We start from the raw sequence: 288,358 nt of genomic DNA on the forward strand, positions 1-288,358 counted from the left end.
CATGTCTCGTAATAATAATTTTCTCAACATTTTAATTTTGACCATTATAGCATTACTCCTCTGCACTCTCTATTTAATGAAGTATACCTTTTGTTTAATTTAACCAAAACATTCCTTCTAAAAAGAAAATATTTGCTTGGTAGTAAAACTATTCAGTGATGCGGCATAAAAAAAAACATATAAAAAAATTAGACAGACCAAATTCCCATAAATAATAATTTTACTGTATTAATAAAGGTAAATATTATGTAAACTCATACCAAAGCTCATACCAAAGAAAAAACAAAATATAACTTAATTGTTTATTAATCAAGTACATTTCATAATAATCTTCAAGTTACAATTTAGCATGTAACCCTTCTTAGCTAACATTAACATCTTGTTGGAGGTTTCTAAGCTTGCAGACTCAATAAGTGTGGTTGTATAACAAATAATAGATGTTACGGACAAGTTAATAACAAAAAAATTATTCAGTGTGTACAGAAATAAGTAAACATGGATGGAAATCTTTATACTTTCAGAAAAACATCAAATTTGGCTTTTTGAAATTTATTTTATTATTAAACTAATAAAAATCATTATTTAAAAAAAATAAATAAATGAATTCTGTCATCGACCAAGGATCGAACAATATATTGCTACCTGACACTTTCAAATTAACATTTTTGTTGTCTGATTTAATAGTATTTAAAGTCTGCAGCTTAGGAGGAAAAAATAGAAATACCATAACCTTATAAATTTGGTAGATAACCATAATCATATTTAAATTCAGGAAACTAACATAACTTTACTTCCTTTAAAAGAGATTAACTAAAGTTAAACTTATAGTACTAAAATATAAACTTAGTTTAAGCACTCAGATTCTAAGCGCAAATGCCCAAGAGTTAAATATCCTAACATTATTAAGATCACCAAATAGAAATAAAATATGAATAAAGACATTTATTGTTGTTTTGCATCACAAATAGTAGTTATACTGTTATTTTTTATTTCTTATTGTTAAATAAAAAATCAGTAACTTTAAACAACTTTTTTGAGAACTATCAAAATTGCTGTTGTAAAGATTCCTTTATAATACTTTACCTTGATTTTTACAAAGTTACACAAATGTTTAATTATCAATTAAATTAAATTAGCAGATAAATAAAATTGTTTTTTCATAATTTTTTTTTTTATTGTCTACATACTAAATCGGCATATATTTCTTTAAAATAAATAAACACTATCTTAAATTATAACAATCACAAAAGTCAATCATTTTTTGTTTTAAATGATTTTAAGTTTTAATCGTCTAAGTACACAGAATAATACTCAATAAGTAGTTACTTCGATTTTATAAGACAAATTGCCTATTATTGCTGCCATGGATAAAAATTAAACCTAGTACAGTCTTTAAGTACTACTACATTAAACAAATACTAAGGCCTCATTACAATGTATCTTTTGTTTCGACCAACTTATTTTTAGCACCAAACCACTTTTATATAAACACATTAACACTTCATTCCATGGTCTTAATAGTATTTTATAGTAAACTTTCACAGAAAATAGGAACAGGCTTACATACACCTCTATCTATATTTGCATTGTCTTATCTTTGTTGAATTTAGGGCTAAAATATTTAAAAATATAATTTTATCTAAAAAAAAAAAAATTATATTAACTTACATAATAAATATTAATCTACTTTCTTATAAATGTTGCACTAAAATAACGCAAGAATTCTAGAAAAATAAATACCTAACAGATTTTCTTCAAGGTTAGTGCATTCAAATTGATCCGATTAATTACTTGATTTTAAAAAATAAGCCTATTGGAATAAAACTAAAAACATACTACAAACATTCAAACACATTTAAAATACACACCCATACACCAGTTGCACGCACTAAGAATATGCACACACATTCACATAAAATAAACACATTAAAAGCGCATTAGGTATCATGACTCTCATTAGTATGGCAGTTGGCAAATATCAAATTACTTCTTTTCTTTGTAAAGGCAGTATAAATTATACATATACATATATAATTTTAAAAGAATACAGCATACAATCTGGAATGTACACAGAAAATAAAATGCTGTATTTGAGACACTTGCTTTGGTATAACAGCCTGATTTCTGTAAGAATCAGATCTATTAAAATAAAATAATTAAAGATAAGACAAGCAACATACAATCCAGCAAAATTCACTCTCTCAAAAATTAATAACAAATTAAATTCCAACAATAACAATTGCAAGCTCAAATGCTGCAGAATTTCAATTTTCATCAGTATAAATCATCACCAGGAAGATCAATTCCTGACAAAAGATTTCTGTTTTCTTCTTTTTTATATTTTTCAACACTACGAGGTTTCCGAAAATCAGGCTCAAAACAAGGCTGAAACAAACAACAGTGGAATTCTTAATTATTACTTTTACAAAATAAAAACTAATTTTTCAATACAAAATAAAAAATTATAATGATCATTTTCAAAAAACTTAATTTACATAATAATATAGCTAATAGATTACACATATACTACAATTGGAAATATGACTGCTAAACTGGACTTAAGGACAACTGGTTTGTTCATCTTACTTGCTGTTCCTTAAAATCATTAAAACAAGAATCATAAAATTTTTAAATAACAAGACAATCATAGTCACCACTTTTTAATATTCAGAAAGCAATAAAGCTTTTGGATTTACAAAATATAATTCCAGTGAAACTGAAAAACTGAACGACTAGTAAGAATTGAAATACACCAAAAGAGTTGAAAATCTAATATGAGAATAGTGTAAATATACCAGGAGAAAAATAAAAATGTTTTGATTTATTGACAGCATTGTTTCTGGCAGAAACCAAAAATTCAATTTCATAAGGAAAGAAATTCAGTTTGGGAAAAATGAGAATAAAACAAATATACTGAAATAAATGAGGAATTAAATAATAATACAAGAAAACATAATACACCAAAAATTCTAGAATTTTGCTATTTAGGGTATAAAACTATGAAGATGGACAGAGTAATGCACACTTCGAAAGCAGAATGAGACCAGCAATGAGAGTTTTTAAAAAGAATTAAATATAAACCTAAGAATTAGAGACGATTTTGAAAATATTTTTGTGTGGAATGAAACACTGCATGGCAGTGAATCATGGGTAGTAAGATAGCAAAAGGAAAGAATAGAAGCATTTGAAATTTTGTGTTTACAAGAACTTAATCCTTGTCTCCCAAAACCATGCAGCAGATATATATATTATATACGAATTCAAAATGTACAAGCAATATCTCAGTAGTTAAACCCTGAGGGATTCTGTCACTCTCATGTGCAAATGCAATTGTTGCTTTAAGGGTATGTACTGTAAACTATCACTTGCCTGGCACTGTGGCATGCCAATGATAAGCAATTAAATCAATTAAAAATTTTATTGCGCCTTTCTTAGTGATGCTTAATAATGACAGCATCATTTGTAATGCTTTGTACCATTATTCAGTTCAGGGAAAGATGGTATTTCAGTATAAGTTATCTTGTTGCTCAATACGGTACACAATACAGTTTTATAACTCATTTTGTAACAATTTTATTCAGTTTATTTTCATCAGTTTTAATTAACTAATTAATCCTGTGTTTTTGTACCAATCAGGTTTAGTAATGAATGATTCTGTCGTGAAACATAAACCAGTAAAGTAGCTCTGAAAAAAAAATCAGCATTGTATACAAAACCTTAAAACAAGAAAATCCTGAAATTGCAGTCAGAGACATTGCTTGGAAAGCAAGTAGTACAACAGGCGTTAGCGAAAGAACACTTTTTAATACAATAAAGAAACTCAAATTGATGGTAAACATGTTACCCGTAAAAAGATTCGAAAGTGTCCAAAAATGATTGAAAAGTTAGACAATTTTATTAAAATCCTATCAGGAAAAAAGTTAATACATTTTATTTCAATAATGAGCTTCCTAAATTGAATAAAATATTAAATTCTTTGAAAACTGATTCTGAACTGCTGAATCTTTCTAGAGGTACATCACTACATCGTGTTTTAAACTCAATGAATTTTCAAAAAAAAGAAGCGAGCAGACGACAGTAGTATGAAAATATTACTGTAGATAATATACTGATAAATTTGGGAAACCAAGACAGTAGTTCAACAGAAAGCAACTTATTATGTATTAAAGAAATATATTGAGAGGTGAACTATTTTTTCCTCTTTTACTTGATGAAATTTTAATATAATGATATTGTACTTTTTAAAAATTGTTTATTTTTAAGATAAATATATCACTATCACAATTTTCTAATTTCCTTATTTCAGGTTTTTTTACTTGGCAAGTATTTTTTTCAGACGGATTGCGCTAAATTAAATTAGTATCATCATACTGTTATGTAAGTATATATATATATATATATATATATATATATATATATATATATATATATATATATATATATGTTTGTTACGTTAAAAAATTCTCTTACAAATTTCTTTCTTCTTCTATTTGTCTTTAGAAAGCTTAATTTCAGATTTTATTTTAGGAAACTTAATTTCAGATCTAATATTCAATAAAATCTGAAATTAAGCTTTCTAAAAACAAACAGAAGAAAAATTAAATTTATGAGAGAATTTGATGAGAAAACTATGTAGGTAGATCAAGAAGATAAAACGAAAATAAAAACTAGAATATTATATAATAAATAATATCATTAACAAAAATGCTGCTGTGTTGCCAGTGATTACGTAGAGAACCAGATAAAATATATATTAAAAAATTTAACTTAATCTTGTCATATTATAAGTTTTTATAATCAGATGACCATATTTTCAAGTTAGCCACTGCAATACAAGGTTGCTTACCAGCCAGTTCTGTATAAGAATTAAAATTTAACATGATCAAGGATTTTGTAATTACAAAATGGGGCTTAGTTCAGTAAGTAGATATAAATTAAAATAAAAAATAATAAATTTCATTTAACTATAAAAAAATAAAATACTGTAGATCTAAATGAAATTTTAAAAATACAAAAATTAATGATGAAGCAATAAAAACAGTTAAATTAAAACTTAGCCACTAAAGTTGTCAGCAGAAATGGCAAAGTTTTATACAAAGAGAAATATATACTTAAAAGGTAACAGAAAGGTAACAGGTACTTAAAAGGTAACAGGTACTTAAAAGGTAACAGGTATACAGTAATCTAACAGAAGGTCAAATGACGTTCCCATAGATCAGGTTGAGGTGGAAGAGTATATAGTAGGGACTGCAATTGTAAAATCTTAAGTTCAATAAACAAATATATAGATGGACAATAGAAAGCTGTAGGAATAGATAGCATTGTCAATAAAATAAATTAAGTGTTTTAATGGAGGGATTACAAGAGATGGTGAAATTATACAATGTAATCTACAACAGTGGGGTGTGGCTGCAAGACTTTCTTAATTAACAGATTCCAATTTTCAAAAAACAGTATTAAAGTTTCAAAATTTATGTGGCAATTAATTTTATTTTTCATTCAGCAAAGATTTTTCTGTAAATTCTGATCAAAAGACTGAAGGAAAAATTATGTAAATTGTTACACAACAATCTGAATTCAGGAAGGAAAGAAAGAAAGGGATGCAATCCGGCTACTAAGAATTATTGTTGAAAAGTATTTGGAGATTGGTAAAGGATATATTTAAGATATAAAAACAGCATGTGACTGTCAAATGGAAATATTAAGAACTCAAAGTACAGATTAAAAGACAAAAGATAAAAGAACTAACCGAATCAGAAAATGGCCATAAAAATAAACACAAAAACTTATAAACAAATACATTCATAAGAGAGGAAAAAATTGTATAAGGTTGGCAAGAAGATAGATGGTTATTTTTTTTTTTGTTAGGAAATAAAACTATCTGTGTTTTAACTTCTACATGAAGCACAGAACATTCGAACAGATGATTATAAAATTAGAAGATGCTACGGAAAATTATTGAACAAAAATGAATGTTAGGAAAGCTAAAGTAATGACAATAGGAGACACAATAAGCTACCAATAACTGCACAGTAGAAGTAAAGATTTAATAAATTAAGCAATAGTTACGAGGCAGCATGGTTAACAGAAGATTGCAAAGTTGAAAACAAGATAACAATGGCTAAGTATGTGTTTAATAGAAATAGTTATTACATAGTAAGAATGAAAGAAGAGGTTTTTTTTGGATTTTTTTTATTTCGAGTGTTCTTCAGTACAGATGTGAAAGATATGCACTAGAAAAAAAGAAAAGGTACAGGCATTTAAAATGTGGGCATGGTGTTAGAAGAAGATTAAATGAGTAGAAAAGTGAAGAATGAAGAATAATAAGGAGAGTTAATGAAACTAGCAATAATGTTCTTAATAAGAACATTTCAAAATGGGAAAGCTATAGCTTGGGACCTTACATCAGAGGAGGAGTACTGATTAAAGCAGTGCTAGAAGGATTAGTAGAAGATGCAGAATAAAGGAAGGAAATCAGAAAATAGTAAAAATTGAAGATAATTTAAAAGGAAATGGGAGCTATCAGGATCTTAAAACTTTTGGAGGAAATAGGAGCAAATGATATAAGTAATTTAAGTTAAAATCAAAAATATAAACATAAGAAACTAAAGAAAATTTAAAAAATTATGTTATAATTTAACAGAAACAGTTAGAGTTATATTAGATATTATTTTAACTGATGACTTGAGATTTAATTGTTTTTAAGTAACAAAAGCAAATAATAAATAAATATATTTAAAATAAATGTTTAATAAATACATTTTTACAGTTATCCATATCTACTATTCATGCAAGACAAGTGTGTGTATTATATGTGTGTGCACTCACTCATGCATACACATATGTATGAACATGTGCATATCCAAAAACACATGTTTTTTGACAGAAAATACACATAATTACATGTAACACAATAAGAAAAACACATAATAAACAAGAATAAGAAAAACACATAATAAACACTTAAAAATTCTAAGCAAAGTAAGGATCTTTTAAGCAATCTCAAAAATTACACCAATCAGTAATCTTCAATTAATATTAAATAAAAAACTGCTGTATTACTCACGTCACCAAGAACATTTTTAATTATAAATAATAAATTTATACTTTAAACAAAATTAAAAATAGCGGAGGAGAATTTTGATTTCTAAGTCCACAGACCTTTTTGACAATATATACTGATAGTTTGTCTTCTGGTTAATGGTTTTACTATTATGTGAGCTTATTTGGTAACATGTAAGGTGGTTAACCATGAGAAAAAGTAGATTCAATCATGGTGACCACCCTTAAATCCAAGCAAGTGTTAATAAGTCTTATCGGTTTATCTTTATAATCACCAAATAATATTGACCGGGTAGACTCTAAGGTATATTTTTTTAAATTTCTGCAAAGCACATCCAATATAGTTAAATTGTAATAATATCCAATGAGTGATGTAATGTGGGAAAATTAAATTTCAGATACAAGGAAATTCTGGAAATGAAAATGACACTATTTCATTTTACAATTAGTAATAGACTTTAAAATTATTTCTGATGGAAATGCAAAAATACGAATACACTTGAACAAAAAATAATTATTATCATTATCTTCTTCACATAACAAATTCTACAACATTTCTAGGTTAAATCACAAACTTTATTGTCCAATATTTTCACTTCTCTTTATACCTTCAAATAATTCTAACCCTATATACTTCAAGTGAACTTTCCCTTTTCACATACACTTGTCCAAATGAAAATTAATTATTCATTTTATCCCCACCCTTGCCAAAAAAAAAATCATTATATAGATCATATACCAATACACTGATTTTATTTTACTATTTCAATTCGCCAACGATTCCAAAAGCTCTCTGTTGAAAGTTCTTCAACTTTCTAAAGTTTCTAATCAATAAAGTACATTATAAACAATAACTTAATCCAGAATTTACACAATAAACCTACTGCACAATTTACAAAATAAATACAATTTTATATCACAAGTAAAGATACAGAATTAAGAAAGAAACTTAAGCAAACAGAAAAAAGTATCCCATTAAGACATAATGTGCCGAAAAGTCAAAATAGTCAAATAGAAAGGTGCTTCATTATGCTATGTGGCATTCATTTATATAAACATTTATTTTACACTTAAATAAATAAATATGTTAGTAATTTTTTACATAAATAGATATATTTCAAAGAAGTAAAACAGTTTCAAACATATTGTGAAATGATTAGTCTTAATAATTAAGAAACTACTTCATAAACTTTTATGAATGAAGCTTTTATACCTTAGTATTATATATATAAACTTATCTTAGTGATAAAAAATAGTGTTTTAACTGCTATCCATAGTTACCATATACATCAGTTTTAGAAAATTTAAAATTCATTAATTAATAACTTTCCTTGAATTATAATTACGATATTTACATTTCCTTTAATAAGATATTTTATGTAAATAGTTTCATCGTATTAGGTTTGTTCAAAAGGTTTTTAACTAGTTGCACACCACACAATACTACTGTAACAAAAGGCAATTGCTATCATTATGTATCCTATTGAAGCTGTGTAAACTGTTTTACTTCTTTGCTTTGTATTTTCCACCATGTAAGAACTATACAATATATTACAAAACAACATAAGAAGAGTAGAAAGCGACAGAAACCAAAAGAAATAAACCCAAAAAGTCTAACTTTCTTTTATCTATAGCTCTGCGCTTACCAAGAAAAAATAACAATTTTCTTTGTTATATTGCATTCTATGACCTGTCAGTACTTAAAAGTCTGGCTCCCCTTTTCTTGCCTAAACAATTAAAAAGAATAAATGCAAAAAAAAAATAATTAGAAAATAGTTTTCTTTGGGATAACTTGATAAATATCACTTAATATAATAAATTTTGAAGCAAATATTTTACAACAGTGATACTGACTCCCATGAATATTAGATACTAATATCAACACCATCCAAACAGTGATACTGACTCCCATGAATATTAGATACTAAAATCAACACCATCCAATCACCCAAAGTAATTCCATAAGTACAATTGAAAAATTCAATGTTCTAAGAGAATTAAAAACAGAATATTCCTCAAAAAATTGGTAATGATTCATGTTACTTCAAATTTCAGTATTAAAATTCCTGTATTTTATTTTTTCAAATTCCAACAATATTTCAGAAGTAATGGAATCATAAAATCACTGTCTTGCCTGAGATTTAATAATAAATTAAATCAACGTTATTATTTTGAATAGATTTTGATTGATGTTACTCAGGCAATTACATCTCATATTTATTACTATAATGAACCATAGTTCATAATAGTAATAAATATAAAACCATATCCTACCCTACTAAACGGCATTTGTATGTGTGTGTTCCTTAGCTTAGCACTGAAATGTACTAATCACTAGTGGAAAATTCATTAATTCATTAGTACATGTCTCGTAGTGGTCAGGTGTATACTTGTTATATTATTACATATCAAAATACATATGTATATAAATATATATAGAAGGTTTGGGAAAATTTAGTACTTTTTAACGAGATCCGAATTTTTGGAAAAAAATTGCAAATATTTTGAAAACGGTCGGTCCTAGTGCTGTGAAAATTTTTTTTGACTCCTCTTGTTATTACCCAATCACACCCAGTGGTACAGTCAGATGATAATATTTTCAAGGGCACTGTTCAGAAATCGGGGAGAGGGTGCCACTGTAATATCTCGGCAATCGCTCATCCGATGTTCACGATTCAAATGGCATATGTATCCGCAGGTGTTTTAACTATTGTTAACTATTTAACACATCAGGTACACTCTTGATCAACCAGTTCTTGGTTATCTGAAACTTAAATCATTTAGCCATATGTTTTGACTGCATTCAGCCAGCAAAAAAACCTACTGATCCGATCTTTCGCTAAATACACTCAAACCAGTGCGCTAGCACAGCTGTAAAGTATAAACTTATAAAGACTAAACAATAGAAAAAATATATATATAAAAAACTTTTTTAAAACCATTCATATTTTAAGTAGAAAATAAAAAATATTTTTAAAACACCACTCTTAAATTAAATGCACCAAAATGTAAATAATAATTTTAATATGTGGTATCTCAGAATAGAATTGACAACAAGCTTTCGTAGTGATATGTAAGATTATGTGAATGTCATAGCTTCAAATTAAAAAATTTGACGTTTTCGCCAATTTTTTCTTATGCATGATGAATGGCCTAAAGACTTGGTTGCAAATACGCATACAAAAAAATTGGCAAAAACATCAAATTTTAAATTTGAAGTTATGATTTTCACATAAGCTTACAATATCACTATCAAAGATTTTTATCAAATCCATTCTAAAATACCGTCCTAAAATTATTTTTTACCTTTTAGTGCGTTTAATTTAAGTGGTGTTTTAAAAAACTTTTCACATATTTTTTATTTATGCGATTGTTTTTCTTCATAGAATAGTGAACTGTAACCAAAAAGTAGGGACCAGAATGTACCGACCACTAGCGGAAAATCCCGATTCGTTAGTATCAATTTCTAGAGTTAAATTTCTAATCTAACTTTCGTTATATCAATTTTCATCATTAAAAAAAAAAATTGTTACACATGAGATAATCAATTTTGGAGATGCCACCCGTCCATAAAGCCTTGCTGCAGAGGCGTGCTGTAGGCACAGCCAGCAGCTAGTATCTTACATAAAACCAGCCCACCTTTAATAAAGATTCAAAGCTTTCTGTTCAGAGTGGAGGCTCGAACGTTAAATGACAGTATCAATGTCCTTAAATCTATTGAATGTACAACATTCAGTCAAGGCACCATTTATTCATAAAATTTTTCTGAGTTGTGTTACTCAACACTAATAGACAAAAAAGGAGTAATCAAGAATAATATTGTTTTGAATTCTATTAAAAAAAATAGTGAACAACTGATTCTATTTTCAATGTTAATATAATCATCTGCTTTCCGTTCAAATTTCCAAAGTGTCAGAAAATTATGGCAAGAATATATACATTTTCATTCATAAATAAACTGGTCGAGTTCAATAAAAAAAAATAATAAACCTCACAATTCTTAACATGTTCCTTTTTGTAAGTGAAAATAATGACTAAAATAAAAACATTCTAAATGTTGGAAGATTTCATTTGTAAAAATTCATGAGCTATACTCTTACACCTGTCAGCCGTTATAATTTGGGCTTCAAATTGGGCAGAAAAGTGTCACAATTTTTCCTCATAGAAAACATGGAGATTTTTGTATGGTGCTTTGCAACATTGTATTAATGATCTTATTCACAAGTAAAATTTGATCTTATTCAGATAAAAATTTGGAAAATCTGTTAAATTTAATGTAAGTATCAGACTTGTCCACTCCATTAATCACAATTAGCTAAATTAGAACAAAATGTGTTTGAACTGAGTTTCAAGACAGTTGACTGAAAATGCCTTGAACACTTGAATTTACATTTGTAGTGAATTTAAACAACAGTTTTCACTGGAAAGCAATGTGTTTTTAAATCTAATAATAATTTGTGATGAAATCTGGCTTCATCATTTTAAGCTAGAATACAAGGCCCAAATTATTGCAATTATTTGGAAGAACATGTGAGTACTAGTGTAACATGCTACAAAAAGTCAAATTTGCAATACGGAAGTAGCATCCTGGTTCTCTCAAAAGATGTAATTCTTCAGCACAATAAAGCCCATCTCCAACCACTAAAAAGACATGGGAAGCTATTCAAAAGTTGGCTAACGAGATGTTGCCACATTTACCTTACAATCCGAATCTTACATCTTTTTTTGTCCTCACAAAGAGTTTTGTGAGTTTACCGAATACAGCAACAATGAACAAGATACAATAATGAATATGTTCATTAATAAAATAAATGAACAAAGTCAAAGAATGATTTTAATCAAGAATGTGTTACAAGAATGGTTAAAGCACTGAGGCGAACAATTATTTATTATTGGAATAAGAAAGTTCACAGAAAAATAGTTTAAGTAGCTTATGTAGCTGGGGATATGTATAAAAAAAAAAAACAGGATCAGTTTCATAATACTTAAATAAATAATAATTTTCTAGTCATTTATCTGTTTAATTATTGAACACCCTTCAATATACAGAACACTAAAAAAAAAAAAATTGAAGTAAAGATACACAACAGAGCACAGAGTGTTCACAACAATTAAAATAGAGTAATTTATCTGTGCACATGATGCAAAGATTCAAGAATTTTCCAAATGAATTTTTTTACAACCAAATATAAACATCAATATATATTCACAGTACAAACATTAAAAAAGCTGCATACTAATTCAATGATTTAAAATAAAGAGATAGCATATGTCCTAGGTTTGTCTTGCTTAGCTTTACAAACTCGCATGCATAACTAACAAAGGACTAATTAAGATTTCAAAAAGCAAACAACTATGGGAACTATGGGAAATTTTTATAGAAAAATTACAGAAAAAAGTTTTCAAAGCACAGAATACAATAAATCACAATAACAAAGGTTTGTTAAGGGACTAACCAACATACAAACATAAACAAAAAAAAAACCCGAAAAGAGCAAAAAAATAAAAGTAAAAATCCATTATTAGAAATAATGAATAAAACAAATAGTGAATGTATGTGTGTGTGTATATATAAACTCAGCAAAAACAATTCTTTTGTTACTGTATTTGTCCATATTCCCCTCTGTACTAATATCTCAAAGAGACATGAAAAAAAACTGTTACCACCAAGAACAGTACAGAATACGATAATGCTTCCTATCTTATTTGGAAGAAAAATTTTAACTGATGATCAGGGAAAACCTTCTGATGATCAGAAAAAAAATAATAAGCATAAGGTAGGAAGCACTATCGAATTCTGTACTCTTGGTGGTAAATGATCTTTATACTTTTGTCTTTGATATATATATATATATATATATAAATATATTAATATAGGCAATTAATAAAGGTCATATTTTTAAGTAAAATATGTTTTTTGATTATATTTAATTCTGTCCAATCACAAGGAAAATAAACTTAAAAAATTACATTTAAATTAATTATTCACATATATATATATATATATATATATATTAATTTAGTAAAATTGATTTTTAAATTGTCCATATTTTCCTCTGTACTAATTAACTCAAAACAAAAACAAAATTCAGCAATTTACCACAGTACAGAACCAAATAAGAGTTCTTACTTTATTTTTCATTTTTATTATTCTCCCTTACGTATCATTTTTGATGAATTCCTAATCATCAGTTGATTAAAATTAAATTTCAAAATTACACATTAAAATACAAAGTTATTACATGTATAAAACATGTGGTCGAATAATTAATTGTCTTTTTAAACATATTTGTGGCTAGCCGCTGGCAGAGTATAGTGCTGTATTTAGCAAGTGAGTACCAGTGGTGTACAGAGAATTTTGTTACGGGAGTGTCATTATTAAAACTGTTTACAATTGACATCAGTATTTTAAATTTTGTGTGTTATTTTATTATTATTATTACTATGATCATTATTATTATATCATGCTATGATATATTCATTTTATATAATATATGATATAATTTTATATAATATAATATATGATATATTCATTTTGATATGTTCAAACATATCATAATCATAAATACTCTAATAAAATCTATAAATTATTTTTTTCACAGTCTTAGGCTACAATTTTTTTTAACAACTTTTAACATCTATTTCATTCTGAATAATAAAAATGCTTGTGCCAATGCCACATGTCATTACTACACTTAGACTACACAATAATTATACATTTTAGTCAATGGTTATTTGTATACGATAGATAAGACACTTTACATAACATATAAAATCCATGGAAGCAATCAAATATAATGAAATACATTTAATTAAACACAATTTGGACTCACTGAGGTTGAAGAATGAAACTGTTACTGATGAATTCACATTGTATGAAGGAATTTGAATAAATTATTGAATGCGGTTGTCTTAAAAGTTCAAATCAGTACTCTACTATAGTGTATTATTGTTTTGAAAAATCATTGTTCAAAAAGAGTACTGGTAGTTAAATATAGCATTTATAATGTATGTGGCTTACAGTATGTACATTACAAATGTTACATTTGGAAATTTCAGCACTCACAATATAATGTCAAAACAACATTTCTTTTAAATTAGTTCATTTAACACATCTTCTGCAATTGGAGTGTAGTTTCTATATAAGTTGAGGAGTGCTAATCCATACAAATATGTATTTCCAGTAGAATTACGCATTGAGAAACATCGTTCATTTATATATGTGAACAATGGAAGTGCAGCTAATATTTCTAGCAAAGTGAATATATTTGGTATTATGTTGGGACTGCACATAGTTAACCCATCTATGGCCGTTTTCAGTTGGTCTCCCTTTTCAAGACATGCAATTCTTCCTTACCGTAATTTTAATCCATTACTCAGATCTTCCTGGCAACCACTTCTTATGCCACTGGTGTAGAATTCTGTGAGCGAAGTGAAAGCAGAAACCTGAGACAGAAAGTCTGGGTTTGTAGGTACTGAAAGTCTTTCAATATTTCCATTTTGATATGCTTTGAAGGGTTGCAATAATAGGGTTATACAATTCCATCACTGCGGTCACGGAATTATACCTTTCCAACCAACGTGTTGCGAAAACTTGAGTTTTTCACTGCATAAAGCTGTAGTTTCCATTTCACATCACCGATTTTAAAACATGTTTGCCTTTTAGGGGTATTAAGATATTTGTACAGACTCAATATTGTACCCATACAGTTTTTAATTGCAATTACTTCATAAGCACTGGATACAGCTAAGTTGAGGCTGTGTGCTAAGCAGTGGACATATAGACGACATTATTTCCTTTACATGTGCCTGGACTTAGTTTACTTTTCCTGACATGGACATAGCTCCATCATACCCCTGACCACAAATCTTATTTATGTCTACATTTAATAACGCAACTTGTCCAATATTGCCTTTGATTCCTTTTCTGGTCACATCATACAATGATATGAATTGTAAAAAGTTTTCCTTCACAGTGAAATTTTCATTATCAATGTAACTAATACACAGAGATAATTCTTCTAAGCCTGATATGTCTGACGTCTTATCGGTGAGAACAGAGAAGCAACTGGAGGTATTAAGTTCTTTCATGAAATTTTGAACAATCAGGTCGTTGCACTCTTCAATTATTTCATTCTGTATTCTAGGTCTGGTGTACTGTGCATTTCCAACACATAACACATTTTTTAATACAGTATCAGCTTACTTGAAAAGTGAAGAAGACCCCTGAAATTGCTATCATTTTCTTCTAGTTCTTGGTCAACCTCGACTTCTATTCATCCTAAATCCCTCTGGCCTCGCACAGCGATACATTATTTCCCGCAAAACAAAAAATACTCTCAGTAATAGGAATAAGTTTTTTCTTGTTCTCCAGTTTCTTTTGAGTTGTTGAAGTATATATTAGCACATCTATAGACTTTTTCTTCCCGCATGAAATTTCGGTTAAGTACCGGCTACCTCCAAACTTTCTTTGCGATAAAGACACTTCTCATGTTCTGAAAATCGCTTGATGGCATCCTTCCAGTTGTCAAATTTCTCACTACAAAGTTGACCTAAGGGTTACTTGCCAGATTCAACACCGCTTCTTGGAGCAAAAAGTATACAAAATTTACAAAACTCCATTCCTTAAATTTGGAATATGCAAGCCACTTCCAACAGTAAAGCCATTTAAACCGAAATGGCAGATTTCTCTTTCCTTTTGTTAGAAAAATAAACCTGGATTTGGTTCCTAGATATTTTTCAAGACATCCAGTTTTTTTCATTAGACAAGTCTCTTCCTATGTAAACACCAATATCATAAGCGTGTGGTTCACTGGAACTTGAAATGTTGAAGCTTCCAAAAACCAGAACAATACACTTATCACTTCTACATGATTCAACAGGTATATCAACATTATTGAGCGATGGTGATGTACATTCAACACAAGCTGAGTTTTCACAGAAGGGTTACTAGTTTCGAGAAGAACATTTGCGACAGCATCATCACGTTGTAGCAGCAAAGAAATATTTGGCAATGTGAAATTTTCACTAACATTACAACAATCGCTACTGATACATGACATTTTGCTAAAAAATTGTAAAACTGAACTTAATATCGGTCGCTTAGACATATTAAAGAACATGGAACGATAATGTGAAGTTTATATTTAAAAATATGAACTGCATAATGCACAAAACGTTAAACGAATGTTCCACAACACAATCTGAACTCAGACTAATGAGCGAATACCACTCGACAATGTACAATATTTCATATATGCATTGCTGCCAATGCAGAGCTGTCCCGACAATATGTTTTACAACAAGTAATTTTATATGGTGTCGGCCTTATTTTATTACAAGGTCAGCATTATTATTGTACCTTCTTAATAAGTGGCACAGCTTTGATGGTCTTTCCTCTCTTTCAGTAGATGAGGAGGGGTATATGCTGACACCCACTGCGCCAGTGAGAGTACTGCCACCTTCTAAGAATGATGAATGAAGGCTACTATGTTGTACATAGAGTGATGTACTGTACGTGTTATAGCTCCAAGTACAGGGATTAAATTATTGAAGATGCAAGAGCGGCAGACTGGATCTTATGTCAACAGATTTTGTTACTCTGAGTGAGAAATACAAGGAGAGAATTCAATGGATTTTTAAAAAGATACTCAAATACATATGTGTAACTCTATAGTATCTTTATTTTACAGGCCTAATATTAAAAAGTACTTAAATCTTCAAAAGGGGGAGTTCAAACCCAATAACCCCCCTTATGTACACCCCTGGTGAGTATAGTGCTGTATTTAGTGGTGACCACAAAGATGTTTAAAACATTTTAATTATCTGTAATAACATGGTATTTTAATGTGTAATCTTGAAATTTTAATTTTAATCAACTGATGATGAGCAATCCTTGAAAGCAGTAGCGATACATAAGTGAGAATTAAAAAATGAAAAAAAAAGGTAAGAGTAAGAGCACTGAACTTTGTTTTTGCTTTTGAATATATACATACTGCATATAAAGTAACAAAATTAAAAGAAAATAAAAAAAAAACATAATTAAAGAAAAGCATGTAAATCCAGGTGGGATTAAAGGTGGAAAAATCCTTATTTCAATAAAATCCATAATGACTCATAAAAAAATTAAAAATCTGAATTGGAGTTGAACAGCTTTTAAAAATTTCTCCACCAGTCACACCATCATCTACAACACTACAAATGCTATGTGCCAGTTTGAACTTTCCTTAAATGTATTTAATTAATTAGAATGTGGCAAACATGGCAGTTACCTAGCAAAAATTATCTTTTTTTAGTTTGATGACAAAATCTTTGTAAAATTAGTAGGTTCATTTACTAACAAGAAAAATATATAAACAATAAAAATGAAAGTTAAGAGAAAATACTGGTTTCCTTTATACAACAAACATGCTTTAATTCCAGGTGTTTTTCTTCTTTAAAAATTATACATGGGGTATCAACCAAATTGCTGTTAATAATAATGGATCCATCAATGAATTTTAAATTAATAAAACAAAAAAAAAAATTGATGGGTCTCTTGTTTATTAAGTATGATTAACAATATTTTAAACATATTTACGTGTATATTTTTAAACTCATTCAGATTGTATCAATTTAAAAAATTAGAAAATCATACTGAATATTATATGATAAAAAATACTTCATACTGATAAGTTCATTTTAAATCAAATAGTATTGTTTAGTTATAAAAATATATTATTATGATTATATATTGCTTTTAATTATAGATAAAACACAGAAAAAATAGGACAGTAACACTAAAACTACATAAGTGACCGAAAGTATTGTCACTGAAATACAAAAAAATCTGACGAGAAAATTGTAATATTTTCCTGGCATTGGTTACTTACTTAATCTTATATAGTAGAAAAACAATTAAATATGAAAAAGTTACCGAAATTTCTTTTTTGGGGTGCAGGTAATTAATAATCAAGTTTTACTGTAAAATTATCATTATAAATTTAAATAAACCAAAAAAAATTTAAAAAACCAAAAACTTTTTCTGCTCCCCACCACCAAAATCACCTTCAAAGAATTTTTCTTGATTTTCTGTTTACTGTGTTAAATGGAAGTAACAAAAACAAAATTTCACTAAATTGTAAACCAATAATAAAAATAAAACGTTACCTAAGATTTCTTTTATGGGGATCGGGATGAATTATGAAAAGTTAAAACTGTATTAAAAGTTTATTAACTTTTAATAGTATTAAAGTTTAAATAAACACAAAAAAGTTTTAAAAATTAAAAAAAAAATTTTAACTTTGATCGGCTCCCTCCCCAATATCGCCACCAAAGTATTTGTTTTCTTCTTTTTTTTTTTGGTCGCTTGCACTACTCCTAATCCTAGGAAGACAAAAAAGCTAAGCTAAGCCAGAAAAAAAATTCTATCATTACTACAGAACAATAATAATATACAAAATATCAAATATATAAAAATGCAAAGTCAAAGTCACGGTGCAATAAAAAGTTTCTTTATTTAAAAAAGAAAAATCCATTACCATGATCGATAACAAACAACCATTACTGCACAAGATAAACACCTCTTTATCAATTTAACAAAAACAACAAACAAAAATTTGAAATAAATAATTATCCAAACACCACCAAATCATACAAACGTATGAAATTAAATCCAATAACTGAACATGAAGCGACTAAAATATTATCATAGATGTAGCATAAAATTATTAAAAAATTTGATTATTTTCGTAATACGTAATTACAGCTAACTGTTAAAAAGTAAAAGAAAAAAAAACAAAAAAATCAGAATGAATGCAACCAGATCCTTAATGATCTTAATGATACAAACAAAAAAGGCCCTTTTCATTATACACTTTTAATTAATAATTTCATTACAGGTATTAAATTTTTTTTTGTTTTTTATTACTATTTTTTTAATAGTTTTTAATAGAAAGAGTATTAATTATCAATTACATAAAATCTTAATCAAACAAGACATATGTTATGTTTAACATATGTTATGTTACAGTAAATGCAACTCTTAGCAAAAAAAAAAGAATAGTATCTATAACATCATTACCAAAACTAAAATGGAGCACAATGATGCTAGATATTAGAGAATAAGTATTTTAAGTTCTTAATTTTAAGATTATAATAAAAATAAAATATATAACTTCGCATAATAAACATTTTGCTTCATAAAACCAGATATCAGTACACGGACAGTAAGTCCATGTACAGTAAATTTATGAGCAACAGGCCCAACTTTACCATGTAAGCACCTCAGCTATTAGTTTGGTTTTATTTGCAATCCTTAGTCCTTTGACAGTTTCTCGGGCAAAGAAGGTCACTGCTCTGCTAAGTCCCAACAAAGAAATGGATACTTTTCTGGCCAAGAGATGGTTGGATAAACTGAGAGATGGTTCTACCATTACAAATGAAAGCAACCGATCCAATTTCAATAATACTCACGCAAAAAAGAAAGAATAAAAAACAAAAAGGAGAAAAGCAAAAGGTTAAGCAACCATGAGATTTTACCTTTGTTCAAGGTAGATAGATAGTTTACAATCTTACCATGATCCTGCTGCAGGATAAAAAAAAATACTTTTTAAAGTGAAGGAAAATCATTAAAATATAGCATGTATACCATCTATTGTATTTGATTAAAGCAAATGTAAATGAACAGTTATTTTGTAATTATAGAATAAACACAACAAAGGGATAATTAAAGCACCCGTGTTATTCTTAGAACTTAAAAAAAATTATTACAATTATACATATACATAAAACAAAAAACCTTACCGTTTCACAAATGTTCATATTACAACAATTCTCAATAGTGATTTCACACTGTTCAGTATTTTGTGGTAGTGACGTTAATGGTGTAACATTCTTGTTCACAATAATTCTTTTCTTAATACGAGGACGTTTTCTTAATGACAAAACCTTAAATCCAAGTACAGCTGACAATCCCATTAAAATCAGGCATACCAAAGCAAGAATACCTATAGAAATTTCATATAACTTTGTATTACATTTTACATATTCGCTACTCACTGACGGCAACAGTTCCATTTTAGTAGTATTATTATTTCTATCACTACTTACAAATTTATGTGAAGGACTCTTCAAATTCATAAAATCTGAACACCTGCAAAATAATGAATAAATAATGGGTTATTTTACAGACCGTAAACATTTTCACATAAGTTAAGCAAAGTTTTTGTTTAATATTGATAAATTAGCTACAAGAACAAATTTTATTTATGTGGTGGATAAATTACATAAATATGTGCACAAGTATAGAACGAGGGATATCTGTAAAGTAAAGACCACTGGGAAATTGCTCTCCTTAAGGTCGGTGAACCTGTGTATTTCATAGCCATGCTACTAATGAGCACACTGCATTGTTGTCTGTAAGTCTGTAAGCTTTGTAGTATAATCGATGTTACAGCCAACTGTGAAATACATGGAGTCATATGTTTTTTAAACCATCAAAACATTAAGCCGGCTGAAATTCATAGGCAGTTGGTGCTGTGTAAGGTTATAATGTAATGGATGAAAGAAACGTTCAAAAATGGTGTGAAAGGATTAGAAATATCAGAATTAATGTGCACGATGAAGAATGTCTGAGGAGGCCCTCGATAATAACAGAGGACCTGTTGAAATTTGTCAATGATGGAATCAGAAAAGATCATTGCTCAACGATTTCTGACCTGGCTCTTCTTTTTCCTGGTGTTTCAAAGTGGCGATTATATAGAGAAGTAAAATAAAGTATGTAGTTTAAGAGAAATAAAAATATTTAAAGTTTTCAGAATAAGTTTTTTTAATAATGAAACTGTCTTTACTTTAGAGATAACCTCTCGTATAAAGCATAATAAAATCTTTCAAAAATTTCATGTTTTATTTTTTTATTATAAAAAAATAAAAATAAGTTAACTTTATCAAACCAGACAAGAGAACTCTATGTTACACAGCTAACATAAGACCTTATTGTGCTTCTTTCCTTTAATAATATTATTATTTAATAAACTAAATGATTTATTAAAGATTACTTTAAAAAGGTTGTTTTATAAAAAAAAGTCACTTTTGCAAAAAAAATTTCTTAATAAAAATATGTACTCAAATCTTTTCCACTTTTCTTTTTATTTATTACTTTTTTTGCTCTGACCAAAATTTTTTCAGTTTTCATCTATCTATCCAGGCAAATGCTGAAGTATTTCCCTTTTTGTTTTCAATGAAATAAGCTTATCAAAAATTCGATCGATATAATTTTTCTTTTCTAACCTGTATAAAGTATTTTTATGTTTACTGAAATATCATATTTCAAAATAATATTATATTATCAGAATGCTGTATAATATAAGGTAGACCTCTCTAAAAGCCAGGTAGCTATGTTCATACCTTCAAGTACTCAAAGCTCAATCTCACAGAGTGTGTATCACTCCTAACAAGTATTAAGTCACACCCTTAACATTAAGACACGTAAAGAACGATTTAAATCTGAGAAATATTATAACTTAACCTCAAGTTGAGCAATAAAAATAAACAAATAAATAGAAAAATGTTACTATAAACAAAAATTACATATATTCTCATGTTACTTTTTGACAAAGACCTGCACAAATTCATGTATTTGACATCAGTTTGTCTATTTCCTCTACAAAGAATGGCGTCGCTGAAGTACCTATCTGTCATCACTTTTGAAGTATCAAGTAGCCAGCCAATTCTTCAATTTTGTGACCAGATGAAAATCAGACAGTGCCAAATCTGGGGCTTGAAAGGGGGATGGTAAGAAGCATGCAAATTAAATTTGTTTAGTACACCCTTAGCGGTAGAGATGTCATATAAAAAAATTAATTCCCTTCATTAGCATCCATTACTATTTATTACGTATCACTCTCCCAAGCTATGTTAATGTTTCACAATAAACATCTGCTGTTATTTTCATCTTCATATAAACAAAATTCTTTACAGTAGCAAAAGATGGTAGCCTATCTTTTTTTGTTTTGAATTTTTTGAACTTGTTTTTCGAGTACATTCGCACATAAAAAACATTTTCTTTTTTGTAGCTGTGTAGTGATTAAAATAAAATAGTTTAAATTTCATATGCATTTATTTAAATTGGTTCTCATACTTCATATTGCTTACTGCTTAGAAAGAAAATCAACTTTTAACAAAAGAAGAAAAAGTACTATACCTGCAAGGTGAAGGAGGTTTTGCTAAAACTTCGGGAATTCATGACTAGATGACATATCAATTATTTGTTGTTCATCAAAACCAGCTACCATTAAACTACAATGTGCAATACAAAGATGCTACATTTTCACATGTTTATCACAGCGCTCTCCAGTGAATTCATCACTACAATTACACCTCGGTATCTTTTTATTATCAACTGAACAATCACCACCGTTATAACAATAACCAAGACACACATCGATATCACATCTTTCTCCCTTCCATGTTGAATTGCATTTACATACAGGTTTATTATTTATAATAACACAATCTTCTCCATGTAAACAATAATTATGACAAAGAGATAATTCACAATGATCTCCACTAAAGCCTGGTTTACATATACATTCACCGGATGATTCTATTCCGTTATTGAAACATAATAATTCTCATTTTTCAACACTTTCACTCATACCCTCCAAAAGCTTATTTTTTTTATCTACAACCTCTAATATGTCTTCTTCAACCTAAGGAAGAAATAAGATCAATTAACACAATATATAATAAAAATAAATTTAATGCAAAGAGTAATAAAGAATAAATACACTAAGTTCTTTAATATCATGGTTTCAACTGCATATGAGGTCTGTTCAGAAAATAACAGAACTTTATTTTTTTAATCTTTATTATTAATTTTACAAATAATTAGTCCTTGTCCCCTTCAAAGTACTACCGTCACCTATTCACACACTTTTCCCAGCGTTGTTTCCACTTCGCGAATTGTTAAGCTTCATTTGAAATGGCCTTTAAGGTGTGTGAATAATTTGTATTAATGTCATTAACAGTCACAAAACAGCATCATTTCATAACAGATTTTAATTTCAGAAATAAGCAAAAATTACAAGGAGCCAGGTCTGGCAAGTAGGGAGGCTGAGGGAAGACTGATTTTTGGCATAACACTGACAAATTGACAAAGCTGAGTGTGCGGGAACATTGTCATACTGAAGGAACAATCAGTCATCTCACCACAACTCTGATCTATTTTTGCAAATTTTTTCACATAACCATTGTAAAACACCTTGACAGTATGCATGGTTCACTATTTCAACTTCGAGGCGAGAATTCAAAATCCATGATTCCATTAAAATTCAACAGCCCTAGTATTATCTAAACGTAAACCAGATTTTCTCATTAGAAAATGTGATATATGAATCTTAGAATATGACTGAAATATTTGGAAATTAAATATATGAAGCTCACTTAATAAAGCCACATCACCTTAAGAAAAAATATTTTTGGTAAAACTTACAGACACAAATCACATAATAATGATACACACAGAACTTTAATTAAGAACATGATCATCAATGTAGGCATGATATAATATAATGACATTAAACAAGGTCTTACAGGTACATTTAATAGCAATACTGACTTATTTATTTTAAGACTAAGAACATATCAAGTGAATGGTTTGATTCTAAAATAAGAACAATGAAATACTAAAAAGTTCTGTTTAAAACACTATTTATACTAAAAAAGGAAAAATGGATTACAGTAAGCATTAATAATACAATACTAGACTCATTAAAATGAACTGAATTTGATTTGTAGTAGATCAGATGATATAAAATTAATAGTTAACAGTCTACAAAAAATTACACAAGAACTCATCGATAAGAAAGATAAGCATGAAATAAAAGATGAATATCAATTTTAAGTTATTAAAAAAAAAAACAGAAATATAAAATGTCGTTAAAAAAACTAAAGCCAAAACTGCACAAATAATGAATTGTACATTTCTCTTCATAGGGATAGTAATTCACCAAAGGAGAAAACAACATTTGAAATGAAACTCTACTAGTTGCTCGCATAAAAACATACTAGAGGATCAACTGAATCACTTGTCAGTCTGTATACATCAAATCATTGAGTTAACTGAAAATGATATGTTCAAGAATGGCTTAATCAGCATTTTTTCAGAAGACACATAGATCATACCAACAAGGCAATGAAAATGAAAGATATTTAGTCCTGGAATATGAAATCCTTCTAAGCCAAAGGAACATGTAGCATTCTCGTTCTCTCTTCTCTTGAGTATAGGATTTGTTAGGCCAGGTTTCGCATCTTACTAAGGAAACAACCGGGCATTAAGAATTGGAACAGTAGTACTGTAAAAAAAAACCGAACATAAGAAGAGTACATTAAATAGGAACAGTAGGCATTTGGCAAATCTTTCAAGGTCAATTGCGTAATGCCTGACCTAAGATATTTTAAATAAACTTTTTTTAAAATTTCTGAACCTGATGCAGTCTACAACACAAAGAATGTCTCAAGGAATAGTATCTAGGAAACAAGGTGTAACATAAAATGCCAACAACCTGTCATGCTTAATAAACCGGTTTCTATATTACTAAACTTCAACATTCTATGGAGTCACACAGCAAGCCACTGACATTAGTGGCTAATGTCCAAAAAGTAGTTGATATAAGCATTAAAAAAAACCAAATTATGTTTCTAGCATAGTCCTTTGTTGGTAAGAAATCTACTTAGTTCATGGCAATCATAGCACAATGAAATTCAGACAATACCGGTTAGTGAAGGCATCATTTATCTATAATCAACGTAACAGTAATTTGTAAAAGATTTGAATTTACAGTACAGGTGTTTAACTAAAATAGGTTCCATCACTTAGTTTGGTCTAATAGTTTAAAGGCAAATACTTATATGATAATTTACAGAAGGTGTTGAAAATGATGTCCATCCACTTCTATGCACTGACCTGTCAGACATGTTTCTGGTCTAACACTGAACCTGTTTCACAAAATGTTTTAACTAACTTCTGAATAACACTTTTTACTGCATCTTACTTTTCAAATTTCTCCCTGAACTTTTACAGACACATAAAGATTTCATCTCTAAATACGTTTCCATCACGAATACACATTCTTCAACAGTTAACTGCATTTTAACAAACAACATACGATTATGCAACCTTGTTCAAAAGCCCATCTTCAACATAGATTGGCAATACTCAAATGTCAAGGCAATAAACAGCCCTCTTCATTCCAGCTCTAGTTGTCCCAAGATCTTCCACATTATTTTACCCATCTCAAACCAATGTATGCATTTTAACAAAAATATGCATTCAGTATAAACTTTTGAATGATTCTACTTTTCTTACGTTGAACAACCTGAATTTTGTCCCTCTTTGCCATCAGCAATCATACTTGCAACTTACAGTGAGGCACTGCCGATTCCGAAAGTTCCAAAAAAATTTTCTCTTGAAAATAGTGATGAACAGAGGAAACATGGAAGATGAAAATAATGCGGACTTAATTTGGAGAAAAAACAAAGCTGAACTTTTAGGAACAAGACTTGTAATAAGAATGGTATTTACCTCAAAAAGAAGTAAGAAAAGATATTTCTCAAATAAAAATTAAAGTTTTCCTTTTCTAAAAAAAAAGAAAATTTTATTTTTGTAGTCTACAATTAAGGCAAGCTCATAAACCTGGGGAGTGATGCCTTTTTATATATTTGTTCAAGTAAAGTTTAAAAGCTTCTCTCAACCTGATCAAAGTAAATAGAGTTATCTTGCCTAGGGTCAAATATTAAGTTGAGGAGAGTGAATGACTAAACCTCCCAAAAAAACGTTTGGTTTAGAGTGTATAACAGTAAATTTTTTCATGAGATAAAATTGGGTTTTTTATTAAATGTGTATGTAGTCGTTAATTTTTTGTTTAATTTGTTCATGATTTAACATGGTCAAAATCCCCATTTTTCAAGTTCCAAATTTTGTAAAGGAACTTTGATGTCAAAACTTCACTTTTACTTCAAATTGAATCCGCACACTTTTAGTAGGAAATTATTCTGTTAAAAAGGAAATATTTACACTTCTATATCATGACCAATCACATTAACAAATGCTGGCACAAAACATAAAACAAAAGTGTCTTTCAGAAAGCAAAATGTTTCAGTAAAACTAGATGATCTGAAAAAATGAAAATGATGTACAAGCTATATAATTTCTCAAGAAGTAGACCGATAACTCTCTGAACCATGAATTATATTCACTGCAAAAGATTCTTGGTGTAACAACGTAGCTGCAGTTTGAAGACAAAATACTCCCACAAACATTCTCAACTTAGTCCAATTTTATCAGCCATGAAATCAATTTTCAAAAACTTCTGTAACTACTGAAGCTAAATTATGAAAAACTACTGGAAAATAACATCATAAAAACATTTTTCTGCTTCAAAATTTGAAAAAGTTTAACATTTCTTAAGAATTTATATTTTTTCTTTGGTAAAAAACAATATCACATAAGTATACTTGCGCAGTTTCAATACAAGTACGCAAATAATGCCTTGAAATTTTGGCTGAATGGTTTTTGAGAAAATGGATCACAAACTTGGCAAATTTAAATAATGGGAACTAATCTACTTAAATTACATATATAAAAATGTTTGGTAGCTGAATAATAAATATTTATAAACTGTCTTACCTGATCCTTTCGTTCTTTAACTTTGCTACATTCTTTAGGATCAAGATACGATTCTTGGGAAATTGAAACAATACCATAAATTTTAAAAAAATACTTTTTAGAGTAGGATTTTAATTTTGACACAGTTACACGATCATAATCTTCATTGTTTATCTTAGCATTATAAATTGCCTCGCTTCCAACATCAGTCCAAAAAAATCTTGAACCCAATGTACTCAATGCCACAGGCTTATGTGCATTTGCAGCTGAAAGAGTTTAATTATTTAACTTTACTAAACAATTAACAGTAAAACATTAAAACATTTTATACATAATATTTATCATTAATACATGTATGGATTGTAACAACAATAAATAAACACTATGATTTACTAAAAAAAAAAAAAAAAAAATTACAAATTTTCTTCTTAAAACATACTACATTCTCTAGCAATAAGTTCTGTTAACAACTTGTATGTTTTTTTGTTTTAGTTTGTAACTGTCAGGCACACAATTTCAGACAAAAATTTTAACTTTTCATTACTGAGGAATATAATCACGAAGGAGTTACAAAAAATGTTATCCTTAAACAGTATAATATACGTAACTTGGAACATTATCAAGGCTTTATACAGCAGTAGTTTCTCATAGTATTACTGAAATAAAATTGAAGTTAACACCTGAAAAATGAATTAACACATTTTTGTTAAACAAATAACACCAATGTTTGTAGTGGTGCATTACAAACTTTTTGTAAGATATTGCAAGTCATTATCTATAAATAACATAAAGGAGGTGTCTGGGGTAACAAATGGTTTCTGAGAGATCAGTCATTTCTTCAAAAACAATTCCAAAACACAAAAACTCTGAAATTCAAATATCAGAATACATTTAATTTGAAGTGTTACTTCCACAATGTATTATACCAAAATTTTATTATTATTATAATCAATTTATAATGGAATTTTACTACAATAACCAAAGATTATGATACATTATAAACTATCAAACATAAAAAATTGAGTTCTTTATCATTTTTATATTCTTGAGAGCTTACTGGGATCGATTGCAAGCGAATCTGCAGATCCGCCCATTTCTCCTTCATAGCTATTTGCACTCTACTCCCCAAATTCATCTCTATAACAGCTATTTCAGAATCTGCCTGTTCTTTTTGCAATTCTGATATAGCTGAATACAGAACTGGATGGTGTTTCCCCGTGACTATTTGGAACCTGTTGTGCCAGCTCTTGCTGATGTTGTTTGTCTTGTGAATATCAGCTATAGTTGCATCATGCTGGTTCTGTAGTTTCAGGGGACGAGGAGTGATGGTGCATCTATCTTCTGCCTCTAGCAGGACCCTGCTAATTACATATGTTTCTCCAAAGTAATCAATGACCAGGAGAATTTCATCTTTAACATCTTGAAGAAAGTTAAAAACCCAATAAACAAAGATCTTCTACCGGAACAAAAGCTAAAGCTTGTTATAGACCTGCATCTTGGATTTTCTTAAACAGCGACTGACCCAAGTGGCAAAAAACTCCTTGTCCTCCATCTTCCTCTGACCTTACAGAATCATGAATAAGAAATTGTTTACCGATAAATGTTTTTTATGACAGTCAGGTAAATTATCAAAATCCACAATCAATTTAAGGTTAGGAGACAAATCTTTCTGATATTGTCTCCTTAAACCTTTTTTAAGATTATCTCTTGAGGGCAAATTACACAAAACACCTTAATAATAACACCAAAACAATAAAGCTAAATTAAAAGTACCTTACATTAGGAAGATACATTGCCTACACTAGAAGCACTTACAAAAATATAAGTATCTTCTGAAACGTTGGCCAATTGGGTACACAATAATTGTGCCGGCAAGTGTTCTGGGTGCACTATGGTCTTTGTTTTCAAAGTTGCCTAAACCTGTTTTGAATTGAATTTGTCGTAATTTGGCAGATGCGAACAATCTCCGATTGAGCGGAACTTTACAAAACATGAAGCTCCTGGCCCGGCTCGGGAATGATCATGATGTACTGCTCTTGCAGAACATTCCTTATAAAGGCATAGCTTACAGCATTCCCAGTGAATCTTACATCTGTACCGTTTACCCTTATAACCATTCAGTTATTCAATTACTGACAATTTCAGCAAGCATAGTCGTTAAATTTATATTACATACAAACTAATAAATCAAGCATGAAGCAACAATACAATCAATTTTGATTACATATAAATTTTGAATAAAGATAATAAATTTAAATAAAACCAAATACTATGTACAGGAAGACAACAAAATTTGATTTTGAATAGTATTTCACTGTCATGGAAATGTTACTGTTGAAAATAGTATTTTTCATCTTTTTGGATCAAATATATTCAGAGAAACGTTTGGATCAAACGGCTTCAGACAAACGTATTTGGAGAATAGTCTTTCGGATAAAATGATTTTCTGAGTTTTGGATGTTCAGAGATCTGCATTTGGAGAAACATCCATACACATTCTGAGACGACTAATAACAAGATAAAATTTGAAAAAATAATATCTGACGTAATAGAAATTAAAATCTATCAAGTACAACTAAAATGATAATTTGAGCATAACAATTTCAGGTAAATTCTTTTGCCCAATAAATATATCAACACTTCCAAAATTAATAAAATTATGATTAAAAATAAAATAAAATGCTGTTTACAGACAGAATTTCATAAACTAATATAATTTAATAGCACACCAATAATTTGGGTAGATAATATATTATTTGGTTAATGGAAGTACAAAAGTAAAAAATTTGACATTTTGATGTGGCATTAAAGGAGCAGTTGAAAATTTTAGGTGCATTGGTAATTTCAAAATTAATACGTCTTAGCATGAGAAAAAAGATAAAAATCTGTGAAATAATCTTTCGAAAGGGGCAAATTAGATTGGTTGGGCTGTATGTGGGTTGTTAATAAAAAAACCTTGGTTTCTAAAAATTGTAATGAAATAATGGAATCTGTTAAAAGCATCCAGTTTTCATATTTATAGTCGTTATTAAGTTTTTCAACACAAATATTCATTGCTGTTGGCACCACTGCGTGACCTTCACTGCATGACCAGTGAAGCTCTCTGTCACTGGTCAGCAGTCTCACTCTGCCATGAAGACAGTGCAGCAGAAAGATCAGTGCATGATCTGGTTTACTGAACAAGATTGGTTATCAGAATTCAGCTTAATTATTGATATGAATATGGTGATGCTGTGCCTACAAATAAAACAACACTCCAGTGTTGTTTGGTTATCAAAAGGTTATAAAAAGATCGATTATCAAAGTTATTAATTATTAATAACTTTATTAAAGGTATTAATTATTAATGTGAATGTGATGATGTGCCTACAAATAAAACAACACTCCAGTGGTTTAATCAGTTTAAGAAAACAGGAACCATCAAAGGGGTAGTCACCAGGACAGACTTCCATATCTGAACAGAATATGGCACAAATCCAAGCATTTTGTACATGTAGCCTGAAAAATTCATCAATAGTTAGGAATACTTAAATCTACAGTGCACAAAGTGGTGTGTATGAGGCTTTGACTATGTATGTATAAAATACAACTTTTGGATGAAATCAAACCCAATGACAAAGTGAATAGATTAGAGTTTGCAGCTTTAATGCTTACCAACATTAATGAAAATGAGGACTACCTGAAAAATTTCATATTTTCAGACGAGTCAACATTCCAACATTAATGAATCAGTAAATCAACACAACTGCAGGCAGGATTTGGGGATCAGAACCACCACATGAAATTATTGAACATCAGCGGGACTCTCCCAAAGTCAATGTTTGGTGCGGCCTGATGAATGACCAAACTGTGGGCCCAACTATTTTTGTAGAAAGCACAATTAATGGGGATTGTAGAAAGCACAATTAATGGGGATATTTTCTGTGATATGCTTGAACTTTAAGACTTTCTAATACTAAATTTCTGTATCAGGTCTACATTTTAATGTTTATTTTTAAACAACAAAAACTCAGTTGTTTGATTTTTTTAAATATAAAAATCTAATGTACACAACACATGACTTTCTTGTACGCCTATTAAATTACATATACATATAAAGTATATAAAATTTTATTTCATTAACAACTTCTGATATTTTTTCATATTTTTAAAAAATTTTTATTATTGAATTATTATTTGTCGTAAATTTCTTCTTACAATAAGAGGCTAATAATTATTAGAAAATCAATATATTTACATAAAAAAAAAATCAAATAAAAAAGGAGATGAAGTCTGATAATCGATGTTCCTTTCCCTTGTATATTACCGTAATTAAGAAAAAGTCCAAAATCCAAATTTTTTGGAGACTTTGGTTTAGTTGTTTGCAATCAAAAGGGGAAGTGCACAACTAGATGTTACAAGAGTCCTAAATCGAAAATTTCAACATTCTACGGCTAATCATTTTTGAGTTATGCGAGATACATACGTACAGACGTCATGCTGAAACTAGTCAAAATGGATGCAGGGATGGTCAAAATTGATATTTCTGTTGAAATCTGAAACCCGAAATTTTTCGCGATCACAATACTTCCGACTCTTTTCCCATTTGGAAAAATATAGTTAAAAGATGAGACAGACTTCTAGGCCACATACTAAGGCATCCTGGAATAGTCGCTTTAATATTGGAAGGACAGGTAGAAGGAAAAAATTGTGTAGGCAGGCCACGTTTGGAATACGTAAAACAAATTGTTAGGGATGTAGGATGTAGAGGGTATACTGAAATGAAACGACTAGCACTAGATAGGGAATCCTGGAGAGCTGCATCAAACCAGTCAAATGACTGAAGACAAACAAAACAATACTTCCTTTACTTTGTAAAAGAAAGTAAAAATCCATTACAAAATCAAAAAATCAATGATAATAAATAAAGTAATTAAACAAATCCATTACAAAATCAGAAATCTATGATAATAAATAATGTAATAAAAAAAAGTAAGGTCCAGAAAAAAAATTTAGAGAAAACAGTTCTAGTGAAGTGTTAATAATTCATGAGGTGATGATGTTTTTTATACAACAGCAAGATGATATGAACACTATGTATTTCATGACCTTGCAATGACACTCAAATAATTAATTAAATTAATAAGAAAATTTTAAAAATTCATTAACACAACATAACAAGCATTAAGAGATTACTACTATAATGAATATGACCATATATTAGTACAAAATTATCAAAATTAATTACTTTTATTTAATTAAAAATGTTGTAAAATAAAATATATTTAACTTTTTTTCTATCTACAGATATAATAAATAACTTTTATTTTCAGTTTTTATAATTTCATCTCCTTTAATTATTAATTTCAAAAAAGTAGTATTTAATCATTATGTACTTTACTTTTAACGATGTTCAAATATATCAATTAACATTTTTTGTAATAGGACCATCTCTATTACCCCGCCCCCTCCCGAGGGGAGAAAATCCCGCCAACGTAGTGTGTCCGGTCGCTACACCACCCTCTCCGTTCCTTGCCAGTAGTGGCTTTAAAAGAGGTGTATAGGGCTACAAAAAATCCCTTTATCAGACTTACAGTAAGTTTCTTTCAAATTTTTAAAATGAAAAATTACATGATATATATATGTGATTTATACAGCCATGTCAAATTTTCATTAAACTTTGACAGTTCATGTCAAGTTTAATGAAATGAAAAATGAAAGTTTAATGTTTTTTAATGAAAAAGTTTCATTAACATATATATATATATATATATATTTTTTTATTTATTTATTTATTTATCATCATTGCATATTATCTGATAGTTAGGTGATAGTAATAATAATAAGTCTTAATTTCTATATTTAAAAGTATTTTTCTAATGAAAGGCAATGCATTTTTAGAGTGGGTAATAACTTGTAACGAAACTCAGATTCATCAGTTTGAGCCAGAATCCAAATATCTGAGTTTGCCTGCCAGGAAATATACAAAACCTACAAATCAGCTGGTAAAGGTATTTTGGGAATATAAAAGTTTTGCAATAGTGCATAAATATAAAAATAATTGCTATTATTTTAAAGAAAAACATACAATCATCAGTGATTAATATACTTAGAAAATATAGTGAAGCATAGAATAAGGGGAAAAATCTACTCATTTCTCAAAAAGCGTAATTTTTCTGCCACACCTAAACAGCTCAAAAGATCAGAAAGTAATTGAAAAGTCAAGTTGTGAGGTACATCAATCTTTACAGTCCCGATTTCACACAATCAGATTTTATTTTTGTTTGGTCCTCTTAAAGTTTTTATGGGGCTCCATGTTCAGCAATAATGTACATATCAAGAATGCGGCACTACAAAAATGCCTTGGACAACAAGGTGAACAATTCTTTACTACTATAATAAGAAAGTTCATAAAAAAAAATTGGACAAGTAACTAGATGCAACCGGGAATTAAACTGCGAAGTAGTGTTAGTTACATTGTCATTGAATAAATAATCATTTTTCTATAACAATTGTCTCTTTAATTACCGAATGCCCCTCATAGTAAATTTTTTCATATTGAAGAGAACCCCAGCAGCAGTGTTTTAATTCTCTTTATACGTCATTTCTCCGCATTACTTTTCTTATCTTCATCAAAATGCAATTCTTTCTTTTGGGTTTCTGTATTTTTATTATACGGACAGAATGTTTTGTATACTTATACTTATTTTGTATATAATAAAAATACAACTAGAATAAAAAATAAATAAACAGATTTCTAAAACACACTTTATAAAAACTTTTTTATTGTACTTTAAATATAGTGTTCTTGAAATCTGTGAAAAATATACGATTATTCACTTTTTAATTTAATTTCAAAAAAATTGAATTTAAAACGCATCTTACTTTTTTTTTTATTGAGATGCGCTTTTTGACAAGTAGTTACATTTTTGTATTGGTAATGTTTTATTTATTTACACTTGTACAATTTTTTGTAATTATATATTACACCGGTCTTCTTTAGATCAAACAGTGAGGTACATAAAAAAAATTATATTTTACATTATTTAAATTTACCTCTGATATTTATCTCAGGAGTAGAATTACTTTTATCAAATAAGGATAAAATTACTTCTTCGGTCCAGTAAACACGTCCACTATATTGATCAACAGTTATTCCCAATGGTGAATTATTGGTTTTTGCCAAAACTTCTACATTTTTACCATCAATACTTGACCTTTGGATAGATGAACTTGTCCAATATAAGTTCCTGTAAAATTAAATATTATACTTAATTAAATTAAGATTACAAATTTCAGAATATACTCTTTTTAAAAAAATATTAAGCTTCTTTTATAACAAAATCAATGCGACTGACCGCAACAAAAATAAAAAACCAAAAGGAAACCTTTGAAGTTCAGTTAAAAAACAATTATTACATTTAAGGACTTTTTTTTTTAAATAACAGGCTGCTTTAAATAGTGGAGTACAAAATAGAAAATATATCCTTTATTTGATCAACATGTTTCTAACAAGAACTCTCAATATACAACTGCTCAAGTAGAAACTTACATCAACCTCTTAATTTAATAAAAATAAGCAAATGTTAACGGTGGATTTCTTGCATTTACTATTTGTTACTTTTCTTACCTTGCTTATACAAACGCTTACCCTTACCTAGTGACTGAATCTTATGTTTCAGTACTGCTTTAACCATTCCAATAAAATTTTTTGTATACTTGAGTACTATATTTTTGTTAGATGAACATTTTCAAAATATCCAGTTCCTTATATATTGCCCGAACTGCTTAGTGAACCTTAAAGAACACTTTTTCATACATTACTTGTCTGACCATTTCAGTCAAAAGAATTACTCTTATGACACACTTGTGTAGCATAATTCAGTTTTAGGTTACATATATATAAACTATGTAACTCTTAAATTTCATTGAATAAATTACCAACATAATCAGTTTATTATATGTTCCCAGACATTTAAATCTTTAGTTATGTAATAACAGTAAGATAAACATCAACAAACTCAATTAATACTATAAAAGAAAATATAACAAAGAATAAAGTCCAGAAACTAACAGGGCAGCCCGTCAACTTATAATGGAGTTTATTGTTCTTTTACAGAGTAGAAGGCGGGAGGGGGTCAGAAGAAAGGTCTCTCTACTTTAAATCCAAAATGACACTTCCAACTTGGCTCTATTTTGGAGATAATTACAATTAAAGATTTAAGATTTTTGTATCATTTATATAGCTTATTTGTTTACTTTGTACATCCACTATCACAGCAGCAGCAGCATCTGTACAGAAAGCATTTTAGAGTCGTAATCAAGCAGTCTTGGATATGAGTCTATGGATATTTTAACTTTTATTTTTCTTACATATACACTAATGCACATGATTCTTAACTATACAGTATACTCACACCTTGCTTTAATGGTATAGTGGGGAGGTATACTTACAGACCTCCCTTTAATGGATTTTGAACGTAACCTAATTATGGTATAGGTACCTAGGAACAATCTCCTTTATCAGACCGCTGGTGTTCCTCTCTTTTAGTCCGTAGTACCAAGGTATGAGTACATTTATAATAGTAATGTTTATAAGAAACTAGAAAAAAATAAGTAGGCATTTCATGTACCTTGATTATTTTATTTGAATGTAAAAAGGAAACACCGACTTTGAACTTTATAAAACTTTTCTCACAAACTACTAAATACAGATGCAACTTTTTTATAAAATTTGACATTCAAACAATCATACAAACATTTTCAAATTTATCCTTTATAACAACCCTAAAAATTTAAGTATGGCTTCAATCTTATTCTTTGAACAGCAAATTAGGGCGAAATGTTTCACTATCATTAATTTGAAAAAAAGGATTTCTGGGTGTTTTTTTTTTTTTTTTTTTTTTTTGTCTTCAGTCATTTGACTGGTTTGATGCAGCTCTCCAAGATTCCCTATCTAGTGCTAGTCGTTTCATTTCAGTATACCCTCTACATCCTACATCCCCAACAATTTGTTTTACATACTCCAAACGTGGCCTGCCTACACAATTTTTCCCTTCTACCTGTCCTTCCAATATTAAAGCGACTATTCCAGGATGCCTTAGTATGTGGCCTATAAGTCTGTTTCTTCTTTTAACTATATTTTTCCAAATGCTACTTTCTTCCTCTATTTGCCGCAATACCTCTTCATTTGTCACTTTATCCACCCATCTGATTTTTAACATTCTCCTATAGCACCACATTTCAAAAGCTTCTAATCTTTTCTTCTCAGATACTCCGATTGTCCAAGTTTCACTTCCATATAAAGCGACACTCCAAACATACACTTTCAAAAATCTTTTCCTGACATTTAAATTCATTTTTGATGTAAACAAATTATATTTCTTACTGAAGGCTCGTTTAGCTTGTGCTATTCGGCATTTTATATCGCTCCTGCTTCGTCCATCTTTAGTAATTTTACTTCCCAAATAACAAAATTCTTCTACCTCCATAATCTTTTCTGGGTGTATATTTATGAAAAACCTTTTGTTTATTTCCAAATTAAATCCCAAATTATTCCATCCAATTTTTAATTAACCTGTATATTTCATTTACAGTCTGAAATGTGATATACATAATAAAAAAGGTTTTTCACACTTTCCTTATTTATATGAGTAATTGATCAAACAAGAACTATGCATTACATTGGATTACTACTTTGATATATGAATGGTACAATAATGTAAAATCCACCTGTTTGGCTCATATAAAAGTTCAAACAATCATTACAAATAGATTAATATCTATAAAATTATGCTATCATCTGTAGTTTGACATGCTTAAAATGATGAAGGGGTTTTTATTATTATCATAAACAAGGACTTTAACTTTTAATTTTTAAAAAAGAACTACTTTTGTGACTGAAGATAAAAGAAAAAATGTCATTTTATTTCTTTTACAACCTACTTTTTACAACACACATAAAAATGATAATTTAATTTGTTTTCAATATAAAGATCTAAACAGCATAAATGAGAGTATATATTATCCAACATAATTACCTATGACATATATCGACAGCTAGTCCGTACGGCATATCTGATTCAGACTTATATAAAACAATACCAGCCTGAGGTGGCATGGAGTTCTCCAAATTTATGTATTTTATACTATAACCAACAGTCCAAAATAATTTTTGAGACATAGAATCAATAGCCAAATCAATTATATTTCCATTTTGTTCTGAAAATAAAACAAGTATAAATTATTACTTAATTAACACATCAACTACTTACACACTGACTTTCACAAAAAAAAAGCAGTTAAAGTAATAATTATTTTTCTTTTTTTTAAAGATTTTCATTCATATCAGAATGAAACCATGGCTCAGTACCAGTATTTGACCAAAACACAGTACGCTGTCAGACTAACAAAAAATCAATTAAAAGAATACAATTAGTTTAGATTACATTGTATCATGTGTAGGCTGAGTGGGAGTAGGCGTTCATTCTCCTCTCTCCGGTAGACCAGACCGGAGTCTGTAAATTTTGCACTCATTTATGAGTTATAACTTTAGCTGGGCTCATTAAGGGAACTAGGTCTAAATTTTGTTGCGATCAACACTTTTAGTGGGAAGTTGTTGTTATATTGCCTCGAATTGGAGACATTCATAAAATTGGCTCATTAAATTGTTAGAACTAAGTGCGGGGTCTTCGATCTGCGATTAGGTTTCTAGCTTAGTTCCTGAGGGCAACGTGGTAGCTTTAGGTGTCAGTTCTCTTCTTCGGAAGGCATAAAACTAAAATCTACTATCGGGGTGAACTTAGCGATGTAGATGTCCCTCGACATCTGCATCGGTGGCATCTCACGATGCCGGACTGAACACTGTGGAATGTGATCAGTTTGAGGGCAAGAAGATGTCCTCCGTTAAAGCCATTACTGGGAAGGAACGGAGGGGGTAGTGTAGCGACCTGACACGCTAAGAGGCGGGATCTTCTCCCCTCGGGGGGGAATCGAGATGTATCATGTGTAGGTCCCGTTAAAGCCCATCAAGGCTAGGAACAGGGTGGAAGGTGTGGTAACTGGAAGCATCAAAAGGCGGTGTCTCCCGTACGGGATTGGGATGTATCATGTGTAGAAATTGGCTCTATAAAGTGTAGAACTAGGTGCAGGGTTCGTGCTTCTACAAACTTGGTTAGCTAATTCAGAGGGCAATGATGTAGGACATTCGAAATGTCTGGATGAGGTCTGCAGCAAAGGCAAAAGCTGAGTTTAAAAAAATCATTGATGTAAATGTCTACAGAGGCATTTACATCGGTGGCATCCCAACAAGGCCTAGCTTATTAGTATAAGATGTAAAAAGTTAGAGAGTGAAAGACAATTCCCATTAAAGTCCATCAGTGCTAGGTAGGGGGGGATGGTGACCGGAAGTGTCAAAAGGTGGGTGGGTGTCTTCCCTCCCCTACAGGTTGGGATGTATCATGTGTATAAAACAAATTTTTACAAGCAATTATGTGTATGCACATGAATTTAATAAATTTATTGCATTAGAAAATAATGAAATTTTTAAATAAATATATATGAAAATTTACACATCAGTAAAATATTTGGTAACAATATCATTAAAAGAGTTTACAACGATTAATTTGTGGATGATTAATTCATAACTTAAGTTTTTTGAGATGTAATATTAAAGTGTGAGGTGATGTAAAACATTTTTTATACTGAAATCTTTTTTGCGTGTGAAAAATGTCATATATAATTGGGGCTAAAACCATCTGGAGTAAATTTTAAACAACTTTTTTGAGATCCAACAATGTTATGTTATAGCCTGATGAATATAAAGAAAAGACCAAGATGAGAGTGACTGCAGGAATTGTGAACGAGCAACTAAAGCATTTTAAATATCTGGGCAGTGTTTTGACATATGGGTTTGATAATGATGTACTTGAAAAACTTAACAAATTTCAGAAAATATGTGGGAACATACACAGAAAGCTAAAAAATATAAGATACACATATTAAATTTTATAACACGATAGCCACCCCCACTCTATTATACAGTAGCAAATTGTGATAACACACCAAAAAGCTGAACAGCAGAATTCAGGTGGTGGAGATGTGGTTTTTACATAGTGTATATGATACATGGAGGAATAGGATCAAGAATTTAGATATATGAAGAGAGCTTTCAGTACAATGTTTACACAACAGAATAAAATAAAATATACAAAGGAGGTGCTACCACTGGAGTAGGATGACTGGGGAGGATTCCAGCAGCTGCCTTGGCTTACCAACCTGAGGGAAGCAAAAATGTGGGGAGATCAAAGAAATTATGGGTATCAGAATAAATCTAGAAAACCAAATCCCTGTAATGAAGGGAAGAATTATTTAAGCTGCTCAACTACGATATGTTGCTAATAAAAATTAAATACAATGGTGGGTAGGGTCAGAATCAAGGAATTGACAGTGATGAGGAAATAAAAGTGTTATAGCCTCGAACTATCACCTTCCTGTATTAGCTGGTGCTAGCTAACCATCTGAGCCATTCTGATAATTACATTATCATTCGCCTGATAAATCAGTTTATCAGGACCCTCCTTGATATACATAAATACGTGAGCATAAATGATAACGAATGCGAAATTTAAACGATATATGTCAATTAAGTATCAAAAAAGCACCAGTAAATAAATTATTACTACTCTGGATTTACATAATAAAAATTTCCATTCTTCTTTAAATTAAACCTCCAAAATGAATCCTGGCTATGTCCCTGAATTTATTAAGTAGCCGATGTTTTTTTTTATTTCACATCACAACACTATGCACAACTTTCATTTTACACTAATATATATAACCTTTATTCACACCTTTTGCACTCAGCTTAGTATTTATCTAACTAGTTATCTACTTTTTTTATCACAACTAAAAGGGATTCGGAATGTTCACTTACTTAACATAAATGAGCAAAAAATCATCGTCTAAATAAGTCATATTTCACTTATACGTAAATCTACAAACACCTAATGCTCTACCTACTGTGCTATCCGGACTACGTAAATCTACACTCATCACAGAGATTGTTACATTAAAACAAATAAAATATCATAATACGAATAACCACAACATACGCTATGAACTACGCATAAACAGCTGATAGATTAAACTGAATGTAGCTGCTTTACCAACTGATGGTTAAAAAGAATAGCGGGAAATTTCATCAGCAGAGAGAAAAAACTGTGAAATATGATATATAAGCACCTGCCAAAAGAATTCAATAACCTGAAAAATAATCATCAGAGTGTTAACCGCATCACCTAGTTGAGTCATATTGAAAGGGTATATTATTATAAAAATATCATTATATCATGCTTACAATACCATAGGATTAAGTAGCGATTCAGAAAAAAATTTAAATCTAATTCACACATGTGAAAAGACAAATATTAAGTTTAAATATTAATCAATTCTGATAAAAAACAGCTTAACATGTAAACAAAAAAAAATTTCTGAATTGCAAACAATTACTCTTCCACCACTTACAACTCAAGGTAAAAAATATAGCAAGTTTATGTTTATATATATATATATATATATATATATATATATATATATATATCTACTAGCTCCACCCGCCACGCTTCGCTGTTGCACATTGTGGTTGCATGGATGAGAAATGAGAAACAAAACAAAGCATACGTTTCATAGAAGTTTAATTTTGCAATACTTGTGGATATACAATATTTTTTTGTTTTTCCACTGTCTGCGTAGATATAAAGGCTATCTGGTTTGCCGACTAGGGAACACACAACATACAGTTGCCCATGTGAGAAGCAATTCGCAGCTAAATCTAAACCACACAATTCTAAAGATTGACCTTGAGCTTTATTGATTGTGATTGCAAATGCCCATCGAATTGAGAATTGCAATCTTTTAAATTGAAATGGTGTGTTGGTCGGGATCATGGGTATTCGAGCAATGAGAACATCTTCACCTTTGAAAGGCCCCGTTAAAATCGTTGCTTCCACTACGTTATTCATAAATTTCTTAACTGCAAGTCGCGTGCCGTTATAGAGTTTTGGCCGATTAATATTCCGCAACAGGATAATTGTCATTTTTTGATCGAACCATTGCTAGAATCAATCTAATGAGGAATGTTTTCCCAGTTCCTCCTGGCGCATCCAAGAAGAAGGTCCCCCGAACTCAGTCATTTATCATTTGCATTATGCAATCATAAATGCCTTTCTGTTCACGCGTTAATTTGAGAATGTTTGATTGGACATATGACTGAAGTTCACCGATGTTGTAACTCTGTTCACGGCGTAAATCCACAACAAATTAAGCAATCGCAGCTCGGGTGGGTGCTGGCATTCCCAATTGACTAAGAACTTTATTTGCAATAGCTAAGCACTTGTCTTCAATATTTATCAATGCTTCGTTGTAAATGCCTTCTGTAAATTCCATGGTGTTATTGGTATTTTCTAGGCGTACTCTATGCAAAATATCCTCAGCCATATGCAATCGATATCTTTCCCGTAACTCTGTTGGAGATGAAGGGAAGCAAGCAATATAATTGCGAATAATGCGCGAATTTGGTTTGGATGTGCAGTTGCAGTTGCACGCGTCATTAATACATATATCCCACTGTTGGTCGTTTTCTAATAAATTCAGAGCTTGGTGAAAGGCGCAGCTCAATCACGACACGATCACACAAAAGTACCTTGATTAAAGTGAATATTTAATTCAGATTGTATAACAATCTGAAACAATCTTTTTTTTTTGTTAATAAAGAATGTAATTGGGAACAGGTATTGTTTCACATGTGACTGCGGTTGTCGTTAGCTAGTATGGTGAGTGTTCCCCTCGCTTCCGGCAGATGGCGTGGTCACTGGTACACAGCTGACCGTTAAAAAAACTGATTTCTCGCGGTCGCGGGTATGTGACTGATGCGAAAAATAGATAAAAACAATCTTTGATGCGGGTTATATATCGTGCTGAAATCTGAGCTCAATCGGTGCAGAACATTTTGAGTTTTTGAAGCCGTACACAAACGAACGTAACATTTTTATATATATAGTTAACATCTGTAAATATGAACATTACAAATCAAAGATAACCTTAATATTCAATAAATATTACTTTTTTTACAATATTCATTTATTACGCAACTTATTAATAATTAATGCTTTATTAAAAGACGCACAATATAAAATAAAATGTTAGATTTTGAAGTATTTAACAGAAAAGAACAAGTGGTTGAACAAACTATTTAAAAATATGAGATAAAAAAACATAATTTTTATGGAAACACAGGACAAAGAAACTTTCAAAAAGTAGAGATAAGTACTTATAATATTAATTCATGGAATTTCATAATTACAAAAAAGTAACAGCTGTACTTTATTTCTGTAAATTCAATATAAAGAACAATCTTTTTATTAAATTCTAAATAAAATAATGTATATATTTAGTTTTACTGTGTAATACTAAATTTGTTGATTCCAACCGTTACTAGTATTTCACTTAATAGTAATTTCAATGTAAACCACAGCTACCAGTATTATTACTATGCTGCTAGTATTATTGCTAACATAATTATTAATTAGTTAGATTTAACAGAGTTAAAACTTTATAGTTTATTTTTGCTGTAATTCAATATTACATTTAATGTTTCAGATTTCATAAATATTAACCAAAAATAAATAAATATTACTTAAACATAATTAATTTGAAAAAATAAAACAGAAATAAAAAATGTCTGATTTATGTGATGATTAATACTTCTAAAATACCAGTAAAAATTTAAACCCCTTAATACAACAAAATGTAAAAAAAAATTGTTGGGGATGTAGGATGTAGAGGGTATACTGAAATGAAACGACTAGCACTAGATAGGGAATCTTGGAGAGCTGCATCAAACCAGTCAAATGACTGAAGACAAAAAAAAAAAAATACAAGAAAGTGATTTTTTCAAAAATTTTCTAAATATTACTAAGAGATTCAGAAAAAAATAACTGAAAAGATTCAGTAAATCACACATTTTCACCTGTACACGATGTAAAAAATAATATAGATAACTGTATATCATAGCACCCTGATGGTTCGGAATCATCTGACACCAAGATATAACATTCTGGAAATGTAAGGTTATGAAGTAATGATAATATGCAAGAAACCAGAACACTACATGTAATAAATTGGCAGTCATCAATAATCCCATATAAAGCACCATTAAGTTAGCTGCTACATTACTGAAACACAATAAAATGATGATTCTACTTGAAGTATGATCTAGGGACTTTGTTTCCTGTTTAAGATACCACAAACTAGAGGGTAAAATAATTGGGTAATCCGGTAAACTTCTCCGATTAAGATTTAAATCTAAAATGGTTTGAATAAAATCACTAACATTGGAAATCATAGAAACATTGGAAATTACTAATAGCTAATGGCAATAATAGGTTGTAATATGACACCAGTGTGAACAGCAATGTATTTCAATGAATGTACAGCAATGAAGGTGTAAAAAGCAATTGCTCTTAAACTAGATTAAGTTAATGTTTGTTTATTTTACTGGTAAGATTTGGTAAACCAAGGTTAAAAATTTGTGAATGGTTTTGGAAGCGGAATCAGAAATTTTAAATCATTTTTTTTATTTATTCAAATCAATATAATATAAAAAAACATCATAATTCTTTGTTAATTTAGTAAAAATGTAATTAATTAAAAAAAAGTATTTATTTTCTTAACCATGATAAAATTTTAATTTATTACCTGAAAATTTAAATGCTTATTCATCAAACTCCATGATGAAATGACATTAAAACTTTAAAATTAGTAAATATTAAATAAATCTGTCTTGAAATACTGCAACTTATTAATCCTTGTTCTTTTAGAACTAATTAGAAAAGAGATTCTTCAAAGAAATTCCAGGGTTAATGGCTCCAAATGGTTAAAAAGTTAGGTTAAATAATATATCAATTTACACTTTTTTGTTGATTTAATGTGCTCTTTTTGTCAAAATTTAAGTTTTGCAATTTAAAATTTTTCAAACAAGTTGAGATATCTATTTTTATGAGTTGATTTTTAGGCCTGGATGTTATATTTAATGTCTTCATATGTGTGTTGTCCTGTTCCACTGACGTGATCTGAAAAATGTGATTTTGTTGTATATAGAGTGTGTATGTGTTTTTTGTACCTATGAGCGAGGAAAAACCATGGGGGTTTTTTCCATTACTAGAAAAAATATTAAGTATTTGAAAGTGAACAGTTAAATACTTAAATAAATAAATTTTAATGTATACTGCTAATTTATTATTAAATAAAAACAACAGCTATTAAATCTGTAAAACATTGATTTATACATATGCTTTGTACCTTTTGGGTGTCTCATAAATTGACTGACAATCAGATGGTACATTGTGTTTCATAGTTCTGTGAAATGCTGAAAACGATGGAAATGGGAAATCTCCTATGTAAACAGTACTGTGGCAGGTGACAAAACTTAGTTGTGTCGGAAAATCAGAAGACAATCTCAAAAAAAAAGATATATATTAATATAATATGTAGTAGTGGAGATTTACCGGCTGAAGCACAAACTTTAATGAATTGAATTAATGAACTGTGAGTCTCTGTCACTGTGTGAGCCGGGCTTGCACTTAATGATCCGAATCGATCGAATGAATAATATTACAAAAATAATAGAATTAAATTTACATTACATAAAATAAATTAAAAAATTTATGTTGCACAACAATGGGCTTCCCATGGGGTCTGTGTGAAACTAGAGTTGTGAAGGTTGCAAGCACCTTGTGGGAGACTAGATGGATCATCACCATCAACCGGTAACAAATGGGGTGCCCCTGGGGCGCTGTTTTGGGAGGTTCAACAGGGTGCTCTTAAAATATCAATGCAAACAATCGACTGATTTTCAAAATTCAAATGGGATATTTGTCGGTAAGTTGAAGACATTAACACGCATCAGGTACACACTTGATCTAATAGATCACGGTTATTAAAAAAAAATATATACATATATACAGACACAACGAAGTGATATACCGAGTAATGCTTGCCTTAAGTTCTTGAAGCTCTCAAGAAGCTGCTCCCAAACTCAAGAATAGACACGTGGTCTCTTCACCAAAAAAACACACTGCTCCAAAGTTTGCTCAGAATATTTGGCCAGCATTGGAGCATTGGAGTAGGGAAGATAAACATCTTCCCTACAGTTCTGACCTCACTCCCTGTGATTTTGTACTGTTCTCCCAGGTGAAGAACAGACTAAAAGAGAGGCATTTTACAAGCGATGATGATCTCCTAAGGGCTTGGGTTGATGAGTGTTCCCAAATCTCCAATAACATATGGCAGGGTTTCTTTGAGGACTTGTTTTAAAAGATGGAGAAGTATATGATGTGTAGTGGAAATTTTTTTGAAAAATTGAAAAAAAAAATCGTATAGTAAAAAAAGCTTTCCTAGTGCCCTTTGTACGTATATTAGATAATATTATTATCAATCAGTATATTTACATGTATATTATATGCTAGCATTCCCATAGCAGCTTTGCCCACGCTATATGGCTATTAGCGCAGTCCCATCGATGGGCATTTCCCATCGCAATCAGGGGATATTTAGCTGGTCAAGGTTCGCTTTGCTCACCCTTCCCATCTAGCCAAAGGTCTCTGCCCCTTGGACCCAGCTGTGTTCATAAACGCATGCTTCTGAGAACAATAATTATACATAAAAATTAAAGCCTGTTCAATTTATAAAAAAATCAGTGTATTGTAATTTCTTCAGAGCAACAGTTTGGTCAATGCAGGACCTAAAACTTTATGTGATCTAAGAATATGGGTTTCAAAACAGTCAGCCTCCATCTTAAAAATATTAGTTATAACTGATTTCCATAATTTATACAAGTAAAAATGTATCAGTTCTTGATACGTTTTTACTATGTCAAAAAAGACATAGATTTCATTGTTACTCAATTTTAATCCTTTAAACTTGAAATTTCAAAAAATCCTATCTTAGTGTGCACTTCACTGTAAGAATCTCTATACATATTTTCATATTTATCTTCAGTAGCTTTTGCTAGGTGTTGATGAATCAGTCAGTCAGTCAGGACAAGTTGCTTTATAGAAACATATATATATATATATATATATATATATTTAAAGTTTAAGAATATAAACATAATAATTGTAAAATGATATTTAATTTTTATTTTTTTGTTTTTAGAAGATCAAGTAGGAAGTTTATAATTGTAACACTTCACTAACTAAACTAGATGAAATAAATTCATCAGTTTACTTTATGCTAGAAATGTGCTTTGCTCATTTTTATGTCATTATTTTTTTATAAAGTGTAAAAAGTCATTAACTTTTTTTTTTCATTATTGTTAACTTATTTATGATTTTTAAAATTACTTATTTTACGATGAATGTTGCATCATTTGTAACGTTCCTGAAAATGCATTAACTGTAATTTGTAATACATTACTTACTGTACAGTAATTATTCAGTACTGCAAATTCATGTCAGCCATGTTTCATTTATCTTTTCATTACCTATATGTTTCTGCGGTACCAAAATTTATATATATATATATATATATATAAAACTTAGTCATACTTTATTTTATTTTTTCACCTTTTACTTCATAATTACTCTGAAAGATGATTAGTTACCAATTATTTTATCATATAATGTTTTACAGTTACTTTTATGCTGATAAGGGTACTTAGATAATCGTTTTTAAACATTATTTTGTATTAAATAAATAATCACTTACTAAAAACTAGAGGAGTCGGTTCAATGGTATCATCTGAAGGATCCAACCGAAATATACTAAATTCAGAATGGTTAACATTACTAAAATAGAGTTGTCTGAAGATGGAATCATAAGCAAGTGCTCGAACATCACCGTTTTCAAATGGAAATTTATGCACAATTTCGCCAGTATGTGATATTAAATCTATCTGATCTGTCACAGCTACTGCCAACTCTGAAACATAAAAAAAAATCAGATTAAAATAATCGACTCATTTAAATTAATTAAAAATAACAAGATTACCGTAATAAAAATTATTCAAGATAATTTAAAATGACATTAAATAAATTAGCGTTAAAAATTATCACAGTATTTCATAGAAATTTTTATGTATAAAGTTTTTTTTTATATTATGTGAACAATCAGAAGATTTATTGCCTTAAAAAAAAAAAGAGCTTAGATTGCTAAATTATAATGAACTCCAATTTACAGAAAAGTTGCAGATTATTTGTAATTTATGTAAGTAATACAACAAACATATATAATATAACCAGGCAATGTCGAGGAGACTCACAAATAGAAAAAAAATAAATCAAGACATGAGCAAAAAATCCAGTCAAAAATAAAACTAACAGAATATATTAATTTATTAAAATTAATTACAAACAGTTTCATCATTGATCAATAAAGACTAAAGTCTTTATTGAGTATTTATGCAAGGATCTCTGCTTCTTAAAAATACTGTTCTTTTTTTATTATGATAAATTAATTTAAAAAATATATTCCAGTTTTAAAAGCATAAAAATAGGTAAGTGTTCATTACCTCAGTAACTGAATTAAAATGAAACATATTTTAAATGTAATAATGGATTTTTCATAATTTAAACTAAATTTCTCATGCTTGAAAAAATATACATAAAAAAAAAAGCAATAGTTAAATCAATCATCAACTAAAATTTCAACATTATAACTAGCTTCAAAAAATAATAAATTTTATTTTAAAATAATATAAATTTTAAAATTCCGATTACATTAATTAATTTATTATAATGAAAAACGAAAAAGTATTAAGAAAAAAAATTTTTCATCCATTTTAATAAATTAACAACTATAATTCATTGAGATGGACCGCTGAATGTGAAAATAGGAGGAGAAAAGATTATGGAGGTAGAAGAAGTTTGTTATTTGGGAAGTAAAATTACTAAAGATGGACGAAGCAGGAGCGATATAAAATGCCGAATAGCACAAGATAAACGAGCCTTCAGTAAGAAATATAATTTGTTTACATCAAAAATTAATTTAAATGTCAGGAAAAGATTTTTGAAAGTGTATGTTTGGAGTGTCGCTTTATACGGAAGTGAAACTTGGACAATCGGAGTATCTGAGAAGAAAAGATTAGAAGCTTTTGAAATGCGGTGCTATAGGAGAATGTTAAAAATCAGATGGGTGGATAAGGTGACAAATGAAGAGGTATTGCGGCAAATAGATGAAGAAAGTAGCATTTGGAAAAATATAGTTAAAAGAAAAGACAGCCTTATAGGCCACATACTAAGGCATCCTGGAATAGTCGCTTTAATATCGGAAGGGAAAAATTGTGTAGGCAGGCCACGTTTGGAATATGTAAAACAAATTGTTAGGGATGTAGGATGTAGAGGGTATACTGAAATAAAACGACTAGCACTAGATAGGGAATCTTGGAGAGCTGCATCAAACTAATCAAATGACTGAAGACAAAAAAAAAAAATTCATTGAGCTGGCTTAAACGTAAAAAAAAAGTCACGTGGACATAACATTACTTCCTTGCACGCCTAATAAATTACATACACACACATTTTTTTTTAAAATGAAAAGTACTTAAAATCTTATTTCATTAATAACTTCTGATATATTTTTTTTATTGTTATTATGAAGAAAAAGAAAAAAGAAGAAGAAAAAGTGTGTGTGTACCTAAGTTACCGTAGTTAGCCGGCCTCTGTGGCACGAGTGGTACCGTCTCGGCCTTTCACCCAGAGGTTCCGGGTTCGAATCCCGGTCAGGCATGGCATTTTTCACACATCTCAATCATTCATCTCATCCTCTGAAGTAATGCTCAACTGTGGACTCGGAGGTTAAAAAAAAAGTTACCGTAGTTACTGTTATTCTGTTTTGAAATTTAGTTTCTTTTTCAAACTTCTATAAAGGCTGAATTACTATAATTATTATTTATCGGTATTATTCTCACAACCGTGAGAATAATGTACAGTGAGGGGGTCCAGGGGGTGAAGCCTTCTGCGTAGAAGAGGATGGCGACCGAAGCAAGCTGTGCACCCACGGGATGGGCCTCTTGGCCTCCAGGAGCCCCTGAGTCGGCCCCGAGATTCGCCTGGGATGACCTGAGCCATTAGAGCCAGGTACGGCTAGGTTAAGCGGCTAGGTTTTGTTTCACTTTATTTGGAAGTTTTGTACAGATGGAAATCTTTTTATAAATTAAACTTTTAAAAATAACACTACCAGATAAGTCTCAGAAAGCAGTACGAAAACAGAGATTCCTTTGGAAGGAAAAGAAACAGAAAAAATCTTCTAATTCAGTCATTCACACCCGAAGTGGTGCGGAAGATAGTCATTTGGAGTTTCACTTTCGCGTGATTAACAAATGTCAAAGTACTTCGTACGATAGTACCCAAACGCTCCTGCGGAACCGTAAAATATTTATAGGTTCATTATAGTATATAACATTACATATGTTACATGTAATGTAACGAATTATATAAAAGTTAAGTAAAAAAACTTAAACGATATAGAATAAAATAGGGAGCTATTTTACAAATAAGCAACTCTAATTATTTTTGAGAAGATCCGTTTATTTTATCTATTTTCATACGTAAGTAATAAAATATTAAACGAGTAAAGAAAATGTCGCACGTTTGGCCAATACGTCCAGATTCGCAAGAGAGGGTAAATAACGTGAAATAATATTCGAGATAAAAAAGAAAACGCCAAATTAAAAGGAAAAGAAAGAGCGTATAAGGACCGCGCCATAATACGCCTTGCCAAAGTATTACATAACTCATATCACACCATACTACCGGCTAAACTAAGATCAAGGTCAGATAAGTGTCGCCGTTGTCACTCGGTACCGTTTACTCGAGAAAGAAATTCCCAACCGTTACTTATTTATCCGAGCCCAACAAATTAAAAATAAATATACGAAAATTTATAATTGGTTTTTCTACTTTTTATTCTATTAAAAAAAATAGCGGAAAAGTAACCGAAGGTAAAATAAAAACTATAAAAAAGGTATTAAATCGTTATTTTATGTTACCGGATAAAACTATTAGCCGCTAAAAATATAAATTGTAACAGGAAACATTTAAAACGTGATGTCTTACGGCTACTTGGTATCTATTATAAATATTATTATTTAATAAAATTATATCAGTCAAGATCTTAAGTATCAAGGCTGTTCGGCTTAAACGGCTGATCTAAGAATATTAAAAAAAAGCAAGCATCCTATTATCACGAAGATAACAGAAATATTTTACGGTATACAGTAACAAAATAGTACACGAAAAAACAAAAATATAAATTAATTGTACCGGTAAAAATATTAATCGTATATAATATTTGATATAGTTCTTCATCGGCCTAAATCAAATAAAATCCGATTAAATAAACGAACAAAAAAGTTTCATACAATTACTCACAGAAAAAATAGCAAAAATAACAATTAAAATAGTAAAAATCATTTTTTATTCTAAAATTCTGAATAACATATCGTTTCATTTTGTAAAGAAGTAATGTTTAGTTTCAGAAGTTGTTCAACAGTACAAAAAAAAAAACGAACAGCGAATTAATTATTAGTTGTGTATATATATATATACACATATTAAACATATATTACGACTAGATATCTAAGTCAATTTTCTCCAACATATCTCTTTTCCAGATTCAGGAAATAATCGATTGGTTTTGTTTATTAATCATTAAAAATTAACTCGGTAAGATAATACACATAAATGAAAATTTTGAAGATGTCACCAATTAGATATGTTCAGTTAAAAAAAAACCCCACCATTGTGTGTGTGTGTGCACGTATACACACGCGTACGCGGTATAGTAGACACTACCCCATTCCTACACGGATTCTATTGAAACTTTACAGACCTTTTAATGAGGGTTTAAAAATGTTCTGTGGAAAATTTCAACCTTCTAGGATTTATAAAAATGGCGGCTTTCAAATAAAAACATCAATTTCAGACAAAACCACAGTTTTATTCATTACAAAATAGCTGGTGAAAATGATTAAAAACAGATAACGTGCAGTTAAACAGCTGGTAAAATTGAATAAAACAATTTAATATTATTATTTATTGACTAATTATTTACAGTTTTTTAATTATTTTAGTTTGATTATCATCTACTACAGAACATTTTTAGAACCTTCTTTAGAAGATCTGTAAAATTTCATTAGAATTGGTGCAGGAATGAGGGAGTGGTACTGAATCAAACGTATACTTCTTCGTGGGCCACACTACATATACGGTGACTATAAATAAATAAATATATATATATACACACACCAAAAATCCACAAAAAATAACCTACTATTGGAAGCACTTCATAAACAACTAACTCAAATTATTTTTGAGAATATCAATTTAGTGTATTTATTCTCAACGATATTAAGCATTTACAGAAAATGTCACACGTTTGGCTAATACGTTCAGATCCGCAAAGAGAGTAAATCGCATAAAATAATACAATGAAAAAACCCATATTTATTTTCAGGGATTTGTTTCTCCCTGGTGTTGCGCGCGCGCGCGCGCACGCACACAATATTTAAATAAAGTAAAAATAAAACTGTTACACATTCTTTAAGCCTGCTAAGGAAAGCTGGTCGCTAGCCGATTATTCTGTGTACTACTAGATCACACACACATAAACAGGCGAGAAGATGTAATAGGCGTATTGAGGATATTTGGGACAAAAGTTTTTAGTTGCACAAAAATTTTACAAAATTTGAACACGATGAAAGTTTATTTTTATCTTGTAATTCGTAGTCCGTCGTATTTTGATGTTTCATTTTTAATATATGTTTTAGTCCAAGTATTAATTTATTTAAGTTTGCCTAAGAATTTTTTCTGAGAGTTTTTACTTTATCTTATGTGTATTACAACATATGAAAATATACGAAGCGTTATCATAGAATTTCATTTAATCTACTAATTTTTTAAATAACGTACTTCAACTTCTATTTAATGTTCTTATAATACCTCATGAATAATTTTATGTCAAGGAAAAAATATTGATATTTAAATGCAAAAAAAATTAGCAATAAGACATGTAGTTGTATTATTTTGGATACTTTCGAAATCTTTCGAACTCTAGTCGGTTTTGGTTTTTATGTTAATGAAAACTATTTTATTTTCTATTTCATATAAAATTTTTCCATTATATTTTCATTTTGAATTAAAATAATTAAAGTTAATTATTTTCTGAACCGCTCTGTATCTAATAGTACATTAATAATTAATTCAAGGTAAATTGTTTATTAAGAAAAATTATTAGAAATTATTATATCGTTAAGAAATAAACGAAATTAATCATTCAGATCGTAATTCTCGACTCCACATACAGTCGATTAAATTTTATATAAAATAAACAAAAAAACCTACACTCCATATTTATTTGGAAGTGCGTGTACACGCACACGTGAGTACGGCACTTCCTATTTATAAATATTAGAGTAAAAATCCACATTTCGACGCCAATTTTCATATAAGTCAATAAATTTTATTCTTTTATGTTTCAAAAGTTTGTTTATTTTTGATAATTCTGCCTTTAATCGCATTGATGTCTTGCTTCTGTTTGTGGGCCAACCGCATAAACGAATTTAAACATCATGGCGGGAAAAGGATTTTGGGACGAGCCACTGCGCAATGCTGGGTGTGCGACACCTTGTTACTTTCATCATGGAATATTTGTTGGTCCTCAAATAAGAGAGTCGGTGAAACATGATGTATTTAACTCGATGTTAAATAATGTAGAAAGTGCAGCTTGGGCTTCATTTAAAGACATTTACAAAAATTTTGTCGGCAAACAAAAATTCAACAATTACCACAATATTGTTAATCGACTTCTTACTTCACATCATTGCTTCATTATAATAGTAAATTTCCTTCTTAATTATTAACTTCTGTTTTTTACTTAAAACAAAAGAATATTCCATAATAATTTTACTTTAATGTAAAGGGATTTACTTTCTTTTACTTTAAGATAAAGAGAATTATTATTGACCGTTCCATAGGTCTTAATTATTAAGAGATATGGGATGTAATACATCTTTGAAGATACATTTCCTCCATTCACATCTGGATTTTTTCCTGGACAACCTCGGAGATGTAAGTAATGAACACAGTGAACGTTTTCACCAAGACAATTAGGTGATGGAAAGTCGTTATAAAGGGAAATGGAATACTAACATGCTAGCCGATTACTGTTGGACATTAATTCAGGATGTGCCTGATGCTATTTATACAAGAAAAGCATCGGCAAAATTATTCTAACACAGGTATGGCCGTGCAAAATTATACATTTTAACAATATTTTCCCTTAATTCTATCGAAGCATTATTTATTTAAAAGAAAAATTGTATTTACAGATCTGTAATATACACAAAAAGGCAATTCAAGAAGTGGTATCGCACTTAGAAAAACATTAAAACAATCTTTTTTGTCTATCGCTGTTATTATTACCTTGGAATATTCTGTCGTCATTTACAAACAGTGCAACTGTAAATAATTAATGTAAAACAGGTTCAAAAACTCGCATTAATATTTTGTACAATTAAGAAAATTAATTGTATGTCATTACTTACTTTTAGTAGAGGACCGTGGTGCAAAATAGCATCATTTCATTATTCGCAGAAACCAATCGGTAGACCGATAAAATTATGTCTCTTAGTTTGTATTGTCGGTCTGAAATTTATTATTGAATATATTACAGAAAAAAACACACGACATTTATTTTATTTGCATCAAATTAGTTAGTACAGATTAGATAGGTATCTGTTATTCTTTTGTCTGATTATTTCTCAATAAACATTTATCGTAATATTTAGTAGTGTTAATTTACTATTTTTATTTAGCTATCTTTATATATATATTTAATAACATTAAGTTAGCATTATTGTAACATAAATATGCTCTAAATCAGCAGACAGAATATGTTCTAGTCCAGATCTGTTAATCATGTAATTTTGCGTCTCTCCACTTTACGTTCAGTTCGATTAACTGCTTTTATTTACAGTCGATTGTAGTACGTATCAAATTAAGTAATAATTTACTCGCGTAATAATTACCACATAAAATTACAACGTCGATTTTTTCCCGTAACTCTTGACTATTTGTTACCCGATTTTCAAAAATAAAATGACATTTTGTTCACAATAAAAGGCGTAATATTTTAGCAAAGATAAAACAAAGATGAACATTTACGGAGATAAAACGGATTGAAAAATAAACATCGCCGCCGTTTTTTAATTTACGAAGGTATTAAATTCCTGATTTTTTCTAATTTTAAAATTTTATTACTAAGACGCTTACCAAATATTAAAGTGATTCGTCTATCCGAAGTGGAGATATACGTTTTTATATAAAAATAACAAAATTGCGGACAGTGGCAGAACGAAGGAGAAATTGCCATTCCTAAGGATATTTTTCGTTTAGTTTTACAAATAGAATCCGAAAAAGTAGTGCCAGCCCAGTATTTTAGAAACACTCTGTATACACATACGTAATCGTCCTTATTAAAAATACATATAAAAATTAAATATGTATGAAAATTGAATGTTTGGATTAATCGTATTAAAGAGCTCTTTAAATTTTAAATAACTGCATTTAAATATTTTCTTATTGATGTAAGACAGGTGAGGACATTTAATTTTTAAATACCTGCTATTTCTACAACGTCATAATCCATTAAAAATTAAATATATATGAAAATCGAATTTTTCGATTAATCGAATTAAAGAGCTCTTTAAATTTTAAATAACCGCGTTTAAATGTTTTCTAATCGATGTAAGACTGGTGAGGACATTTAATTTTTAAATACCTGCTATTTCTACAACGTCATAATCCATTTAAAAATTAAATATATATGAAAATCGAATTTTTCCATTAATCGAATTAAAGAGCTCTTTAAATTTTAAATAACCGCGTTTAAATGTTTTCTAATCGATGTAAGACTGGTGGGGACATTTAATTTTTAAATACCTGCTATTTCTACAACGTCATAATTCATTTAAAAATTAAATCCTCTCAAAGTTGATTTAATATTTCAATACCGCGTAACTATGTTTTCTTCTTTATTTAAATACCATCTTTTTTCTTTTTTAATTATTATTTTTTTTTTTAGTTGAATTCTTTTAAAAATGTATTTTAATTTTTACAATTGTTTTTATTATTATAAACATTTATTGTTTATATTATACATATATATATATATACATATACATATATATATATATCGAAGTTTGGGAAAAATTTAGTACTTTTTAACAGGATCCGAATTTTTGGAAGAAAATCGTAAATATCCGCCGTAATATCTCGGCAACCGCCGGTCCGATTTTTACGATTCAAACGGCGTAAGTATCGGCAGGTCGAGCGCTAACCGTTTAACTCATCGGGTACGCTCTTGATCGACCGGATCTCGGTCATCCGAAAATTAATTCTTTTAGCCCTGCGTTTTGATCGCACTCACCCGACGTAATACGTACAGATCCGATGTTTCGCTAAACACGCTCAAATCTGTGCGCTAGCGATTACCGGTCCGCAGGGTCTAGTTGCAGAGGCGTGCCCTCCGCAGTAGTATATTCGCTAAATTGGGGCGAAGAAGAAATATAATCGCCAAATCCTTCGTAAAAAAAAAAACCTGTAAATATATTGTAATTCGAAAAAAGCGTGTACGCGCGCAGAAAGAAACGGGGTTCAGCAAAGTTAAAAAACCTGCAATACGGTGGTTTTTTAATTTTTTTTGCCGTATTGAATCAAACTTAATTTTTTAAATAGTAAGGTTGACGTACGATACGTGATTTCGGTTTAAAATTCATCACGTTTACTAGGACTTGAAATCTCGATTTCCAAATCAGCTGATTTGGGAAGACGCGTTCACCACTAGACTAAGGCGGTGGGTTTAATTTATCACGGAACTGTGTCAACACGTTCTTTACTAAGCTGATCTGGCTTTTTGTTATTTAAGTTATTCATATTTGTAATTAGTTCATCGTGCTCGGACAAAAATGTCTAGTGATATCGAAACACATGAGAGTAATCAAACTCAGTTTGATATAACAAAGACTGAATGCAGTAGAGCTGCATTTATTAATGCTCTTAAGAATTCAGTTGTATTGAACAGGTCTTTTTTTTGTCTTCAGTCATTTGAATGGTTTGATGCAGCTCTCCAAGATTCCCTATCTAGTGCAAGTCGTTTCATTTCAGTATACCCTCTACATCCTACATCCCCAACAATTTGTTTTACATACTCCAAACGTGGCCTGCCTACACAATTTTTCCCTTCTACCTGTCCTTCCAATATTAAAGCGACTATTCCAGGATGCCTTAGTATGTGGCCTATAAGTCTGTTTCTTCTTTTAACTATATTTTTCCAAGTGCTTCTTTCTTCATCTATTTGTCGCAATACCTCTTCATTTGTCACTTTATCCACCCGTCTGATTTTTAACATTCTCCTATAGCACCACATTTCAAAAGCTTCTAACCTTTTCTTCTCAGATACTCCGATCGTCCAAGTTTCACTTCCATATAAAGCGATGCTCCAAACATATACTTTCAAAAATCTTTTCCTGGCATTTAAATTAATTTTTGATGTAAACAAATTATATTTCTTACTGAAGGCTCGTTTAGGTTGTGCTATTCGGCATTTTATATCACTCCTGCTTCGTCCATCTTTAGTAATTGTACTTCCCAAATAACAAAATTCTTCTACCTCTATAATCTTTTCTCCTCCTATTTTCACATTCAGTGGTCCATCTTTGTTATTTCTACTACATTTCATTACTTTTGTTTTGTTCTTGTTTATTTTATCATTTAGTGAGATCTCAGATTCCTTAAAAATAAGATAAAAGGAAAACCCTTACAAATATATGAAATTAATTAATATTCAATAAATAATATTTTTTTATTCTGACTGGAACTTAATCATACCATTATATAATTATATCCAGTCATCATAAAATAAATTATTAATGGAAAAACAAATTATAAGATAAAAAAAGAAGTGATTAAAGTCTATATTAATTGTTTATATAAAACACATGAAATTATGTTAAGGTAAATATTTAAACATAAAAATCACAAAAAGATAGGTCACAATTTAGAGGGTACTACTGAAAATTATCTTAAGCATATATTTAAATGCATGTTGATCGGAATGCAGATAAATTGTGCCTTTTTTGTAATTAGTATTATATGTTGTTTCCATTAAAGAGAAGCACAATAAGGCCCTTTCTCTTAAGCTGAAGTATTGTGTCAAGTTATGTGAAAACAGTACTGTTGTCTGGTTCAGTTCAGATGGACGCTGTTACTTTTTAAGAATAAATGACAACTCTTTTTAGTAAAGATTGCACATTCATAAATATAAGCATAAGGATAGAACCGGATATTTAATTTTCTAAATACAGGTCTACACCATTAATTCTAAATCTTTTTCACTGCCGCCCAAATTGAGAATCAAAAATTTTCTAGCACCCCCAAAATGTTTAAACTTACCATCTGTTAAAAATAATAATTGCAATTGCTGTTTTTAAGTTGCGCTCTTAAAAACAGTATTTAAAAACCCATTAATTCCACATTTATTTGTATCAATATGTTGCTTAGATCGGGAGATATGCAGCATTAAAGACAAAAGTGTCCTTTTCGCTTTAAAGCGGATTATTTTGGTTCAAAAAACATACAGATATAAAAAAAAGAAGAAAATGTATTATTCAAGCTTTAATCTTTGTTTTATTCCTCTCTCTAAGCTTCTCGGTTGCAAAGTTGAAGTAGTGTGATTACAATCATTTTTTATCATAAAATATAGGCGTCCCTTTAATTTTTTGTACTAGTATAGTAGGTATTTAATCTTAGTTTTAAATATCAGGAAAACATAACTTTTGCCTTTATTTTTAATCAACTGCCACCTTCCTAGACTGCCTGAACGCCCCCAACTTTCTGTGGGCCTTTCACCACCCCTCCTGAAGGCCTCCAGTGCCCACAAGGGGATGTTTATCGTCCACTCTGAGAACGAATGGTCTACACGATTCACTTATAAATACCAGATAATGATCGGGCAGCCCAATTTTCTATTTTAAAAATTCAATCTAACTTTGAGGGAGCGCCAAGATTTGATATTAAACTTTATGTAAGAATATATGTAGGCATAATATAAACATTTCCTACAAACTGCATACTTTCTGACTAAAAAAAAAATCAATTTCTACTTATCGGCATACAGGTCAACAATAAGTGACTGAATGAGAATGATAATAATCGTTTTATTGTTATAGTCATTGTTTCATGCTGATCTCTGTGGATCTCGCACTTCACATCAGGAGATCATGGGTTCAAATCCAGGTCAATCATGTCACTTTCTGCACACTACAAAATTCATTATCATCTATGAGGAAATGTAAACGGGAATAAACCTGTGGTTACTGTAGAAATAAAGATTAATAAATAGTATATGATTATACCATGTATCTGATAGTCTTATATTTTCGGTAATTTTTTTAACTTTGTTAAACTGTGTGTTATGAACATTTCTCTGAATAACTAATATAAACTATACTCTTCTACATTTTCCTTTTATTATTACTACATTATAAAGCAAACTCTACAAAATCTCTTATAATGATATTTAATCAGCTGTTTAAAAAACTAATAACCTACAGGAAAAATTAAAGAAACTGAAAAATTCAAATACCCAGGGGAGATTAGTAAAGTCAACATCTCGGAAAAAACCATTATGTCCAAAATCAGTAAAATGGCTAGCCATCAATTAACTAAAAACACCTGCAGTAAAAAGATAAGATCACTCAATGCCAGACTAAGACTAGAGGTTGGGAGGTGCTTCAGCAGGAACAGTCGCTTAGCGACCATGAAGTAATCTATTTTGAACTGGAGGCCTCATGATCATGAGGGGTTGATGTATAAGTAAGAAGAGTGGTTAGTGCGTCTGACATTGAGAGGGTGCAACATATTGTACAAGAGTGTTTAGGTCACCTGTGACATTTCACCAGAGTTTTTAACAGAGGTAATTTTGAAGGCTTGCCATATGCTGCTGGAGAAGGCACGACCAAAGGATAAATGTGTATATTGGTGGTTGCCTGAGGTAGCGGCAGCTAGAAGGGCCTGTTTTGGTGTTTTTGGTGCAAGGAGGCGTCTGCAGCGAGCAAATCATAGAGATGCGACGGAGGAGATTGATTTGGCACTGGAAAAATTAAGGTGTCGGAAAGCTTTGAAGAAAGAAATTACGAGCAGTAAGAGAGAGAAGTGGCAGGAGTTGTGCGATCACCTTGATAGCGACATATGGGGAGACGCCTTCAAGATTGTTAGTAAAAAGTTCGGGAGGGCATTGCCTGAATTGTTGAGGGGGCTACTGGAGGTCTGCGTGGAGGTACTGTTTCCCAGGAGGCCATGTGAGGTATTGGAGGTGGTTGCTGTGACAGAGATTCCTCCATTTGATGAGATAGAATTAAGAAGTGTGGTGACGAAAATCAGTACGCGAAAAAGTCCGAAGAGAGATATTAGCATCGATGGGTAGGTCCGTTGTCTTGTACAGTTCCAGCCTGGAGGAGGGCATTAGATAAGAAGATTGTGAGAACGAGACTGCTCTCTTTGCAGAGGCTGTTGGCAACTGGGGTGGTGCGGTCGTACCGAACTGTTTCGACGGAAGCAATTTTAGTAATAGTGGCCATGCCACCTTTAGATCTGATAACAGAGAAGGTAGTGGAGAGATCAGCGGGTTGCCAAAAGGTCAAGCTAAGCAAGATACGTTCATGAAGTGGCAGCACCGTTGGGAAAGGACGAGAAGGCTGATCTCACAGATCAAACCATGGCTGGACAGAAGGTATGACAGTTAGCCTATGAGATGATGCAGTTCCTGTCCAGTCATGGCTGCTTCAACAAGTATCTGTGGGACAGAAAGAGGAGGAGGTCGGATGGGTGCCTCTACTATGGAGAGTGATGCAGTGGAGCACACAATGTTCCACTGTGTCAGATGGGTGATGGAGAGGAGAGATATGGAGTATGTTATTGGTGTGATCACCACAGATAACGTGGTGGAAACGATGTTGTTTAATCGGCGGAATTGGGACGCCATTTGTAATATGGTCATCCGTATAATGACAGCTAAGGCTAGGGAGGAGGTGGAAGATGAGGAGGATGATAGGGAGACGTCGAAAATGGAGATTTGGGGTTTCTAGATAAGGGGTTAGGTGGATAGCCCCTTTTTAGGAGGCGTGGGATGCCGAGGTGTCTTACATCCGATGAGTGAAAGGGACCTCCAGGGGATTTGTTAGGGTGTTAAAATGTAAAGACCAGAGTCCCGGGTGAAAGGTCATCTAGGGAGCCCTCCTCATCTAGGAGGCAAGGCATAAAGGAAGACCAGAGTCCCAGGTGGAGGTCCCTCTGGGGGGACTTCCACTTAGAGGCAAGACAATAGGAAAGACCCAGTCCCGGCCTACCAGGTAGTACCCCATGCTGAGAATGACATAGTCGGGTCCAGCATGGTCACTAGGGAGGTTAGAGGCAAAGGCACTCTTGGGATTGAGTCGTGCTTCATCGGTCTAGGTCTGGTACCAAGGAGAAGGGGTGAAAAAAAAAAGACTAAGACACTACTGCACAATCATTTCATTGGAAGCTCTATATCCAACTCAACATCTGACAACAAACTTCTAATTAACAAAAAATGAATACTCAGAAAAAGTCTTTCAGCCCATCAAAGACAGAAAAGAAGACACAATAATGACGAACTTTACACGAACATGAAGAAAATATCAGATTTAATCAGAAAAAGAAGAATCCCTTTTACGGTCATCTACAAAGAATGAACCTCAACAGGCTATTTATACACTTTAAAAATCTAGAAACTAATAACAACTGAAACAGAGAAACTGAAAAAGACATAGAAGAAAGGAAAATAATACAAGAAGACATCAAAGAACATTTACTATGAGAAAGAATTGCAAAATATTTCAGGTTTCCAGGACAGAAAAAACCATAGAAGAAATATTTCTTACCTGGATAAAAGAAAAAATGTAAAATACTGGAAAATAATAAAGGAGATATGGAAGAGAAAGAAACTGAAAAAAAGAAATAACATGTACATAAAAGCAATTTGATTAAACAAGCGAGATTAAAACTACAATTCAATCAAACATAAATTGTGTAACTTATGACATCAAATATTGATATTAGTTTATTTAACCCCCTTAACGGTTTTTGACGAAATTACTCGTCATTAGAAATAGCTGATGAACTTCGAATCCAAGAAGTAATAAGTGTGAATTGTATCAAGAAGTGGTAGAGCAGGTCGGAAGAACTAATGCCTCTCTTATATTAACATTTAATCTCCTGGTAATACCAGGAGCATCAAAATCTTGCTCGAAGATGGAGATCCGTGCTCAATGTGCTCAGGAAAGCCACAATGACACAGACTGCCATGAGATGAAAAATATGTGAACTATAGTGGTTCACACGCAGCCCGCTCTCGAGACTGCCCAATTTTTAAAGAGGAAAAGGCGATTCTCAGACTTTCTACTGAGCACAAGCTATCTTTCTGGCTGCATGCAGAGAATACAGAAAAACACTTAAATTCACAGAACCTTGTTAATTCATATGTATCTTTTGCCACTGCTGCGTCAAAACAAACTCCTGTGAATTTAGATATTCAGCAGTGTGGATCCTGCAATAAGCTGAAAAAACTTGTTCAGATGTTATCTGATCAAGTCGCTTCACTTAAGGCCACTATTTCAGAGCTGAGGAAAATGAACAATAAGTCGTTACAGTTAGTGAAGATACCACATTATAACTGTGACACAACTGAAGGAGACAGATACACTGAAACGACTTGATTGTTGCAACCGGCTTCTCCAAAACATTGTTGGCGACAGTTAGACCTAATGTTGTATTTCATGTCAGACGAGGCACGGTTTCTTCATTTAAAAGACAATATTAATTCACAGATCACCAAGTACTAAATGGCAAGGAATCCTCACAAGATATTCGAGCGTTCACTTCACGATGAGAAAATTGGTGTTACATACCGTTTGCGGTAATTGTATAGTGGGAACGATATTTTTTGACCAAACTGTGAATACACAAGTTTCCTCTCAATTTTCAAAGAATTCTATGCACAAGTAACACGTGATAATGAAAAAGAATTCAGCTTCTTCCAAAAAGATGGAGTAACTTGTCACACATCAAACGTTCTGAAGGTGAACATTAAACAAAAAATCAACACAAATGACATTTTGCATCAGACAACACTCAATATGAACAGTTGAGCACAAAAGTGCATCGATGTCCAGGGTGGCCACATTTTAAACATCTTTTGTAACAATAAGGTATATAAATGCAACATTTAAATTATGTTTTATATTTTTCTTATTTAATTTATCCGTATCATTTATCAAATTTCATTCCAAAATAACCTACCGATTCTGCAGAGGTTACATTATGAGTTCGGTTTTATATTGCTCACCCTGTATGAAGGGATTTGTTAAATTAATTATAAAAGTAAATTTCTACACATTGTTTTTTTTTACACCATACTAATGTGTCACATTACTTTTTTTCTTACATTGTACATGTTCCAAATTTCTTTTTTATTTTAGTGACTTTATTTTTACCCATTTAAACATTAGAATGATATGTCCAGTGTATATATATATTAAACTTTTTAAATTATCTTTTCCAGTTATCCAGATCTGGCCTAGCAAAGGTCAGTGGTATTCCACAGTATGCAAAATCTAATACTCTTACCACTTCATTTTCCACTTTTACATTTTTTGATTTAACAGAGATGTTCTCTTCAATTGATAAAGGATCTTTTAGAATATCACCATTAATCATATTAACCGGTTCCTCTTTCAGTTGTACTAAATCTATTTGCTGCAATGCAAAACAAAAAAATGAATGCTAAAAAAGTAAATATTTATGAATTTTTGTATAATTTGTAAAACAAGAATAATCTGTACCTCTAATTCACTTACCACACACATTAACAGTACAGCCATAGTCAAATTATTATTATTATTGTGACTTTAATAAGCCAGATTTTGTATGGGAGAACGTAGAAAATGTTTCTTACACCAAATTTTATCATCCAAATTTAAATGTTAAAAATGTCAAAATACTCAACTACAGATTATTCTACAAATTGTAATCTTTTATAATCGAATAATTTGTTAAACTGCTGCGGTAATTTTCCTCATTTAGTTTTTTCTAATCTTAGAAACATTGGTGTTAATATTGCCTATGGTAAAATTTTTGTTAGTCATAAATATATACCTTTAAAGATAATGTTACCTAAAATTTTGAATTCTTATCTTATATCTGACAATACATACCAGATTATAAAAATAGAAATTTTGTAAGATTCAAATTCATTGACTGAAAGATAAATAATAGTTGTTTATTTGTTATGTTGCTACATAACCTTGAAGCTTGTGTAGAATATGGACATGCAATTTTGTAGCATAAGAATATTACGATGCCTGACCAGAATTTGATATTGATCATGATACAGAAATTTTTGCGAGATATTGCAATTATATTACAGTGGTCACTATGAAAAACGGCGCTAATATTTAAACTACTGCATCTAAGTTAAAAATCCTACAATAAAAATTAAGGTATCATCAGAAAATGCAATTATTTTTGCACTACCTGGATACGGCCAATTTTAGTTAGTCATTTTTCTGAAAATTAGGGGCACGAAAAGCGAATTTTTTGCACTTTTTTTTGAGAATGTAGACTTAAATTGCTATAAAATCCAAACCGATAGAGATAAAAATTTTCTACTTTTGAAAGTAGATTAAACAATTAGAAAAAAAATTTCCATTAATATCAGGCATTAATTTTTTAGAATTTTTATTTGTAGACTTGAATTAATAAACGTAAGTGTTTTATGGGGTGAGATCATAATAATAGATTTAAAATTGTGGCAATATAAGGACTGAAGAAGCAGTCTCAGTGAGCAGTAAAGTCTCAATACTGATTACAGTATATTATTGATATTATGTCATTGTATATTAGTATAAATTAATTGCAATGCTAGTCTTCAGTCTGATGAGTTCATTATGCCCTTAGCTGTGGTATCTAACAAGGTATATGATATTTTATTTCCATATGTTCAGTTCATGCTGTTTTTTTTTTTTTTATTTAACAGTGCTGCATTATGCCAAAGACAGATTTTTATAATAAGTTAATTTTCATTTTTTTTATCAGATTTTAAGTTAAAGGTTTTTTTTTGTAATTTTTCTGTAACTATCTTATGTGTAATATGAATAAGAGGGAAACACTTTCGTTTTCCAGTTAACATGGCTATACAATTAAAAGTAGTTCGAGAAATGTAATCTACAATGAATATAAATTTTTTCAAAAGCTATCCGACTTTGAATTCGGTAGCGTGATTTACTTTGATAAAGTTCATGAACTCAATGCTGAAACACGCAGCATTAGTTGGAGATCAGTACAAAGGATATGTAGGACAGCTAAGGAGTGCGATAGCAACAACAGTTGCGTTCAGATGAAATCCTTAGCGTTAAGAAGTTCAAAGAGGAAATACGGGAAAAACTGGAAGCAAATTTTTTTATCATTTATGTCCGGTTGTTGTATTGTGAAAAAAATTGGTTTTTTAAAACATTTCACAAATTAAAAGCGTCATGTGATGGTCGACGTATATTTTATCATAAATTATTATTTTTATCATAAAAATTGGTTTATGAATGAAGTACAAATAACTTACCAGAAGGGAGTGCAGTAATAATAGATAACACAACTTATCTCCCTTTTGTGGTACATAAAATTAAAATTACCACAAGAGCTGGAGGAAAGCTGAAATCAAACAGTAGCTTTAAGAAAAAGTGGTTGCTTGCAACTGCTTTTACACATTTTTTTTTAAATTTCAGCATTCTAATAATATGTATAATGTTTACCGATACGATTTTAATGCCTTTAAGTAATCTGTTATTCTTTTTATATAGATGTCTTTGATAGAAATATTGCGAATAATTGTAAAAATAAAAATAAATGAAAATAACAACACCAACAGTATAGTAATAATAATAATAATACTTACAAAAATTAAAATTTATAATATTAAACATGTATAAAGTAGTGTGACAAAACTGTGTGAAAGGCATTATTAAACCATGTCTGTGTGTTGCTGGTTATTATAGCACAAACATGCTAAACTACTAGTTGCAGCTGTACTTTTTGGATGATCTTTTTAAATCACTCCAACCTCAATAAAAGCTTAATATTATATACTTTATTTTCAAAATATCATCATATTATTCAAATTATTTCAATGATTACAATGATGTGTTTTTCCCCATAAAATAATCATTGAAACTAAAGATAGGTTGTCTCGTAAAAAACACTGTACGCTTCAATAATACTAGTTTTGGGCTAAAATCTTAATTATAATTATTGAGAAACAATCGTTTAACCTACTCCAGCAAATGCAATTTTTTGCCAAGCTCTTTTGTATGAAAATCACACTTTGCATAAACAAATTAATATAGTTCCTGAAGAACATGGTTTTTTAGAAGGTAATCTACGCGAAAAAACTTGTGTGAATATACAGAAGATACTGGTGATGTACTATATGATGGTAATTATGTTGATGCAATTTACACTGATTTTTGTTGTGCATTTCATGTAGGTTAATATCAAATTACTTATTAAAAAACTCGCTGCATGTGGATTTAATAATAAATTGTTGTCTTGTATACATTTCTTTTGTACAAACAAATTCCCTATGTTAAAACCGATAACTTTATCTCTAGTGTCTATTTATGTTACATGTGGAGTAAAACAAGGTATGCATTTGGGTTCTCCAATTTTCATAGTATTTATAAATGAAAGTTTATTCATACACTATTCACATTTTTCTATTTTTTGCAGATGATATACTAAACTCTGTGAGAATGGTATTAAAACTTTTTCAAAATTGAAAAGGGCGTATGGAGATGACGCTCTGTCACAAGCCCAAGATTTTAGGTGGTTATAGAATTTTCAGATGACCGGGAATCAATTGCGGACGATCTTTGTTCTGGAAGATGTTTAACGTCAAAAAGTGACGACAATGTTGAGCAAATCAGTGACTTGATACGGTACGACTGATGATTAACTGTCAGAATGATTGCAGAACAATTGAATTTGAACCATACCACAGTCCATCAAATTTTCACAAACGGATTGGACATGAAAAAATTTATGCAAATTGGTCCCAAGAAGACTCACTGTTGAACTGAAAAATTACAGAGTGGAAGTGTGCCGCCATCTTCTAGGGCGAATTGAAACTGATCCAGATTTTCTAAAAAATGTTATTATGGTGATGAATCTCGGATATTTGATTACGACCCAGAAACAAAACACCAGAGCAAGGAGTGGCACACTTCAAACTCACCACATCCCAAAAAAGCAAAAATGAGTAAATCAAAAATCAAAATCATTTTTATTTATTTCGATAGTAATGGCATTGTCCATAAGGAGTTTTTGCTTACAGGACAGACTGTAAATCAAAATGTTTACTGAGAAATTCTTAAAAGATTGCAGAAAAGAGTTGACACCAGCCATCAAAGACAACTGGATGCTACATCATGATAATGCACCTTGTCACACTGCACTCTCAATTAATGAGATTTTGGCAAAGAAAAATATTCCTGTAGTTAGTTCCTTGACTACCTTATTAACCTGACTTGAGTCCCTGCGACTTTTTCCTGTTCCTGACTTTAAAAAAACCTCAATGGACACAATTTTGGAACAGTAGAAAACAAAAAAATATGTAACCGACCATCTGAAGAATATTCTAGTTTCTGAGTTCCCAACACTGCTATGAAGAGCGGGAAAACCGTTTGAAGTGGCTTCCCAAGGGAACTATTTTGAAGGTGATAGAGTCCATGTACAACTTGATTGTACATAAAAAGTTTTTCTGAACCAGTCCCATTACTTAATTTACTGACCTCATATGTATTTTGTTTTTATTTCATAACCAAATTTTTATAAGTTTTTTAAGCTATGTGAAATATATTTTTTAGATCATCTATTATTTATATTTAAACTTGTTTAATGCTTTTCCCCTATTTCAGTCTATTCTGCGCTGCTAATGTAGTATTTGTTTTTAAATACTCCAAAGAAATCAAGCATTATTTTAAAAAAAATATTTTTTTGTAATTTACATGTTACTGTAGCATACCTCCATCAAAGCACTTCCCTGCACTTTTTTCCACTGTGATAATCTTCCTGGTACTCTGTGTACCAAAATTTCTCTGATTGTTTAAAAATGGCAGTCTTTCAAAACTGATTCAATTTTGTAAAAGTGAAAAAATCTACAGAGGCAAGTTTCTCAGATAAAAGGATTGTGGAATGTATTACTGAAAACTCAAAACAGGTTAAGCATCCATGACCTGCTGCTGTGTTACTGTTAAAATTCTCTCTAGTATATTGAACTTCATGATCAATTTCCTGATGGACATCTGAAATGTGAAGATTATCAACAAATTCTTGGTGCTGGAACAACTTCTATACTGTTCCTTGGATAAGAGGATAATTTTCCCCCCTCTGCAATGATTGTGATAGCACAATCATTGCAATCATAGGCATGATATGAAACTATAGAGTTTCATGTCATGCCTACATCTCACCTGTTATAACTTTTAAAAAGAAATTATTCTTTAATTATTTTACTGATCCCAAAGTTCCCAACAACATGATTTTATTCTTTTTTTTTAGTAGTGGTAGTACTTTTTTGTCATAATGCAATTTTTTTTTTTTTTTGTCAAAATCAAATACACAAACTTTTATGTTATCACTTCTGACTTCATAGACAGTAGGCAGATAAATTTCCCTAATACCATTCACTTTTCATAATGATAGTTGTCAGTTGATGTTCATTACTATAGATATAAAATTGTTCTTGATTGTTATTATTTTTAGTTTGAAAAAAATTAAACCTCTCAAAGCACTGTAAATGGTTCAATTATTACCTGTGAAAAGCTTATTAAATCATTATTAGTGTTAATGAAAAGTTTATACATCTCTTAAAATATTTAGTAATAAAAAATTAAAAAGTATAACAAAAATACAATGCAATAAGATAATGACACGAATAATAAAAACCACAAACAATATTAATCACACTTTGACTAGGTAATAGCAAGCAAATCATCATGAAAACAGGTTAATATACAATTTAATAGATTCATAAAATATTAATTACACAGTGAGACTTAAAACTCTTTTTTTAATATCTACTTTTATATTTGTGTCCTGCTAAATTTTTTAGTGGCTACTGTTAATCTTGAATTTTAAATTTATTTTGGAGTATGATTTAAAAATAAAAATTAAATAAGAGTGAAAGCATAAAAAAAAAAATGTGATAAAGAATTCAGTAATTATCATTTTTTACTGTTAAAAACAATCTCAAAGTAGATATACCTCACTAATTATGAATTAAAGAATTATATTAAATATATACAGAATGTTTCAAAGAAACGGGAAATTTTGAAAGTTGTGTTGGTAGCCGCGGGCGATTGGTACCACTTGATAAGTGGCGCCAGCCTCTCTAACCTAACCTGCCATTTAGTTGTCATGGATCCTTGGAGTGGTGCGCAACGTGCATTTGCTATCACAGCGTTTTACAAAAACAATGACAGCGTGGAGGGAGCGCGTAGAGAATTTCGCTGTCATTTTAATCTGGGACGGCACGACCGTGTTCCATCAGCACATGCAAATAAAACATGGATATCTAATTTTGAGGAAACTGGTTCGGCAATGAAAAAGAAACCTCCAGGCCGTGAGCGAACCGTCCGTACACCACAGAATGTGGCTGTCACACGAAGTCCACATCGGTCAATCCGTCGTCTCTCAGCATCTTTACAATTGCATAGTTCAAGTGTTCGAAGAATGTTAGCGAAGGATTTGCAATACCATCCATACAAGTTACAGATCGCCCAGGAACTGAAACCGAACGATGCAGTTGTGCGAGCACAATTCTGTAATGTAATGCTTCAGAAGATAAACGATAACGGAAGAGTTTGTTCACGAACTGTGGATGTCAGACGAAGCGCATTTCCACCTCAGTGGATTTGTTAACAAGCAAAGTTTCAGATACTGGGCACAAGAAAATCCTACGCAGCTACACCAGCGTCCGTTGCACAGCCAGAAAGTGACCGTGTGGTGTGCTATGTCATCTTACGGTGTTATAGGTCCTTATTTTTTTCAAGCAAGTAGCCGTGCTTGAAACCTTTGTTGTGGAACAACAAAAGAGATTTCCACCGATTCTTAACACAGCCTGGTTTCAACAAGACGGAGAACGTCCCATACTGCACGAATATCGATGGCAGCTGTACGCCGATTGTTTGGACAACGTGTCATTTCACGAAATGGTGACATTAGATGGCCTCCCAGATCGCTTGATCTCTCAGCTTGCGATTACTTTTTGTGGGGTCACCTTAAAAGCAAAGTGTTCCACAGTAGACCTGCTACAGCCGAAGAACTGAAGGCAAAGATCCGAGAAGTAATTGCGGAAATTCCAGTTGAGATGCTACGTCAAACCACGAACAATTTAACGAAGAAACTTCGTGAGTGTTTACGTAGAAGAGGAGGTCACCTGAAAGATGTCATCTTTAAAAAATAAACTAAAATGTATGTATCCCAAAATGGCACCATTAGTACAATTACATGAAATAAAATTCATTTTCTAAAAAAAAAATTTCATTAATGTTATTTAATTTTTTTAATTTCCCGTTTCTTTGAATCATCCTGTGTATATATATATATATATAATTACAGCTGTATGCATTTTTTAAAATATATATATAGAATTAAAATAATTTTCTTGTTGATTAGTAGGATGTTAAACAAATTTTAACTTGTGACTATTTTTATGTACTTTAAAAATAATTTTGTTCATACATATTTCTCATTTTTATTACAAGGATTGTGCTTCTGAAATTGCTTTCAGAACAATAAAATGGTTTAAATCATTAGTAGAGTTGATCAGCTTGAAAATTGTCAGAGAATATTTGGGCATTAAACACACATTCATGCATACATACATCTTCCAGAAATTGCTAGAAACCTTTTTTTTGTTTTTGGACAAAAGGAGTCTAGAAACATTGACATTTGCAACAATCCTTATAACAAACCTTTTGGCTGATCGTGTATTTTCCCTTTAAAAATACACACAGTAATATAGTTGAGTATGTAAAATGTAAAAATGTAGCAGGAAGGTAAAAATAAAGTATGATTTCATTTAGTCACAGGTTCAGTAAACAACAGAACAGAAATGTAATAAATAACTACTAGATGTTAATCATAGTGTTATTGAAAAAATGGCAATATTAACAAATAAATTGCATTATAATCTCTGTGAAAACATATCCTTTATAAAATCAAACTTATGACTAGCAGTAGCAAATAAATTATCATGAAAATGGCTAATGTACAATTTAATAACATCTTAAAGAACTTATTATACAGAGACTTAAAATGTTTTTTTTTTAATACCTACTTTAAAAGATGTGTCCTGGAAAATTTTTAATGGCTGGTTTTTGGAAATTGCTGGTGTTAAAAGCTGCTTTTTAGCTGGCTGATGAGCTTTCCATCCAACTGCAAGAAATCGGCGTCAAACAGTTGTTAGGTGTAAATCTGTACTAATAGCAGGTAGTTTGGATCAAGTTTACTTTTTCTCACAAATAATGTATAGATAATATAACCTCTGTTAGAATATATCCTTTTACAGATAAAATAGCACAATCTTGCTAACAATGCCTATTAATATAGATACTACCTCAGATTTAAGATTGTTGTGTGGGTTTATAAAACACAGGATTTACAATATTACTCATCAATCTAAAATGTAAATACTATTATAGTTCTTCATGTAGTGTACTACACATTTTTCTGATTTCTTCATCATGAAACTATACTGATATTATTGTTGTAATGAGGTCAATTTTTTGTCATATAATTTATTACTGAAAGATGTTTTTTGACTGTTGCCCAAAGATTTTCAATTGGGTTAATCTGGGAAGTGAAAATATTCAGTCTTCAAAACCTTTTCCACTTTTTGGCAGTATGGTGTGGTGCCAAATCTTGTTGTATCACTCTGTTGCCTTGTGAGAATTTGTTTTAAAATTGTGTCACAATCCTTTCCTACAGAGTTTTTATATATCTATCACTTTTCAACATACTATGTACTAGAAGTAATGAACAAGGGCCTTCAAATGTGAAAACCTCAAAACATTTTTTCTGGAAATGTTTAAGTCTATTATTTTCAGCTTAATATACTGATGTATTTTTAGCTGATGCTTTTGTAACATATGGAGTCCGTTGACCTTGAACATAAAAATGTAACTCAGAAAACATAACATATTTCCAGTCTTCTTTGATCCAGTTAGCATGTGCTGCATGACCCAAAAGGTCCTTTTTCATATTGCTAGTGTCAAAAGCTGCTTTTTAGCTGGTCAATGAGCTTTCCATCTGGCTGCAAGAAGTTGGCATCTGTCTAACAATTGTCATGTGTAAATCTGTTCCATTGGCTGCTAATTCTTGATTAAATCCACAGCAGATAATTTTGGATCAAGTTTACTTTTTCTCACTAAGATAATAATAACCGATCCTGTGTTGGAATATTTTTTATTTTACAGCCATATTTGCCTAGTATTCACTAGTCCAACACCACATTCAGAAGCTATTTGTCACTGTGTCACACTGGTATGCTTAGAAAGTGAAATAATTTTTGAACGCTTTCTTGGAGTTATATCCATTATTATATATTCAAGGCAGAAAAAAATACAAAAATATGATTTTTAAAAAATGGAATAAATTTTCAGAAAACAGTATTTGTAACATAGAAATTACTAAACAACCAAAGAAAAATAACCTCAGATTACACAGACAATGGGTGTGGTCAAGCAGTATAGCCACAATGCAGAAATAAACAAAAAAAGATCATTAGTCACAACGTATATTGTCAAGAGTTTGATTCAGAATCAATTATTACATTCCAATGTGCATAAAAAGTGAATTCATTTTCTAGAGGTTAGATACTTATTCTCCTTTATTGAAAAGGTAAACTATAAATGGTGTATTTCATAAAAATATATGGAGTTAGTAAGCAACAAGTTTTGCTAATGAGTGGTGGTTAGCTGACTATACAGGCTAACCAGAAAAGTATACTACAATCTTCTTGTTGAATGCCAAATTATTTTCAACAAGGTACGATAAGTAAAGGAAAATTAAGGTTGAAATCACAAAATATACAATTTATCAAAATAGTTTTGTTTATAATATAATTCATTTGTTTTTTACATTAATAATTAAAATAATAACTATAATATACTGTACAATATTTATTTATTAATTCTATATAGAAATGTTCTTTCTTATTTCACAATAAAAAACTTTTTTAAGTTTCACTCTTTTCTAAGATGCCACTTGACACACCTCAACCATATCAAACATTTTTTTTATAACTCTTAATTTTTCTTCTTATTAAAATTATTCACATAAATTAAATGCTTATTTTAATTTATGATAAAACAATATATTATATCTATTTTAACATTTTATAAAAGTAGTTAAAAACAACCAGTCTCATATTTGTAATAAAATTACTAGAATATTGTTTATTATAATTACGGTCACCAAACTGTTGATATTTTTACATTACAAATGAAATACAAGTATTACGTATTATATTTACATTCTAATTATAACTGTATTATGAGCATAAAAAAAAGTAATACTTCGTAAATATGAATATATTATTCCAGTTTTAAAACAATACCACTTTACACATGTACAACTAATAAAAAATATATTTTGATAGATAAAAATGACTAAAATTTCTAAGCTACACTAAACTGTAATATTTTTAATAATGATGTTGTAATACTGTAATTAATTTTATGTTGACAATAATTATTATTGACAATAATTAGAAACATATAAAGCATAAGCTAAAGTATTTAAAGCAGCCCGTACACAAGTATACTTCTTCATAATAAAACTAATAAGTCAATAAAAAATATTTAAGAATATTGATATTCTGTAAATTCATATATTTATTTATAATTTTTTTTCAATTCCTAGTTAAATAGAATTCCATTCATGAGCATGAATCAAAATCTGAGGTGCATCAGCAGTTCCAAATTTTCTGTTAATAGAAACTACCTGGCATAATTATTGCAATAATCTGTTCTAATACTGAATTAATCACAAGTTTACAGTTGTTCAAGAGGTACAAATTTGAACTTAACTTCAAAAGTTCCTATATTTTGGTTTTTATAAAAAAATGTATTAAATTTTAAAAAAAAATTGTATAGTGAATTAAGAAAATGTTGCATAAAAAATTCCATAATTGCAGTACAATGTAGTGTAAATTAAGTAAGTATAATGTGTAAATTTCATTAGCAATTCAAAAACAGGAACACTGCTTTTAAAAGCCAATATTCACAAATGGCTGAATTTAAAATTACATGAACAGACCGTATTTTGTAAACAAACAGAATTATTTGGTACTATAGTCAAACAAAACTTCATCTTAATCTGTGTCTGTTTGGTAGAAAGAAAAATAATTATATAGGAGAATGGTACATAAATCTAAATGTTGATAAAAATTGGTTAGGTAAACCATCAAGGTTTATTGTTTGCCTTTCAGTGTAATATATTAACAATCTGTTGAGGCTTGCTAGAAGTATATATTTTAATACTGTTGGTTTCTAGACAATGCCTTCCTTCCAGTCCACTGTACTTTGATTTTAATTAACCACACATCTTGATATGTTGACGCACATACCTGTGTGTGTGTGTGTGTGTGTGTGTGTGTGTGTATATATATATATATATATATATATATACTCGCTATATAAATAAATGGTGCAACTGACTATAACTTGCAATTTGTTAAAGATACATAAAGGTATTGGATTCCTCTGGAATGAATCCAAAACTAAATGTAAATAAAATGTTAATAAAATTAATTACATTAAGTAGGTTTGTTGCTGGATCTTCTAATAAATTTAAAAAAATTCTTTTCTTAAAGTGAGAAATCTAGTTTTTGATGTTTTTTCACTTTTTTTTTTCTTTCTTAATTAATATTAACTCTTATTGTTTTGTTACAAAATGTATTTCTTCTATTGTTTTTTTTTAATAACTAATGTATGTCTATTCTACTATATATACATATATATATAATAGTGGAATAGATTATTTTACAAACCTTTTAAATAACATTAATGAACTAATGGCTTCTCATGTTCAAACAATCAACATTAATTATTAAAAAAGTAAAAAATACTTAACAATAATGAATGTATGATTTTAGTAACAAAAATTATTTACTAATAGGATTAACGAAACTGGAATTTTTTGTTGCTATGTGAGTTCTGATGATAAATAATCTCTGTTTTATTGAAAAACACAATTATGATCTATCTGTTGTTTGTTCTGATAATAAATTCTGAACTGATAAATATTTGTGGATTATTTTCAATAACTTCGGTGATTATATTTTTGACAGAAATGCTATTTTGGGCAAATATTGAAAATCTAATTAAAGTAAACAACAATATTCAAACAAATGAACGAAAAATAATGAAAAACAAATGAATGAAAAATAATGGTAGAATTGAAACTTTTTACAAAATGTTTAACTTTTCCAGTGTATTATTTCCAGTTAATATTATGTGGTAACTGGTTATAGATCACAAACTGTTACTTTGTTATTGTATGCCATTGTTTTTGTTTAATACTGAATCATATGTAATTACAATTTAAATTTTACTACCTAAGATGGGCAATTTATAAAAAAAAATCATTCTAAGGTAAAAAAATAATTAATAGAAAATTAGTAGTAAATTTTTTAGCTTCAATAAATAAATAGTAAAGGTTAATATTTAATATAAGCAAGTTGCTAACATTGTTAAATAAATTACTTGCATTATAAGGAAATAAAATAATTTTATTATGAAGATGCTGCTAATTGTAAAGTAATACAAACATAAATACATTTTTTAATTCAATATTTTAGCCATCTTGTCAAATCTACAGATCTGATTATTTTTAATAGTAGCAGAAATTATAATTCTCTTCTTCTTCTTCTTATTATTATTATTATTATTATTATTATTACTACTACTTTAATGTAAAATATTGCTTGGTAAAATTATTTTTGAATTCAAAAAAGTTGTCGGTAAGGTAACATTATCATAGAAAAAACACTCCTAAACCTTTTAACAAAATCCATAACCATATTAGCAAAGTTGCAGTCAATGGTATTATTTTATTTCCTTAAAGAATTTAAATACTGCCAATGGTAAAGCATTTTTTTGTTTTTTTTTTTTTGTTTAATAAACATATTTTGTACTAAACATCACCTGAGAACTCCCCATTCATTAATAAAAAATCTACCATCATTTGTTATTATTATTTTTTATTAACAACTCATTAGAAAATTAAATCATAACACGTAACAGAATCCTGTTTTTTAATTTAATAAAATTTGTTATTCATTTTAAAAAGTAATAAATAAATTTAATTAAGTTGAGGTCTGTCATAAATGACTCATGGAATTATGTCAAAAATTTAATAAAGTGTGTTTCAGTTCTAAGCACACAAAATTTATCAACATCAACACTCAGATTTATCCTCTTCTACAAGTTTTTGTGTGTCTTTCCCTGTGTCTGTTGATGTAGGATCAAGGTCTCGATGCCTTACATGTATCTGAGGCGATGCTCTTTGAATAATACTGGATGGTGCAAGCACTGCTGATGCAGGTTCTGGCACAATTTTGTTTTTGGTCACGTCAGAAGGTACTTCATATATACCACCTCCCATACTGCCATTATCAGTGGCTTCGATGTTGCCTAAAGCATCATACATTGGATTACTAAAATCACGGTTTTTACTGCTGATATCAGCCATATTGTATTCTACATCCATTGGTTCCTGCAAAAAAAAAAAAAAAATGAAGTCATAAAAAAGTTACCAGAACATGCTAACTTGTAAAATACATATTTTTATGAGTTATATTAAAAAAATACTAGTTTACTTGTGAAATATAAATACTTATTATATGTTATGAAAAATTTGAAATTACAAAAACAATCTGTTGTAATATATTTGATAAAGACTGTTCAGTGTTTATAAAATAGTGTAATTAAAATTAAATGAATCTCTTTTCATTTTAAAACAAAGAGAGAAGTGTTCTCTTTAAATATCCAACCTGATAAAAAAATTACACTTGTGTGTGTGTGTGTGTGTGTATATATATATATATATATATATATATATATATATATATACAAACATCAAAATATAAACGATTAGCCTCTACAAAATAATAATTTAAAAGATATTATGAAGATGATTAATATAAATAAGTAAGAGAAAGAATTGTCTTATAGCAACTATAAAAAAGCTTTCTTTGACCTTGCGTATTGCTAACATTTTTTTGGCTGTTACTCCGTCTTGGGGCTAGACCTGCTTTAATATGAACACAGCTCCAAGGTAGATAGATATTCAGGAGGAATTTCTCTCACCTGCACTTTTTCCACCATCTTTGTTTGGATTTTCTTAACCAACATTGTGGATTTGTTAGGTCTGCATAATAGTCCCAATGATGTTCTACAAAGTAAGCCGACTAAATTCTCTCTGGTATGTTTCCCTATGCTGTGGGAGAACCGATCACACTTCAACACTGTGTGTTCTGCGGTACCACCCTTCCCATAATAATCACATTCCATAGAGGATCTTAGTGACCTTGTATACAAGAATGCCATAAAATTCCTCTGAGAAACTGCGTCAAACTCATATCCTAGATCCTCAAGTATGCAGTCCAGCCATCTCTGGAGGTGAGTAAAACTAACTTAGGTATACAAAAATAAACTGGCTCTTACATATTAAATTATAAGGCAAACATAACAATAAGAAGTAAAAAAATAACTGGTGAGGTAACTGTCATTTTATGTGGAAAGTTCAGTGTTTGTTAAATTGAAATCTTTTCCCTGAATTCAGTTTATTATTAGTTATTCACATATTTTTGTAATTATACACATCATCACTGTATCTGAACATTTTCTGAAAATTTCAATGAGAAAAATTATTGTATTAAACATTGGATTTAAATTATTACTTTTAAATATTAAAAGGAATACAGTTTTTTTTATATATTTTCCTAAATAAAAACTCTTAATTACTGCAGTTCAGCCCCTTGAAGCACCAACCTCTGAAGATGTTCTCTACTTCAATATTTTTCCTTTGAAAATATCACATTTAAATCAACAAATCTATTTTTGCATTGAGCATATTAACAAAAAAAAAGAGTAAAAATCATATACCAGTTTCATACCATCAGAGGACAAATAAGTTTCATGGATATTTAAAAAAAATCTTTTCATCATACAATAATTAATTTTTAAATATTTTATACATACAAGTCAGTAATTTAAGAAAAAACATTGCATTTATAATCCATAAATATATACTTACTCCAATTGGAGGACCATTGCTGGAGAAAGTAGGAGAACCAAATTCTACATTTGTACCTTGTCTAAAGGAAACGCTTTGTGAATTAGTTAGGCCTCCTAAGCCAGTTCCTTTCCCGCTGTAAACAGAAAATAATTGTTAATTGTAGAAAAAAATTCTATGCGTGCTATTGATGAAATTAATTTTTGTTGAAACAATTTCTTAAGTTACTAATATTTTTGTAACAATTACATTAGAATAACACCTGTGGCTATGGCATTATTTTTTACGTAGAGTATGTTATTCTCAGTAATAACCAAAGTTAAATATTGAATACAACAAAAAATATCAATTCCAGATAAAATAATTAAAATATTCTTCACTAGCTTTGTTACATGAAGGAAAATTACTTCTCCATTCTGGATCATTGTACTTTTTGAACATTGTACTCAAATAACACAACTTTTAAAGCAATTTAAAATTTAAAAGCAAGTAACCAGATAAATTTAAATACCTTTGTAAACTGTAATGCATACATTAGACAACTATTAATGCACAAATAACAACTAACTTCTTACTGACTTCTGACATCTTACTTTTATTACTTCTTTCTTATTTCTGCTGACATCTTACTTATTAAAAATATTTAAAATATTTCAGTATAGACATCCTAAAATAATCTACATACATCACTGGTCAGTTGGTAAAGAAGTTAGCATTTTGTTGATCATCTACTCTAACAGGTGTTCTAATATTTGTTTTTTTTTAAAGCTAAAAGTGTTTTTATTGATTGAGAAAATATGAGAAATAGAAAGTAGCACTGTTTCAAAGTATTGAAAACTCACAGAATATTGAGGAAATGCTGTAAAGGAAATAAACAACAAAACAAATGTTTCCTAACGTACTCAAATAACACCCAACTTTTACAGCAATAATGAACCAGATATTAAAATACCTTTGTAAATTGTAATGCATACATCAGACAAGTATATAATGAAAGAGTAGTAGGGAGGAGACTTTCTCATTAATGAGAAAAGTTTTGAAAACTAATAGTTAAAATCCATCTCTCAGAAGATAAATTACATAGAATACATTTACACTGTTACAATCACAAAATAAAGAAATAAAAGTACTTTGTTTTTAAAAATATAATTCCGCATTATATAATACATAATTAAACCAGTAACTCAATTTCAGTTAAATAAAATTTATTGAATACAGTGTTTAATTTTATGTACACATAGTTTAATGCATATAACACTCCTAAAAATAAGTTCCTTTCACTGTTGTAATAATTTTTTGCAATTCTTTAAAATGCTAAAGTCAAGTAACACATTTTGAAAGTATTACCTTTTACTTTGTAGGTGAGCCATTCAGCTATAATTTGTATTGTTATAAAAGACTAATTAAAATTATTTTTTCTCAATTTTATTGTGTTTGTTTATAAATGCTTTAGTGGAGGAAAATTAAAATTTTATTTAATAAATCTTAACATTTTTATTTATCTTATTGTACATTTTTAGTTAAGTTACATTAAGAAAACATCTTCCAATTCAAAATATTAAGTTGCTTGTTTTTTTCTTTATTGTTAACACATATTTTGATTACTTGATGTACTAGATTAAATAATGCCACCTAAGCACGGTTCCTCCCCCAGCATCAATAACTAATCTCATCTCTGTTATTGAACACTAATGCAAAATTATATAATTTTGTTTCCTACATAGTGAAAATCAGTTCATCAAAATAAATCTGAATTACAGTTATATCCATTTATGAATTAATATATTTCCATTTAAAAACAATAAAAATTAAATCAGCTGTGCATAGCTTGAAAAAGGTAATTGATTTATGTAGCTAAACTGACTGATTATTAAGTTACATACTACAGTAATACATTTGATTCATTTCAAATGGACTGAGTAAGGAAAACCAAACAAGTTTATATTTTCTTTTTCGTAAGCCCTATTTCAAGATACCCTAAAAATCTCCAATAAAAAAAACTTTTTTTGATACAGGCGTGTTTACTATTAAATTAATTAAATTGTGTCCTCAAATGCCTTTTTTTTTGTTCAACAGCAAATCTAATTTATTTTAGGAACGTGATATTAAAATCTTATCTTGCCACTTTCAGAACCTGCTGCCCCTTGGCGCATCCATAGAGTATGCAGAAATACAGCCACCTCATCCCTTACTTTTTAATAATTTATTTATATAAATATGTACTTTGAGAAGGATTAGAGGGGTAAATGATTTTATTTGTAGTTTTAATTAGCGATGTATATTTACAGATTAAAAAAAAACTGAGATGGAAAACTAAGACAGAATGAAAATTATTATTAATATAAATTGTAGGAAACACTAAATAGATATTTACTAATAGTTAAAATAAAAATTAATGAAAACTTACAACGGCCTCTTTCTTATAACAATATAAATAGCAGCTGCAGCAAGAACAACTAACAGCAATGTTAAGGGTATTAGAAGAGCAGCCATATTTCCAAGTGCAGGTACTCTGGCACGCTGTATATAAATATCACAAAACTGTCCTCTGAATTCTGGGAAGCAGTTACAATACAAATCTCCATTTTTATCTTCTTCACAATAACCATTTTGACACTTGCATATACGTGGTGCATGTAATGGTGGCTCTGAAGCTGAAAAAATTAAAACAAATTAGCTGTGTGAATTATGATTTTTAATAACCATTCAACAATATGGTTATTAAAATAACAACTGAAACACTATACACACGTTATCATTACTTAGCTATTTATAACATTACAATCTAATAAGGAAAGATTCAGAAGAAATAAAGATAATTTTTTTATTTTTGTTAATAGATTAGCAGATCATCACATTTTATTGTTACTACTTAAGAAACCCTCTATTTATACAAATTTTCTTTTAACTCTCATTTATTTCTTTAATTGTAATAAATATTCACAGCTGCAATCAGTACATATGGTCATTAGCCACTAGTAAGTACATCAAGAAATTAAATATCTGTGATAGAACTTAAACGTTATACTTAAATAATCTTCAGTTTCAACGAAACATCCCAGGTGTTGCAAAATCATCAGATTGTAAAGGATAGAGTTTATATTATTTCATACTCTAATTTCATTATTACTTATCAAAGTTTAGATAGTGTAAACACACAGATGAGCAGTAGATCTAACTAGGATGTCTGAAGTAGTGATGGTACTGCTAATAGTACAGTGTAGGGAACAGTGTAATGTAGGTAAACATAAGAAGACTGTCTGTCTTCTTGCTACGTCATCTACAAAATCCTACAGATTGTCCAGCATCCATTTCTACCCTGTGCATCAACTGAGATCTCTAAATTTTGATGAGTAATAGTAATACTTACCGTTCATTCATTAGTATAAATACATTAATATTTTATATAAAATACTAATACTAATATTACTGAAAGTAATAACTAGAAAGGAAAAACAATAAAAAAAATGAAAGTAACAACTGGAATAATTGGAGGAAATTTAATCACTCCAATTTGCTCCCTTCCTTTCAATCCTTTTCATTCTTAAGCACTTTTGGTGGGTTAACAACCAGAAGTTATTTAACAGCAAAATAATGCTGCATACTGTAGATTAACTAATGTAGACATTAATGTGAGAAATACTGAGAAAATAATTTCAGAAGTAGATAAAACAATTTGGTAAGAAGTGACACATTAAGACAAAAAAAACTGTTTTTCTAAAGTGAAATTGAAATGAAAACTGTAAAGATGGATGTGTAGTTGTATTATTTATTACCTTTGTTAAAATCATAATACTGTTTTAATGTAAATCAGAAAAAATACCTCAGTTTATTAAAAATAGGCTATTACACTTCAATTGTCATTCTTAATATACTGCTGATCTATTTAAAGGAAAGGATCCTCCCACCAATTTATTATAAACTAAAATATTTTATTTCTCATAACCATTGTTTTTACTTTTCACTCAGTTAAAAAAGTGAATTTTCTGCATCTTCATTATGCATTTAATAAATGAGTTCAATAATTTTTATTAATATCTTCTAAATTGTTATGTTTTGAATTTAACAGATTATTTAATATCTTTACTTATTACTAAATTACTTTCCAATATATTTAATATTTTGATGTATTTGCATTTTAACCAGTTATATTTTATTTTAACCGGTTAATTTTATTTTGTGATTTGTGTAGGTGATTTATGTAATTTATACAGACAAATGCTAATAAGTTCCATTTTTATTCATGAAGTAGCACCCAACACATTCCTGTGTTATCTTTATAATAATATCTTGTACCAATTAGAAAAAAAAAATTTATTAACATTTCTGACCGTGCATTAAAAATAGGTGAAAAATTATATAAGTCGTACTGAATAAGAATAAAAACTAATATAAGACTAATTTATTTTTTCCTGCTTACAAAAATATTTAACATTTTATAAAACAATTGAAATTTTTTCCATTTTAAAATTAAATTTCTTAATGTTTTACAGATTAAAAAGATATTAAATATAAAATTTCACAACAGCAGTTTTTGTTAAATGTTTAACAAAATTATGATTATAATAACAGAGACAAGTGTCCTGAAAAGGTTGTCATAAAATTAAAAATGAAATAAGTAGAAATATATTATTATAGGAAACAATTAAAATAAAAATTCTTACGAGCATCACAATGAATGTCTGATAGAAGTCGACTGTTCTGTGTATCAGGACAACTGCATCTATGACCACCAGGTACAATCAAACATAAATGGGTACATGGACTATTAAAACACGGGTCACTCAGTGAAGTATTGTAATGATTTCTGTGGTATACTGTAAAAAAAAGAAAAGTTATATTCAATCTTTAACTACAGATATAACTATTTTTTAAGTAATATTTAATAAGCCAGAGATTTAAGTCCATTTAGTTTTCAATTCTTGTTGCTTATTATCAATAATAACATATCATCAGTTGTTAGTTAGCATTGTTGGTTCTATGGTTGTAAAACCAGCAGCATATATTTCTCAAAATTTTGATTAACCAACAAAACATACTATTTATATGTAAAAAAATACTGAGTGAATATAATTAATGTTATTGAAAAAACATTACTGAGCAGAAAATGATTGTCTTGTTATCAAAATTCAAACATTTAATACTTTTTCACTGAGATGTGGCAGTGAAAACAATAATAAAGCTTACTGTTTATGCTTAATTTATTTAATTGTATGATCATTACTGTCTTAAAAAATAAAAAAAGTAAAAAAATAAAAATTAACATAAAACTTAATGAGTTCAGCTGCTTGACATTTTGATTTTAGTTTCTTCCAAATAAAAACAACATAAGGCTGTATAATTTTTCAACAGATCTTTTATGTATTAAAACTGCTCATCAATTAATAAAAAAATTTCTAAAAAAAAAACTTTCTTTAAAACAGATTAACTTATTATGAAAGAAAGTTACAAAAACACTTTGAACTAATTTTTTTAAAAGCACTTTATATGCAATTTTGTTTTGTTTATCATTATAATCGACCATCAAATGCTCATAAAGTGAATAGCCTGAGCATTTGCAGAAAACGAAAGTAAATATCAATTGGCAGCAGGTAATAAATTGTACTCACTACTTGCTTAATTGTACTCACTCACTACTTGAGTAATTATTTTTATATTTTTAGAAATGAAAATACTACTATTTCTGTAAATAATCACTATTATACTCTATAAAATTCCCTGGTCAACATTTATAAATATCTAAAGACAAACAACAAAGATTTTTTTTTTGATAAGATATTAACATGTTTAATAATATTCTTACTTTTAACACCTGTAGGATTAATAAGATTTCTAACTAATACAACTGCTAAACCTCGACCAAATTTATCCTGTTTAACTACTTCTCCTAGGTCTCTATTTGTCCAGTACAAGTTGTTTTCAAACACATCTAACGACAATGGATGATGAAGTTTTTCTGTAATAAAAATGTTTAAATAAGTTATAAATAAAAACAAACGTTTAAATAAAATTGCATACTGATAAAATTAAAATTAAAAATTTACAAGACTTTTACACCAAAAATTTCATTTAATAATACAAACCTTTTCTTAAATATAATAAAAGTGTTAATTTACAAAATCTTAATTTAATTATGATATAACTTAATAAATATTAAAATTTAAGTAGAATTAAGTACACATTAAATAAATTTTAATTAAAAAAGAAAAAACTATTTTAAATACCTCCACGAAGGATAGTAGCTCTATTTGATCCATCTTGTCTAATCACTTCAATGTTGTTTAGTTTAGTATCAACCCAATATAATGAATGATCACGGGCATAATCAATAGTAAGTCCAGAAGGATGACGTATCTGTTCAGTTACAAGAGGTTTTCGTTTAGAACCATCCATCCAAGCAATTTCTATCTTTGGTGAAATTCCAGCATCGGCCCAGAACATTTTACCATTTTGTGGATCTACTGCTACTGATGTTGGGAAATCTAAACCTGTTTAAAACAGCAATTATTATTATTTAGTAAATATATTTTTATAAAAATATGAATTTGATTCAAACAATCTACCAAACAAGCTTTTTATAAAATAGCATTTTAATATTAGACTGCACTATATTTTAATTGTGTTCCAGTTGTTTCCGAAGAGCGTTTCAGGACTGTTTCTTAGCACATTAATAATTTTATGTTTGCAAATGTTCAGATTTACTTAAAACCAAAATGTACATCACATATATAGCCTGTTCTGTTTTTAAATCTCAGTCTCATAACTACTATCTGCCTAGTTTTTAAGTGCAGTAGTTGTCTAATCAAAACTATACAACTACCTAACTCTCTTATGAAGACACTTTACCTTGTGATAGTCCCAGTCATCTGCTGGGCCACTCTCTCTGTTCCTAGCTCTGCTGGGCTTTATTGGCTTTATCTTTTAGACCCTCTAAACTTGATAACGCAACACAGTCATCAGCCTTTTACAGGATGCCACTGATGCAAATGAATCTGCAGATTTTTCCAGCATTTATTTAGACATATCGCCTTTGTATGGTCTTTGTATGACCACCTACCGTAACTCACAACTCGCTACTACCAAATTAACCAATTTGCAGAAATGTGATCCATGTGTCTTCTTCTAACACTGAAGGTTTCACACAGAAACTCTTCTTATAATTATAAGAAGAGTTTTAACTAACTTCAATTAAATTATGCACTCAAATCATTATTTGACTGAGTCTTTAAACACCAAAAATGGTGTTCGCAACTACAACAATTTTGTCCTCAATTTAGTTTATTCAAAGTCCTCTTGATTTACTTAAAAATCAAGAAACAGATATACAAATCTAATAGGCCTCTAATGAAAATATCTTATTTCTCTCTGTTCTGGTCCACTTTCAGAAGCGAGGTCAATGCCTGTACCCTCCCACATCGCAGCTCATCACAGGATTCTTCACACATCCATTTTCATCCTAACAGCAAATATCTCAGCTAATCGGGGCTCAATGCCAAAATGCCTATCTTGTAACTACCTAGGCGGCTCTTAGCCAAATGGGTTGCTATTATATCTAGAGCATCAGACCCCCCTCAGCCATCCTCACCAGGGCTCAGAATCTAAGAAAGCCAGCAACTATGCCATTCCCTTTCGGTTTTCCAATTAATTTGCAGATAAATAAACAAGACATATAAGAAATAACACACAACATGAATGGTCCTACACTCCAAATAAAAGCCTAAATTAATCAAGCTAAATCTGGCCAACCTATCTCAAAAAGCACCATGTCCAGAAAGAAACTGTGTAATATGCCAATTGGGGGAAATCCACGTAACTACCTGTGTGCTTTTCTCATTAATAAAACTACCATCTGTACAACAGCCATCGAATGATTCAGTCCACCTGATGTGCCATAATGGAAACCTTGGTTGTCTATTTCTTTCATGTGCCCAGAGATAAGTTGACCTATCTTCTTAGCATCAATGTTATTGGTGCTAAATTACAAGGATATCAATGAGTTTAGTACCAGAAATAACAAGGACCACCTCTTGAGAGACAGCCCTATAGGCACTAATCACAGATAACAGGAGATGCTGGGCTCTTAACGATATATTCCTATAATATTTTTACCTCATTTGATGAGCCTGGGCTCTTCAAATGACAGGTGCAGCTTACAGCATTACTACTTCGCATACATTCTAATATAGAACATGCATGGTTCTGAAATTATGCTCCCATACGGGCTGAATGGCTCTCTTCACACCAAAGAAAGCAGAACAAGCATTTTTGACAGCATATTTAAAGTGCTCCTTGAATCAAGGATAACACCTAGATACTTCTACAGCAGGATATACCTAATTTGATGACCTGCCATTGATAGACGAGGCCATTGTGTAACAGCTGGTCTGCTCTGGAGGGAGTATCTAGCAAGATCGTGCTGCCCTGAATTAAATCTCATTCCTCAAATCTTCTTTAACCAACAAAAGCTCATCACTTATTTAGAGCAATGTGCTCTTTACATCCTTTTAACCATTTCTTATGCCACAAATGTGTTTTTTTAAAGAATTTCTTGTATAACATGTATAAAAAATGTTCAAAGTTATTAAAATGAATTAGTATAAAATACAAAAGAAAAGATCAAAAATTAAAAAAAAATTAATTTTATTAAAAAAATTATTTAAGACACATAGAAATAAAATGTTATAGCTTGTAAATCCTGATTAAATTGATGTAATCATGAAAAGTAAATCCCAAAAAAATAGTTTATTTGTATGAAGAATTCAGTAGTAATTTAAATCTGAAGGCTTGAAAAATCACAGTTTTTAACAACGTAGATTCAACACGATGATTTTAGTAGCAATTTTAATCTGAAGACTTGAAAAATTACAATTTTAACAACGTAGATTCAACACAAAGATTTTAGTAGGAATTTTAATTTAATGCTTGAAAAAAATCACACAATTTTTAACAATGTAGATTCGATAAATATTTAATAATTTTAATCAATTTGCAGATAAAATTTGTAGATAAACTTATCAGAATTTTGATTTATAACTTGTAAATTATCATCGATGTTAACCCATAAAACTGTTTATTTTTGATTTGATAACTTATGAATCTTTACTATTAATTTTCACCATCAACGAAGATTTCAGTAGAAATTTTGATATGAAGGATTAAAAAACATTACAACTTTTAACAACGTACATTCAACACGAAGATTTCAGTAGCAATTTTGATGTAAAAGCTTGAAAAATCACATAATTTTTAACAATGTAGATTCCATAAAAGATTTAATAATTTTGATCAATTTGCAGATAACATTTGTAGATAAACTGTTTTGAATTTTGATTTATACTTCAGATTTTGTTGTCATTGAAAAATATTTTATACTTTTAATTTTTTGGCGAACTTGAGTAAAATTTTATATGAACGACGAACCAGCAGGATGACTAGTAAATAGATGAGTAATGTTCTTATTACACCGCAGATAGCTTCCACCAATAATTTAAGGAGTAGTAATAAAAGAATGAATTTCAAAATCTTGAACATTTTTTAAGAAATCAAATATGAGATTTTAGCAGTTACAATTAATTAAATTTCTGTTATATTTACTTATTAATCTTCTTTGTTCTCTTTTTCTTTTATATTATATTAAATCGTATTCTTTTCTTCACTTGCAGACAGATAAAACAATTATCTCTCTTCAGGTTGAAATAAAAGTGATTTAAAGAGTGTTTTAATATAAAAATTAAAAGTGGTATAATATGTTGCTTAGCGATTAAATTAACAATGATACATTTTTTATTATATATATACATTTTTTTTTTTTCAGTACCTCTTAACCCCGATCAGCTGTAGTATCCAAAAAAAGGAATGTCAAAATATTGGAAGAGGGTTAAAGATCAAAAAAATATTAAAAAAAAAAATAAGGTAACCTCTATTTTACCTTCTTGCACAACCATTTGCAATTTGCACAAGTAAGATCCTCAGACTTTTTTGGACACCTTTCTTCACACTTGTGAGAATCATCACTACAATGCACACAGAGTGAAGTGCATTGACATAATTTAGTCCTTTGACAAAATCTACAACACTTAAAACATCTCTGAGCATCAATGTATTCATTGACTATCCAAGAAAAGAGATGCATAAACAACAAGAGAGAGTGGCGACAAACTTGTTAAATAGAGTACACCCAAATTTGAATACACGATGATACCTTTGGGCATCATGTCTACCAGTTTTGAACAAAAACTTGCATTCAGATTTGAATGTCACCTCATCCAAGTCTGTGATTTGCTCCCGTATAAGACACAACTTCCTCAGACAGGCAACAATCTATATCATAGGCAATGACTCAAGGCCTGATCTACCTTGACCTCCAACTATTTACTAACGATAGATTCTGAAACGAATAACCAACCGCCTGTCATTCGCTACGACAACCAGACCTTTCCTACTGTCCTTTATGTTAATAATCTTTAAATTTGACCTCTTTTCCTGAAGAGCAGCCTAAAATTCCTCTAAAATTTCTTTAACTGTTTTTGTGGAGCCCTCTTTCCTGTTTAGGAAGATGACCTCTGGCTGCTTACGGGCTGAGCTAGCCTCCTGCTTGCCTTTAAGCACCTTAGTTAGCGTTTCTGCTCCGCCCTAATAGGCACAGGTGCTGATACAAAGACGAAAACTGCCTCTTAACCTCCTTAACTTCAGTTGGCTTAGAGGTAAGTGCCTCAAATCTATTCACCAAAGCAGAGAACATTGCCTTAAACTCATTAAGCTGTGGGATCACTCATCTGCGAACTGCTGCAGAGGCGCTTCATTTTATTTTTATATTTGCTGTTATCAACTGCTACAGTTGTTTTTATGAGGCTTTATACAATACAAAACAAAAAAGCCATAACAGGAGCCAAACCTTAACCCAAAATATCATTACTGGTATCTCAACCAATCGAATCATAATGGCTGACAAAATGCCATTAAATGCCAGCAATATGCAATTTATTAACCATCCGAAGGGAAACATAGTTCGACTTGTAGTGATCTATGGGAAACCAGTTAATGTTGATTGATGTGGATATCAGGTCCAATGTTACTGAAAACCAAACACCAACTTCTTACTATGGATAAAAATATTACATTTACACCTGACGAATTAAAACTAAATACACACACACACACACACACACACACACACACACACACACACACACACACACACACACACACACACAGAGAGAGAGAGAGAGAGAGAGAGAGAGAGAGAGAGAGAGAGAGAGAGAGAGAGAGAGAGAGAGAGAGAGAGAGAGAGAGAGAGAGAGAGAGAGAGAGAGATGGAAATAAAGAATTATGAAATTCAATAAAAATTTGAACATCAAGAAGAATTACTTTTAACTCACCAGAATCAATAAGTGATCTTCTGTAACGTCCATCATGCTTAGAAACCATAACTCGTCCTTTTGGTTTTGGCCCAGACCGATCAGTCTCTGTCCAGTACAAGTTTTCAGCTACCCAGTCAACTGCTACACTTGTTGGTTTGGCATTTCCTGTTAGCAATTCAAAAGTGTATTAAAAATGTTAAATTCATCAATGAAGTAGTATGCATTAAAATAAGTTCAATAAAGTATGCTCCTTTTTAAACTACCTTATTTAAATTGAGGAATGTTTGTTTATGTGACATTTATAAAAGAAATATATTGAGGTATCAAATCATAGATGAAAGGAAAAATTAAAAAAAGAGATAAATAAATGTTAAAAGACGTACCTTTTAATGAAAGCTCTTGAGGGTATCCAATCTTTACTTCACCAGAAAGTGCATTCACCATGTATGATCGTTTTATTTTTCTATCATATGAGTCAACCCAGAACACCATTTCAGTTTTTGGATCAAAATCAATTGCTTCAATATGTTTTTCTTGTGCTATTACATCAAATTCTTTTCTTTTACTTACATCATATGCCCTTATCTCTGGTCCGTTTGCAAATATCACATTTACCTAAAATAAAACAAATTATAAACACATATTTTAAAAATATACATAAAATTTTTAAATACAAAAAATAAAATAAAAAAATCCATTAATTGTATGTAATTTATATAAAGGTGATATTAAAATATGGAAACTGTTTCATATTTCAAAAGTGAGGGAAACTAGGAGGTAGAAACAAATGCGAATCTACAGAGTTACAAAATTAATACTCTATGGTATGTGAAATCATGCTCTGAACACCAACTTTGTGAGAATACCTTTTAGACTGCCTTTCACGATAAATGTGAGGATTCTCATAACTCTGTACTCTGTTGTTTTGGGTTTTAATGTATCCAGGAAGATGAAACCGTGCTTAATTTGATCAAAAAAAAACATTATCAAATGTAAATGCATTATCTTGAATGAATTGTCCGAGTGTTTGAAGTCATTTGTTATTCTCTAAGTTCTTGCACTTCTCAGAAGAGATTACAAAGTTTTCTATCATTTTTTTTTTCTGTTTTGTATTACTTATACGAATTAAAGAATGTTTTACAATTTCTGAGAATAAAAAAAAAACTAATACTGTACTAATCTTGGTTTATATATAAAAACATTACACATAATTATGCATTGAAATGTTCTTTTTATAATAATATAAATAATTTTAATTGGGCTTTCATCCAGAAAGTCCCAGGTTTGAATTTCAGTCAGACACAGCATTTTTCATATGCAACAAAATGTTGCATGGTTTCCCTGCGAGTGAAGTTGAGGGTCCAGTGTTTTTCTTATCCCTAAGAGGAGTTGGATAAAAAGTCGTGACACGGATACCATTCAGGATAGGATAGAAATGGTTAAAAAAGGAACTTCCCCAACATTCATCTAGCTAGATCAAGAGAAATTGTGGTAAAACAATTAATTGCAAGATAAAAAAATATTGATTAAATTATTCTTTAATACTGCATAATCTTTAAAGTAAAATCATCATTTGATCAAGAGGAACTGGACCCCATTCTTTTCATGTGAATTATGAAATCCATATCCACTTTTCTCTTTTACTTATTAATTTTATATTTTGTGATGCTGCCCTAATAGAGGTTTTCCCATTTTTTCTTGATCCTTCCAAGAAAATACCACAGTTCTCCCTTTTGCTGTCATGGAGTAGGATGTTTAATTATTCCTGAAATCTTTATAAAGTACATTATTTATATATTGAACGCAATTATTTATTTATTAACAGGTAAATATTTTGTATATATAAAAATGTGTAATATTTGTGAATCTACTGATATGTTATATTGTATACCTATGCTTCTAATTAATACTCTTCAAGTTTATATGGCGGTAAAATACTCAGGGTATTTATAACTCTACTTAATTTTATTACTGAACAATGCAAATTTTTTTTTAATGCTATAAAATGAATAATAAAAGTTTCATACCTTTGGATCAATTGCTCTGCAGACACCACTGATTCCATCTACTAATGTGAAACCTGGTCTACATGAACAGCTAAATGTACCATTTAGATTTGTACATAGGTGCGAACAGTGATGAGCTCCATGAGCACATTCATCATAATCTGAAATCAATGAGAGCAAATTTCTTTAAACGATTCCATTACATACACCAAATAAAAAAGTGTAGACTATTGTTATTCAGCCCAAGATTTAGAAATTATAAAATGTCCATTAAATTTTAAGAAACTAAAGAAAAAACTGGAAAAAAAAGAGTGGAATAACATATAAGAAATTAAAAATGCTAAGTAGAAAGGAAGACTGATTAAAGGCAAAAGAAATGATGTAAAAAAAAATCCCTTTTGGCACATCGGAAGGCAGAGGTAGATATCACCAGTGCTAAGTAAGGGATAAAAAAGTTTCCACCTTAAAGTTAAGAAAAACTTCAAATTTACTCAATACAACAATAGTTGCATGTGAAAAAAGGTTCACATGTTTAGCATACAAGTCCCATCTTCTTAGAATTCCAGCAACATTTCGGTCATCCCTTGCTGTAAGAGTTAGAAATATCAAAAATTGTTTCAGACAACAGTTTTAGGTAATGTTTAGAGGATTAAGAAACACTTTAAACTGATTTGATACTGTGCCTATTAAGGGAGGTATGATTCTTTGTCTTCAAAACCCTATTTTTTCCACCCCCTGGGCCAATGCTTGGTGATATCAAAAAACTTTACTTAGATAAGTTTTAGGAACTTATCCAAAGAATAATAGGAACTTTAAACAAATTAGATATTTTATTTAATAAGTAAGTTATAGTGATATTTTGTTTTTTTTTAAAAGCCTCCAATTCCACTACCATAATCCGATTTTGCTCATTAACACATTTAACCAAAATTTTATATATATAAATGTATATATAAACCTTTGAGCTGATGAAGAATTGGGGTCTAGGGGATGTGAAACGTGAAGATAGTCAAAATTTTTCAGAAGTCAAATTATGGTGCCTATTTCAATAGGTAGCTTTCTTATGAAATCTAGCTAAATGAGAATAGCAGGTAACATAGTTGTAGTTACCATAAAAATTTTGCTAAAATTAAACTAAAATGTTATATCAAAGGTCTAGATAAAAGACTACATTACAGAAAGAATAAATAGTTAATAGATGAAAGAAATACAGAGGATTGTATAGAAAATTTATGAGACTGGACTAGTAATCACAGATCTCAAATAAAACATTATTTTTACTTTGTCAAAGAAAAGAGGAACAGATAACTGTAAAACTTCCACATTAGAAGAAACTTCTTATCTGAATTACTGCTAAATAATGGGTGTCTGAAAAAGGACTTTGGGATTATAAGAATGAAATAATTTTTATTTTCTAGCACTCAATACATTTTTATATATAATCTTAAAGTGATAACAATGTTCTAGTTTGCTCATTCTCCATCAGATAGCAACTGCATTATATTGTTGCACAGGCTAAGCTGTACTGAACTCAGGCTTCAGTACGAATATATGACCATAAGAGAAAGCACACTATGTATAGTGGTTCACAGAAACAAAATTACTGATGGCCATACAAAAGAAGTAATACTAGTCTATCATAGAAATTCTCCACAAAGTATACAGAGGTTTTCTAAAATGGTGGGCTGGCTATACTTTTTTGGATTCTACTTGCAAAACTAAACAAAAAATATTCTTAGAAAGAATGACAATTTCTCCTTTGTTCTTCCACTGTCCGCCATTTTGTTATTTTTATATAATAATTTATATCTCAAATTCGAATGAATAGATGAATCACATTAATATTTGTTAAGTATCTTGTTAATAAAGTTTTAAAATTAGCAAAAAATCAGGACTTAAATACCTTTGCAAATTACAAAATGGCAGCCATGTTTATTTTTCAATCCGTTATATCTCTATAAATAATAGTTTTATCAAAATTTATGTTATTCCCTAAAATATTAAGCCTTTTATTTTTGAAAGTCGGTTAACAAATAGCTGAATTATGGCAGAAAATTGATGTTATTATGTGTCTATTTTTGTGTCCTCCACTTTATGTTCAATTTCATGAAATATTAATTGCTTTTATTTATTCTTAATTCTAGTTTGTAAATTAGTATCGAATTAAGTAACAATTTTCTCCCAATAATAGACCTAATAATTATGACACAAAATTATAACATTAATTTTCTCCCATAATTTGACTATTTGTGAACCGATTTTCAAAAATAAAATATTATTTTGTTCAAAATAAAAGGCTTAATATTTTAGGATAACATAAATTTAGATAAAACTAATATTTGTGTAGATATAACAGATTGAAAAATAAACATGGCTGCCATTTTGTAATTTGCGAAGGTTTTAAGTCCTGATTTTTTGCTAATTTTAAAACTTTATTCCCAAGACACTTACCACATATTAATGTGATTCATTTATCTGAACTTGAGATATAAATTATTATATAACAGTAACAAAATGGCGGACAGTGGGAGAACGAAGGAGAAATTGGCATTTTTCCTAAGATATCTTTTGTTTAGTTTTACAAGTAGAATCCAAAAAAGTATAGCCATATAGGCAGCCCACCATTTTAGAAACACTGTATATGTGGTGTGAACAGTTTTTGGAAACCAGAGGCAGTTTGAAAGGACATTCACCAGGTAGGTCTAAAGAAAGTACCGAAAACATTTCATGTTGATGGATTCATGAATTACCATAATTGTCGAGTATGGTATTCAAGGTAAATACAAGTCAAGCTACATTAAGAGGTAAAAACTTTGTACTTTGTTCTTGTAATAAATATATAGTAGAACACATGCACATGTAATTCTAAGTGTAATAAAGTAAATTTAATTTAAACATCGCAACATTCTTTTTCAAACACCCAGTATGTGAACTAAATATTAATATATTTTTTACAATGTTACAGCCAGAAATAGCAGAGTCTAGAACATAAAATTGGTGGCCTAAATATAAATTGTCAATTTTAATAATCCAATAAACACGATTACGATACACCATAAGTATTATCTGTAAAACTTGAAAGATCTCTACTCTAGATTATGGGTATTCAGGATATCAGTATTAATAGTAGACTGCCATTACTGATCAAAGTACACTTTTTCTTTATTACAGTTATAATTAATTTATAATTTAAACGGTATTAAAAACACATAATTTTAGACACCAAAAGTTTTGTATAGTATTACTACAATTATTTTGCTGGTTTTGTATAGTATTACTACAATTATTTTGCTGTAATAGCATTGATGACAAATCTTGACACTACCAAACAGTCAAAGGTTTGTTTTCTATGCTAGCATTCCCAATGATCAACACACAGTATAGATCTAAAAGTAGTAGAAAAAATATAAATAAATAATATATTTTTTATTTACCATCGCATTTTTTCCAATCTAATGGATGGATAGTGAAACCACGATAACAACCACAAATAAAACCTTTGGTTACATTTCTACAATAATGCTCACAACCACCAAATGTTCCATCGCTTGGACATACCTCTCCATAATCTGTAAATAAAATTCAAAAGTAAATTAAAAATGGTGAACAAGTAGAATTTAACATAGCTAACAATAAATTAAAAAATAACCTGCACAGAAATAGGATTTCAAGTAAAAAATAATATTGTTATTTTTCTGTGGGGTTTAAAAATGTACATTCGGTAATTATTTATGAACAACTACCTCAAATATTTTCCAAAATTACTATACAGTTTATTCCCACTCTGAATAATACATTTCAGGTGGTTTTAAAATTTGTTTCCAATGTTTTATTGACAAATTAACACCAAAGCTAACATTATATCCATTGAAATGCACATTCCAATGCTATAGTTATTTTATAACATGCATATTAATACTTCATAAGAATCAATACGTGTTCTATATGGAGATCTATGAAAACTGCTATCTACAATAAATTAGTAAAAGTGTTAAATTAAGTAGTTGGGAACACATTTGAACAGTAGTACACATTTATAACTTACTAAAAACTTCTGTTGGTAAAGATTAAAAAATGTTGACAGTAAAATTATACAGCTTATTTTACAGAATACAAATTATAATACGACTAATATGTTTTTTTTAGTTTTTTTTAACATGTTTTCTATGGTTTTTAGTAATGTTAAAAAGTATGAATAATTATCCAACAGTAAAGAACATATCAATAGAGCAATATATAATACATACCGTACAGTAGTGTTTTAATAGTGGTAAAGTTAACCATGCACATTAATGGAAAGATTTTTATTAAAAAATATAACTAATTTTCTTAATTCAAGTGAAATGTAACAGAAATTAAATAAATTGTGATAAGGCAAATAATAATAATAATAACAGTTCAGTAAATAATACTTACGACATCCTTTCTCATCAGAATTATCAGCACAATTATCAGCGTAGTTACAAACAAGATTATCAGGAATGCATTTACCATTATCACACTGGAATTGATTTTCAGCACATACTGGTATTTGAGCTGGTAATTGACAAAGGGTATGATTATTTTCATCACTAGCATCACCGCAATCATCTTTACCATCACAAATAACTTCTAATGATACACAATGACCATTTTCACACTGATATCTACCTCGAGCTGAACAGCTGACAACAGTTGCTAAAAAAAAAAATACAAGTTAATTATCATATAATCTATTTTTAAAAACAAATCATGAATTAAGACTTTTTGTTAACAAAAAAAAAAAATCTACAAGTATTGGTACAGTATAACATAATTTTGAGTTCTATAAAATGTAATTATATATTAATTATATTTTCATAGTTAAAACAGATTATTTTTTAAACTAATGTATCTTTTCAAGTAAAAACTGATTAAATTTTCTGATATATAATAATTGTTTTCCAATATTATTATATTTAATGAAAATGCAATTAAATTTTACATCAGTTTTTGAACAAATGAGTCTATAATAATGAAAAATTTATAGATTTTTACAAGATATTTTGATAAAAATCATTGTTTTTTTTTAATCAAAAATTTAATTATGTTTAATAATTTTATGTACCTATTTACAGATATTAATGTGATTTCTAGTTAATATTTTATTTTGTAGTTTACATCATTAAGATAGTAAGGTTTAGGATCATACTTATTTTATTTGTACAACTGAGGTTTTTTCACTTCTAAAATATACAATTTTTTTCATACTAAGAGCTGTTTAAAATCACACACATACATATTTTCTTATAAACAATTTTTATTACACTTTGAAGCATAAATAAGCAGCTTTTGTGTTTTGCAGTTTTGTCTACTAGAGCTTTTTATTTTAATTTTCATTATAATTAAGCATACATTTTTATTAAATATGTTAATTTTTTTTAATTTAATTAAAACTGTCCTTTTTTATTTAATTTAGCAAAAGAATTTCATCTGGTGAAAATTCATTTTTTTTCAAGTTGGTTCCACCCTTTAACCCAATTTTTACCCCTTCCTACAAAAACTAAATTAATTATATAATATGCACATTGTTGTGTTACTGAATTAAGAATTCAAGATGCGAGAATTAATGATCCCACCATTCAATTTTCAAAGATATCCTTCAAACTACTTTTCTCCAAGGTACTCTTTTGGAGGAATGGTGGAGCTGAAGTGGTATCAGTATAGTAAATGAAAATTCCTTTGTTTTCACCTACAATAACACAATACATTGGGAAAATGTTTTTTTAAATTAATAATGGTGAAGTGATTAAAGGTATTATTCCAAATATTTTTACAATTTCTTCCTAGACAACAATAGCAAAAGTATTCTCTTGGTTAAAGTTTCTTGAAGTGGAGGAAAGAATCATGTGAAAAGAGAATCTGAAGATAATATAAAAAGCAATACTCGCAATAAAATGATAACACAATTTTTTTTCAAAGATGTATTGTTTAACGTATATAAAAAAGGATTTATTCCAAAAGTTGAAGTTAATTGCCATGTCATACCTACAGTTTTGTTTTGTAATGACAACATTTTCTACTAATACAATTTTTTAAATTAATAATCTATTGTTTAACATTTTATCATTAATTGTTGACATTGACATTAATATTAATTAACTAATTAAAAACATCCAGTTTAGGTTTTTAATGATTTTTTTTTTGTTTTTTAAGTTCACATATTTTTTGAATGTAAGTGGAGATTTTTGCATTTAGTTATTATTAGTCTGAAATATTAATACTACATTTTAAATAATCTAAAAAATGGAGTTTTTGAAACAAACTAAAATTAAAAATTATTTTATTATGTATAAGTAATTATTTTAAGTAAGAAATAATAAGGGAGAAAGTTTTGAGTTAATTCCATACAATTGGATATATGTGTTAATATTATTTAGTGCTTTTTAATGCGATATTTAAAGCAAATTTCACTTTTATTTAACAAATTTGAAATATTTAATTCACTTCTAGATCACTTTTAGATTGTAATATGCAGTTTAAATGAATTTTTAGTTTATTCTCAACAGACATATCATCTGTTCTCAAGATGTTAGTGACAATATAAATATATACAGAGGTGAAACTAAAAAACTTGTTTTTTAAAGTTGGTTATGAACCAAGGAAAAGTAAAAAAAATAAATAAATAATTATAGTAAATGTTATTGTTACTTTAGGAATAAATAAATATTTCAATAAATAAAAATCTCTCTTACAGCATATAGCAGAATTTTCATCAGAATCATCACCACAATCATCCATTCCATCACATTTATCTTCATGTTCAATACATATTTTATTAGCGCACTCAAATTTATTTTCTGGACAGTATCTGCCATTAGGGAATCTTGGTGGACATTTCATTTCATCACTCATATCACGACAATCAACATCTCCATCACAACGGAAGTAAGATGCAATACAATGACCACTGTTACATTGGAATGTTCCATTCTGCAAAAAATATATATATTATAACAAAAATTATAAAGAAAACAGTTTAATAAATAACTAAGTAAGTGTAGCACTATTCTGTTGACACATAAAATTAATACTTTTTTGATTTTAAAATGTGTCAAACTTATAGAAAAAAAAATTGTTTCTTAAATTCAAATAAGAAACTAGATATAAAAAAACTGTCAAAATGGAAGTTGATTCTCCACATAAATGCCAACTTCATGGCAAAATAGTAATTACTGCTTTTCATTTGGAAGATTCCTTTCTGCAGCAAATTTTGCTCATTTCATAAGTTACACTTACCTATTTTTCACAAGTTACACTTAAAAATTATTTAATTTTTTCATTACATAGTTTATAAACATGAAAAATAAAACAATACTGGAAAAACATTGAAAACAAGTACATTTTAAAAAATGTCAAGAAAAAATAACAAAATTTATGGAAATACTATCATGGTAAACTTCTAGTAAGTGAAAGACATTAATAGCAAACTTCAGACCAGCCCAAACAAAAATCTATATCAGAGCTACTTTAGTTAGCAAAATAACTGTATACGCAATGAAATTGATAACTTTAACACAGCTTATATTTTGTATACTGTAGTAAAAACTGCAAACTGCGACTAAAAAAAAATATTATGCTTCAATAAAATATGTTATGTACAACATACTGACTGAAAAAAACAAATACAAATTTAATAATTCCATTACTTCATTAAAGAAACTAAAATAAAGAAAACTCACTTTGCATTTGAAATCGCCACAGTTCTTTTCATCAGAATTGTCACCACAATCATCATCATGATCACAACGCCAGTGATTTGGAATGCATTTAGAATTATTACACTGAAATTCAGATTCAGAACATGATCTGTAACCAAGTTTACTACACATTTCTTCTTGTTCATCAGAGAAATCACCACAATCATTTTCAAAATCACATAACCACCTCCTGCAAACAAAAAAAAATGATTAACACTCTTTATGATTGTTTTAGAATTATAGTTACGGAAATAATGATTTTTAAGTCAAAATTATTATTTTTTTAAATGTACAAAATATTATTTAAACCTTTTCGGGACTTTGTTGTAAAATAATTTTTTTAAAATTTTGTCCAGTTTTATTTTAATGTCAATTGGATAAACCAATGTTCATTATTTTAATTTGTTTAACAGTTGTTCTATTACTTTAAGAGTAGACTAGTTATTTAGTCAGCCGTTTTGTTTCTTTGCTCATTTTTTGGTAATCAATAATTTAGTAAATATTTATTTTTATTCTATGCATTCTTTTGTCATTCTCATATTTTATAAGTTATTATTATTATTATTGGTTATTATACTTTTTTTATAATTATAAATGGCAAAAAATATTAATAATATTATTTTATTTTTGCTTTTTTTTGGTAGAACAACATAACTATTTTTTAAATAGCTTAGTTTTATGTTTTTAAAAAAATTGTAAAACTTAATACCCACTTAAAGGTAAATCGTAATACTTACTTCGGTATGCATCTATTATTATTACATTTGAAATCAGTATCTAAACATTTAGGACAGTTTTCAGGTAGTTCATCACTTGCATCTCTACAATCATCTTTACCATCACAGAACAACCATTTTGGTATACAACGATAGTTCGATCTGCCAGGACATCTCTGCCAGCCATTTGTACAATTCCGTTGTCTGAAAAAGAAAACATACATAATAATGATCACTGAAATAAAATGGAAAAATATCAAAATTTAAGTTACAAATAATCTACAAAAAAATGTATGCTTAATATAATAAAAATACATTCAATATTTGTTGTATCAAAAATTGAATATAATTGTAGTTTGATATGAAAATTGCTTCATTTTAATGAATATCTCTAATTTTTTATTTTTTTAGGTGCACAGTCCATTCAAAATTGTGTATTACTTAACTAATTCTAAAAAATCAATATATATAGTTGTAATAAAATACAAATATAATTTATGTATTTTATTATATAAATTATATATAATATGATTAAATACAAAAATGCCTGTTATAATACGCAAAAAAACAACTTACCGACACATATATGCTGGTTCATCAGAATCATCTCCACAGTCATTATCAAAATCACACATCCACAATTTAGGAATGCAACGGCCATTTTTACATGAGAATTCTGTTTCTGTATCACATGCCCTATTGTCTGCAAAATATAAAACAGAGTACTTTAGTTATGGATAAATATAAAAAAACCTTAAGACAACATTGAGCAATATATTTTTATATTAACAATTAACATATTTAAGTAGAATTTTAAAATAGCTTGTCAATATATAAAGAAAATCTCTAAATATTTAATTTAAATTAAAAGTGCTGGTGGATTGTTCTTAGAATAATATATTAATTCCAACCCTACTAATTGAATATTAACAAGTTGTAATTTGTTAGCTTATATATACCATTTTTAGTTGATTGATTAGCATAGAACACAATATTTAATCCTGTGACTGAGTTTGACATGCAAAAATAGGAGATAGAATTTGATATCAATATCTACAAAACTCAAAAAATAATTTTGTAATTATATATAATATACTTACGGCAAATTTCAGGGTCTTCATCAGAACCGTCTTTACAATCAGGATCACCATCACACTTCCAAGCATTAAGTATACAACGACCGTTCGATTTACATTTGAATTCTAATTCAGGGCAAGTTAAATTACAGAATTTTTCATCTGAATTATCCCCACAGTCATTATTTCCATCACAAATAGTAGCAGATGGGGTGCATCGCCAGCCATTATCACACTGGAATGTTCCTGATCGACATGTTCTCTTTGGACAAGTTGAAGGTTCATCTGATCCATCTTTACAATCTTTTTCACCATCACATCTGGAAATAACCAATTTATAGTTCTTTAGTCAATAGAAAAATTAATGTATTCTATATCTTAAGTAAGTATTCTATATTGTTTTTCATTTTTTCAAGGTTTCTATTTTGAGATTTTCAAAAATAAAAAAACGATATTGAACATATCATAACTTCAAATTTAAATGAATGCTGAAGGAAAATATATTAGCTTGAAAGGCAAGGTAGACAAGCTTTTGAAATGTAATATTACAGATAAATGTAAAGATATCGGTTGAAGAGTTAAACTCTAGTAATTCTAATGAGAAGAGCTTATTTGGTGGATCACACATTTGACACCTACTGTTAATTATATAATCAAAGTTTAGAAGAAAACTGTGAATGGATATGATTTAAATAAATAAGGAAAAAATTGGAGACATTACCGATTATCTATAATATATTAGATATAATGAGTTAAAAAGTAATGGAAAATACAAAGAATCCAGAAGTACAGCAATTGACTGATGACAAGTAAGAAGTTCAAAGAAAGCATCCAAATATAGATACACTAATAAACAAAATTTCCATACTGAAACTGTGGCACCTAAACTGGTATGAGTAGAGCAAATCTTTTTTATTTGTAGCAGCAAAAACATGCATTATGAACTAGTGAACTGAATTCATATATATCATAAATTAAGCAATTTGAAGAATACTTATGGATGAATTATTGAATTATTGTGACATATATGGGAGTTGTGAAGATCAATGGCTTCTCTGAGGAAACTATTGCCAACTTGTAATTTATATAAAAATGTAGGTAGTATGATCTATATGGATAAAATCTCCACAAATTCCTTTTGTAATGTCTTAAACTTTATGCAAACAAATTAAACAGTTATCTAAAGAAAGGTTTACATATACCTCCTAAAGCATTCCAGTCTGTTTTTTTTTATAAGTTTTAAGTTTTACTAAATAATTATGAAACTGTTATAAATATGTTTGCTACAATTTGCCACTGCTATCACGTCAGCCAGAATTATTGTACATTCTCTTATTGTTAGGTTCTGTTATATATGGGTCAACTGATAATGTTCAACTTTTTTTTTAACATTACATATGACTAAAGCATCTGAATTTGAACAATTTTAATGTTGAGAATTATAAAAAGATTTGCTATATATAATAAATATGATATTGACTTTTATTGATTTCAAGAAAGCATATGATTGTGTACATTGAGAATCCCTGCTAAAAATCCTGAGAAATTTAGGGCTCCACCCAAAACTAGTCAAAATCATCGGACTAACACTAACGGATACCAAATCCAAGGTTAAATTCAGGGGAGAAATATCTGATCCATTCGACATCAAAACAGGACTGAGACAAGGAGATGGACTGTCACCGCTTTTATTCAACTGTGCCCTTGAATTTATAATACGGGATTGGAAAAAATTAAATTAAGACAACGTTAAAATTGGAAAAGGTATCTCAGTAAATTGCCTAGGCTTTGCGGACGATTTAGCCCTACTATGCCAAAATATAGAAGAGGCCAGATACCAACTGTCAACACTGGAAGAGATTGCAGGAAAAATCGGTCTAAAAATTTCATACGAAAAAACCAAAATTATGGTGAGAGACCCACTATGCATAAGCAAAGTAAAAATAAACAATAATGACATAGAACTAGTAGAAAACTTTAAATATTTGGGGGAAAACATCACGCACCACCTCCAAGAAATTCCAAACTGGAATGAAAGAATAAATAAACTCATCAAAGCCACAATAAAAACACAAAACATCTATAACAAAAAATGCATGTCCATAAACACAAAAATAAGACATTATAACTCAGTTATCCAACCAGAAATACTTTACGGATGCGAAACCATATTTGGACCGTACTAGACAAGGTTTACCGACAAACTGGAAAAGATTGAAAGACAGATTCTACGAGCAGACCGAACTGGTTATACGAAGTACAGAAAGACATGGAGGAATTAGACATAACCCGTGAAAACCTAAAAACGAAAACCGGCAACTATGAGAAATTAAAAAATAAAGAAACAAGATTCCTATCAAAACCCAAGAAAACAATAAGCCGGGTGTACTCTGAACAAGAAAGGGCAAGATCTGAAACCCTTAGAAATTACTGGCAAAAAAGAAAAGCTGAAAAATAACAAATCAGCAAGAAAAGAGAGAACTTGACAAACAAAAAAAATGAACTAAAGTGATCCATTATGGTCTTAAAATAAATAAAAAAAATATGATATTACTAGGGAATTTCTTTTTAAAATTGCCAATAAATTACAAAATAAATAAATAAAAACACTAGAATTTCACAATTCTCAGAAAAAGTCTAACTTCAATATAAGATGAAGCCTGACAATAAAATTACCTTTATAATATTTTTTAGCAGAATTTGGAAATTGATTTTGCATCCAGTCATGTTTTATATATATGTAAATATAAAACTGTTTTGTCTGCTCTACTGGACAAAAAATCTCAACCGATTATGACAAAAACTTGGTGGGGTTATGTAAACCTACTGGGAATAGAACCCTAATGATTTTCAAGAAACTCAGTTTGCAGAGACCAGAGTTAGAGCCAAAAATGAGGTTTTTGGGCACATTTTCGGCTTTCAATCTACTGGTGCAATTTTTTTTACATTTCCTTCTATTTTCTTAAAAATAAATTATTTTAAGAGATAAGATTGGTTTGATGCTTATCAGTTGTTCTATACACAGCCTATGTAACACTGGTGAAGGATACAAAATACTTTTCTTTATACTATCATAGGTATGAGGGTTGTCTGAAAAGTTTTGAATTTCAACATGAAGATGGCAGCATTTGTCAACAAAAGTTAGGGAATTTATTTGCGCATGCATTGAAAGGTATTTACTAAAATTTTGGCCATTTTGAACGCTCAGTTGTTGTTTGATAAAGTCATTGTGAGTGTTTTTATGAAAATGGAAAAAATTTAATATCATGCTGCATTTGAAAATACTTACATTTCAAAGGCAGTATGCCTATGTAAATTAAAACCGAGTTGGACGCTGTTTATGGGGACTCTGTCTCATCTTTTGCTATTGTGAAAAGTTGGATTAAAACATGGTTGTACTAGGTTGATTGATGATGAGTGTTCGGGATGGCCAAAAACTGCAACCACCACCTTCATCATGGAAAAAGTTTACCAAATGGTAATGGACAACTGATGAATTAAGGTTAGAGAGGTAGCAGAGGCTAAGGGTATATCGAAAGAATGTGTCATATATTAACTGAGGAATTTGATATGCGTAAGCTATCCACTCATTGGGTGCCGCGTTTGCTGACTTGGACCAAAAACTCATTCGAATGAACATCTTCAAGTCCCTGCTGGGGCAGTTTAAGCAAAACAAGTCAGATTTTTTGCATAGATTCATAACTGGAGATGAAACATGGATCCACCACTACTCTCCTGAGATGAAATACCAGTCAAAACAGTGGACTGTGAAGGATGAACCTGCTCTGAAAAAGACGAAGACAGTTCCATCAGCCGGGAAAGTGATGGTAACTGTTTTTTGGGATAGTAACAGAATTTCATTTATCGATTATCTTCACAAAGGTAAAACAATAACAGGACAGTATTGCATATCATTAATTGACAAGCTGAAGCCAGAAATTTCAAAAAAACAACCACATTTGAAGAAAAACAAAGTACTTTTCCATCAGGATAATGCACCCACTCACACTTAAATGGTCACCATGACTAAAATTCATGAATTGAACTTTAAATTGGTTGATCACTCACCATATTCACCAGATCTAGCCCCAAGCAACTTTTTCATGTTTCCTAACCTTAAAGTTTCGCACGGAAGAAAGAGATTTTCATCGGATGAGGAAGTCATCGCACATGTAAATGCTTATTTTGAGACACCAGCTACTATTTGAAAGGGTTAAAGAGGTTAGAACATTACTGGAAAAAATGTATCAACTTGAAAAGAGACTTTGTTGAAAAATAGAACTATATTTGACAGAAAAAATACGTCTTTCTACATTAGGCCCAAAACTTTTCAGACAGCCCTTGTAATATTTGAATAAATAATATATACTAAATTAAATGTTTAATTATAAGCCACTAGATGATTAAGTTTTGATATCCTAATTGAGAGACTGAAATACTTAAACAATAATTCAGTAAATATTGTTTTTTTTGGGGGGGATTTCCACACAATATGTTGAAATTGCTACTGCGCCTGGTTAGATTTTATAAGGAGTTGGTGGGTGGGAGTGGGTATCAAGTTTTCTTCTTTATGTTTTGGAGTCTCCTGAACACAATTATGCAATGTTTATATCACCAAGAGGTATACGCTTTCGATTTTGTATCACTTGCCCATTCCTCCACCAATTCTATCGAAACTTTACAGACCTTTAAACAAAGGTCTAAAAATGTTCTATGAAAATTTTAACCTTCTAGGATTTACAGAAACAAAATGACAGCTTTTAAATAAAAACATCAATTTTAGATAAACCACATTTTTTATACGTTACAAAATGGCTGGTAAAATGATTAAAAACAGATAATAATTAGAATAATTAAAAATAGTTAGATAATTAGGTGGTCATGTTATGACTAATTATTAACTTGGTTTATTCAATTTTATATCTATATAATAACATTTTATTGTCTGCTCTACTAGATGCAAATCTTAAAGATTTTGACAAAACTTGGTGGGTGATGTAAACCTATTGGGAATGAGCCCCCTATTGATTTTCAAGCAAATCAGTTGACAAGAACCAGAGTTAGAACCAAAAAACAGGATTTTTGGGTGTGTTTTCAATGTTAAGTAAAATTGGAAATCCGCCCTTCTGACACAATTACTGTGACAGGTTTTTTTTATTATCAAGAAGTACCTAATTGAACTTAAATCAATTTTTTTTACAAATTTTACAAGAAAGAATAAATGATATTTATATTGTTCTCTGGTCAGAAATAACATCTGTTTATCAAGAAAATTGTAATAATTAAAAGTAAAAACTAATAACAAAGAATGAAAAATAAAAACTAACTTATTTTAAATTGAAACCTTTCTAACAATAAATTTTGTAATAAAATGTTTTTAAAAATTTGCTCATAAACATTTCCAGTAATCTTTACATCCATGCTCATCGAGTGATATACTTTTGTCACTGAGGATGGTGACTAACACAAGTGAAAATTTTATGAAATAAATTTAAAAAAATGTTTTATTGTAAGATTTGATTCAGTTTATCATTGCGTTAAATTTAAATTCTACATTAATGTCATCATTGACCATCATGAACAAGAACTTTGAAAAAAATACATAATAATTTACTTACTTCCAGAACCAAGGAATGCATCTATCATCACCACCACCACAACGATGTTGTCCTTCTGTACAATTAGCAAGACATGTTTTATTATCATTTGAGAGATAGAACTGATTGGGACAGGCACAAATATAACTAACAGGACTTTTAGTATCTTCATAACCATCAGGACTTGCATCAACACCAGGTACAGGACTAAGCAGACATAAATGGGAGCAACCACCATTATCTCCACCACATGGGTTAGGATAATGTAACTGTCTTAGAGGATGATGAACATGAATATCATAAGGTCTATGTGTTGCATTTCTTATAATCTTCAGATCAGCTCCTGCAATCAATAAGTCAAATATATTTAAGTTATTTTATTTTATTTTATAACAAAATCAGTAATCTTAGTCTTATGGATATGGAATATCTATTAAATACCTTCAAGGTGGATACAAGAATGCATACTGAATAGTCAGCAAATATTACAAAAATGTAAACTAAATGTTTATTTGTATTCTACTAATAAATCAATCTATGAAGTTTAAAAAATGTATTATTAAAAGAAATATTTTTAACACTTTTTCTATACTTCAGTAAGCATCTGCCTTGTGTTTTACACACTTCACTAATTTGGGAAGAGATGAAAAGTTTTTGCAAGAAAGTCAAAATCTGTTTTCAGGAAGCTCTTAAGAGTCTGGAAGCAACAGTAATTTGTAGTAATATATATTTTATCTGTTTACTATTAAATAATTGATCATTAATGAACTGCTTCCTTCCTGGATAAAAAAGCTGAATTCCAAAGGAGTTGAGTTGAAAAATCCAAGCAATCAACTGTGAAACTGATTACATTATTTAGATTTTATTAATTAAAAATTTTAAATAAATAAATACCTGTAAATTTATTAGCTCGACTGATTGCTTTCAAATTCCAATCTGTCCAGTAAATGAAATCTTCAAATAATGTAATAGCAAATACATGAGGAACTTTATCACCCTTAAGTACAGTATGTCTATGACGACCTTCTAAATCAGCTGATGCAATGTAATCAAGATGAGCATCGGCCCAGTAAATACGGTCGGTGAAGTAATCTATTGTTAATGCATTTGGCCAAGCTATATCATCATCATGTTTAAATAAACGTGTCATGTTGCTGCCATCCATACCCATCTTTGCTATAAATGCCTGCAAAAATAAAAATGTTTAATTAAAATAATATCTCATTAACCATTAAACATTTTCAATATGATAAATTAGGCCTTTATAGCACAAAAACTTGTTGCAGGGATCTTTTGTGAAAAAGGGAAAAAAGAAATGCAACATGTAAACCTAAAACAACAAATAATATCAGTGCAGCTATATTTGCAGTTTTCTTACATTCTGAAGATGCTGCAAGTTTAATATGTATAGCCAATTTAAATTTATAACTAATTTTAGCACAGATTTTTAAATAAAATTTGTGAATTAAATGACGCCTTAAATTCATAGAAATTTCTTTTAAAGGCAATAAAAAAATTTATTAGAAGATACATTTTTTTCTAATAAAAAATATGAATAAAGGGACAGTGAGAATTCCCAATTCAAGAAACTCAGATCTAAAACATTTTATAATGTTACTTTTATGTCGGTTCTTGTAGCATTATTTCTCTAAAATATATTTTCCACAGTGAATCTTCAGTTGTCAATTTACACCTTGTCATAACTAAACATTAAGTAAAACAAATATGTTAAATAAACTGACTGATGGCTAAAGCATGGATGTGTTGTTGACATTAAGTGTCAACTGCTAGTGGGATCACTCAGTGCCAGGATAATTGTGAGGACTAAAAATGATTAGATAGGGAAAAAAGTCAATCAGATTTATTTCTAATAATATATATATGTTATGAAATATAAAACATGATATTGTTTTATTTAGAAATAGGCAGGCAAGTTCAAACTCAACCTAATAATATTAGTTGCAATATAATAAATCTTATATCACGCTGTTATATTTGGAAGTTTTTATTATAGAAATTCTATAAACAAAGAATCTTGATATAAAGTTAAAAAAAAATGCTTTTTAAACATATTCTTCACAAAACAACATTATTGAACTGAAATATAAAGTCTCTGAATAAATAAAATTAGCAATAGTACTAGTCACAACTATAAAATAAACATCATTAAATATAATTAAAAATGTCTATAAAAAGGTTGAAGAGTGCATTAAATTTTACAAAAATGAAATTAGTATGAACTAACTTACACAAAAAAAGTGACATATTACCTGTAAATGCCAACTTGTAAAATACAAGTAACCAGTACCAGGATGTACAGCAAGTCCTCTTGGATCTGAAATTCCAGCTTTCAGTGTTTTACGATTCCTACCATCAAGTTCAGCAACATCAAGATGTTTACTATGCCTATCAAGCCAGTACATTTTCCTACCAATCCAATCTATTGCAATCCCTTCTAAACCATGACTGTCATGTCTTATAACAGGTTCACGATGTTGTGAATTACCGATCTGTGATCTATGAAAATATAAAGAAATGCACATTAAGAATCAAATGTTATTAAGTATCTTCATATTTTACATAACATATACTAATAAAAGAAATTCTAAATATTTCATAGGTGAGATGATAAGGTGACCATACTGATAATATTACAAAAAAAGAATTATGTATAAATGGCACTATAAAAAGTGTGTTAAAAGAAGATAAAAAAGAATACTACAATATCTTCTATAGTAGATAGAAGATATTACTCTTACTATTAGAACATTTTAAGAATTACTGCTCCATCAATGTAACATCTTATGGTCAGAAAATACAAGGATAATTAACAAGTGAATTGAATGTAAAATAGAAATTTCAATACTGTCTGATAGACCAGTTTCAATTCAGTTGGAATGAGCATAAGAGACCATTTTGACTGTCAAAAGTATATTTGAATGCAGATTTAAAGCCATCTAAATTCATAAATTTGATAAACTAAATTGGTCATGTCTTATAACAGGTTCACGATGTTGTGAATTACCGATCTGTGATCTATGAAAATATAAAGAAATGCACATTAAGAATCAAATGTTATTAAGTATCTTCATATTTTACATAACATATACTAATAAAAGAAATTCTAAATATTTCATAGGTGAGATGATAAGGTGACCATACTGATAATATTACAAAAAAAGAATTATGTATAAATGGCACTATAAAAAGTGTGTTAAAAGAAGATAAAAAAGAATACTACAATATCTTCTATAGTAGATAGAAGATATTACTCTTACTATTAGAACATTTTAAGAATTACTGCTCCATCAATGTAACATCTTATGGTCAGAAAATACAAGGATAATTAACAAGTGAATTGAATGTAAAATAGAAATTTCAATACTGTCTGATAGACCAGTTTCAATTCAGTTGGAATGAGCATAAGAGACCATTTTGACTGTCAAAAGTATATTTGAATGCAGATTTAAAGCCATCTAAATTCATAAATTTGATAAACTAAATTGGAAATGTCTATTGTTTTAAGATATAAATGTAGGGGAAGAAGATTTGTGTACCAGTTTTAGAAGAATGAAGTAGCAATTACAAGAGTATAAGATAAAAGATAGGAAAGCTCTGGTTCTGAAAGGAGTGAAACAAGGATGTAGCCTGTCTCTGTTGCTTTTCAACTGCTATATAGAAGAAGGTATATAAAATTGAAAGACAAGAATAGGAGTGAGCTAACTATTCAAAAATTAATTAATTAATTCTGTAAAAGCAGTTGCCGATTCAAAAAAATGCCTAAGGAATTACTTAAGTATTTGGACGGAATTATTTCTTATTTTTTAGCACATTTTGATGTCAGTTCCTTTTTTTAAAAATAATTATTTCATAATTTTCTGTATCTGATTAATAATAAGTTATTTGGCAGAGTTAATGTGCTTTTTGGTGATATAATGCAGCTGCCTCCAGTTAAAGGCCACTGGTGTTTTGTTCAACCTCCTTGGTGTGAAGCAGAAGTAAATTTGTGGCAACGGTTTTCATTTTGTGAGCCTACAATAAACATGAGACAAATATTAAATAACTTGCATTTTGGAAACGTTATAACTGGCCAATTGGAAATGCTTTGCAAAAGAAGGCCTTTAACAGAAGAAATTGTAGATGGAAATACTGTAAGAATATTCCTAACTATTAAATTAGTTGATAAATATAATCAAAGAATGACTGATATATCTAAAAAAAATAGAGTCTGTATTACTATTATTGTAATTAGAGTTTTGTTTTGCTATTGATGAATCACGAGAAGCTGCAACATATGCAAAAACTCCCCTTGGGAATGTTATTCCAGTAGACGTCAATAACTGTGGTGGTCTGTTGCATAATGTACAATTGGCTGAGGGTTCAAGAGTTATGATTCAGCATAATATATCAATTTCTGATGGTTTAGTTAATGACACTATGGGAATTGTAAAGAAATTCAAATGGCCTGTTCTACGAAGGAACTAACTGTAAAAGGATGAGTTTCCAAAAGCTGTGTTAATAAAATTTTATGACAAAACAATAGGTACAAAAATGAAAGATGGTATACCTATTACACTAGTTAGTATAACATTTCAAGTTACTAAAGGATATAGAGATAAAGAAAAATGCATGCTACCTTTAATTATAAGTTGGGCAGTATCAGTGCATAGATTGCAAGTTACAACATTAAACAGAGCTGTAGCAGGTTTCGGGATAAAGATATTATTTACATAAGGACAAGTTTATGTTACTCTAAGTCGAGTCAGAAGCTTAGATGGTTTAGCTTAGTCTGATCTTGCGAGAGACTGCAAAAGATCATGTAATGTGATGTAAGTATATTGAATTATAAGATTCCCACTATACCTAATGATGCTGTATATTATGTATAATGTATACTCAGTATGAAAGGTTTAAGATGAGGTATCTTGATTTTTTATAATTTTATTAAAAGTGCTACATAACTTGTGTAGAAACTCACATTACCTGCTCTACAGAAGACCATATAACATCATCTAACATGATACATACATATAGAAAATCAGGATTACCACTGTCTCTACCTACCTACCACAGTGAAAAATTTTTTTTCAATTTTTAGATTGATTTTTTGTGTCTAAAAATTTTTTTCAACATCATGGTACCACCGCGAAATGCAGCTGTGTTGATTTTAACAAGATTTATTTCAGTAGGATTAATAGGAAGAAAGATATGCGTGAACAAACACAAAAAAAAATATATGGATTGAATATATAACCTCCTTTTTTGAAGATGGTTAAAAAATAAAACTACCATTAAATTTAAAGACATTTAAAAAAAGATTGAAAATAAGTACCTGAATATAGTTTTAGCACTGACATCACAGTAATAGATATGATTATCTCTGTAATCAAAATCAAGAGCAACAACATTCATAAGATCCATTTGCATAAGATTATAAACTGAACCATCTAATGACATATTTCTTACATAATATTTATTTGTAAATATTAACCAAGGACTTATACGATCTCTTCGTTTACATGTATGTTCATCAGTAGCTCTATCATAATATGTTTCATCACATTTACAATAATATGACCCCGGAGTGTTACTACAAAACTGTGAACATACACCTGGTTGTTCTACACATTCATCAATATCAGCACATGCTTTTCCATCTTCAAGAAGTCTGAAAAAAAAGAAGTATTAAATAGAATTGGTAATGATTTTGCTACATGTAAAAGCAAAAGAAAAATTTCAATAAAACAATTTCCCTACATACAATAGATTAACAATAAAAAATAATATGGTCAGAAATTTATATATCAAATCTACTACTTGATTCTTTTCACATTTATTTTTTAATTATGCCCTTTTTTCCTACAGTTATTGATATTAAGTAAGGGTCCATGTCATAATACAATTTATACTTTAAATGTGTTTGAAAATATAAAATTTTAATTTATAAGATGTAGAAATTCATTTAGATGTATCATATAAGCTTAGTGTAACTGCAAATGAGATCAAAATTCTTAGGCGAAACCTTTATCAAAGAAAACTATTTATGCAAATAATTCAATCACAATCTATAATAAAAAAGAATCCAGTTCCCCTTAATCATAATTTTAATTCAAAATTGTATTATGGCCAAGAGACATTGAATTTTATTTTTAAGGTAATGAAAAAACTTATCTAATTTTTTATTTTTACTAGATCCATAAATAAATTTTTCTTTTGAAAATATTTAGAAAATTCCAAGTCCTAAAAATTAAAGTCTAAACTTATTAACTTTTTTTTACTGTTGCAACATGGAAGCTGTTAAAAGTAAAATCTATTATCAATCAAATCAAAAAAATACAAAATTTTACACGCACTTTAATGTAGCAAACTTTTAGAATAAACAAAAATATGTAATGTTTAGAAACATTTATATCTGTGAAATACATCACAATAAGAATAGACACTAAGAGTAAGAATTTTGATTAAATTTAAGTATTAGTGGCATCTGTATCTTATACTGTACTATTCAATTGCCTCAAACTAACATAAGAATAATTATTTAATGTAAATATTTTTTCATGTTTCTATTTGTGTTAAAATTTTTGGGAAAATTCTATAACTATTTTGCTTGTTGCAGTAAAATTTTATTATTGTTTGATTTAATTTCATTATATAGTAACAGCATTTTAAGAATTCAATTCTAGTAATGCAATAAAATAAATTCTCTGTGTAGTATACTAAAGATTATTCGTTTATAATTAGTTGTATATTTTATATTGTAAACAACTACATATCCAATCATCTATTTCATGGAGATTTACTCGTAAGTTAATTATAATTTAAAGCACAAAAAATACTAATCTGAATGTCTAATAAAATGATTAACTTCTAAAAACATTAAATAAATAAATATGCTCTTTGAACTTACTTGTAACCAGAATTACATTCACATAAATATCCAGTAAGAGTATCAATGCATTTGTGTCCACACTGATGCACTTCAACTTTGGAGCATTCATCAACATTACAATGTAATGGTTCATCACTATCATCTGCACAATCAGATACTTTATTACAAACTAACTGTCCATCAATACACTGTCCACTTTTACACCTGAATTGGCCAGCTGGGCAAGTAGATTTATCTCTCTCTGAAAAACACCAGTATAAATATTGTTATTCACAAAATAACTTTAAAGATAAAATATAAAATAATATTAACAAAATAAAATACATATGTTTGTTTCAAATTACACTAACTTTTTTTAAAAATAACCCTGTTAATCTTTTTGATTAGTAAGTGTAAATAGTTAATGACAAAATATAGTAGTAATTAATAACAAAATTCATTTCAAATCCATTGTAATATAAAATATGATTCATTAATTCAAATTACGGTAAATATTTTCAAAAAATACTCCCATCAGCACTTTTTTGGATATATATTAAAGAAAACAGTTACAATTAATGAGAAATTTCAATGTACATTGCAGTTTATTATTTGCAATGCTTCTAGCTATAGGAAAAATTTTAAAATATCTTATATTTCTGCATTTGATAAGTTGAATCTTCCATAAGATAAGTAAATTAATGGTAGTAGTTTAAAAAAAAAAAACTGAAGTTAATTCTACTTACTCCTAATTCATAACTTCCAAAAAGCCAACTAATAAGGAAGTGGAAAAATTTCAAGTATGGGTTCTTAGTTTTGCAATAACAAAAATAATTAATTTCATATACAAATTGATGAATAACAAAAAGCTGATTACTAATAAAACATTTAATATAAAATTAATCCATACTAAAAAAAAAAATAAAATTGAAAAACACATACAAGAACTTACAAGATATACTCATTCCTAATAATTTATAATTACAAAATATACTCATTTATTTCACAAGTAATCCTACTTATTCCTTCTACTTACTAAATGTTTAAATAATCAGATGATGGTATAAAAAGAAGTAGATACTTACTACAGTTAAATTCATCGGAGTTATCACCACAGTCATCTTCCCCATCACATCGATAAGTATTACGGATGCATTTAAAGTTCTGACAAGCGAATTCTTGAGCTGTGCATGGTTTATACTGGTTATGACAATCTTTACCTTCATCTGTTCCATCACCACAATCGTTATCATGGTCACACATCCAACCCTTTAAAAGAAACAGCAATCGATCAATAATAGCTAAAAATCAATAAACTCAAGCTAAAAAAATTAAAATAAATCATTAAAGGAATGATATTCAGACGATTTTCATTTTATTACTGTTCAAACTACACTACATTAATTAAACCTATATGGAAATAATCAATAAAATTTTTCTTTACAATCACTGATATAGAGTGTTTCCTTTACTAGCTCTATAAGTATAAAGTAGTCAAAATAAAATGAATTGAATATGTAAACATTACTCTACTTTTGTTTGGTAGGCCTGACCACTATTTTGCAAAAATTTAAAGATGAATTTACAATAAAGGTACACATGAATTAAAAAAAAATAATGCACTTGGTTATGTTCTAGACTCTTGTGAAAATATTTTAGCACCAACAAGTAATTTTTACAAAACTATTAAAAAATAATAATTTTTTTCTTAAAAACACAACACTTCAAAATTGAATTTCTCATAAAAGTAGTTCATAAGGTTTGTTAAAAATGTTTAATTTATTTCTAGATTTCTGCACTTCATCACTTTTTTAAAATTTAGTTTCACATTAATAGCTGGGATTTTAAAAATGTTAGTTAGAGGGATTTTACATTGATATAAGATCTAGTTATTTTTACAACTCATTATAGTGTAAAAAAATGAAAGAATTGTTTCACAACTGAACATATACACTTACACTTACAAAAAAAATATGTATCTTTTTTTCTACAGAAAACCCAAGGTAGTTTCTAAACCATCTGAAACTCCTTTTTTTTCTTTTTTTTTTGTGATGTCAAGATTTTGAAGCAGTCTGTTATTAACAGTAGTCACCACTATAAAAGTACATTTTTAAATGTCAATTGGTTGTCAAGAACAAACACAAAAATGGTGTTTAATTTACACAGAACCCATGGAGAAAGTAAGCTCTACTAGTTTCGTTCGGTAAACAGTGGTGCCCGTCAAAAGTTTAATAAGTAATATGGATTATATTTAAATTTTTTAGATTTTATGAAAAGCAAAGTAGAAATTTATATAATTCTCACTGTATTTTAATTTTGTAGACAGCAGAGAAATAGTGCTTTTACAACTTACCTTATTAATACATCTGCCATTTGCACATGTGAATTGATCTTGACCACATGTAGCTGGTGCAGGACAATTTAAAGCAGCTGTATTTTCATCTGCACCGTCAACACAATCTGGGTCACCATCACAGAGCCATTTACGTGGTATACATTGAGCACGGCCCCATGCTTTATTTGCCAAACATGTAAATTCTGTTTCTTCATCACATTTTCTATCATCTATAAAAAGAAAGTAATACGAATAACAATAATTCTTTAAACAAATACTATTTTATATTGAAAATAATATTATTAAATATTTACATTTCATTTTATATTTAAATCAAGTTATTATTAAAAATAAAGAACGAAGTTCAAAATAAATAAAGTGCAACAAAATTTTTATAATAATTGTCTAAGAGATGATCAATTATGTTTTAGAAATTGGTTGTTAGTCATGTCATCACATTACAGAAAGAAATTTTTTTGAACATAGAATTTATAAGATTAAATTCTCTGTAAAAGGCAATTACTGTTTAAGATTGAAGTGCAATTTAGGGAAACATACTTTTTTATCCATAAGTCTAAGATGTATAAAATGAGCTTTTCTCTCAGTTATGGCTCATATAATTTCAATATTGTAGTCGTTTTACATATTAAATATACATTACTAACAACATTAAAAATACATAGAGACAATTTTAGGCTTTTAAACACTGGAAAAATAAGTATGTACTTACTACACTGATGTCTTGCATCTTCATCTGAATTATCCATACAGTCATTATCGCCATCACATATGTAAATACGTGGTATACAATTACCATTATCACAAGTGAACAAATCACCAAAACAAGTACGGCCATCAGATTTACAATATTCTGGAGGTTCATCTGAACTATCACCACAGTCATCATCACCATCACAATACCAAGTTGCTGGAATACAACGGTGGTTTGGACATCTTAACATAGACGGAAATTATTGTGATTAATTTAGTAAAATGAGAAATCACCTAAAAAACTTAATCAAACTTAATCAACATAAACAGTATATTTATTTATATACACATAAATTAGTACAAACCACATTAATCTTCTCACATAAAGTAAATACTAAAAGGCAAAAAACCATATTTATTTTCTGCTCTCAAAGTTGCCTTCATTATTGATCATACTCAAAGTATGATCCTTGATTCAACAAAGTATGTTTAATACTTATCTTATTATTCAACATATTTCTGGATCTTTGGAACAAGAACACAGAACAGAATGTCATTCAGTTTCATCATCACATTTTCATAATATTCTTACAGTTCTTGAATCACACCCTTAGCATGGTTAATTAAAAAAATGTTCTGGACTAAGGCAAGTAATGCAAGGGATATTAAAATTATGGCGTTCCAGTTATTAATAGTAATTTTCACAAATTTGATCTTTTGCAATAAGAAACAACACAAAAATAATACAAAATATCTTAATAATAAATAATATTTAAAAACTGTTTGATCTTCATTTCACATAAACCCTTTACTGTTTTCAATAGTAACATATATAATTTAGATTCTACCAAACATTGGTCACGTTCTACCAAAGTTCAGCTTTTTTTTAATCAAGTATATTATTATTAATTTGGTGAAATATCTAAAGTATTATAGCTACGTCATGTGGAATCTTGCACATCATTTCAGTTTAGTTAACATAGGTGACATAGTTAACATAGGTTAACATAGGCAAATAACATGACTTTCAGACTGCACGGCAGTGACTGACTTTACTGATATGACTAGGAAAATGTTGTATGTAAAGCAAGAATAAATTCATCACTATTCTAAGCCTCATCTCTTGACTTCATTTGGTTCTTGTGAAAAACAAATTACATTTTTTAGAATATAACTTGTAAATTTCATGATTCAATTTTGTATCTCATTTTAAACATCAAAACAATTTTAAACACAAAAGACAAACTAGTTTTTTTTAAAGCCCTACAATTTCAGCTAGCTATTCTAAATTTCAATCATTACAATCCCCAAATTTTTTCCCAGGTTAAAACAAACTACTGTCTTAAAATTATTAAGAATATGCCATCATAAAGAAGTAATAAAGATCTAAACAATTTTGTTGAGTAGATGTTCCTTGATCCAATAACAAAATGACTTAATGTACAAGAGTGTTTATAAAAGAAGTCTAAGTTTCAAGTATTATATAACAGCATTATATTTAAATCTTACATGAATATGTATTCTGAAAGGATAAATTGTTAAGTTTTATTTGATGTTTAATTCAAGTTTGATGTGTGCATCATTCATTGCCCTGCATACACTCAGACATAATCCAGTTCTACCCACATACTCGCCAACATGGATGTAATGGATGCTACTGCCGCAACAATCCTCTCCTTTAGGTGGTTCATGTCACTGATTTTCTCTAAATCAACAATTTTTTTCACATGCCCCCACAAAAAGAAATCTAGTGGGATCATGTCTGGGCTCCATAGTGGCCATGCGATTGGCCCTCCTCTTCTATTCTACCCGTTTGGAAACCGAATCTTTAATGCAGCACAGACACAGTTGCAGTACTGAGATGAAATGCCATCTAGCAGATTGAATATTAATCTTTTTTTCTTCTTCAATATCGTCAGTCTGTGGAAAGACATAAAGTGCAAGCATATCACAGAAAATATTCCCATTAATTGTGTTTCTAAAAAATGAATGGGCCCACAATATGATGTTATTCATCATCACTCCTAAATATAGTAGAAAAAAATTTTTTTTAGAAAGGTAAAAGATTCAAAACATTCTAAATAACTAATATGATAATTTTAATTTAGCATAATAAATAATTAACGAGACAGATGAAATATGTCAAACTTATCCTTAGAATTCTATCTACTTGTACATGCAAATACTGTGCTGACTTCTAACTCAGTTAAAAGTCTTAATTTAAATTGAAGAGGAAAGATTTATTCTTCAACTAATACTAATTAGAGTAAAAATGTTCAATGTTAACATAATAAAGAAAATTATTATATGTGGGCAATATTAGACTGGTGGTTAATAAGACAAATATCTCTTGATTGATATTACACATGTACATGCTTATCTTGTAATGTATTTATAGAATATCGTCCATATTACCTGAAACTGTTTGAGGGACATGTTCTTTGGGCACAATGAATAGCATTTTCATCACTGTTATCACCACAATCATTATCACCATCACACAACCAATATGGTTCAACACATATATTCGTCTTTTCACATTTAAGATGGTGAGGAGGACACGTGGTATTTCTAGGACAACGGTCATGAGTTTCATCTGATGTCATATTATCTTTGCAGTCGTTCACACCATTACATACCTAAATAAAATGAAAACTTTTAGTTTACATAACTTATTTTGTTTAAAATGATAAACAAAAATTCAATGTCTTAATTAAGCATAAATGATAATTTTATTTAATGTTGTGATAATCTGGAAAATCCATACACATACTTTGACTTGTTTACATATTATGACTTATTATAACTTATATTTAATTATATTTTCATGTAATTGTCACTTTTTCTTGTTATTTTGAGATGATACATGTTTGGAAACATTATATCTAAATAAAGTATAATAGAAATTTATTACCAAATAGCATTATAATTAAATACTTATCTTAACTAACTTATCTTTCTCTACCTACGTTTTGTTTACCCTCATGTTATTAATTAATTAACCTTATAGCTTAGACATATTTCAATGAATCTTTCACATATTTCTCCACAATGTAAAGACTGACTTTTTGTGAGCCCAGTCTTTTCAACTTTATGTGACTTCTCATTTGTGACATCAAATATTTTCTGAAATCTAGGGTCCTATTTAACAATACACAATCTTAAATCAACCAAACTATTTTTATTTTTTGAAAAATCTTCTATTATAATTCATATCTATGAGTGAATAATAGCTATAATCCATAATTTGTTATATATCAAAAACAAATTTAGTGGTTTTGACAAATACAACTTCAGAAAACAAACATCAAACACATAAATTGCTGTTAAGTGAACGAGGCCTCTCTAATTATGCTATTGTTGAATGGAATAAACTTCAGTTATATTTATTTATTAAAGTTTATTTATTATATTTTACTAAGCAGTATGAGAGAATTAGTGACAAGGGAAAATAGTTGAAATCAATGAAGCTAAAATCAGTAAAACTATTACTATTTTTGATTACCTATGTATGTGATGCAGATTCAAACAATGTAGTCCCTTTTTGTCAGTTTTATAGTTGATTCAAGATAACTTGATTATAACTAAAGTAACTTTTTACTATTTATACTCTTTTGATAATTATGTTTTCTTTTTTTTTGTATAATATAATATTAAACATTTAAAGAAAAAGTAAGAATAACGTTTTCTAGTTATTTACCAATAAATAGAAATAGTTTTATTTTTTGAAATATATTAGTTAAATTTGAGATATTCTGTAATGTATGTTAACTCATTTGAACAAATTTGGACTAAATTACTGTATTAATCCTGTTATATATTATTATTTATAAGTAAGACTAGAGTTATTAAGTTATTTAGAATGTAAAATTGTTTATTATTATTTTATGCATTAACTATAGATATGAAAGATGATTATTTTTTCTTAAAAATGGTTGAAAACACTGTGTGTGATCTATTAGCAACCTGTACTCAAATTTCTTTGTGATCTCTGATTGATTAACTATAAAACAAACATTACACAAAAAAAGGATAAGATTTGATAACTGTAGGTATGTTCTTTATAAGTATGAGTATATTTAACTTTTGTTCTCATTACATGTTATGTAATATTTAATTAAATGGTTAAAATTTTTAATTAATCATAAAAATAGATTGACAGTGCTTCAAAGAGTGTGTTAATTACTCATTTAGGCAGATAACAAATGCAATTTAAAAAGTTTTTCACTTAATGATATTAAAATAATCTCAAATAACTTATTTATTATAACTCAGTTTAAATTTATATTTAATTTAATTTAGTGTTTTAATAATAATGTTTTAAAAAAATTACAAATTAAATCTAACATTATCATAAACAAAATACATAAGTTACTACCAACCTGTGACATAGGAATGCACCTATAGTTATTACAAGTGAATTCTCCATTAGCACATGCAGGATAATTACAATTTTCCTCATCAGAACCATCTCTACAATCATTTTCATGATCACACTTCCATGTTTTAAATATACATCTACCATTGTTGCAACGGAATTCATTAACATTACATGAGTGATAGGCTGAAAATATGTTATAATAAAAAAATCAAATACACAGTAAATTATAAAATCAGTTACATTGTTTAATTTTGCTTGAATTGTTGATTATTATTAATGTAATTTTTTACCATTTTTCTTTCAAGATTTATTTCTTCCTTTTTATAATAAAAAGAGGATAAAGGAGAATTCTATGGAATAAAAATAATCTTTGGTTAGAAACATCTTAATCTTTTTAAAAAATTGATAGGTAATAGTGTCTTGAGGTAATTTTTATGCTACATAAAAAGGGGTTTTGTGCCAAAATGAAAATGTTACTGTATTTTTTATGAAAAAGAAAAACAGTTACATTTCATTTAACCTAATATCTGCAGCATTCTTTTAATATGGTTCAACTTATTTCACAGCAGATTATTGTTGTTAACAGTAGTTTGAATTTTATTTCAAATAATCATAACTGTTTGTGTAATTCAAACTGAAATTTATGTCTTGTGCTAATCCTCTGACAAAAGGCTTGGTATATAAATTAATACTATTTCAACACAGAATACTACTACCCTTATTCAATAATTAATTTATCAATGAATTTCTGGAAGTAAAGAGATTTTATGGTTCCTCTAAGATCTTGCACATTTGTTTATTAATTAAAAACTATCAATCCCTTAAAGCTGGAAATAAGGGCTAAACTAAATGACAAATTAATGTCAATTCTTGAATTTTTTAAACAACCTAAAGCATAGGTGATTTTTTTTTTATTAGCTTCATCTATAATTTTATTGGAATAATTTTTTATGATGAATTTTATTTAGAAAGAAATTGGCATTAATTGATAAAAATTAAACCTTGAATTAGTTGAATGGAAAAATTGGTTTAATAAATTTTTAAGGGTGATATAAAGCCAGAACTTTTAAATCTAGAGATTCTAAAAGAAGTTATATCCAAATAATAAAACTGCTTACACCTAGTATTATGTGCATATTACCAAATGAAAATAGACAGTAAAGATGAATATTATTCAAATAACAAAACAGAGTGATAATTATAAATGTAAAGTAAGGGAAGTAAATAAATAATATCTTTACTTTAAAAAAGAAGGTAGGGTTTGGAACTACAGGTTAATTATATATACAATTTGCATGTCTAGTAATGTTTAGCTAGCATGACAATGATGGTTAGTAGTAAAACTATTCTTGATCATCAATAGAGATAAACATTTTTTTAACTACATACATTGTAAAATTATAACAGGACATAAGCTGTAAACAACAAAGCTCGGTTGGTTCAATGCTTCAGTAGTTTCTTGGGGAAGGGCATTGAAACAAATTCTATTAATTTCATTTTTTTAATTCTGAATAGGAACATCCACTATTTAATTTTTTTTTTATCAATAACAATACATTTCTATCCTAGCATTTATGTGTATCAGAGCTAAACATTAGTAACTCTTAAAGTTAAAAATTAATTTTCACCTAAGTTACTAACTTTATTTCCAATTTAAAAGATAAATTAATTATTAACAAAAAATCCATAAGTAAGATGCTAGTAATTAAATGAACATTTTAAGAATGAACAATATATGTGTTGCATTACTTTATACATATATATAATTACATTTTTTAAGGCAAAAAATGACAGTAAAACGTTATGGCAGAATTAAAGTATATAAAATATGTGTGTATATATATATATTAGAAAACTTACTGCAGTAGTTGCTCTCTTCATCACTATTATCACCACAATCATCATCACCATCACAAGCCCACATTCTTGATATACATTTACCATTGGCACAATAAAATTTTGAACTTTCACAACTATAATTCTTTGCTACACACATTCTACCATCATTGACAAGCTTCATAGTATCATTACATTTACATTCCACCTGTTAAAAATTATCAATAAATAATTATGTTCAAATCAATTTAGTAACTATTGGCATAATCTTAAACTATTATTACAAATAGAAAATTAATTTAGAGTTTAAATCTTTAAAAAAATAAGTATTTTTCATACTACATAATACAAGTGCAGTTTAGTTTTTTATATTTTGAACCTTTTTTTTAAACTTTAACACTTAGAAGTCATGCTGCGCAAATTTTGATACTCCACGGTATTCAGGAATTTCAGGAAGCAAGAGGTATAATTTAGAAAGAAAATGCTTTTTTTTACAGATATGTTCTTTTGCAATTTTTTTTATTATCATTTGGCAACAATATTTTTATACTGTATTACCTTTTATTACACTGCATTACTTTTAAGGTACTTCAAATAAAATATGGATAAAAAGGAGTTTAGATAATTTTTACACAAATTTTTATTTTAAATTACATCGTGTCATAAAACAGAAGTACAATGTATGAAGTAGCTTCAGAAAGTTTATAAATTTGCATTTTTACTATTACTATTACATAGAAATTATGAGACATATCTTTGTTTTGTAATTTGGTCGCAATCATGATGTTCACAATGTAGCCAGCATCTGATTTGCTTCCTCACCTAAAAATAGCAATAGTTGTTTGTGGAATCTATCTGTGATAAGTATTACATTACAAATGCCTTTTTCTGAACAATGAACAAATGTCAAATTTTGTTTTACACAAAAATTAGCACAAGAAATTATTATTGCTTCAAATATGCAGTAAAAACAGAATCAAAGAAGTTAAATATCACTGGGAAGTTGCTGCAGTATTTTCCTCCATGATCTTTTTGTCAACATAATTTTCAAAAATTTTGCCTAACACAGTGTAACATCTCTGAAGCATATATTTGCTTCTTGAATGTTTACCAGCTGATTTTTCTTATTACCTTACCAGAAACTGACTCTTAAAGAAGTAATACATGAATGCCAATTTTATCACTGTTGATGCAATAATGTCCTGAAGGAGGATTGAAAGAAGGATTCAAGGAATGTTTGTTTAAACTACATAAATAATGAAAAGTGTATCCAAAGCAATCTACTTTTAAGGAAATATTAACTTTTGACTTACAGATTATAAATACAAATTCCATAAATTTTTAAAGCTACCTTGTTTAATTTTAAACAATAAATAATAATAAAAGTTCTCATATTTTTCAATTATTTTAACACCTAGATTTGGTGAAAAATTCCTAAACATTTTCATGCCTTCTGTTAGGAAAAAAATATTTATCCTGTTGCCATTTATTTATTTTTTTGCTTTTTGTTTCTTTTACATCCTACTATTGAATAGACTCTTTGTGCCAGAAATAACCTAAACTAATTTGTAAAATGGCTCCATCATGGCATATCCAACGGCAATACATAACTTTATTGCTTTTGCTGTGAGTCATCATTGTAGCAGATTTGATAGTGTGTTATTTTACACTATTCTTTTATTTTCATTGATTGTTTTTTTTTATCAATTTCATATTTTATTATTTTAACACCAATTTATTATTCGCACATATTATCCTAACTGGGTAAGAAATTAAATGATTTAAAACATAATATTAATGTTAATGATACTGCAAGAAACATAGAAATATGTCTATTTGAAAATGTACATTTATCATAATTCTTTTATATTATGGCATTCATAATAAATAACTGACAAAAAGATTAGAACATGATGTATATTTATTTTATTTTTTACATTACAATATTATTAAAAAAAAATGTATGCAAACTAGAGACCAATACTCATACTATATAAAAATAGTCACACTATGCTCTGAAGTAATTAATAACTTCAATGCCATGAAATGAATGGGATGGAATGCAGCTGGTGCAGTGTCAATTAAACTACTATACTGGTACACTTATAGGGAAACATATATTGCATTAAATAAATTAAAAAATGGTATTAATGATGTTATTTTGTCATATAAAGAAACATTCTGTTCAGAAATAAAAGCTTATCAAATAAAAATAAAGGAAATACAAGGACATGACATATAAATAAAACTTTACTGTTTTACAAAGTATCAGTTTATACCAGAACTTTAAATTTAATCAAACATAATCCGTAAAATGTACATTAAGAAAGATGAAATATGTTATTCAACAATTTCAATACATCACAATCATCCACTTCCTTGCATGATTTGAATCGTACAAAAATAATTTAATAACCATGAAAAGTGAAAATACATACTGTTCCATTTGGTGCTGGATGACAAGAATGTGCACATCCACCATTATTAATGTTACATGGGTTAACATTACATTTCTGTCTTGCACTAGAAAATACATGTATATCTCTTGGAGAATCATCAAGCCGTTTTACCATTTCAATCATATTAGCACCAGTATGTTTTTCAGCTCTGTATACACCTCTTAACTGTAAATCAGTCCAGTAAATATAATTCCGATGAACTGTAATTGCAAATGGATAAATTGTGGCAGATATTAATACCTGAAAACAAAAACAAACAGAATATATATATATAAATATTAATTATTATGAATCAATGAATTAGTTATAATGCAGCACAAAAAATTCCAAAAACTAAAGAGTAATAAATTAAAAATAGATTTCAGCAAACTCACCTCCCTTCCAGTTCCATCCAATCTAGATCTTTCAATTTTCTCTCTAACTGCATCTGTCCAGTACAACATAAAATCTTCAAAATCAATTGCTAAACCACTAGGCTGTGATAGATCTTTTTCAATAATAGCTTTTTTTAAAGAACCAGCCATTGTTGTACGGAAAATCTTTCCAGAGGTGCCAAATCGTCCCCAATCAGTGAAGTAGAGTGTTCTAAAAACAAATTATACAAAAATGTTTAAAACATAAAATAAAATAAATAAAACATTCTAATTAAAAGTGCAACTTCTGATTATCACTGTTACAACTTGTTAAGAACAAATAGTGGTACCATTTAAAATAAGTTAACAGCCTAAAAGCAAATGACTTGTTAATGCTACCATCAACAGCAATACAACACACAGGGAAAAAATAAGATAATAGGTAGTTGTAGGTTTACGATCAATCCTACACTCAGCTCTTAAATCTTCAGGGAATGGCATTAAAAAAAGATGAAAAAACTGGAGAAGTAATATCAAGGTTATTAAAAACCACTATCAATAGAAGAGTATTTTATCAGGATGGTAATATTTTCATTTAAGTTGAATTGAAGAAATATGGGCTGCCATTTATTTAGACTTTTTCCCTTATGTTAAGTTCTTTTTAAAATTTCATTTTGAATACAAAAAAATTCATTCCTGTAAATAATTTTACTTAAAATAAAACAATCTAGAACCCAATATGTATTGCAAATTATTATTAAAAAATAATAATAAATCAATAAATTGTAGTATGAACTTGTTGGATCTTCAGGAGGAAAACTAACCAAATTTTCTCTATATTTAATTGATTTAGTTCAATCTCCCATTGAACTAAATTGTAATAATTGGATTTTTACTGCATTATATCTAAATATTTTTAAAACTTCCTTTTTAAATTACAGAAAGTGAATTTAAAAAATATAATTTTCCTTTTAATTTGACTGCAAGTTTATTACATTTGTGTATAATGAATGCAACTGTAAAAGTTAATTAAACAGGTTCATTACCATAATCCTGAATAACGAATTATTTTTTCATTCTATCTTTGTTATCAAGCCAAAAGGTTTGATCTGTGATATAGTGAGCAACATGGTATTAAAAGCAAAAGGCATTTCATATTTTCTTACATATTTTTCTCACATATGTTTATTTCTTTTATTTCCCAATAGAAATGTTTATTGTATATTGACCACAAACAAATTACATTTTTAATAAACCTGACATATCATGTGTCAACATGGTTTAATAAAAAAGTAATTGTTTTTACTAAAAAGAAATCACACTGTGTATTTTATTTTTCATAGATGAATGAAATACTCAAGAAATTAACAGATAAAAGTTATGGTAGTACATTTACATGACTAAGGACATAAAAGAGGATTTTGATAAATAAATGTCATATTAAGACAAGCTTAAAGTTATAAATTGTGATCAGTTAGTTATACCTTAAATTTACATAAAAAATAAAAATGACAAATAAATTTACTACTATAAAGCTACATGCACAATTAAACAACAAATATTTATTTTTATTAAAACATTATTTTATTAATTTTTTCTTAAAAGAACTAAAATTAAAGAAGTAAAAATGTGCAACATTTATGCTATATTTTATGGATTAGATGATAAAAATACATCCATTAATATTTATAATAACTACAAAAAAAATGTGGTTCATCATTTAATGTCGTAATTAATCTAAGAATAATTTTTAATAATATTTCATGTTAGTTAATGTTAATGTTCATGCTTTTCATTTTTAAGTAACCATATTAAATAAAGATTTAAAATAACAAAAAAAAATTTATTTGTTATTTATTATGGTATATTATTAGTAATAGTATGAATGATAATAAAAATGAAAAAACAAAGTTATTTTTACCCATTACAAGGATCAACAACAATAGAACGAGGGCGTTCAACTCTAGCAATCATAACAAGATCTGAACCATCAAAGTTCATAGCATAGATACTGTTGTTGGATGAATCAGTCCAATAAATTTTTTTATGTGTCCAGTCGTAAGAGATACCCTCAGGATTGATGCCACGTGAAGTAATTGCTTTCACCTGCACGCTGGTTGGATCTGTGCTTGGAAGCCATGCAATTTTTGCCCACGGTCGAATTTGTGTAAAGAAGATTTTCTTATCATTATAATCAAATTCAACACCAACCACATTTGTCAAGTTAACCTGAAATAAAAAAATAATAACAAATATACCAATAGATTTCTGTTATTATTCATAACAAATACTATTATATATATCATCATATATGAGTATATATATATACAATTCTTACATACTGAACCAGCACAAATGTAAAAACAGTCGTTATTGTATGGTAACTCAAAATCTCACGTAAACTTCTGATCCAAACAGTCATATCTGTAATTTGTTTATGTAGAGAGTATCACATTATACTTACTTGAATTTTTATTTCTTAGATGTTCCCCGTTTAAAAAATTAAAAACTTTTTACAATTGACTGCTATACACTTTTCATGTAGTTACACTTGTTCAAGAATACTGCTGTCAATTTTAAATACTTTTAGAATTTTTTTTTATTTTGTAATATTTATATTAATAATTTGCAAAATATTGATGTACAATAATGTTTTTCTCACTCGCCCAACATTTCATTAATATTCTTAATAGTTTATTAGCAACTCAAATACATTTCTATATTCATTCATATGTTTATACTTATTTTTAGATAAACTTTGCTTCTATTATTTGAAATTAAATAATCTCCATTCTATTAATTATGTAGTTAGATAAATTTCATATAATACTAAAAATATACAATTTTACAGAATAAAAACTTATACCAAAAAGTTTTTAAAAATATTTAACTTCGGCAGAAAATAATATTCTTGTACATAATATTAATTATGATCAAAATTACTTATAATTTAATTATATTTATATATAATTAGTATAAGTAATATAATTTAATTAGTTATAATTTATGGTATACTGAAAATGTCTCCATATGGTATTATGTGTCATAACCATAGTTGTTGACAACCTCTGGCACCATCATCAGATATTACTTCAGAGGATAATATCAATGACAATTTTTTTACCAGGATTCGAACCCACGACCTCCAGATGAAAGGCCGTGACATTACCACTCACACCACGGAGGCTGACAGTTGTTGGCAATCTGACATGAGAAAAAGTCACTCGGAAATGACACACTCATTCTCAAAAATAATAAACATTCATGTCAGGCTTCCTAAGGCCCATAAAGAATAAAATTGTTACCTAATACTTTTTTCACTCAACCAAATACACTGTTGAATATAAGCATGTCAGCTTCACTGAAATATAAGTGATATTTAGGTCTAAAAATGGCATCTTTACCTTGTTCTTCACCAACAAACTAGTTGTATAATAGATATGATTACTATCTGTTAGTTGTATAATAGATATGATTATTATCTGTGTTTATATCAAAATATAATTACAAAGAAAAAAAAATACATTTAACATTTTTATAGGTACTTACATATTAACACCACTGCAGCTACAGGTTTATTTAAAAACAAAGTAGTCAATCGGATTTGACTAATTAACACTGTAATTTTTTGAGTATTTATTTAATAAATTCAGTAATTATTGCAATTATTTATTATTTAAATAATCAAAACACTCCTGTTAATTAGTCAAGGTTATCGAGTGAAGCAAGCGTAGGTTAAGTTTGGTTAAATTATATTTATAAAATAAATAAATATAAATAACCATTTATTAAAATTAATAAAGAGACTGTTTTGAATCTATGTTAAACTCTATGTCAGCCTATTTTCCACCGAAATCCGATTGACTACTTTGTTTTTAAATAAAGCTGTAGCTGCGGTGGCGTTAATACGCAAGTACCTTTTTTAAAATTAGTATATTAATTTATTCAAAGATAAAGCCAGGAATGATCTAAAAATATATTACTTAATAAAACCAAACATAAACCATATTAATCAAATCTGGACAATTCTACAAATCAGAAAAGAATGATGAACGTAATCATACCAGTATAATTGTTGGTCAAAAAAGTGTTTTATGAGATTATTATAAATTATTGTATTATATAATTTATTGGTACAAATAAACAATTGCAGAAATTCAACCAAAAATAAAAAAAGAAATACAGAATTTAATTTACTTTCTAAATTATTTAAAATAAATTAAATCTCACCTACAATTGAATTATTATATTTTAGGATGATTCTACACTTGAAATACCATCAGTATGGAATGCAGCAATAACAGACAAATAAATAATATTTAAACATTAAATCACAATAGCAAACATATTATACAAATCCTCTAATTTAAAAAAAAAAAACTTTTATTATTGAGATTAGTAATACTACTCTTCTAATATAAATATTGAATTATTTAATTAAAAAAAAAAATAAGAAAGTTTAAAAAACTGATTAATCGGGGTAAAATGTTTTAAAGTATGCTAATATATGGTAATGAAATCTAAGAATCTGATTTAATCTGTATCAAATTAAATCAATCATCTGATATTTAATATGATTATATTTAATTATAAAATACTAATATTTATTTGGGCTACTAAGCCAAATAGGCTTAGAAGCCTATTTATATTATAAATGTAATATAGGCCCATTTATATTATAAATGTATGTAGCTTACGATATACTGTTACTACATTCGGAAATTTCAGCATTCGCAATACAATGTCCAAACAATGTTTCTTTTTCATTAGTTCATTTAACACATGCTTTCCAATTGGAATGTAGTTTCTATATATATATTATATATATATATATATATTGAGTGTTAATCCATTCAAACGTGTATTTCCAGTAGAATTACGCAAATATGTTTTTAGACAGCATAATGTTGAGAAACATCGTTCATTTGTATATGTGGACGCTCTCAGTGGGGAGTGCGGCTAGTATTTCTAATAAAGTGAATATATTTGGCATTATGTTGGGATTGCACATAGTTAACCCATCTACAGCTATTTTCAGTTGGTCTCCCTTCTTAAGATGTACAAGTTTTCTGTACCATAATTTTAATTCATTATTCAGGTCTTCCTAACAATCAGTTCTTATGTCACTGGCATAGAATTCTGTGAATGAAGTGAAAGCAGAAACTTGAGGCGGCAGGTCTGGGTTTGTAGGTAAAAGGAACTGAAAGCCTTTCAGTATTTTCCTGTGTTTCAAGGAACGTGAAACTCATTGGGGCAAGAAGGTATCCAGAAACAAAATAAAAAGACAAGACACGGAAGTTCTGGCGTCACTGATGATAAGTCCCAGTTTACATGATTTTTTGCTTGTGCTGCCATGGGAGAGATTTGAATGGAGGACCCCAACCTATTCAAGAGGTTAGAAGCACAAATGAAAATTTTAGAAAATTCTTTACCAACATTTTTGCGTATACATTACATTTCACTGCTAATATCTTCAGCAAGGTTGACTGCTTCCATGAGATCGATCAGTAGTTGTATTCTGCAAGAATTTACACAATGGGAGACTTAAAGAAAACAGTCACTGAATACAAAATTGTGATATCACAAATTGACAGTCAGTTAAAGCACATAAAAGTGAATTTGCTAGTAAGGATAAGTCTTTGTCATTCCCTTCTGATATGCTTTGAAGGGTTGCAATAACAGGGTCATACAATTCCACCTCTGCAGCCACAGAATTATACCTTTCCAACCAATGTGTTGTGCAAAGTTGAACGAGTTTTTCACTGCATGAAGTTGTAGTTTCCATTTCACTTATTGTCAATTTTAAAACAAGTTGCCTTTTAAGGGGTATTAAGAAATTTATACAAATAATCTATACAGTTTCTAATGGCAGATACTTCAAAAGCACTGGATAAGGCTAAGCTGGCTGTATGCTGAGCAGTGGACATATAAAGCTGACGGAATTATTTCCTTTACATTTGTCTGGTCTCCGTTTACTTTTCCTGACATAGACATAGCTCCGTCATACCCTTGACCACGAAACTTATTTATGTTTACATTTAATGAACGCAACTTGTCCAATGTCGCTGTTGCAATTCCTTTCCTAGTCACATCATATAGTGGTATGCATTAAAGGAAGTTTTCCTTCACAGTTAAATTTTCTCTATCAACATAATGAACATACAGTGATAACTGTTCTAAGCCTGATATGTCTGACATCTCATCGGCGAGAATAGAGAAGCAACTGGAGGCATTAAGTTCTTTCACGAGATTTCAATCAGGTCATTGCACAGTTCAATTATTTCATTCTGTATTCTAGTACTGCTGTATTGGGCATTTCCAACACTGTATGTCAACATATTTTTTAATACAGTATCAGTCTTACTTCAAAAGCAAAGAAGTGCCCTGAAATTGCCATCATTTTCTTCTGGTTGTTGGTCGACCTTGACCTTTATTCATTCCAAATCCCTGCGGCCTAGCAGAGTGATACATTGTTTTCCGCAAAACAAAATCCTCTCAATAATAGAAATAAGTTTTTTCCTGTTCTCCAGTTTCTTTTGAGTTATTGCAGTATCTATTAATACATCTATAGACTTTTTCGTCTCACATGAAATTTCAGTCAAAGTACTGGCTACCTCCAAACTTTCTTTGTCAAAGACAGACACTTCTCATGTTCTGAAAATCGATCGATGGCATCCTTCTAGTTGTCAAATTTCTCACTACAAAGTTTACCTAAGGGTTGCATGCTAGATCCAACACAATTTCTTGGAGCAAAAAGTGCACAAAATTTACAAAAACTCCCTCCCTTAAATTCAGAATATGTAAGACACTTCCAGCAGTAAAGCCATTTAAACAAAAATCGCAGATTTCTCTTTCCTTTTGTTGGAAAAACAAACCCTGGATTTGGTTCCCAGATATTGTTCAAACATCCAGTTTCTTGTTCATTAGACAAGTCTTTTCCTACGTAAACACTAATATCATAAGTGTGTAGTCCACTGGAACTTGAAGATGTTGAAGCTTCCAGAACCAGAACAATACACTTATCACTTATAAATGATTCAGCGAGCATGTTAACATTATTGAGTGATGTCAATGTACATTCAATACCAGCCAAGTTTACACAAGAGGGTGTGAAACTAGTTTTGAGAAGAATGTTTGCGACAGCATCGACATGTTGCGTCAGCGAAGAAATATTTGGCAATGTGAAATTTTCACTAACATTACAAGAATCACTACTGGCATGCCACTTTTCCTAAAAAATTGTAAAATTGAACTTTGAGGTCACTTAAATATATTAAAGAACACGGAACGATAATGTGAAGTTTCTATTTAAAACTATGAAGGGTGAAATGCACAAAATGTTAAACAAACATTCCACAACAAAATTTGAACTCAAACTAATGAGTGGATACCACTTGACAATGCACAATATTTCATATATGCACTGCTGCCACTGCAGAGCTGTCCTAACAATATGTTTTACAAGTAAGTTTATATGGTGTCAGCCTTATTTTAATACAAGGTTGGTATTATAATCATACCTTCTTATTAATCTTCCCTCTCTTTGATGATCTTCCCTCTCTTTCAGTAGACCAGGAGGGGTATACGCTTTGACACCAACCATGCCAGTGACAGCACTGCCTCCTTTTCAGAATGCTGAATGATGGCTACTGTGTCACATGTTAAGTGATGTACTGTATGTGACGCAGCTCCAAGTACAGGGATTACATTATTGAAGAAGGAATGGGATCTTATGTTAATAGATTTTGTTACTCTGACAGTGAGAAATTAGAGGAGAGAATGCGATGGATTTTTAAAAAGATGTTCCAATATATATGTGTAAGTTTATAGTATTTTTATTTTATATAGGCATAATATTGAAAAGTACTTGAACCTTCAAGGGGGCGGGTTCAAACCTGGTAACTCCCCCTTGTGTATTCCACTGACTGGGGCTGATCATGGGAGACTAAGCGCATATAGCTTCATACTCCCGGAATGATTCCCCTTTAGTTCATCCCTTGAAGTCCTTTTGGTGCTATCGTCTTTTAGCCTAACAGGAATACATCTTCTAGGAACCCTAATGTTTGGAGGAAGCAATGCACTCTCCCTTCTGGAGGGAGTCACATGTGCTGGCTGATTACAACTGTTCCATTTACCGAACTACAACAACTAAAATATTAAAGAGTGCTAACAATGGCATCCAGATTCAATTAAAATTAATATTGGCGAATTAGATTTAAAATTCAACATAGAAATCAGAATGATTTCTATTGTACAAGACTCCATCCAATCAAGACTGATTGATTTGTATGCTATATTGTTAGCATCCAGATACCTTGTACATTTTTCTTGATTGGGCCTATAAGAAGCATCATCCCTTATTCATGTAGCTTTTTACATCTATGAGTCACCAGATAAGAATTTAAGAATTTATTATTAATTAGAACCCAAGAAAATAATGTTGGTTGGATACAAAAACAATGAATCATTAGTGTTAAGATACACCTGATTCAACCAAGCCTCAAACTCCTACTAGAGAAGGATAATCACGTACCTCTATTTTCTTCTCTTCTATTTTAATGACAACATTAGCTTGTTATCTAATTTGTAGCTATCTTTGGCATTCTTAGCAGTCAGTAGCCTTACTTTAATAGTGAAAATAAAAATGTATAAAAACCAAATTTATTCTTATTTTAAATTAACCAATGTAAAGCAAGTTACATATTTTTTTTTTTCATGAAAATATTGTCGCGTGTTTATGGTTCATCAAGGATAGACTAACAATGTAAAATTTTTTGCAAATACAATTTATTATCCAAAAGACAAATAAATAATAATAAATAAATACCAAAATAAAGTCAAATTTATTAAAAATGTTATAATGACTGCTAGAAGCTAATATTGCATTAACAACTAGAAAACAATAGAAAAGTCTAAAGTTCATACCATTCACTTTCAGCAACCATTATTACTTTTACCCTTAATAAAAAAACTACCCTATATGAATGAATATAATATTGTCATTTTCATTTCTGTTACCAATAACACAACGAACAACTCCTGTACACATTGGAATACTGTCACAGTGTTATCACAACTGCACCGAATGTGGCCTCACAGAACTACTGATTCTATCTGCTGATCCCTGGCAGTATTTATATTCCCTGGCCTACAAAATCAGTACCTGACTCGTCCCTTTAATTGTTGTAGTGTAATAATTTTCATTGTCCGTGCCCTTACATTTTTCTATAAATTCTTTTCCCGATCTGGTAATTCTTCTGGTCGAACAAAAGCTTTTGGTGATGCCATTGTCTGTATTACAAGGAACAAATTGTTAAATGGACCTGCTATTCTAAGAAAAGAATCCCTTTTAGTTCCTTCTAGATTTTTCTTTTTCAATATTATTAATAGTACAATTTTTATTACCTTAGGTTAACAACACAGTGTACTGAGGTGGTGAAATGGATTAACTTGTCTTCCTTCCAGGAGGTAGAATGTTTGAGACTTGGCTGGACCAGTTATATTTTAACACTAATGACTTGTCAATACTGTCTTTTAGTGTACATCTGTTGCCAGATGTTAATTAACACACCTTTGCTTGGTGATCCATAAATATAACAAGTAAAATAATATTTATGACACAACCAAGGGATCCAGCTGCCTGTGAGCTTTGTATCAACAATGCAACATTAGATATTTAGAAAATTCCAGAATATCAGGCAAATAAATCAACCATATAAAATCAACCAAATAAATCAATATAATAGAAGAATTTCAATTATTGTACTCAAATGCAATAAGACCATCTATGGTAAGATACATGTACAAGAGATTTTTATCCAAATTGATCCATTGGTTCCTAGAACTAAGAACCAAAAATTTATTATTATGCATGAATAATTGTTTTTTTTTTTTAAATTTAATTGAAAAGATTTAGGGATGACAAAACTGCATAAACCATGCAAAATGTCAATACCAGAAATGTTTATGATTATATTACTCTTTCCTTTAAACAAAGCATGAAAAAGTTATATGGAAAATGTTACAACCTGAAGTAAACAAAATTAATTGAAGATGACAAATAAAAATAGTAACAATTTATAAACATCAATCTCAAAAATGAATAAAATATACTTACAACTGGTCTGAAAGGTACACTAGTTGATTTTGGATCCAGATTTATAGCACGTATTTCAGTTCTAGTGGTGAATAACAAATATTCATCAACATTTTCACATTTATGTCCAACATTATTTACTAACTGTCCGGTAGCGCAATCACATTTGAATTGGAATGTACTTAATGAATAATCAGGTGGGAATGAAAAGCAGAGTTGATCACAACCTCCATTACCTATACAAAAATGAATAGTTATGTTAAAAGTTAGATCATTTAATTATTATTTTTTGAGAGTTAAAACCTGTGAATAAAGAGAGTGGTCTTTCATTCTTCCAAAATAGAACTTAAATGAATATGAAATTCAGGATGAATGGTATTTATTACAGCATGATTAAGTTTTGGAACGTTTAAAAGAATTTCTTTTAAAATAAATCTATTTTATACAGAATTCCCACAAAGAAATGGAGAAACTTAAGGACATGTTCTACTGGTGAAACTAATGAAAAAAGTTCATATAAACATAGGTTTGGAAATGCTTTGTTTTCGAGTTATGGCTAGCAAAAAATTTCACCCGGATTTCAACTCTTCTAATAAAGGTCCTACTGTAATTTCTGGAATCCAAATTAAGGAAAAATGTTGGTGGTTTTATATCTAATTTAAGCTGGGAAATAGGATACAATAGTTCCCAGAACTGTAACTGCAGTAGTTTTTAAGATATTAGACATAAAACACAAAATTTGATGTCAAAAAACAATTTTTTTTTAGGTTTATTATACAATGGCTGTGTTAAATGACTAATAAATGCCAAAACTTTATTAACAAAACTTGTAGAGAATTTAATTTTGAAAAGATTAATGTAAATACAGCCAATAAAAAGTAAATATTATCTTTTAAAAATTGGTTTTTCATTGAAGCAAAACACTAAAAAAAAAAGACTTCTTCGGTACCTAATAAACATTCTTTTGAAAGCATTCTTTGGTGTATCAGCAATTAGGAATGAAAGGATCATTTCCAACTTGTTTTTTATCTGTTGAACACCAAGTAAATCATTGTGTTAATGATGAACATCGTGTAATTCAGAATATATAGCGTAGCCCAGGCACTACAACAAGGTGAATTTCATGTCTCACTGGTTTGTGAAAAACAAATTATGGTGCATCCTACAAAAAGAAAATCTTTATCCTTTCTGCCTGCAGAAGGTTCAAAATATGTGGCCAACAGATTACGTCCGGCGGTTGAACTTGTGTCATTGACTTCTAGACAAAGCTGATTAAGGTAAATTCAATTTTATTTACTGATGAAGCTACTTTTATGACAAACAGAGTTTTCAATTCTAAAAATAGTCATTTGTGGAGCAAGACAATCCACATGGTACTGTTAAAACTAGTTTCCAACATAAATTTCACTTTAGTGTTTGCTGTGGCATTATTTATGACAAAATTCTGGGGCCATTTATTTTCAATGAAATTCTTATGGGAGATGCATATGTTCATTCTTGAAAAGTAATTTGCCGGCTTTTTTGGAGAACGTACCTTTACAAACTAGATTGCAAATGATTTTCCAGCACAATAGTACAATGCCACATTTTTCTTTAGTAGCTAGAAATCACTTGAATGCTAATTTCTTAAACTGGTTTGGACATGGTGGCTCAATTGATTGGCCACCATGATCACATAACATAATGCCACTAGATTACTTAATTTGGGGCCATATGAAAATGATAAAGAAGTATTTTAACTCATAAAAAGAAGTATATTTTAACTCATTAAAATACAAAATGCTGCTGAATTTATACACAAGGATCCTGAGATGCCACCAGAAATATTTTACATCGGACAGAGTGCTGTGTGTATTGTGAAAGAGGAAATTTCAAACAATTACTGTAACTGAGGTTTGTTATTCTGTTACCACTTATCATTTTATGTATTTTATTTTTGTGTTTTTCTCTATTAAGAATCATGTTAATTAGGTACGGAAAGAATTATGATTTTCTGTATATTTTGGATTAGTTTTGCTTCAATAAAAAACAAATTTTTAATGTTTTTATCTAAGTTTTATTGGTTGTATTTACATTAATCACTCAAAATTAAATCTCTACAAGTTTTGTTACTAAATATTCCGCATTTATAAGTAATTTAACAAAGCTTTACTACAAACGTAAAAAAAACTTGTTTTTCAACACCAAATTTTGTGTCTGAATCTTAAAAAGTAATGGAGTTGCAGTTCTCGGACTTATTTTACATTTCCAATTCCCCAGCTGAAATTATTTAAGAAACCAGCAACTTTACTCCTTATTTAGGGTCCTAAAAATTACAGTAGCGCTTCTTTTTATTAGAAGAGCTGAAATCCAAGTGAAATCTTTCCCTAGCCGCAACTCGAAAACAAAATGTCTCCAAACCTATGTTTATATGAATCTTTTTTCATTATTTTCACCATTAGAATATGTCCTGAAAGTTTCTCCATTTCTTCCTGGGACACTTATATAAGTTATTAATGACTTATTAATATTACGCAGAATTTCACGCAGTTCTCGAACCTTTACTTTTATGTTAGTATAAGCGCTTCTATTACTTACTTTGTGAGCAATTTAGATTCTCTATTAAATAAATACTTCTTTTAATCAGACATCAGGTATATTTTAAGTATATATAAAAATAAAAAATAGAATATTTAAGAGCTATAAAACAGTTGACAGATTTAATTACCTAATCGTCTGCATGGATTATTTTCATCAGTTGGTTGATTACTAATGTCATAAATTGCAATATCACGAAGACGTTGTAATCCTGATCTTACTTGTGTTGGTAAAGTTGCATTTTCTTCTATTATTTTAGATGCTTTAAACACAGTCTGTAGATTTCTATCAACCCAGTATACTTCACCTCTATGAACTGCTACCCCCATAGGATTTGGGAGATTTCTTCTAATTATCTAAAATATAAACAAAGACTCAAATTTAAAAAATATATCACTACTTCAAATTTCCTTCTATCAGTAAACAAATTTTACCTATATTTACTTAAATATTAGGTCTAGAATCACAATAACATTATACAATTAGGTTTTTAAAAGAGCTGTAGACAATAACAGCTAATTTATTTTATTTTTTTCTTTTAAATTAAATTCTCAAAGGATTGTAAATTTAAATAGCCTGATTTTACCTTAGATAGTACCGTGAAGAGAATCCATTGAACACTGGTAACAAGGGAAATTAAAACCAATTAAAAGGAATAGTATTTTTAACTTGTACCTTAAAGCATCAGCAGACATAAATAAACAAAAACTTTAGTCAGGTCATAACATAATTAAACATCACATAAATTACATCAGGTATAGTATTTTTGCATTTCAATATCAAAAAGGAACTGCTTTATCATTTGTTAAAGGAAATCAGATGGAAAAATCTGAAAGCACCATTACACAGTTCAAAATTATAGATAAAAGACAGAGGAAGTAATAATCCACATTAGTGGATAAAAATAATAAATCTATTTTATAAATTAATAGTGAGCAGCTATGAAAAAATAATAAATAAGTATAATCAGCAAATAATAATAATAAAAAATTCATGCATTTTTTTTTCTAAATATTTGAAAATGTATAATAAATATGAAATGAATATCCAACAAATTTAGCTTTTTCAAAATACTCTTAAAACCTCATCAGTGCATTAATATTGTTCGAATAAAAGGGAATTTTTAATTTATTTTTAAAACAATTATAACTGCTAATAACGCAAACTCTCATCTTCCAATATAAAAGATTAGGTAACAGAAGTAGTTCTTTTTTTCTTTTTTCTGTTTAACCTCCGGAACCACCGTAAGGTATTACTTCAGAGGATGAATGAGGATGATATGTATGAATATAAATGAAGTGTAGTCTTGTACAGTCTTAGGTCGATTGTTCCTGAGATGTGTGGTTAATTGAAACCCAACCACCAAAGAACACTGATATCCACGATCTAGTATTCAAATCTGTATAAAAGTAACTGCCTTTATTAGGATTTGAATCTTAGAACTCTTGACTTTGAAATCAGCTGATTTGCGATGATTTGAACCACTAGTCCAACCCGGTGGCTTAAGTAATAGTAGTAATAGTAGTGTAGGTATAAATTGTTCATTGTTTCAACAGTTTATGATTATTACAATACCAGAAAGTGTGTAGAACATCAAATTATATAAGGCATTTAAACAGAAAGAGTAAAAATTTGAAATAATAATTATCACTATATGATGATATAATTTCTTACCTAAATTTTAAAAACGAAAAATATTAAAAACTGTTTCAAAGAACCTTTTTTTGTAAATATTTATAAAAAGGTAAAAATTTACTAGATAATATGTGTATCTCCACATAATGACTATAGAATACCAGATATTCTTTTATATAAAATCTTTTGATAAAATTGCCATTCTAAAATATAATGGTCAGTACTTTGCTTTTAGTCTGAAGGGATTTTTTTGCTGTATTTTTACTGGGAACCATGTACAACATCTTTTGTGAACTGTTTCAAACAATTTGTAATTTTGGATTCAATAGGTTATTAGCATAGATCTTTCTTTATATTATATTACCTGTCTATTTTGTCCATTGAATGAAACTTTTTGTATGTTATCCAGTTTTGCATCAACCCAGTAAACATCATGTGTTAACATATCAACAGTTAAATCACGAGGTGTACCAATACCAGATGTAACCATAGGTTGCCAGTGACTGCCATCAAGATATGCTTTACCGATACGTGGATACTGACCATAATCAATCCAGTATAATAACCTAAAAACCATTGTTTAGTTTCATTAATAATTCATGCTTTTAATTCAAGTTATCTAATTCAAATACTTATAAAATATTACAGAACGAATAGATATATAAATCTAAATAAAAATTTCTAAACTGAATGCAAAAGCTTATATAATTTTTGTATGATAGATATGACCATTTTGTAAATATTTCATAAATAATTATCCAAAACACATTTCATGCAACTTGGACAAACTTTGAATTACTTATAAAAACTTTTATATGTATTTTAATATTTATTTTTATTACTATTTACGTGCACTAAAGCTGCACTTTTTGCAGTTGATAAAGGTTTATCATTTTTACCTGTCCAAGTTCACATTCAGCTTAGAAAAATCAGTCTTTACTTAAGCCTGCTGAAAATTTAAAATCTGAAGGGAAAACATGTAATTAATGACATCAAGAATTCAAGCACAGCTACAGAATCAGTGTTTATTACTTTAAAACAATATGAGTTTAACACCCAGGCTGTTAAAATTTACTAGAAGAAGTAAATATTTTGTTTTAAATCATAAGATTAAAAACCAATCAATTAAAAGGCTTTAAAAAGGCTCATCACTTCAATTACTCATCATTCTCGAGTAATGGTACAGGACTAACTTGCTGTTAATTCCACAAAAGAAGTTATAATATTTGTAGAAGACCAGATAAAAATTCAGAACCCCAGAGCACACTATCTACAGATGTGAACGGTGGTTGAGTCGTCGCCAGCTACAAAGGCTGGACTAGCTGATTCCAGAGAATACGGTTGGCCATATGCTCCAGGGGCAACAATAGTGGGAAGAGGTGTCCAGGTTGATCATGGGCATCCTAAAGATCAAGCTGGAAGAGATGATGAAATGGGGCCCTGACTGAAAGGGCTAGCCGACAATATTGGCAGTGGGGGCTCACAGGTTCAAGGTAATGCAAATAAGGACTGTTGCAGTTGTTGTTACTACCACTTCTTGACGTTTAATGTTTTATTTTGTTAGGCTAATTTTAAAATGTAATTGTATTATATTTGCTATGTATGTTTCTTAAGATATGTCAAGTGGCCATGAATTTTTTTATGGTTATGACTGCTGTTTTGTTCAGTAAATTAAGACCATCGTGGGATCTTGGTGCCAGGCAAAACACCATGGATATTTTCATTCTTTTTATTCTTCTTTTTACTGTCTTATTATGATTTTTGCTGTAATCTATGTCTTCTTTATTTTTCATGATGTGTTTCTTTTTAATATATTTTGGTGAAGTGCATTATCTGATGTTTCCTCTTTTTGACCTGGATCTACTCAAGGGCGGGCTTTCTGTGAGCAATGGGTTACCCAGGAGTCCTCTTTTGGGCTCACATTTACGTAGTGTTAGGTCTTTTGTTTTTTCTTGCACATAATGTAAATAATGATTTTGTATATGTGTATTTTACTCTGTTTCCATATGTTAAGTTAAGGGATGTCTATTGAAGTGTTTTTCACGGGCTGTTTTTTAATTGCCTCGACATTAAGTATGGACTTCTGCTGTATCAATTGTTTATAAGGGACTTGTGAAGTCTTTGTCATTTAATTATGTCTAGTTGTAGGTTTTTTATTCTTTTTGCCATTTTTTATATTTGTTGCTATCCTGTAGGATTTTAGGTCCATCATGACTGGTTAGAATTCCAAAAATATGATGCCTAGAAACACTAGCAGTACACCCAGGGAGGTACTGCCTGGAAAACAAATGTATGTATGAATGAGTATATTATATAAAAAAAAAAGGACTGGCAAGAAAAATAAGGTCGCCAGGGGTCAAATCATGGACACGTGTCGCGACAAGGGAGGTAGCCTCGATGCTGAGGACATTTCTAGTCCATCCACATGCAAGAGTGGTTGGATTGGGGCGGTCTGATGAAGTATTGAGGGCCCTCTACGTATGTGAGGTGGGTGTGCGATTCGAGGGGGGTGTGCATGGGGTGCATACCCAGACTATGATTACAGTATATGGACAGGAAGGGTAGGCTTTCTGGAGAGGGCATCGTGGCAACCAGAAGCAGTGGTCGTGATGTCTCAATGAACCAGGAGGGAGCCTGACAGGTAGGACAGTGATGTTAGCTGCATGCACAGGGTGGATTAATCTACAGTGACATCACTCAGAAACAACCGAGGCAGCATCTTCTAGGTGATTACTGATTGCCCCTCAGTGGTTAAAAATGGTCCGAAAAAAAAAAGATAAATATTCAGAGACTTACCATCACACTGTCATTTGTTCAGTCTCTTTGAAAGTGACATGATAATATTTAGTCAAGAATTATTTATTTTAAGAAAACTATATCAAAGTTGACAGATATAGTTTTCTTAACATCATGAGCTTAGGAAAAGGTCATTCCTATTTTTTTATTACACTGAATAACTATGCCAATTATCATCATAGATATTTTATACTTATATACAACATACTAAATCAATTTAGAAACATCAATTTCATGTAAAATTTGCTAAAAATAAAATAAATATAATTATTAGAAAAAATAAATCTAATAAAAAAAAAACCTGTTTAATAATTTATAATAGATGTGGCATTATATAATGAAGTGTCAACCTAAAATAAGTAGTTTACCTTTTAATAGGATTAACAGCTAATTCTTTTGGAGCATCAGCAGTTGTTTTAATAAGAATTTTTCTATTTGAACCATCAATCCAACAAACTTCAAGATAATTTTCATGAGGGAAAACATTTGTAAAATAAAGATTTCCAGCAATCCAATCTATTGCTAATCCACGTATACCATTGGAGCCAATTCCATCTTTGATAATATGTTGCATTTCTGTACCATTTGGTTTTATACGGAAAATTCCATTCCATGGTCCTCTGTTAAAATCTACCCAGTATATCCATTTTTCTGCATAATGAACATCAACATGCAGAATATGATGTCCTGAAAAATTAAAAAAATATAATATTACTGCATTATTAATTAAAAAGGAAAGAAAAGTTATTTAAAAATGTAAACTTCCTAAACAACAGTTTGAACCAAATTTAATAAATAATATTCACAACAAAATTTTTCCATTCATTCTTGCAACTATTTTTTGTCACTGATTCTGATATTCTCACTCTCACATCAGTTGACATTATTACTTACAAATTTCTTAAGTTAGGTAGTCAAGCATTTAGAATATAACCATTGAGGTATGTTTATGTATGATTGTTTTTAGGTAGATTTCATATGAAAGCTACCTATTGTAATGGGTACCATGATTCAACTTCCAAAAAATTTCGACATATCTTCATGTTTCACAACCTTCAGGCCCCAAAATCACCGTCAGTTTATATATATATATATATACACATATACATATATATTTCACTTTCTTGTGAACACAATAACTGTTGTAATTTTGTGCCAATCGCTTTCAAACATATACCTAAAATATAACGATCCAAAATCTCAGTCAAATTTGTTAATGGGCAAAATCAGACCACAGGGGTGGAAGTGGGAGGGCTTTTTTGAAAAAACAAAATATCACTACTTTCATTAACTTTCCTATTAAGTAAAATATCGAGTTTGTTTAAAGTTCCTACTATTCTTTGGATAAGAGCGTAGAACTTATCTAAGTAAAGTTTTTTGACATCACCAACCATTAGCCCAGGGGATAAAAAAAAATTGAAATCATACCTTCCTTAACAGGAACAGTATCAAATTGGTTTAAAGTGGTCATTAGTTCTCTAAATATTACCTAAAACTTCTGCCTGAAACAATTTTTGATATGACCAACTTTTACAGAAGGGATGACCAAAATGTTGCTGGAATTGTAAAAAGATGGGGCTTGTCATATGCTAAATATGTGAAATTTTTTTTTCACATGCAACCATTGTCGTATTGAGTAAATTTGAAATATTTCTTAACTTTAAGGTGGAAATTTTTTTTATCCCCTACTTAGCACCAGTGAAATCTACCTCACCTTCCAGAGTACTGAAAGGGATTTTTTGATATTAAAGTGCAGTAAGAGAAAATATTTGTTTGCTGTAACAACCTTGATATTAAGATTGTTGTCAATACTGATGAATTTGTGACTTGTACCTATGAGATGTTTGAAACATTTTGATTCTATAAAACTGAGAAGGGCTTTCAAGTGTTCACCAATGTTTGTTTGAAACTTTGTCTTGGTGGACCAATCAAAACCTAGTGTAGTCAAAGAAACACAGTTTTATATATTTGGAGGTACTGTGTTTATTTGCTAATTATGGTCTGTGTGTAACAAACAGTTCATTTTCTTTTTAAAATTCTGAAGGTCATATTTTACTCTGATTTTTTAAATCTGAGAGCACTTATTCTGAGAGAAAGTTTTTTAATTTTGTTTATATTTGACTTAATTTAAATTTAATTTGTGAATGAGTAAGTCAGTGAGAATGATATTATCTGCATGTAATGCACGTAAATAAGTTATTCATATTTCTCATGTTATCTTGTTGCAATAAGATACCCAAAGAAATGTTATCAGTATAATTTTTTTTATTTTAAAAATAATTAACAGAATAATAATAAAAATTACAGAGAATTCTCTGTAGGAATCATTAGGAAAAATTATCATTTACGTACATTAAATAAGATAATACTTATAAATTAGAAAACAAGTACAAACATATTTATACGTACCAGGACCAGATATAGGTACAATTGCTTCAGAAGAATCATTCAAACTGTATCCACGTATAATATCCAGCTGTGACACAACAGCAAATGACTTATAATGCATACATCCACCATTCTCATCCTCTTTATAACCAACAGAACACCGACATACTCTATTATTACTGCCGCTTGGTATACAAAGATGTTCACAACCACCATTATTGATAATGCATGGATGAATTGAAACTGGAAAAGACACAGAATATATTATAAGAAGTACATATTATATTATTTTAACAAAATTGAATAGAAGAATAATCAGTTGTAAAATAAAATCTAGATGTAATATTCTGTTGCAACTAACCTAAAGAGAAATTTTTGGGTTATGACAATAGATTTATTGGAGTTCATTTACTTATTAATCTACTTTGAAAAAATGATATAAACCACATTAACATTTAATATAACAGAATTACCTGTTCGTTTTCTAAATATTGTGAATGTTTTTAGATCAGGTTCATTATCAAGGAGCAGCCTAGCATTCTTTACTTCTGGAATTCCATCATCTTTTGTAACAATATCTAATCTTTCTACTTTATCATATCTTGGATCTAAATAATACAATCGTTTTTCATGAACTGCTAATGCCTTTGGTAATGAAATACTATTTGCTTCCGTCATTAACACATAAACTTGAGAACCATCAGTGTTCATTACTTTTATCTGTAAATAAAAAATATATATTATTTATACATTTTATCTATAATCAGATGTTTTAAGCATAAACAGCCACCAAAATGTTAATTAAATTATTTATTTAAGTATAGTATACAAAATTCACAGACCTGTGGTTTTGGATATTGAACTGAAAAATAAAGTTTTTTCGTTTCCAAATCAATAGTAACAGCTTCTAACTGATCATCACTCTTTAGTAAAACAACTGGATTTGATCCATCCATATTAACTTTTCCAATTTTTGAAGGCACTCCATAACCACCGTCATCAACCCAGTACAGCTTTCTATAAAATAAAAATAATCATAAATTTAACAACATACCATCACATAGGGAAAAAGAAATATGTTTATATACTTGCTTGCATAAATTACACACACAAACACATTCACCCACACCCACACCCACACACACTCACAGAGAGAGAGAGAGAGAGAGAGAGAGAGAGAGAGAAAAAGAGAGCATAATTTAATATATCTGAACATAAAACAAATAAATTATTTATAAAATATTTTTTTTTGTAGTGTTTTACAATATGAATAAAGAAACAATTCATGAAAAGATATAAAATAGCACATTTTTTTAAATATAAAATATTTAAAAAAAAAAATGTGCATTACTGTATAATAAAATAAAATATAGCCATCACAAAAACCATAGTACTTTAAACTGAAAAACATATCAAAATAGTTATTTTAATACATAATTTAAATATGTTGCAAAATAAAAATAAGTGAAAGAAGTTTAACTTACCCTTCTTGTGGTTGTAAACAAATAGATTTTGGTTTAGCAACAGATGTTGCGCTACCATTATTAGCTAAAATTACAGTTCGATGTTTAATTTTTCCATCAACTTTTACTGCTTCGATGTTGGAAGCCAAACGATTACCAATGTATAGATTACGACCATACCAGTCAAATGCAATAGCGTATGGTGCCCCAACAATACCAGAATCTTGGCTGAGAAATTCTGTTTTATTACCACCTCTATATGGACTAGAGTATATTGTACACTAAAATAAAAACAAAAATTAATTAATTTAATAATAAACTTATAAAACAAGCAATTAAACTAATGACCAATCATTAGGTGTAGTGGTAAGGATGCTTATAACTGGATTATATGGAAATGCAAAGTTTTAAGAAAGGTGCTGCCACTGCTCAACAGGAGGTTTATAGGTTTGCCTACGGGTGTGAAAGGAGGTTGTTTTGTCCTTGAAATGTACTGAAAAGAACATCTTTATTCAATATAGAGTGGCATCTTGGTGAGTGAAGATGTTTTTGGTTCTCAGCAGATTATTAGTTTCACAAAATGGATGAAAAAATGGAACGACTTTGTGTCAAATTTTGTTTGAAAACCAGGAAATCAGCTTCAGAGAGTTATGAACTATTAAAAACAGCTTTTAGTGATAAATTTCTGAGCTGGTTAATATTGTTTATCTGGTTCAACAGATTCAAAGATGGCCACAAATCAGTTGAAGTCCACCTCCAGTCCAGCCAACCTTCCACTTTAAAATCAACGTAAAGATTATGAAAGTTCCCAATTTAATGTGCTCTAATTGTAGACTTAAAATTAGAGAGTTGCCTGATAATTTGAATTTAAGTTGCTATGTGGTACAGACAAAATTTAACTTACGATTTGAACATACATTGATTGTATGCGAAATTCATTCTGAAGTTATTGTCAGACTAGCAGAAACAACACTAACTTGAAGGGTCCCAAGAACTACTAATTAATTGACCGAAATTAATCCAGATTTTTTAAATAGGGTAATTACAGGCAACAAATCATAGGTTTATGGGTATCACCCAGAAACAAAGGCACAATCATTGTAGTGAAAGGGTCCAAGTTCACCACAACTGAAAAAAGCGCAACAAAGTCAGCCGAATGTGAAGATAATGTTGGTTATTTTCTTCGATTCTACGGGTATCATGCATTATGAATTGTCTGTTCTAGGGAACAGACAGTTAACCAGGAATACAGTAAAGTGCCCTTTAGGATTTGCCCAAAAATATGTGGAAGAAAAGGCCTGCACTCTGGCAAGATAAGAATTAGGTCTCCTCCACAATAATACATGGGCCCATCATGCCTTCTCAATCGCAGAATTTTTGGCCAAATTTCAAATTCCTGTGCTTCCGCAACCCCCCTATTCCCCTGATTTAGCTCCTGCAGACTTCTACTTGTTTCCTAAATTGAAATTTTTTCTGAAAAGGAACCAATTTGACTCAAATGAAGACATCTAGGCAAATATGGAGAGGGTTCATAACACCCTTAAAAAAGAAATTTATAAGAATCCTTCCAAAAAATGGCAAAATATTGCAATCAGTATGTTCAGTCAGAGAGGGACTACTTTGAAGTGATCTATCATAATAGTCTGTAACTACTGCCATTTTGAAATTATAAGCTGTCTTACAACTTTCTAATCACACTTTGCATGGTCTTTCATTGATACCCACTATGAATCTAAAATTTTCTCATATTTCATTTCACAATTTCCTCAATTAGAATACAAACAAAAAAAGGATGCCCAAAGTCATAAGAAAAAAAAATTATATCTTGTGAACAGTCAAAAAGATATGGGCTCTTTACAAGTAGTGCATCATGCGTAATGTAAATTATATTATAGAAATGTAATTCTATACATCAAAATAATTACATTTAAAAAAATTAATCCTTCCTCATTTGATGATTAGTAGGTTTCCAGACAGGAGTAATTCTTTAGCACAGAAATATAAATACATGACTTCTGTGTAAAAATATACTGATATATCAGTATTACTGTTAGGTTGTAAAAAAATGTACAACAGTAAATAAATGGTAGTCACCCTTCAATAAAACTTATTATACAGAAATCAATTTTTGATTCTTAGAATTAAACAAGCACTTATATTACATGAGTTAAAATACTAAACAAGACATAATACTAGCATTAAGTACTTTTTGTTGTCTTTTATGCTCATTTTACGCTTATTATTATATGCATTTATGAAATGCATTTTTTTATTATTTATGTGCATTTTATGCTTATTTTTCTCAGTTTTTATGAGATTAGGTGGGAATAATTTGGTGATAATTTTACAAGCCAAAACATATATTCCTTGATGGCTTATATAATTTACAGAATGTATATTATAGTGTGCACAGCATGTAAAAAAAGGCCATTTCAATTGAGACTTGAACTCAGAACCAGCCTCCAAACTTCAACTGTAGGTCAATTTTTATAAATAAAAATAATAAATAAATCATAATCAATGATAAATTACATAATCAAGAAGTACTGATTTCTTTCAAGATTAATGATTAACTTATTCAGCCAATTACAAAATACATGTTAATTTAAAATTAGACATAAAAATTTATTTTCGACGAAATACTTAACATTTTTTAACGACTTTTTAAAATAAAAATATAATAAAATAAAGAAGAAAAATATATGATTAAATGATAAGTACAATTAATAAAATATTTAATCTTGACATACATTTTCACTATCTTCTTCTTTGCCTTCAACCCAAAACAATGTTTCAGTTTTACGATCGAAATCAATCTGAATACCATTTTCAATACCAACAATAGCCACCATGTAGCCACTAGTTTTATCACCAGGTAATAGGCTAACATCAATAATCTGTGTTTCCTTTACTAACACTAAGAAAGAAACCTCCTCTGTAAAAACAAAAATAAACATATTAATATTATTAAAAAAAATAGTATAATTTAGAAAAAAAAAATACCTGAAACATTTTATTTTCACTCATTTTTATTAACACTTTCACAGCCTTTTCTATTTTAAAACAGCTTCTCTGAGATCTAAAATATATATTTTAATCTTTACATGTATTTTAACAGAAAAAAATCTCCTTGCTAATTAAAAATAATCATTTTTTTTAGAAAAATGTTTATGTTATTTATTGTTCCATAACAAAACATTTTACTGCAGCAGCAACAAATTTGTTCTCTATTGCTATTAGTAAATGTAAATATGGTCAGCACCTTAATATGGGATATATTACTTAATAGCTGCAAAATGAATAGGCAATTGAAAGTAATTTTTATTCATTAAATAAGTTCCCATTTACTAATTAATTTTTATAGTGCTTACTAAATCGGTATAATATAATAATAGATTCATTTAATTTTACAGATTGTTGACATTATAAAATCAATAAAATGTACTAATTGTTGAAATGCAGTATGTATATACAGCATGCACCAATACTGTGCTTGTATTCCATATTATGTTAAAAATATTTAATAATATTACATTTGAAAATAATAAACAGTAGATAAAATAATACTCAAAGTAAACCAATAAAAAATAAAACCGAGTCAATTTAAAAAACCCAATAACGCACCAGAAATAAAATATTCAAAATAACCATAATCAATCGGTCTAAATCTTAAAGTACTACATCCAAAAAATCAAATAAATACCCCAAAGTTCATGTTAGGGATTTTGAATAAGAAATCACAATAAATATATTAATCTTGACATTAAAAAAATGAATCTTGTAATATTCATTTTAAATATTCAAAAAGTTCTGATTTTGTTTTTCTACTGTTAATTCTGTAGGTTTACTTTGAATATTTTAAGGACCTTTTAAAAAAAATAGTTAAGAAGGTGTAATTCAGAGATAAAGATGGCAGCAGTCTTCACAATTTCCAAAGCATGTACAGAATGTTTATTAGAAATTGTAATTGTTAACAACACTGTTGTTATTAATCAGAAATATCAATTTCAACGTAATGAAAAAAATAACATAATTACCTTCTGCACAATCTCCAAAGTAAGTTAATTTATATCCGGCCTTACATTTACAAGCATAACCATTAGGTTCAGATGGCGATAACAAACAAAGATGTTTACACGGACTAGTAGCACAAGGATTTGCTGAAATTGGTTGTAGTGATGGATGATGTACATGAATACTAAGAGGTTGTGAAATTAAATGTGAAACAACTAATTGATTTTTGCCTCTAAATTTATTTGCTGACAGTACCTGTAACAAATGTTAAAAACGTACATGAATAGTATATATTTAATATTCCATTTAAAAAATATATAGTTGTAAACTAATAATCATTAGTTATTATCATTAGCCATCAAAATATTACTATCATCCCCTCCCACTTCCAGTAAATTCTGAATTGGATTTTAGACAAGTAGATCCTAATGTTTTCTGTTACCTCTAACTACATCTCTTCATGATAAACTTGCAGATATCATGGGCTAGCTTCTTCCGACAATCTTTTACAATGTTTAATTCAACCCAATCATCAGATCTGATGTTTGATTCTATAAATTTCAGAATTAAAAAAATTAATTCCTTTCCAGAACATTTTATCTTATTCTAAACATACTATTTTTGTAATTTTATTTTCAATAATGCATTTAACAAGTGAGATTAAACTTAAAAAAAGTAAATAAAATGAATCACTTTTTAAATGAATGGAAATTTGCTTAAGAATATCTTTTAATAGTTTTCCCAACCAATAACACCATCAATGAAGAAGATTAAAAAAAGCTTCAAATAGGTCTACAAACAGATTTTCACAAAATGAGAATTCTTACAAGATTCATTTTACTCATATTTATTTACTTTTTTTTGTTTAATTTTGATTTTCATTGTAGTTATATATTACCTATAAACAAAATAAATGAGTAATTAAGTAAACAACAAAAATACAAATTCTAAAAACAATAATCTCACTGCATTTTTCATTACGTTGCAATTTCAGACCTTTCATTGTAGAATCCATTGCACAGAATGTATCAATAATCCTAACCTACATAAGACCCTTACTTCATCAACCTATATTAACAACCATATATACCAAAGTAACTCTGTAAAACAAAGAACAAGGAAGATGTCTGAGAAAATGATGTTGAGATATTTCATAAGATAACCATCATTCTCAAAAAACACTCTTTTTGATCAATGATTTTTATAAATAAATACAACTATAATTTGACTTCTATTATATCATTATAAATACAATTTACCTCTTTATAATCAGTAACATAAATAATGTATAAATTGTATAATTAATGTATAAAAGTGTTAAAAACCTAGTGTTCTAATAATAAAATGAAAGATAATAAATAAAAAAGAAAATTCAAGACTGAGTTGTCATAATTTTCAACTTATAACTAATAATATATGTGACTAATTTATAAAATAGCAATAATAAGTTATAGTAAAATTACATACTCTGTTAAGTTGTCTATCAGTCCAATATACAGTATCTTCAAACAATGTCATGGAATGTGGATGCAAGAGATAGTGACTACCAGCAACTACTTGTTGTCGCCCATGACCATTATAATCGCAAAAATCAATAAAATCAAGTTTAGAATCAGCAAAATAGATTCTTTTATTAATTATATCTAAAGTTAAACCATTTGGCCAATATATTTTTGTACTAATTATAATACTACGATTAGATCCATCCATGCCAGCTCTTTCAATTCGTGGATTTTCACCCCAATCAGTCCAAAACAACCAACGAGCACTGAAAATAAATAAGCTTTGTATAAGTTAAATAATATTAATATATATTGTTCAGTGTAAAATGTGTACGTTAAGTGCTGTAGCCACCATAGTAGTAGAAACCACCAGATATGAAACACTCACACTCAAAAATGGTACTGCTGATCCAGAGAATACAAACATCCTATTCCAAGTTTACTAAGCAAATAAAGATTGAAATGGTTTTTATGTTGCCTTCTTCAGTAACCAGAATACACAGTTGCATATCAGCATGATAAAGCCCACTGAAATGGTAGTGACGATGTAAGTGATAAGTGATATTCTTAAATCTGTTTACTACCAGGACTGCTCAGATTGCTTGTTTAGTTTTATATGAGTTACAGATATAAGAAAGGCTGCGACATAGTCTAAAGTAACAAATTACTGTATTCTTTTCTGAGGGAAGAACAAGTTTTATCACAATTATGTAAAAAATGAAGAAAGATAATTAACAAGGAAAACAAAATGCTATTTTTAACTCTCTACCAAAAGATTTAAAATATTTTGAGGTAATTAAATATAATGAAAGAAAATTAATGCAGTTCAAAAGAAAAAAAGTTAAATACTTCGTTAACATAAAATAGACTAGATGATGAGCTGTATGGAAGAGATTAATTTTTAAATATAATTATTATTGTGTAACATATATATATATATATATAGAAAATGTGTTATGAATACACACATGAGAAATGGAGATATTATTTATTCAACCCAGAAAAGTGAACAACTGGCGAACAGAACTAGTAACTGTTTTACTTCAAACCGGTAACTACATTTGAGGCAATTGTTTTATCATCATACCTATTTTTTACAGAGCTCTAACACTTGTTAAACAATAGTTATTTTAAAATTTACTACTTAATGGCAGTTAAAATAAGCTGCTTTTCATGGCAATATGGGCATATGCAGAAACCAATAACAGTGTATAATTCATTAAATGCCCATCTGCTGTCCATTCTATTGGTGGTAAAAAGTAGAAAGAACTGAATCTGACACTGCCGCTCCTACTGATTGAGAGCTACATGGTATGTGGTTAACATTTTGCAAGCAGAAGAACCTAGCACTCTCAATATCAATCAGTAATTGTTTCACATTTATGATAATGTGTTTACCATAGTCAGATTAGCAAATGGATGCAAACTCATTCACTAGGAAGCCAAAAAATTTCAAGTTGGCATTATAAAAACTATAAAATTAAAAAATAAAATTACTTTTCAGTGTGTAAGGATCCCACTTTTACTAACAGAATCATGGAATCTGAAACTACAACAATGTCAGAAGTTTATTGTTAAATGCTTAAGAAGCAGGAGAGATCAATTCAAATCAAATAACACAGGGTATTAATACTACAAGGATATTGTACTTCTAATTGATAATGTACAGCTCCATCAGTAGTTCAACTGTAGGATTAGACCATCCCAGCCCATCAAACCCACAATTGATGTTGTGTTACTAATGTCTTCTTCTAAATGAAAGTATGTCAAGCCATCCAGAACATCAGGGTAACTAGATATTACAACCATGGAACTTTCCAATGAGGACCCATTAAATATTTTTCATGAAATAAACACCTGTATGTAGATACATTTAGTTCAGTAAGTGATTTATATTATAAAATATATTTCCTTAATTTTATTATCCACCAACCAAGTTTGGAAGTAATACATAGTCCATGTATGTAAAAATGAAAAAAGCCAATGGGCATTCAGATGACTTAAATAAAATAAATATTTTAAACGATTTATGTCCCTATCTGTTTTAATTAATAAATTGAAACAATTTAAATTGTTTCTTTGTTAAATTTTAATTCAATTATCTAGACTGAGCAGTCATACAAAATTTTACAACTGTACAGAGATCTTTTAAGAATTAAACAAATTTTGAATTCTTCTATACAATTCATTTTACCTTTTTTCATTTATTTACAATTTTCACAATAAAGCAGATAATAAGTTTAGAGGATAATGATGATTAATTAATATAAGTTAATAATAAATTTTTATATTATAACCTTACTAATAATTATTTATACTGTTAGAAAACTATTCTTCAATACACTGAGGGGAAATAGACAATAAATAACATGAGAATAAGTATTTTAATCATAAACACAGTGCTATATCAAGCGCAACCAAAAGAAAAATACTGCAACTGTTTTAACTTAAATTATAATTACTAAAATAACGTACCCTGGACTTGGATCGAGCATCATTCCTCTTGGTTGTGTAATGTTTTCTTTAAGCAACACAACTCTACCAGAACCGTTTTCTCTTGCAACTTCGATAGTGTTCAATCTTGAATCAAGCCAGTATATATTTCCACCAACCCAATCGTAAGCTAAACCTTCAACTAAATCAAGTCCTGAGGATATTACCTGTAATTTAATAAAACTGTGAAACTAAAAATAGTATTTATTATACACACATAAAATACGTACACTACGTTTCCAGGTTTAAAATCCAGGTTCAAAATTACACATTAAACCTTTTTTTTAAATAAAAATTTTGATATCATTTGAAAAAAACAATTAATTATTGTAATTTTTACAAATATTTGCCTTACTCAAATATTTTTTTATAAATTTATTAACATATGTAAAATAAAACAAGGTTTATTTAATTTTTTACTGGTTTTTACTTTTAATCTCATTAAAAAAAAATCCATATTATTGCTAAAATGAATTATCAATTTTAAGGACTAAGCCAAAGTCCTTTATGAAATGGAATATAAATCTTAAAGAATATAGGGTACTAAATAAGATATTTAACATCATCCCTTACAATCTCATGGTTCTATAATGTATGTTTGGAATCACCCACCACATACCATAGGCTGCTATGTGTGACAGGTATGGTTACAATTCCAATCACACTTGTTTTTACATGATTGGTAACTGCATGCAATTGGATTTTTGCTAATGTTGTTGGTTATTAATATCTTACAAAGAGAAGGAATGTGTTTGAAAACACATAATTCTTTATTATTAAAATAGTATTATTTTTTTATTTGTAGACTTTTTATGAATAACTTATACTTTAGCATTGATCCCACTTCGTCCTAAATATAATTATTTCAATTTGTTACTACAGTATATCAAATTTAATTATCTAATTTAAATTTTATGGTCAAACTTTTTATTTTTGCTTATTTTTAAGGAATGATTGTTATCTTACAAGGCAACCAAAGAAATAACATATTTACATAACAATACAAAAGTCATTTCACAAATTAATTTCAATTTTATTCTAAAATAAAAAAATAAAAAATTACATATAAGAGCTTGGGAATTATTGGTTCCTGTAATTGTTATACTATTTTCTGTAAATCAAATAATTAATTGTCTAGTCTGTAATTCTATTTGTGAATGTGGAACCTTTTCAAATTTATAATTATCTGTTGATCACAGTACACTTACTTGTAATTAAATAGTTGTAGTAATAAACTACACTCTACCTACTGTTAAAAAAAACCTTCGAAGAACAAAGAGGCTGATTGTATCAATTGATAAGTGAATTCAAAAGGTTTTGTAGAAAAATCAACAAGAAATGAAGTATGGTTAAGCAGATATATAACTATTACAAAATATTATTCTTAACAATTTAGAAAATTAAGTAATTTTTTCAACATTTTGCAGAATTATTCTGTTAGAGCGGTTTATTTTTTTTATAAAGGAAATATTTTGACATAAGTATTATTTAAATGAGTAATACAGCAAGTCAAAATGAATAAATTTAAATTATGAATCAGATGTGTACAGTGATTTTAATGGTTTACAGTTCTGCTAATTCGTAAAACTTCACTACATTAAGATTTAGAGTTAATTTATTCACAGAAAGTGTTATATAATACTTTTAGTAAATACATTTTAATGTTACTGTATGTTAGGCTATACTTTTAATTTCTTCTTAACTTTTTAAAAATTAAAAAAAAACTGCATTCTTACAATCTGATGATTCTGTAATAAGTGGAATATCTCAGAGAGTAGTAAACAGGAAATTTTGGGGTTTAGAAAGAAGTAAAATGCCACTGAATAAAGCCATATTTAATAAACTGATTCTTATTTATGATCACTGATGTTAAAGACAAATGAGTGTAGAAATCAATTCTTCTTAAAAAAAAAAGAATCACACTAATTAAAACAAGAAAATGTAAAATTATTACATCTTTAGGTTCACTTCCTCGATCAAGCCTTGATATTTTTTTTAGCTTCATGTCAGACCAAAATATAGTACCAGTATGCATATTGGATGTTGTTGCAACAACATTCTCTACTATAACAGGTACCCTTTCCAAACTGTGTTCTTGTAGATCAGCTACTACAATTGAATGTCGATTTGAAATTATCAAAAATGCTGCACTGTGATCTGAAATGAAAATAATTATATTATTATTAGTAAAATTTTATTTAAAAAAATAAATCATATGAATATTTTCTCCCAATGAAACAATCATGAAATAGAAAATTTAAAAAGTAGTTTGAAAATTAGTTGCAAATTATGTCAGAGTTTGTTTTTCATTATATACTGACCAGAACTTAACACATCAATTTAGTCAAATTTCATACCTTTCATTCAAGAAGAGATTTTTGATTTTAAGATTTTGCTTCCTCCTCAAATTCACTTCTGATTTTGTTTCAGGAACTTTTATTTGAAGTAATAATGATTAATTTCTCATAAAAGCCCTTTTTCCTTTTTATATAATAACTTACATGTTACATTAATTTCATAATACAGATGTATGTAAATTATAGTGAATAACAAATAATATTAGCAATACAACAAACAAATTATCATAGATTATTATAGAATAGAATTAATTAATCAGTTAATATTTTATTCTGCATTATACTGCTCATACATAATATAATGTGCAATAAATCTGCTATTCTTATATATCTATTGTATTGTAATACAGCAAGGTATTAGGTCATTTTTCAAAATATATTACAGTAATATTATTTGTAAGATATTACTGTTTAATTCTAACCTTTTTTCTTTTTATATGAATGTACAGAATTTTTTTTTTATTATTGTGATTTATAGAAGAAATAAAATTATTATTAAATAACAATAAATTTCACTAATATAAATTGAATATATATAAAGAACATTAACAACAGTTTTATGTAGAATGCACTGCAGTAGATTTTTATTTTATTATTAATTTTAAACATTCTGGCTGTCTTATTAACATAATTAATAAAAAAATTGTTACTTTAAAGATGAACACAAAAATTTATAAAAAAAAAGGCCTTGTCATTTTATGTGTGTAATTAATTAAAAGCAAGTTTAAGATTTGTTCTCAAATATTCTTATGCTTTCATCTACATATTATAAAACAAAGAAAATTATATAAAATTAAACCCTGCACACACACACACACACACACACACACACACACACACACACACACACACACACACACACACACACACACACACACCTATTCTTTAACTTTCACCTAAGTAAAACAACAGACTTACTTAAAGCTTTGCAGGTTCTTTTGTCCGTTTCCAATTTATATCCTTCAGCACATGTACAATAGAAACTTCCTTTAGTATTTGTACACTCTTGAGAACACATGCCAGGTGGATCGCATTCATTCCAGTCTTGACAAGTCATGCTGTCATTCGCTAAAATTTCACCAGGTGGACAAGTACATAGCACACCCTAAAAGAAAGTTAAATTAATAATAAAATATTAATTAATATTTTAATAATATCCGGATAATAATTTATAAATATCATAAAAATAATTTTTGAGATTGTATTAAAAAGACAATAAAAAAATACCATTAAAAAACCTTATAAAATTAATAATTTTCATTAATTCATAGTTGATAAACATATTTATTTCCCAAATTTATTTTTAAAATTTATACCAATGAAAATATTAACTTACATTCTGAATATGAGGTACTCTAAAAAACATTAACTGACTGGCCAGTTAGTATACTGGTTAGCATGTAGTAGCTACTTGCTTGTAGCAGCTTGCCTTTTTTGTCTAATTTGTGCCACAGGTTTAAGGTTTATGGGTTTAGGTTTAATTTCTAACATGGTTTTTCACCTACCATTTCATTTTTAATCTTTCTTGTAAAATATAAGCAGAAGTATATTTGAGGTTGTTATAATAAAAATTAAAAACAAAACTTCTCTAAAATATTAAATTCTTTAAATAAATACACGTATTACAAAACTAGAAAAAAAATCAAATGAGTAAAATTTATTACTATTGCTTCATAAAAGGAAAATTTAGTTAACTGAAAATCACTTATTGTTATCTGCTAAATATAACTCTTTTACATATTTCTATATTTTCATTTCTGATAAGTGAGCTATGCATTAATTATAGACATTTTTATTAAGTTCTATGAGGTGTAAATAATACTGTGATCATGAAATTAGTTGTCGAGCAATTTATTGAATAATGATATTTTAGTAACATTAATGTCATCTAGATCACATAACTTACTGTAGTACTTGCAACAGTGTTTAATGTTTCACGTAATTGCTTGAATTTCAATGATTCATCTGTCAAATCCTTACTTTACAATTATGAAACAAGGATTTGTTTCACTTATATTGATAGTTTAATTAAAATTTATACAAGTTTTTCCTCAATATTATTATTGCTTTAGAAATGTTTAATCCATAAACAGTCAATAATTTATGTTGTTTAAATATTTGGTTCTTCATGATTCAGCATATTTCATTTCAAATATTAAACAAATAGCCCTTACTTGTAGTTTAAAAAACTGTTCAGGATAATAACTGCAACTACTACCCACAGACAGTTTTTTAAACAGATCGAATAGATCTGAATGCCAGATCAACACCATAAGATATAAGTGAATAAAATATCTCAATTGCAATAAAACATCTTTAAATAAACAATTAGGCAAAACTCTCTGTGAACAAATAAGGCAATTCTTAGTTTACCAAACATATAATCAATACAGTCTTTCAAATATATATTTTTATTAAAATTTAGTTTTTTGGTCAAAAGGAAGCTTCTATTATAATCAAGTACAATAGTTGGACACGCTTTTTATAATGTATCAGCATGCCAGCTGATCAAAATTTAGGAATCATTTGTAAGTCTGAATACCAGACTTACAAGTGATCCCTTCACTCTGTTCATCACAAGTATTGTTATACAGAAACTTCAAGCTTGAGAAAGAAACCCTAAATTGTTTCTCTTTTACCTCAGATGCATTACAAGTATACCTACCTGCATTACAACTTTTTGCACTCAAGAAAAACTGGAACAAATAGTTTAAAACACAAATTATTCTTTGTCCTTTTCTGTCCAAAAATTGGCTATGTATTCACTGGCACTATTCAATATGGGAAGAAATGAACTTATTTTATTTTACAATATTTTTAAAACACAGATGACTTACAAAAGGTGTTTGTTTGCATTCATTAGAGCACAATCCACTTTGATGTTTGCATTCAGCTAAATCACAACCAGGTCCTTCATCAGCACCATTTGGACAATCAAGTTTACCATCACAAACAACTGATATATTAACACAACGTTCTGTAACTCCTGGACATTGCCACATTCCTGAACCACAACTAAAAAATAAAAGTAGGAAAAACCAGTTAACAATTTTAAATAAAATTATTTAATAAATATGGATGATAAAAAAGAATTTGATTTTAAAGAATATTTAAAAATCAGTAGTCATTTTCAGCTTCACCCCACTGGTCATAGTACTATCATCACCATCTTGTAGAGTGGCAAATATGAACCAGACAAGTTAAATAATAATCAATAAATAGATTTTAAAAATAAATTGTGAGGTAGTGTAAATTATATTAAGTGTAAAAAGAAATTTCCTAGTCAAATTTACAAACTTTTTTCCACAAAGACAATTTCATAATTTTTTTCTACATTTAATTTTCTTTTAATAAGATTACTTCAGATATTGTAAAGTGACAGGAAGACTACAGACTACTGATCTATTTTACTTGTTCTCGGAAGTAGAATATTACTTAAAGTTATGATTTTAAAAATCACAATTTTTCAATTTTTATTTATAATTTTTTTTACTGAAGAAATTTTTTTAATTTGTTCAATTCTTATTTTAGATAATGAAATGATAAGGCAACATCTTTATCTTTTGAATGGGAAATGGACTTCAAAAATATTTTGAGAATTAAAAATTTTTTATTAGCTCCCAGAAGCTAAATATTTTGCGAAAAAAAATGATTTAAATGTAACTGTATTATTATATTTAATTATTGGGAATTAGGAAATGCCTTGGAGATAAAGGGGCCTGAGAAAATGGTTGAATTTTACTACCTTGTAGATAGAAATTTCATATCACAGAAATAAATTTCTTTAATTGAGTGAACTACAAGAGCTGAAGGAGGAAAGAGTGCCAGTCTTTGAAAGATATTGTTGAATTTCAACTCTTTTTTATTGTAAAATTTCAACTCAATAATTCAATCAGTTTAAGAATTATTACATAACGTAAATATGTATATAATGACAATTTTCTAAAGAAAATTATTGAAGCTAAATTTCATAAATCTGAAAAATATCCCTATGAATGCATGGGATCACTTTAGTCAGTCCATTATCCACGACGCTTCGATGGGACTGTTTGGGCCTTGCAATCCTTCCAGTACTTTTTCACATGTTCTGATCTTTGTACTCTTTCTAGTGTTGAAAATGTTCATGTTGTGAGTTTTTTCTTGTGAGTGTGAAACAAGTGTTTTTGTTCTTGTCTGTTTTGAATTTTCATGTTTAATTTAATTTATCTGTGGTGTCTTCTGTGTAAGGCCAATTTCCTTCAGATCCTCTCTTATTTCTTTGATCTATCTGCATCCTGCTTTGGTGTTTTTCGAGTAGAGATGGTACTGTACTAGCTGTTTCAGAAGTTTTGAATCTTGCATCCTCATGATATGTCCAAAGAATCCTAGTCTTCTCTTACGCATGGTATGGGTAAAGGTGATAGGTTCTCTCTTTGTACATGACATTTTTGGACACAATCCACAACTACCTGTCTTTCTGGTACGTTTTATTCATGCCAGATTCTTCCAATTCTTCTTTCAATTTTCTGGAGTCTTCCTTTGATTGTTCATTCAGGTGAAAGAGTGTTTCTGCTACATAAAATGCTTCTGATTTTAAAACTGTGTTCTAGTGTCTTATTTTTGTGATAGATATATTTTATTCTAAGTGTAACAGGTTAATTTTTGAGCTTTAGCTAGTTTGTTTCTTCTTATTTGCATTGAGGTCTATTCTTTCAGGTTATTTGTTATTATTTCTCTGGGATATTTAAATTAGGTTACTATTTTGATTTTATTATCGTTTATGTTTACTTCTTTTAATCATGTTAGTTTTTGGGAGATAATTTCTGTCTTTTCGAATGACATTTTGAGGCCAATTTTATTTGCAATGTTTACAAAATTCTAATATCTGTGGTTTAGCTTCATTGATGTTGTTTGCTAGCAGTACCAAGTTGTCGCAAAATCAAGACAGTTTATTTTGATTCTCCGGCCTATTTCTACCTTAGGAGAGGATTTTTTGGGCCATTCCCTCATTACCATTTCTAGAGAACAGCTGAATAATAGCTGTGATAGCCCATCACCTTGGCACAGTCTTATTTTGATCTCAAATGGTTCTGAGGGTTCATCTTTCAATTTTAGCTTCAACTTAATATTTGTAAGGGTCATTTTTATCATGTTTATTAATTTGGTACCTAGTCTGAGTGTCTTAGAATGTTTAGTAGGGATTCTCTGTGGCTACAGTCATAAGCTTTCTTGAAATCTACAAATGTTATCAACCATTTCTCTGTTTCTTTTCCTGTTGTAATCCATTATAAGCTTGAGATTCATTATCTAGTCTGGACAGCTCCTCTAGGGTCTAAAACTTCCCTGGTATTCTCTTAGTTCTTTCTCGAGTTGTGAACTGATCCTGTTGAGGATGATTCTTGAAAGAATTTTGTATGTTGTGTCAGAGAATGAGATTCTCCTGTAATTGTTCGGATCTGTTTTGTCCCATTTTTTGTGTAGTGGATGGATGAGGGCTATTGTCCAGTGTTCTAGTAGTTCTTATTTGATCCAGATGTTGACAGGCTGTTGATGAAGGACAATTTTTGCTTATCTTCCTACATGTTTTCACATCTCCAGAAAAGTCTGATCTTCTCCCACTGCTTTGTAAGTTTTCATTTCATCCAGTGCTTGGTAGACTTCTTTTATTGTGGGAGGATTGATGTTTTCTGATGGTGTTGTTATTGCAGTGTTGGTGTTTGTGACTCCTATTAAGTTTAGGAGTTATATCCCTTTATAGCACACAATTATTCTAAAAAAAAAAATAAAATAATAAAGGAATTTTATATACTTACGAGAAAGGTGGAGCACCACAAGCATGCATTAAGTGTTCATCAGATCCATCAGCACAGTCATCCCATCCATCACAAACATATGCTTTAAACACACATTGTGAATTGTTACATTTGAAATAACTTGGCTGACACGCAACCTGCAAGAAAATAAAAATATAAAAAAAAATTAATATCTTCTTTTTTTTATATTAACAATAATAATTAACCATTTTTTTAAAGATGACCACCCTCCTGGGAAAGACATTCTCACCTGCTATTCTGAAGATTCCACATTAGATTATTTGCCAGGATTTGCAAAAATTGAAAAATGTATTACTAATCAACCCAATCTAGTCATTATGACTTTATTAGTTAATATAAATTAAATAATTTTATTCATTTTTTGAGTTTAATCTTGTTTTCCAATATATTTTAATTGCTATTTAACATTACTACTTATCTGAACTTAACATTGCAGTTAAATCTTTTGAGCTTAATAAACATTTGGAATAAGCTACATAAATTAAAAGAGATTTGTTTGTTTTTTATGATTAATTAAGCAGATAGACTTGAAGAAACGTGGATTTTTTTTCACTTCTATGAATATTTTTAGCTATGTCAATATTACTGCCCTAAAGAAATTATTTTACATTTTATTAAAGATTGAAAGTATGACTGATATAACAACTTTAAAAAAAAATTATATTGCTAAAAGCACATAAAAAATGTTTTTGTTTAAAAACTTACATCACCACAAGTAGGCGGTTCATCTGACTCATCATCACAATCTGGTGTACCATCACAATGCCATGATTTTGGTATGCATATACCAGATTTTTCACATTTAAACTGCTTTTCTGAGTCACATTGATTTGGTGCAAGTGTTGCTATAAAATAACAAAAATTCACAAAAAATAAATTACAAATTTATTTTATGAAAGAAAATGTTTTAAAATTATACTTAGAAAAAAAATCAACTTTTTATTCACTGATGAATTACTAGTGGAATAAAATAGTTAATCTCATAATAAAAAAAAAAACACAAAAAAAAACAGTTTCAAACCACAACTCAAAATATTTTATGTGATGATGTAACTGATCTACCTTAATATTAAATACAAACTTTTTCAAATATTTTTAGTATTGCAAAATATATTTAGTACTTTGCAAAACAACAGCCAAAATCGCTTATCTATTCCCTGGAGAAACTTATAGTGGATTTTTCAAAAATCAGTTAAAAAGACTCTTAGTCAACTGGAACCACTCTCAAAAGAGATCATTCATGTATGGAATAAGTATATTAAAAAAATTCCAGATAATTTTTACCTAATATCTAGCAGCACTATTTGAATTATTTTATATAATAATAATCTGTTTAAAATGCAGATTAGAAGCTGGATTCAATGAAATAGATGCAAGCAAGGCTTATCAGAGAAATGAAGTCATATGACTTTTCAGTGAGCCACACTCATCTAAGTAAATAAGTGGGTTAGGAAATGCAAATTTTAATTTCTCCTAATTTTTATGAAATAAAAATCTTCTAAATGCATGTCCTTTAAGATGGTAAAACACTTGTATGATCATACAAGTGTTTTACCATCCATCTAGGGATCTCTGACTTCCATCTGTTTTGGGTTTAATAACATTTTTTTTTTGTCTTCTGTCATTTGACTGGTTTGATGCAGCTCACCAAGATTCCCTATCTAGTGCTAGTTGTTTCATTTTGGTATACCCCCTACATCCTACATCCCTAACAATTTGTTTTACATATTCTAAACGTTGCCTGCCTGCACAATTTTTTCCTTCTACCTGTCCCTCCAATATTAAAGCAACTATTCCAGGATGCCTTAATTTGTGGCCTATAAGTCTGTCTCTTCTTTGAGCTATATTTTTCAAATGCTTCTTTCTTCATCATTTGCCGCAACACCTCTTCATTTGTCACTTTATCCACCCATCTGATTTTTAACATTCTCCTATAGCATCACATTTCAAAAGCTTCTAATCTTTTCTTCTCAGGTACTCCAATCATCCAAGTTTCACTTCCATATAAAGCGACACTCCAAAAATATACTTTCAAAAATCTTTTCCTGACATTTAAATTAATTTTTGATGTGAACAAATTATATTTCTGACTGAAGGCTCATTTCGCCTGTGCTATTCGGCATTTTATATCGCTTCTGCTTCGTCCATCTTTAGTAATTCTACTTCCCAAATAACAAAATTCTTCTACCTCCATAATCTTTTCTCCTCCTATTTTCACATTCAGTGGTCCATCTTTGTTATTTCTACTACATTTCATTACTTTCATTTTGTTCTTGTTTATTTTCATGCGGTAGTTCTTGTAGGACTTCATCCATGCCATTCATTATTTCTTCTAAATCCTTTTTACTCTCAGCTAGAATTACTATATCATCAGCAAATCGTAGCATCTTTAACTTTTCACCTTGAACTGTTACTACGAATCTAAATTGTTCTTTAACATCATTAACTGCTAGTTCCATGTAAAGATTGAAAAGTAACAGGGATAGGGAACATCCTTGTTGGACTCCCTTTCTTATTACGGCTTCTTTACGTTTTTCAATTATTACTGTTGCTGTTTGGTTCCTGTAAATGTTAGCAATTGTTATTCTATCTCTGTATTTGAACCCTAATTTTTTTAAAATGCTGAACAACGGAGATTAAATACTCTGAAATAAAAAAATAACAGAATGCAGCAAATTACCTATTCATGATTCATAGCTATTAATGATTTTCAAATACTCTGTAAATTTCAGGAGGGTTAGGGAATCTTGCATCACATTAGCTGCTAATTTAACACCTGGTGATACAATTTGACAATCCCACAAGATATGCCACACTACTGAACCCCAATAAAGAAGCAGTTGTTCTCCCAGCTAATAGGTGTCAGTATATTACCTCAGATGGAATCAGGATGGTAACTGACACAATTCTTTAAATACCAATCTAACAAAGAAAGAATAAGGATTACAGAAAGAAAAGAGAAAACTAAAGAAGAGATTCCACAGAGGGCTCCTTCTGATAGGATAATTTACAATCTTGCCCAAAACCAAAAACATACTGTAAAAATTTGTATTTTAATGAGAAGTCTTAAGTAAGACAAAAAACAGTTGCCTTTAACATATGTAATTTCTATAAATACTATTAATTAAACTTCTTTTTCTGTTTAGCCTCATAACCACCAGAGGATGAATAAGGATGATATGTATGATGAATGTAAATGATGTGGTCTTGTACAGTCTCAGGTCGACCATTCCTGAGATGTGTGGTTAATTGAAACTCAACCACCAAAGAACACTGGTATCCCCAATCAAGTATTCAGATAGATGTAAAAGCCTTTACTAGGATTTGAACCTTAGAACTCTTGACTTAGAAATCAACTGATTTGCGATGATGAGTTCACCACTATACCAATCCAGTGGGTCAGTATTAATTACACTATCAATTCAACTTGTTAATTCAGGAACTTGGAAAATCTCACTGAATACCAATCTAAAAATTAAGGGTATAAAGATAAAATGCAGTAGAAGTCATGTCTGATAAATGGATTTTTGAATGTCACTGAAGTTTAAGCATGCTGTGTGTAATTTCCTTTGAGTGAATGTGCAGTTGGTAATTAATAGTAACAGTGGTGATAACCAAAAGAGTAAAAGGAAAAAAATAATAATAATAATTGCTTGACAATATTATGACATTTGGATTATCAGAAAAATTTCTACAATAAAAAAAAAAGAAAACCTTTTGACCAATGAATAAAAAGATCTATTTGTAACTTGATGGTGGTAAGTGAACTTCAAAAAATAGTTATAAGAAAGAATCATGAGATATATTTTAAAATTGTTTTAAGAGTAACAGACTGGATGAATATCAATAGGTCTTGATAGATGAAGAAGACTTACCTGGTGCAAATAATATACAATGCCATTAAAAAAAATCTATGAAAGAAGGAAGTAAAATAATAAAACTTACGACAACCCAATTCATCACTGCCATCGCTACAATCGTTAATGCCATCACATTTATAGTTCTCTTGAACACACTGTCGTAAATCAGCACATTTAAATTGAGTTGCAGAACAAGTTATTGGTGGACATCCTTCTTCATCTTGATTATCATGGCAATCATTATCACCATCACATACCCACGATGTTGGTATACAATGGCCAGTCCGAGGACAAGTAAACTGTAATGAAATGGATAGAATTGACCATGGATTAAAAAAATTAAATATTAATTAACAATAAATCATTAATTAACAGACAGCTTCATATTTCAAATATAAAACCTAAAACTAAATTAAACAATCTCACTATCACATTTTGTTATGATATATTTAACAAAACAAATCTGTATAATACTTTTTTTGGTAAAAGTATTTTAAAAGAATTCTTTTTTGTAAAAGTATTTTGAAGAAAAAAAAGTATTTTTATGAAACTTATTTTATTTATTTTTTATTGTATTATACTTTTTCAGAAAACATATTTTTGAAAAAAAGTATTTTTATGAAAAAACGTAAACTTCATTATTAGTTACCTGAAAATATGCACATGTTTGGTCTGCACAAAATTCACCTTCATCAGAACTATCGAAACAGTCATTTTCAGAATCACATTTCCATGTTGCTGGAACACATCGACCGTTATCACATTGGAACTGTGATCCAGGACACGTGACATTAACACAACCCATTTCATCACTATAATCTCCACAATCATTTTCAGCATCACATTTGAATGCTCCTGGTACACAATGTCCAGATGCACATTGGAATTCACCAGGTTTACATGTAGGTTCTGTGAAAAAAGTTATAGTAATATACTACCAAGTTGTAAAAAATAAAGTTGTTAATCTGCTTATTGAAAAAAGCTTTATCTGAAATTCTTTTCTGTTACTAATCGAATGGACAACAACCAGTGTTTGTTTTAGATAGAAAGCTGTTTTATCAAACATTAATATTATAACATTGAAATTGTAACATTGGATTAAACATTAAAAATTGGAACATTATAACATTGAATTTTGTTCAATACTCTCTAAAAAATATTTATGCAATTCAAAAGAGACTACTAATTGAGACTACAAAAAACACACCATTGTGACTAAATATAATTAATTTTTTTTTTTTGCAAATAGACCAGCATAGGACCATGCAAATATCACTTCTTTCTAGCCTCTTTTCTTTTTTTCATGTATTTCTCATTTTTTTTGGCATGGTTTCGCTTTTCCTCATCTGTCCACCTCCTTCCTCTTTTCTGTCACAAGAATCTTTGAATTATAAATTATTCTTTGGTAGTTATTTTTATTGTAACAGACCTGTTCTTTCAAGCCAATCCTTAGGAAGTCCTCTTCCACCTGTTTAAGGTAGTTTGACTTACTTTTCGTGTTCTAAATATTATATATTTATATATATTTTCTTTCTTTTTTTTTCTACGATGGTATTCCAGAAAGTAAGAATCATTTGCACATTGCATGTGCACAGTTTCACTCACAATAATGGTTCAAGACTAAATGGTCTCAGTTATTTTGTTTTGCTAGGCCCTATAGGAAATTTCATAACTGTACTGTGGCATAGATTGATTTTCCATGTGTTCATAATGAATAAAAAAATTGAAAATCCTGCGAACTATGAGATGCGATCAGTCATACATTTCTTTCATGCACAAGGTGTTTACCCTGTGGAAATTCATTGTCAAATTATTGCAGTATATAGTGACAATGTAATGAATGAAGGTAACTTTAAGGAAAATATTGAACAGCTGAAAGAGCAAATTGATAGATATGTTAAACAGAACCTACGTTTCACATTAGATGAACTTAATGATAAATTTCCTGTATGTTCATGGTCTCTTTTACATGAAATTATGACTGTTCACCTAAATTACCATAAAATTTTGTCCAATGGGTGCCAAGAATGTTGACAGACAATCACAAAAAAAGCATGTCTCTAGTTCTGTCATTCCTGGAGCAGTACAACAGAGATGGCAATTAAATTCTAGATCACATAGTGACTGGTGATGAAACGTGGGCATAATAAAATGTTTTTATCAAAATAAATTTGGCTTTTATTAAAAAAAAAAATGTCTAGAAATCTGCTGAACTATGAATTAGATTTAAAATTCTTGTAGTCAATTAATAATATTTGTTTTAATGCCTTTACAGCTGCCACTGGATATGGTTTAACAAATATGTGTAATGTTGTAGATGTTGTTGATGAAGTACACAGTTGAATCCCCATATTTTACTAGTATAATTTATTTATTACTAGCATCCCCATCGTGGCTTTGCCCGCACTACATGGTTATATATGATTAATTGTGTATCAACCAATATTTTGTCATTTTGGACAAATACGAGCAAAATCAGACCATAAATACAATTTTTTTTAAATATCTTGACCTCAGTGCCACCTAATGGTTCCAAACTAAATCAGAAGCCTTCGCAAGCATGCGCCAAACTCACAAACTTTTAATAAAACCGTATTATCTTAATTAGGCAACTATAGGCAAATTTGTTAAACACTTTTTTTATTTATTTTTATTTTTTACACTTTATTCACTAATGCACTTTTTCACAGTCCTTTTTCTGACCACTTAGGAAAAAGTGTCAGAGCTTAGATACTCTGCCTGCGAGATCTTCAAGTTTGTTCTTTTCGCTTAGATACTTTTTTGCTTGTGAGATCTTCCAGATAAATTTAAAAAATGAAAAAAAATTGTATTATGTATCTTGTCCGCACGGGTAATTTTCTTTCTATCTTCTATACATATGGATAGGAGAAAGTCTGTTTATATATTTGTTTGTTTTGTAAATATATCAATACTGGTACTTCCTAGCAAGTACAGTTAAAAAAAAAAAAATGTTTCTTTCCATGTAACTAATATATATTCTGAATATGAGCCAAATCTGTTGATAAATACAATTTTTTAAATATCTCGATTTCAGAGCCATCTAGTGGGTCCAAACTAATCCAGAAACCTTCACGAGCATGTGCACAACAACTCACTAAAGTTTCATCATAGTCGGATGAATAGTATAGGAATGCTTACAGGGCAAACCAACAAACAAATATTCATTTATATATATATATATATATATATAGAAGATTTTTGTAAAAAGAAAGGATTTGTACAATCAGTGTCAATAATTTTATTTTTTATAATTTTTTTAATGAATTTTAAACTGAATTTAATTATTTATTATTTTCTAATACCTATTAAAAAAAAATAAATTTACAAATAAAATGTAATATAGTTCACAGATAAAACATATTTAAAAATTAAACATTAATCAATGTGAATCTGCTAAAACTTTTATGCTAAAATAATTATTTACATAAAATGCAGTTAGACAAACATTCTATGGCAATACGAATTTAAGCACACATAATAGAGAATTTATCATGCCATACAGGGGAATGCATCATGCTAAACCAGTACAAGATGCAAACAGTTCATGATCAATGATGTCATCAATCAGGCTTTAGTGAAATCATTTTTTTAATTTATATGAAACGATATAACTTTGTATAAAAATGTCATAAAAAACAAAACAAACAAAGTAAGATCAGATTATGCTTTTATTCAAAATATTAGCTATGAAAGATTGACAACTGATTACCCAGTACAAATGGAAAATTGTGTCTACTCAATATAAAAAATCTTTCAATTTCTAAATAAAAAACTATATTAAAAAAGAATGAGAAAAATAAAATGGTATGTAGTAATAAAAAAAAAATTAAGTAAGAAATAACTGAAAAAACTACATAAATAAATACAGTTATTAGACTGAACTAATAACATTTTATATCATTTAACCGTAATGAATGAAATTTTACACTTACTTGTGCAGTTCTGCTCTTCATCAGAGTTATCTAAACAGTCATCATCACCATCACAAACCCATGCTTTAGAAATACAACGCTGATTATTACATGTAAAATCCCATTTGTTTGGACATGCAGTAAGTGGTGGTTCAGAACTTGGATCGGCTACACAAATACTACCTCCTTCTGGTCTTTCTTCCAGTTTTTCTCCATAAGGACAACCACAATGTACCTAAGTTAAACCCATTAACAAATGCAATTTATTATATTTAATTTTATAAGCATGTAATAAGAAATAAATGATGAGTAGGCATCAGTTTTATAAATTTTTTATTAGAAAAAAAAATAATGATCTCAGTAAGGTGGGATTTCTAGATGAAGAATCCTTGTCTTTTAATTCTTACATGACAAGAACTCAATATCATTCAGTACAAGCATGTAGATTGGTATATTATAAATACTGGCTATTTTTTAGTCTTGAGTTTATTTTCATGTATTTCCATTATAACTGGTGATATTTCTTATAATTTTATATTTTTACAGCGTAAGAAATAATTTATAAGAAACTTTTAATATTATTAATTATTTTTATTAAACTGATCATTGCAATTATTACAGTTTGACATATCTATGATGATGTCACTGTCAGAACAAGTTATCATTTTGATTTTGACAATGCTAACAAAACTTTTAATAAGTGACACAGATAAGTTGTTGACTTAAAATTTTTTTTCTTTTTTTTTTTACTTCTATAACAAAACACAGAAAAGTCCAAACTAACTAAACTGTATAGTTAAAACTAAATGATTTAGAAGTATTAATGTTTAAATAAAATTAGTACCTTACAGAACCTTTTTTTTTTTAATTACTAAAGAATAATTACAGAGCATTTATTATTTACAAGAATCAATAAATAACATATTATATATAAATAAATAAATAATATATTTCTAGACACATTCAACCATCTACAGTTAGTTTCATATTTTGCAGATTAAAACAATAATTTTCATATAAAGACTATCTTTTACAGAGTGACTGAAAGCCACACATCCCGTGGGAGAAAAGCAGTTTTGAATAATTTTTCAATTCATCAAATGTGTAGGGGTTTTCAGAATAAACATTTTTCCCTTCAAATAAGTTAGGAGAAGAAAGCTCTGAAAATTGAGGGTTCAAGAACCAATACACGTTCATAATAGAACATCACTGTTTTCACTTTCTGAATTCATCTATGATAGCCTATGCATTCTATTGCTGAGAATGGATCAATGAATTTTAGATTTCTGATAAAGGTTTAAGAGTCAAAATATGTAGATGCCTAAAAGAGATACTCTCAACAACTCTTCCTGGCTTTGAAAATGAGAAATGAGTTTATAAAAATTCATGCATTTTTTTGATAAGTACAATAAAATTATCAGCAATTTATTTAAAGAATGAAAAATTATTAATAACTGTTAAATTACTGTTTAAAGCTTAACTTCACAACCATCAGTATCTTTGCACATCTCAAATTATTGTTTTATTGACATTTTGATATCCATCCTTTAGTACATGGAAAGTTATGTTATCTGAACATTTTTTATACATTCATAAAAACCAACAGTATTCTAATACTTGTTTAGAAGATAGCTGATTGTGTCTTAAACACTTCTAGATTGTAATGTTGAATGGTTTATATGAACCAAATGCTCAAAGTGATTAGACAACATAACTTTCTCAATGGCACAGGATGCATTCAAAGTACCACTTAATAATTTCAGCTTCGTAGATATAATAATGATCATTGTGTATTTTTTCATCATTACAATATTTTCCATTTTGTAAATAAATTATTTATGATTTCAATGGGCTTTAGTCAACTAAAACCTCACTTTTGGTTCACCAAGTAATTAACAAAAGGTGTTTGATTTGTGTGTAACTAGCATCTGGATAAACATGAAAGAAGTATTCTTGACATTTTACTTAGTTTCTCTTTTAAATAAAACTACAATAAAGATGCATTGGAAATGCTTCTAGTTAATTTTAATATCTTAATAACCAAATAGGTAACCCACCACTAATATCATAACCATTTAAAAATTTCAAATTTATGGGGTAAATTAATCATTTCTTCTAGCAAAAAAAAAAAAAAAAAACATTACTACCTTTAATCCAGAAATGCTTTCAGTTTTAGTAGGTACTGCAAAACATAATTTTTGACAACCACCATTATTAACAGCGCATGGGTGGGTGTTATTCAAGACTTGTTCTGATTCACTATACACTTTAACACCATAAAGACGGTTATTTTGTGACTCGCGTACTAATATTTCTTCTTTATCACCAGTCAATTTGTGTAATTTAATAATAGCATCTAAACGCCAATCTGTTATATACATCCAGTCTGAAACAAAATAAAATGTTTAGTTATTCCCAAAATAGAAAACAAAACTAAACTGTTGACAGATGAAGCCATTATTTAATGAAAATCCATATCGACAGAAACAAACATTAATCAAATAAAATTTTTTTTTTGTAAAAATAGGTACTTCTACTACTCCTTAAAATATAGGTTTTAAAAATTAGCATTTTATGAAGGTTGTAAAGATTAAACATCTTTGTGTAACTCTTTTTCAAGCTTTAAATCATTAAAACATGTCAAATAGTTTAATTTTATTAAATATTCTTTACCTCTATATAAATTCCCACCTGAATAATATTAAATAAATAAATCTTGGGACTCTATCAAGAGAAAAAAGAGGTTTCATTTTGTCTTTCAAAAATGGAAAACAAAAATGGTCACATTATTGTGATACTCTTACAAGACATACATATCAATAGCAGTTAATTAGCATTTTTCAGCTAAAAAATTAGCTTTTTTTTTTATTTTTTATTCTTGTTTAACACAGTACTTTGATCACAGTCTTATGTTTCCATAACCATTTATTAAATTATGATCATTTATAAAAGATTTCCTCATAGTTAATTTTAATTAAATTAAATGATTTTATTAAAAAACAATAATAAAAAATACTACTCTGGTTGTTGTTGAGTTTTAAAATAATAGTGCCAAGTAAACTTGAATTTTCTTCATTATAATTTAATGATTAAATATAACACATACTCAAATAGTTTCTAATTTGTTGTTTTACTTTATAACAATTTTATTTATTTATTATTCATACGTATTTACTTTTTTATTATTTTTCTGTATATTTACTATTATCATGTTAATATGGATTTTGATAATTTTTAAATTTATTAGTTTTGCATTTTGGGATTTACTTTTTTCTTTTTTTTGCTTTATGATATTGCCACAGAAGCTTGAAGCTTGTATATGGGATATGAAAATGGAATTTTTTAGAGTATGAAAAATGCCATGCCTGACTGAGAGGAATCCAGGATGAGACACTACTACTCCACCAAAGAGATCGGATTAGTTAAGGATCCTTTATTCTTCTAAGTAAATGTTAGGTCAGTTCATTTTTTTAATTCATGAAATAGCACATCTATCTATTCCTAATATAATATGTACAATGAATAATCATATACTGATCTGAATAAAATATTTATTTACTTTATCATACATACCTCCGTGTATTACAATAGAAAATGGATGTCTGATAAGCCTTGACATAATAGTTCTGACATCTGTACCGTCTAAGTTAGAATGTTGTACATGATCTAATAATGCATCACACCAATAAAGTCGATCCCTTTCAAAGTCAACAGATAAGCCATTTGGCCATCCAAGAGTAACATTTCTAAATACAATAAGATTTGTACCATCTGTGTGTGCTCTACTAATATTTGCTGGTCTATCCCATTCAGAGAAAAATATGTACCTAAAAAAACAAGCAAAACCTTTATCAAAAAGCAACATATTATAACTAATAAAAAATCACTAATCAGTTATATGAATATTTCATTCATTTACAATGAATGCAATAGAAGAAGAGGAAAAAAATTAAAGATAAAAGTATCTGAAAAAAAGCAGAAGAAAGTGTTTTTCTATTAGACTTTAGTAAATACGGTTTTCTAGATGTACTCTAAGACAATAAAAGGTTTAGAATAAAGACATAAATCAGAAAAGATAAACTCAAAAGAAAAACTATACAAAGAAGTATAACAAATGAAAGTGTAAATAATTATTAAAAATATTATTGTAAAATTAATAATAATAAAGTGATAACAAAATAATAAGGTAGTTTTTAACAACCTGTTTTCAATTTTTTAACAAATCAAATAAACTGGATTAAAATATATATATATTGTTTTTTGAAAGATTATTTCATTAATAACACTTACCCTTTGTTAGGATGAACAACAATTGCTCTTGGACGTTTTAAATTCTTTAATAGTGTTCGGCGATGAGTTACATTTCTAGTACTTAAAACATTTAAAGTTCCTTTACGACTATCAATATAATAAAGATTTTTAGCTGCCCAATCTACAGCAAGTCCTTCTACTCCTTCATTTTGAGATGCTAAAACTATTTCTCGACCTAAAAGAAATTTTTAATATTTTAATGACTAATGATTAAAAAATTATTAACAGTTATCATAAATTATTAACAGTGCTCTAGAGTAAATCAAACTAATTTTTATTTTACACATTCATGTAATTTCTGTTACAAACAATCTTTTAATACTTTCAATGTTACATTTGTATATAATCTCTGTTTATGAAAATATCAATTTTTTTATTTGTAGTTTTGTGTAAGTTGTTAATCTGACAAATAAGGTTAATGAATCTCTCATCTATTGTGTGAAAGTAAAGTAATCCAAATTTTCCTACACTCTATATCCCAAACTTACATCCAACAGGATATTTGAAGATTCATTGCCTTATTTTTTAGAGTACATAAAGTACAGGCATCCACACAAAATAGCTTCAAATAAAAAATGTTTAAAAAATATAATGAATCTTTTAATCAAAATTAAATTACATTTAATGTGAATTTCATGAAATAAAGAGGGCTAGTCTTTCAAAATACAGTTCAAGCAATAGAAAAAGGCCCTTGTTTTAGTCTTCGGACTTAGTAATTTCCCAAAAAATCATTTATAACACAAAAAAAATATATATCTGAGTTGGTAATTTATACCTAGTGGGTTCACTTAACATAAAAATCTTCAAAAATTGTTGAATTGGTCAATATTCTATTACCTAGCATGGTACTAAGTAAAGAAAAGATTGCCAGAGAGGACTAAATAAAAATAATCAAACAGTTGTTGCTTGATTAAAAATCCAGCGTACATAAACTCTGTATAATCTTTTAAGATAGTCAAATAAAGTAAAATTTAATAACAAAACTAAAAACGTAATTGCTTCATATTATTGCTTGAGATCAAAAATAACTTTAGCAGAAGTGGAGTAAAAAAAATTTTCACTGAAGCACAATCTCAGAATTAAGGATCACTTAATTACAAATATTAAAATCAATTACAATATTAATTAATATTAAAACATACCAGTTCCATTTACATGTATCCTGTATATAACATCTTGTAACACATCTGAATAATAAATATAGTTTTCTTTTGCATCAAAATCTAAACCAACAAAACGAGCTCTTCTTGAAACATAAGGTAACATGGCATCAGAAAATCCTTCAATTACTGGTTGTATTACACGACCTTTGATAAACCTCTGTTGTGAATACAAAAGAAATTCTTGAACCACTGAAAAAAAAAAAATTACAATTATTATTGAATTATCATTTACGTTTTAGACTTATTAATTTAAGAGAAAAAATATAAAACAGAATCTCTGGTTGTGACTGAAAATTTACTTTAATATATACACATATATAGTACGTATATAATTTTGTAACAAATAATTTTTTAATAATTTTCAACCCATAATACCTTAAAACATTGAGAAACTTAAAAAAAACTAGACCAAAATTTTGATTTATAAAACACTCATTATGATATTTGCTATTATAACACTCATGTAAGTAAAAATAATTAGTGAAATAGATATTTCAATAAAAAATCTATAAATAAAATTAGGGTTTTATGCTACAGAATTAACAGAAACCAAAGTGCGAATTTATACTTACAATTACAATTTCTCATATCTTCTGAAAGTCTCCATCCAATAGCACAAGCACAGCGGTAACCTAAACTACCAAATCCTTCAGTTCCAGCAGTTACAACACACATATGTTGACAACCACCATTATTTCTACCGCATGGATTTCGTGCTGTGAACATAATTTCAGATAAATAATAAAATTAAAAATATACAAAATACATTTTAAGAACTGTAAAATAAAATTTTCTAGTTTAATCTTGTCTGACATTGACAAGGGTGAAAATGACTTAACAGAACAATAAAATTTAGAGATAAAATATTATAATGAATAAAAAATAATAACATAATGAATAAAAATAAAAAAATTAAATATAATATGGTAAAAAGTTTCAATATATGTTTTCAGAAGCCTAACAGAACAATCTTATCATTCATTCACTTTTACTGATTCAGCTATGAAAAGATGCTAAAGAAAAAAATTCTGAAAAATTGACTTTGGTTTATTTATTTAAAAAAAATAATGATACATTCAACTATAATCAAAATAATCAGTTTAAAAGAAATTTCTATAATTAATAGAATATAATTTAAACATCTTTGTTCTACAATGAAACTTTTCATTTTTTTTTTGTGTTGAATTATCTTCTAAGCTGCTTGCATCGGTGGTATTTATGATATTTTTTTTTTTACAATAACAAAAATGTTTAATAATTCATTATCTTAAATTAGCATATCAAAAATTATTGCACTGTTTGAATAACAATAAGTTTGCTAATCAGAGTAGATTAACAAACCTCCTTTTTTTTTGTCTTCAGTCATTTGATGCAGCTCTCCAAGATTCCCTATCTAGCGCTCCTAGATGGTGTTAATTAGTTTGGGAATCTGCTTACAATAACAGTGATACATTTATAGGAAATGATGATTTGAGTACAACTTATCATGGATACTCATGACATGTATGTCATGCATCTCTTAAAAATCACGAATAACTGAGATGGTTATATTGCCTATCTCAAGAATGGTTATTTTGTTACTAAAAATGAAAAAAACAAATTATTGTAATTATGATTTAAATTTTTTTGAATTAGTTGAAGAATCTCTAGTTATAAACATAAGATTTCTTCTAGTCATAACAATATAAATTTACTAAAAATATGAAATACTGATAATTTCCATTTCATAATATCTATATAATAAGCAAAGTCCACATTTGTAAAATGGATAAGAAGAAATCAAAACAACATTTCTAAATATTCACCATATATTCTAAATGTTACGCCTTGCAGATCAACTAAGCTTAAAATTTTATAACAGCAAATTTTTAAAGCCAAAATCAACTATCATTAAAAGATACTTTTATCGTACGTATGGCACAAAGTTATATCCAATTCATGTTTACATATTGAACTAATTTAAAAAAAAATTAAATTAAAAAAGCTTACCATAACGTTGTACCAAAGAATGAACAATTTTTACAGCTTTTGGTTCGCGTACATCTTTTACTTTATATATAGCTTGTATAGTGTTTGATCCTTTATATTTGTCAACACTCATAATACCTTGTTTTGTACCATCTGACCAATAAATACGATTTTCAAATACTGCTAACCTTGATGGTGATGGTACTGGCTGACCTACAAAATAAAAAAAATAAAAAATCATAAACACTTAGAATAAGCTAATTAATTAATAGCTAAGAATAAATTATATTAATTAATCCCTTTCTAGTCCAGATTTTATTATGTTTATGTACGTATCAAACATGCTGTAGTAACATATTAGCAGCAGTTAAGCAATATTAATAAAGATGGCATTTATGGGACACCACCACAACTATAAAAAAAAATGATTATTATTTCTTAGAAATAAATAATCATGTAGTACTTGAAACAAACTATCAGAATATATGATTAAAAGATAACAAGTTTCTTTCGATATAAACTACAGGTAAAGTGTTCTTACTTCTAAACATTAATTTATGCATAATTTAAAATAACAGTTCTATACTAATTTATAAATTAAATTAACTAAGTCCTAAATTTAAGAAAATGTTGATTTTTATCATTTTCTCTAGGTAAATAATCTTTTGAACACAACTAAATAATGAATCAAAGTAAAATAGTCTTAGTGTACCTCTCAGAACTAAAAATCTATGCTGTCCTTCATAATCAACAGTCTCAATATAATCTAATAATGAATCGCACCAGAATATTCGTTTTGCTAAAATATCAACGGCTACTCCTGATGCTTTATATGCTGCTTCTGATACAATAGCTTTAGACATTGTACCATCCATATTAGCTCTTAACACTTGATTACTATCTGCTATGAACATCCAACTGTAATCAGAAAATATAAATTCATATATATGTAAATACATGTGTGCATGCGTGCATCCAAATCTCAGAGTTTAATCAATCCTATAGAAACTAATATAACAGAATACAAATGTTAATTTAAAATTTTTATAATTTTATTTAAAATTAAATTTTTATGCTCACTTTAAGATTAGCGTTAGTCACACACAGTTATGATATAACACATAAATAATAGAAATATTAAAAATTAATTAGTGATTCGAAATAAATATTTAAAAATAAAATAGATTAAACAAATGCGTAATATATACAAAGTGAGTCAAAAAGATGGAAACCCCTCAATCGTTCCAGATAGAATTCTGTAACTTTCAGGAGGTATCGCACAACTACTTTAGCTTTTGATGAAAAATAAAATTTCAACCCCTTCTTGAGAGGTGTTCCAGGGGTTGTAACACAAATATTTTACATGGTATCACCCTTTGATACATAATTTTAAATGTCTCTTTCAGGCAAGTACTAATAAAAAGTTGGTACAATATCTGTACTAAAAATAGTGGTGGAATAAATTTTTGATTTTGAAAACAATTACATTGGTAATTTAAGGAACTGTTATCGCAAATAAATAATTTATAAAAATTTTATTAAATGGATATTATCAAATAAATTTATTTTAAAAAGAAATTATTTAATAAGCATAACATTTGATTATTTAATTACATATCATTTTAATAAATCTCAAAATGTCCTCTTTCTGTCGTTTGATAGCCGGCCAGTCAGTTGAACCTAGTGATATTTTGTGCTGATTCTCAAATTCTATTTGTAAATCATTGATATCTTGAGGATTATTATGACAAACAATACTTTTTATGTGGCCCCATAGAAAGTAATCTACTTTTCTGTAACTAAATTTCACTTACCTGAAGATAAGCCACCATCTTGCAGAAACCAAATGTTTTGGAAGTTTGGCTAATAACGATTTGAATGTTCGGAATGATATGGTCGAGAAACAAAGTCTCACATTTCACTGCATTTAAATTTCCATCAATAAATATAGGCTCTATCCAACATCCACCAACAACACCTGCCCATAGATTTACTTTGATGGAATACTGAGTATGTGTCTCATGATAACAGTGTGGATTAATATCAGTTCAGTATTGACAATTATGACAATTTACATAGTCATTTAAAAAAATTGTGGCCTCATCACTAAAAACTATGTTGTTTAATAAATTAGGATCTGCACAATAGGTGCATGATATATGTTCATAATTTTGCAGAACTCAAGTCTTCAATTGTAGTAAACTTCATTAAGTTCTTGCACCTGATGAATTTTGAAGGGTTTGAAATTTTCTCTTTTTAATGTTCTAATCATTGAACTTTGGATAATGTCATGTTCTCATTCTGCTGTTTGAATTGAAGAATGAGGATTCTGCAATAAATTTTTGTGTAATTTCTAATAATTTGTTGAGAATTAGGTCTCCTTGATTTTCCCTTATTATTAATGCTCCCTGTTTCTTCAAATAGTTTGATGATTTTGACATTGTACCTTAAGAAATAGGGGTATGACTATTAAATGTTGCATTGACCAATTCACAAACTTCATTGTATGACCTAACTCTATCATCAAAGCCCCTCATCATTGAAAGTGTGACCCTCTTCTGTTCGCTAAGTGACATGTTTTTTGTGTTAAAAAATAATTTTTTTTCATTTTCTTAAATTTAAATTTAACTTTTAAAATACATTTGAATTAAATTAAATTCAATTTTAATTTAATTCAGTTTAATTTCTTTTTTATTTTATTTCATTATTTGAATTTAGTAAATTTATTTATTTTCAAAATCCAAAATTTATCCTGCTGCCATTTTGGTTAAAGACCTCATTTCAACTTTTTATTTATACCATCTTTCTTGTCTTAAAAATCTTTAGAATGAGACCTTTAAATTGATGCATCACCCAAAGGGTGTTATTACTTAAAATATTTGAGCTGCAACCCCTGGGCCAACCCTCAAGGAGGGGTTGAAATTCTACTTTTTGTCAGAAGATAAAGTAGCTGATCGATACCTTATCCTGAAAGTTACATTATTCTATCTAGAACAGTTTTAAAGCTGTTGAGGGGGTTTCCAAATTTTTACTTATTCTGTATAACCACAACTCGTATTTAATGTAATAGTAAGGCTGGGGAAATGCATATGTACATCATATTTTTGAGGGTATAAATTTAAAAAAAAAAATTACTGTAAATCATAAATACTAAACTAAAATCAATTCAAATAAACAGTTAATATAATTAATTATTAACACTTACCCAACGGTTGGATCCAAAGCAATATCAGCTGGACTTGTTAAATTAGAACTCAATACAATTGCATGAAATCGTCCATTCCATTCAAAAACATCAATTTTTTGTCCGACAGCATCAGCCACATAAAGTTTATCGCCGATCCAGTCAACAGCAATTGCAACTGGTGACCAAGTAGATGGTAAAGTAATTTCAGGAACTCCTCCTCCAATACTCTCTTTAATATTGTCTAATAATGTTTGATAGTGGATCTGTAACAAAATTTAATTAACATTGTAAAGTTTTTATCTTAAGTATTAATTTTTTTATTAGTGCTGTTCAAAAACTTCTGAACAACGTTTAATGTTCAAAACTATCTTTTGTAAACAGCATAATGATTTATGCCAATATTGGTCATAGTTAAGATCCAGAACATTCATTATTTAATTAGTTTTTAAAGGAAAAGACTATTAGCTAAATAACTCTTCAGACATGAAACTCATACTTGATATTTTATCATATTTACTGGTGTTAAGTTTTTCTACAGGAGAGTGTAAATGATGGAAATAAATGTAATTAAGATGGCAGCTTCTTACGTGATGATTTATAAAGCAAACTGGGTGCTACTTAGTCTGGAAGCTTAATAGAAAAATTAATATTCTAATTAAAAAATTAATAATCTTTTCTACTATTTTCAAAGTAACAGAAAAATCATATAGAGTAAAACTTGTTCAAAGTGGAATCGCAAGGGAGTGAACACTATTTTTCAACACAAGTTTTCACATTATATAAAATTATATACACAAATTACGATAAGACTGAATAAATTATACTAATTTTAAGTATAAACCTACACCAGTCTGCAATTTTGGAGGGTAGATTTTGCTGATTTCATTCTTACATTGATGCATGTTGTAAAATCCCACAGTACATTTACCAATCACATAATTATTTATTATTCTTGAATATTAAATTTCATACAGTATTTCATTATACTATACTATAGTGCAGCTTTAAATTTATTCACTTGAAAAATAAAATTCCTCCTCCTCTTCTTTTTCTGTTTTATCTTGCCATTTTAGCACATCATGCATTTTCCTGCACTTAAACTGCATCATTATTTCCTGTGCAAAAAGTTTTGTTTTTCTCTTTTGCATCAATAACTTTAATTTTATTAGTGCAACAAGACATGAGACAGCCATGATTTTCATTGTTAAAAACTTTGGAACAAACTGGCTCGTTTTGATGAAAAATGTCAATAGAATGTGTTGTACGGTCAGTAGGCCCAACAGGAATATTTTCCAAGAATTTAGATTTTCCATTCTCCCTCACCCTCTAACTGTTTGTTTAGAGTATTATACACAAAGGCACACAGCAGTGACAAAGCAAAATGAAATGCTGTTTGAACTGCTCAATTAACATTGTAAAACCCAGTTTATTGGTTGGGACCATGGAATTTGTTTACATTTCCTACCACATTCATGTTCTGGAGGGGACAAGATTCACTGTATTTATAACTATTAAGAATTAAAATGACAAAAAAAACATAAAATATTGAAACCTAAAACAATAAAACAAGGTAAACCTAAAAAATAAAAAATGAGTTACCTTTCTAGTCTTTGTATCTGTCCAATATAAAAGATTTTTATTATAATGATAATCTAAACCACTAGCTGCAGTAGTATTAGCCACTAATACTTGATTTTGACCAAAACTATCCATACGCCAAACAGATCTATCATGAGCAAAATATATTTTTAGCAGTGTAGAATTTGGCGCAACGCATCTGGATTTATCTTGTAATTCATATCCAGAATAACATGAACAAACATATGAGCCAATAGTATTTGTACATAATTGATCACAGTAACCCCATTCTTCACATTCATTCAAATCTGCCAACATAACAAAATAAAATTATTATAAAAAAAAATCATACATAATTATAAAATTCCTCAACATAATTGCCTTCGTCATTTGTAGGCCGCTCGACAGAAATACATACTAACTGTTTAAATTATGAATAACTTGTCACTTAAAATACATGCATATCAAGCATTTTTAATTTATTATTTTTAAATAAGTCCTCTAATATTGCTGAATACTAACCAAGGATCATTTATTCAATTTCAATAAGAGATGAAAATTTAAATAAATATTTTACTGTAGCCCTGTTCTACTCAAAAGTGGATCCCAGCTTCTAAGTAATTCTATATCCTAGTTGGCTATAAAATAGTGATTTCAGATCAGGACCAAATTTTTAAGTGCTAAATGATTGATAATTATGAGTGGAGAGATGTAATACATTTAAGGAAACTGTGATTGCACTGACTTCATGAGAGATGGTGTTTGGCTTTTGTCATTCTGGTTTATATGGATTTGTTATTTGTTCATTTTGGGTTGGATATGGCCCTTTTAATTTTTTTTTTCAAAGATGAACACATTCTTTTAATTACTCTTAGCTAATCTATAACATTTAATCTGAAAAATTATGAAGCACAGCAGTGTTATTATTCTTTTTATACAATTTTTTAATTATTTTTTTCATTTAATAACAAACATACTTAGTTTATATGTGCTTTTTTAATACATATTATTTTATTTATTATTTAACAGTATTAAGTAATTTTGATTTGAAATAATTCATTTTGATATCCATTTTTTAAATGAAGATAAAATCTCATCATCTCATCATCTGAATATGGTTTCAGCAAACAAAGATAAACTAATAACTGGCAATACTAATAATTAATCAGCCAGCAGATAAATTTTATTTTTCTTAAAAAATAAAAAATAATATCAGATTTGAAAAACTTCAAAAATCATAATTACAGTGCCATAAACAAATATTTCACTGAAAAATGTGAAAATAGTACTTAAAATTATTGATCATACAGCATACTGGCTTTTTATTCAATAGGTCCTGATTTCATTTTTTTTAAATCTGAGATTTTTTTATCACTGAAGATGATAATATAAGGGCAAGCCAAAAATTAAAGTGAAATTTAAAAAATCAATACATTTATTTGTCTTTACATAAATGATACACGCATTATTTTTCAACATAATCCCCTCCTACTTCTATGCACTTAGTCCATCTTTGAACAAACTTTAGAATTCCTTCCTGGAAGAAAGTTTTTGATCTGGTGTGCAGAAACTTTTTCACCGCTTCTATGGCCTCTTCATCAGATCGATAATGATTACCCCCGCAACTCCTCTTTTAACGGGCTAAAAATATTAAAATCGCTTGGAGCCAGGTTAGGACTGTATAGAGGACAGTCCAGCAGCTCAAAACTCAAAGCTCAAAGGACTGTATTTTTTTTTGTCCATATGAAGTCAAGCATTATTCTGAAGCAAAATCACACCTTCAGAAAGTTTATCACATCTTTTGGATTTGATTTTTTGCTTCGGTAAACACAGTAGTTCACAGCTGTCACTGTTTATTAATTGACCTTTAGGTGTGAAGTAAACCAAAAGTGAACCTTCCATATCCCAGAATATTGTCATCACCTTTCCTGCAGACATCTGAGTTTTGAAATTTTTTGCTGTGGGAAATGAATGATATTTCCACACTTCATCGCTTATTTTCAGGTTCAAAGTGATGGACCTATGTCTCATCATTATTTGCTTAAGAAATGAGTCTCCTTCATCTTCATAATATTTCAAAAGCTTCTGGAAAATTTTCAAACAATTCTCTTTGTGGATGCTAGTCAATTGACGTGGAACCCAGCAAGTATAGATTTTTTGAAAGTTTAAAGAAACATAGATGATTGAAAATGCTGACCCATGGCTTACATTCAACTCACTTGCAATGTCATACACTGTAATTCGTCGATTACTGAGAATCATTTGTTTAACCGCTTCAATACCGATGAACAGCAGCTGATGAACAGCCGCTGTTCATCAAAGAGAGAAATCCTACCATCTTTAAAACGATCAATCCATTTGTAGATCTTGCTTCAACTCAAACAACTCTCTTCATATTGCTGCTGTATTCAGTGAATAATCTCTGCTGGTTTCACTCCTTCTGAACTGATGAAACATATCACTGCTAGTATTTCCTCCTTGGTGCAATCAGACAAAGAAGCACTCATTTTAAACAGACTTTTAAACACAATCACCAATATCTAACAAAAAAATATTACTTTTAATGAACAGCTTATAGAGATTATGAGTTATATCAGAACAATCACTGCCACTATACATATAATGGGGAGAGAAATCAAAATTTCCCTTTACTTTTTGACTTCATAACATTCCTCATAATTAAGAAAATAAATCAGTATAATTGAGTATATATCACTCGTAACAGGAAATATAAAATTTTCTTAATTACCTATGCAACTTCGATTATTTGAATCAATTTTCTTTCCATCAGGACAAAAACAAGCTCCTCCATTTAATGATGCCTGACATTTGTACTCACAATCTAAAGTATGACAATTGCTCGTTGCTATCAAACAAACAAACAAACAAAATTTATTAAAAGTAAGTTACTTACAAAATAATATTATACTACTAACAATAAAGCTTTTTAAAAACTCTTCGTATTGTATTAAGTAGAATTTTTTTTTCATAAATATGCTAAAACTACATAAAAGTGTATATATATATATATATATATATATAATAATTAAATAGTTACTAATGAATGTTCCTCTGTAATTAAATTTACCTGCTGTTATTAATTTATACTCCCACTCTTCAATAAGAATTTTTTTTTAATAAACAGTGCAGTGGGGCATACAGAAATAATGATTGATTTCTCTCTGCTGATTTCCTCCTTGTGATAAATTTACATCAATTCCATTAGGTGATCTTCAACACAGATAATCTTTTTAATTAAATAATAAGATATTTTAAAATCCATAGCTTCTGTTGAATTTATCCATATCAGAATATATGTTTATAATGTTATAAATGTAATTTGCTCATATTTACTTTAAATAAATTAATCATGTAAGTAATGAATAATTAAAAAAAAAAAAAAAAAAAAAGAGTAAATATAAATATAAGATGACCAAAGAAAATCTAAAAACCTAATATTAAATTGAAAGAAAATTAATGTAATTGAAACAAATGGAAAAAGTTAATGTTAGTAAAATAAAGAAGAGATAAACAAAATAAAAAACTAAACTGTAACATAAAAGTAAGTAGCAAACAACTTTAAATTTTATATGATGCATAATTTAAAAATTTTCAATTAAATGTGTGTTAATATTTTCACTGTTAGAGAATGCAGCTTATTAATGGAAAAATGTGTACATTGTTTATATATGTGTATTGTTATATATATTCTGTTTTGGTTATTTTTTGTTGCTATCATTATTTTTCTTTAAGTATTATTTCCTATGTTATCAATGATCTACGCAAGGTGGTCTTGGCCTTGGTTTATCATCAAAATTTTATTTTATATTTCCCATTTTTTTTTATAAAGATAATGGATTCAAAAGAAAAGAAAATTTTAAAGTTATATGTATTTGTTGAAAAGATGCTTAAAATAAAGTAAAAAAAGAAATACTTCTTTGAGGCATAAAAGAATTTAATACAATTTACTTAGTTTTAATATTTTAAAAAGAGAAGCATTAAATAAATTAATCTGAAATGAAGATTAAAAACCGCATTAATTTATATTATGAATCTACCCTTTGCAATCTAGAAAAGCTAATTTGAGTACAAATATTTATAGAAAGGAATCTAAAGGTTTCAGTCACTAAAACATGAAAATATTATTTCCTTCTGAGTTGAAGCATTGTATATAAAGCATATTACACAAAAGAAAGAGATTTATTATCAGAAAGGCTTGGTTTACACTACATAACAGAAAGGTGTGTCAGTTTATACTATTTGTCCCAGTTTTTTTTGTAGCTGTGATGCATGGAAACATCGATGTTACAAGAACAACCAATCAAACTCACTTTTTCTAAGAGTAATGATGTTCACTAAACATGCTATTCTGAAGGCAAAAAGAGTGAAAGAGTTACTTGTAGGGCTGAATATCATCTGTATTTTTGTGGGCTTAATATGCTGATGTGAAATAGTAAATTCAGATTAATGAGAAAAGAAATGGAAAACTGCCTCATTCCTCACTTTCCCCAGTAACCCTAACATGGGATGCTTCTTATAATTCTTCCAAATGAAGGTAATTTCTGGGAGTTACTTGTAACCCATTCAAGTTGCTTACAACTGTTATGGTTACAGTTTTTAAGATACATTAATATAATTCAGAAAGGCCTAATTATAAATCCTAAACACAGAACAGTTAACATACATATATTTTTTTTAATATCTGAAACTTTTAAACAACTAACCAATCTGATGCAAACCAATAGGTACATTTAAATAATATTATGAGTAATAATATGCTCAACTTAATAAATTAATGAATTTATTAACTTCAAGTAGGATAAGTGTAATTTCAATATTATTTTCTAAACTAATTTCAAAAACTTAACATAATTTTAAAGTTTAAGGCTAAATCTAACAAACAGATTTAAAAGTCAGAATAAGATCTAATTTCTTCCTTTGGTGAAAAGATCTGTTAGGTCTTAGTAAAGTGATTTTGTTTTAATAAGGTAAAAATGCCTTTAATCATTTTCTAATAATGGTTTGAACAAATATTTATTCTTGTTGCTTTATAATAAACAATATGCAGAGTAAGATGAAATGAACTAATTCTTGTGTAGTCAATAAAACCCTCAACTTATTTCAATTTAATTAACACAAATGACATTTTTGGTGTTTTTATTACATTATATCAATGATGAAACATAAAAGCATTAAATTCATTCAGTTTATTAACTAGTTATTGTAAAATACAAGAATTAGTATTTGAGAGGAATTATAAAAGAACACTTTTTTCACTATTCCTGGTAAAAAAATTCATTAAAGAGTTCCTTTGTTATTAAAATGCACACACTAATCACCCACTTGTAAACAAAACATTTTGTTATTTGCACAAACTGTTCACATTTAGTCAACAAGACCATCTGTGTGATTTACTGCATTCTGGTTTACAGATTAGCTGATTACATTATCATTACAGCCCTATTCAAATGCAAATTTGCAATTTGTAACACAAACAACAAAATTTTCAACCATATTTGTAAGCTAGAAGAGAATAGTCAAAATAAAATAATGTACCAGTGAATATCAAACAAGAATTAAATTACACATCATATTTGAATCTAAACAACTGTATCCAGATAAGTAATATTCTTCTTTTTTTTGTTTAGTTCTCAGAAAGCTTAGTAAATGAAAATCACAATACTGGTTAATTAAGTTTTATTGTACAGTAAAAATAATCATAATATTAAGTTTTTGCAGATCATATGCCAAATAAATTTTATTTAAGCTAAAAAGTTTTTAAAATAGGCAACACATAACAATAAAATGTGATATATCTCTTTAAATCAGACTAACAGAATTGCCATTTTTCCTTAAAATATTTACTACATTATGATAAAACATCAACATTCATAGTTCTATCATTAACAATAATTATAAAAAAGAGGATAAACTACAGATTTAATTTTTTTTGTTTTCTTTTTATTGAGTACACTTATCTACCTTCCTCAGCTTTGTCATAATTACATAGTACAGTGAGTTTTGAAAATACAGTATATCCAAAGCAAAAATTATGACAATCTTAGCAGAAAAAATACAGTAAAACTTCCCAATATCAGACATATTATATAATTATAATAGCGTATGTAATTATTATAATAGTAAGTGTATTATGTTTGCTTATTGTACAGAAAAAAAAACACTTTGAATAGAATAACTGAATTACAAATTTATTTAATGTACATTAAAATTAAAAAAAAATTAATATGACTTTGTAAAAAGTCAAGCTTTTTATTGTTTTTCTGAAAATAAAATACTTTCTTCTATGTTTATACTTAATAAAAAAAATAATACTGTACTATTGTAGTCGACCCATAAAATAGAGAATAAAATTACTGTACTATACTAAAATGGAATGAAAAACAATGTAAGCTATAAAAATATTAATCAAAGAAGCTACAGTGTACAAGAATATTAATCAAAACACATGTACAAAAAGTAATGTAAAAAATAAAAATAAAAATTCAAATAAGAATACATACAATTCATTTATATGTAGATGACTTAAAATAGCTGTCTATTTTACTTTGAACTAACTCCTGGTATGAATTTATTTCAGTAAGCGACTGCATTTATGAAATTAAAATAATGCCTTCTGGTAATTGTTTTTGTAAGAAATATTGCTTTAATTTTCTAACCTCTTCTGTCATGTCCTTACTCATGATGGTAAATCTGGGTTCATTGTCGTCATTATCGTAAGAAACAATTTCTCACTGTTGTAGTAGTAACCTGCTTTATTGCTATACAAATTCATAAAAACTGCATCCAATACATTAATGCTTTTAGAAAGCTCATCAACATCCGTAACTTTCATTGTTGGCAATAAGTACCATAACCCTTTTTTTCTGTACTAAATTTTTTTCTGGATGATCTCCTTATCAGGCAGTCAACATACTGGAGTGATATTTGGGGAAAGAAACATCAATTTTACATTTTCTACACTAATGTTACGGTGAGATTTTGCATTTTCCAAGAATAGTATGACGTTCCTATTTTTCCTTCCCATTCTACAATCAAATTAACAACCAGAGCATCACTACATCCCTAGTCATCCAGGATTTTTTATTTGAATATCATTCAATTTCTAATCAATTTATGTTTATATCCTTAAAACATCATGGTTTTGTAGCTTTTCCGATTATTAATCTTTCTTTTGATTTTTTTTTTTCTGAATTTTTTTCCTCTTTCAATATATTGTTTTACTGGGCAAAGCCCTGAAAAAAGACCAGTCTCATTACAATTAAAAATATTTCTTACATTATGCGTATTTCATTAACTTTAACTCTCCCTACACTCAGACATCAAGATCTCATCTACAATCCCAGACATTTCACTACAAACATTTTTAAATGAAACGTTTTATTTAGTTTGAAATTCATCATGTTAAAAAAATACATGCGTAACTGAGTTCTTACACAATTTTTAAGGTTTTCTAACATATCAAGGTTCCAGAAACCAGAATGTTATTAGCACGAGTCCTGCTAAATCACTCATAAGTGGAACTGTCAACCGCTAGGCCTGGCATTTTAGGAAATGCACATTCTCTTAACTGATTGTCATTTTCATTCCATGAGTTTAGGATATCAAGTTTGGTTTTTAAGATATCGCTTATCTGAGTTTTCTTGACATCAAAATGTTTTGCCATAACATGCACACTTGAGTTTATCTTTTTAATTGACATTTATAACTGCTACTTTTTCTTTTAATGTCAAGCATTTATATTTTTGAGACATCTTAAGTTGCAGTAATGATGGTTGCAATAATTTTTATAAAATACACAGAATTGAATCTACAGTAAACATATATATAGCAAATATACTACAATAAAATTTACAGTACCATAATATAATAAAAATGTTACCCATGTTCAATGTACAGCATAAATTTGCACATAATTGATGACTAATCATGCATGATGAATTGATTGAAATCATAACATCTGCAACTAGGCGGGAAGTGATGCAATTCACAACAGATAAACAAATTAGTTACATTGAGTATAAAATAAGACAAAAAAAATTACAACTTTATTCCCGCTGTCTGTTTTTCAAAACTGATTGAAGAGTTTTAAAGGTAAATTCATTGTTCGCTATTGCAAAGTGTTTTATCCATTAACTCCAATACAAAATAGCTAGCGAATATAAAAGTGTTCATTATTAAGAAAAGTCCATTATTTGGAAGTGTCAATTAAGGGTAGTTTCACTGCATATTAATAATAATTTTACAGGAATAATAATATTTTTTACATGTATCATTATTATTAACAATAAATACTTTTGGTCTTTGATTGTTTACAAAAGTAACTATCCGAATCATGAAACCAAACTTTATAAATAACAAATATTTAATCAAGAAATTATGGTCATACTCATTCCCACCAAGTATTGGAAGGGGAGATCTTTGTTAAAACATCACGCATGCATTTTAATAAAATTCTGTTCATCTTTTTGTGCATCTTCCAAGACAATGTTGACCAACATGATTAAACACCAAAAATATTTTAAATCATATTAATATACAAAAATAAAATTTTAATGAAATAATAGTGTTGCAACTATGTAGCAGTAATAAATAAATTTAAGCAGTACAGAACAGAATACAAATGGTGATGGAATTTTAAAAAAGGTGTTATAAATAAAACCCTAGACAACATTTTTCTGGTTTACATAATGAGATATTGTAATTTTTTTTAGGAATGTATGAAATTTAAAAAAAATTTAAAACCATTAAAAATTATTTTAAATGTTATTAAAACTTACAACAAGCAGTCTCCTCGTCAGCAGAATCTTCACAATCATGTTTACCATCACACAATTGTGATTTTGATATACACTTAGGTTGACCGCCAGGAGCCCCATGGGGACAAAGGAACTTATTTTCTGGACAAGCAATTGCAGTACAATTTGCTTCATCACTACCGTCAATACAGTCCCGGTAGCCATCACAGTGGTAACTTAATGGTATACAAAGTGCATTGGCACAACGAAATTGGCCAACATGACATGGTGCAAAATCTGAAACAGCAAAATTTCATATAATTTATGTATTAAAGAATTAAACAGATTTATTTGTTTAAAACAAAAAAAATTGTTCAAAATTGTTACAAATATCTAAGAAATGCCAATAATTGATTATCTTAATTTTTTTGCTGATGCTCTCACCACAAGTTTAAAGCTTGTCCATGAGATATGGAAATGGAATATTTTGTAGTGTGTGAAAAATGACAAGTCTGACTGGGATTCGAAACCAAGACCTCTGGATGAAAGGCCGGAACACTACCACTCCACTACGGAGATCGGTGGATTTAGAGGATCTAATGTAACTAAACTTATTATTTTTAGATTTCTGCTGCAAAAATTTTTGTATTAGACAAGACTACACATTTTATTTTATTTCCTCAGCTTACTTTTTATTTGTCCCAAATACCCAGCTTAAAAACCCAAATTCCCAGTTTATTTGACCCAGCTTTTTTTAATGTTGACCCAAATTCATAAATTTCAGTCCTAAGCAATTACCCTAAAATATCCCAGAGATAATTCTGCTGATTATTACTTTTCCTAGCAGTATTTTTTTGTAAAATAAAATCTTCACTTACGACTCAGCTAGTAAGGCTTAAAGTAATAGGAGTATAAAAGGGTCCTGTGAATTATTAAATGAATATGTATGTACACTTAAAAAGAATTACAATAATAAATTTAGAAGAGAACTAAATTGACTAAATTAACTAATTTAAATTTGACAAAATTAACTAATTGTCTAAATTGAGAAGAGAACATTCTAAAGCTATTTTTAGAATTTTTTTCAGTTTTAAAAGTAGGGTGGTTGGAAATTCATAAGATGTGAGATTTTGAAATATTACCAGATCAGGCGTAGTAAAACATCCCATCATGTGTAATAGCATACTTATATTAGGTTTAGGGGAAAGGAGTGAGAAAGATTACAATTAAATAGGAAGGAAACAATATGAATGGAATCAATGAGAATGTTTAGAATTAAAGAAGTGGATAAATAAGATGTATATTGAATTAAAAAGAAATTAGGATTATTCGTATATTTTCTTTTTAATGACTTATTGACATCTCAAACTTAAGTATTTCAAAAGCAATTGGTACTTCCAAGAATGTGGTATTTATTTCAAGTTTTACTTTGTTGTAGTTAAGGTAAAAAATCATTCAAAAATCATTAAAATAATTTTAAATTAATAATCTGATCTATTTCCTCAACTGAATGGGAACAGTGCATTGACTTCTATAAAATATGGAATATTAATTTGTTTTATACTATCTACCTTAGTCCTATGACTGTAATGGATATAAAGCATATAAGATACAAAATGGTACTAGTCAGAGTTTCCTTTCCTGATCACGTTTACAGCCAGACCTATACTGAAACAAAGTGTAGCTTATATGGATGAATACCACTAACATTTTGTTGGATTTGGCAGGTTGATACGTACAACAGTAGAGTGAAGAAAGAACTTTATTCGTAATTCCTCAATAAGTCTAATACGGGATGTGCATTATTCCTTAGAATGGCTATGCAATTTTTAAGAGGAAATGTCTCATTACAGATTCCCAATTAATGTTATGATTATGCATGTAACACATATAATGCAATCAAATCAACTGATGAATTCTTTTCCTTATATATCTTGGCTATATTATATTATTTTACATTTATTACACATGCATTATTAGTATTACATATAGTAATAGTAGTAATAATACTAGCATTATAATTATATACTTTGAGAGTATTGCATGTTAGTCATTTATAGGTTATGATTCCTTATATGGCTTTTTAAATCTTTAGGATTTTGTTTAGTCAAAATTAAGTTAAAATTTCTGAAAAAAAAGCTGTTTTCAAAAATTATATTCTAAACATATTGCATGTTACTGAGAAGTTTATCACATTCCATTCATAAACTGGCTGTAATATTATATTACATACAATGAGTATTTTAACATGCCAATTAAAAACTAAAATCATTTTTAAAAAAATCATTTATATACAACGTTTTTTAAACTTCATTAATATATATGATAAATTAAAAATAAAAAAATGTAAAACAAAATATAAGATAATAACTTAAAATGTAACCTTCATAAAACTAACCTTCTCAATAAATAAATTTATACTTACTGCAATTTTCTTCATCACTATTATCGCCACAGTCATTTCTGTGATTACATTTACTAAAATTATCAACACAACGTTGTCCATTAGCACAACGGAACTGATCTAAAGCACAAGAAATACCATGAGAAGTACTGCAGCCTTCTTCATCTTTTTTATTTCTACAATCAAAATATCCATCACATTGCTTTGACTTTGGTAAGCATGGCCCATTAGTTTCACAATGAAAATCATCAGGTTGACACTTCCTATATGCTGAAAAGATCACAAAATTTAGTAATACTGACATAATAACTTTGTGAAATAATACAAGTAAATAATTATTTAACAATAGTAATAATGTAACTAAGAAAATAAAATTAGAACAAAAGTTTCTACGACTGATGTTTGACAAAATCAACAATTTTCTTTTAATCAACATTTTTTGAGGGGTAAAACTGAACAATAAGAAAAAACTTAAGTAGGTGTACTTACAGATCAATATTAGGAAGCAATAAATAAACAAATGTTTTTTAAAGGCTAGAAACTAAGGCTTTATTAAAATATTTTATTATTTTAAAATTGTGAACATTTTAAATGATTCTAACATTTTCAATTAAATCTAAATTTATAGCAAACAACCTAATATGCAACATTCTTCAAATATAATTTATAAGTATGTTCCACGAAATTTCTTACCTAAAGGAAGAAAAAATATCAAGTTAACAGAAGGGAATATTGGAACGCAATATAGCAGTAAATGAAATTTAAAAGATTGGGTTTAATTTAATATTTAAAAAGGAAATAGAGTTAATTACTATTTATTTCTATGCTTTATTAATTATATTCCCTTTATTAATTATATTCTTAATTAAACCAAGAATTACTGATGTTTTCAAGAAATAACGTCACTTATATCTAACAAATATAGAAAATAAAATATAAAAATTAAACAGGTAGAAATCTATTTCATACAAAAGATAATGTTAAACCAGAAGTCTGCTGGTAATAAAATGAAAGTAAAGAAGCTTTCAGAAGTCTAACAGAAGAGCTCCATTTTAGTCACCTATCTGGAACAGCAATAAATCACAAATACAATTGCACACTAAACTGAATGCACAGAGTAATAGTAAACTAATAAAGAATAAAAAAAAAGTAAATACAGACTACAGCATAATTTAATGAACATATTTATAATTCAAGTGTTAAATCAAACTCAATTTGAAAATAGTAATTAAGATTAAAAATGAAAGAGTTGCTTGTACATTAATATGATTATTTTTAATTTTTTTAAAGATGAGATTTTTTGTTGTGATAATAGTGAGATTTAAAACATAATTATTGGTTCATCTTGTGACTAAGGTAGGTGGTCAGACTGACCACTTCTGCAACATTGCAATTAGTTGAATTCCTTCAATCAAAGAATAATAATAACATAAGAATATTCAAACCCAGTTAAGAAAAACTATATCTACTCGACTTTGAGCCAGCTTAGTCCAGTCTGGAATTAGCAGCTAAGCAACTGGACTATTTAGATAGTTAGTAAATTAAACTGAAAGTTTCAAGGTTTTTCACGGAATTTTATTTAGGATACGATTCACTATTTGAATTTAAAAAGAAAATATATACTCTGAAAAAAGAGGATGAACCATCATGAAAACAAAATAAACTGAATTTAAACAAATTTTATATTTTAGAAATCAACCATTCTTTGAGAGATTGCCAACAAATTTTTAAATACTTTCATTAATGAATTAGGCCAAAAACAATTTAAATTTTAACTCTTAAATTTTAACTCTTTTTTCTGTTAAATTTTAACTCCCTGCTATATCAGGAAGTATTTTTTTATGTGAATAGGAGGACCATTTTTGTACAAAGTAAAGGAAGCATTGTGATTGTGAAAAATTTCGGTTTTCAGATTTCAATGGAAATATTAATTTTGACCAATCCTGAATGCATTTTGACTAGTTTCGATGTGACATCTGTACGTACATATGTATCTTTCATAACTCAAAAATGATTTGCTGTAGGATGTTGAAATTTTGGATTGGGACTGTTGTAACATCTTGTAATGCAACTCCTCTTTTGATTGCAATCAACTGAACCAAAAGTGTCCAAAATCAAAAAAAAATTGGATTTTGGACTTTTTCTTAACTGTAGTAATAAGCCCTTACTGAGAGCTTTCTAGTGATACATCATAAGTGGTACTTATTTTCATTGGTTCCAGAGTTTAGCCAAATAAAATTTTAATTAATGCAATATTTGGATCTTACAAGGGGAATGCACATCGGTTCGAATCAGGAGTTAAAAATCTCCTTTTTTTTAACTTTTTCTTTTTTTTAATTTAAATATACTGATTTATTAACAATTATTAACCTCTGATTGTAAAAAAAAAGTTACAATAAATAATTCAATAATAACAATAAAAAATATGTATATATAAAAAATATCAGAAGTTATTAATGAAATAAATTTTATGTACTTTTCATTCAAAAAAAATGTATATATGTAATTTAATAGACGTACAAGGAAGTCATGTGGTGTCCACATAAGATTTTTTCTTAGATAATTAAAACACCACATAGGCTTGAAGCTTCAGCATATTATATAATTCAATCATACATTCTAAATAATTTATTTTGAAATTACATTATAATAATAAAAATTACCTGAAAATATCAATCATTTTACAAAACATATCAGATTATTGCTGATATATTTACACTAATTTTCAAGAAACTACAAATAATAAACTTAATTAAAACAAGATTTAATTAGAAGACAGTAATTATATATTTCAGAATTAATTCTTTAATTAATATTCCATAATATTAATTAATTAAATTCTTTATTTTTTTATTCCATAATTAAATCAACTTTTATTTGAATGTTATTAAAAAATATAAACATGGGTACAACAGAATACATGTTATTTAGAAAAAAAAATAAAAAGGAAGGTTAGATTAAACTAATTCACATAATTATTATGTAATTAATTAATGAAAGGAAGTTTATATTTATCATATCCTTTATTGTTCTTTATATTTTTAATTTAATACTTAACAAAATAATTTTTTAAATAAACAATATGTATCAAATTATATTTTTAGAAACATTTATGTTTCTATCTGGCAAAAATTAGCAGTAAAAACCTTGAAATTATGAGACAATTTAGTTTGCAGACGTAAACAATTATCTTATAAGACAAAAAATATTATTCAGCAATCTGTCAGTTAATTATTAAAATTATTAATATGTTCTGATTAATGAATAAAAAGTGAAAGCAAATACAAATATTATGATGGCTTAACAGAAAATTACAAAAATGCAAAATAAGGATTACTATAATGTGAAATAAAATAAGGTTGTAAAGAAGCTTATGTTGGAGATAAAAAACAGAATTAAATTCAAAACAAAATAATTCACTTGCTAAATATAGATACAAAGAAAAATGTGAAAAACAAACATTTAACTTGTGCCATTTATTAATTATAATTAAGAAGAAATTTAAAGTTGAAGTTTTATTTAACATGTTTATTAAGGAAAGTGAAAAATAAGAGTAGAAGATAATCTGAGAATAATTAGGTAATATAAAATTACTTACTGCATTCAGCTTCATCAGTGCCATCAACACAGTCTACTGTCATGTCACATCTGTGATGTGGTGGAATACAGTATGTCTTATTCCATATATACTGACCGCATGACAACTGTCCTGGTTCACAGTCAGGTGGTGCTAAAATGTTTAAGAAAATTACACTATTAAACTATATATTAAAATAAAATCAATACATTTTCTAGATTTGTCATAAAAATTCATACCATAAGCTATGACATGATATCCAGTAAAACTATGTACGTAGTTATAGCTATGCATTCAAGAAAAAAAATTGAGGTTAAGAAATCTAGTTTCACTTCTAAATTCTATTTAATTTCTTATTACTGGAAAGAGTATTTAATCAACAAAACTAATGAATTATCCCTTTAACATCTGATGTACTCTACATAAAAAACGATTAAACCGAGTACTTACAAAAGTTTCAACCAAAGTTAGGGAAAAGGGTTTCCTACATACTGAAACTTAAGAGAAAACATTCAGTGATAACATAACTAAATGCTCTGTTTTTCATCAGTCGTTTTTAAAATAATAATCGTATTTTAAAATAATAATTCCTCGCCTACAAAATATCTCAAATTTGATATAAACATACTTTACATGATCTTTAGAAGTTGTTCAAAAATTATGTAAGCACTGGAGGAGAAAGTGCTTTACACTTTGCTTACTTTTTCTGACAAGGGGTAGGAACTATTCAAATGCTTACATAAAGTAAAACAGGAAACCAAAATCAACAAAACCATACTATTATTAAATATTTAATATATACTCTCAACAATATTATAATGTTTACTCTTAGAATGTTTCAAGAATATTTTAAATATTTCTTTAGCATATAGTTATTGTGATGTTCTAGGAAAATTCAGAAAACATTCAAAGAGTAATGTAGTACGTTTGGAATATTAGGATATCATCATACCTTCTAGTAACAAAACCAGTATATTGGAAAATTTCTTTTTTTACTCTTATATTAAAAGAAAATTATTTTTTTATTAAATTCATTATTACTTTTTATAATTTAAACATTTATAAAAAAAAGAAATATATGTCTTTATAAAATTAAAAAGGAATAATTTGTAACATATGCTTACAAAATTCAATTTAAAAAAAATTAAAATTTTTTTAACAATATTAATATTTTAAATATTAATTAACAATAAAATATAATAAAGAACTATTAAGAAATAACATTAATGGTAAAACTTTAATACATAATGAAACAAAAATAATAACTAAATGTAGAAATTCTAGTTAAGCAAAGGGGGATTTTATAACAATTTCTATTACTTGCTAATAAAGGAGGAGGCTGAATTACCAGAAACATGATTATATAATATTTGAACTTTTTTAAAAGGAATAAAAAGTAATAAAAAATATTAATTTTTTTTTTAAGGCTGGCCACTTTAAACCTTTAATGCCAAATTTTGTAACTAGTAACTTTATAATAAAAAAAAATTAAGATGAAAAAAATAGAATTTTACAAAATTTTAATAATACTAATACTAATAATACTAATTTTTTACCAGATCTTTTGCTGTTTATTTGCTTTTCATTTATAACAAGATGAAAACATATTTTATAAAAAGTTGATTTTTGAGCAATAATTTTGAAAAAAAATCTCCTGCAAGTTTATACATTTTTGCGTTTAACGTTTTATTTTTTTTTGTGTACATTACACATTTTTATCTACATCACTTGAAGCAATTTATAGAAATGTAGTGTTAACATTTTTAAAAATACGACAGGTTATCTCTAAAGTAAAGACCACTTCATTGTAAAAAAGTTTATTCTGAAAACTTTATAAATATTTTTTTATTTCTCTTAAACTGTATACCTTATGCTACTTCTCTATAAATCGCCACATGAATTTATCGTGGCGATACACCGGGTACAATATATACTTGTCGAATTCTTCTGCAGCCAGTCCACTTAGCCACTGATTAACAGCACTTTTAAGTTCATCGTCACCCGCGATCTGCTTACCACTCAAAAATTCTTCAAATTTTCCAAATAAATGGTAATCAGAAGGAGCTAAGTCCGGACCACATGCTGGGTAATCGTAAATTTCCTATTCAAATGTTTTCAGTAAATCACGTGTCAGACCCGCAACATGTTGACGTGCATTATCGTGCAGCAGGACGACGCCGTCGGTCAGCCGCTCACGTCACTGATTTTGAATGGTGCGCCGTAACTTACGTATAGTTTCGCAGTAAGGCTTCTGCATTAGTAGTTCCACGTGGCATGAAATCAATCAGCAGTATGCCAAACCCATCCCAAAAAACTGTGACCATCAGTTTACGTCCAAATGGTGTGGCTGGACCTTTGTTGGTCTGATTGGTGATTGAGGATGACGCCATTCACTGACTGCCGTTTTCTCTCTAGCGTGTAATACGAAATCCATGTTTCATCGCCGGTAACAATTGAATTAAGGAACTCATCACCTTTGTCTAAGTAGCGCATCAAAAATTCCAGAGCAAAAACCATTCGGATTTTTTGTGACGTTCCGTTAAGACGTGCGGCACCCAAGGTGCAGAAACCTTTCTGAAGCCTACATGAACAATGCGACCAATAATAGTTCTTGAAACATCAGGAAAAAGAAGGCCAGGTCGGAGATCGTTGAGCGATGATGTTTTCTGATTTCATCATCGATGCGTTTCAACAAGTCCTCGGTGATTATCGAGGGGGCTCCCCGAACGTTCTTCACCGTGCACATTCATTCTGTTATTTCTAAACCTTTCACACCATTTTCGGACGTTTCTTTCATTCATTATCACCGTACACAGCAACCAGGTGACTATGAATTTCAGCCGGCTTAATGGTTTAAAAAACGTATGAATCCACGTATTTCACAGTCGGCGGCAATCGCAGTCCTCTTGATTTTATAACGTAATAACTCACACGTACTCAAAGATACTTATACAACGCGACAACTTACAGACAGCAATGGGGGGTGTATATTATTAGCGTGGCCATGAACGATACAGGTTCGGCAAACTTAAGAAGAGAAATTTCTCAGCGGTCGTTACTTTAGAGATATCCCTCGTAGTAATCATGCTTCTAATTTAAAATTAATACGAGTAGATATTGCATTCAACTGGTTGATTAAATATAAATCTTATTTAACAGACCTATATCTAGTGTTCCTAATTTATCCAACTGCGTATTTATATTTAGAAATGTATTCTTAATTATAAAAAAAAAATACCAACAATAGTTTCCGCTATAATTACAACGCAACAACAATATCATCAGAACTAACGATGTTGGTAACTCATGCATAACTAAAAACATTATATCTAAATACAAAACAGTATTGCGATTAAAATTCAACTCATTTTATCTTAAAAATAACTGTTTTAACAAATGTATCTGCATTTTTAAAGGACAAAAGCTTTTTCTTCATTTTTAATTAAAAAACAATTTTATATATTTTTATTGCATGGAAATTTTCTCTTTGCATAACAATTTTCTCTTTGATTTTATATTTTAGCTGAAAAGATTTTAAAAATGATTTTTTAACTGGTAAATAGAATTTTTCCTAATATAATAAAAAAGCTTTTTGTTCAATCACTTTCCTAATTCAAAGTTGCAACTATTTTATTTACATAAACTAAATTTTCTTCAACTATCAGAAGGATGATTTGAGATTGTATTTCATCTCAAAGTAGTATCTGATTAAAATTGTACTAAGTTCCAACCAGTACAAGTAATTTTCCTAATCTAGAGAAGCATTTTTATAGTATTTAAACTTTTTTTCCAGCCAGATTAAGTCAAAATTTTATAACACTTTTATCCTTTCTTATTTAACTTACTCTATTTTCAAACATATAGTTGGTTTTACTGTACTATTATGTTTCTATTACCTATTTATTAATATAATATATGATTATATTTAATTATTAAACATTGGTGACATTATTAGACATTGGTATACTTAATTATTAATTATGGTGTCTAAATCTCAAAGGTTGTTAGTGTTATCCTTCCCATATTGGTGGTTAATAATTCACAGGCCACCTGACATTAACAACATTTCAATTAACATTTCTAGAATAATGATCAATGGTCATAACTGGCTACAGATACACTATTACATGAACAATACATGTAGATATGCTTATGGGTCTCAAATCAAGAACATCAATTAAATTTTCTAGATTTTTAGATTATCATATGAAACAATCAAAATGAACTTATCCATTTTAAAAATGACAGAACTATTGTAAAAACATATGAACAAACAATTCAATATATAATGTCACCTAGTTACATTTAGATTTCATGGTTTGTCACATGAAACATAAATAAAACTAAAAATATTCCAAATTTAAAATTTTTTTGAGTAGAAGGTTATTTTAACATAGACACATCAAATGAAGACAAAATGCAAGTTATGACAACATTCAAATAATTTAACTAATCTTAGTAAAGCGTAAAATATTTATCTTAAAAACCAAAAAATTACAACTTACGGCATGCCAAGAACTCATCTTCACCCTTTTCACAGTCTCTTTGATAATTACAAACCCACAAAGATGGAATACATTTTCCTTCTGGGCATCTAAATTGACCTGGGCCGCATATTGAACCATCTGAAAATGAAATTTAAACAAACATTATGATCATAAAATGTATTCAAAATGCATTTTTTTCATACATAAATTATTATATATTAGTTTCTTTATAGGCTATAATAGATTATGATAATCCAACCTAAAAGACAAATTTAAAGTACACTTACATTAATATTAATCAAGAATTATAATTAAATTTTGTTGAAAATTAATAACAAAAAGGTGCTTTCTACACTGTTAAGCTGATTTGTAATAAATATCATATCAGCAGTTATAAAATAAATAAAAAAATCTTTACCCACAATAACAAAAAAAAATATTATAATTAAAATAAAGTTAATGATTTCCTTCTTAGATTAGAAATTTTAATAATTAGGAAGAAGATTTTTAAAAATTAGGAAAGAAGCTTTTTAAATTGGTTGTAGGAAAGGGGCTTTAAGTGAATTTCCTGGCCTCATTAAAGTGCTTGATTGTGAAACAACAAATTAATCCCTGGAGTATCCATAGAGGATGCTCCAACAGTGCACTGAATGACTAAATAACTACTCAATATGTTATTCTAAACTGTTGATTTTGTTTCAAAAAATCAAATATGAATGAAGAAATTATTATAAAACAAATATTTTTATATTCTTACAATTAAGAATTTTAAGATAAGAGTAGGAAATATAGTATCATGTACATAACAGACAGATTTCAATTTTATTTGACCTCTCAACATTATAATAATTGTTTTCTTTTCAGCTATTTTCTCCCCATTTATCTATTAATTAAAATATAAAAGTGTTTAAACCAAAAATAAATATTTTATCTAAAAATTTAACATTAAAATACACTTTACAATAAAGCTATATTACCTAAAATAAAGTGGTAAAATGTAAAGATTGCAGCCACATATTTCTAGTTATTAATGTTTATCATAAACACACGGTACTGTTAAACTTTCCAAACATCATGCATACATACGCTGAAATAAGTGCGATGTAATTTATTGAATCATAATTACTAATTAATGTGTAGACGTGATATTATAAAAATAATGACTTCAAAAACATACTTCTTACACACAAATTGCAACTTCATTTATATATGGAATGTATACTTTCATCAGATTTGAGAAATAAAAAATCATAACTTATATAATGTAAATTAATTTGTTTGTTTATATATCTCTACTGATTAATTTGTAGCTGCACCATCTAAGGTTCAAAATATTGTGAAGATTGACAATTTTCATAAATCAGTCAAGTAGCAAAGAAAAACAAAACTTTATTTTAATAAATTTCTAACTGATCATAAAATGAAACTTAAGATAACTTTATATTTACTGAAACTTTTAAATGTTTCAATTAATAAATACATGTTATTATTTAATTAGATAATAATGAAGACAACTATGATCGTGCTTGCTCAACTATGTAACTGCAACAGATTGTTTATTCAGAAGAAATAGCATTTGAAAAGTTTCTGATTGAAGAAAGGTGGTTTGTCTGTTTATATTTATCTGCTAAGATCAATAGCTGTTACCAGTAAGATTTCCAGTAAAAGGAAAACATAAAATGTATTCACTGAACTCAAAACACTTCAGCAGAAGTAAAACTACTTTAAATGATTGCTTAACTTCATGCAAAGTAGAAAATAAAATGCTAAAATTTAAATGTTAAAGTAATTACTTAAGAGGCTTATATGTTACGTATACTTCACTGGCATAAAGAGAATTTATAACATAGTTAGCAAGTAATCTCGAATGAGAGGATTGAGATATTAACGTTCAGAATTTTTATGACTGTAAAACCTCATTCCTCATCTAGTGTAGCTATAAATGGTTCAACAAACTTCTAAGTAAGTTAATCCCACTATGTATCATCTAGTTTCAAATAATTATTTGAATTTAAAAAAATATTGACAACTTGCTTTTAAAATTGTGTGGAATTGTACTTCCAGAAGATTTTTCAGATCTTTACATATATTTTAGCTCTACTGAAAAAGCAGCTAAATAATAAATTTGAAAAGATCTTTTAGGCAGTTCTATTTATTTTCAAAGTGAGTCATTGAAATTATTTAATATGTAACATTCATTTTCATACTGATCAATTAAACTATTCATTTTTGATTTGAATAAATAATTACAATAAAAACAACAGATATTACATTAAATTCCCACCATTTTGTGAACAGATGTCTTATTTTATTATAGCAAACTTCAAAACAATACAATCCACAAATTGTTTTAAATTTTAATATAAAATTAAAATGAATGACCAATATGTGGATTAGCATTGATTAAATCTCAACAAAGTACAGGATAAAGCATGAACCAATCTTCGTATTTGTCCACCCCATTTTATTTTTTCAATATGTAACTTTCATGAAAATCATTTATAAAAAATATTATTTGGAAGCTTGTAAACAACCAACTTAATACTTTATTTATTTTTGAGCTAAAACGTAAAGCCACTGGTTTCATTTCTGTTATAAAAACCACAACAAAATATTGAATGTTATCCTAACAGTACATCGTTTTTCATCATTGACCTCTGTCTGACTTTTTAAACCTCATGTAAATAAATAATAATAGTAAACATATTCAGAAATATACTTACATGCAATTAAATTTCTAACTGTCTTTAATAAAATAGGATTAATATATTTTTCTATAACAACTTATTTGTTTATTTCAGTTCAATGATGATCTATTTTTAAGAGGTTAATTCTATATAACTTGCATATATCATGGATGTTTCTTAATCTAAATTGATTGAATAAAAACAGTACCAAATAAATATTCATAGAGTTCAATAACAACTAATTAAACCAGTAATTCTATAAAATATTAAAGAAAATAAATTTATGATAAGTACTGATGTGATGGTTAAGTGAAAATCTATAAAAAGACACAAATATGCAGATGAATACAAATATAACTACTCTATCTGCTTTTACGGATAATTCCCCCATCCCCATTATTTTATGTTCACCAGTCTTTGTGGTAGAATGATGTCATTCACATTTATTAACTAGAAGATTCCTGAAATCGAAAAAAGAAGGTAAACAAAAATAATACAGTAAATAAAACATAACTACAGTAAACAAAAATCAAACTGTGAAACTAATATTTAGAATAATAAATACTTCTGTGCGAAAAGGGTATAGAAGACAAGTAAATACAGAAATTAATTAATTTACATTTCATATACGTGAAAATTATACTTAAAAAAAAGTAAAATAAAAAAAATGGTAATACAATTAATGAAGAATTAAATTTTGGTTATGTAACTGACTGAGAGAAACAGTACATCAAATTTTAATATTTATTTTACTTTACAAAAATACAATTAATAAAAATAATAAAGAAATATTACATAAATATATAGAATAAGTGATTGCTTTATTAATAGATCAACTATATAAATGATGCATATAATGATGAATGTACTCGTATTTTGGATGAATGTATAATTATGTATATAAATGATGTCATTCCTATCTTTTTCTTAGAAGATTTCTGAAAATCTTAATCAGGAATAGTATTTTTAAGTTATCAAACTTAATAACTAGTTCTCAGTTTTAAATTTGATTTGATTGACAAAGCAGCTATGCTTGAAATTTCAGAAATTGCTAATCATAGAATTTGTTTTAAAGTTTTAATCGTGTAAAGAACTATTTCATAAATATTTTAGGAAAAGCTAAAAAATATTTCTATAATCCAACAATACAATATATTTCTGTAATCCAATAATTACTTCTATAATCCATCCTGAGTTTGTATGTTGGATATTATTTTTAATGAAGCAGTCACAGAGCCTCTTTTAAAAATAAAAAAGTCATAAAATTAATTTAAAATTTTTGATTTTAATTTTTTTATTAATTTTTGAGAAAATAATTTTTTGTCAAGAGGAAAGTGGAACATTTTTTTAAGATAAGAAAGATAAATTTCATTAGAATTGCGATAAATTCATTAGAAGGATGATAAATCTTAGTAGAAATTAGAGTAAAGTATAATGTTAATATTATTAATTATAATTTTTTTTGTTCTTAAAGAGAACTGACTGTTATGGTCATCAACCACTACTAAATGCCAAAAGAATGCAATTAAATTCATCCCTTACAATTTTTTAACTCTGGTACCATCTATTAGGTTGAGTTTAGTAAATTTTGTTACAGGCACTGGCATTTATTCTTACTTTCCATCCTTCAGTTTTAATGATGCTACTCTGTATGTGTGATATTGAACAATTAGGTAGTAATAAAAATCCAATATACTATCCGATCCAGAGCCCAAATACAGTATTTTTAAATGAATTCATAATTTTTATAAAGCTTAAAACTGAAATTATTATGGATATTTCTTTTACATTAAATTCAAACATTTTTATTATTTATTTATTCATTTAAAAACATACACAAATATATACATATTATTTTAAAGAATACTAAAAATTAACTTTTTCCATTACCTCTTTTGTTTCTCCCCATTTTATCCCTCTTCTTCTTTAATTAATTCAAAAATAAGTAAACAGAAAAACACTTAAATTAGGTATAAAAAGATTTTTAAGGTTAAATGAACATTTAACTTTTTTTGACTTCATTTACATGTCTAATATTAAAATGGTGTTAAAAATATTCAATAATTTTATCTAAAAATGTTAATAAAAAGTGATTATATTCATTTTTCCTACCAAGTAATGTTTCCAGTTCTTAAAATTGTTTTTATTATATGCATGTAGAACTCTGTTTTGTTAAATGAATGAATATATTACAGTTTTGTAACACCTTGCTATAGGAATTCTCATAACTGTCATTGGTTGAAACACATCAGCCAATCACAATGTGAAACTATTATTTGGTTATGGTTGTATGATAGAAAGTACATAGTTTACTATTCAATGGATCATGTTTGACTTTAAAATAGTACAATTAACATTAACTATATTTTTATTAACCTTTTTACAAATAAATGACCCATTAGTTAATTAACAACAGTGAATCAAGTGATTGATTGAGAGTAAGAACACTCTTATAAAGTCTTTTACACTAAAATAAAAACTTATCACATGTTTAAATATACCTATGTTTTAATAAATTTATTTGTAAATAAATAGATGCCATATAGAATTTAAGCCAAAAAATAAATAAATTTATAAAAAAATAAAATTATCAATAACAGAAAGGAAGAAATGCTTAGCATAAATAAATACTTACATTAATAAATTTTTTATAGCAAACTATACAAGTTTGTGTATGCAATATTAATAAAATTAATCTTTTAACAAACTCATAAAAAAATCAATTAAAACCATTATTTCACTTAAAAACAATTCAATAAATTAAACAAGCTGAGTTACTACTTACATATTGCATAACCTAAATATTCATAAGATTTAATTACAGCCTATAGTAACACTTAATTCAATTCAAATATCAATTAAATATCATTTTAATTTAAATAAATATTAATGAGTGAATGCATAAATGAAAATAGTTAATCTCAAATATTCGTATACATTAATGTGTGTGCGTGCGCGTGCATGCGCCCTTTCAGACAAAGCTAAACCTGAAGTGCAGTTATGCAGTCTATCACTAAATTACCCCCATCCTTTCTCTTAAAGCATTCTTATTCAATTCAATTCCAGTTATAATTTATTTATGCAAAATGAATCGTCTCACTTTAACATTACATTTCGTTTAAATATAACTTAGTCGACATTACAAAAGCAGATAATGAAGTAATCTGTACCTACTCTCTCTCTTTCATTTTCCATCCTTTAAGATTTTAGCACTCGTTCAATAATCTTACTCTTCTCTCATTGCATATTTGTGTATAAGCAGAATGGGAATTGTACATAACCACGAGAAGGAGTAGATAGAAGGAATGGATGAGCGTAGAAAACTGGTGAATAACTTTGTATAACTGACACTACCATAAAGTTTTGTAGCAAATTTATTCAGTCAGATGACATTACGTAACTACGTTACTGTTATGGATTATTTTATACGGTAATTTGGGAACAGCTGATAAATTTTATAATATTCTATAAACAGAACAGTCTTCAAATAAAATTTAAATATTATAAGACTATTTTAGAAAAATATAATAAAAAAGAAAGACAAAAAATAAGTAATACATACTTAGAATTTTTTCCACAACAATAAAGTAAAAAAAAAAAAACATTCTTGAGATAACTACACTGTGTTTTTTTTTTTTGAAGTGACATAACTAATATCAGGTTGTTTACAACCGATATCGTAATGGTATTTTGGAAAAAACAGTAAAATATTTTCATCCAATTTTTGTGTTTACATTTTTTTTTTAATCAGTTCTATTTCATGAGTTAAAAATATATTAATTAACAGAATTTACAGCTTTCAGGATTAGAATTTTTGATTTTAAATAATTAAGAATTTTTAAAAAACCCTAAATTTTTGGGCATCGTATTAAAAAATCTAATTTTTTTTGTTAGTGTACTTAATCAGTACACATTATTCAATGTATTGGTTATATTTCAATTTTCTATCATACAGGAAAAAAACATTTTTGTTTGATTAGATAACGTGCAAAATATAGGGATCTGGTAATTATTATAAAAGAAAAAAATATTCTTTTGTAATAGTTCATCATCTGAAATCTACCTGTCCTTCCAGTTTTTTGCACTTTGGGATATTTTCATAGCCTATTGTTATGGGATTTGTTTTCTACTTTCTATAGATCTTATCTGAAAAATAGTGATGAATTTGCTAACAATACTTTATAGAAACCTTTTACTACTATCCTACAAGAATTTTAATCACATTAACATTAGCAGATGGAAAAATAAGGGTATATAATAAATATCCTTCTTTAAGCTTAGTAGTTTAATGTTCATTTTTTGATATTAAGTAGATATCCACAGGGTTTAATAAAAATGAAAGAAAAAAAATTCAAATATGATTAAAAATTGTGATATATACTTAATAATATGAAAAGAAGGATGGAAGTCATCATTTGCATGATTCTGTTGGATTTAATTCTGTTTTATTTATATTAAATAAAAGTTTAATTTTAATTTTTGATATTTTTATTAAAGTAGATTTATTAAAATTTTTAATTAAAAAAAAAGAAAAACAGTAACAAAGAGGAAGCATTTATTATTTTTTTAGCAGATAATATTATTATAATAAAAAAAAAAGATTAACTACGCGAGTTAGATTATGTAAAATAGTAAATCAATATTTCAAGGTCAATTTGAATTGTTCTTGATAGGAAATAAAATAAACGTTGCAAAATAATGGAAAACAAATAGGTAAAAAAAGAATAATAAAAAGGCTTTTAAAGAAGGGCCTTTTATAAGAATATATATATATATATATATATATAAATAATCTTGTGTCATTGAAGAAATAAATAGATAAAAAAAAATGCAGCTATATAAAAAATAACTTTATAATACATTAAAAAATTTATTAATAATTGTTTTTGTTGAATCAAATAAAGGAGTAAGGATAACAAAATAATCTGTAAAGGTTATAACATTTTTATTATTTTTCTTCAAATTATAAGATGCATGTAATTTTCTTAATTATAATAAGATCATATAATTTACTTATAGTTTAAATAGGCTGTACTATGAATAAAAAATATCGTTGCTGAAGGAACAGTTCTAAAAAAGAAAAAAGTGACGTTACAAAATATTAAAAATAAAATACTAAAAATTCTAATATCAAATGGAAGAGCGATAAAAGATGACTTATAATAAAAATCAACAATTATTTTTTACTGACTAAACAATGTGTACCGTATAATTTTATACATATCTAATAATATTTTTTATACAAATTTTTATTTACTCAACATCTATTTTTTTATTTATTTTATTATTATTTTCCAATAAAATGTTTTTACGTAACAAATTTATGAACAAATTATAAAATACAGTAAGTAATGAAAAGTTTTAATATATTATTATTAATCGTACCATATAAAACATAATATCTTTATGAACACAATGGTTTCAGTTTTAACAAAAGCAAACTGTAATCAATCTTAGTTGTAAGCCTTCTTAATTGCCTGATAGCGTACAGTGTAAAATATTCTGTTATATTACTTAATTTTATACCCTTCAAAATGTAGTTTTATAGCAATTGTTAATTTTTTTTATGAAAAAGAAGATAAATTATGAACAAGCTAGTAGTATATCTAATATAAACACACGCACACACACATGTGCAGTGATAGTTAAACTGAAGATAACAACACTAACAGCGTGATGAGGATGCCTTATTAATCACACTATATTTAGAGACAATAATGATGTCTTGTTAATGTCTTTAATTTTTCAGTTTTTTAATGCATAGCAACTTTTCCAGATTATCTTTATTTATAAACTATATAAATTCAATAAAAGGGATAAAATTATAAACTGATAAGAGATATATAGCGAAGAACACTCAGTAGTGTGACTATAAGGAAAAAAACATATAAATATTATAAAAGTTGTGTGACACTTATTCTAATTAAATATGATTACTTTTTCATCCCTATAATTATGTACCAATTTTTATGTTTATCTATTCCACAGAAGAGAGTATTATCTCTATAGTTAGTCCAACATAAGACATTTATCGTCAAAATTTTACCTTAATTTTATTTTAATTAATGCCATCAGTAATTTTTATTAAATTTCATAAAAGTAATGATGGAATTATATTTTAAAAAATAACGATTTTTTTAATATAGCAAAATCAAAATAAAAAAAAACACCTTTTTCATATTGATTGACAGTTGGTTGAAATCAGATATCTTACTATATTTTGTAACTGTCAATACAAGTTTCCTATTGGCTGTGGGTTTTATTATTGTAATTCCTAAAAAGAAAAACAATTTTTTATCCATCACAGAGATATAGAATGCTTGTGCAACACATTTTATACCTAAAAATATTTTACAAAATTATATTATTACCTTTATTTCATACGTTTACAAATGAACCAAATTAAATTGGTGTTGTAAATAAAGAAGTTGATGAAATAAGAATATTTTTATTTCTAGTTTAAATATAAAATACGTTATACTTAACCGGTCAATGATGCAGAATCATATGGTCATAGAATCAGTTCCAGGTCGGCTATTTTCCTAAGGGTTTTCTGCTTCATTAGAGTGAATGTTTAATCATTTTATATTTATGTTTTGTAAAGAGTATATAAACTATTAAAAGTTATTATAGTGACTGAAATGAAAAAAGCATCCAAGTGAAGATATGGTTCAAGATTTTTTTTTATGTACTTCTGTATTTTCTTATATATTGTCTAAATAACAAAATAATTAAAGTAACGGATATACAAAAAAATATAGGGTTTTCCACTGGTCATAATATCTCTTGAATGAGTTATACAGTGTTGATTTAAGGCTAGAATCAAAGGGTAAAAAGTATAATTTTAGTTGCACCTACGGCCATAGATTGATGGTCTATTGTTCTGCTTGGTAGCAGCACTAGCAAAGATAACTTTCTTTTGGTAGCTTTCTGGCTTTTGCAGTTTGCTAAACGTGAATCTATAGTTACCCAGATCAACATGCGTTTCATAAAAAGTTTAATTGTATCCTCCAGGTGACAATAATATTCATCGAAATCATAGCCAGTTGAAAACAACCAGATGTCTGTGTAAATGGAAGCGTACAAGGGCATCTGAAAAAAAAAATGTTGAATGTGTCAAGGAGTCTTTTCTGCAAGGTCCTAAAAAATTCTGTTAGGAAGACTGCCGCATCTAGCAATGCCAGTGATGACAATGTATAATGTTTTTTAAGGAAATGCTCACAAATATCCTATTTATAGTTGTTATAGGTTATGAAGCCTATCGACTATGCTGTGTGTCCCGACTTCGTGATTGAAATGTTACAGCATCAAAATTTCATATTAGTGTAAAAGTTAACACACATAATGTCCACATCTGGGGGTCAGAAAATCCCAATGAAGTCTTTTAATGTGAAAGGGACTCCCCAAAATTAAATGTTTTCTGCAATATCCCGATGGAAAGTTTACAAGCCCTTCTATTTTGCTGAAGCAAACTTAGGAGTTTCATATTTAGATATGCTGTGTAAGCGACTCTTTTCTCAACTGCAAGATAGACCAGAGAATTTTATTTTACAACAAGATTACACACCTCCTTACTGGGACCGGTTGAATGACATTTTCCCCAACTGCTTGCTGGATCGGTCTGGCATGGATATGATGACAGAGCTTGTTTGCAGTGCCCTCCAAGGCACCCGATCTGATACCATGTAATTTTTTCCTTTACAGTTTTATAAAGTATCTTGTGTGTGTTTGTGTCTGCTACTTTTTCAATTTTTTGTTTGAAATTTCTTCTTATCACTAAAATGTCAAAACTACTTTTTAGCAGACTACCAAAAAACATGTAATCATTTTTTTTGTTTGATGAATTAATACATCACAGAAGCTTTGAAGCTTGTAGGTGGGAAGAAATGGAATGTATTAGTCTATTAAAATGCCATGCCTGGCTGGTATTTGAACCTAGGACCCCGGATAAAAGACAAAGATGCCACGTCTTGTAAAAGACAAGATCAGCTATATAAATGATTTATAAATTTTTTTTACGTATCAAGCTTGTTCACGACAAAATTCATCAATTTCAAGCAAGTTTTGGAATAGATAATTTTTTTTTATTTTTTATACAAAATTTCCTGTTACTCTTGTACTATGTTTCTTTTTGTTAGCTAAGTGTAAAACCTTTTTTACCAAAAAAAAAAAAAGAAGAAAAATGTATAGTGTTCATAAGTGATTTATTTGAACACCTTTTTTACTAATTGTTATTGCTTAAAATTAGATATACGATCTCTCTCTCTCTCTCTCTCTGTATATATAATATATATATACATATATGTAGCCTGATGGAATTTTATTATTCAATGCATTCTCTTTTGAAACTTCAATAAAACTTAATATAACAAACTTAAACATTCCCTCAAATCTGAAAGTTTGAGCTCACACTTAATAATAGTCTCATTCATTTCTATGCGTAAACTTTTCATAATACTTTAAAAATATAATGAGGCCATCTTTAAAACACAAAAAAAAAATTCTGTTCAATTCTTCTTTATAAATCAACTTTTTGAAGTCGGTGCCGGTAAAATGGAGTTGGTTATTTTTAATTTGGATCCGACTTCAAAATATATTTTCTAATTTTTAGCAAATTTTTTTGATGGTAGTTTATTATTACTTTTTGATGTTAATTTAAACTTCCTTCAAGTTCCTTTGTAATGTATAAAATATTAACTCCCTCTGGAACCACATTTAATTTCTCTTCATTATTGATCCTAACTGTTCATCTTGATCTCTACTTAGCAATATTTCAGATGTTTCCAAATACTTCTAATTTTTTCTTATTTTGAAAGTTTTGAACCTTAGTTTTAAGTTATTTATTTTCATTTTTACTTTCCCATCTAGCGCTCTAGTAGAGCCATAGCTCTGGAAGGTAAAGTATTGTAATCGGTCCAATTTGGGCACATATGTAATTTTCACCGGATCTTGAGTTTTGACACCTAAGGAACCCAATAAACTGGATGGATATTTTCCAGATGTTAATGTTCATATGTACGTGTGTATGTTTGGTGTTGGCCTATAAATCATCTAATATCTCCAGAACTACCTGACCGATTTTGAGAAAACTTGGGTCAGATTACTTCTATATATGGGGCATTGATGCCATTAAATTTTCAACTTAAAAGGTCAAGTTGGTGAGGCTGTAAAGCAAGATCAACCTCAGTATCTCGAGATTTCATCTAATTAAGATTATATTTTTCTTGGGTACATTTGTTAACAATAAAAAAATAATAATATTTGCAAAACGATTTTAGCAAAATCGCACTCCCCACCCAAAAAAAATGCTGTTGTAGTTCTCTGCTATGTTGTAATGTCACAGGTGAGCGTTGGAATTAAATAAATGAATAATATTTAAAGTGAAAAAAAAAATCACTCGGTCTCGCTGGGTTTCATCTCGATCGCCCGGTTGAATCGGTACCTGGTGTGTTAAGCCTCGCGGTTATACCAGTCTTCCGACCGTACAAGCGAAATTTGTTCTATATAAGTTGTGAAATTACTTTAGTTTAGTTAATGTCGACTGTCGCCGCTAGTACCGCCAAACCCGCGCGAATTAAATACGGTATGCGCGCGCGCTTTAGTTAGTCATTGAATTAAATAAACAAAAAAATATTATATATAAATAAAATAATATTTATTTAAAATAAGTTATGTGTGTGTAAGCCGTGCATCAGAAAGGCAACTGTGTTGTCGGCTTTTTTTAATTATACTGCAAGTAATTTCATTTATAATTTTTTAATAGACTATAAAATTTCTTTTTTAATTATTTATTGCTTTGAAATTTCATTTATATCGTCAAAATATGTGGCTATTTCAACAACTATACATATTTATGAAACTTTTGATATGAATTTTTCTTAACCTTAATTGAGATTTAAGTAGTCTTAATAAATAGATTTACAGAAGATCTAGACTCATACGAAAGATTTTTTAAAAATATTTTCTCACTTATAATGAACTTAAACAAAAAAAATAGAGAAAAAAAGAAAAAATTCTTCCAATTAAAAAAAAAACATGTTTAGAAAATGATTTTTTTTTTGAACGGAACTTTGAAAAGATACTGATGATACTTATTAAAGATTTAAATCTTCGTATAATCTGAGGATTTTTTTAATTGAATTTTAGTTAACAGTAATGATTCAGGAAAGGTTGCGGTTGCCTGAGACTAGATGAGCTAAAACTACTGTAAAATAATTGAAATTGTGGCCAATATAAGACAGTATAATCTTAAAATAAAACTTAAGAAGTTTCAAGGAAATAAGTAAGAAAATGAAATATAGTTATTTAAAAGAATAAAAAAAATGTAAAGATATTTAAATTTAAAAAAAAAAATTATTCAATAAAGAAATTGAAACGTAATAGCTCTGAGGACATTATCTCGAGTCAATGAATGTGGTATTAAGAGGAAAAATAATGAAAAATTTGAAAGGTTAAAATACAGAAATATGTGAATACAGAATATGTAAAAGAAATATGATAAAAAAAGTGGTAAATCGTTTAGTTTAAATAGCGAGCAATTGCCGTAAATGCTTAAAATTTTAACGGTTAAAAGGTCAGATAAAAAAAATTATAATACTCTTTTAAAGGAAAGAAAAGAAAAAGCACGATAGTATGTAGTGAAGTGACAGATGGGACAAAGTTTTTATCTGTCAAGGGACAAAACTGTTAAAATGGAGGTCATTTCTCTGTGAGGAAATCTCATTATATTAAACGGGTATTTCTAAACTTTCTTGAGGCACGCGTAGGCGCCGGTTACCGCAAAACAACATAACTCGAGAACCTCAGCGTCACTCTTCCTTTTCTATCTCAGTCGCACTTTATTATTCAGTTTCCCATTTCTATTTTTTTTTCAGTTCTCTTTTTCAATGAAAAAACTGTATAATTAGGAAAGTTTTTTGACTAAATGGAAAAATACCCGTAGAAATATTACGTTATTTGTCAAAATAAAATTATTAGTAAAAATATTATACCATCGTAACATTTTGACCCACATTCTCGAAGTATACAAGTTTTACAGATAAAGCAATATAATTTTATATTAATGTACATACACACTCGCACAAAATGGAAGTATTACACTGATTGATAAAATATTAGCGCTTAAGAAAGAAAGAATAAAAATAATTAAGCGATTACCCGAACAGTCTTTTTTTGGAGTTCCCATTTTTTTAACAATTCCCCATTAAATCCATATTTATAAAAATAAGTTTTCTCAAATTTTATATCCAAGAAATCAAAATATTATTTTTGGCAATAATTCTTGCAAGGCAAAAATAAGATAAATATTATTAAACATCGGTTATTTAACAGTAGAAATTAAGAGATTTTCAAAAATATATTCGATTATTAATCAATGCCAATAAATTCTAATTACTATTTTAACGAATCCTCTTCATTAATTTATTTAACTTTTGATACCTTTTAGGTTAGAAATTAACTTTTTTTAGGTTGTAAAATCTTAAAGAATCTTACTCAGGTTAATATATAATTTATAAATCACTTATTTTATTACCCCTTATACTTTCCTGAGATCATAACGATAGTGTTTTGCTGCAAGAAGGAAGGTTTTTTGGTAATAAGTAAAAAAAGAGGTATAGAGTTTTTGCAGTTCTCGTTGTTTCATGACCCAGGAACCCCCCAAAAAAATGGGAGATAATTTTCGAAAGTACGTGTATTGGTGTGTTTGAAGCTTAATAAATTTTGATTTTGTGAAAATTATTTGGCACAGAGACTCGTATATATGGGGAAATTTCTTGGTAAAAGTTTGGGGGTCAATATCTCCAGCGGGTGGATAGTTTCTTTGCGGTAAATTTTTCAAAATTTTGCACATATAAACCTATTTTATATTAAACCTAATACATAAATACAATCTCATTAAAAAAATGATCGAAAATGATTCCAAAAATCAAAAAGCTATCTTTTTATTTATTACATCGAATTTTTTTTATGTCTTACTAAGCATAGTAATAGTGCAAGTGGCTCAAAAAATAATAATTTGGGGGCAATATTAGGGGTGGAGAAGTCGATCAAAGTTTAAAAATATCGATTTTTAAAACGTTTCTTAGTCTTGTTTGGTCATGCTTTGTCTTACCGTTACTATCCAAGGAGTACCATCTCATCACAACATAATACTGGATTTAAAAACTGAATTTCTTAACAATTCCAGGAAAGTATAATAACTTTGTTTAGTTTTTTTTTTTACTATTGTTCCGTTCCATGTTGAGCCGGTTAGTGTTGCACTCTAGCATCTACTAGCGCTGGCCGGCGAGTTAATCTAATATGATCATTTTACATCAGAATCCCGCCCAGTGCGGTCGCATTTTTCACTTCGTCCGGATGGACAATTAATGTTAGTTATATTCTACGTCAGAATCCGATCCAGAGCAGTCGTATGCACTTTCAGTCCGGATGGACATGTTCGGATGAACGATTAGTTTATTAGTATAAGTTATATGTTATTAAGTTTAATTATACGTGTAAAGTTATGTATTAAATGTTCAATTACAATTCATTTCAAAATTTCTGACGACAATTCATTAAACCATTATTCAACAAGCTACAAGGCGTTGTCTTCATTCTTCACCTACGAATATACAGTCCAACCTCGCTCTAAAATCTACCAACGTTTCATGGTCCTCACGGGCTTGATCTAACAACTATTATAATAATATCATTTTATTGTAAGTTCTAATTTTTACGCCTTGATTCTATAAGTAAATACCTCTTTAAGTTTTGAATATTATTGCGTCAATATCTTTAACATAAAGATAGAAAATTATAAAATAATATTTATTAATTAGCCGTATGCCAGGCTTAAAAAAAATTTAAGTTTAAACCGAAGTCTAATCTCCTTCATAAACCCTCAAACTCAATTTTTATGAAAAATCTTTGCTCATATAAAGCAGAATGTGATTTGAATTCGATGAGATAAAGAGAGAGAAACCGTAAAGGTCGTTCTATACGTAAGAATGTCGAAGTTAGAAAAAGGTTTTAGATAAAGGTTTTTCAATAATGTATGATGATTCAATTTTTTTATTATTACATTTTTATTAATATTATATTTAAGAGAGAAAAATGAGGCATTTTTTGAGAGAAGTTTCCTGATTAAGTTTGTTCTACGAAGTTTAAGTTTGAATCGGAGATTAAAACCACTCATTCTGAGAATTTAATAATAAAAAAATGAAAAAAAAAACCGACTGCTATGATTATTAATAAATGACTAGATCAAGAATTCAAACTAATCCAATGTATTTTAAAAAAACTTTTAATGAATAAGAATCAATTTACTAAGAATGCATTCGGCATTTCAACCTTTACAACCTTCATCTTTGCAGAAGATATTCCTTGAGGTATTCTAAGAGTAGTATCATTAGGTATGTAGTTTATATTTTCCCCAGGGTAATTATTTGTGTAAATTATTTACTTTTGAGTTTAGGGGCAAGCTAGAAAGTTACACCATGAACTCGCTGATTTCTTAATCGGTTTGAAAAATCATAGATTTTTATTTTAACCGGTTTGTGATTATATAAGACCAAATTTTAAAGTCCTTTATAATTAAATTAAAATTCCATTACCGATATAATTTAATTATTGAGTTCAATTAAAGTACTGTTTTAAAACTTATTCGGCCTGAGATTTGATAAAAACAACCAGTTAACGGTAATTTGGCAGAAATATGAAAAAAACATTTTTTCTTAAGGATTTTTTTTTAATAAGTTAAATACTTATTAGATAATATTTTACAAAAAGTTAGGGCATATTTTAATTTATAAGCATTACTGATTTCTTTTGAACAATAATCTATAATTAATTTTATAAGTAAAATTAGCGTGAAGAAATTAATATTTTAATTAAACAAAATATTACACTGTTTAAAAGGACGGTCATTTTACGTAAATCGGTAATTTTAATAATTTATAAAACGTTAATAATCTAATGAAGAGAAAATGTTTCACAACTGTGAAAGATGTAATATGGTAAATTCAGGTACGGATTAGAGGAAGCTGTGTTATATGTACCAGTCTGTCACCACAACTCGACTAATTGTCGAGTAGCACAAGCTTACCGCTAAATGTAACAAGATATGCAGGAAACCTACTCATCTCTCATTAAACTCCTGCGGTAAATGGTAATTTCAAACTGTGTGATATAAAACTACATGATTCTTTTACCTCACACTAATTAAACAGATATTTTACAATTAATTACAATGAATCATAATAGTAGTAATTATTAAAAAATAAGAAAATCAATATATAACAAGTCGTTTCTTCAACTTAGTTTTTATAATTTTTTTTTATAACATAAATTTTCAGCTTCAGTTGAAAAAAAACATAAAACGGAACAAATTTTTTTAGTCATACTAGAAATTTCGATCCTCTTGGTATGAATCTCTTTAAACAATAGTAGAAAATAAATTGAAATAATTTATTAAATCTCTCTTCCGTTTCCTTTTTTAACCTCACTTCGGTTAAAGATAGATGAACCTTATACAGAAAGGAAGTTTTTAAATAAAAAGTAATCCCAAAAAATATGCTAATATTTTTACAAAAGTTATGTACCAAAATATAAAAAGAAAACCGTTCGGGATTTTCAAATTTATATTGCAGACTTCAAAATTTATCTGAAAAGTCCATGTTTGTTTTAGTAAGTCTTTAGATAACATAATTTTAAAGGTAATTGTTATCAACATATCCCATTTTGTACCATTGGCCATTAAATGAAATGCCTCGATCAGTTTTAACAATTTTCTCCACAGAGGGGGTACGATCCTTTTGGTTCCGTGTAGGTTTAACTGGTTTTAATTTTTTGGCAGGATATATATAAAATTTATTTTACATTATTTTTTTTTTGTCTTCAGTCACTTGACTGGTTTGATGCAGCTCTCCAAGATTCCCTATCTAGTGCTAGTCGTTTCATTTCAGTATACCCTCTACATCCTACATCCCTAACGATTTGTTTTACATATTCCAAATGTGGCCTGCCTACACAATTTTTTCCTTCTACTTGTCCTTCCAATATTAAAGCGACTATTCCAGTATGCCTTAGTATGTGGCATATAAGTCTGTCTCTTCTTTTAACTATATTTTTCCAAATGCTTCTTTCTTCATCTATTTGCCGCAATACCTCTTCATTTGTCACTTTATCCACCCATTTACATTATTTAAATTACATTATTTAAATTAATACATTATTTAATTATTTATTTTTTGTTTATTATTTAATAACGACATTATTATTAAATTATCGTAATGAAATGTTTGTTATTAGATTCAATAAAAATTAACCTCTTAAAAATGGTAAATTTAAAGAAAAGGAAAAAAATAGTTTTGTGTTCTCAGGTACTTGAGAATTATTATTTAGGGTAAGTCATAGGCTAAATAATCCTTGTATGTTGATGCTACATCGTTCGGCATCCCGGACACCGTTTTGGAGCATTTACTGCTCTTTGAAGCAAGGGGGATACAGGTTGTAAAAAAGAAAGACATCATGAATTGTGGTTACCGTGTAGGGTCGGGAGGTAGCCCCGTTACTTAGGGTGCTTTGGTTCACCCACATACAAGAGTGGGGGGTCGGAGTTCCCCGATGAAGACATCAGGGACCCTAGGATTTTGAGAGAGCCGCGGGGAAGCGTCGGATGTGTGCAACGCACATTCGGTTCTGATAGGTTATGAACGGAAAGGGTAGCTTCTTATCGGAGAGGCGCGTCGGCCATCTGAAGCGGAGGTCGGCGTGCTTTGATGAAGCTGGGAAGATCCCGATGGGACGCCCTAAGAGAGGGCAAGACAGGGGGGAGCAGAGACGATTGCCACGACTCCCTGAGACGACCGCGTATTGCCTAACAGCGAGGGCCGGTGGTCTTGGGGGAGTTTAAAAAAAAGTACTTGAGGATAGAAATTAAACAATAATAATATTTTTTCTCTAACAAAATGGTAGGATGTTTGATATTTATCCTGGAAGGTACCAGAATTAAATTCTAATTAGGTAGGGTGTTTTCCAAAAGCCGCAGACTTTTATAGTTTATTCCTTATAAATAGCAGATTGGCGTTAGGAAGGGCATCTAATTGTAAAAATCAACCTAATCCCAGAAAAACCGCGAAAAATTTAACGGAGAATAAGGGAAACTGTTAACATACAACTTTCTAAATAACAGAACAAATATTAATTTAAAAAAAATTAATATAAATTTTTTTCAGCCATTTAGCTCAAGGCTATTTTAACAATTTTATTTTTTCAAGTTTTTTTAACAGAAATTAATGTTGTTTTCTACCTCAAAAAGCTTTTATTGAATTTATTTCAATATAAGTTGTACTATTGTCTGTTAGAGTAAAGTTAAAATAGATTACATTATCCAAAACGAGAACAAAATGAAATATATAGCTGGTAGCTGGTATTACATAATTTACTGTATATAGTTTACCAACATTTCTCCAGACCCTTTCCTCTGTATCTTCTAATGACATAGACGCGTAATGTGTTCTAAGGTACTCCACTAATTAAAATTAATTAACAACTAATTATTACAATTCTGGGATTAAAACTAAGTTATAATAACTAAATTTTAGTTGAAAGGTATAAATACTTTAATTTTATTTAAAACAATAAAAAAAAAAAAATTGGAAAACTAGATTGCTATCAAAAACCGTTAACAAAATTTTTACTTAAGATTTTAACTTAGTAATTTTAATTATTAAACTATCAATTAATATTGCGTTAAAATAAATATAAAAAAATTTGACAACAAAGTTGTAACACTTTCCTGGAATTGATTATTTATATTCTTATGTAGTAAATATATATATCACTTGACATGTTATATTTGCGTACATGAAAATAAACAAAAAAAATCTGTATTTTTAAATTTTGATCGGCTTTTATATCCCCAATATTGCCCCCAAACTATATATACATTTTTTTTTTGAGCCACTTGCACTACTATTATGCCTAGGAAGATAAAACAAAAATTTAAAAGACAAAACAAAGCAAAACAAGCAATCAAAAAGGGGAGGTGCACAACTAGATATTACAACAGTCCTAAATCCAAAATTTCAACATACTACGGCTATTCATTTTTGAGTTATACGGGATATTCGTACATACATACATACATACGTTCGTACAGACGTCACGCCGAAACTAGTCAAGCTGTATTCAGGGATGGATAAAATGGATATTACCGTTGAAATCTGAAAACCGAAATTTTTCACGATCACAATACTTCCTTTACTTCGCATAAGGAAGTAAAAAAAAAAAATTTAAGAACGAAATGTTAGTTTATTTAAATTTTAGATATTATCAATATATTAACAATTATAATCCCCGGGTGATTAAAAAAGGACTTCACAAATTTAAAACCACATAAAAATTTATTTAGATAACTTACAGACTCAGTTGAGATCTTATTTCATAGCAAAACACATCAAGTTTTGACCCAAGTAATTCATTAGTACTGAATTTGGCCACCAATGCTGTCATAAGTGTTGCTAAAAATTGATACATTTACTGGGGTGAAACATGCTCGCTGTGTGTTTTGATTTCACAATTTGCAGTCAGCAACTGCAGTTCAACGTAATTTTTGTAGAGAGTACGGTAGGAATCCTCCTAGCAGGCGTACCATTTACTCTTGGCACCAAATTTGTTTGAGACATTTTTGTACAGAGTATGATAGGGACCCTTCTAGAAGGCGTACAGTTTACTCTTGGCACCAAATTTGTTTGAGACAGATATTTTTCTTCCCGACAGAACGTTTCGTTTTTCTTTCAGGAAGCAAATGTAAATGGTATCGTTTATATGCTTCATAATTTTCTAATTTTCAATTAGACAACTATGATCAAGATGAAGACCATTACTACCAGCAAGACGGGACACCACCTCATTACTGCCTAGAAGTCCAAGATTTTCTTGATACTCGATTCCCAGATAGGTGGATCGGTCGTCAAGGTCCATCGCATGGCCACCTCGCTTCCCAGATTTGACCCCGCTAGATATTTCCTTGTGGGGTTTCATTAAATATTAGTTTTAGTTATCAACTTTGCCTACCGCTCTTGTTAAGCTAAGACTCGAAAATTATTAATTTAAAAAGAAACATCTAAAAGAATCTAAAATGTAATTTTTTCGTTAGATTAAGATTTTTCAATTAACGTCGCCAGCTGCAAAGGTAAGACTTGAATTGTTGGCTACAGTCTGGAATGTAATAAGACTTCAGGTTGGATGTATGTCTTATCATAAATCAAAGTCGTATCGAACCAAAGTGAATTATTGGGTGACAAACTGGATTGTTTTTCTATTATGTGAATCCGAATCTGTAAGTTATGTAAATAAATTTTTATATGCTTTTAATGTTGTTAAGTCCTTATTGAATCACCGGTATATTAATAACTGACTTTTACCAGATTATTATTCATGGCACTGAAATATATAAAATTTTTATTATTTTGGAGTGTTCACGAATAATAGAACGTAATAATATTTATATTTTTTTTCTCAAAAACAAAAATGTTCTATGCATACAATAAAAACAAATAAATAAGCAAAAGAAATAACTGATCGGCTAATTTGTTTATGTACATATATAAAAAAGTAATATTACTTATTGTCTGTATAACTCATACCTCCTTCCTGACTATATATTATTCAAAAAAATATACATATACGAAAACACGCTATAAATGCAACTTCCACTTCATTTATATTGAATCTATGAAATACAAACAGTAAAGTAAAACTGAAGGAAATATAACTGAAAAAAGTTTGTTTGTTCGAATATTTTTACGCAAAGATAAATTTTGAAAGAATAATAACAATTTTTTTTATTAGGCTTATTTCGAATATGAACTGCAAAAACAAATAAAAAAAAAAATTAAATCTGGTTTTATTAGCGTTAAAAAATTTTATCCACCATCAAAGATAATTTTTACGTAAAATATACTCTCTTTATGTATTCAAACCCAGATGGGTTTCTTCGTCAAAATGAGCGACCGCCATGGATCAATTTTTACTTCCCTGTACGAAGTAAAGGAAGTATTGCGATCGCGAAAAATTTCGGTTTTCAGATTTCAACGGTAATATCCATTTTGACCATCCCTGAATACATATTGACTAGTTTCGACGTGACGTATGTACCTACGTATGTATGTATCTCGCGTAACTGAAAAACGATTAGCCGTAGGATGTTAAAATTTTTGATTTAGGACTGTTGTAACGTCTAGTTATGCACCTCCTCTTTTAATTGCAATCGACTGAACCAAAGTGTCCAAAAATGCCCAAAATCAAAAAAAAAACTCGAATTTTGCACTTTTTCTTAACCGTAGTAATATAAGTCCTCATTGAGAGCTTTTCAATGATATAAATGATATTTATTTTTATTGGTTCCAGAGTTACAGCCAAATAAAATTTTAATTAATGAAATATTTGGATCTTATAAGAGGAAGGCACATCGGTTCGAATTCGACTTCTACTCCTTTTTTTTAAATTTTTTTTCTAAATTTAAATATATTGATTTAATAATAATTATTAATCTCCGATTATAAAAAAAATACCATAAATATTAATTCAATAATAACAATAAAAAAGAAAAAAATATGAGAAGTTATTAATCGAATAGAATTTTATTTAGTTTTCAATTAAAAAAAAAATGTGTATATGTAATTTAACACACATTTTAGAATGCTTTCGTGATACTGTACAAGGAAATCATGTGATGCTCACATTAGACCTTTTATTTGTCAATGTTAAGTTGGAAGACTGTAATCGTTGTTATAATAAAAATAAAAGTTATATCTTTTACAGGAAATATTTCAAAAATTTCAAAAAGCAAAATTAATGAAATTTTTCTATTTTTTATTTATAGCCGCATCAACAGTTAAAGTCATAAGCGGCTTATAGTACCAGAATACGCCAATAAATAACTAATATTAAAGACTTACAATTAAACGTATGTTGAACATTAAACATTAAATCGAATAATTGAATATTAGAACATTACCACTGTTAAAGCAATATTTTACATTAATCGTTACGCATACTAAAATTTATTAAATTAACTTCCTCATTTTACGAGTATTATCATGTAAAAAAATTATCATTGTTTTGTCGCCCTCTCGATTAAGCAACATCATATTTTGACTAAAGTTTAATTGGTGACGACTAGCTGTGAATTTTCGGAAATCAAGAAGTATAACTAGTATTGTCCGTTGTACATTACACACCTCACAGTAAGATCTAGGAAAGCCAAGAAGATGGGCATGAATTAATTTAGTGTGTCTAATCCTCAGTCGTGTAAGGATGACTTGGCTTCTTCTGTTGCGGGGGACGAATGTTCTTCCAAAACGTTCCCTAATTCCATGTAGGTCAGGATACAAATACAAGTAAGAAATCATAGACAAAAATTTGAAAAAAATATTACATTTGTTTTACATTTTATTTGATAGAACACTGATTTTTGATAGAAAAAAACAAGTGAGAGAAACGCCGAAAAACGATTTTATAATTACAGGAAGTAGCGTCCTTAAATATATTTTTAAAATGCTTTAGTTTCTTTTGACATTCACGACGCTTTTTGCTGCTAAAAAATTCATTCAAATAGGATCAATGGAAAGGAATGAAAACTGAGACAAATAACGTATAGATAAGACTAACAGAATAGTTTAACAAACTTAAAGATTTCAATTTAAGCAGACAGTTCTTTTTTTTATATTGATTTTTTATTATATACGTTTTTATGTTTCAGCCTATTACTATTACACATAATATAACTTTATCGTACACATTACAGAACTGCTGTTGAATAATTTAACATTGAATTTTTATGCAAAAAATTGTATTTTTTATGATTTTCTCTTACAAAAGAGAATGAGAAAAAAAGAGAAAATAATGTGGTACGCTAACTATAATGAATATTATTTTCCATTACAAACCCGAGTTTTTATTTATGTCAAGAGTAGGCTGTACGCATTTAAATAGCATGAGTTAAACATATATTTTAAAGAGAAGGAAAAACTGTAATATTTTTTTAGATGAGAATACATTATCACTTTTTTCTTAGGGTAATTCCAAGCAATAGCTACATCTGTTAAAATACTAATGGCTTCGCTTTTTTACAACAATTCATGAACGTAACGACTTGTTCGTTTTTTTTGTCTTAAGCTTTGCTAGTCTTACAGATAATGAGAAAACTAAGCAAAAAGATTATTTTATTTTTAAGCTTTAACAACGCATTAGATTGCCAATCAACTTAAGTAGCTAATATGAATATTCCTGTAATTCTACAACGATCTAGTAATTTGGTTTTAGTTTTTAGGGGTAATATTCTAATAAAACGCACTATCCCTCTTTAAATTTTATACAGCTAAATCTTTTTACCTTAAAACAAACAGAATGCTTACGTAAATGAAACACCGTAAAAGTAAATTAGTTCACGTAGTAATCAATTTTAAATACAATAATAAAATATTAAGTGAATAAAATAATTAAGCCATTATACATATGTTTTAAGAACAAATCTTATATGTCACCAAAACATTACACCTACCAACATAGAAAAATCTGATGTGGACACCACATGACTTCCTTGTACGCCTATGAAATTATATATACACTTTTTTTTTAATGAAAAGTACATAAAATTTTATTTCATTAATAACATCTGATATTCATAAATATATATATTTTTTTATTGTCATTATTGAATTATTAATTATTGTAATTTTTTTTTACAATCAGAGGTTAATTATTAATAAATCAATACATTTAAATTAAAAAAAAGGAGATGAAGTCTGATTCGAACTGTACCATAAGATGCAAATATTTCATTAATTAAAATTTCATTTGGCGATAATTCTGGAACCAATGAAAATAAGTACCACTTATAATAGATCGTTGAAAAGCTCTCAATGTGGGCTTATTACTGTAGTTAAGGAAAAGTCCAAAATCCAGTATTTGTTTTTGAAATTTGGCCTTTTTTTGAAACTTTTGGTCCAGTCAATTGAAATCATAAGGGGAGGTGCACAACTAGATGTTATAACAGTCCTAAATCCAAAATTTCAATATACTACGGCTAATCATTTTTGAGTTATACAATATAATCGTAAATATATACATATTTATGCATGTACGTACGTATGTACGTACATGCATACATACATACGTACGTAAGTAAGCGTGACGCCGAAACTAGTCAAAATGGATTCGGGGTTGGTCAAAACGGATATTTCCGTTAAAATCTGAAAACCAAAATTTTTCGTAATTACAGTACTTCCTTTACTTTGTGCAGGGAAGTAAAAATTGCTCAAGATCGAAAGACAATGAACATAGCTGATTTCAGTGGCTGCGCTGATTCAGCTAATTACTATCAACTACAAACCACAATTTCCAACTTATTACAGAACTTAAATCTCCCTTTGGAGAAAAGTGACTTTTATCACAACGTGCGTGCGAGCGTATGTGTGTAAAATACATATTCGCAACTTAATAATTGCTTTAGTTAAGCGTATTTATATTTCTGACAAGAAAAGACTGTAGTCCCGACGAGAATGCTTCTTTGGCTGTTCTCGTTTGAGGCAAAAGGCATAAAGACCGAGTCCCGGCCCCTAGGGTGGGGGAACAGGAACGACATAGTCGAGCCTTCCAGAGTGAGGTGGTAACCTTCCCAGAGTAAGGTTACCACCTTACTGGGAGTTAGAGGCAGGCATTACAGTAAGTAAAATCCAGCCGACTTATAAAAGGACACTCCCCCGGATTGTGTTATCCTTCACTGTGGAATCCGATTCGGGGGAGGGGAAAAAGTACGAAAAAGCCGAATGAATAAACTACACGTTAATAAAATGTATTTTAACATCAGAATAATAATAATAATAATATCATAAATAAATAAACGCATTAAATGTATACATTTTATTTATAAGTAAAATAAAAATGATTCCGATTAAGACAAAATTTTCAACATAAAATTCAGGAATATAACACAGAAGTAAGATATATATATTATATACATATCTGAGAAGTATAAAAAAATATCGAACATAAAATGGATCGAAATTGAGAAATAAAAAGTAAAGGCTACTTGGGTATAGAAAACAGAAAAAAAACTTCGTCAAGAAAGAGACGAAATCGTTTCCTCAAATATCAGCTTCAGCCAGACAAGCATAGAGTATACACTCAGACATACTAACACAAACGAACATATAAAAAGGTAAGCTCACATTTCTTTCATATAGCAGTACTTCACAAGAATCAACTCCCCAAAGAGCAACCTAATCTTTTTACAACAATTGCTTTGCACTTATCATATCTTTTTCAACAAGTATTAAGGTCAACTAGAAAACGTTTCCAGTAAATTACCAAGTAATTCATTATTAAATTACTTGAGAAATATAACTGATTAGTACATTTTTTTGTAAAATTCCATCTTGAATATTAAAATCACAAAAAAAACTTTGCATTTCACAATCATCATTACATTTATACAATCAAGAACCTTCTATCAAAATTCCATAACATTTAGAACAAAAATTACATTAAAACTTAATATTCTTTAAATTTTTTGAATTTAATTTAATAGTTAACAAGTAAAATCCGAAGAACAAGTTTTAATTTAAAGGTGAACACTCCTGTTTATGTTTTTAAGAAAATAAAAATTTAACTTTAAACAGGAATAAAAATAATAAATCGTAAAAGTTTCAATAAAATCGGTTCAATCATTCAACGTCCTCTAGAATAAATTATGAAAATTGACAAATATTTTTTTTGGTTTTGTATGAAGTTAAATGAAAAATTAAGAGCATTCAAAAAACGTACAGAAAAAGAACTTAAATTTTATTACATATGAATAGCAGTATTTACCTCTACTAATAAACACTTCATAAGAAATCCAATAACACTGGAATATTCAGATAAATCAATGTAAAATAATTCACGTTTGTAAATTTATTCCAAGTACGATAATCAAATGCTGAGACGATTTTCGCTTAGAGTGACTCACGAGTGGTGAATATAAAACAAAAAAGAAAGAAAGAAACCAAAATTTAAATCAGAAAAAAAGGTTAAGTTAGGTACTCTGCTGTTTTTGATTTATAGCAAAATAAGGCAAGCTTTATTTATATATGTGTAGAGTATAGTAAAGAAGAATACGAAAAAATTGAAAACCCTAGTAAACTGTATAAAATGTACAGAATATCTTATATAACAGTATATAGCCAAATCTCCAGAGATCTAACCTAGCTTTCTGAAATAAGAACTACCCTTTTTTTACATTATATAATAAATAAATATATGTATTTATTTATTTTTATTATAAATAGTAGGTGTATTCACATTTCACATCGAATTTTTATATTTATTTTTTTTAAACTTTTTTATGTGCATTTTTATATTCAGTATAATAATAATATGTATAAACTACAAACGAAAAAAATTAGATGTGTTGTAGGTTTTTTAAAATAACTACGAAATCAAAAACTTTAAAAAAAATTACAAAAATCCCTCAATTTCCAGTGAGTGGGAGTTGGTTAAACTATGGTAGCATAACTCGTAAAATAAGATTAAAAAAAATTAAAAAACGCACCATTACAATTACACAGTAAATCAACAACTCTCTCTAAATAGAGGTTTTAAAAAGTTTCGATATTATATCGATTTACTAATCCTTAAATTCACGCCCATTTAAAATTTCAAATTTTAAAACTTGATGTAGGATCAATTTTTGTTTTCAATTTTTTTTAAGTTTTGTATATTTACTTCCTTGTAGGAGGTAAAGGAAGTATTGCAATCGCGAAAAAGTTTGGTTTTCAGATTTCAACGGAAATATCCATATTTTAACCACCCCTGAATCCATTTTGACTAGTTTTGGCGTGACCAAAAAAGCCCAAAAATTTGAATTTTGGACTTTGTTTAAACTGCAGTAATAAGCCCTCGTTGAGGAGACTTCTCAACGATATATCATAAGAGGTACTCATTTTCATTGGTTTCAGACTTATAGCCAAATAAAATTTTAATTAATGAAATATTTTAATCTTAGAAGGGGAAGGCACATCGGTTCGAATCCGACTTATTTCCTTTTTTTTTTTTTTAGTTGAAATATATTTATTTATTAATAATTATTAGCATCCAACTGAAAAAAAATGAAAAAAATCAGCAGTTATTTTATTAGTTAAATAAAATTTTATATATTTTTCATTTTAATTCAAAAATTGTTACAGCGGTTATTAGTTATTAATAAATAAATATATTTTAATTAAAAAAAGTTAAAAATATATACATATATATGAAGTCGGCTTCGAACCGATGTGTGCATGGTTATAGATCCGACACGTTATCACTTACACCACACAACTACTTGCGCGACGTGAAACAAAATTAATATATAAACTAAAATAAAATGCAAAATGTGATGCGATGTGATGTCCACCACAATGGAATTGTGTAATTGTCCACTTTATTAAAGAATTGGAGGGTAGTATTTCACTTTCAAATGAAATAAATTTAAATGAAGTGCAGCAAAAAAATCTGAATATATAACTTAATAGGCGTACAAGGAAATCATGTGGTGTTCACATCAGATTTTTTATTTTTACTTTAAAAAAAATAGGCTATTAAAAAACGCAGCCCATCTTTTAAAAAAAACTGGGAACTTTTGACTTACTAACAAGACAAATAAAAATGCGAAGTGACAAGGAGACTTCTTTTCAGCTTCCGGGACCACAGTTAGATATTAATTCAGAGGATGAGGTGAACTTAAAATTTTGTAGTGTATGGAATATGTAAGCTTGTTAAGCCATCCCTGACAGGGATTCAAATGCAGGATCTCCAGATGAAAGGCCGAGACGCTACTACTCGCGCTACGGAGGCCGGCACGTGGAGACATCTAACGAGCGTGAGATATTTTAAATGCAGGAAATTAATTGTATTTGTTTCTAAGTTTTCTAAGTACCCACCGAATTAGTCTAATGGTGAACTCGTCATCGTAAATCAGCTGATTTCCAAGTCGAAAGTTCTAAGGTTGAAATTCTTGTAAAGGAAGTTACTTTTATACGGATTTGAATACTAGATCGTAGATCCGGTGTTCTTTGGTGTTTGGGTTTCAATTACCCAGATATCTCAAGAATGGTCGACCTGAGACTGTACAAGACTACACTTCATTTATACTCATATATATCATTCTCTGAAGTAATACATAGTTCCGCAGGTTAAAAGAATAGAATATGAATCATATTTGTTTCTAAGTTTTCCACTTTATTTTCTATTTTTCCTCGCGATTGAACTATATATATAGTGTGTGTATACAAAGTGTATCACGAAGTTCTCCCGGGACTTTCATTACTTATTATATTCGTAAAAATAATGGAAAATCCATATAAACATATGCCCTAAAATGGTTCGTTTGCGAGTTACGGCTATTGAAAATTTCGCTTGGATTTCAGCTAACCCAGTGAAATGAGGTCGTATTGAAATTTTTAGAATGTTTATTAAAGAGCAGAATTAGTGACGTCTTATACTTTTTGACCCGAAAAATCGAATTAAATAGATCCCAGAACCGTATCTGCAGTACTTTTTGAGAAATTTGGAGTAAAAACCACTAAATTTGGGTAAAAAAACGCAGTTTTTTTTTATATTTGGCGTACAATAACTTTATTAAATGGGTAATAAACACGTAAAATTTTTAAAGCATATAATATTTTATTATGTTACTAACGTCCGAATAATAAGAAATTCTCTAGAACTACTGAGAAACCATCTCCACACAATAAAAACATCGATACAGTTCCATTTCATATAAAGTATGCTTAAGGATTAATTTAAAATACTACTACTTTTAATCATTAATATATTTTTTTAACTTTTATAAATGTTTTATTCATGCAATTATAATTACAAAATTTAAAATATATTTTAGGAAATTCAGTTCTGAAGTAATCTTATATAACATCCCAGTTGATTAATTTTAATTAATTTTTTTTTTTAGTAGGATTAAATGGTATTTATCAAACGAAATTTTATTTTACTGAAGTTGTCAAATAACTAATATCATTAAAGAATTGAATCGAGTAGTTTGCAAATTAATTATTAAAATCAGTCCAGAGATTCTGGAATTATAGCGAAACTAATAAACTTAGCATGAAAAAAATTTCTCTTCTACTGTAATCAGGAATTTCTTTTTAATCTCTGTAGTATAACATAACATACACAACCATTTAAATTTTTCTGATTACATATTTTAATGCAAAAAAAAATTATAGTTAGGTTTTGTATAAGTTATGTTTTGAACTAGTTACTGTTCGATGATGTGGATTAAGTTATATAATGTTCATAAATTTTAATTAATAGAGAATAAAAACACAAACATATTATCCGTGTTCTAACATTACCGATGAGTTTAAAGTTTAATATTAGCTTCGTAATTTGTTTTTTTTCAATTTCAAATTTTATTTACAATCGGTAACATTTATATTATTAACTTTGAGTTAAGTAGATCACACTCGCAATTACATGATATGGAGTTCCCAACGAAATTCCTCAAAAATTATACACTGGTATTAGAAAGAACTTTTGTGGCAAGCACCACATTAAGTAATTATGGAAATTTAACCGGTTTCGATGTTGGATTCTTCCATCAGGAGATCGTGAAAACGAATCGATAATGATAAATCACTAGTGATTGATGATACATAGGACTGAGATGTGTTACGTCCACACGAACCCGCCATAGTCTGCCTTGGTACAGGTATTACATGCGGGTGTGAGTAAGTTTCAGTTTTGCTGCGATCAAATACATCAAAAATAATATCGTCCCGGATAAATCTGCGCGGAGACTGTTTTGTAGGATCTTTACTAGGCTAACAAGGATCTAAGTTTTCAGGACGACGGTGCGCTGGAACTACCGGCTGCCGACCCGGTTTCATCAATAGACACAGACTTCCTAATAAGTAATATTTTCTCATTACTCTTACCTATTTTGGAGATTTTTAACCAACGGTTTTTCAATTATGAATCTTTTTCAAATAATAGGTATTTCAGCAAGAAATGGCTATTTTTTCATGTGTAATATCCTGGTAAATTCGTTTTGATACAAGGGGCTAAGAATAAAAAAAAGTATAATAATAATAATAATAAAAAACTAAAACATTATTGCGTTGAGAATTAATATATTTTTCTTAATGAGTATGTGACTAAATATTTCATATGAATAAGGATAACATACAGTAATTTTCACATGAAGATCCGGCACCTTGTCTTAATTCTTTTCTCGGAAGTTAATTTAGAATTATTTTAAAACTTTTTCTGTTTCAAATACAATTTGTCCTCGTTTTAACATTGAATACTTTTAATTATTTTAATAATTCCTTTTTTTTTTTTAAGAAAAATTTCACTAACGCATTGAAATTGTGTAAATTATAGAAAAGTGATTACGAATTATATATTGTTTCTATGAAGCGAGTTATTAAGTTTCAGAAAAGATATAACACGGCAAATATAGTAGTTTTGTTCAGCGCTGAACAAAATACAAAAAAATGTTTTGGTAATTAATTTTCATAAGCAATAATATATCATAAAGTAACTCTTTTATTTCTAAAAACAATAATTGAATTTCAGAATCGATTATTTACAAAAAAAAAGAAAAATGTTCTACTTCATTCGACGAGCTTTTACTTTGATACGATAAAATATGTATAATTGAATTTGTTGAAAAAATGAAGGTGTAGCGAAAAGAGCTAAGTTAAAGGTGCTTTCTAAAGATAACTAGGTATTAAAAATCACTTTAAAAGCAATATTCCACAAATTTAATTTTTTCATTCTTCGGATTAATTTTTTCATCACTTGTAAACGTTAAAGTTTTATGATTTACTTATATCGTTTTAAAGCACTACAATGTTTAACTGAAGTTCAGTTAAAATACATATTCCTACACGTGCACACATTATATATATATATATATATATATATATATATGTGAGTGTATTTGTATGTGTATGTACATCATTTTGTATACATAAGAAAATGATGTGGGAGTAGTGTAGGTTCTGTTTACATGTGCTCAAGAGAAACACAGTTCTGTAAAGAGAGGTACAATCACTTTTACTATATGTATACGATTTATATGTATACGATGTTACACCTACAACACATTACTAAAATTACTGTGCCAAGTAAGAAATTTTATTTGCCATATAAGATCCATTTTTACTCTAAACTGGCATGTTATTTTTTATTTAATCGAACTGATTATTAATCAACAAGTTCTCATTATTCCATAATAATAAAGACAGAAAAAATTACATCTAATGGAATAATTCACGCTCATGTATAAAACAGACCGGTTATTAAGTGTCTAAATGCAAAAATAGAGTAAATTAAATTTTTCAATATAATTAATATGTGGTGTTTATAAAAGTAATACATATTGTGTTTAATTAATTAAGAAAGATTTTTATGGAAATAAGAAACTTTAGTTCACTAAAAAAGGATTTGTTAGTTGGTTTGGTCATGCAATCGATATACCTTTTAATTCCAAAAACAAATGAAGTAAAGTAAATCCCTACTTAATCCCTATCAAATTACCTACGTATTATTTAAAACCTTTCCAACTAAAAAAAAAATTCACGATATTCAGTATAATTTTGAACCAGATCAAAATATAAAAATAAATTCATTAAACGGAATATGAGAGAGAAATGAAAAATCAAAAAGAGTTTTTATTTTTGAATTAAAAAAGAAATAATTTCTTTTTCTTTAAGTTAACGTTTTATAAATCTTTATTTTATTTCATGATATGTATTATACGAATCTTTTGATAGATTCAAAGAAAGTATAAAAGAAAAAGAATATTTTGCCAACTTTTTACATGTTATGTTTTAGTTGTTTAGAATAAAGTTCTTAAAAGACTTTTTTCATACTTACACTAGATAGATTTATTGAATAAGAGAATTCAGAAAGCTTTTCTTTAGATAAAAAATAAATATTTCATTCATTAGTTAGCTCATGCATTATTAAAATAAAATCAAGTCTTAATAGTATAGATCAGATCTCAAAGTAAACTGATTTCGAATATTCACAATCTACGTTTAATAAAAAGTAAAAGCTTATAAATTAAACATATATTCATTATTTTATTAAAAAATCACAGAAAAAACTAAAAAGTAAATTGTTTGACCTAAATATGCTTTGCCAATTTTTTTTCTATACAATTATACACCCATGCTCTTTTCTTCTCATAAATTTAACTTATAATTCTAGCCGTACCACAAGTAGGGGAATCCGAGTGAAAGTTTTATGTTTCAATTTGATATTTTCATACGCCCCACAAATTTAAGGATGTGCTACCGTTGTCCATTTAAAAATCTCTTACCGATTTTTGATTTTTCTAGGAAGATCAATCTCCGTTGCAACACATATTTAAATTGGTTAAAGTTAAATCATTGAACAGAAATTTATTGCTCCAATCTGGGTAAAAATATCCTCATCATCCGAGGATTGTCATTGAGATAAGCATATACTGTTGAAGGTTTTGTGATATTTCCTTTTCGTTTGTTATACATTATGGTTTGTACATGGCCTTCTTTTCTTATATCCTACTCTTTTTTCTTTAATCCCTTCTTCGTGATTTAAAATTTTTTGTATGTAATTTAATCCTTTTGTTTGTGCTAAGCATGTAAGGATTTACACAATAAGTAAATACGTAGAGTTGGTAAGCCAACTCTTATCAGATTACAAAAATTCTCTTATCCAAATGGGATATCACATTTTATCTACGAACGTGAAATAAAATATTATACGATCGTAAAATAAACACCGTCAAAACGATTTAACATGTTTTTTTTATTCCTTAACGGTAAAAAAATTATAAATGAATAAAATAAGAATTTAAAAAAAAAATAAAAATGATTTATAAAGTTCATAATAGTATTAAAACTTTTGAATAAAAAAAGAAAATAATATTCCTAGGTAAATAGTTAATATAGTAAAAAAAAATTCCATCTTCCAACGCGCATTATCTAATTTACTTAAAAGGGTTACGAGATCCTTTTGCTTAACACAACCAACACAAGAATTTTTATTTATTTTTCATAAACTCAAAAAAACTAACTGTAAACAGGCAAAAGTCTGAAGTTATAAAAATAAATGTAGTAGCCTACATTTATTATTAATAAATAAATATTTAATTAAGTTAAATAAATTATTAATTTATGTTTCAATTTTAATTAACCATTTTTATAAATAAAATATTTCAAATAATTTTATCGCCTTAAATTTAAAAAATAAAAACTTTATTAAATTAAATAAAAGAGAAAATAAGCAAAACTTAATAATTTATAGAGAAATTTTGTAAATAAAACCGCATTGCAGTAAGTGGTTCCTTTGGGAATTTTTTTTACAGTACTGTTGTTTTATTCAACACAACATCTGCTTTCAAAAAAAAAATAAAAGATAGAAAAAAGGACAGGCATTGTCCCAACAAGAATTATTATATTATAATAATGTAATATATTTCCAGAACATATTTTTTCTTACATAAGTTAAAATAAAGGTGCTTACAAAAGAAAAAATCAATTGTTTTAGTGCGACAACTTTACTTTCAGGTTTGGCTTTTTAATAACATAATTTTTATTTTATTTTACACCGATTCAATTTTTTTTTAATCAGTAAATATTTATTTTATTTTTTATTTGTATACAAATCAGAATATAACCAAAGCAAACTTTTATTAAAGGACTCATCATCGATGCAGTAATAAAGCAAATGTACCTCTGATGAAAAAAAAAACTTCTGCGGACATGTATTGATTACGAAGGCATCAACAAGATATTTAACAATGCACTAGATTCGCTCAAAACTCCATTATTTTTATTAAAGTTTTATATACCTCTGTCTAAAATTAAAAATAATTAAAAGTGCGCTTACAAACTATTTACACAAAGTACAAAAAAAGAAAATTAAAAAAAAAATTATATGTATATTTAGATTGTAAAAAATCATCATCATTAGAAGTAAATAAAAAATATTTGTATAAAAAAGATGAATAAAAGCTAAAATCAGGCATTTCAATACTGTTATCGTGCCAGAAGGCCTGTACCTATAACGATGCATCTTCAGTTTGAATTCAGGTAAAATAAACGCAATAGAAAAAAAGAAAGGAAACTCTAAAAATTAAATAATCAAAAAAATTATAATTCTTAAAAACAATTAAACAAATTTGTTAGATTGAAAGAACCAAAAGTTAAAAAACGATTGCACAATTCTGCCGCAAGAAAACCGACGTTTCATTTCTGACGTTCTCACTATTTGCAGTCAGAAACGCTCTGATTCGCAGCGTATGACGCACTACGTACGTTCGATTAACGAGTAGACCCTACACATAAGCATCAAGTTTCAACTCACTCACTACTGTGACTCACTACGTAAGAGCATATAAAAAATACCCAATCAACAAAACCTCAAATTGTAATTGTGTTGTCTGTAGTCGACCTTAAATTAAGTGTAACTCAAGAACGACACAACCGATCTCAAGAAATTTTCACATGCACAACTTGAGACAACTACAGCATATCTAAATTTCATGAAACTGATCTAGTAGTTTTGGTAATTTTCGAGCCACACAATTTTATACGTGAATAGAATTTTCGTAATACTCACACCTCAAAATGTAAAGAAAATTCATTTTCATCCTCACAATCTCATCATGCCTTTTTTTTATGTTTGACAATAATTTTCTTTTTTTTTGTTTTGGAAATTTTCGAGCCGAAAACTTGATATATAGGCGTCTCTCTCTCTCTCTCTATTTATATATATAAGGAAATTAATTTTAAGTGAATGGTATTTTCGTACTCTTCATACCTAAGAACGTGAAAAAATTCAATTTCACCCCCACTCCCACTGTGCGACCGAAAGTAACATCATATTTTTCTTGGAAAAGTCGGTAAAAAACAAAGAAAAAATACTTAAGTTTTTATTATGCCTTGTTTAACTGAATGATGAATATATTCTATCATGTATGGAATAAAACAAATTTTCTATCATTTTGGAATAAAACAAACAGGGTTTTTGTAATATTTTCACGTATAATAAAATCACCAAGACTATGAGATATTTTACGATTTTTCTATACTAAAGCAATCTTATGAATTATTTCATTCGTTTGGGTTATAACTCGCATAATATAATATGTAATAATAAAAAATAATATTAAAAAAAATGACAGAGACCATCCCATCCTACATTTTTTTACAACAAATGATGAGTTTTAGAGAAGGGGAATAGCAAAAGTAGTTGAGGACAATAGAGCTCGAATGATATTAGTATAAAAAGAAAAAAAAAACGAGTTTTTTCCAACGACATACATAAAAGGAATTTTTTTTCTCTTTTCCCCACTTTTCCTTTAATTTTACACTGATGGAAAAGTGCTAGTCTACGCTAGATGGGCGTACAAAAAGCCAAGTTGGAACAATCCAATACTATTGTCGTTTGCTCCGAGGTAAATTCCATCTAACAAGGTCATCTCGTTTAACAGAAGAGAAAAATGAGGTCTGTCTCGACTTACTATTCTGTTATTTTATTTTTATCACCTTACGATAACTTGCCGTTTATAATAAATATATATATATGACGATAGCATGATCTGTTGATAATTCGCGTCATGTAATGTTTCATCTGAAGGTTACACTTTATCATTGAAAACAAATATTTTTTTCATTTTACATTTTCTTTATATGGAAGAAAAACTTACCTGATTATAAAGTAAAATTAACTTAGCATGTTTATTCATAATTAAGAACAACGGAAATAAAATTAAATTGTTTTATTGATAAACGAATAATTTTATTCTAAGGAACTAAGATAAAAATGTTTGATTATTCTAAAAACTAATTATACCTATAAGAAAAGTTAAAGGTCAACTGAATATAGTTAATAGCATAATTTAAAAAATGAATATCGTGTGCCTTAAGGTGTATTAGACGAAAAACAATTCAGTTTCAGGAAGATTATTAATAAAAGAAAGGCCATTACGGCCGTCAGATTAATTTTAGAAAGCAGCGTTAAGAAAAATGAAGTTACCAACATATTTTAAAATTAGCATTCCATAATATAAAACGAAATAAAATGCTATAATATCGAAAATTCGATTGTAATATCACGAAATAAGACTTACACAAAAGATCATTTTTACTTTTTTCTGTTCTTCCACCCCTCAAAATCACTTCAAAGAAAATCCTTTGATTTTTCTACGTTTACTATGTTAAACTGATGAAGCTAAAAAAGATTCCATTGAAAAATTTATAACAAATAAAAAGTTACTTAAGATTTCTCTTTTGGGGTGTGGAAAATTTTAGAAAATTTTACTTTAAACGAAAGAGTTTTAAAAAATTGAAAAACTGGATATTTTAAACTTTAATCGGCTCCCACACCTCCAATATTGCGCTAAAATGTTTTTTGGACCACTTGAACTACTACTATGCTTAAGAAGATGCAAAAAAATATATATTAAAATATATGCAATAAATAAAAAATAATTTTTTTATTTTTTGCATTTTTTTCAATTTGAATTATTTTTAAAATAGGATGTACGCATGTATTAACTGAACTTAATTACAAATTTTACGAAAATTATAACATTTTGAGAAAATCGAGCCCAAAGAAACTATCTAGCCCACCGATTGGAGATATTGACCTCAAACTTCTACCGACAATATTGCTCCATATATATATATATATATATATCTATGACAAATTTTACAATTAAATTGAATTGAGAAAATCTCGGAAGAATACCAAGAAATACTATAATAAAACCAAGATAAATAGATAGCGATTGATTTAATTTTAGTCATTCATTTTAAAGAAGTGTCTAATAAACAAAATTCTTCATAGAAAATAAACGTTTCATTAGATCAATTTAGGATATAAAATTAGTATTAGTATTTGTATTCTAGTATTTGAATACTAGATCGTGGATACCGCTGTTCTTTGGTGGTTGGGTTTCAATTAACCACACATCTCAGGAACGGTCGAACTGAGAATGTACAAGACTACACTTCATTTACACTCATACATATCATCCTCATTCATCCTCTGAAGAATTATCTAAAAACGGTACCGGATGCTAAACAGGAAAAAGAAAGAAAAGATTATAAAATTAGAGCTGGTCTCTGTGGCGCTAGTGATAGCGTCTCGGCCTTTTATCCGGAGGTCCCGGGATCGAATCCCGGTCAGGTATGGCGTTTTTCACACGCTAAAAAAAGTGTCATTCATTTCATCCACTGAAGTAATACCAAACGGTGTTCCCAGAAGTAAAAATAGTTTTTGAAAACAAGGAAACGTCTGATGATGTCTAAGTTATTTTAATTTTCGCTATGCAAATGTTAAAAAAGATTTAAAAGTGTATAAACCTGAAGAGAATTTTGATAAGACTTCATAACTAACAAAAAGAGATAAAATTACTTTTCAATCACTAAATCGATCTACATATATCGTGATCGAACTTTTTTAAGCGCTGACTATTCGACACTTTATTTTTTTTTTCTTTAAAAAAGAAAATATTTTCCAGGAATAAGGATAGAAAGATATGAATTGTTTAATATAATTAATTTTTTTTCTGGCTGAATTGATGATAGAAATTTTTTGGTATATGAACCCTCTATTCAATTTTTCGAAGCAACAAAACGTATAACGTACACGCAATTTCTTATAACCTACGGCTCAACGGGTAGAGAATGTTGCAGTAAGTATATAAACTTCACCCCCCACCCCGCTCGATCGCACACAGAAAAAATAACACACAACCTTGAATTCCGTAAAACATCAACAACATACTCCTACTAAATATATGTAACGAAAAAATAACATTGTAAAATCATCCATAAATTTGTTTTGTTTTTTTTTTTTTAATAATAAAAAAGTATACGATATTACAAGCTAAACAAATAATATTAAACTTTTTATTATATTACGAATTTCATTAGAATAGAATTTACGATAACCTTTCAAAATATTTTATTATTTTTATTTCAAGGAAGAAAACAATTTTATCTAATGTACAAATAGCTTATAGAATTACACTAAACAATTTTTCATCATTTTAAGAGTTTAACGTATAATAAAATAAAGTACAATCATGTTTTAATAAAATAACTAATGGAAATGGCGAAACTTATATAAATACGATACAAAAATATAAGTAATGGACATAAATCATCATATTAAGTTAATATATTATAAAAAAATATAGTTATTTTCAATTTCAATGTGGGTTAAATTTTCAATAATAGCATATAGTAACAATAACACGATGTAAAGATATTATATTTTTAATAAATTCTGTACGATTACTGAAATTATCTTTTCTCTTACATTTGATTATCTTCTTACTGAAATCAATAATTGTTCAATTTATTTTCTTTAGAATTAAATAAAAAATGCCAGATGAATTATTTCATAATTATCAATTATGAATTTACTAGACAGCGTATCTTTTGTGTACATATATAAAATCAGGACAGATATGCACTATAATTTTGTATATTTAAAGAATGTGGTCTATATAGTATTGAAATCTAATCTCCTTTGCTTTAAAATTCAAATTAAAACATTCAAATCAAACTAAAATTTAAATGTTATTCGCGTTGAATATATGTAATTTTAAAAATTTATAACTTTATCAACGGTAACAAGCAGATGATAGGGAAAAACTACAATTAAGAAATATTACAAGAAAAGAAAATGATTATAATTATTTATTTAATTCTCGGAAATTTGACATATAATCATTATACAAATTTTTTAATACCACATATTTTTAATATTCGAATTCAACTGTGTTTATCATATCATTACGATAAATTAACTTCATTCTCAGTTTAAAAAGCATTGCCCTATCTTGTTAACTATATAGCTAAGCTGCAAGAAGGAAAGTATAATAAAATCAGTCAAAAATTTGGGATAAGAATTTTTTTTCATTTCTTGACGTTTCATGACCCAGGGACCCCCAGAAACTAAAAAAAGTGGGGGAAATGTTCGTATGTACGTAAGTTGGCTTGTTTAAGGCTCAATAAAGTTTGACTGGATAACCAATTTTGTTGAAATTTGGCACTAAGGCTAGAGTATTTTGGGAAATTTTTTGGTAAACGATTGATCAATATCTCCATGGGGTGAGGTAGATGATATTTTTTTGGGGGTCAATTTTCAAATATTTTTCGAACATAAATCCATTTTATATTAAGCTCAGTACGTGCGTACATACTTTTCTTACCATTAAAAAAAAATTAGCCTCCAAATTCTCCCGTTTCCTTAAATATCGAAAAAGCTATCCTTTTATTTATTGCATATTTTTAATGGTTTCTTTTATGGCTTCCTACGCGCACAGTAATAGTGCAACCAAATAGTTTGGGAGGAATATTGTGGTGGGAAGCTGATAAATTTTTTTTTTGTCTTCAGTCATTTGACTGGTTTGATGCAGCTCTCCAAGATTCCCTATCTAGTGCTACTCATTTCATTTCAGTATACCCTCTACATCCTACATCCCTAACAATTTGTTTTACATATTCCAAACGTGGCCTGCCTACACAATTTTTCCCTTCTACCTGTCCTTCCAATATTAAAGCGACTATTCCAGGATGCCTTAGTATGTGGCCTATAAATCTGTCTCTTCTTTTAACTATATTTTTCCAAATGCTTCTTTCTTCATCTATTTGCCGCAATACCTCTTCATTTGTCACTTTATCCACCCATCTGATTTTTAACATTCTCCTATAGCACCGCATTTCAAAAGCTTCTAATCTTTTCTTTTCGGATACTCCGATCGTCCAAGTTTCACTTCCATATAAAGCGACACTCCAAACATACACTTTCAAAAATCTTTTCCTGACATTTAAATTAATTTTTGATGTAAACAAATTATATTTCTTACTGAAGGCTCGTTTAGCTTGTGCTATTCGGCATTTTATATCGCTCCTGCTTCGTCCATCTTTAGTAATTCTACTTCCCAAATAACAAAATTCTTCTACCTCCGTAATCTTTTCTCCTCCTATTTTCACATTCAGTGGTCCATCTTTGTTATTTCTACTACATTTCATTACTTTTGTTTTGTTCTTGTTTATTTTCATGCGATAGTTCTTGCGTAGGACTCTTCATCTATGCCTTTCATTGTTTCTTCTAAATTCTTTTTACTCTCGGCTAGAATTACTATATCATCAGCAAATCGTAGCATCTTTATCTTTTCACCTTGTACTGTTACTCTGAATCTAAATTGTTCTTTAACATCTTTAACTGCTAGTTCCATGTAAAGATTAAAAAGTAACGGAGATAGGGAACATCCTTGTCGGACTCCCTTTCTTATTACGGCTTCTTTCTTATGTTCTTCAATCGTTACTGTTGCTGTTTGGTTCCTGTACATGTTAGCAATTGTTCTTCTATCTCTGTATTTGAACCCTAATTTTTTTAAAATGCTGAACATTTTATTCCAGTCTACGTTATCGAATGCCTTTTCTAGGTCTATAAACGCCAAGTATGTTGGTTTGTTTTTCTTTAATCTTCCTTCTACTATTAAAATTTTAAAAATATAGATTTTTCAACTTTTTAAAACTTTTTGGTTTATTTAAATTTTTAATAATAATATTACAATAAAATTTCACCATAACACACCGAACACCACAAAAAAAGTAATCTTAGGTAAATATTTTATTGTATAATTATTTTTCCACTGTGTAAGAATAAATGACCAATGCCGGCAAAGTATTACAATTTTGTTATCACCTTTTTTTTAATATATTATATAGTTTGAAAAAGAATGAAAATCAATTTCATGTATTCATGTAACCCAGTCATGATTTGTAATTTTCTGAATGTTGATCCATATTTTCCTTTCTTAGGTGTTCAAGAAGGAAATATTTTTATGTTAAATAAATATCACGATTATAAGAAATTTAATTTAAAATAATTTAATTTGCGTTTTGGCTTTTTCCATCATCTATCATTTAAATGATTTTATGTATTTTTTTCATTCCTCTCTATTCTATTCTAATCAATCTAAAAACTTAATCTGTATTAAAAACATCGTTTCAATATACTGTAATCCTAAATTTAACAATATTTATTAATACAATATGATGTTTTACAAGTCATCCCTTTAAAAAAATCAAGAATAGAAAAGAAGAGCTTTTTAATATAATACGAAAAGCAAATAGTACTCCTTTATATTTTTGTTACACGTCTGCCCAAAAAGGAGTGTAATGTATTCAGGGTGTACGTATGTTTGTTCCACCGTAGCAGCTCAACGGCTGAACCGATTTAGATGTATGACCCCGCGTTGGAATTCTTACGTTGCAGGGAGCGTCATAGGCTATATGTATTAAAAATAAAAGAAATATGTAACTAATAAACCTGGTTGGTATTATTTCTCTTTAACATGTTCTGAAGGTGACTTAATACAAGAATTTCTTGGTTCCAATTTGAAGGCCGCGCTAGGTAAGATTAAGGATAAGACTGCGATCTAAGTATTAATATCTACAAACTTGCAGGTTTTATTCGATGGTACCTGAAAATGCCCCCCACCCAAAATGAAGACGATATAGACTAAACATATATATTTTTTTTAATTATGAATGTGTGATTGAATAAAAAAATTATAAATATGAAACATCATAGTTTTTGGAACTTATGACTGTCGGTCAGTAATTTAAGGAGAAAATTTTAACCGCAGAAATTCCTACTCAGATCAAAAGGAGTGTAATGGGTATTAGGGTGTGTGTGTTCCACTGTAACAACTCACATGTATCACATGTGTGTATATATATATATATACACATTTTTAAATTAAAAAAAAATTTTTTTTTAAATTATGCTACACAGAAATACTATATACAGAATTGTTACCCACACCCTTCTTTAATTATCATATATTAAAGAGTAATGTTTGTCAGCAATATTTTTTTTTTGGGAGTCATATTTTTAATTTTCAATATTTATCTGTTGTTGTTATTCTAAAATTACTCCTTGAAAGTAAAAATAAATAAATTTTTTAAACTGCCTTCAGTATATGTAGAAAATTAATTAAAAAGTAATTAAAATTCTGAACAGTTTTTAGAACAAGATGTTCGAATGATCGTGAGGTGATCCTTTTGTAAATGAAACCGCTAAAATTTTGTTGGGAGATGGGATGCACTTTTCTTTGGACCGGGAGTACAGTTGTGCGGTATAAATATAATAATAGTAATATTAGGACGGTAGTAGTAAAACGAGAGTGGGTTATATCCACTGAAATTGCGGTTGTATGTTCTACACTGTTTTGAAACGAACCTACGTGCCCTTGTTCCCATAAGTATTTAAGGAAAGGGTTTGTGACTAAACTCGGGTAGTGGTGAAGGTGATATTCACAAAAGCTAACCGAACCTAAACAAGGTAGATTAGTGATGAGGAAGAACGAGCTACGGTTATAGTGTATTCTCTAGCAAATTGAGCCTGATTACCCGACAAAATTTCGGTGTTCGCTGTTCAGTAATGTTTCCAAACTTAAGCATAATAATCCTCTATACATATATATATGTGTATATATATATGTGTATATATATATATATATATATATATATATATATATATAATATTCATATAACCCGTAATATGAGTACTATAGTGAACCCGCTCACAAGTAAACTGAAATTGATATTGCTGTTTACAAATTAGTAACGTATCGAAGAAGATATGCAAATTGTAAAGGTAACGAACAAATGCTGCATCATCGTCGTCATCATCATTTTCGTTATTAGAAACACATTTACGTAATAAGTTAAAATACTAAAACTATCAGAAAATTTAATCTAAACAATAAACGAATAATTAAGAGTTTATTTCCTAATCAACACAAACATTTCTTCATTATTTTATACATTAATGTTTAACACAACGTTATTTTAACTTCTTTTGAGATATTTATTATTTTTATACTTTGTATCAAATATTTTTCCTATAACTATAATCCTGAAATTACAGAAACAAAAAACGAAAAGAAGCTGATAGATATAAAAAAGGAAAACGGGAAAGAAAATTATGATCAAAGAGAAGGAGATGAAAATATAGATAAAAAAAAGACGCAAAATAAGAAAGTAGACAAAGAAAACTATAACACTGCACCCGATCATTTCTTGAGATCTAATTTATATAAATGGTCCAGAAATTTTGCTAAATTGTATTAGACCACTGTTATTGTATTATTGAGATTATGAGCCTATCAAAAGAGAAATAAAATGAAAGAAAAAATCAAGAACAGAAGAAAAGGTGCAAGAAAAATAATAATAGGAAGGGCAAAAGAGAAAAAGAACAGGTAGAAAACAACAGGAAAGAAATAAGAAAAAAGGTGACAACAAAATTATTTAATTTTTCTGGCATTGGTTATTTATTCTTATACAGCGAAAAAATATAAGAGTGATACACGAAAAAAGATTGAAAAATTCAAAAATAATCGCTTTTTTCCTTTTTTCTGCTTCCACCCCAAAAATCACCTCCCAAGAAAATTTTTTGATTTGTCTACGTTTACTATGCTAAGTGGAAGAACCTCAGCTCACCGAACTGGTCTGGTGGTTAACTCATCATCGCAAATCAGTTGTTTAACAACTGATTTTCGAAGTCGAAGGTTCTGAGGTTCAAATCCTAGTAAAAGATAATAGCTTTTAAATGGATTTGAATACTAGTCAATGGATAGCGATGTACTTTGGTGATTGGGGCTCAATTAATCACAAGTCTCAGGAATGCTCGGCCTGAGTCTGTAGAAGACTACACCTCATTTAGACGTCATATCATTATCATTTCGTTGGGCTGTGGGCGGTTGCTTATTGTTCACTAACAAATTGTAACTTACACATTAGGATAAAAAAGGAAGAAACTAAAAACAATTCCAATAAAAAATGTACAACCAATAAAAAGTTACATAAGATTTCTATGGTGGGGGTGAATTATGATGAAATTTTATTGTAATATTATTATTAAAAATTTAAATAACTTACAAAAGTTTTAAAATATTCAAAAATCGATATTTTTACAATTTTATCGGCTACCCACACTCAATATTGCCCCCAAAATACTTCTTTTCGATCACTTTCTATACTACAATGTTTAGGAAGGCGTAAAAAATTCGGTTAAAAAATACAATAAATAAAAAGATAGCGTTTTTCGATTTTTTCGGAAGGGGAGAATTTGGCGGCATTTTTTTTTTAAATGGTAAGATAAGCATGTAAGCAAGTACTGAGCTTAATACAAACTGGAGTTATGTTTGCATGATGAAATTAACTGCAAAGACCTATCCCCCAACCACCTACCTACTTATCACCGCTATATCTACCCACCATCCCCTGGAGATATTGATACCAAACTTTTATCAATAAACTGCCCCATTTACCCGAGTCTCAGTGGCAAATTTCATCTAAATCGGTTTATCCGGTCAAAGTTATTAAGCTTCAAGCACGCCCACTATGTCGTAAGTACGAACGTCGTACTTACGACATAGCTATTACACCAGGAAAGTAAAATGTAAGATGGTCACATATATAAAAAAGGTGGATTCCAGTAAAGAGAAAAAAAAGAAAAAAGTTTATTTTTCTTTGAATATTGAGAAAACAAAGTTGAAATGAGCTGAAAGACGGATAGTGGGAAGGAAAAAGATGGAAGAAAATGAAGAAAAGTTGAGTCAGAAATGAGGTAAAAATTGAAGACTAATTTGATGATGATGAAGTAAAGAAAAGAAAACCAGAAATCGATGATGAAGAAATTGTAAAATGGAATGAAATCGGAAGTGATAAAGACAAAACGAAACTGAAGTAAAGAAATGAAAGGGTAATAACGATAAATGATAATGTCTCATTGTAGTTAATGTTAATGTTAATGTGTTATTAACACATAAAATGAATTACATTCCTATTATAAATTACGAGTATTAAACAATATTAATTAAAGTTTATATCAAACAAATTATGGGTATTTACATTATACATAAATTTCAGAGAGGATTTATTTTATTTTAACTATAAATATCAGAGCCTTAATTTGTACTAATCATATTATTTCTTTACTGATAAGTTTAAAACTTGATATCTCGCTTTATTACAAAGATAATTTCTTACAAAATGTTTTTTTTTTAGTAATCATTTTAAAGATTTTTGTTTCAAGGGTGGTTTTGTTCCAGTACCAATAAATTTTGTTTTAACTTAAATATCATATAATTTACATAAGACTGAAGAAAAATTAAAGAAAGACTTTTTTTTATTAACTGTGTAAGTAATACGAGTTTGCGCCTTGGAATTTGTAAAATAACTAGCAACAAATTAAAATACAAAGAATTAATTTAATCTAATTAGCTGGTCTTTTTTCATTGTCCCAGTTAAATTTGGGATTATTGACCTAATGGTTTTCCACTTATTAATTATTTTCCAAGTAATAGCTACTTCAATCAATAAAGGTTGTGTGTAAGTCATTATTTAAAATCTTGTTTCTTCATTCCGGTAAAATAGATAAATTTGCAAAATTAATTAAAAATAATTATTAATAGGTCATGAATATAGAAAACATTAATTATTTTCCAGTTATTAAAGCATATTTTTAAAGCGTATTTTATACTAGCGTAACAAAGTTAAAAACAAAAATCAGTAATGATATGAAGTTACACCGATTAACAGAACAATTTGTTTGATTGGCAAACAAAATTGATCCATTTTGGTATAAATATAAATTACGTGTTTAAACAATGTAAGTTTTAGTGATGACCTAATTTCATACACTACTAACCAAGTTCATTGTAAAAACAATGGTTATGACCGTCATATAAAAACCAATTAGCTAAAATGATTGATTAATTAATGGACTACTGAAAGCAATGAAAAATATGAACCGATCCAGTTATATGAAATAGATGGGATTGACAAGCAAATACCGTTATAATAATTCACGGCCAATTTTTTTTTGACAAAAAAATAAGCAATTAGAATCATTTATAACTATTCTCGACATTTTAAAGCAATCTATATAAGGATGAGAGAACTAGTATAATAAAATTGGTGAACAATAAACGCCTAAAATTTTTAATGGTAATTAAGTACGCACTACGCACAATAAAAAAAAAAAAATACAAATAATATACAAAAGTCTACAAACACACGTTGCGTGGCCAAGACTATATAGTATTAATGATCGTAAGAAACGTATGGGAAGATTCACATGATATATTTGTGGGTAAAAAAGTTTGAAGTCCTTTCCTCTCAGTTTGTGCTCGGATGTTCTACTCCACTTTTTTCCGAAGGGAATTAAAGTTCCAAGTGGAACACTTTCATCGTTATTTATCACATCCGTTTTGGCACAACGTACATGAAGTATAGAAAAATCTTTTTCTTCTATTCTTTATTTATCGTGATGATGATTATACTCAATGATACGATTATTTAAGATAAAATATTAATAAAAAAAAACCAACGGAAAAAAAATATTTAAAACACAAATTAATCGTAATAAAAAAAATTAAAATGACTTAAAAAAATGTAAAAGGTTATGGAGTTGAAATTTTTAAATTATTATAATTTTTTAATAAAAAGTCACTTTTAAATTAATTGATCATCATTTGTTTCTTCTTCAAAGACACTCGTAGATAGCTTTTACCAAAAACGCTTCCAAAACTCCAATAAAGAAAGTTTTTTTATAATTAGCTACAAAAACCATTTGAAAATAATTTTATTAATTTTAAACCAAGTCGCTTGAAAACTTTTTATAACTTAAAAAGTCTTAATCACGTCTCGTCGTACTGTTTAACAAATAATTTAATTAAAATAAAGAAAATTCAATCGCTTTGCGAAGTAAAAGACTATATTCTGCAAGGAATATTACCAATAGAATAAAATATAACAAGCAAAAGAAACGATATGAATTTTATAATAACCTATAAAAATAAATCTTAAATAATCTAAAACATTCACTAAGTGAGCACGATCTCGTGGATGTTATACTAAACAAATGGTTATTAAAGAGATTATTAATTATTAAAGTAATGAAAGAAAAAATCAGGATACATTTAATTTCCCAGTAATATAACTAAATATCCTTCCTTTTAAGTACAATATAATTAATTCTTTTTTTCGCAATATTTTTTTAATTGCATCCCAATCTAAAAAACATGTAAAATGAATTAAACCAAAAAATACATATTATTTCAATGAATCTAACATCATTTTAAGTAAATATTAATTTGATGTATAAATTTACAGATTATATATATATATATATATATATATATATATATATATATATAACTGAGATTTGTGGCATAATTTCTTCAGATAAAGTCCTTTTAATATTAATTCAAAAAAAAAAAAAAGCTTAATGATATGTTTACAGGACAATTACATTTTATCTATTAGAAGAATAAAACGTGAAAGTATTATGCATGTAGAAATTATATTAACGAAAAGACTAAATTTAATGAAGGATAAATCTTCCGTATAGTGCGTTACTGTAGAAGTCCTTGACGTGTAAGAATATAGGTTGCACTTCAACCATTCGCTTATTATAGGTTCATCGAAATGTCGTGGCAATTAAAATGTTTAAGGTTAAATTAAATAAATTATATGATAAACAAAAAAAATTATTTTTAAAATTTAAAATACTGATCTAAACATTATGTTTGTTGTATTTTTTTAACATTAGAAGTTAGAATAACATATCCTGTAAATAGTTACGTAATCATGACCTTTTCTGGGACTGAATGAATATATAAAATCTATCGATAAAAAGTCGTGTAAGCGTATTACTAAATATTACTACAAGAATGTATCCGGGTGGATAAAGTAATAACGATAAAGTTCTGGAAATCTACACGAGAAAGAAGATAACGAGATGAATAAAAAGGAAAACTATATTGGATAGAAGTTAAGAAGATATTTTCAGCCGTTAAACTTTTGGAAGAAATGGTAACGAAAAAAAACAATTGAACGAATAAGGTTGCACGTGATGGACAACGTTAAGGTTGAAAGCATCTATTTAAAAATTAAGAGGCTAATGATCGAGGGGCATTGACAGCTTATCTTTCTTTTCTTATCTATTAAGACAACGAACCCTTGAAGAAGGTATACTTTTACATCCCTCGGCTACGAATTTCAACTCTCATAATCCTCTCCACCCATACAAACTAACAGTTCTCTTATCTGCTGCATGGTCGTTCATACATTTCTGTTCCATCCTTTTCTTTTTAACACTGTACAATGGTATACAACGTAAAGAAAAATTGTACAACATTGTTTCATAATCACTTTTGGCACTGTTATCACGTAAAAACCTATCTAATCTTTTATATAATAAAAATTAGACTTATTTCCCTCAGAAATTTTCTGCTCAAACATTTTCTTCTTCTATGTAATCTACAATAATTCTATAAATTCTTCTTATGATAAGCATGCGAATAAAATTTCATGAAAAGGCCTATAATGCAGCAGAATCTGTCTATTATGACTAACAGAAGGAGATTAATTCCAGTAGTCAAAATTTATAAAATTTCAAATAAAAACCTGCGGTTTCATTCTTTTAATAATAATTAACAAACAGAAAAAAGAGGAATATTCTATTTTATGGAATTGTACCGATTTACCATCATATAAAGTGATCATATTACAAAATGTTAAGGCACATCTAAAAAATAAAAATTCTAACCCGAGGAAAAGATGAAAATTTGTTACAAAATTAAATGAAGTGAGTCGATATATCAGTTATTTCATTAATATTTTATTCGGTAGTTAGATTAAGAAAATTAAATTAATAACATAATTGAAAAACCATTCAGATTTTTGTAAATAAATGAATCTTTACTGTTATTAACACATATTTTTCAGATCATTGTCTATAGATGGTGTAAGCTATATAACGAAAGGGGATATGGTTTACAACGGGATTTAAACTTTCTTACCACGATATCAGTACCCAGCATAACAAGATTTAAATAACCAGAATAATTTAATAAAATTTCTAACCGTATGCTTAGGAACCGTCTACAAAAATTAAAAATATAAAACCAAATGCGCATTTTGATTGTTAAGCAATCACTATCCGTAGTTTTAAAAAAATAACCGTAATAAAATACCCTCAGACAAATAAAAATAAAGTATTTATAACATTTAAGACTAGAACTTAAATTATATTACAATAATAATGTTGGTAGTATTATTTATCTAAATTTTTATTTTTATTTTACAAGTACAGACAATTTTTTTTTTTTGCATTATTTCATGTTATTTTTATTTTATAATTTTCTTGCTTTCTTTCTGTATTCTATGTTTTCTTTCCCGTATTTTTACTAATTCCATTAAAATTACAGATCATTTGTCTATTAAAGCAATCAATAAAAAAAGTGGTAATCTTGAAATTTTTTAATTTTACTTTAAGTTATGATTGTAAACAAGATTTATAGTCGACCAAGCGAAGCAAGGTTCTTTTTTAAATTGACTTTTTGGATTTCGTCTGTTCGAATTTTGTAACGCCATTTACTGCCAAAGGTGTTCATGAACTGATGTTCATTACTATTTTTCTTAGGTATAACACAGAAGTGCAATGTAAGAGAACTTTTCTTCACTAAGTTAACTATACACAGACTACCCTCCAATCCTTAGATCAAAACTATTTCCAGTCTTTCTCTCAACGGTAACTCGTTAGATACTTCATGTTTGTCGTTTCATTCCATTTTTATTCTAAACGTTTGTCTCCGAGACAGTTTTCTTAAATTGTACATCATCATTCTTTTCTAAGAATATTATTAAATAATTCATATTACGTTGACTTTTATAAACAGTTTTCCAGTTTTTATTCCTTCACTTCCTTTAAAAGAATTTTGAAAAAAAAGCTTCTAGATAGTCATTAGTCCCTGATGTCTTTTCTTCCACGCCGACTGTTTAAAATCAGTATTTACTATAACTTCTAATACGGAAAATAATCTTTGACACCGGCTAATCCGTCCATGTACAATTATCGATCGGGAATTCCGTTTTGTTTGATCTTATTTACTCAGATTTATTGTAGATTTTTTCAACTCCATATAAAGTAAGCGATATTTACTGTTCATAGAATTGTTAATTATTTAAGGTAAATTTAATAAAATATACAAACGATATAAAAATTTGTAGATAAATAATTTAACTTGTTCAAATAGACGAAATTTTGAAAGTGGAATTACTTTATTACACTATAAAACAAATTAAACACTATAACAAAATTACACTATATAACAAAGAGAAAAGGTCCCAAAATAACTATATTTCTTCATTGTATTGTTTTTACAACGAGCATTAACTGAATTATAATAATAAAATTATTTATAAACCACATAAATGTCCAATATTCTGTATAATTCAAAACAGACTCGTATTCAACGACGATTCAAAACATCCATATGAATAACACACAAGGTGAATGACCTGATCATAGAATATTCAATATTACAAAATATATTTCGCTGATGTTGATTTAATTTTATCGTTTATTAACTCAAAACATTAGTGATATAAATTACTAAACCAACTTAAAAGCTACTCGTTAAGTGTCGTTAATTAACAGAACACATAAATAAACTGATATCCAAAACCAAATACTTTAATTAAAAATTCGTAAGTAATTAATTACAAATTAATCTTTTAATCATCAAAATAATTATTATTTCACCATATATCCGATTCGTTCACACTTTTACTTAAAAAAAATTCTAATGTGGACACCACATGACTTCCCGCCTATTAAGTTACATATACACATTTTTTTAAGTACATTAAATTTTATTTCATTAATAATTTCTAATACTTTTTCAGTGTTTTCTTTAATTGAATCATTCATTATTTATCGTAATTATTTTAGAATCAGAGATTAATAATAAATAAATATATTTAAATTAAAAAAAAGAAAGTTAAAAAAAAGGAAATGAGATTTGATTCGAATCGATGTGCTTTCCCCTTGTAAGATCGAAATATTTCATTAATTAAAATTTCATTTGGCTGTAACTCTGAAACCAATGAAAATAAGTACCACTTATGATATATCGTTGATAAGCTCTCAATAAGGGCTTATTACTGCAGTTAAAAAAAGTCCAAAATTCAAATTTTTGGATTTTGGGCTTTTTTTGTACAATTTTGGTTAAGTCGATTGCAATCAAAAGGGGAGGTACACAATTAGCTATTACAACAGTCCTAAATCCAAAATTTAACCATCCTATGACTAGTTGTTTTTGAGCTATGCGAGATACATACGTACGTATAGACGTCACGCCGAAACTAGTGAAAATGGATTCAGGGATGGTCAAAATTAATATTTCCGTTGATATCTGAAAACCGAAATTTTTCGCGATCACAATACTTCCTTTACTTCGAACAAGGAAGTAAAAACAGTTTAATTAAATTTTTTAGTTACCTAAACACCAAATTTTCTACCTAAAAAATCAAATTTTCTTTTCAAATTAATGGACTTGCCAAAATATTGCGGGGTACCTATAATTCGTTAAGGAATAATTTTTAAATTAGTAACAGAGTGTTACAGTACTTAATAATTTTATTTCAGTCATACTATACTATAAGGCTTGCGAAACAACTAACAAACAGCTCACGGATGAAATGAATATCTTTAAGACAAGCCTATAGTTGGTATTGTGTAAAGGTTACTCGGTTCCCAAGACATCGCATACAATATGCACAGAATAAACATATTTATGCAATACATAAAACACGCAGATTTCATTACTACATTTACAATCTTATTTTTATTATTATTACTACTGTTGTTATAATATAATTATTATTAAAAACAGTATGATTGGATTACTTCACGTTTTATATATCAATTCGATAACTAAAACTGTATCAAAAAATAAATAAATGATGATTTTTTTCTAAAAAAAAAAAAAAAATTACAGGAAAATATTTTTCATAAAAACTCATCGAAATATCAAGTAGCTTTAATATTTCTTTGATGGAGAATAGGAACTGATAATTTTTTTAAATTTTTTGCTTGATGAATACATCATAGAAGCTTTGAAAAGCTTGTACGTGGAAATATGGAAATGGAATTTTATTATGAATAAAAAATGACCGGGATTCGAACCTTGGACACCGGATAAGAAGCCAAGACATAACCACTCCGCCAAGGTAATCAGCTATTACAAAACTCTTTATTTTTCAAAACAATTCAGCTTAAGTTATATTAAAAAAGATGTGATTTTTGATCTGACGAGCTTGAAGCCAGTCTTTGTTATGAGGTAATACACAGCGTTAAAATAAATATTAAATTACTCAAAAGAAAATATGAAACATTTCTATAGACTTTGACACCAGAAATGTTAGTACATATGAGATGATACATCCCCGTACATAGATTTTTTGTTAATGAGGAATAGCGAAGCAAAAAATCAGGCCGATTTTTTCACACAGAGCTCTTTTATCTAAACTTCAATCTCGTGAAAAGTAAACTCAACAGGAGCACAGAATTTCGAATAATTAAATATTTTAAAACCTTTAGGGAATAACACAAATAACTTCAAGAAAATCGTATTGAAATCGTATGGCATTTCTTTCAAAAGTTATAAGAGAGCAAAGTCTGGTCCACCCGTTGGAGTAAAAATTGTATTGTCTACCTATACTATGGAAGATATTAAAATATTTTAAAAATTTGTTTGTATCACTGCTTAGTAATGGATTGTTATAGCGTAGTTAAGAATAGCTTGATAGCAATTTCATATTCAAATTATGTTCATTTGAAAATTTTAGAAAATTAATTAAATAAAAGTACATACTAAAAACAAATAGTTCCTTGGTTCATATTATTAGCTTGTATTACTTTTTTTTCTTTTTTTTTTCTTTAGACGTAAGTTTCTTGCTTCTAAGCCTCTTGCAAAAGGCGTTTTTCTTGTACAGAGGTTTATGTAGTAGATATTTCTATATTTTAAATAAAAATAAGATAAACTTTAATATTTTATTTACTGCAATACTTACTGAATTTTAATAAAATACATAATTATTATAAATAACCAAAATATGAAAGTAAGAGCTATAGATAAATAAAGGAATTGAAAAGTAAAAAGTAATTGTATCTCACTTCTTTTTTTTTAAATTTCAACCGTTACAATTTTCACCAAATTAAGGTTTAAGTAATTATAATTATTTACTATTTTTTTATATTTTTTATTTTACACATTCACACATTTTTAATTCAATTCCCTCAAATGTTACAGGTAAACGAAGAAAAATGTACTTCCGATCCGCAGTCGGAAGTCATAAATAAAAAGACTTCTACAACTAATTTTTTTTTAAATTTAATAACTCAATTTTTTTTATGTAAAATATTCAGAACACGTTTTAAACAAAACTAGACAGATTTTACAAAATTAAAGAAAAATAAACTCAGTTGTGAACACTACATGACTTCCTTGTACGCCTATAAAATTACATATACACATTTTTAGTACAAAAAAATAAAATAATAATAAAAGTACATATAAATTTTATTTCACTAATAACTTCGGATTTTTTTCATTTTATTTTTTTATTGTTATTATTGAATTATTATGTATTGTAATTTTTTTTATAATCAGAGGTTAATAATTATTAATAAATCAAAATATTTAAATTAAATAACAACGTTAAAAAAAAAATAGAAAGGAAATGAAGTTTGATTTCAACAGATGTGCCTTACCCCTTGTAAGATCGAAAATATTCATTAATTAAAATTTTATTTGGCTATAACTCTGGAACTAATGAAAATAAGTACCACTTACGATATATCGTTGAAAAGCTCTCAATGAGGGCTTATTACTGCAGTTAAGAAAAAGTCAAAAATCCATTTTTTTGGACTTTGCTCTTTTTTGGAAGCTTTTGGTTCAGTAGATTGCAATCAAAAGGGGAGGTGGACATTAGATGTTACAACAGTCCTAAATCCAACATTTCAACATTATACGGCTAATCGTATTTGAGTAATGCGAAATATACTTACATACGTCACGCCGAAACTAGTCAAAGTGGATATTCCCGATGAAATTGGAAAACCGTAATTTTTCGCGGTTACAGTTAAATTTTTATTTGCTTAACCACATCGGGAATAATTTATAAATAATAGTTATACTGATGAATTTTTATTATATATTTACTAAACCTTACAGCCGGCTTACGGCTCCACTCAGGTGGTTACACGGGCAGTGCCGCCAATCCTGGCCGACAAACTATCTGATGGGCGAGTTCGGATTGGATGGTGGCCTGTCGAGTGATGCGGCGAACATCTGACGACCTTTGCTTCAGATGTTGAAATCCAGGCCAGAGGGCCACGTTCTGTTCTGGCGAAGACAGAAGCGGCCACTGTTTTACATGTGGTAAGGCTTACTGTGCCAGCAGAACCATAGGTACTTATCTAAAAAATTATTTTAAGATCTTCTTAAGAATCGTTAATACTTCCTCAACGAAAGTAACTGCTAAACATTAGCTAAGAGGCAAGAGAAAAAATGACTGGGTCTGGAATTATGTTCTTAACAAAAATCAATCTTAATTAACCTGATGAAGTTAACCTTAATCAGTTAATCGATAAATATAGGAATGTACAGAAAAATATTTTTAAAACACATGTTGGGAATCGATGTAAAAACAACTAGATAGAAATTTGTAGCTTGTAAATGAAAATTGAAATTCCACCAAATAATGGTGGAATGAATGTCAAGAGATATAAATTTGGGATGCAAATTTATTTGAGAAATAAGGAAATAATATTAAGTTTATTTAATATATTTTTTACAATTCTTTTTTTTTAATCGGAAATCGTAGAGACTTAAAAAACAGTGAATAATTAATGAGAAAGTATAAAAGGATTAAAAAAATAAATTGGAAATACATGTAATTACAGAAAGTTATTTTTTTAACGTATACATCTTAAATTACTTAATTAAATAAAGTACAGATACACAAACTGAATTTACATATAAACTCAATTTATATCCGTAAGAACGTTTCAATTTCCATAATCGATTACTAAAATATTAGCTGCATAGAACAATGTAATATTATCTTAGAATGATATATTTTTTCTTTGTTTTATTAATGGTTACTAATTACCATTATTATTATTATTTTACGAAATTAGATTAATAAAATCATACAAATCTATTAAGTCAATTTTATTTTTTTTTCAATCGTAATTAAAATTAATTTTTAATTAATTACATTCAAATAAATTAAATTTATTCAAACATAACCTAAACTAATTAGCTGTTTAAATCAAAGCAGCAATTACAATTACTAAAACAATAAGCAATGAACTGAAATGCTTTCAGAATTAATCGCATGGATATAAATTGTTTAATATGTAAAATATTAGTTTCGTTACAATGCTGATAAAAATTACACAAATCTAAAATATAATTTTAATCAACCATCACACACCCTATACTAATAAAAAAATGATTCTATTTCATCACGATCGATTTACAATTAAATTTAAAATCAAAAACAAAAACGATTGGGTATTCGATATAATTGTAAAGGTTTATACCTAAAATACTTAAATTTTAATTTAAATCAAATAAATATTTCAATTAAATTTATTTTAAAACATTCTTTTGAACAAATATTTAATAATAATAATATCTATCTACAACGTATTATTAAAATCTATATGATAATTTTATATATATATATCTACATTTACTTAAAGAAAGACATGAACTGTCTCTACTTCTCGACTGTGCTTTAGAGAAAGTTATTGTATAAAAGAAAAACGGTTGAGAAAATCATAGTGTCAATAAATATATAAAACTGAGAAAAACTACCCTATAGGCTGTCTATCTTTTTCGGATGTTATAGTTATAACAGATATAGAATTAGAAAACGCTAAAATTAGATTAGAACTTCACAGAGAAAAAAGCAAAAAACTAGATTTAAAAAAAATTTCATTTAATAAAAACCGAATGTACGACCAATGATAAAAATGTACCTGAAGTATTCAACAAGTTACAGAAACAATTTTAAATACGTTGAAGTAAAAAAAAATATTAAAAAAAAAAAATAAAAAACAAGTAGTTAAGATAAGCACAGAAAAATATATAAAAAAGCTTTTATGAAAGTTAAGAGTTTATGTAATAAAAAATGTTTTCTACGAGGGTTGATGTATAAAAAAACGGTAGTATAAAAGGTAAAAAGCAGTAATATCAGAATTACTTTATGTCACGGAAACATTATTTTTAATGAGATATAAAGGTACAATAGAAAAAGAAAGATAGAATATTTTTAAGGAAAATACTAGATTCAATCATTAAAGAAGATGAGAGTTATGGGAGAAGATCAAACTTTAAACTGTATAAAAGTAACAGATGAAAAAGAGTTACTTCTTACAGCCACATTCAGAGAAGAAATGAAGATTAACTAAAAAAATACACAAAGTTTTTTGAAAATAGGAAAATTGACTAGGATAAAGGTTGGGGAAGACAAAATAGAAAAACTAAAAGTAATAAAAAAAAAAAAAAAAAAAAAAATTAATAATTGACAAACTTCACAAAAAAAATTTAAATGTTTCCATTAAGAAAAAACCCCCTAAGTACACCTTTCTTCTCTGTTTAGCATCGGAACCAGCACCTGAAGTAATTGTACTGTTTTACCTGAAGTAATGTATTACTTCAGAGGATGACATGTATGAATATAAATGAAGTGTAGTCTTGCACAATCTTAGGTCAACCATTTCTGAGATGTGTGATTAATTGAAACCCATGATATGAAAATCCATGATATGTATGAGTGTAAATGAAGTGTAGTAGTCTTGTACATTCTCAGTTCGACCATTCCTGAGATGTGTGTGGTTAATTGAAACCCAACCACCAAAGAACACCGGTATTCACGATCTACTATTCAAATTCATATACAAGTAACTGCCTTTACTTCAAAGTACAAATTAAGTGAATAAATAGTCAGAAGGCTTTCTTAGAACGTAAGAGAACACTGAAGAAAAATTAAAGAGAAGAAAAGGAACAGTATTTTTTTCGTGGACAATAGCTGGCCAGCAACGAATAAAGGATATTAGGTTTGATAAGCAAAATATGCGTAAAAATTAAAAGTAGCTATTATTAAAAGGGAACGGAAAGTTTATTGAAAATAAAAATAAAAAACTAATTTTAAAATAACTCCTCTCTTGCGCTCCTGACCGAAAATTACTGTTGCGGTACACTATTATGTACCATACTTAATGTATTGATTCCAAAGCTTCTATAACGAACTGCTGCTCATAAATCAAAACACCGGTTAATCGTTTTCATAGGATTAAATATTTCATTTACTACTTTGACTATTCGGCAGCTAAACATATTTAGGCTTTTTTTTCGTGGTGTAAATTCTAGTTAGGTTTACGAGCAGTTAAAAAGGGTACTTTTATAAGATTTAATTTTTTTCTCTTAATGGATTAATTCATCACAGAAGCTTACAGAGAAGCCTGTACGTGGGAATATGGAAACAGAATTTTTATCGGATGAAAACTGTCATCTCTGACCGATATTTAAATCTGGTGTCCCCGGATGATAGGTACAGACACTACCAGTCCATCACAGAGATCGGAGAATATTTATTTATTAACTTTTTTTAAGAAATAAAATAAGTCCATCAACCATGTTCCATTTTAAGCATTAAAATTATCATTATAATTAAGCGTTTTATTAAATTTCAAACTGATAGGCAGACAAGAGGCAAAAAAAATAAATAAAATTTTCAAGATATTTTATATTTCCTCTTCGGTTACCATAATTGATTGGGGTAATTTTGTTTCTAGAATTGTCGCACCTGTTAAATGACAAACCACATCGTTCTCCAGCTGTTTGTAAGTTATAAACATTATTACTGCTGCTGTGACTCTGAGTTTCATATCGTTTGGTTGTAATTAGTGCAGAATTTCTGATTTTTGAGTGGTTTTGAAATGAAAAATTTGTTAAATCAAACTGTCACGAAAATGTGTAGATTCAGTGAATAATTCTTGTTGCGTTTGTGGTGAAATAACATTTTGGTCACAGAAACGCAATCTGATGCCTTTTGTGAGGATTGCCTATCAGCATTATTTTGGTATGAAGGTAGGGGCTACCTTCAGGTAGGGGTATGATAAGTCATGGGCTCCACATATATGATGCAACTCTTGTTCAGTTTTATTACGGGATTGGCTGAAAAATAAAAAAAACTATCTATAGCTTTTGCTGTGTCTAAGAGTTGGCGGGAGCCTACAAATCATACAGATAACGGCTATTTCTGCTCGACTCTACCTATAAAGGCAGGATTTTCAATGAAGAAAAATTAGTGCAATATCCTTCTAATCTTCCGTCTGCTATTCGACATATTCCACATTCAGATAGTTTATCAGATTTTATTCCACCCCCAAAATTATGGGCAAGACTACAGCAATGGAATCTTCTCCACCGTGATGTCGGGGTCTCACAGTACAGCCATCGTCATAGGGATGTGCTTCGTTTTTTTTTTGAGAAGAAAAACAATCTTGTTGTTTGTTATGACGTTATGGTTTGATGAAATGTTTGAATCTCAATCATGATCCAACTGATTGGAAGCTATTCATAGACTCCACCAAGCTTAGCCTGAAAGCTGTACTACTTCACAACAGCAACCGTCTTCCTTCTACCCCTGTTGGTCATGCAGTTCACATGAAGGAGACTTATGTAAACATAACAATCCTCCTAGACTCAAATATGCTGAACACGAATGGAAAACGTGTGGCGATCTAAAGGTCATCTCTGAACTCTTAGGAATACAACTGGAGTACACTAAACATTACTGCGGTTTATGTATATGGGACAGCAGGGATAGCAAATCAAATTATATTCAAGCAGACTGTCCTGCAAGAAATCTTAACTCTAGCGAGAAAAATGTCGTTGCCGAGCCTCTCTTGGAACCAAAAAATGTTCTCCTCCACCCCTTCAAAATAAAGCTGAGTATGTTGAAAAATTCTGTCAAAAGTATAACCAAGAAGGACAGACCTCCAAATATAAAAGAGACAAATTTCCTACATTAAGTGATGCAAAAGTTAAGCAACGTATTTTTGCTGGGCTACAAATTCGACAACTTGTAAAGGATCCTATGTCCTTTCGAAGGGGAAAGAAAAGGAAGCTTGGGAAGCCTTAAAGGGAGTCATTCATGGATGTTTAGACAACAAAAGACATGAAAATTACAGTCAGATGGTGACAGTACTTCTGCAAAAATACCATCAACTCGGATGCAACATGTCCCTTAAAATCCATTTTCTCCACTCACACCTGGTCTTTTCCCTCATATTTGTGAAGTTGTTACTGATGAACATGGAGAAAGATTCCATCAGGATATTTATGTAATGGAACAAAGATATCAGGGTCGTTAGAATGAAGCAATGCTTGCGGATTACTGCTGGTCTGTATGCAGAGATGCTCCGGAATTCACAAGAGGAAAGCCAAAAGACAACGATCTCATGAGCCACCACATGAGTTTCTTCAGAATCAATCAACTTCTAGCTATTCTTTCATCAATTAAGAACTCTTAGAATGTAACCGTCATTAAAAAATGTCAAATGATCTTTCTATGTTGTTGGTATACGTAATTAAAATGTTTCGTTTTCTCTTAATCCGTTAAAATAAAATACTTTCATCTATAGTATATCACAGAAAATAGGGATAATAAAAAATGTTCTTTGTCATATTCGTTTTTCTCAACCCAAAATTAGTAAGATTTGACTCATGAAGTGAAGGAAATATTAAAAAAGAATTTTTGTTGGGCAATGTAATGAGTGTCCATAGGATCTATATATATTTTTATACGTAGAAACCCACCGGGTTGGTCTGGTGGTGAACTCGTCATCACAAATCAGCTGATTTGGAAGTTGAGAGTTCTAAGCTTCAAATCCTTTTATACGGATTTGAATACTAGATCGTAGATACCAGTGTCCCTTTGGTGGTTGGATTTCAATTAACCACACATCTCAGGAACGGTCAACTTGAGACTGCACAAGACTACACTTTATTTACAATCATACATATTATCCTCATTTATCCTATAAATAAATACATTATAGTGATGATTTCGGGGCCTAAACAGATAAAGAAAGAAATCACTGAGAAAGAAGTAAAAAAAAAAATGAGTTTGCAAATAAACCTGACTTGTTTTTATTTCAACAAACATCTTTAAAATTCCTCAATTGATCAGTAGAAATAAAAGATTTAAAAACAGTAACCAAAAACAAATATTTAAAAAAATTATCTTGAGAAAATACCTATTACTTACGTGAATAAAGTACTATATTTTGCTGACTAAAGATTTCTGTCTCACCTGAAAGAAAAAAAAAAAATTAGATAATCATAAAATTATTTTACGTATTTAAAAATAGTAATAAACAATGAATGAAAAAATATAATTAAAATTACTTTCATACTTTACATACTGAAGTTTCTATGTTTTATTCAATTATTTACATTATGAATAATTCATTATTAAGCTTTATTTTAACCTTTAAATGTATAAATCTATCTATTCACTGAAGAGTCCTACACAGGAGTCATCGTAAATCATTTACCACTTTAATCGATTATTTTACCTGCACTGGGGGAAAAATCATTTACATATCCGTTACTAGGAAAAATAAATCATGAATAATCATTAGATACCACTTTTTTTAAGTTCGCTTAAGTATAATAAGAATTACTGACGTTAATAAATAACTAAATAAATAATTTATTCAATAACTTAGGTAAATACAGTAATATAAAACTAAATGCGCTATAAAAACGAAATACTACCCTATAAATAGGAGAAATGTGTTTTTTCTTATATTTATGAAATCTTGTATTTTATATGAAACCTAAAAAAAAATATTGTTAATATTACTTCTTTTCACCTTGTTAAACGACCACTTTTATAGATATCGATGGGTGGTTACTTCATGAAACTGGTTTCACAGTAAATAATATACATAATACGTTATTCACCTACACAACCCAATACTCACATACCCACCCACACGCACATTTCCATACAAATAATTCTATTTTCGATAAAGAAAACAAAAATATTTTTGCACTTCGCTTACCGAATACAGAACGTTGGTTTTTTACGAGATTAAAAAAAACAGTATTGTAATGATGCAAATACAGTACTAATTAAAAAAAAAAAATTATTTACTTTTTGTATTTAATTAAAGTTCTATATTGATAAAATTTTACTTTCCAGGCGAATATAGCTAGAATAGTTACATTAAAAGGGAGAGTATGGTGATCACGTTAAAAATGGGGTACCGGGTAATTTTTGCAAATTCATTTTAAGGTCCAATTAGTTCATTTAGACAAGAAAAACATATATATGTATAAATTTGTGTACTTATATACATATGTATGTTGTACATAATTTGATGCTTTTGCTCCTATAGCTCAGGATTGACGAACCGATTTTTTCAATTTTGTCTCTAATAATTCAATATATGAAGCATTGATCATATTTTTTTTCAAATTTCGTTTGGTTGCTGGAGGAAAATCGTGAAAAACAAATTTTGATTTTCTTCACAGGTATTTTAGAGGAAACTTTATTAAAGCAAATTTGTTACCTGTAATGCATATACAAATAACTCAAAAAATAATTAAAAAAATAAACCAAAATTTCTTAAAATAATACATATTTTTTGTTCTGTTTCTCTATCTTTCATTGATTTAAATATTTTTCAAAATTTTTTGTAAGATAATACTTCAATTATATATATATATATATATATATATATATATATATATATATATTACATATACATATATAATATTAAGAAATGTCAACAATCTTTTAAAATTATAGACCCGAACCTAGAATGCAGATGAGTTTTTAAATATTTTCTTTGTCTTATTTAGCCTTTACTGAAAGGAGTTTACAGAAAAATTTACTTAAGCCAAATTTGTAAAGCTTAACCTGTGCATGTACCTTTAGAAAAAGTTTTCTTAAAATTTATTCTTCACCTCTTAAAAATTATATATATATATTTATATACATATTAATAACCGGGAAATTTATGCATATTCTGTTACATTAACTTCATTTGTTAAAAAAAGCACTTTTTATACATTTTAGACAACTTTATTGCAAATTTAAAAAATGGTACATATAATTCATGTTCATTATATGACTTATACATGTTTGGAGCGTCGCTTTATATGGAAGTGAAACTTGGACGATCGGGGTATCTGAGAAGAAAAGATTAAAAGCTTTTGAAATGCGATGCTATAGGAGAATGTTAAAAATCAGGAGGGTGAATAAAGTAACAAATGAAGAGGTGTTGCGGCAAATCGATAAAGAAAGAAGCGTTTTGAAAAATATATATAAAAAAAGAGACAGACTTATAGGCCACATATTAAGGCATCCTGGAATAGTCACTTTAATATTAGAGGGTCAGGTAGAAGGAAAAAATTGTGTAGGCAAGCAACGTTTGGAATATGTAAAACAAATTGTTAAGGATGGGGATGTAGGGGGTATACCGAAATGAAACGACTAGCACTAGATAGGGAATCTTGGAGAGCTGCATCAAACCAGTCAAATGATGACAAAAAATATATGACTCACAAACATTTTTTAATATGTTATTAACCAGTGAACAACTTAATGATTTGTTTATTCGTCAAAAATGTTAATAATTTTCTGTATCATAAAAGCTAATGTTACTAAATCAAGAATAGATAAATCACAAAGAAGTTCTTTACAAGAATTAAAGAGTCTATATCAAAATATATATGGTTTTAAGTTTGTTAAGGAATTTATTCAAATTTTATTGTTATAGTAATGGCTACACATAATAATATATTAAGTTTTTATTATATTACACATGTCAGTAATGAGGGTATTCATTAATTTATTACATTATATTTTTAACTATTTTTAATACTACATGGAAGATATTTAAGATCGTGGATTGGGAGGAACATTGAGCGTTCAGTAATAAGTACGCATGCTCAGATCAGCACTCTTAACAATTAAGCAGAATTGTATAAGAAATTTGTCCCGAACAAAGTAATATCTTTTACAAAAAAAGGGAAAAAATGTTTTCATATACTCGTAAATATGAGGACAAGACATATTTTACTTACAAATATTATCTTTATTAATCTCTTGGGTTAACCAATCAACTATACAAACTTATAAATTATATTCACTACGTTTCACTTATTCTCTAAGCTTCCTCAGGTAACAAAATGCATTCATACACACATCATACAAAATTCTCTTACATATGTAGTGAATTTAATTTATATGTTCGTATAGTTGGTCGGCTTCCGTAGCACTAGTGGTAGCGTCTCGGCCTTTCATCCGAAGGTCCCGGGTTCGAAACCCGGTCAGGCATGACATTTTTACACACGTTACAAATCATTCATCTCATCTTCTGAAGCAAATACCTAACGGAGCAAAAACGGTGGTCCCGGAGGTTAAACAAAAAAAGAAAAAGAAAAAAGTTTGTATAGTTAGTTGATTGGTTAACCCAAGAGATTAATAAAGATAATATTTGTAAGTAAAATATGTCTTATTATATTTAATTGTATCCAATCAAGAGAAAAATAAACTTAAATAGATTACAATTAAATTAATATTCATATATGTACGATATATATATATATGTATATATGTATATATGTATATATGTATATATGTATATATATATATATATATATATATATAATAAAAATAGAAAACTTTATTTTTTTCCATCATCTGTGTATAGACCTATTAAAAATCGTATTTAGGTATTAAAGAAAAATATCATGTGACTGCCGTTATTAATTGCTTTATCTTTGTTCTGTATGAGACGACTTCGGCTGAAGAATGTTTTTAGGTAATAAACCAAAGGAACTTTAAAAGAAGGTAGCAACTTCTTTATTTTAAGGCTTAATGAGGAATACAGTCCCCAAACAAGGGTGTAATATATCCCTATTTTTAATATAATTAACCTTTTTTTTTTTACTATTCTAAACTGCTGAATTTTAATTGTTTCAATTTTTTTATTTTTTTATTTTCCTTTATACAAATGAAGAAAATTTTAAAAACTTATAAGAGTTAGTGTTATTAAAACCTCTCCATCATAACAAATAATTTTACTGATTTTTCAAACTTTTCATAGTTTCATATTAACAACCTGAAAATTATTTTTAATTTGATTATTTTTCTATAGAAGTGTTATAATACCCCAAAAGGGCTATTCAAAACCATCTCATCTTTTGAGATGATTTAATTAGATTATTATTGTAAGGTAAAACAGAGTACAGAATTTATGTAATATAGCATTCAATTTGTGAAAAACTTTATACCATTTTACCGGTTGTAGAAGAAATCATTCTAAAATTCTTATTTTAATAATAGATTCTCCCAATTTTTTTAAAGAAAGAAGTAGGATAAAGTTGAAATAGTAATATTCATCACTAGAGAAAGAATTCAATTTTAAGTTCTATACGAGTGCCAATAAAATTCAACAACATCGTTGCCATCAGTTTTTTTTATAATTAATTAAAATCCTCTTAGTTAACGATGAAAAAAAATTAATTTAGTTTAATTAACATAGATTATTTAAATGGATGTTTTTTTATTCTTGATCGACAGCAAGGATATAAGTAAAAAGATCGTAAACGTATGAATGAAATGTTTTCAAATAAATACTGAGATTACAAAGTATGATTAAACTGCAGTCCTCTAAATCATATCATTATCAAAGGTAACGGAATTGTAAAAAAAAAACCAATAATTACGGATAAAAGTACGAAATTTTACATTTTTATCTTATGATATTCATTTTTAGAAAAACAATTGGATAAACAGATAGTAATTACTCGATCTTTATTAATAATAAATAATCTTTATTGCAATAACACCATATAAAAGACAAAAAGTAAAATAAATTTTACTTACACGCTTCATTCACTTATTTAAAAAAAAAATTAAATTAAATACTTAAAATCTTTTTTCATTACCGTGTTAAAACGCGATGTAAATAAATTTTACTAAACAATAGAAACTAATATAATTCAAATTATAGTGGAAAAAACGGAATAATAAAAATAAGCGAGTAAAATGTTTTTAAAAAATTCTTGAAGTTAATATTTTAAAAATACAATCCTAACAGAGAAAAGTCATTAAATACAAAAAATATAAAAAAGTATTTATTAAATACTAAGGAGTATTAAAACAACAACAGAAATGAATGAAAATATAAGAACGTTTTAAAATATACGTAATAATAATAAAAGAGTGATTAAATTTCTAAGACATTTCACACAAGAATAAATAGGCGTTAGGGTTACCTTTATTTAATGTGTAAAGGAAAATTAAAGAAAAATATTTCTACCTTAATGATATCATTAACGTTTTCAAAGGTAATTTAATGTTTAAAAAGTCTTTTTAAAAGACCATCTTGTAATAAAAAATAAATATGACGTCTTAAATTGGTTATATTTCTTTATAATTTACGAGTATAAAAACCTCTTCATTAAATAAAACGCGAAAAAAATACAACAAAATTATTTTACGTAAATTCAAATAAATATGCACAGTAAATAATTATTTATGAATATTTCGTTGATAAATTCTTTCAATTAAATTATCTGGAAAACATTATACCGGGAAGCTACGAGGCTTAGGTTCTACACTTTCGCCATAACATACCTCCAAGGTTGTCATACTGCCTTCTGTGAACGCATGCTTACAGTAAGTACGTCTACGGTCACGTGTGCGAAATTTTATCCCGATCGCGTCATTTGCCTTTCAGCTATTACAGTGTATACATGTTCATTTCGGTAACTGTTTGCACCAAGGAAGACAAGCAACGATCATATTTCTCCGGTCGGAGGGTGTGAAAGGGCTGAAATTCGTTGAAGAATTTTATCACAATACAGAAACAGTGCTTTATCACTTAAAAGTGCTTTTCTCGTGAATCATGAAGTTTAAGAGTGACCGGACGAGAGTGGCGCACGAAGGAGCAGGGCTCGCCAACCTCCAACACGGTCAAGAAGATACAGTAAGTTCGAAAGATGGTCACGGTGAATAGACGAGTTACCAGCAATGAGGTAAAGACTTCTTTGAACATTAGTCACGGTTCTGCCTATCAAATCATCCGGGACGAGCGCGGTTTCTGTAAAATCTGCGCGCGATGGCTACCAAGACACGGCTCGCTACACCGTTCAAACCATCAACAAGTTGAATTTTGAATATTGAAATACCCTCCCTATAGTCCAGATCTTGCTCCTCTCTCTTTCATCTGTTTTGGCTGCTTAAGGATGCTGTGCGAGGTCGTCAATTTTCTGCAGACCTAGATGTCCAGGAAGTGGTGCAAAAGTAACTAACTAAAACCTACTTCTTGGAATACGCAAGCTTGTGGACCGCTGGACCAAGTGCACTGACAAGGGAAGTGACTGTGTAGAAAAATGATGTTAAATTTTGAACCCCTACCATTGTGTAAATAAATTGCAGAACGAAAAGACTAGAAAATTTTTTGATTCGTCCTCGTGTAAGAAATTATTTTCTGCTTTAGAAGAACATAACCTAAAAATAATTCTATTTAAATTGCCCATTTGGTGAAGACTACACAAAAAAACGTACTATATAATCTTGAGCATACATTAAAAAAATGCATACGGATCTAATAGAAAGAATAAGAAGGATCTAATAGAATTCTAAATCCTTTACTTAAAAAAAAACGATGAAAATTAACAATTTCTATAATATGAAATTGGTGTGTGTGTGTGTGTCATTTTTAACAATTTCTAAAATAAATATTGGATGGGAAAATCAATGATTTATAGTGGATAAAAGTTCGTACAGTATATTTCACTTATACATGTAAGTGTCATTGAATAATAAAAAGGAACACAGAAAGAGAAAAGGAACACTGAAAGAAGCTAAGTATTAGTGTACAAGGAAAAGAATATTAAAAGCAAGTACGTATGATTTTAGGGTATGGTATACATGTGTAAACCACTGTATAGAGGTTAAAGTTCAAATTTTTTGGAGCTGGCCAATTAGAAGAAACAGCAGCCAAATCTTCTTCACAACAAATGATTGCCAATTATATGAATTACAAATTATTATTCTTACCAATTGAACTCTTCCGTTTGATAAGGTTTAGGCTTATAGGTAATTAATCCATTTTATTCAACGGTCATAAATTTTCATACTTTACTTTTTTTTTTAAATTACATTATTTAATCTAAAATGATTATTTATTTCAAAAAAGATCATTTTGTAGAGCGATTTTAAAAAATAATAATAAAGCGTTCAAAATATTCTACGATAAATAAACTAAGAAAAAAATTTGTCTGATACTAAATTTCCAATAACGTGAAAACACTCTTATTCGGTAATTGGATGCACTGAAGTTCACTATAATGAGATTCTAAAGTGCTTCTAGTATATCTTTCTCTCATATTACAAAAAGTTATTATTTTAAGCTTCCACTACAAGCAATCTTCTAAGATTTCAGTACAAGTATTGAGAAAACTCTCCAGCAATTTCGATATAATTATACTATTATTAGATTAGTCACGTTACAAATGTGTGCGTCTACGTAATTCTTTGATAAATTACTATCTAATTAAAATATAAATACAGTAACTACACTAATAATTAGAAGACATTAAATTAGAATTTAATAGGTTTAGTTTAAGATATTTTCTGGATCGAATATTAAAGCCGAAGGCCATTATCTTAGCAGATTTATGTATTAAATAAAACATGATTGTTAATGAACATATTGAAAAAATCCACACCAGTCCAGTTCATGAATGCGCAGATAAATAAAAATTTTATGATCTGCGCATTACACTTTCTAAATTACTGAACTATATTCCTTTGTATCTTAATTCTATAATAATCTGATTAAAAATTACATTATAAAATTACTTCTATAATTTTTTTTTCTTGAACTTCAATTGAAGTTTTCTGATATTAAAAATTTTTTTAATGATTAATACCGTAAAACTAGCAAAAAATTAATATTAATAAAAACATTTGTACTATATGGCTGTGTTTTAATTCCTTGTACGAAGTAAAAGAATTATTGTGAACGCGAAAAATTTCGATTTTTAGATCTCAGTGGAAATATCCATTTTGACCATTCCTGAATCCATTTTGATTGGTTTCGGTGTGACGTCAGTACGTACGTTTGTATGTATTTACGTGCGTATGTATGAATCTCGCATAACTCAAAAACGATTTGCCGTAGGATGTTGAAATTTTGGATTTAGGACTCTTTTAACATCTAATTGTGCACCTCCTCTTTTAATTGCAATCGACTGAACAAAAAGTATCTGTAAAAACCCAAAATCCCCAAAAATTTGGATTTTTGACTTTTTTTTAACTGCAGTAATAAGCCCTCGTTGAGGGGTTTTCAACAATATATCATAAGTGGTACTTATTTTTATTGGTTCCAAATGAAATAACCAAATGAAATTTTAATTAATGAAATATTTTGGACTTACAAGGGGAAGGAACATCGAATCAAATCAGACTTCATATCCTTTTTTTAACTTTTTTTATTTAAATAAAAAATTTAAAATAATTTATGTAATTAAAAAATAAAATAACAATTTAAATATATTGATTTAACCTCTGAATTAACCTCTGATTGTAAAAAAATACAATAAATAATTCAATAACAATAAAAAGAAAAAATATCAGAAGTTATTAATGAAATAAAATTTTATGTACTTTTCATTTTAAAAATTTGTATATGTAATTTAATAGGCTTACAAGTAAATCATGTGGTGACCACATCAGATTTGGTGAAACATCTGATTATTCGTTTTTGATTTCATTTTGTTGATGGTTACATCATAATAATTTAAGAAATATAGTTTTAGGTAGATATAACACTTACATTTATTTACAGAGTAATAAAGGGACTTTTACTTTATCCTTTACTCTATCTTAGAGTAGAGTAAATAGACTCTAGTAGAGTAAATAGAGTAGAGTAGAGTAAATAGACTTTACTCTATCTTTTACTTTTACTCTATCCTAATATTTCAGATAAGATTGTTGAATTAAAAATTGTAAAAATATTTGATGTTAATGAAAACTAATATTTTAGCAATGGTGTAATTGTCCACTTTATTATTAAACAATTGGAGGATCATATCTCACTTTCAAATGAAATTAGTTTAAACCAAGTGCAGCAAAAAATGTAGATATGTAAGTTAATAAGCGTACAAGGAATCATGTGGTGTCCACATCAGCTTGTTTTTAGTTTGTTTTTTAAAAATAATAAATATGGCATAAAATATATTACTGAACACTAAACTAAATAGCATAACATATTGAAAATGAAAGAATTTGAAAAGTCCTTGAGCCGAAATTCTAAATCGAAGAAACAAAACCGATACAAACAAAGAACTATACAAGAAAATCGAAAAACTCTTTGACATGATAAGAAAAAGAAGATTCAGTTTCTAGTGCTACATCAAAGGATTAACCAAAACATACGGAATAAAAAACATCTACATGAACATAAAACCTAAGACAAACCGCTTCAAACACATTCAGGAAGATACAAAAGAGAGCTATCACCGATAGACAAAAATTCAGAACGATCCTAAAAATAAAGACCGAAGATTTTAAGAAAAGATCTCAGCCAAAAAGCATCCAAGATGTCAGAAGAAAGCAGGAACACTCTTCAGAAAGGATGAAAGAATATTGAAGAAGAGAAAAGAACGCACATGAAAATAAATTGATGTAACACACCCGTAAGCGGGTGAATTTGAAACAAAAAACGAAAAAATAGAATTCAAATGGCCGATAATAGTACGGTATTTAATCGTAAAAACACAAATTTAATGAACTGAACTAAAAAAAAGCACAGACAAAGAAAAAAATTCTAATTGGTACTGATACTTATTGTTATTAAGATTTATTTAGTTAGAAGTAACACTAAGAATACTGGATTTATTTTTCAGACTAAACAGGAAATTTTATTTTAGTGTAAAATTATTTTTAATTAAAAAGTTAAAAGTTAAAAGAATTGAGATATATATATATTTAATTAATATTATCATCAATAAATACTGTTAAAGCCTTTGACGGCCTAAGACTCATTACCCTATTGTATAAAACTAAATTTTCAGTTATTTAAACTAACATTACAGTAGAGAGAACTGTCCTATTTTTGCATAAATACATGTAGTAGACTGTTTAACGTGGAGCTAAATTGTTTCAAACTACATATCACAACTCGTCGTCGCAAATCAGTTGTTTAACAGCTGAATTTCGAAATCTGAGATAAAAGTCCTAAGAAAAATTATTTACTTTTATACGGATCTAAATACTAGACAGTGGATACCGGTGTAATTTGGTAATAGGGGTTCCAATAACCACACGTCTCAGGAGTTGTCGGCCTGAGTCTGTACAAGACCACACCTCAGTTACGTATCATTCTCATCTGATTGGCCCGTAGGAGGTTTGCTTATTGTTTACTAGTTAAACAGATTGCAACGTACATATTAGGAAAATAAATATATATATCATAAGAAATTATTTTTACAGAGACAACTTAAGATATTTCGTTTATTTTTTTCATACTGTTTGCTTTGGGTGTGTACTTACTATACTTTACAACACTGCAGAACAAAGTCTACAAACCAAAGTCAGATAATGAACTTTTATATAGTGGTATTATACAATAGATTTCTATCGTTCAATCTTTTTTTACTATTAAACACTTCATAAACTTGATTACGCAATGCGATAGACTATGCAGGACCAATTATTTTATTAATATACAGTGCCATCTAACGGTAAATTAGAAAAGTAAAAGTAAATGGCGAGAAAAGTAGAATATATAAACTAATAATAGTTATAAATTTTACTTAAGTTTTCGATTTTAATAGTAATAATTTTTGGGCTATCTTTATTACAGCTAAATTACAAAATATTTTAAGAGACTACAAAAAAGTAAAGAGGCAGGACAAGAATGATTAAGAAGAAGATGAATTGATAATGGATTAAAGGGACAGTGAAATAAAAAATTACGATAACAAAAAATTATTATAAAATAACTACAAGAATAATAATAACATACGAAAAATGTTAATAACGATAATGTAGAAGCAATAAAGTTTATTAAAGCGTCATATAAGAGTAACACCACTGAGGTTCAAATTGAAAGACGTTTAATGAATTTTAATTTATTAACATCACGACCCGATCGATCAATAAGCTAAGAAAGAGTGACAGGGCATAATATGACAACCGTTTAATTTCGATGAATGTTACTAGCAGCAGTATTATTATAATTGCAAATAATATTACGTCTCCTTCAATAGAAAAGTCTTTATTATTACAACACTGGTTTAATCACCAACCGTAACATCCACCTGTCTGTTACGTATGTCTGCAAATAATCACATGTCTATTATATACCTATAATATACAGCCATTTCTAAGGACTGTCAATAACTGAAGATACATTAAAAAATCTACTAAATTTTCACTTTTATAATTAAAAATAATTATAAAAATAATCTGCTTAGTATATAAATAAATACTTCTGTTCTACATCCTTTGTAGAATACAAACATCATTAACATTATACAATTAAACATTGAACAAACATTATACAACACTCCATAAAGATTTTCAAATAACATTCAATGAAAATTATAAATAAACTTGAAGTTAATTATTATGCGATTTAAAAGGTAATCAGCAGTTCATTGGCCTTATTAATAAAACAACTTCCATATTCATTAATTAAATCGACTTCTTTACATACAGCCATTTTCTTTATATTTATACCAGTTTTAATAATTTAATATTGCCATCTATATTTACAACTACCACAACGTCATTTGATTATTCTTTTTTTTCTTTAATTGGTTATGTACATGTAAACGAACAGAATGCTAAGATTTAATAAAAAATATTGGAGTGAGAGAGAGTCATGAAGATGATGAGGTAGGCCAATGTTAAGACAGATACATTGAATACGGAAGGATATACATACATGCAAGAATAGAAGAGATTTACCAATAAAATAAGAAAAAAATTCTTAAAGGCAGTCAGCCAAATATAATTCCACCACATTGGTGGAATCGAATAATTACATAATTCAAAATATATAACATTATAATTTAAAATATAGACCGAATATATAGCCTTCTTGGGGAAACAATCAGTCCGTATGAAGGTTATAGATAACAAGTTAATAGAGCATGTACTACATCATTTCTGTTATCTGATTTACTACAATGCATACTATGTTCATCACGATATTGACTATAAACTCTACAAGTTGCAGTCACTATGTGGAAAAATCCGGCGAACATTGACGAAGAAGACTAGGAAAGAGAGGACTAACTTTTTATAAAACAATGGTGGGTTTTATTTGGTTCACAGATGTGGATGCCTAGTAAAGAATATAAAAGCAGAATTCAAGTATCAGAAATGCGGTTCTTACGGCCTCAACGCCTTATATTGTTAACGGTAACGGGTGGTTTTCGTACAATTTCACTAGAGGCGATCTTGGTGATCGCAGGCGTGAAACTGATAGACTTGATTGCGTCTGAGAGGCAATAGTGTTATGTTGCTAAGTCAAGTGAATTGATTTCGGAGAAAATAAAGGAGACAGAACAGTATGATGTCGCCCTGTGCCAGGCCAGATCGGATGAGACGAGAGTGTGTGAATTATACGCACGATCTTTTTCGTAATGTTATGGATTTTCGGGACGCCTCTTGGGTACACCGGAAGAAATACGTGAAGCAATTTCTTTCTGGGCATAGCGTTTTTCGAGACAGACTTCATAAATTAGGCCTGGCGGACTCTAGTATGTGTCCGCAATGCGGAGTTTTGGAGGATGCTTATCATGTGAAATATGAATGTCCTAGGTATGACTTAATGCGCACGGAGACCATTTATCGGCTTGATATTATCGGATCTCCGTATTAATTGAAAAAGCCGGGCCGAATGGGTGATCGTAGAACGTTTTATTGCATATTTGGTGAAAGAAAGGATCGCTGAAGGGGTGTGATGTTCCGCTTGGACTTACCTTCTTTGTGTCTATGTTTGGTTTGATTGTTATTTTGTTTTATGGTTTGTTAACTTGTTGCTGTTTTTGTTTCTGTTTGATTACAGATTTGGCTGTTTTTCGTTAATTGTGTTTTATGTTACTGTTTCATTACTTATTTTTATTATTATATTTTTTAGTGCTTTTGTGTTGCGTTTTATGATTCGTTTTGTGTCGAACTAATTTTTGCCTTTCGGGTAGGTAGAGTTCAGTTTCTTCGATCTTAGAAAGTCATTCAGTTTTGTTTGAGACTTGGCTAGATGTGTTTTGCTTGAAGTTTATGTCAGTAGGCACCGATGGGAGTGTCGCTTATGGCATTTGCATCGGTGGCATCCTGCTAAGGCTAGGCTGAAAGATGTCATTAAAGAGGTACTGAAGATGAGCTCCGGTAAAGCCCATAAGGGTACGGAAGAGATGGCGTGGCGACCGAAACCGTCACACATGGAGGGTCTCTTCCCCCTATGGGGTCAGGATTGATCCCATATGTGACCCTATATGGGGTCAGGATTTATAGGTACAACAAGAATGATATTCAGAAGAAACTGAATATATTTAAGATAAAAATAGAATTTTAAAGAAAAAACAAAGATGATTAGCGCACTTGGAGAGAATGTTGGATGAAAGGTTACCTAAGAAGTATGGAGATAAAAAACAATAGCTTGAAGAAAGGTGGGTTGATGAAAAGTTGAGGCAATTTTTGGAGATCGGAACAGACGATTTGCTTACACTCTTGAAGGAAAAAAATTAAAATTTAAAATTAAAAAAAAAAAGAATAAAAGATAATATCTTTTGTAAATAATGGCTTAATAATATAATTATGCAGGATAGTTGCTTTTATATAATCAGATACCAACCAAAGATGCTTTCCTTGAGAATAATGATGTTTAATATAAAGCCAGTTACAGTGGTAAACACAGTAAAGATAAAGGCATATTTTTTAAGTATTCGGATCGGTTGAAGATATATAAAAATACTATATTATAACATTTATACTATTCTTCATATAAATGAAGAAGCGAACGTGAAATCACTTCACTACACTCTTTCACTAGTAATTATGCCGTGGGATAATTTTTAATTGTTGATAATGGTTGTTATATTTTCGATTTTATTTTTTAAGAATAATTTTAATACGTTTCACTACATAACTGAAAACTGTGATAAACTAATCCAAAAATTACAATTAAATGCGTGATGAAAAACATCCAATAATTTTTAAATAATCTTTGGCAAGGGATATAACACTTTTAATATTTAAAAACCTACTGTGAAAGATTAAAAAATTATCAGAGAATAAAAAAAAGTCATACTTCAACGGATAGACCTATCCTCGTTTTTATCATATCAAAATTATTTTTTCTCAAGTATTTTCTTCTTAACTCTTCATAAGACTATATACAACCTTTCGAATCTCTAATTTAAGTTAATTTAAGACTCAACCAATCTTCGTAAAATTTTCACACGCACAACGTCATATATACTATTACGCCATATCTACATATCATTAAATTGATTTAGTAGTTTTGAAGACTTTCGAGCCCCAAATTTTATACATAGACACACACACACACATATATATATATATATATATATATATATATATATGTGTGTGTGTGTGTGTGTGTGTGTGTGTGTGTGTGTGTGTGTGTGTGTGTGTGTGTGTGTGGAGGTTCGAATTAATGCTGAAACTAATACCGTACTTTTCTTCGAAAAGACAGTAAAAGATTATATGATTACTTAATTTAACACAGATCAGGTTACTAAGATTGATAGGTAACAGTAATCAATAAAATGAACTCGAAAAGTTCAACCGAATTTAATTTACGATAAAGTTTCTTGAATTTTTTGTTGTTATTATTATTGGTATCTACATAAATTAATGTTTACGTTAATCCTCTAATGTTGCGGTAGTATGCGTACGGGAACGATAATGTTTTACTAGAAGTTGTCGGAAGACTTTCTGCTTTGCTTAGCAACTTTGTATATAACATAAATCTTGAATGTTAGGTTCGATTAAAAATATAAATTATTAAAGGAATACAAAAAAAATTATAAAATAAATAACAAGCTCTATAATACATTTATAAAATTATAAATTAATTATATTAATTTAAATATTCTTCATATTATTAATATAAAAGACAAATGTTAATATTAGATCACAGGAGAGAGATAATTCTGTTATAAAGCTAAATGAATGACTGAAAATGAAAGTTATAATTGAAAGTACAGTGTAACTAACTTATACTATGATTTTGTTCGTTCTACCTCAAATAATATTACACGAAAAATACCCTCAAGCAATTTACTGTTAACTAAGCCATTTACAAAATATTATAAACGTTAGAAAAAAACCATATAACCTTATAATTTATTAATAATACTACTGTTTAATTTTCTTCTGAAAAAAACAACGAATATACAAGAAAGAATTAATTTAAAAATAAATTTGACAAAAGATAAAGCATAAAATAAAGAAATTAAAAAAATATGATTACAGTAACACAATAAATCTCAGTTTTAGAAAGGCGTTAACCACTTTAATACAGTGAAAGAATAATTCTACAATACACAAAATAAAGATATACAGAGACTAATGCCATGACAATTGAAGAAGAGTGACAATTAAAGAGGGTAACGATAATTATTTGGGAGAATTTAATTTTCGAAAGAATAGAAACGATAGCAATGCGAGCGGAGAATTTTATTTAATAATGTTAAAGGCTTACAAACCAGTTGGTAGTGAGTTTTTAATAACTGTGCATCCATTAACTCGTTTGTAATACTTAATTTAAAAGTAAAATTAAATAAAAACAAACATATAACTATGATTAATAATAAAAGATAGGCAAATGTAAATTAGTGAATTTGACCTTTAAATACTATTTCTATTAATTTAAAAAGGAATACATCCTCAAAAAATTATATTAATGGTTTACAGTGAAATAAAGATTAAAATAACTACGAAGTACATAAATTAAAAAAACTTCTTGCGCAGTTCATCCTACACAAAATCACGTCACTCACCACTGTGACTCATTGTGTAAGAGTGTATGAAAAATACACCACAATATTCAACGTAACCTCAAATTTCGATTTAGGTAAAAACGAATCTTCACCAAATTTTCACATGGACAACTTCACGTACATTAATAGAGTATATATTAATTTAAATGAAATTGTTCGTGAAGTATTGGTTTCAAGCTACAAAATTTTATACATAGCCTTATATATATATATATATATATATATATATATATATGTCGGAGAATAAAGTACAGTGGAGTATCTTCCGACAAAACGATGAGAATATTCTTTAGAATATCTGTATTTTTAGTAGTTTTAAGAAATGTACTATTACTAGTAATATTTTGTAAAATAAGGTTTAAATTGTTTTATTGCGGTAGGCTTAGGCCTAGGTAGGCACATGGTTGTCAACGTAGTCGGGATCCCAGGACGATAGGGGTATCATAAAATTAATAAGGAAAAGGAAATATGCAGTAGGTATATTATTTGAGAATATGGAGAAAGGGTAGTCTTGCTTTGGAACCCAGATCGAACAGACGTCCTGGTGGTCGCGAATTCGTTATTTCCCTGAGCCTCGGTCTATCGCAAGTTGTTTTAATATTATTTGAATTCTAAATTGAATTAATCTTATATTGTAATTCGTGTGCTACTGAGTTATTGATAAGTGATAATTATCATTTGTAATTATTTCATTGTACGAGTTATCTACTCATTTTTATTAATTGAACTTTATTGTAATCTTATATATTCTCCACTTGTAATGGTGGGAATGAGTGAAGCACAAAACGTTGAATCCCTGACAAATCTCCTCGCCTCTCCGATATATATATATATATATATATATATATATGTATATGTATATGGAAACAACAATTTAAGTGAATGGTATTTTCGTAATCCTCATACCTCAACGTAAAAAAATTCATTTTCACTTTTCAATCCCATCAAGCAACCGTAAGTAATACCGTACATTTCTTCAAAAAGTAAGTAAAAAAAATTATTAAATACTGGTTTTAATTTAATTTACCAGAAAAAATCGCTATAGTTGAAAAAGTGAAACAAATGGGAAAAAAATAACGGAGAAAAAAAAAATTAAAGGAACGCTGGAAGGAAGATGAAAACTAAGATCAATTGCGTCCTTGAATTGTTAAGGAGCTTGAAAACAAAAATAAGATTGAGCTCATTAAAGACGGAAACGGTTGTTGAATGAACTCATAGATCATTTTCAGGTCTGATGCGCTATATAATTAAATAGTTGCTAATTTATTATGTATATTGCATGAACTACGAAATAATTAAAATAGATTGAATGCAAATTTTAAACCATTTACAATGCACTGTATTTAACCTACCAGTAATATATATCTAAAAGATTATTTTATTAAAAAATGTAATAAAAGTGCCGTTCATTAGTCTCACTCTGATAATCGTAAATGTAAAGTCAATTGCAACACGTACAGTAAAATATTACGATAGATAATAATGATAAGGTAAACGAAAAAATCGTAAAACCCTAGCTAAGAATAGAAATAGACCAAGCAGGTGAAAACCTCCGCGTTAACTACAATACTAATTGGCCAGAAAATGAATAAAACCATTATAAAGATAAAATAATAATAAAAATGTTTATTAAAAATTAATTTCAAAGAAAAAAGTTCAAAACTTTCATTTTCCGGTAAAACGTTTCAAAGTAAAAAGGAAGTTAATATATACTGTAAAGAGAAATACGCTTATAAAATATGCTTAATGATGGTAGAAAACATGGTGAAAGGCCTTTCTTTGCTTATATTTAAAAAAAAAGTATAGTAGTAGTAATAATAAAATACAAAAGAAAAAAAAAAGGTTACAATGAAATTCAACCAAATCGGTTTAGAGCATATCAAAAAAGAAAAGATGTAAAAGAAAAAAGTAGAAAAAAAAGAACAATATAGAACATTTCCTTAATATTGGAAACATCTAACAAAACAAATTAAAGAAAAACCTGTCATCCTAACTCTCCTTACTTCTTTTCTTAACTTTCATCTATTTCTTTGTACTTCTGATGACATTCTGTTCTACCTTTCATTCAGTCTTTCTTCTTTTCAAACAGATCTCGGTTCTTTTTAGCTTTTGCTTTTCCATTTCTCATGTAATACTTTGAAAAATCTGCAATAAGCAGATTTCTTTATGTGTTTTGATTTGTAGTACGTATAAACCTTTAGAGCTGTAAACAATTTAAAAATTCTTACTTTATAGATCGTTGTAAAAGTATTTTAGCTAGTCCTTTTTACGTCTTTTCAGTTTGTATATTGAATAAGCTACGTAACGGAAAAACAACATCTAAATTACAACAGAATATGTATAACATAAAATAGTAAAGATGAAAATTTTATTTACTATTTTATAATTTTATGTTAAATTTATTATGTATCAAAAGAAATTACCTTTAGTATAGAAAGTACTCAATGTACAAGTTTTTTTTCTTACAAAAAAAGAAATTTCTATTTTATTCAATCACAATTTAAGTATGTAAAAAAATTGTTATAAAATTTACAAAAAAAAATTATAAAAATGTATACAAAATTATTCAAATTTATTTGTTAACGTACATTAAATAACAAAAATATATCTTTCTTTTCTAATGTTTAAAAATAAAAACAATTATAAAAATTAAAAAACGTGACTACCAAAAAAATAAAAATTAATTGAACTATAAACAACATCAATTCACAGTTCATTAAAGTTTTTGCTCCAACCGGCAAATCTCCACTACTACATATATTTTTTTTGTATATACATACATACATATGTGTAATATATATACATATTTACAGAGCCTATGATACTCCCGAAAACTTAAGGATTCCAACGAGGGGTCATACATCTAAACCAGTTCAGCTGTTGAGCTGCTACGGCGGAACAAACATACATACACTCTACAAACATTGAACTTCTTTTTTGGTAATCGTGTAAAAAGAAAAAAAAAGAAAAAATAAAACTTTTTACTTTTCTTACACAACTACTATATTTAACAAATAACAAGGAATATTTCAGTAATTATTGTTACAGTAGTTTATTATTATTATCTTTTTGTCCCGGAAATATTTCACATCCGGAACTCCAGTACGAGGGGTCATTGAGGCATACCCCATTCATTGTGAAGTGGCACATTTAACACAGTCCGTACAATCCAACACGTCTCCAGAATTACCCGTCTTTGGGGTTTTGGAATTACATTTGAGGATCCAACCTTTTCTATGCAATTTTTATTAATTAATTCCAGTTGCTGTTATCGCAACGGGAATGACTTCTATAAGTTCAGTTTGTAAATTTCCTTATACTCTATTGCTAGAGGGCTTGTACTTGGTTATTTTATCTGCTGCAGCCTTATTAATATTGTGATCAATTATTATTATTATTTATAAGTAATAGAATCAATACAACAAAGAAAAGAAAAATATATTCATTAGGTAAGAGTTTCCCTAACAATAAAAAACAACGAAAGAAACATTTTTCTTATAAAAAAATTGTACTCTTAGAAATATAGGGTATTTTTCTTACATAAAAATTAGAACTATTTTTTTAACAAAGTTAAAAAGAAAAACTAACTAACCCTTCAATTTAATTTAACCGAAATACATTTTTTAATGTACTTTAAGCTTTACATTCAACGAAAGAACTAATTTTAATGATTTTCTTTGTAGATAAACTTCCTCTGGTGGTTTTCTTTTAAAAAAATTGTTTAACGGAAAACTTTTTTAACGAAAGATTGCATACTGTGATTAATATAAATAATGATTTGAAATATATTATTTGTTATCTTCAATGCGTAATATTGGGTTGTTTTAAGATTATAATTATGTAATATATAGAATAATAATAATAATAATATATATATATATATATATATATATATATATATATGATAATGGTAGCCTGAGTCATTTTTATATACAAAAACATTTTTTAAGATAATTGATTGAAAAGCTTAAGGTATAATAAATATTCCCACCCAACTAAGAAATGATTAGTTGCTCAAATTCAATGATAACCTCTTTAGGTCTTTTCTCTGCATTCCTTTTCAAATTTTTTATCAAGACATAGGACTTCTCTCCTTTATATTTCACTTAAACGATGTCTTTTTTTAAGTATGAGCAACATTTCTTAGGTTTAATTAAATAAAAAGGTCTGCTAATAAAAATAATTAAGCAATTAAACAAAAATTAAATTTCATGTAGTACATGATTACTATATAATAGTACCTATTAAAGTTCTTTTTTTTAATAGTTACGTTACAAAGTTGGTACAAAATTAAAACAAATTATTCAACATCATAACCCTTACTGCACGTTTCCTTAATAAAAAATAAAAATTTAAATAACTATTATCAGATATTACTATTTTTTTCATTGTAGTTAGGTTTTGAAAGTCAATTTTAGTTTAATTTTAAAAAAAAGCTTCATTTAAATTGGACTTTTGAAACCAATTTAATAATAAATTTTTATTAATAAATAAAAATATGTATCAATAACATATTTTTTATTAATAATAATCACAAAATTATTGAATAAAGATAAAATCATTATTGATACTGTATTACTGAAGAATGTGTAGGACTAATACGATGTCCTAGTTGCCTATTCCGACTTAGTGCGGCGTTAACCTAAGAATCACAGACTAAGTAGAATGAAAAGTACTAGTTACGAAAGAAAATGCTTCTTTAAAAAAGTAAAACCTTACGAACCATAGGGGAAAAATTTTATCTTGGAACAAGAGGAGTTTATACCAGATCAATCTGGCTTCAGTAGTGGGCACTCTACCATTGAACTGACTCACAGGGCTGTTACCATCATAACCAGATAGCTTGGAGGGGAAGTACTGGTCAGTAGCATTTTAGGATTTTCAGCAGGTCTTTGATAAGGCCTGGCTGCCTGGTCTGTATAAGTTAAAACACAGCCTCTCTCAGCCATCTTACTTAGTCCTGCGGAATTACCTTGATGGGCGCTTTTTCCAGGTTAAGTTCAATCAGGAATTACTGCATTCTTCGATATGAAGTCTGGAGTTCCACAGAGCTTTGTTCTGGGGCCTATTTTATACTCGATTTTTACATCAAACGTTCCTGCTCCGGATTACGTCACTGTCGCATCGTTTGCAGACAACACGGCAATCCTAGCTAATGATGATCAGAATACAGCCTCTGCTGAACTACAATAAGAGTTAGACGAGATCTGCGCGTGGCTGACGAAACAGAAAATGAGTATGAATCAGAACAAATCGAGCTATGTGACATTTACGATGAGAAGGGATGATTTTTCACAAGTCTACCAGAATGTCGTATACATTTCTCACATGAATAGAGTGCGGTATCTTGGCTTACACTTGGATCATCGCCTGACGTGGAAGGGTCACGTGATAGAAAAGAGGAAACAGCTTAACATCAAGTACAGAGAACTAAACTGATTGTTGATCAAAAACTCACATTTATCGTTATCTAATAAACTGTTGGTCTGCAGAGTTATATGGTCTATCAGGAGGTATGGGGTCCAGCTCTGGAGTTTAACGAGTATTAAAAATACTGTAATAATTTAAAGGTTAGAAAATAAATTTATGAGGACTGTAGCAGAAGCGCCGCGGTTTCTTATAGGTAGAGAAATTCATCAAAATCTAGGATTACCTTCTGTTTACGAAGAGATTTAAAAATTTAACTCTTGGTAAAATCAGAGGTTAGACAAACGTGTAATATATCTGGCAGTAAATTTATTGGACAACGGCGATGACATCAAGCGACTAAAACGTTTCCATGTGCTGGACCTGGGAGACGTAACCAGAGGAGTGACCTGGAGAAAAAACCTTTGAGTGGGAACACAGGATGAGTCTGTCACTGTGTAGTGAACGTCACTTCAATATTCTAAAAATTACAGTTATTTTTATTACCGATGAATATTTGTTTTTATTATAGCGATGTTTTCATATATTGGTATTGATGACATTTTTATTTTTATTCTTTTCTACTTTTGATTTATTTCTATTATTATGTTAAGTATTCCTTGGACCACTTACACAAGTGCTTTTTCTATATACGCGATGTTGAACCTTTGTATGCTTTAAGAGGGGTTTCGTCCCCAACGAAACCCACTCACGTGATTATCGTTGATCAAATTTACTAATGGTTCACTATGAGGTACCGATTGTAAATGCTAATAAATAGGCAAAAAAAAAAAAAATGCAAGTAATAGAAAAGCTTCTATCGTACACTCTGTATTACTTTAATATTTTTTTTTAATAAATCTCAAAAAGGTGAAGAAAGAGATTTTTCATAATTTAAAAAATTTTTTTCAAATTGATTCCCCAAGAAAAAATCGGAAAAGAAATTTAATCCGGTATAAAATTCAATTGATACATTTTGTTTTGCAGTAGAAAAAAATTTACAGTCTGTTTCTCATGAAGAAAGCATACGTAAATAAGAAGTTAAAAATATTAGAGAGGTTGATTCCTCAAGAAAACGAAAAGTAAATTATTAGTATAACATAAACTTCCATGTTAATAAACATATCAATAGTAACAAGAAAAATTCAGTAAACACTGATTATAACAAAAAGCACTATTATCACTGTGTTCTATAACTTGTTCAATCTACGGACCACATTGGTAGATAAATGAACGAATGAAAGCAGCGTTAAAGACTAATAAAAAAATACTAAAAATAGCGTTAAAACAATGGTAAACAAAAATTGTTAAAAAATAGCAATAATAAATAGTACCGGAAAAAACAACATGAAAATAAAGTATCTTCAACAACCATCACTAAGGTCCAGCACATGAACCCTTTTCAATCGTCTAATATCATTACTGTTATATAGCAGATTCAAAACAAGAGGATCTACATGTCTATTTAGTCTATGTATTTAGAACTGAAACGATCAATCTCATCCAAAACATAAGGGATTCCCAGGTATTTTTTGCACTTAGAATTCCTGACGTACCAAGGCGGTTGGGTCACTTCTTGTTCTGCGACCTTTGGATCACTTTAATATTGCTGTCTCTAGTCGTCCCCCAGAATTGAATCCTATGAGTTCATATCGGTTTCAAGAAGGTTTTTAAACAAAAGGACCTTGTAAGAGAGAGCGAGAGAGAGAGAGAGAGAGAGAGACAACTGAGAACCCCTACCTATTAGCCAATACATACGATTGAATTTCTGGTCAATCTGTTTCTTCTTCTCCACTATATGACTTCTCCATGCCATACGTAATTCTAGGTATTTCACTCAATTTGTATGAGGAATTTCAACGTTATCAAAGTAAACTGAAGGGCAGTCTCCTCTTTAAATTTGAATATTTAAATAATTAATTTGTTTATTTTCTGGAAAGTCTAGATTTCAAAGTTTGTACAATAAACAGAGAATGTATAACATCAAAAAGAAAATTCTGTCTGATAAATTTTAAATAATGAAATTAGTTTATAGGTGTAAAACTTTGAATATTTTTACAAGAAAAATAAAGTAAATTTTGAGTTAAATTATTTGAAAAGTTATGGAAAAACAATAAATATGGCAAATGTAGGTTAAATCCTCTCTCACTCTCTCTCACTCTCTCTCTCTCTCTCTCTCTCTCTGTGTGTGTGTGTGTGTGTGTGCGCGCGCACGCGCATATGTGTATTGTGTTCTTTGAACAAAGAAGGCATTTCATAAGTTTAGTAAAACCTACGAGTGACAATTACGATTTCAAAAAAACACACAAACAATAGAACAAAGAAAATATAATTAATGAAAAAAACCTTTTTTATTCGTAACAAAAATTCAATTTCAGTTTTCAATGTAAAGAATTTATTTCAATGTGACATTGAATTGATTTAGGGATTAGTCATAACTGATCTTAGGTAAATAATTAAAAGAATAAATGATAAATCTGAAATTTATAAAAAATAAAATAGTTTTAAACACAACTAAAAACCAGAACAGCAACATCATAGAAGAAATTTAATTAAATATTGATTTAAAAATCCCTGAGCACGCGCAGTGTGTGTGTGTGTGTGTGTGTGTGTGTGTGTGTGTTCGTGTGTTCGTGTGCGTGTGTGTTGATGTATTAATATATCTTTTCAATATATAAATTATATGTAAAACAAAAAAATATTTAACAAAATATTTTACTGAAATTTTTTATATTTTTATTATCTTTTATTAAATGCTTGCACCTAAATTTTTATAAAGATAAATTCCCAGTATTTTGTCCTAATTAATTTAGGACAAAATATTATTATTTTTTAATAATATTAAAATTACAGCACAAATTGAAAACGTTATTTGTACAACTAATTAGAAGTATTCGATATTCTTAAGTTGAAGAAACGTACAAGAATTTAGTTCAGTCATTAATAAATAATATACCACCTATAAGGAGTGGTGTAAGGATGAACAAGTTCTACGAATCACGCCCAACCCAGGATATTGGATGTGGGTATGTAAATTAAAGCCAAGTATTATATTTCAACTTTTCTCAGATAATAAATACACAATCGAAACTTTTAAAACATGTAAAACTTATTATTATTAAATTATCAAAATGTAAATAATACTTTACTTTTTAATAATTATAGATTCAATAACCAAATAAAATGTACTGATGCTCTAAATTTAAGCGTTTATTAAATCTAATTATATAAACTTAGTTATTAAATATAATAAATACAGTACATGGTTGATAATATCGTTAAAAAAACATTGTTTTTAAATATGTTTTTATATCTAGCTAATAGTAAAGTAATAGTCAATAAAAGGTAATAACAATGCAACTGAAAGAAAAAGGAATTATCATCCAGAATTCCCTAACATAGCTAAATAAATTAACTCAGTGGTGAATTCATTGATATAATATACCTAATTTTACAGTTCAATCCTTAGATTAGGGTTTGCGTAAGTAAAAATAATGATAATAAAAAAAATTATCATTACATCTGACTTAAAATTTAATGAAATTTTCGGACCACATTAAAAAAAAATGTTACAATTCATCATTATATATATATTTTTTTATTATTATTATTATTAACAATAACAAAAAATTACTTATTTCATAAAATTTACCAGCAATCTATGATCAATTTGACGTAACTCGATAACAATTCTTAAAAAAATAAATATTAAAAATTACTGAAAACTCTTTTACAAACTTAACGGAAACTGAACTTCAGGGAAATATTTTCAATGATAATTGTGCAGCCTCTTCTTTGAAGTTATCGTTGCCTCTGCTAATGACATCAGTTTTGTAGATAATTCCTTTTGTAAAATATTTAAATATAATTTTAATTTATGTTCTGCTTATTTATCTAACGTATTGTTCTTATAAAATGTGAGTATATATTTCTTTGCTCTTAGTAGTATGTATATTCCGCCATTTTGTAGTATAGTGGTCAAAAATAAAATATTATATACATCCAGTAGATCCCGGGTTCAAATCTCGATCATGTTTGGCTTCTTTTCTTGCGCTAAAAAATATTTATTTCGCTTTGCTTAGCATAACCTTCAAGTTTTCATAGTAATTAATCATCTAAAAAAGTTGAGTATTTTCTATAAAATGCCGGCGCCACTAATTAATTTCCTAAATAGGTGACTTTTTCGAAGGAATTCCTTTATTCATTACTTAACAGTCTACTGTATTATTTCAAATTACAGATTGGGAAAAATTTACTGAAAAGACGACTTCAAACGGTATCCCAAGTGTCCCTTATTGTATCGAGTATTTTCTGGAACGGGTTCTCGTCCCCTACCATGCGACCCCACGTGAATTCGGCGTTATAGGATTCCACATGATGACTGGCAGTTCCCCCTGTGCTTTTTATTCCATCGTTTCAAATATTTTAAATCCTTTTTTCTATCAGCTGCGTTAACTAAATGACTATATTTATGAAGTAAGATCTGAGAATAACAAAATAGTATTATAGTTTTAAAATACTTTAAAAGAACAACTATTGCAAAAATACACTTGTCCTTCATATTTCAAAATTGGAAGTATACCTCTTTAAATGTAGGTTCCCGGTTTAAGTTTTTCTAAAATTACAGCCAAGAAATAGAACAGTAGCTTAATAACGAAGCTCTATAATTCTTGAAAGCAAAGCAGGAGGAGGTATATATTCGCCTTTATTATAAAAAAAAAAATAATAATGGTTTATATTTTTGAGAAGGGAAGAGAGAGAAAAAGAGTAAACAATGCAAACAGAGAATTGTGCTGAGTCTAGTCTTAAGTATACAATGGATTTTATCCCGTTCATTGTAAGAAAGATAAATATAATTCAGAGCAAACGGTCAAAGATTATATTTGAACTGTCGTGATTACCTCAAGAATTATTTATTTACTATCGACCATACAAAGGTATCGAACATATTCATAATTCAACCTTCAATTTTAAGAAAAATATTTACTTGCACATAAAATTATTATTATTTTTTTTTTTTAGCCTCATGGACCAACGTTATTGCTTCAGAGGATTAGATGGAATGCAATTTTGTGCGAGTGAAAATTCTACGCCTGACCGGAATTCGAACCTGGGACCTCCGGAAGAAAGGCCGAAATGTTACCACTCGCGCTACGGAGGCCGGTTATTTATCTTATCTAAAGCAACATATGTTTTTTTTTTTTTTTTTTTTGAGGTTTTTAGGGGCATCGACTACTTTGGTCATTAGCCCCATCTAA

The 288,358-nt window shown here is 28.6% G+C and overlaps 2 protein-coding genes across 2 annotated transcripts; both read right to left on the reverse strand.

The window, feature by feature from the left end:
- Nucleotides 1–288: 288 nt before the first annotated feature.
- Nucleotides 289–55,674, reverse strand: LOC142326573 (protein cueball-like). Its single transcript, XM_075369153.1, has 10 exons — nucleotides 55,638–55,674; nucleotides 46,451–46,663; nucleotides 36,727–36,907; nucleotides 33,743–33,936; nucleotides 26,729–26,973; nucleotides 22,700–22,751; nucleotides 22,366–22,645; nucleotides 19,846–20,194; nucleotides 2,292–2,385; nucleotides 289–1,639 (listed from the first exon to the last, which is right to left on the reverse strand). Exons 1-10 carry the CDS (start codon nucleotides 55,672–55,674, stop codon nucleotides 1,572–1,574), a joined length of 1,713 nt encoding a protein of 570 aa, XP_075225268.1. The 3' UTR covers nucleotides 289–1,571.
- A 16,289-nt stretch (nucleotides 55,675–71,963) lies between these two features.
- Nucleotides 71,964–201,077, reverse strand: mgl (low-density lipoprotein receptor-related protein megalin). Its single transcript, XM_075369293.1, has 64 exons — nucleotides 200,961–201,077; nucleotides 196,477–196,608; nucleotides 192,900–193,148; nucleotides 190,517–190,771; nucleotides 184,468–184,584; nucleotides 181,740–182,026; nucleotides 180,159–180,403; nucleotides 177,666–177,871; nucleotides 176,975–177,166; nucleotides 175,558–175,701; nucleotides 174,965–175,174; nucleotides 173,802–173,997; nucleotides 173,085–173,338; nucleotides 171,659–171,897; nucleotides 169,533–169,746; nucleotides 166,229–166,488; nucleotides 165,665–165,878; nucleotides 162,425–162,564; nucleotides 161,699–161,835; nucleotides 158,744–158,921; nucleotides 156,825–157,011; nucleotides 155,504–155,706; nucleotides 153,532–153,716; nucleotides 151,022–151,322; nucleotides 149,578–149,809; nucleotides 148,291–148,475; nucleotides 145,562–145,821; nucleotides 144,920–145,094; nucleotides 144,551–144,797; nucleotides 144,099–144,320; nucleotides 142,058–142,376; nucleotides 139,258–139,459; nucleotides 137,389–137,614; nucleotides 134,703–134,917; nucleotides 126,507–126,814; nucleotides 124,607–124,817; nucleotides 124,212–124,472; nucleotides 121,798–121,981; nucleotides 119,939–120,120; nucleotides 117,972–118,195; nucleotides 115,576–115,799; nucleotides 114,864–115,075; nucleotides 113,596–113,779; nucleotides 112,550–112,772; nucleotides 110,975–111,310; nucleotides 107,913–108,159; nucleotides 106,537–106,828; nucleotides 105,664–105,985; nucleotides 100,070–100,365; nucleotides 99,546–99,672; nucleotides 98,991–99,173; nucleotides 98,236–98,443; nucleotides 97,249–97,486; nucleotides 94,952–95,212; nucleotides 93,970–94,104; nucleotides 90,557–90,696; nucleotides 88,913–89,144; nucleotides 88,548–88,694; nucleotides 83,394–83,657; nucleotides 82,973–83,125; nucleotides 81,834–81,986; nucleotides 79,577–79,823; nucleotides 77,191–77,305; nucleotides 71,964–75,648 (listed from the first exon to the last, which is right to left on the reverse strand). Exons 2-64 carry the CDS (start codon nucleotides 196,517–196,519, stop codon nucleotides 75,331–75,333), a joined length of 13,566 nt encoding a protein of 4,521 aa, XP_075225408.1. The 5' UTR covers nucleotides 196,520–196,608; nucleotides 200,961–201,077; the 3' UTR covers nucleotides 71,964–75,330.
- Nucleotides 201,078–288,358: the final 87,281 nt, after the last annotated feature.

Source organism: Lycorma delicatula, chromosome 6 (genome assembly GCF_047948215.1).
Source record: "Lycorma delicatula isolate Av1 chromosome 6, ASM4794821v1, whole genome shotgun sequence".
In the NCBI taxonomy this organism is placed as follows: Eukaryota; Metazoa; Arthropoda; class Insecta; order Hemiptera; family Fulgoridae; genus Lycorma; species Lycorma delicatula.

Bases quoted from the DNA above. Each gene is read 5' to 3' on its own strand.
- LOC142326573 (XM_075369153.1), bottom strand. From the start codon at position 55,674: ATGAATAACTTAAATAACAAAAAGCCAGATCAGCTTA. The intron at 22,646-22,699 runs GTATGAGTGAAA...ATAACGGAATAG, and splicing joins AAAAAATAAGCTTTTGGAGG to AATCATCCGGTGAATGTATA. The intron at 20,195-22,365 runs GTAGCATCTTTG...ATTATTTTGCAG, and splicing joins TGTGATAAACATGTGAAAAT to GTGTTCAGATTTTATGAATT.
- mgl (XM_075369293.1), bottom strand. From the start codon at position 196,519: ATGACAGTAGACTGTGTTGATGGCACTGATGAAGCTGAATGCA. The intron at 124,818-126,506 runs GTAAAAATAACT...ATTTGTTTTTAG, and splicing joins GTTGTTGATCCTTGTAATGG to AACACTCTACTTCACTGATT. The intron at 95,213-97,248 runs GTAAGAGAGATT...TTTTTTTTTTAG, and splicing joins TGAAAATTCTGCTATATGCT to CAACTGTTGTCAGCTGTTCA.